Raw genomic sequence first — 230,098 nt, 5'->3', positions numbered from 1 at the left:
TATATATATATATATATATATAGCCAACAAATACATTGTATGGTCCAAAATTATCGATTTTTCTTTTAAGCCAAAAATCATTAGGATATTAAGTAAAGATCATGTTCCATGAAGATATTTTGTAAATTTCCTACCGTAAATACATCAAAACCAAATTTTTGATTAGTAATATGCATTGCTAAAGACTTCATTTGGACAACTTTAAAGGCGATTTTCTCAATATTTAGATTTTTTTGCACCCTCAGGTTCCAGATTTTGAAATAGTTGTATCTCGGCCAAATATTGTACTAGCCTAACCAACTTATTTATTCAGCTTTCAGATGATGTATAAATCTCAATATTATATATATGTATGTGTGGGCCCTTAAGTACAGAATTAATGAGAAAAGATCACTAAATGTTTATTGCTTGACATCAAGACACGGTCTAAAGAAACAGCACCTGATCAAGTGAAGAGACAAAAATATCTTTAAATAATCCCTCTTTTTTTCTCAACCTCAAAAATTGGATGAAATAATACAAGCCTCTTCCTGGTGGGGGAATGTGAAAATTAACACACACAAAAAAACAAATCCCTGAGGGACTCACTTTTGTATGTCATGCCTCCTCCGGGACGGCAGCCCTCGGGGAGGAGAGAATAGATATTAATTAAAGCCAGGCTAAGACTCAGGCACAGTAGGACCCCCACACAACACGCTGATTAACCAAACCCCACAATGCTCCTCGAACTGACTTTCATTTCTCCAGAAATGCAAGCAGAAAGAATGATGAAAGCGCCAGGCTTCTTTTAACGTGTTGACGATGTCTGCGCCATAAGCTACAGAGAGACAGAAGAGGAAAGATCTGTTAATATGGCAAAGAGATGCAGACGAGGCGAACCTGGAATAACCTTCTGAAGATAAAGCATGTTTTAGAAAGTTTGTCAGGTAGAACTTTTAGTTCATGAACTGTGGTTATGTTTGGATGGCAGCATACTTCTCCCTCTACTTCTGCAATATGTATTCAGTATGACCTACTAGAAACAACCATCCATAATACGTTAGCATTTTGCTGGTGAGCTTTGCATACCGTTTAGTTGAATTTTTTTAACAGTGTGTCCTGCATGCATAGTATTGAGTTAGCAGCATGCTATATGACACCACAAGACACCATAAATGCAATGGAGTTGCATCCAAATAAAAGTGCAGGACCAAAATCTAATTATTCTTCTTTTAAAATTTCAAATAACAAAGCAGAGACTGTATAATAAATGCTATTTGAGAGCATAAGGTCTTGTTTTATTGTCCTGGTGCCTTGGGCGCTGCTGCAGATGGCACATAAGAGACCTGAGCATCGGGTCGCTGATTTTTATTGCGCTGAATGGACTTTAGTAGCTTCATACTGCAGGTTTGCTTTAATTGCACCTCACCCAAGGTCCCACTGATGAAGATCTTCAGTAAGGCTCATTAACTCCCAATTAACAGTCTGTTTACACCACCACCTGTAAGCACTCGGTTTATGTCTGTTCAACATGGATCCTCAACTCAAGCAACAATAATCCTGTTAAATGAACGTGCTCTAGGGTGGAAGTAAAAAACAAAATGCATTATGGCCTAACGCATATCAAGGGACTAAATCCACGACTCCTCTGTTTGGTTTGTTAACTGCTGATGTTTAGCTTTTAAAAACTGCTGTCAAAGCTACCAACACAGCTCACTATCCTTGTGCATGTACAGGAAGATCTGATAATTGGGTCGTTCTTAGGAAAAGGTGCAATTTGTGAATAAAAATCTTTTTTTTTTTAGCATTTCATTTAAAAATTATTACTGTTGAATTTTAATTTAAACATGTTCTTCACATCAGCCTCAAAGTACAAGGGCTGAAAGCGTTGTAAATTGCATCTAGCCCAATTTTATATTAGAGTTCAAAAGGTATCCAAATTAGATGCAGTGCCTAATATCTCCACCTCCTAATGGAACTAAGTGAAACTGTAAGTAGATTGACTGTTTTCAAACAGGTTTCCCACTCCAGATGACTTTCAATATTAAAAATAAATAAATAAAATAAAAGATTTTGCAAAGTATCTTAATGTATTTTTCATTCCTGAAAGTCCTAAACCACCACATTATTTTAAAGTAAGTTGGGAATTCATATTGTGGCGGGAGGAGCAAACGACAGACACAGTGGGCGTGGCGTCAGACCTCGGAGAGGTTTTTATTAAACAAATAAACAAAATCGTGTCCAAGGGGGAAAAAGTGTCCAAAATAAACAGGGGATCTGGTGTCCTCGTCGTGCTGCGGGACTTGTGAAGGAGGGCAATGTTCAGGAGGGAAGGGTCCAGGGAAGGGTCGGAGTCCGGTGGCCGCACGCGCTCCCTTCTCGGGTCCGGGAGCGAATGGCGGCGGCTTCTTCCAGCGGCTTCATCCTACTCCTAGGCCCCCGGAGCTTCTGGGGGACTCGACAGCCCGGCATCCTGGCCCGTCAGCCGTCTAACGGGTGCGGCAGTCCTCCTACTCGACGAGGACACCAGCGTGCATGCACGGGGAAGAGACCGGTCTCTCGAGGAGAGGCGCGCTCGGCATTTAAACGGCGGCGGTGATGAGGCTCTATTCACATCAGGTGCGCCTCATCACACGCCGCCAGCCCTGGCTGTTTCAGGGCCCCTCTTTTCACACACCCACTCCCGTCGGGAGCCTGGTGAAGGGCGGCGAATACGGGACGGGGTGGTGATGATGATGATAAGGGGGGAGGCAGCCGACTCGTCACAACATGCTTATTTGTTGCTTATTTGTCACAGAGAGGCAGGGTTGATCAGAAACTAAGAGGGAAAATGCATGAACCCATTTCAATAAAATTAAATAAAAATAAAGGCTTTTATTGTATAATTGATTCAGTATAAATGTGATAAATAGTGCTCTGGAAACACAGTTTTTTTATAATTTTATTTTGCATTAAACACTCGGCTATATAGTGTCAAGTCGTTGTGATATACAGAGTTGGGATATTTAAACTTCTTCAGAGAGACAGAAGAGGAAAGATCTGTTAATATGGCAAAGAGATAAAGACGAGACAAACCTGGAATAACCTTCTGAAGATAAAGCATGTTTTAGAAAGTTTAGCAGGTAGAACCTTTAGTTCTTGAACTGTGGTTTTGTTCAGGATAACAGTATACTTCTTTTTCTATTTTTGCAGTATTCAGTATGACCAAGTATAGATACCACTCAAAACACCTTAGCAACTGCATAGCAACTCCCTGGAAACCACACTAGCACTGCAAAATGTCTGACTTGAACATTGCATAATTTCAGCAACCTGTTAATTATATCCATATTCTGTCATGAGGACACAAATGACACCAATTCTTGAAAATGACCCAATCGCCACATCAATTTAAAATCTGATGAAATTGTTCATTCTATAATAATTAATCTGTCATTTCAAGCAGGACTCTGAAAGCTGGAGACAGCACAGTTAATCAGTGTCTGAATAACGGATTTATAAGAGGTAAAATACCAGTGATATTTTTTCTGTGCTACTTATACAATGACCTTTTTCTCTGTATAACAGAATGAGAGTGGAGAGCAAAGGGGAAGAAAAGGAGGCTGTTTTAAGAGAAAAGAAAGAAAATCTTGTTGAAAAATTCATAATCACTCAGAATAGAAGCTTGCATGCATGTCATTGTGCAAAGCCAGACTTCAGATGCCTTTCAAAGCCAATGTGAAGCAGAGTCCTGCAGTGATCCTGGTTTTTCTCATGGGTTCGGTTCTCCTTGCTCCAGTGCTTCTGTGTCCTTTAGCATATACTGAATTACAATGACCTATTTTGTCAATGTCGAGCCCTAACGAGGCAGGGAGAACAGGCGGTCTGCGGTGCTACGACAGTCATTAGAAGCCATGACTGCAGCGAGGTCTCATAAACACAGCAAACATCTTTACATAAATAACTGCACTCAATCTACTGCGAGAAAGAGACGAGACGCTGAAAATATCTTATCAATATGCACAGATGTAATATGTGTGTTTGACTCGGCTGAGGTTTTTATTGGGTTGTTAACATTATTATTGTGGTTATTTGCTTTGTGAGCATAGAATAGATTCAAATTTTACATTTTTACTCACTTATGATGTTAGTCAAGGTTTTTTGTGTGTTGCTATGCAGTTGCTATGGTGTTCTGACTGCTTGCTAGGGCATAAAGTACAAATGTGAGTGGCGTTTTTCCATGAAAACATAACCTGTACAATGCTAGTGTGTAGTGGGTGATTGTCAGGGCATTGCTATTCAGTTGCTAAGGTGTTTTGATTAGTTGCTAGGGCATAAAGGACAAATGTGAGGGGTGGTTGCCTGTGCAAAACTCACCAGCATAATGCTAGTGTATTTTGGGTGGTTACCAGGGCATTGCATAGCAATAGTGTTCTGAGTGATTGCTAGGGCATAAAGGAAATGTGAGTGGTGTTTGTCTGTGAAAAACTCACCAGCATGGTGGTTGCCAGGGCGTTGCTATGCAGTTACAAAGGCGTTTTAAGCAGTTGCACGGCAGTAGTGTGTTGAGGGTGGTTGCCAGGGCGTTGTTATGCAGTTGCAAAGGCGTTTTGAGCAGTTGCACGATGGTAGTGTGTTGTGGGTGGGTGCCAAGGCGTTGCTATGCAGTTGCTAAGACATTTTGAGCAGTTGGGTCTCAGATCCGGCAGGAATTGTCAGTGGGGGGAGTGAATAAACAGCACTCTCTCCACCTTCAATACCACATGGCTATCTTACCGAACCCTCAACTGCTCCCTGGGCGCCCGGCGCCGCAGCATTGGCTGCCCACTGCTCCGGGTGTGCATTCACGTTGTGTGTGTGTTCACTGCTGTGTGTGTGCACTTGGATGGGTTAAATGCAAAACACAAATGTGTGGCCTCACTTCACTTTCACTTTTTCACTTTCAATTGCCATAGTGTTTTCACTGGTTGCTAGGGCATAAAAGACAAAAATGAATGGAATTTGTCTGTTTGAAACTTTCCAGCACAATGTTAGTGTATTGTAGGTGGTAACCAGAATGTTGCTGTGCAGTTGCTAAAGTGTTCTGAGTGGTTTCTAGTGTGTTACTATGCAGATGCCATAGAGTTCTGAGTTGCATAAAGGACAAACATTAGTGGTGTTTATCTGTGCAAAACTAAACCGTACAAAGCTAGTGTGTTGTGGGTGGTTGCCAAGGTGTTGCTAAGGTATTCTAAATGGTTGCTAGGGTACCTTACATGAGTGGACCCTGTGTAAACAGCACTCATGCAGGTCTGATTTTTCATGAAGTGGCCCCTTTAAAAATCAAAATTTTCTGAACTTCACAGAAAGAATCTAATAATAGGTGTTTGAACATTCAGATTTGTTCTGTCATGACAGAACAGACACCCTCGGTTCACACTGGTCCCCAATAGCTTTCACTGTGAGTCAGACGTGTGGCTGTACTGTGTGTAGGACTGCCTCATCCTTTCACTCACTTCATGATTCAGCACTCCAGCCCTACATCTGCTCCAACTACATCACTGCAAGAACGCACGACACAACACCGCCTTAAAGCGCTGCACTGTTCAATAAAGAAAAGTAATAGCATTGAAAGGTTACTTGGCTGAAACACAGCACAACTCTCATGAAAGAGCATGTGTAGGACAGACTTTTCTTTGATCGTGGTGTTTACAAAGGAATCTCACTTGGCTGTGTGTGTATCAGTGGGCCTCTGAAGTCACAGTCCTGTCCCACAGACCGGCCCTGCGGGAATTAATATTTGCCTGCTTAATCCCTCTTAATCCCAGATTTCAAAGGATGTGATTGTTTTTCATTGAGTGTGGCAAAGCTGTAAAATAGCCACAGGTTTCTATTTGCGAGGACATTAATAACAGTTAAAATAGGCTGCACAGTTTTTATTTAATACTTTGCCTGCTCTGTATAACACAACATATAGGGCAATCTGTCATTATTATTGAACTGCAACTATAAATGTTGCTACAGGTCTCAAAATAGTTGGGACGGGGGCATGTTTACCATGGTGTAGCATCTCCTCTTCTTGAAGACGTCTGGGCATAGAGGTTATGAGTTTCTGGAGTTTTGGTGTTGGAATTTGGTCCCAGTCTTGCCTGATATAGGTTTCCAGCTGCTGAAGAGTTCGTGGTCGTATTTTTCGTTTAATTATGCACCAAATGTTCTCTATAGGTGAAAGATCTGGACTGCAGGCAGGCCAATTCAGCACCCGGACTCTTCTACTGCGAAGCCATGCTGTTTTAATAGCTGCAGTATGTGGTTTTGCATTGTCCTGCTGAAATAGACGACGTCTGGAGTTCAAAAGCCAGCTTTTGTGATGGTATGGGGGTGCATAAGTGCACCCCCATACCATCATAGATGCTGGCTTTTGAACTGAACACTGATAACACGCTGGAAGGTCTCCCTCCTCTTTAGGAGAACGCGGCGTCCGTGATTTCCTACAAGAATGTCAAATTTGGACTCGTCTGACCATAGAACACTTTTCCACTTTGAAACAGTCCATTTTAAATGAGCCTTGGCCTACAGGACACGATGGCGCTTCTGGACCATGTTCACATATGGCTTCCTTTTTGCATGATTGAGCTTTAGTTGGCATCTGCAGATGGCACGGCGGATTGTGTGGTTTCTGGAAGTATTCCTGGGCCCATTTAGTAATGTCAATGACAGAATCATGCCAATGAGTGAAGCAGTGTCGTCTGAGGGCCCAAAGACCACGGGCATCCAACAAAGGTGTTCGGCCTTGTCCATTACGCACACAGATTTCTCCAGTTTCTCTGAATCTTTTGATGATGTTATGCACTTTAGATGATGAGATTTGCAAAGCCTTTGCAATCTGACGTTGAGGAACGTTGTTTTTAAAGTGTTCCACAATCTTTTTACGCACTCTTTCACAGATTGGAGAGCCTCTGCCCATCTTTACTTCTGAGAGATTCTGCCTCTCTAAGACATCCCTTTTATAGCTAATCATGTTACAGACCTGATGTCAATTAACTTAATTAGTTGCTAGATGTTCTCCCAGCTGAATCCTTTCAAAATTTCTTGCTTTTTCAGCCCTTTGTTGCCCCCGTGCCAAATTTTTTGAGACCTGTAGCAGGCATCAAATTTTAAATGAGCTCATTTAGTGGATATAAGTGTAAAATTTCTCCGTTTAAACATTTGTTATGTTCTCTATGTTCTATTGTGAATAAAATATTGGCTCATGTGATTTGAAAGTCTTTTAGTTTTCATTTTATTCAAATTTAAAAAATGTCCCAACATTCCCGGAATTCGAGTATATATATATATATATATATATTGTATGTATATGTATATTTTTTAACAGCTATAAAAAAAATTGTCCCACCACTCAAAGAATGATTATAGATCAAGTAACAATTACTTTTGTCATGAAAAAGGTTTTAGTAAAGCTGCAAGTTTCTTCTTTAAACTCTCCAGAAAGCCTTAGCTCATAGACTTATTCAGTTTTTTTTTCCTGTGACTTTTCAAACTGAGAAATGAGTCCAAATGATTTTCTGTGGTAATCGACAGCTTGTCACAGATACTGTTGATAGATCTTACGTGCCGTGTATTGAACCTGGAAGACTCCTTTGATGTACAGGTTTCAAGAGTGTATATTTATATCTTTTGCATATCAAAGTATGTGGTGCTGAAATACAGCAAACCTGTAAATAAATAAGTGTTCTGTTGCCTAGCACTTTGAGGTTTTGTCTGAGGGCTCGATTTGTATCCTTGGCTCCCTATTAAGCTTCCAGTACAAACACAAATGTCAGTTTGGTAAGAAAGCTTCTGCAAAGAACATAAATGTAAATTCAGAAGCATCTCGCTGGTGTTGTGAAATTTATTTTCACAGACTGACAATTTATGACAGTATGTGCGATGTGTGAAAAACATGCTGATTAAAAATAGAAAGAAAATGAAGGCCTTTATGATCAGGGGACGGTCACATAATTTTTTCTTTCTTTAATGCATGAGAAGAGATGCAGAAACTGAGCCAATCAGCTCAGCAAGATAACAGGCATAAAAATCAAATTGTTTCATTATCTTTTCAAAATCTTTTTAATCTGTTCTCAACCCAGTTCTGGTCCATTACACACTGACCTATGAATCCATCCAGAATGCATTTACACCAATTTCAGAAAGAAATATAACAAAGTCAGCATACTAGTTTATAAAGGTCATTATATTGACATGCTGTTTTGAAAATAAACTAATTCCCTCCTCAGTGAAGACATGATACAATATATGACCAAACATATTGACTCAACAATGACATCACATGCTTTAATAAGCTTTACAAGCAATCATGTCTTAGACCGAGAGGAAAGATGACTTTTTATTATGTAATCAGGCTGTAAACATGATCTTCCCCTGGTAAAAGCCTATGGGTGAAGCTATTAGTCACCCTTGGTTTTGTTGTGTATTTCAAGCTGTCTTCAAGGCCTCCTTCCCCAAAGCAGCCGGATGAACATCTAGTGTAAAATAAAATGCTCAAAATACATACACATAAATGGCAGCTCATGCAAAATGTTCATTAAAACAAAGGTTGATGGTTCTAATCTTTTATTTTACCATCTCATAAAGTCACCATATGATCTCAGCGACAAAAAGAGAGCATATTTGATCAAACTGTTATCAGCTGCTGAAGAGCTGTCGAGAGGTGAGACGTCCCGAAACGTTTCATCATATGAAGCTACACTTTTAATTATGACTAAAACAAGTACCAAAGCTGTCACAGTCAAAATACATGAAATCTGGAAGAACGGTGCTGGCAGACACTGAAAGAATAAAATTTATGATAAAAATGGCATTATTTTCTGAAATAAAAATACACTAAATGTTATAAAACAATACAAAGGTTACTGAACATAAAACTAATGATAAAAAGGAAAACAAATAGAGAAAAAAATTAAATAATTTGCTCTGTTTTAGATGACGTCATAATAAAATAAACAAAATAAATAAAGCAAAATGTTTTACCAAAAGAATAACAATAAGAAAAGTGGGCCAAATATATCATAAATATATATTAAAAAATTTAAACAAAATGTTTATAAAAAAAATAATAAAAGTAGCCTAGGTGAAAAATATAAAAACAAAATGAAAATTCAAACAAATATAAAATAATAATTTTGGTAATAAAAATAAAAATAAATACACAGAATAAAAAAAATAAAATGATACAATAAAGGTTACCAAACATTAAACTAATGTTAAAAATGCAAAAATAAAAGTAACAAAAATCTATATCTGAATACATATTAGCCATGTTACCCATATTTATAATATGAAAAATGTTAAAAAAAAAGGAGAAAAAAGTTAGCTTGGTTTCAAATTATGTTACAATAATATTTATATATATATTTTAAAAAATAATAATAATAAAGGTAAACCAAATTCATAATTAAAAGAAAAATAAAACAAGAAAGAAAAAAACAGCAAAATATATATTATATAGGGCCTAATAAAAAATACAAAACTAATTATTTTAAAGATTACTAAAAGTAAAAACAGATAAACAAAATAAGAACAAAATAACAATACAAACATAAATAATAATAATAATAATTGTATTTATTTAAAATTATAAATAAATAAACAAAACTAAATATATAAATTGAAAAATATAAGGGTACTAAATTAAAAATAATTAGAAATATATCTTTATACAGTACAGTGTCACCAAGATTTTTCCACAAAGATTTGTAAAGCTTTAAAATAATGTTTTCTAAAAGCGTCAACAATCTTTTGTTTGCTTGGTCTCGAGAGGATAAAGGTGTTCGGGTTATCTCTGACATCAACAGAAATACGAGCCTGTATGAGCTCAGCGCTGATGGCAAGGGTTATTCTTCATGTCTGACGCTGCCGCAGGAGCTCAACCTGGAGGCAGAGCGAAAACTGGACCATTACATCATTGCTATGGGATAGAACGATGCCCCGCCCCGACGTTCCATTGGCGGAGCGACCTGGCCTCACATTCCCATTGGTTAATGACAGTGTAACGGGAAGCAGCGAGGGGGCGTGGCCTCGGCGTGTAAGGGCGCTTCAAATACACCGTAAAAGATGCATAAGGGAGCGATGCTGATGCTGATGCGAGAATAATTTCTCACTGGAGGCAAGCTTTCGAACGGACCGAGAGGGTGATGATGGACTTCATATTTAGGATAAAATAAGCAAACGCAAAATCGAATTAACTGCCAGAGCAGAAGCGAACATTTACTCAAATTGCAACATAACAGTAGAGAAATAGGTGAGAGAGAGACCCTGGATCGGATCCATCCTACAATCGCTGGAGGTAAGGGCGTTTCTGAAAGCATCTCTTTGGCATTCGTGGTTTCACTTCAGAAGTTACAAACTTACAAACTGCTGGTACTTCTTAAAGGCAATAAAACCGCTGGTAAATGTGCTGGAGGGCTGTGCTCTGAAGTTTGAGCTCGTCTCTATTTTTTTGGGATTGGGTTGATTTCTCATGGAGGTTATGGTGGACTCCTCTTCACCTGCTCCTGGACTCAGTGACCAGTGAGGAAGCATCTGAAGAGACTCAGATAACACACAGATGCGTTTAAAAAGCCTTGTCTGTTTGTTTTATATTTATATTTGATTATTTATTTATTAATTAGTATATTTTTCATTTGGGTCACACTTTAAATTACAGTGTTGATGTTACAGCATATTGTCGAGCTGCTTGCGTATGATTATTGGTCTTACTATCTTATTTCTTACAGTAACACAAATTATAACACTGAAATTTAAAGTTTTAAGTGTATGTGTTGGTTTTTCTGTCAGGTGATAACCTTTTATGACCTTTTAATATGCCTAGATGGAGCCACTGAAACTCTTTACCTAATTTTCAGAGTCATATCTACTTTATAATAATAAGTTTTATAACAATAGTAATACATAATAATATTTAAATAATTGATTCACTCTCAGAAAAAAAAGGTACAAAAGCTGTCACAGGGATGTTACTTTTCAAAAAGTACACTTTTGTACCTTATTTACCCCTAAATGGTACATATTAGGGCCTAAAGTGTACATATTTGTACCCAAATTATACTTTTTGAAAGGGTACTGCCCCAGTTACAGCTTTTGTACCTTTTTTCTGAGAGTGAAGGAGTGTTTGATCAAAAAATATAACGAAATAACATCAGAAATGCAGCTGTATTATGGAAGATATGGTTTAGAAGCAGAAACAGTGCATCGTAACCTATATCATAGTTGAAGACTCAATTCTGGCAGCATATCCTGATAGATGTTTTCTTGTTTAAGCGCCTTGATAGTTGTGTTTGCATGCACTGAACGGAAAACGCGCTGTTTAATTATAGCTGCTCTAAATAAAACAGCGCAGAAGACCTCTGAAGGAGCAAACCAGGAGACATTGTCCCATGGGAATATGAGTGAACGTAGCAGAGACAGCACAGGAACCCTTAACACTCATAATGGATGCTTACATCCTCAGTTCATGTGATCTCACACTCCATTTGATTACTAAGTGTGGATTTATTTCCTTGGGCTGCTTTCCCTGCTTCTTATGGCTTAATGATAGAATCCCAGAGTGAGATTCTGGATTATTGCCAGATCTTTGTTCAGTAAATTATCATCTATTTTGGCCTACAATGGTGGACAATTATTACAATTAATATTTCATAGTGCATGCACCTGTTTTTTGCTTTTACATTTATGCATGTTTTAGACACTTCTCTAAAGCAACTTCAAAGCATGCATATTTTTTTTCAGTAGTTTATGTATTACTGAAAATTGAACTTATGACTTTAGCATTAGTGCAGTTCTCTACAAATATTTATATAGATTTAAATATTTGTACATATATATTCTTTAAATATGTATTTAAATGTACTGTATTATTGCGCGCGCACATACACACGTATATAATTTTTAATGTATATATATATATATATGTATATTCTTTAAATAAAAAATGATGTATATACATATTCTTTATATAAATTGATTAACAGTAATATATTTTTGGGTAAAGTACAGTGTTGGGTGTAATGCATTAATTTCTGTAATTTAATTACTTTTCCCTTGAAAAAGTAAGGGATTACTCTTAATCTTTCTGTAATTGAATTACCATTATTAAATTTAATTACTATTCAATTATTTGCATTAAATATTTTATTGACTAGAACAATTATATATATAGTAGATGTAATATCAAAATGTAACCTTTTCCCTTTAAATACTTTATTCAGGTATTATACTGTATTATATATGAATAATGTATACTTTTTATATACTTTAATAAAATATTTTAACTTTTTTAGTAAGTGTTTTATTTTGATTGTTGTTATTTTGAAATTATTTACATTTTTATGATTGAATTAATTATTAAAAATCAATGTGATTAATGAGTTAGGTCACACGTAATCTAGAATTAATCAAAAGGTACTCCGAATATATTACCTAAAATGTGTAGGCTAATGTAAAGGTTTATATTACTAATTGCAATTTTCGTTATGTAATTTGAAATCAGTAACTTGGATGTAATCTACTCCGCACTGGTGCTCTCTGTGTGAGCTGAGGTTGTGTGTTATGTGTGTGTTGAAGTGTGCTGGATGTGGGATGCGTCTCTCCAGCCTGAGTGGTGGAAGGGTTGCTGCCGGTGCTTTACATAATGCACTGAAGAGTTTGGGCTGTACAGAGCCACCGTTGCATTAGTTTAGAGAGGTTATTGAGAGCCAGCGGTGCTGTGGGTGGAGAAATGCATCAGGTCTTTTGTGGCCCAGAACAAATGAACATGAAATAACTCTTGGACTTGTCCTTGAGCGAGTCCTCCTGTCCCCTGAGAGAGCTCCATCTCTCTCCATCGCTGCGTGTCTCTGTCGACATTTCAGCTTATCTGTCTCGCTCACTTTCACTCTGTCTCTCTTGTCCTGTCCACTTCCTATCTTATCTTCTTAATCAGAAATGATTCTCGCTTTCACAGGGCACTAAATGTTCAATTGAAGAAAGAAAAAAAGTGGCCAGAGAGAAAGCAGGGTGTACAGCTCCAGTCACTTACCATTTAATACCTGGTTTTGTATTAAAAAATTGGTTCCTTTCAACTGATGAGTGAGAATCTGAATAAGCCACACCCCACAGGAAATGGAATTAGAATGGCAGGAAGAGAAATGTACAATTCTAAGAAATTCAAAATATTTTTTAGGATAATAATAACATATTTCCCCCAAAATAATTAGATCCAATGGACCCTTTTCACAAGACTGTGATGACGTGTTTCAACGGTCATCAACATCGTAAATCCTCAAAAGTTGTTTATATTTTTATTTAAAATGTATGTACATTTATGTATTATATCACCAATAAAACACTATATGCTAATGCAAGGGTGTTTCTAATACTGCGTCTATGGGATGGGCGGTAAATTTGACATTGTTCTCTTTTCTTCATTCCCTTTTTCACGAAAACACTATCATGGAGTTGTTCATTTTTTCACTCATGTTTTCGAAGTTTACCCAACTATAACGGCTTTCGCTGCTGAGAAACCCGGAAATGTGAAAAAGGTCTATTCCGTAAACAAAGACCAATATTGTCAAAACCTTTATTTTATGTTGATAAACCTTTATTCAAATAATTTTACAGCACCATATAGTGTTGGACAAATGATTTTCAGATAACAAACATAAAATGAATAATCTCTTCAAAATGTGGCTTGATAATAAAAGATTTTTGAAAAATGTTCTTAATATATGATATATAAAAAAGTCATATAAATGTATTAAAATAAATATTTATAAATGAAATGCACATTTCTATATGGGGTATTTCAAACATTGATTGTTAATCTAGGAAATAACTTATATGTTTTGTGCATACTTAAATTGTATTGAAACTATAAAAAGCTATAGCTTTTTAATGCATTCCTTTGAATTTCATCCCATTTTAATTCTACATATAAATTCAAACTGGAATGGAATTAGATTTTAAGGGTGTGTTTACACTTGTAGTTCAGTTTTTTTGGTTCTTTTGGTCCAAACCAAAAACAAAAACCCCAAAAAAACAGAATAAGGATATGGTAACAACCTGATTCGACAGCTTTTATGAAGTATATTAAGCAAATTTTCCGAGCATCCCAAACAATGCTGCACTCTAAAAAAATCTGTAAAAATAGGGCGCAATATACTGTATAATTTGAAGGAATTTTTCCATATTTAATTTTTATTTTTTTACAAGTTTTTTACCTGAATTTTGAATTTTACACTTGATTTCATTGTGTTTTAGAGTCAGCAGAAATGTCAGTAAAATGAATGGATAATGTTGTGAGCTGCTAGTACTTTTTCTGTTATTTTTACGGATTTATTTTTTACAGTGTGTGCAGGCTAAATGTACTTGTTGTATGTGGTATATTTACCAGCTGTTAATTCACAAAGAGCTTTTAAAATGTGTAAAGGGAGTCAACACAGAGGTAGAAATGAATCTGTTGTCTCTGTGAGATCTGCTGCAAACTGATGCCTGTACCGAACTGTAAAGGGCAACAAGAACTAGCTATGCATGAGCATTCTGTCCTTTTTAGGGTTGCATCTTGTGACATCACTTCCTGTTTTTGGCGTGTTTAGATGTCTTTGGCCTGTGTTGCATATAAATATCAGTCGAACCACAGTAGGTGGATCTCGGTCTGCTTGTTTGTTGAGCACCTAGGTTCAGATGACAGTGTTCACACTTATTCAAATGAACTGAACTATCTCTAGGCAGTCACACCAGAGTTTATTTTAATCAAGTGTAAAAACCAAGTGTAAACATGCCCTAAAAGGCATTCTCAGTTCAGTCCTGAATCGTGCACAATACTGTTTAGTACACGCTGGATCTTGCCAGAGTTTGCTCGTGTTAATTTTCCTGCCTCAAATATTGCCAGAACTTAACTTTGCTCTGTAATGTTTCATTACAGACATTTAAACAGTGAGTCATAAGTCTATTTTTTCACACAGCCCACTCTCCCAGCAACAGTTTTCTGTCCTTTTTTTTTTTTTTTTTGACACCAGTAAGTGTGTGTTCATGGACAGTTATGTGCTGTGTGGTGGGTGTATGTGGATGAGTTGTGTTCTGGGTCTTTACATTTAATGCTTAGTGTTTTTTCACCCCAGCAGTGCGGTGATAGGGCAAATAACTTAGTGGGCCCTCCAATTGCATTTATGGCATCAAAAAAGAAAGCTTTGAATTTTAAGTGTTTTTCTCTCACAAAAATGCTTACGCTGGCGTTTCTTTGATTCAGTATGCATCCCATTTAATTTAAATGCTGCACTAGCTCCAGTACAGCTTTTATTTGACTCTCTTTACAGCTTTGGATGTTACTATGATGAAATGTATACTGACACTGGCTCACGTCAACAAACTGAATTTTATTAATCAAATAGGTTTTCTTAAAGGAATCGTTCAACCAAACATTTTAATATGCTGACAGTTTACTCATTTTCAGGTTATAGATGAGTTTGTTTCTTCATGGGAACAAAATTGGAGCAAAACTAATTTAGCATTACATCACTTGCTCACCAATGGATCCTCTGCAGTGAATGGGTGCCGTCAGAATGAGAGCCAAACAGCTGATAAAAACATGACAATAATCCACAAGTAATCCACATCACTCCAGTCCATCAATTAACATCATGTGACTTGAAACGCTGTTTGTTTGTAAGAAACAAATCTATCATTAAGACTTTTTTAACTTCGACCTGTTTATGACTAAAATACAAGTTCAGTGAAAAAGTCATCTCGTGTGAATCAGGAGAGAAACATGCACAGATCAAGCAACACGTCCAAAACTGTTCTAAACAAATATGCTGGTGGATTTTGATGAGAGGACAACGGGGGATGGACTTTTTTACTGGAGGAAGTGTTACAATGGATTATGGACTGGTATTGTGGCCAGAAGCAATGGTTTAAAGAAACTCCTTAATGATGGATTTGTTTCTTACAAACATGTAGCTTTTCGCTTCACAAAACCGGAGTTGTGTGGATTATTATGATGTTTTTAATCAGCTGTATGGACTCTCATTCTGACGGCACCCATTCACTGCAGAGGATCCATTGAGCAAGTGATGTAATGCTAAATTTCTCCAAATCTGTTCTGATGAAGAAATAAACTCATCTACGTCTTGGATGGCCTGAGGGTGAGTACATATTAATACAAATTTTTATTTTAGGGTGAACTTTTCCTTAAATACTCCACATCACATTACATCACCTGATGTTTATTAGCCATAGACTAAATTGATATTAGTTAAACTTTTTGTACTGTGTTGGCTATCCACTTGAACTGTGATGTGGAAGTTGATATTGGTAATACATATTAGTGTGTGAGAAAGTGAAGGGTTGAAACACAAATGAGGTCATGAATTGTTGACAAATTATGACGGCCCAGATGCATCTTTCCTTCACACCAATTAACAGCTGCTTATTCCCCATTTTTACTCTATAGCAAAAGCCAAGGATGATAATTAAAGACCTGCCTGCAGTGCCCTCAATAATTAATAACCCATTCATGAATTTTTCATCGGCTCCAATACGTTTGCAGATGTGAGGGGCTGTGTTCAGGCATGGCAAATAAAAAGGAAAGGAAAGTGTACCAAAAGAGAGATCAGCCCCAAAGGGTTATCGGTTACATACCCTCCTAATCTCCAATCACCGCTCTACTACAGCACATCTATGGGGAACAACACCATTGTCTTGCTCTCCATTGTTGTGCTTTGCTCTGATGTATGTGCCCATGTGTACATGTTCATATCATTACATTTTAATGGTTTTCAGTAGCACCGCATTGTTATATCCTGTGTACATTTCAGAATGTGAAATGTAGGGCACCTTGTAAATACAATTGTCAGGATGCTTGTTTGTTTCCAGCAAACATAATCGCTTTTAAAAGGCGAAGATCTAGCTGTAAAACTTTTGCACCAGACTCGTGAACAGCTGGCTGGATAATCTCTCTTAAATTACAATCTGAGCCATTCATTCAATGCACTTCGCTTGGTCACTGAGCTGAGTGGCACAACTTTTATAATGAAGACAGTGAATCAAACAACATCTGCCCCACAATATAACACTTAATAGTTTTTCTTTTATGCCAAAAATCATCAGGACATTAAGTAAAGATCATGTTCCATTAAGATATTTAATGAATTTCCTACTGTAAATATATCAAAAATTTATTTTTGATCAGTAATATGCGTTGCTAAGAACTTCATTTGGACAACTTTAAAGCTGATTTTCTCAGTATTTAGTTTTTTTTGCACTCTCAGATTCCAGATATTCAAATAGATGTATCTCGGCCAAATATTGTCCAATCATAACAAACCGAAATGAAAAATTGACACTTATGACTGGTTTTGTGGTCCAGGGTCACATATGCAATAGGAAGCCCCAAGTGTTGGTCCTTTTTGCTTCTTCCTGTCAGGTTGCCATGGCATCAGGCAAGGTGGCCCCATTTCCTGTGGGGCCGGGGGGGTTACGTCCAGAACGACTGTGTCAGTGTCTAATGCGATCAGACAGGCGTGCGGAGTAGTGTCACAGGCTACAGCCAGACTGAAACTCACACACACACAGAAACCTCCGCGGCCCTCTCACACACTCAACCTTTCCTCATTGCTGAAGGTGATCTGATCTCTGCAGCAGCAGGATGGGCGGCAGCAAGATGGCTGCTGCTTAAGATGATCTGTCTCCAGTCTGTTAAAGCATAAGTGCTTACATACACTCTTAAAAATAAAGGTTCTTTTTTGGCATCTTTGGTTCCATGAAGAACCTTTAATATGCATGGAAGCTTTCCATTGAACAGAATGTTCTTTATAGTGGAAAATGTTTCTTTAGGTTAATTAAAATGTTGTTCAAGAAAAAAGAGAATCACTGAAAGCTTCTTTGGGGAAGCCAAAATGGTTCTTCTGTGGCATCACTGTGAAAGCCTCTTTAGGAACCTTTATTTTTAGTCATGTAGGAATCAAATATCACAAAGTAGATCTCTTAAAATCTCAGTTGCTCCTCTGAGTCAGCAATGAGATTAAATGGAGAGCAAAATGAGATTTTTTAATGCTTTTTTAATTTGTAGGATTTCAGGGGATATCTCAAAAACATTTCTCTATATGAACACAAATATTTCTAATCAAAAAGATTAAAATGATCTGTGCTGCTAGCTCTATATTCTTACCATATGTCAATAGTCGTTTTTTTTTTTTTTGTCTTTTTCTCCCAAGAATTTTTTCCCAGTTGCTCTTAAAATGCACGAGTTGGCAGAATGAGAGTTAGCACACAGGGAACAGAGAAGCTCTCTAGCCTTAGGCAAGAAATATATGCAAATATGCTAACGCGGCTGTAAATGCTTGGCCAACACATTGCTGGCATAATAATGGTCTCTACTGAAAGCAGACACTTGCTTTCTCAGCGGTGTTGTTATTGTTAACTAAAACTGAAACTATTGAACTATAAAATCATTTTTAAGCTAAAATGAAATAAAATAAATATTATTAATAAATTTAACTTAAAAAAAGAAAAGAAAATAAATAAAATAAGTTGATGAAATAAATAATTAATTTAAATTTAACCTATAGAAAGATTGAAAACTAATAAAATGACAAAATCACATAACAAAGTTATGTATTAAACTATACAAATGAAAACTAATTCACAATATCAATAATAGTATATCAGTAATACTAAAATAACACTGATTTACAGCCTGTGGCTTTAGTTTCTGTCTACTCAAATGGAGAGAATGAAGAGAGAATAAAACGTATGCAATATACATTATATAAATGCAATATACATTACAGATATTCTGTAAAGGTGGTAATGTTTTGACAGTAAAATATGCATAAATGTAAACAAACAGACCCTGTGTGCCACTGTGATGGTAACAAACCTCAGCACTCAAGGGAATGATAGAGTTACCTTCATATGTCTGTTCCCTGTAAACCAAGTGTTTTATTGGTCAGAAAGCTGCCATAAACATGTTTATATGATTTACATGTTAAACTTGCTCAGCATGATTCTCATGAGACTAGTTGACCTGAAAGAGAGAAAGAACACGTTTATGCTAATGTAGGCTATACACCTCTCACTGGGATTGCATACCTGCATTGTGTTATGAATTGCTACGTTTGCATTCACTTGTGTAGAGTAAGCCTACGTTTCATATATAGGGATTTCCAGTAGCTTTGTATTCAAAGAAACAGGTTGTACATGTGTAGAAGTGGCTCTAGTGTTGTTAAATGATCTTTCCTACCTGAAGCGCCTAGGAAGCTCGACAACAACAAAATGCAAAAGATTGCACGCTCAGTATGAAATGTTTTGGACTTTTATGCACCAACACATTGTGACAGCACAAGTCTCTGAGGTACATCAGACGTTTGAGGCTCTTTGCAGCAAAGCGGGACACATCCCACCCGTCTGACTGTCCCCTCCCCCGTCTCATCTCGCCCCTCTTCAACACACCTCTCAGGGGAGTTAATTTGTGTTCGACGCATGGAGAGATCAGAGTGTGGAGGGGGGGTGATTGAGGGTGGGTAATTTTTCCCCATCTTGTTTTCATTTCCAGAGCCAGTGCCGTCTGAGCGCTGTGTCCGTGTTCAGTCTTTGTTCTGATAATTTTGAACAGGCCTATCGCTGCACACGAGAGCGCTTTACACGGCCTGAGCAGATTAAAAGACCCCAAGACTCACCGGAATAGGCAGCTCATGTCTCTGTGTGAAAGTGTTGGATTGGCTTGTTTTACTGCCGCCACACATCTCGGCTTGATATTGAAAGCACACAATCTGAAGTCAGACAATCTGAAGAGGTTTATGACGTTAAGTGATGTAAAGATTCTTCGTATTATTAAAAGTACTATTTTTTTTTACCACGTTTTTCTAAAATTCTTGTAGTGTAAATAACATGGTATATAAATGTGGACGCCTAAATCTACATAGTAGTTGTCAAAGTATGGAATCATCATCATGGTACATTTTTGGTATTGTGAAAGAACTCTTCCCTTATGAAAGACAAAAATACACTCTTAAAAATAAAGGTGCTTCACGATGTCATAGAAGAACCTTTTTGTCTAAATGGTTCCATAAAGAACCTTTCTGTTTCACAAAAGGTTCTTTGTGGTGAAAGAAGGTTCTTCAGATTATAAAAAGGTAAGCAAGAGATGGTTCTTTGAAGAACCTTTGTCTGAATGGTTCTTTGTGGAACCAAAAATTGTTCATCTATGGCATCGCTTGAAGAACCTTTTGAAGCACCTTTATTTTTAAGAGTGTACATGGGAATGCACTTAAAAATATAATGCATTTCAACATATGGAAACTAGTGCTTATATTATATTCATACTATGATAAATGCATGGAGCATGTAAGGCAAGGCAAGTTTGATTATGTAGCACATTTCATACACAAAGGTAATTCAAAGTTCTTTACATCAAAATGAATTAGTCACAAGAAATACAAATAGAGAATAAAAATTATTGTAATGAATTATAAAGAATTAATTATAAAAAATATGCACGAATTATAAAGAATAATTAATTATAAAGAACTTATTACAAGAATTATTAAAAAACTATATGACTATATAATGATGCATTTAAAATATATAACACTGAAGTCAGTGAAGAGCACATATTCATTTTTCTCACTTTATTGTTTGCATAGTTATTAGTGCTGTCAAACGATTAATCGCATCCAAAATAAAAGATTTAGTTTATCTAATATATGCGTGTGTGTACTGTGTATATTTATTATGTATATATAAATACACACACATATACAGTATATATTTAGAAAATTTTTACATGTATATATTTATATTTATTTAATTTATATTATATATATATATATATATTAATATACAAATATAAAAATTTTCTTAAATATATAAATGCATGTGTGTGTAGTTATATATATATATATAATAAATATACACAGTACACAAACACATATACTATGTAAACAAAAACCTTTATTTTGGATGCGATTAATTGTGATTAATCATTGGACAGCACTAATAGTTATACATTTCATATACGAAAATATGTGTTATGGTATATAAGAAAAAAGTGTCTACTGAAAATCAATTTTATGATTTTTTAATAACTGTATGACTATATATCCATATTTATGTAGTTCAAGTCTATTTATACACACACATACCAAATTTACATTTTGAAGTATATTATTGAATGCATTACAATATACAAGTATAAATATATGGCCACATATTATTCAGTGAATGAAAAGCAGCAATTCCTTATGTATTATTTAATATATTGTGATAATATATTGTGATAATTTAGCATGATATATTTACATTTATACATTTACATTTATTCATTTAGCTGATGAATAAATGTATTATTCTGATGAATATATTATTCTGTATATTTTCAATATACATGAAATTATTTAATGTATTGATTGTCAATATATATATAGGGAAATATGTGTAAGGCTTCCTTTGGTTTCACCACAGTACATTTTTGTTAAGGTCAGATGAGCAGTTTGGGAAACAGATGCTCCGTATTGAATCAAGCACACAAAAGCCCTCTCCTCTTAGTGTTTTATTTTGCATATGACATAACAGAAAGGGAAGTTGCGCTTCATTGCATCACTGGGTCTATTCTAATGCACAGCCAGGATGTGTGGTTTGTGATAGATGAAACTTTGTTCCTCTCTGTGATGTGCTTTGAACAAAGTTGTTGTTACACATGGCACACAATATAAGTGTCACTTTCCATCCACTTAGTACTCTGTCATTTATCAGCTTTCATCTGAAATGTGTCATATATAAGTGGTTCTCAACTGTTTCTGGACCCAGATATTATATTGGGTATGAAATGGTGACCCAACACAGAATGTATTAATTTGTATGAATGCATGAATTTGTGTGAACATATTGTACAGCCTTAAAAAGTTTCTGCCTATTTATTTGTCTATTCTAACTATACACAATTAGTGTAGGCCTATATGATGATTTTGTTTCCTTTGTACCCATCAGCACAATTCTTTGACCTACCAGTTGAGAACCACCATCAAGAATCTTCTAAAGCCCGTAATGCCGTTTATTCTAATTAATTCTGTTTATCTTCATCTTCAATTAAGGATTTGTGAAAACATATGGTAGCACTTTTAGATTTTTGTAGTTTAGTGTCTGTGTGAGTCATGCTGTAAGACCTATTAACAGCTCACAGTCTTCGGTTCTTCTCTCGCACCTCCTGCCAGTCAAATTCAGATCATTAGCGCAGAGCGGCAATCAGGGGAGCGATGCATTACAGGCCCTGGCATAGTGGGAGATCAAACGGTAGTCCATCACTAAAAGCTCCCGTTTGAACTCGGGGCATATCTCTTTTTTATGGCATTGACAAAAGATGAAGACAAACGCCACTGTGCCTTCTTGTATGTAGGTTGCTTTCACTCCAAATGCCTTGCAGAAGATTGAATTTGTGTCAGGTGGTGCTAAGCAAATTCGAAAGTAGCCAAATTGCTTGAGGCTAAAATATGCTCCTGAGATCTCAAATGCCTCTGGCCTGAAGATATTTTGTCCGTTGGATGTTTAGAGTGTGATAAAGGGCTTGGAAACGGTTTTATTGCATTGGTGTTCATTTTGCCTTTCCTCCTGTACAGTTACAGCCCCTCTGAGAGCTGCTACACTCAACTGTTACAAGTTCGTGCAATTCTTCCAGGCACACTTACATTTACGGGAAGATGGTATTGAGATGTACGGTGCAGCACACTCAGGCTTTGATGTGTGGCTCCTTTCATGTGTTTGTCGGAGCCTGTGCTTGGCAGGTGTATTTTTGCATGCAGGCCGGAACGATCCTGCATACTCGTTAACAATTGCTCCCTGTTTGACTAGAATGAGAAATGACTGAATAATCAATTATCAGAGGGATCTCTGAGCACTGGCAAGTGTAGAATATTAAAAATGTCAATTCTGGATATTTAGCCATTGCAACAAATGATGCTTTGATTTGTTTGTGTGATCTTAAGGAGAGCAGAAATTCTGGTCTTTATGTTTAATATTCCTTCCGCAACTGATCCTAATAAATATCGCATCTAAAGTTGGCATTAATGTAATTTGCACTTGGCTGACATCATATAATCTGCATGATTTATATGTCTTCTTTCTTTTTCATTTTGCAGGGCTGGATGAGAAAATTCCTGTCTTCCATTTCGTAGAAATCTTCCCTCCAACTGTCAGCTACCTACTGGGCGCAGCACTCTAGAGATCCTCAATATGGAGAGAACTGCCATTTCCACTTCACTGCTCGCAGTCTGTTTCGTTTTGGCTGTGTGCCGCTGTTCCCTTGCAACTCCCTTCTGCCCTGCCCAGTGTGTCTGCGAGACCCGCCCATGGTACACGCCTCAGTCAGTTTACCACCAAGCCAAGACTGTTGACTGCAACGAGCTCCATCTGTGCAAAATCCCATGGAATATTTCAGTCGACACTCAGGTGCTGCTTCTTCAGAGCAACAATATCTCCAGGGTAGCCTCAGAACTCCAGAGCTTGGTAAACCTCACGGAACTGGATCTCTCCCAGAACCACTTCACACAAATCCAAGATGTTGGCTTGAGTAACCTAAGCCAACTGGTCACACTTTACCTTGAGGAAAACCAAATTAAAGAGCTGCCTGATATGTGTCTAAAGGACCTAGTCAATTTAGAGGAGCTTTATATTAATCATAATCAGATATCTTCTATTGGTCCTAATGCATTTTCAGGCTTAGGGAACCTGTTGAGGCTTCACCTTAACTCCAATAAGATTGTGGCGATAGACAGCCACTGGTTTGAATCCCTACCCAACCTTGAGATCCTAATGATAGGGGAAAATCCCATTCTCGGACTGCAAGATATGAATTTCCACCCCCTCTCTAAATTGCACAGCTTGGTTCTCGCGGGAATGGGGCTCAGGGAAATACCTGAGGGTGCTTTCCAGGGATTGGACTGTCTCGAGAGTCTCTCGTTCTTCGATAACAAGCTCACGGCCGTGCCAAAGAAAGCCCTGCGCGTTCTGCAAAGCCTCAAGTTTCTCGACCTTAACAAGAACCCCATTGTCCGTATACAGGAAGGTGACTTCCGAGACTTTCCCCACTTAGAGGAGCTCAGTCTGAACAACATGGAGGAGCTTGTGGCGGTTGAGAAGGGCGCGTTCTCTAACTTACCACAAATGGCCAAATTGGAGCTCTACTACAACCCTTACCTGTTCTTCATAGACCGAGCCGCTTTCCAGAAAATGTGTGGCTTGCGCACCTTACTGATCCACAGTAACGACCTCATGCTTTTGCCCCGTGAGATTTTTTCCGCTTTCCCCAGTCTGGATGAAATCAGTCTTCATGGCAACCCACTCAGGTGTGATTGTCTCGCCAACTGGTGGCCCATCCTGGGCAACCAATCAAGCATCAAAGTTCTGGAGCCCCAAATAACTCTTTGTGCCTCCCCGCCACATCTGGTTGGCCAATCCCTTCAAGAAGTGGTGTCTGCAAGTTGGAATGGGGCAAGCAATACCTGCCTGCCTCTAATTTCTAAGCACGCCTTCTCTCCGCAGCTCAACGTCACCTTAGGACAGCTTCTAACACTCAACTGCTGGGCCGTGGCAGATCCAGCACCTCAGTTTTACTGGGTGACACCCACCGGAGACAAAGTCACTTCTGAAGCTGTTTCACCATCCTCGAATGAAGGAGGAGGAATACCGAAGAAGCATCGGATGCAAGAACAAGGTGCTCTAGAGATCCCACATGTTGAACCCGAGGATGCTGGTCTCTACACGTGTGTTGCTTGGAATGCAGAGGGAGCCGACACCCGGAGTGTCTCTGTGTACGTGGATAGGAGCAACTGGCATGGTGGGCGCCCTATTGGAGGTCATCAAGGGGTGCTGAACACCACGGGATCCTTGGTAATCCTGGCAAAAATCGTCCATGCCCAGTCTGTGGTGCTCGAATGGAAGGTGCATCCATCCGCCGCCTCTTCCAACCATGAGGTGTCACAACCCAAGTGGCTCAGCGCTACGGTAAAAATCGACAACCCGCAGATCAGCTACACGGCAATGGTGCCTGTAGATGTCCAAGAGTATAACCTCACACACCTCCTGCCTTCCACGGAGTACCAAGTTTGCCTGACCATGGCTGGTACCGAGCAGACCCAGCACTCTTGCATCAACGTGACCACCAAAGAAGCCAGCTTTGCTGTGGAGATGGTTGCCCAACCGACCAACGTAGCCCTGGCGGCGGTCATGGGCTCAATGTTTGCCATCTGCATAATGGCTCTGTTGGTGTTCTACATGGGACGCCGCATGAAGCAGAAATCTTGTCACCACTCTCTCAAGAAATACATGCAGCACACCACTTCCATTCCTCTGAACGAACTCTACCCACCACTTATTAACCTCTGGGAGAATGAGACGGAAAAAGAAAAAGAGGGCACCGTTGACCCTCAGAACTCACAGATAGACACTTCAAAAACGTACATGTGGTAGCTGCACAGCAGAAAGTATATAGAAGAGACATTTTAAACAGTATATGTACTGTCTTGTACATAAACAACAAGTATGTATTATTGATTTGTCATTGTGAAAGATATATGTATTTTTAGATTGTACCCTTCAATGCCAAGCACACTTGGTTGCAGTTGTGATTTGTTAGACAGCCAACAGACGTGGGCAGCAAAACACACTCTATGCTTTTGCATTGCATTGTATTTTCTGAGACTAATTCAACTTAAGCATGCCAATGTGTTAATAATTCATATAATTTATTCATTCTATATCAGCATTAAGCAAGTTAATACACTAACACAGATCAACACTATTTATATCGCCTCACACATATCAAATGCAGTCACATGACATCCGATTCTGGAGTTTTTGCATGGAATTTTTGCATGATATTTTGGTGCTAACAGGGAGTTTTTTCCTAGTTTCTCACTTCTAAAAATACATAGGCGTGAGAAGGTGACGTACACGTGCTCGTTGCTCTCATTTGTCTTCAGCTCGTCACATTTTATCACCTGCATTATAATGAATATAAATATCCAAACCTGCCAGGTGCTATGAAGTTGCTGTTACTGCAAACTAATTAGCTGTCATATGTAGGCCTAATTAATATCTGGAACACAACTGCGCAGCTGTGCTTATTTAATCTTGCATTGTTAAATACCTATTTATTGAGGAGTGTGTGAAAATGGCTGTGTTTATTAGCACTGACTGAAAATGTATTTCATATTTGATAGAAAAAGAAATAATTAGACTATAACGATCATGTGGTTCAAATGCCTGACATTTACTTCCAGACATTCACTGATGGGGCCGTTTTATGCTTTGCACCTCATCATGCGCTTGGCTTTTTTATTACCGAGAGATTGCTTCAGTTCTCAGTTAAACATGTTGCCAAACTCAATATTCACACAATTCAGTCTCGGTTTGGTAAATTAGGGAACAAATGTGTGGAGAATGAGAATTGAATCGAATAAGAATAAAAAACGATTCAATGTTGTTTTTCTCCTCACATAGATTAATTAACCTTTAAAATACATATACCACCCTGCAAACAATATTTAATTCATTTTTAAGGTTTTAACATGTTTAAACCTGTGAGATTTTTGCATAATCCTGCATCATATCGATTAATACAAATGTTATGCAAAACATATGCTCATATGTTGTTATTCTGTTGTGTAGGCCAATCAGCAAATGACATCTATCAAGACATTGATGAATATAACCAAATTAAATGATATATTAAGTGTTCAAGGATTTACCTTTACAGGTGCACTATTTTTAAAAACGTTGCAAGAAACAATTATTATTTTTGAAAAACCTTAACATTAAAGACTCCTATTTATATTGGTAGCTTAATAAAAGCTTCTTCTTTTTTTCAAATGGACATCACATGACCAGATGTAATCACCAGATAAAATAGTTACTTTATTGCGAATCTGTACCTGATTTCTGATACTGTCGCTCACAGGATTAATGTGCATTTCTCACAAACTGAATTCTTTAGCATGATGCTGCATTCACATTGCTAAATGTCCGTAAGTCCAATAAGACCATCAATGCAACATAAACAAATTAAAAAGATTACTGGGTGCACTTTTGTTATGTATTATTTGAACCAAAGATGAGGCACATATTCAATAGTTCTCTCATCACTGTCATCAGTTAATGAGATGTCATGGTATATTTAGCTCTGAAGGACAGTGAGGGAAAATATCTTATATATTTTAACACCTCTTTATTTTCTTTACTTTTTTGCTCAGTTTTTGGGCTATTTATTGCAAGCGTTGTTGTTGTTGTTTTACTATTTTATTTTATTATGGATTTTATTTTAGTTTGTAATTTAAGGGGTTAGAAAATGCACTCAAGTTCATACAGACAACATCTAGAATTGACATGTGAGCAGTCAGTTCTAATGTGAAATGTTGTTCGTACTCACGTCACATGTTTTTAAGATGTTCTTTCATCACTGACTGTAAATCACATTGTGTGTTATTACTGGCAGAAGAGCAGAGAAAATGTCACCTTAGATTAAGCATTAAATGTATCACTACAGCTCTGTCCTCTAGTGGTGGAGGACACTAACGACGTCTTACACGATTTACTTGTATCTCAGTGAATAGCAGGGTATTTTGTAATAGAGGAATATTATTGTTATATTTCAATTAAGTCAACAGTAATGGTTTTACACTGTTAAGACGTGTTGTGACGTCCGTGTGCAGTAGTTCAGGAGAAATGACTGTCTGAAGAAACATTTGAGAGAAATAAACACAATATCACCACAACTATACAGCTTCTCTTTGTTGTTTTCCCTCGAAGATTACTCTCTTTGCACAAACACTCATGAAGATATCTAAAACTGTGCTTTGTTCTCTTGCTTGTTCTCTTTTAGATTTTGTTTTTAAATTTCCCTCATAAAGCAAAAAGGGAGTAGATCACTAAATATGACACAGTGTACAATATATATATATATATATTATATACAGTCGTGGTCAGAATTCTTGGCACCCTTGGTGAATATGATCATAGAAGGCTGTGAAAATTAATCTGAATTGTTAATCCTTTTGATCCTCCATTTGCCAGTTTAACAGCTCTAAATGTTCTCCTATAATGCCTGATGAGGTTAGAGAACACCTGACAAGAGATCAGAAACCATTCCTTCATCCAGAATCACTCCAGATCCTTCAAATTCCCCGCTCCATGTTGGTGCTTCTTCTCTTCAGTTTACCTCACTCATTTTCTACAGGGTTCAGGTCAGAGGACTGGAATGGCCAGCAGAAGCTTGGTTTTGTGCTCAGTGACCCATTTTTGTGTTGTTTTTGAGGTTTGTGTTTGGATTATTGTACGGTTGGAAGATCCAAACATGGCCCATTTTAACATTTCTAACAGTCAGTCACTTTTTGATTTTTTTTATCTGTTGATATTTGATAGAATCCATGATGTCATGTGTCTAAACAAGATGTCCAGGACCTCCAGCAGAAATATAGGCCCACAACATTAAAAATACAGCAGTATATTTCATTGTACACATGGGGTACTTTTTATCTCTGTGTTCACCAAACCCATCTTGAGTGTTTGCTGCTAAAAAGCTAATTTTTTGGTTTCATCTGACCATAGAAGCCAGTCCCATTTGAAGTTCCAGTCATGTCTGATAACTGAATATGCTGGAGATTGCTTTTAGATGAGCTAGGAAAAATTTTCTTGAAACCCTCCCAAACAACATGTGGTGATGTAGGGGCTGTTTGACCATTTGTTTTAAAGGTTTTCTGACCCTGAGACTCAACTCTTCTGTAATTCTCCAGCTGTGGTCCTTGGAGAGTCCCTGGCCACTCAAACTCCCCTTCTCACCGTGCATTAGGACGATATAGACACACGTCCTCTTCCAGGCAGTTTCATAAAATTTTCTGTTGACTGGAAATTCTTAATTATTGCCCTGATGGTGGAAATGGGAATTTTCACTGCTCTAGATCTTTTCTTAAGCCCACTTCACTAATTTGTGAAGCTCAGTTATCTTTTGCTGCACGTCAGAAATATATTCTTTGGTTTTTCTCATTGTGATGGATTATTAAGGGAATTTGGGCTTTGTTTTCCCTCCTATTTATATTTCTGTGAAACAGGAAGCCATGGCTGGATAATTTCATGTTCATAATCACCCTGGAGTGCTCAAAATTGTGAATATGAATGAGAATATACTTCAGAGATATTTTACTCATAAGAATTTCTAGGGGTGCCAATAATTGTGTCCAACGTCTATTTGAGAAAAACATTTATTTCATAATGATATTTCCCCCCATTTTCAATTGTTGTAGTTCAATGAAAGGTTAGATTTTTGTGATTTTTTAAAATAAAAGATCAAAAGGATTAACAATGCAGGTTTATTTTCAGAGCCTTCTTTGATCATATTTACCAAGGGTGCCAATAATTCTGACCACGACTATATATATATATATATATATATATATATATATATAGTACACTGTGTCATATTTAGTGATCTACTCCCTTTTTGCTAATGTTATATGCAAGAATTGTTTACAAGTTTATAAGTTAAAATATTAACTAATTTCACAGTTCCACCTAATTAACCATTCATAAAATGGGTTTTATCATATACCTATAGTTAGAAGCTATATACCAATTCTATTCTATTCTATTCTATTCTATTCTATTCTTTTTGGTGCTGTTGCGTAGTTGAAACACACAGCATTAGAGAGCCACACAAAACTGGTTGAGGTATAAAATAACATTTTATTCATTTTCAAGCATAGAATGTAAGGTGCAATGGCTTGAGCATCTGTTTGATTTTAAAATGACAAGAAAGTTAACATGAAGCACAACTGTTTCAGTGTTTTTACTATATTGTAATATAAGCTGCAATAACAAGTGCCCAAGAAGCATTTGAACACACTGACCAAAATTAAAATAGGAATGTTATTGCAGAACACAAAATATGAAAGGAGCCAGCATTTATTTAAAAGAAAGACAGTACAAGCACATCACTTTTTGACTTATAGATATTTCATTCAGAAAAGTAAAATCGATTGCAAATGTTTCACACTGACTTTAAGCCTAATGGGTTAAACCTCATTATAGGGTTATATTTTGAAATAATATCTTAACCATCATAATGCAAATAATGCAAAATCTGTATACTATTTTCATATTCAGATTTTTAATGTTGCAATGGTTCTCAAAAGTGTGTGATCGATAGGGAAAATGCTAAATATATTTTATTAAAGTTTTGTGACACTAATATATCTTCATAAATAATTTTACAAAAAGTATTTTTGACAAGTGATAATACTTCATACCCGGGTCCAAAATGACCCCAACGTGAAACGTGTCAAAATAAATTCTTAAATTGTAATGAATGTGTATTTTAAGCATTTTAAAGCATTTGCAAAGTTTTGTTCCCTTACTAAAAACTATGTAGCCTATTTTAAGACATTTTATGTCACTTAAACTGTTATGTCTCTTTAAATGGACCAGAACGCATTATGAAGGTTAAAATATAGAAAAAAATTAAATTGAAAAATTAAGTTGTAAATAAAAGAAAGATTACTGGAGTATGTTTTACAAGAAAATACTATTTCAGTGTTTCTATTTCAAAATGTCACATTTAAAGTGCCTCTATTTTTGATTTTTGAAAATGACCTTTCATGCAGTGTGGAATGAAAACATCATTTTTAAAACGAATCCCAAGTCGTTTCATGTTGATGTCATCACATAACATTAGCATATTGCCCGCCCACTTGTTGGTCTTTTTGGTTGGTCTGAATGAAAATGCAAATACATTCTTTGCCACTAGGTGCCGCTTTTGGAGCAGTAAAAATAGCGGTTTCCCCCGTAACGCTGTGCACAAAGCAGCAATGCAGCTGCTTTATCAGGCATTACAGACATGATGAAATGAAAATGAGACCCATCACCACAGATTAGCGTCACGCAAAGGAGGAGTTTGGATAAATGAATCGTTGAACGAATCGTTTGGGAGTCGTTGAGCAAATAAGGTAAAAATAAATGCATATGATAAAACAAGTGTTTTTTGACCTGGCTTGCATGCATGTCAGCCTGTTGTTGGGGACCTCCCAAAACCAAAATATGAGCCTTTCAAAACCCATAATAGGGGCACTATAATTTGCAAATTTTTATATGTGAAATTTACTAGTAATTTCTGAGTGAAAATGTAATCTTATTTTTTTGTCAGTGAGTGTACAGCTATAAATTCATAAACACACTTTTGCTTCTACAGTGTGAAACATGACCTGGGTTTACCCATTTTTACTGTTTCCCAGATTAGCACATGGTAATGCATCAGAAATGGCTCCACATGGGAGTGAATTCCACTCTCACCATTTTATTCGGCTTTAATAAACACTCATAATAAACAGATTACAGGCAATAAATACCAGAGGTGGACTCTAGTTACTGGGCCATAAAGTGCTGACCAGCAAATAAAATATACGAATGAATGAATGAACAATTCAACTGACAGCTTCTGAAGCAGAGGCGGAACAAGCAGCGAGGCGGAAATGACGTTACAGTGTCGTCAGCTGTATGTTGATGTTGTGTGGCAACCGCCGGACCGAGGGACGGAAGACGGTTTGTTTTTGTTCTGTTATACGCCGTTTTAACCCTCAAAACCACCTCGTATTGAATTAAATTCGCTCCGGCGTGACAGAAGCGAGTATTACGACTTAAAAGACACTCAAGTTTAAATGTTCAAACGCGTTCAGAGTAGTTAAAACGGACACCCTCCCTCCCTGAACGGTCATGACGATCCTGCCGAAGAAGAAGCCGAGCTCATCGGTCGGTGTGTCTGATCACCCCGATGACACCGACCGCCGGGCCGGACCAGATCCGCACCAGCACTCCCACGGGGTCCGGACGGGTGCGAGGCCCCGCGCTTCACCGACTCCCTGGTCATATCAAGCCGCTCCGCCGCCGTCCAGAGACGACAGGCGCACTGAATCCAGCTCCCGGCCGCAGCAGGCCTCTCCTCCGCCGGTGGGCGCTGGGTCTCCGGTTGGCCCGGGGGATGCGACGGGGATGGCGTGCGTGTCCGGGGGTCGGGCTGAGCTGTCAGGAGGGGTGGGCTGTGGAGGTGGGATGGGAGGGTGCTGCTCGGGGCCTGGGCTCAGTAAGAGGAGGAGACAGGCGACCTGCTCCGGTGGAGGGACCGGACCCGGGGCGACGGGAGGAGGAGGAGGAGGAGGGGGTCCCAGTCCCGAGCAGGAGGAAGGAGCCGGGTATAACAGTGAGGATGAGTATGAAAATGCTTCCAGACTACAGTCAGAGGACCCAGCGACTGTTGAACAGGTATGTGGATGGATGATGTCATCTCACAACCATAGACAGCATGTTGATTTTGATTTAAAAAATATTACACGTGTTCTGACACGGTTTAGATACTAGTATACTAGGATAGATAGAAAGAAATAAAAACAAAACAATAGATAGTTTGATGGATGGACAGACAGATTGATTGATTGATTGATTGATTGATAGACAAAAGGGACAGACAGACAGAAGGATAGACAGATAGAACAATGAATGGATGTATGATAGATTACAGAATGATAGATAGCCTAGATAGATAGATAGATAGATGTACAGGTAATGAAATGATGGATCAATAGATTAAATGTGGATGGATAGAGAGATAATCAGATAGAAAAACAATACATAGATAGACAGACTGATAAACAACTGAAGCAGATATTGATTGCATAAGTGAAGATGCATAATGTAAGTAACATCAGATAACATGATAAATTCTGAAAGACTTATGGCAGTTTTATATGCTGTGCCTTGCATTAATTGCTTTGTGTCTCAATATAAAGATGCAATACATGTTTCCCATTAGACTGCACTCAGCATGCATGGTATTATGGATGCAGAGGTTTGTCTGGGTAGGAAACAAGTGTTTTTAAAATGATACATGTTTGGCTGAGTAAATGCATTTTTTTTAGAAGAGAGGGTCATTCTTCATTCTAAGTCGAATGAAATCAAAACTGTGCATATTTAATTTCTCATCATATAGTGACTAAGGCTGGGTGATATGGCATAAAATATCACCTCAATATTTTTTTCCATATCATATGGTATCAATATTTGTCACGATATTCATTTACCTTTAATGGGGAAGGAAATGCTTTCCACATGCTAGTTAGACCTTGAGAAGGAATGAAAGCATAACTTGTTTGTTCACAATTAAAACTCCACTTATTTTATTTACTTATTTTAAACTTATTTTGCTCTACAATCCGTGTTTTCCATTACATTTATTTATTTTTGTCCATTTTATTCTGTCTAATGAAATGAAAGGATAAAACTTTAACAATTTAATTGATATTCTAAGATGTAATCAAAGGAAAATATAACAATTAATTTAAAAACGTAGCATTTTTACGTTTTGGTCACATAAGATGTTGCACAACAGAACTGTATAAATTAAAACATCAATGAAAAATTATCTTAGATGTCTTAGATATAAAAATATATTAAATGCCTTAAAATAATAATATTGAAAGTACAATGGGTTGCAAATTTTTCATGTTGACTTTAATGCTTTAACTTTAATTGAAGGTTTATACTTCAGATTAATCTTGAAATTCATAAAATCTTAAAATATACTCATAAGTTTATAGACACATTGGCTGTGAAATGATATACTGTCTGAAACATGACTTGGGTTTTCTAACATTTTTAACAGTTATTTCTAAGTCTATTACATCATTCTTGCAATTTCAATAAAACATTTCTTGTTAGACAGAGAGGGACAGATAATGAGACATTAGGCCTGTTTAGTCATAACATCAATTTGTATGGATAATTCATCTTAGATTCCCAATGAAATATTTAGAATGGGTTTTCATTTTTGAATAGAATTATATCTGTGGTCAATATTACTTGAAGAGTTTTGTGATACAATACAAATTATAAGCAAACATGCTTCAAATAATTGTTTTGAACCTGCTGTTTGCTTTAAATTTTAAGCTGCTAAAAAGTTGCAAACCACAGACCTTATTTTACTAAGAAATCTAAAACGCTATTCCAAAAACCAGTGGTATTTTAGTGTTTGTGCAATGACAATGCTAATTGTCTTCTGGGTTTCAGGACCACAGACTGAAATGGGCTGCGTTTTCCAAAAGCATCATAAGCCTAAGTAGATCGTACAGACATTGGTGTAATTATTTCTACAATCTTTTGAGAAACGCAACCCCTGTTTCTCATATTCAGACCTATCTTTGTGCACACATTGATCATTGTTTATAAATCATGTATAATGATTGACATAATTGGTATCATCTGCAATTCATGTAGTCCAATTCCTGATCAATTGTGATCAACCAAGTTTGGTAAATAAACACGACCTTGTTTGTCTATTGGAGTTTTGATGCTGCTGGTGCATAAAAATGTGAGCCTCTTTGTGATGCTCTTGACAACTTTAGATGCGCAAAATAAATGTTACCAGCAATAACTTTCTCATTAAGAAGTCTGTCTGTTTATCGAGCACATTAAAATAAACTCCCACTGTGTCTTTTCTGAAATTCTGCCTCTGTTACAGCAGGAACACTGGTTTGAAAAAGCACTCCAGGAAAAGAAAGGATTTGTCATCAAAAAAATGAAGGAAGATGGTGCCTGCCTCTTCAGAGCTGTTGGTGGGTACATTATTAACCACCTGATGTTCACTTGAAGTCAAAAGATTTAGTAGATGTTATCTAATTCATCTATTGACCATAGGGGTGGGCGATATGGAAAAAATATCATATCACGATTTACGATTTTAGTTTTACTATTTTGCAAGTTGTCTGAGCATTACAGCCAAACTAATTTCCCTATTATAAAGACAAAGCTTTCAAGGTAACAAAAAAAAAGAAGAAAGGCAGATATTTAGGCCAAAGTGGGCAAAGATAAAAATCTTTGTCATTATTTGATCTTAAAATAAGAAAAAAGATACACATTACAAATACAGATAATATAGAAATAAAACAAACAGTTTATTTTCAGGTGCAATAGGTGTATTTAGCAGGAGCATTCAATGAAATTGAATTAACAAATATAAAAATAAAAAACTATATAGACTGATTCCTAAAGCAACTGTATTAAAGTTTTTCAGTCAAGAATAGTGAGTGATTTTTCTCTTTGCATTTTGTATTTTTTTTAACATTAAAGGAATAGTTCTCCCAAAAATAAAAATTCGGTCATCTGTCAATTCTCTCATAGTGTTTTATTTTTCTACCATCATTTACTCAAAAGTTGTTTTAAATCTGAGTGAATTTCTTTCTTCTGTTGAACATAAATGCTATTTTGAAGAACGTGGAAAACCAAACAGTTGCTGCTCCACAGTGACTTCCATATGATTTTTTCCTACTATCGAATTCAATGTGGACCAGCAACTGGTTTTGGTTACCCACATTCTTCAAAATATCTTCTTTCGTGTTCAGCACAAGAAAGAAATGAATACAGGTTTGGGACAACATGTGAGTGAGTACATAATGACAGAAATAAAATTTTAGGGTGAACTATCCCTTTAATGACAGTCGACAGCATGTTTAGTTCTGTCCCTTTAAGACCTGCACGCATCTAATATACAGGCACGTATTTTTGTCTTAACTGTTTACTTTCATTTTAGACATAACCAACTGAGTCTATATGTAAACCTTGTGTGTTTTGACAGTATTAGCGCAAAAGATAACTTAGTTCAGTAATCAGGCGCTGTTTGACAGGGTTTTAGTGCGCGCGCTTCTGGTGTATGCGCTCAGAAATATGGGGTTAGATCTCTGCCACAATTCTGCGTCATATTTTGAGTGCGCAAAAGTGCATTTTGCACAAGCGCGATCTGAATTTTGTGGAGAAAATGTTCGTCTCGCAAAGAAGAAAGTATTTTGAGCGCGCTAAAATCAATTTTACATTTAAAATACGTTTTTGGATGTGTGCAGAACTTCTCTTTTGCGCGTGCAACGTTTCACTAGCTTGCTCCCTTGATGCCCGCCCTTAGTGCTCTCTAAATGCAGACGGCTTGCTTGCTCAACACAGCCCAACGTTAGAGTATGCCATAATAATTCCAGCCAATCAGAGACGAGGCTGCTAAATTTTGATTGGCGGCCTTGACAACCAATCACAACATTTATTACTGATGACAGCAATAATTATTATGCAAATTGATATTCTGATCATATTTTTTCCAAGCACATTTTACCAATTCCAAACAACATCAGTCTTAATACCTACTATTAATCTTGCGTGATTTCACACCTAATTCTTCACATTAATTCTTAATTCTTTTGCAGTTGACGTGCATCTTTTCTTCTCCACATGTTTTTTCTGACCCTGCTGTCCCACTGAGCATTTTGCTGTCCAATGGTCATGCATTAACTTTGCAATTTCTGTATTGCATTAGTTTTTAATATTTCTAATGGGCATTTAATAATTTTTGACTTTCAGTCTGAGTTAAATCTCTTTTTTGGCTCATTTTATCTGCAAAAGAAAACCTACTTAATAATTATGCACGCCTAATTATAAGACATTTTTCACTTCCAGCCTTCATGAATAATTATATATCAGTTATAAATGATTAAATACAAGATTAATAGTAGTTATTAAGACTGATGTTGTTTGGAATTGGTCAAATGTGCTTGGAAAAAAATATGATCTGAATATCAACTTGCATAATAATTATGCATGCACTGTATTTTTCATCTTCCGCTGTTGTCGGAAATGCAAGGAATGTTGTGATTGGTTGTCAAGGCAGCCAATAAGTATTTAGCAGCCTCGTCTCTGATTGGCTGGAATTATGGCATACTCTAACGCTGGGCTGTGTTGAGCAAGCAAGCCGTCGGGATGGGCGATACCTCTTATTTTATTTTTGATCCGATACCGATATTTTCAAGCCCAGTATCATCGATATTGATACCGATACCTCTAAACTAAACTGATCTTTTAAATTATTAAAAGAATATAATCAGTAATTATACTCACTTAATATTAGATTTTAAAGCCATGTTTTTTTTGTTTTTTTTACCTTTCATAGGCCTTTTTTTGTTTGCACTGTCAGAAATAAAATATACTAAAATGGTATTTTAGCCCTTTACTGGGGCAGTAACCTCAAATATACACCTATACCCCTAAAAGGGAGCATATTAGTACCATACAAGTATGCATGCTTTAAGGGTAGATAAGTTACAAAGGTGCATCTTTGAGGGTACCTCATTAAAAATAAACATGGTGTTACATAAATACTAAAATGTATTATTATTATTACCATGGTAAATTTGTGGTTACTGCAGTTTTACTACAAATACTGTGGTAAACTGTGGTTACTGTAATAAAACCATGCTTATCTTTTATAAAAGGCTGCCAGGCTGCTGTTGTTTTTCTGACAGATTTATTAACGACAACTACAGAACACAATCCATTTGAACTTTTAACAACCAGTTTAAATAAATTTACTTGCGCAAACTAGCCTATTTATAATAAATATTACATAAATAAACCAAGTTTGGGGTTAGTAAGATTTTGTAATATTTTTTTAAATAAGCCTCATGCTCAGCAAGGCTGCACTTATTTGAGCAAAAATACAGTAAAAACAGCAATATTGTGAAATATAACCATTAAAATAAGTATTTTCTATTTTAAAATGTAATTTAAAATGCATCTGTGATCAAAGCTGAATTTTCAGCATCATTACTCCAGTCTTCAGTGTCACATGATCCTTCAGAAATAATTCTCATATCATTTGCTGCGGTGTTTTGTTAATGAATGATTCACGTTTTTGAATTTTGAATCATTTGAGTCAGTGATTTTAAAACACCGAGCTCACAACATTATTTATGCTGTTATAATTTCACATGCAGTGTAAAATTATTTGTGCTATATTTCAGCTACATTGTAAATGCATGTGAATGTTTCTTCTGGGGTGGAAAGATCGATTTTATAGATACTGATTTCATATGATTGGTAACAGCCCTATATTATCTTATTATATTAAGTGAAATTATTAATAAAATGTAAGAATTTGATATGAAAGATGATGCATGCATTTAATACAGTTAGGGAAAAACACCCTTTAAATAGGTCAAAAATGACCTGGAAATCAATTTAAATACATTTTTGTATGCAGTATTAAGTCATATAAAACGTAATTTCCCAACAACAAAATTGTGGCCAGTGAAAATGCCCGAGTGGCTAGTAAATTTGGAAAACCACTAGCCACAGTGGCCGGTGAGCAAAAATCCCTGCCCAGAAAGACCAACTTCTTTTTGGTAAAATATGCTGTGTCGTAACAATACTATATCTCACAATGCAATGTGCTTAACTTAACCTTCAATTTCCATTGTGACAAATTTAATGATAATATAATCTGTTTTGATATCTGATTTTTTCTTGTAAATAAACACTTCTGTTCTAAAGGGATCGGTGAGGTATTTTAAATATTTTTGAAAGAAGTCTCTTATGCTCACCAAAGCTGCATTCATTTGATAAAAAATACAGTAAAAACTGTAATATTGTGAAATACTATTACAATTTTAAAATGATTATTTCTATTTGAATATATTTTACAATGTAATTTATTCCTGTAATGCAAATTCAGCATAATTATTCCAGTCTGCATGGTCCTTCAGAAATCATTCTATTATGCTGATTTGCTGCTCAAGAAACATTTATTATCAATGTTGAAAACATTTTTTTGTTACATCTCCTCCTTGAGTCATTATTTAGAATTTTTTTCACAAAATTGTATTAAATGGTTAAAATATGTTTTTTTATTATTATTTCTGATACACTGCCTAGGTGCCACTTGTTGGATAAACGTAGAGATACAGGGACAACAGTGTAGAAAACTATTGCTTAAAGTGATTGTATGATTGCATAATGTGCTACTTTACGTGCTATATTTAAAAAATAGTAATAGTTCACTGCACATGCTGCATTAAGCTCAACATGAAATTAACATAGTTTTTAATTTTTTAATACATGATCTTATTCTGCTTGATTCCACTGCAAACTTGCTTTCAGAATATTTTCTTGGTTTGTTATTTAAACTAATAGTAATGGTCAACCTTAGGTCTATCTATATAACAGTAATGCACATGTGCCTGTTGAGTTTCAGAGCAGCTACTAGAACTTCCCTCCAGGTGGCGCTGCCCATCAACATATCTGAAGTATTCGGCACTGTACTGTCTGACACCATAATACGAAACCAGTGTTCAATTACACTTCAGTTTCAGCTTGTGTAATTCAGCTTTAAAACCCCGAATTCTGACTTTTGTTTTTGTTTCTTGAATACAAGTTAACCTTTTGAAGTGGTGTCCACTACAGTGCACACATATTTCAACACCATTTTAACCATTCAGAGTGTGATGTTACACTCAAGCCACTATGGGTGTTCTCCTTTGACCCTTTTTGACCTGTATTTCTTTGTAGTTTACTTTCTTAAACTGATAATGCACCTGGTTACTTTAGTGGATGCCATACATCAAAATATATACTTATTTACTTGGAATTTTCTCTTAAAATATCTAGCTACTGTCTCTGAAACCACCATTGAGTGGCATCTTACCCTATTTCCTTTTTCATTCTCTCTTTCATGTCTCTGTTTCCTTCTCTTGCTCTTCTCATCTGTCTCCTTATCCTCTCTCTCTCTTGCACACACACACACACACACACACACACACACATTCAGTTCATTAATCTTGTTCCTGTTCTCATTAATATACAGAAGTCCTTATGTGAGTTTTACACAGGATTTGATAGACGGGCATGTGATGTGTTGACCTACATGAAGCGTTCCCATCAGGGACACTGTGCCACAGTTCTTGCACCGCAGGTGTGAAACTATCCATCTCCAAACAATCACTCCAGTCAAACAATACACGTTATATAACTGGCCCGGTGGTAATAAGGTTCTCACAGTCAGTGGGATCATGATAACCCAGGGTAGGACAGTTTCATACGTGAGGCTGTTGATTTGATGTAATAGATATGAATGTGTATTAGATTATTGTGGAGACCATGTTGACTTATGACATTAGTCAAAGGTTCTTGCTTCTGAAATGTAGATTTACGTGGTCATTTTATGCCCACTCTTTTTTCATTTTTGAGTGATCTGTCCTTTTAAGGCTGCACTAATGCTGTGTTTCATTTACAGAGAACCAAAGCAGTATCAAAACTGCTCCTTATAATGGGAGCTGAGGTGAGACTTGGTTCTGCTTTCAGAATTATGTTTATCGCACTGAATTTGGAGTCAACACAGAGCAGCCTTAACTCGGCTTGAACGCTTTTATTTTAAAAAAGCCTCCTATTTCCATGATTTGTCTGTTTACTTATTAGACTTTAATGGTGTATGCTGACAGGTTGTTTATGAATTTAAGATTGTTCTCATCACATAATCAGTCCTGTCAACAAGGCAGCAACAAAACAGATCTCTGCTATTAGATTTTGCCCTTATTTTCCTGGTCAACCTCATTGTTTTGTTGCTGTTTTGGTTCTCACATTATGAAAAGATAGGTCAGGAGAGCAGCGTTTAATTCCCATGATTATATCTATTATAATTCTGTTCTCCCATTTCTTAACAACAACATTACCGCTCAACAGATTGTACTTAAAATGGTTCGAAATAAGTTTTAACAACACTTGCTTACCAAGACTGAATTTATTTGATCAAAATACAGTAAAAACAGTAATATTATTAAATATTAATACAATTTAAAACAGCTGTTTTATATTTCCATATATTTTAAAATGAAATGTATTCCTGTGATGCAAAGCTGAATTTTCAGCATCATTCCTCCAGTCTTCATTGTCATGTGATTCTTCAGAAATCATTCTAATATGCTGATTTGCTGCTCATGAAACATTTCTCATTATTATTCATGTTGAAAACAGTTGTGCTGCTTCATATTTTGGTGGAAATCATGATACTTCCTTTTTTAGGATGCTTTGATGAATATAAATATCAAAGAACTTAATTTATTTGAAATCAAAATCTTTTGTAACATTATAAATGTCTTTGTCACTTTTATAGATTTAATGCATAAAAAAACTAAAACTTACTCACCCCAGACTTTTGAATGTTGAAACAGCAACAGTTTTTTGCAACTCATAGTTAAGTGGAAAACAGCTCGGTGTAGAAAGCGTCACTAATAAGAGAATAACATTCTGAAGAATAACATGATTTCTGCATGTCACCTTCAACCCTGTATGACTCTGGATTTTGTAATAATTCAGTTTCCTTTGTTCAACACAGCCAAACCTGACATTCATAGTTTGCAGTAAGGAGGCTAGCGTGCAAATGCTTATGCAATGTTTGCAAATTGGTTTGCAAATAATTTTCCAAGGTATTTTATCTCACAGAGGTTTATATCCTGAGGTCTATTCAATGGTAATTTGTGGTGGTGTTATAGTTGAAAGCCAGTTGAAAGTTTGGACAAACCGTCTCGTTCTTTATTAGTACTGTATTCCATCCATCGTATATTTTATCCACTGGACATTCTTGAAAAACTTTGTGAACTTCATTCTGGGAAGCTTTTAAACAGTATTGAGGGATTGTGCATACAGTGCTGCACAGGACTGCTTTTTTCAATATCAAGCCTAAATTTTGTTTTACATATGTGACCCTGGACCACAAAACCAGTCAAGTCGTACAAGTATATTTGTAGCAATAGCCAAAAATACATTGTTTGGTTCAAAATGAATGATTTTTCTTTTATGCCAAAAATCATTAGAATATTAAGTAAAGATCATGTTCCATGAAGATATTTAGTAAATTTCTTTATATAAATATATTAAAACTTAATTTTTGATTAGTAATATCCATTGCTAAAGACTTCATTTGGACAACTTTCAAAGGCAGTTTTCTCAATATTTAGATTTTTTTTTTTTTTGCACCCTCAGATTCCAGATTTTCAAATAGTTGGAAAGCTTATTTATTCAGCTTTCAGATGAAGTATGAATCTCAATTTCGAAAAATTGACCCTTTGACTGGTTTTATTGTCCAGGGTCACATTTATGCATTTATATCCAAAGCGACTTTGGGATAGAAGAGCAGAAGAAAAAAAGAAAAGAAATGCACATGTGCCTATAATTTATATTTGTCAAGTCACTAGTCAAGTCACTATTATTTGTATAGTGCTTTTAAAAATGCAAATTGTGTCAAAGCAGCTTTACATCAGCTTGATATAAAGCTGGGTGGCTCTATATCAGCTTTACAGTATTTAGACGGGGAAATAGTTTGTCAAAATAGTGTCATTCTCCTCTGGCCAGACAACATCAGCAGTTTAAATCTAGGCTAAAGCAGAGTCAGATTGTGCAAAGGACTCATCTGGTTCCTGTGGTCTTGTCCCGATGGCCGTCTAGGAGACAAGGTCTTCACTGGGGATCAGTCTCTGGGGCTCATCTAGGTGTCCTGGCTGTAGAGGTCATCTCTAGGTGCTGATCCACCATCTGATCTGGATACAGTCTGGATCTGGGTGGCTACGGTGACCTCGGAATAAGAAAGAAACAGACTAATATTAGCGTAGATGCCATTCTTCTAAAGATGTAACAAGTACATCGGGTGTTATGGGAAGTGTTTCCGGTTCCGGTTGACCTAATTAATGCAGCCTAACAATCCTTTAACGCATTTGAATTATAGAAATGTGATAGTGTATTATGTGTAAGACAGGTTAAATGTTGACAGAACCGGGCTAATGTGGTCATACTTCCTGGTTCTAGTAAGAACTCTAGCTGCTGCATTTTGAACCAGCTGGAGTTTGTTTATTAAACGTGCAGAGCAACCACCCAATAAAGAATTACAATAATCTAGCCTCGAGGTCATGAACGCATGAATTAATGTTTCTGCATTTGACATTGAGAGCATAGGTCGTAATTTAGATATATTTTTAAGATGGAAAAATGCAATTTTACAAATGCTAGAGACATGTTTTTCGAAGGAAAGATTGCTATCAAAAAGTACTACTACGATTTGAACCATGCCAGTGCACTTCCTCTAATGCCAACACAATTTTCTAATCTGTTTAAAAGAATGTTGTGGTCGATAGTGTCAAACGTGGCGCTAAGATACAGTAGCACTAATGGAGAGATACAACCACGATCAGATGATAAAAGCAGGTCGTTTGTAACTCTAATGAGAGCAGTCTCAGTACTATGATATGGTCTTAAAAAAACTAATTTGTCTACAAAACTAATATTGTGCATTCAAGTAGAAGTTTTGAGATCATTTAAGATTATGAGAAACAGATTGCGTCCAAACATTCAACAGGTAAATATCAACCCAATTGTTGGGAAAAGGAGGATAAGTGGAAATAATAAGTGTCCGCTGGCTACTTTGTTTTGACAGAGTTTCTGATCAGACCCATCACGTTTCACCGCATCATCGGTATGTTTCATTTTTTACAGAAAATGAGCACTAATTTGGACACATGCTTACGCAAACACCTGTGTCTTCTGTATGATCGTGAGAATTCTGCCAATGTGGTTTCAGTTTTGCTATTACAAAGAAAAACTTTCAAAAGGTTTCGTGGTTTCACACATTAGTTGTTTGATTGGCTGAAACGAGTTGAATCCACCAATCTACCATGTTCAACAACTGTTGTAATACCCCGCTTTAGTGTGGTTTCATAGAGCCACGGCCTAATTTGAAAAACAGTTTTGTTGTGAATCACTAAGTCTGAATCACCACATCCTGACGAAAACTTTGCAGGTATTCTGTGCTGCAGTAATTGTTGTGCAGGGTTTCGTGTTGGGAATGCGCTTCTCCTTTTATGATACGTGGGAAACGGTGTCATATGTTAGATCCCTGCCCTAGCTCCCAGCATTCGCTCTCCTTTCCAGTGCTGCTCTGCTGGTTATCCAAAGCACCGCCCCTTTTTCCAGAGCTCGACCTGGTCTTTAGTGAACGGGGAAGCATTTGACACCATTATCAACACACACACTGGCTGTTTACTTTCAGGAGTGGGGTGAACTGACCCAGCCAGCTAAACAAACACTATTTAGGCTCTTCAAAACAGTTTAACCAATGTAGATTCCAAACTTTGGCCATCAATAGCTCAGCCGTCCGATGTGAATGCTTGTCTGCAGGTCAGCAGGTCAAAAGGTACAGATACTTGTACTGTAACGAGAGCCCGTTTTCCCAGTCGTCCATTGAAGATTAGGGTTACGCGGTGGATCGTAATTCTACACTGAAGGAAGTTGAATATTTGTTCGAGAAACAGTGCACTTGTTTGTTTTTGGCTTGGATTTGCACATTTCTTTTGAAGTGCAACAGTGCCGGATGTACATTTTATCAAAGACTCCCTCTTTCCAGGCAAATTTCGATATAGTGGTATAAAAGCGCCCAAGTACTATTTGTGGGCTGACCTCTTCACCTGGTCTATAACAGTCTGGCTGTGATGTGAAGTTTGCTAGAGGTTTTGTATTTGAATAAATATTCAAAAAGCATAGTTATGGCTTTAAAATCTGATTGGACGAGCCACGTTCAAAGTCGTAAAATAGCTGATATTATAGCTGATGACACTTAACATCATTTGAATTTCATACCAATATGGTCTTATCTACACTGTTAGACATTTCAAAGGGTATTTCAAACACTGTTGCCAGTAAGTTACTGTAATTAAGATTTACATTAGCAAACTGTATTTGATTTACAGTTGCAAACTGTACTGTTTTACAGTAAATTACTGTAAATAAAATCCAATTCATCAGTATACTTGTTACGAGTCTGTCTGTTCTTCTTCCTCCCCAATCACAACGCACGCCCTCACCTGGTTTCACCTAATCATTGATTGTACACACCTGCACGTCATTGGATCCTCATCACCATCCACTACAAAGTCACACACCTCACAGCACTCCAGCGTCCAATCTCGTTTGGCTTATGCTTATGTTTCATTTCAACGAAGTGGGCTCCTTAAATTATCCCAGCGACTTACCTGCTACTTACCTGTTTGTTTACCTACCTCCTGTGTCCTCTCCAGCGTCTTGTCCTCCTATCTCCTGTGTCAGTCTCCTCCAGCGATCGCCAGCCTGGATCCCAAGTCATCCAGTGAGGTGTGTCAGTCACTTGAACTTTAGACTCATCATCACCAGTCATTCCTTGCACTGTTGTTCAATAAACGCTTCTGTGATTATATTAATCCCTTGTGTGAGTCTGCTTCCCGTAACAGAAGATCGGACCCATTATCGAAGATGAGGTTGGAGTTAGCCTCCATAAACGTGTGTCCCAGGGAGGAAGACCATCTTTCTGGAGGTTATTTATGGTTATTTACACATTATTTATGTTCCAGAAGAACAGGAGTGTGGAGGAGTATGTGGAGGAATTTCTTACCACCTGTTACCAAGCCCTCTGCGGCAATCTCACATTAATGGAGGGTTTTAGAGTTGGACTGGAAGAAGAGATCCAAATGGTTATGCCACATGGAGACCCCAGCTGGTCTTTGGCTCAGTACCTAAATTTCGCCTTATGGATTGCAGGATCATCGTTTCAAGTAGGCGAAATTGACTCCTCACTCCAGCCCGCCTCATTCTAGTCCTCCACCTTCCGTGAGTAATTCTAAACCTCCTCACTCAGCTCAACCGCCGCCCACGGTGAAGTCAATGTCTCCACTGTCCGCGGCGAAGTCTATGGCGCTGTCGTCCACGGGGAAACTAAGCCCGCCGTTTGCGAGTGTATCAGAGCGGCGGTTCGCGACACTTACAAGCCCGCCGGTTCTTGCCCTGGAGCTCCTGGATTTGGCGATACCCCCTGAATTCTCGGCTCCTGACCTCTCCCCAGAGCCTGCTCCTCGTGAGTGCCCTCCAGTGCCTGCTCCTCGCGAGTACCCTCCTATGAATCTACTAGTCCCGTCCAGCCCTCCTTCGTCTCCGCTGGTTCCGCCCAGCCCTCCTTTGTCTCCACTGGTCCCGTCCAGCTCTACGCTGCCCGAGCGCCCCCAAGAGTCCGTGCTGCCCGAGCGCCCTCAAGTGCCCGCTCCTCCAGAGCGCCCTCAAGTGCCCGCTCCTTCAGAGCGCCCCACAGAGCCCGCTCCTCCTCAATGGCTCCCAGAGGGGAACTTCCCCAAGAAATTTTTTTTGGGGGGGGGGGGGGGGCATATAGTCACGGCCTGTGTGGCTAGGCCAAGGCCACCGAGCTCCCTGATCTGCCATGGCCTTCCGAGTCCCTGGTTCCGCCATGGCTTCCTGAGTCTTCAGTCCCGCTATGGCTTCCTGAGTCTCCTGTCCCGCCATGGCTGCCGGAGTCCCCAGACCCGCCCTGGAGGCTTCCCCAGAGTCCCTGCCCAACACTAGCCTCCAGGGCGCCCACCCCCCCTCCCCGGTGTTACTATTACGGCGCGGGACGCGCCTTCTGGGTGGGGAAGGTAATGTTAGGAGTCTTGTCTGTCCTTCTCCCTCTCCAATCACAACACACGCCCTCACCTGGTTTCACCTAATCATTGATTGTACACACCTGCATGTCATTGCATCCTCATCGCCATCCACTACAAAGTCACATACCTCCAAGATCGTGTCCGATCTTGTTTGGCTTATGCTTATGTTTCATTTCAACGAAGTGGGCTCCTTAAATTATCCCAGCGACTTACCTGCTACTTACCTGTTTGTTTACAGTTTGGGGAAGTCGTGGCCTAATGGTTAGAGAGTTGGACTCGTAATCCAAAGGTTGCGGGTTCGAGTCTCGGGCCGGCAGGGATTGTAGGTGGGGGGAGTGAATGTCCAGCGCTCTCTCCACCCTCAATACCATGACTGAGGTGCCCTTGAGCAAGACACCGAACCCCCAACTGCTCCCCGGGCGCCGCAGCATAAATGGCTGCCCACTGCTCCGGGTGTGTGTTCACGGTGTGTGTGTGTTCACTGCTGTGTGTGCACTTTGGATGGGTTAAATGCAGAGCACGAATTCCGAGTATGGGTCACCATACTTGGCAGTATGTCACTTCACTTTACCTACCTCCTGTGTCCTCTCCAGCATCTTGTCCTCCTATCTCCTGTGTCAGTCTCCTCCAGCGATCGCCAGCCTGGATCCCAAGTCATCCAGTGAGGTGTGTGCTTCTCCCTGCTTCCACGAGTTCCTGGCAAGGCAAAGACATACTCTCACATTCTCATCTCCACTATAATCAGTCCCTTGAACTTTAGACTCATCCTCACCAGTCATTCCTTGCTCTGTTGTTCAATAAACACTTCTGTGATTATATTAATCCCTTGTGTGAGTCTGCTTCCCGTAACAATACTACTGTAATTCATTCATTTTAATATAGATTTCATTAGATTTTATAATTTTTATATAAAATTTATTTTATTTTTACTCTACATAGTAAAAACCTACTGGCATTCAATAATTGCAAAATAACAAAATCTTTATTTAAAACATTGAATGTATAACACTTAAAAATACAGTCTTCCAAAGCTGGAACAGTGCATCTTCAACATTTCTCCTGTCTTAGGACGTTTTGCAGTGCATTATGTTGTATCCTCTGGATTTATCCTCACAAAGAATCTTTAGGCAACAGAAACATAATGGGGAAAAAAGACAAGCAGCAAAAGAATACATAGCCATTTGCAAAACCCAAGTGCTGCTCCAAAAACGTGGTAGTGACAGAAATGTCTTCTCTGAAAAAGAAGTAGTAGAAATGGCACACTTTTAAAAGGCAAACCTCATATGGAATACACAAACCTCTCAAAACCATAGCTGTTCTCTTACCATGAATTATCAGTCTCAAGGTGGCTGGCATGCTCATGTCTTTCTTGATGCGTCATTGCAGTTGCCTTTAAAACAAATACAAATATAAAAAAATGCAGTAAATCTTAAATTCCATTAAAAACTATAACAAACTAATTCTAAAACTACAGGCAGCTAGCCATAAAACTTGTTTAACCTAGCTAACGTACGATTTTATTTTCTCAATAGGCTACTGGCGAACATTAACTAACACCTGAACAAAATTTCCCATTAGTTAACTTAATGTTAATATAAGAAAAGCGTTGCTCGTTAAAAATTATTTTAATTCGGTAACTTAATTCAATAAGCTGACAAAAGTAGTTTGAAACGACAGCGCAGTTTACCGTGGTAAAGTTCTTTAACCGCCATGTTGACAAGTAAATGTTACTAGGTTAAACTTGTGTGCAAAATCTGACAAACACACAGACAAACGTACATATATTTTTACTTTGCTTGCTGGTCTTATTCTCTCATAAGGTGCATCGACACAGCGCAGATGTTTTCCGGAACTCTTGCACTCTCGCAGGTTCATCCCCGGGCAAATCCCGCAGCGTTGCTGCGCTGGATCCGTGTCTTCCTCGGACGTGGGTGGCGTGGCGCGACTCGACAAAAGACCATATAGAAAAACACTTTCATTGTCTTATAATATGCATTTATTTTGACCTTATTTGCTCAACGACTCTCAAACGATTCGTTCAACGATTCATTTTTCCAAACCCCTCCTTTGCGTGACGCTAATCTGCGGTGAATGGTCTCATTTTCATTTCATCATGTCTGTAATGCCTGATAAAGCAGCTGCAGTACTGCTTTGTGTACAGCGTTACCAGGAAAACCACTATTTTAACCGCTCCAAAAGCGGTACCTAGTGGCAAAGAATGAATTTGCATTCTCATTCAGACCAACCCGAAAACGACATGGGATTCATTTTAAAAACGACTTGTTTCAATGATTCATAGTCGACTCTTTCTTTTTAGAGACAATAACTTTATACACTGTGCACTTTCAGATTTAAAACTTGGCAGGATGTTTTAATTCACTTAGGGCTGTGGTACACACTGCATGAAAGATAATTTTCAAAAATCCATAAAAGGGGCACTTTAAAGGGATAGTTCACCCAAAAATGAAAATTAGTCCAAGATTTACTCAACCTCAGAGCATCCTAGGCATGTCTGACATTTCTCTTTCAGAGAACACATTCAGAGTTATATTCCACATTGTCCTGTCTGTTCCAATCTGTATAATTGCAGTGAATGGTGCCCTTGTCTCTGAATATGAAAAAAAAGTATCCATCCATCACAAAACTACTCCACATGGCTCCGGGGTGTTAATAAAGGACTTCTGAAGCGAAACGATGCGTTAGTTTAAGAAAAATGTCGATTCTTAAAACTTTATAAAATGAAATGTGCAGCTTCTTGTCTCTCAAGCAGGTGCGTTCACGACAGGGCGGTCGAGTGTATGACGTAGGGTCCATAGATATGGTCCAGGTGCTCAGTCAGTTTGTTTTTTCAAATCGCTTATCATAAATATCAGCAATAGTAAAAGCGATGTTTGCCTTTGCAAACACGTCTAATAAATGCAATTGTTTATTGAACAGTGGTGTAATTTATTATGTAGTGGTGTTTGGTAAAAGTTTTGCTGTAATGCACAGCCTACAGTTGCTTCTTGCTTTTTTAATGCTTTCTAAGAACTTTTTTATAGAATATTGCAACAAAACCCTTTTATATTCGTCATCTAGGCTTTTTTTGTCCACTCCATTTCCCCAGAATTTAGTTTAAATATGTGTACTTCCATTTGTCAAGTCAGTTGTTGTTTTCACTTTCCCCTTAAGCACGGTGCTATTTCAGGAACAAGCATTATTTTCTCTGATCTAAGGCGCCCTGGCAGAAGCAGGACTAAGAACAGCCTCACCTGAAGCAACACTAACCTCTACCTCACATGGTTGAATCTGTATATGAAAATCTCCATCGTATGCAAAGCGCATTCCATTGTAAGCCCTGTTTATTGTCCCCTGCACGCACTGCGGGATCTCTTCCAGATACCTGCTTCTGTAGTAAACAAAGCTGTCGGTGCCCTGCCATGAACCTCTGACAGACAGCTCGGCTGCATTCCTCTCATTTCGCAGTTCGTCATCTTGTTGTGATTGTAGAGCAGATGCCACAAATACCATAACATGATTTGACGGAGCGGGAAACACAAAGGTGTGGCTGAAATTCCTTTCCCCCAGATTCATTGGTGGTGTCTACCCACCTTGCCCTTGGGAAAGGATAGTTCACCCCAAAATGACTTTCATTGTATGCATAGGTAACACACATAAGTGGTGTCCCTAGTAACGTACTGTACACTGTGCACATATGCGATGAACGGTGTACCCAACCATCTAGTTTGGGCATTTTATAAGGGTGTTTTGTCCTCCAGCATCAGATTCTGATAGTCTTTGCTCTTCGTTATGTCAGGAAAAGTGTCCAACATTCCAAATTTTCACACTTTTTTTCGGTTAGGCTAATTAAGTTTATCATCCGGATGTTTAAAGTGCACTTTTAATTTGACCATACTATTTATACTACAAAATTGCAAAGAATAATGCCTAAGTATGTGAATTGGTACACACCTATAGTCATGCAGCTTTGAGACGATGTGAAGTTGAGTTAATGATGATAGAATTTTAATTTAGAGGTGAATTAAACTCCACTATTGATTGGACATGATATGGACATTTTCTTATAAAACTTGAAGTAATGAATTTTAAGCTTACATAAATCTTCGAATCAGTCACAAGGAGGTCAACACACTGGATATTTGTGAACATGAAATGTGAAAAGCATAGGTCAACTAAGCAGTTTTCAACTATCTGGTCCAGCATAGTATTCGACTCCTGGACATCATGTACTGTGGCTTTGTGGCAAACATGGAGCAAAGTTTGAAGCCATGCTGGAATCAAGGTTTGCTAGTAGATTCCTTGTCATTACATTGATCGACCCCGTCTAGGACAGGAAAGTACAGGTTTCAACATGAGCACCGCACACGTAACATCTTTTTATAGTGCTTCTATGAGTTTCTATGAGACGGGAAATTGTCTAGAACTTGAGGATGTTGACTAGTTTGATCCAGCGTAAACCAGCATGTCTGACAGTGAGCTGTAGAGCAAAAGTCAAGGAGCAAATTTCGATTGATCTATCACAAATGTTGTTTATAATGTCTGTTTAACCGAAAACCCGTTTTGAAACTTGGTTGTAAAATGGTTTCAATCACTTGACTTGCAGACGGTGGTTGTGATAAGATCGTCTGCACCCTTTTACTTAATTTTCTCGGTCATAGCTGCGTCGTGAACTTTTGCACATCTGGAAGGCAGATGCTCAGCAAGTCTCTCCAACTTTCACCTAGACACCACCAAGAGCTGCATCTTCTCTTGCCAATGTACAGAAAACATTGTCATCACCATCTCTTGGCATAATTTCTTACAAAACCATGCTGTTGATGAAATCGTAGACGCATAATTCAAGTCTGGAGTTTACGCTGGCTTTTCAATGGTCCTCTATGACCTGCATGGAGTGTGCCAGTAGACAGCATGCCTGGTTGCAATACAGTCTCGTGAGCATGAATGAGTGTATTTGACCATCGCTGTGTTTCTGGAGCAATAGTAAGCTCTGTGTTACTCAACACCCTCATGATCAGTGGCTGACTTTTCTGGTTCTGATGTAACTCTGTTCAGTCAGTACATAAGCCATTATTCGATATCTAACTTTACTTCCTATGGAAAGCACAGGGTGTACTTTAAAAATACGTTTGTGATCTGATCCCCCAATGCGCTTGAGAATCAATATGCATTGATCTATACCATCATAATCTCACATTCATAGCATATTGAGGCTACACAGATAAGTGAACAGAACACACGGTAGTCAAAAAGGCCATTGAGTAGAGTTACCTTTGGGCCTGCTGTAACTGCTGTCTGTTTTTAGAGTACTGCATCGATTAATTTGTTTGAAGAGCATGTTTACTGATCGGCTGTCAAGGTGGACGTGGCCTGTCAGATGATCTTGTGAGCATTTGGAGTCAAGGAGCATACAAGAGTGCAGGTCAGAGCGGTGACCTCAGCTCTTTCTGGATGAACTCTGCAACTCATGTTCCACACGGTCATATTTGGACACAGGGCATCATGGCTTACTGACGTAACTATAGTAAAAATGTCTGTTAAGTCATACCTGTTTGCATCATGAAGCAACTGTAAAATAGCTACAGGAATAGGTCACCCAAAAATGACAATTCTGGCATATTTACTTGAGTTCACGTTAAATCTGTGTGACTTCTGTAGAATTTAAGGTGGATTTTGATGAGCATTCTGGCTATGCTTTTCTATATAATGAATATGAATGAGTGCTGGGCTTTCAGGCTTTAAAATGGCAAAAAAGTACTCAAGTCTCATATAAGCTTTTCTTTTGATGTGTACAATATATTCCAGTTCTTCTAAAGTCTTCTAAAGCTTTGTGTGAGGAGTAAAGTTAAATGTAAGCCATTATTTACTGATGATCATTGCCTCTTGTGGTCTTTTAGCCATTTTGATTACATCGAGTCAATCTGATTTGTGAACTGTTAAAAGATCTGACTGAGATTAGATATGGCACTAGGGTTGATTTTACATGATTAATTAAATTATCAGTCTGTTTCTCACACAAAGCTGTCATACTACTTAATATATAAATAGAGAGAGAAAGATAGTAAATAAATAATGGCAAAATTTAATTTTTTGTCACTTTTTATTTATTTTATTATGGTTGCCTTTTATGAAAGCTTTGCTTTAACTTTGTTAAAATTGCTGTAACAGAGGTGGTTGTTGCTGGTTACTATGATGATTGAAATCGTGAAATGGCCTTAAACAATTAGTAAATAAACTGCAGAATGTTATGTTTTCTAATACACGCACGAATTACATGTATTCAAACAGCGCTGCGTGAGCTCGCGGCGCCAGGGTTCAAAATCCAAAGCGTGAGGAAAATCGGCACTAAAACACTGTTACTCGTCATTTGCTCGGTAACATTTTTATAATTTATTTAAAGCCATGTGACAATGTGATACGTGTGACAAACATCTCCCCAAATTCGTAATGAGACTCAAAGTCAACAAAAAGAAGTACTAAGATCTTCCTGCGGGTTTCTGCCAAAATAAAATCGCAAGAGCTGATAAAATGTAAAAACTGTAACTTGAATGCAATGTAAGTCGCTTTGGATAAAAGCGTCTGCTAAATGCATAAATGTAAATGTAAATGTTAGAATTGTAATTTTACTGTTGTTCTGTAAAATAAAAAAAATAAGACCATAATAATGAAAATATTACCCTGCAGCAGCTCTATACATTTATTATAACATTCACACATAGTGTTCAAATTGGGATCTGTAATATATTCTAATGTTTTAAAAGAAGTCTCTTCTGCTCAGCAAGGCTGCTTTTATTTGTACAGTAAAAAAATACATGCCCGATTCAAGAAGAGGGTCTCAAAAATGGCCAAAAAATATTATATTAGTAACTTATTAATTTTAAGTTAAATTGTGCTTTGTTAGTAGTATAATGTCTGATAGAATGTTAAAAAATGTTCAGTGTTAAATATTTTTAAATTGTTGTTTTGTAATTGATTTTTTGTATTTGAAAAGCAGGGCAAAACAGTAAAAAGCACATTTTGCACATTAAATAGTAACAAGCTATTTAATTTATGCAATGGGGAAAAGAAAATGGCTAAATAGGCCTACATGGGGGAAAAAATGTGAAAAACCGTGTTCGGTATTTTTCGACCCAGTGTTTCATCTTGTTCGGCTTCGGCCAAGAATTTTCATTTCGGTGCATCCCTAGCTTTAATAACATATCATTGCACAGTAAAAATAGCAATCCAAACATTTGAGACCATTAAAAAATTTTTTTTTTTAATCAAATATTTAGATTATACATTTGGATTACAAATATATAGGTTACACATTTTAAACAATTTGAGTGAGAATTGAAAAATGTATATTTTGCATTAGAATTTGCTTTCATGACAGCAGCACTTGAGGTGACATGAACAAAACCTGATAATCATGTTCTCCAGCATGATTGGGATTTGCTTACGTTTAGCCATAGAAATGCAGAAGTTCATAATCTTGAGAATTTCTTCTTCTTTTTTCAAAATCCTTAAACGTTATCCCAGATTTTGAATGTGGTCTTATATTTTCAGCCCCAGTAGTTTGATATAGGTTGTTGGTGTTATTAATATTGAGCTGTCTTTTCATTTTGGCAGTTGCGTTTCTCTTCATAGCATCCATACTGTTTACATATGACACGTTTCCTGCTGCTGAAATACGTGAATGAAGCTCCTAAACTCACGTAGGGTGTGTTAAGTTCCTGGGAATCTTCAAATTTGATTCTTCTAATTCAGCTCATTGTGATGTCACAGCGGCCCTGCTTTTTGAGGCTAAACCTTATCGATGACCGCCAGACCTCAAGGGCAGGTCTAAGCTCTCTCTTTTGTAAACTGGGCCTGCCTCTTTCTTAGAATCGAGACACTATCTGTGGCCTACATTAGTGGAAGTGAGCTTGTGGTTTTGCTCGGTGGACCTCTGCTCTTCTCTTTTCTCATGAATTCTATCAGCGGGATCGTTCTTTCGCGGTAGACCTACCCAGCGAATTTCTCTATTCCGCTTTTTTTATTCACTTCGTTTCCGCTGGCTGCTGAGAGGTCAACCACTCACTTTTAGTGTTGGGAAATGGTCTATTGCAGGGTGATGGTTGTGGTGGGCTAGTCGAGTTTTGACTGCAGTTGAGAGTTATGTGAATGTAAACAGTAATGTTTGCCTGTGTTCTATGTTTGTTTGCGTGATCAGAATAAAGAAATTGTATCCTTATTTCAGAGATCATTAAAATTAGTCTATGCTGTGTAGCAAATTTTAGCTCAAAAGGGAATTGTATATAAATAATTACAATTAATTATGATTAATTACAATTATTTATATCGGCTGACAGTAATAACTGTACCAGAATTAAATTGCCATCAACTGATATGTCCGTCCAGTGAACATTCAGTGCAAGTTCATATTAACTCTAAGAAAGGATATTTCCTTGGCCACAGAGAATACTTTCTTATTAATGCATTAGGGCATGTAGCGAGGGTCAAAATCGTAAAGAGACATTTAATTTGCAAGGCAGAACCAGAGATTCATGTAATTTGTAGGGATGCTCCGGAGATCGGTATCGGCCGATAATCACATTCTATGACTCGATTGGTACTCGTACATTTGGCCGATCTCACGAACCGATCGCAATTTGATGACGTCAACGCCTGACGACGTATATGATGCGTGGGGACATATGCTGCAAGTCATCGCCGGTGTGGAAACGGTGTTGCTCACTTAAAATGGTGCTGCTGTTACGGTCCGGATGGATGCCGGGGTCCAGATGAGGTCTGCCTTTTGAAAATCAGTTAAATTAAGTATTTAAGGATAAAAGACTCGAGTTGCTTTTAAAATATTCCCAAGTCCTTCACCTCGAGTCAAGTAAAGTCTGGAGTCATTTCAGGTCAAGTCAAGTCTGAAGGCTATAAAAATGCGACTCGAGTTCGAGCCCATCTCTACCTTGGGTTGCATCAGACACATTTTGTTTGCATTTATTTTTGTCTTATATTAAGTATCCTGATACACGTTATGCATAAACACCATTTTAAAGGAATATTAAAATGTTCACTGTATAAGGAATAATTTTTGTGATTATTTATATAACTTTATTACATATGTTATATAAAGCTTGAAGCATCAGAATCGGCATCGGTATCGACCGATCACCATGACAAGAAATCGGTACTCGGTATCGGCGGCAAAAGTCTTGATCGGAGCATCCCTTGTAATTTGTGCACACAACTTTTTTTAACTAAACACTAACGCAAACTAGTCAAACAAACAAACAAACAAACAATCACTCATACATGGGGAAAGGGCAAATGAGAGTTGATGGATGAAACCATCAGGAAACCAGAGAATGAAGCTATGAAAAGTGTCAGTTAACCACCTGAATAAAACAATCAGCACCATGTATAATGGGGTCTATAGCTTATACTAAACCTCTGTTTCGTTTAGTTAAATGTACGATACTTGCAATGCCTTTGGTCGTTGAACGAGTGTCCGGATGCAGTCTCAGATGAAAGTTCTGATGGTTTGATGGTGTTGGAGTTCTTCAAATTCTTCCAGGTTTGAAGGGTGATGAACTCCAAAAGATGCTATTCTGGCTCGGTGGTAATTGGGAGTTTCTTCCCAGGTAGAAAGGGAAAAAAAGCTAAGAAAGAGATCTGCTGAGATCCGAGGATCCTTGGTTGAAAGGCAAGTGAAGGCCGCAAGGCCTGGCACAAAAACTTAAGGGTTCAGAAGAGTTCTAGCTCACATCCTCCTCATCCTCTTAGGATCTAACTGTGCGTTCACACCGCCACCGGCGAGAGCGTCAAAATTCGCCCTGGCCGCCCTGACTGCGACGCTGTAGAAAAGATTCGTGGACGCGCTGACGCTCTGACGTAGATCGTATGTTCGTCTTGTATTTAAAGGAGCCGCAAAGGAAACAAGCAGGTTGATCTTGTGCAGACTAACCACAAGTAGAGTATAAGTTAACCTCATGAAATATTTTAAATGTGATTGATTTTTAAAAAAAATAAATATAAATAAATAGAATAGAATAGGCAAGTGCTAGTATTAATTGGTCAGATGGTGGCGAAAAAGATGTCTTTAGAATTTTTTTTTTTTTTTTTTTTTTTTTTTGAAGAAACGTAGCAAGGAGATCTGTAAAATAATCCATGTGACATCATGTCGTTATTTTTGTTTTCTTTGCATACAAAAAGTAATCTCTTTGAACCCTTAATTTCACATGGATTATTTTACAGATCTCCTTGCTACGTTTCTGGATGTTGATCGTGTTTATTACATTGCTGTCTATGGGAGGGTCAGAGAGCTGTCAGAATGCATCAGAAATATCTTAATTTGTGTTCCGAAGACGAACTAAGCTTTTACGGGTTTGGAACGACATGGGGCGACATTTGGCGTCATTGCACTACGGGCGTCCCGATTTCGAATACCGGATCGAGGACCTTCCACCACCCTTCTCTCTCCCACTTCGCTTCCTGTCATCTCTACACTGTCCTGTTATAATAAAGGCAAAAACGGCAAAAATAATTATTTAAAAAAAATATTTCTCACTATTTATTAATTGTACTTGCTTTTGCACTAATCAAATAAATGCAGTCTCTGTCAAAAGAAATTGGGCAGTTGTGGCTTAATGGTTAGAGATTCGGACTTGTAACCCTAAGGTTGCGGGTTTAAGTCTCAGGTCCGGCAGGAATTGTCGGTGGGGGGAGTGAATAACCAGGTGAGACTGAGGTGAGACCCTTGAGCAAGGCACCAAACACTCAACTGCTCCCCGTGCACCGCAGCAATATGGCTGCCCACTGCTCTGGTGTGTTCACTGCTGTGTGTGTGCACTTGGATGGGTTAAATGCAGAGCACAAATTCCAAGTACTTGGCCACACTTCACTTTCACTTTTTACTTTTCACTTTCAAAATAAGAAACTTCTGTAATCTTGTGAAAAATAGTGTAAAATTGGGCACTTTTGACTGGTCATTAGGCAAGAACTTAGTAATGCCACACAGAACAACCCTGGAAACACCCTAGAAACCACTCAGAACACCTTAGTAAAAACTGGGAAGTGGAAAACCGTTTATATTGTCTGAATAAGTATTCATTTAAATGTGCAAAACTCACCGCCAGTGATGCTTGGGTGTTCTGAGTTGTTTCTAAGGCATTGCTGTATGGTTACTAGGGTGTTCTAGGTGGTTAATTATTGGCCCAGATCAAAAGAGCCTTAGAAACGTAAGTTTGGTCACCTGTTAAAGTAATAACTCGCCTCTCAATGTGCCATGTGACTTCTAAAAAAAAACAAATAAAACAAATTGGCATAATTTACTCACCCTTATGTCAGTCCAAACCTGTAGAAGATATCTTGAAAAGTGTCTCAGTGTTTTTTGTCCATAAAGCAAGTCAGTGTGATCCAATGGTGTTTGGACCACAACAGTCTTCAAGATTTCTTTTGTGTTTCACAAAAGAAAAACAGTCATACAGGTTTGGAGCGACATGAGGGTGAATAAGTGATGATGAACATTTAGGGTGGACTACCCCTTTGAAGTTAGAAGTTTTGAACACAAAACACTTAACCCAACGTATAAATGTTGAAGATGCACTTTAGGTCAACATATACTTAAGGAAATATTTTTCCTTAGTACTCCTCACTGTTTGTACATGCAAAAGTTCCAGCCAAGTGCGTGGCCCCACGTGGCAGGACCACTATAGTAAAGCTGTTTGTTATTCAAATTTGGGGTGAAATCAGGAAAAAAAACAAAGGCAGGTGTTTATCATCACACATGAGTCAGAATAATGCAAAGGAGCGAAGGGAAATCCCTGACTCTCCCCCGCGGAACCCACTGACAACGGGTCTGATTATCCACTGCACCGTGCTGTAATGAATGGAAAGGGTAAGACAGATGGAAATACCAACAACAGGCCAAATGTGGAACCAAAAGCAGACCGAATCTCCAGCTGCTGTTCTCCTCCTGTGTTTGAGCTCAGATCTTCCTACAGTTTCAAATGTCAAGGTCCTGATTTTAACAAATGAACCTGTCTTAAAAGCTCACTGAACCAATTTAGAAAAGTGAAAACAAAGGTTGTTCTAAATGCTCATTTTTACTTGACAAAAAGACGTGGCTTCAGAACTAAATTGTAGTGTTGTGCCAACAGCATTCACCTTCAAATGAAAATCTCTAAGCATTCATAAATGGACAAATTTAGGGAGTGACATCTATAGCTAGCTCATGAAAACAACATGGACCTGCCAGAAAATGCCAACTATTGTTCATGTTGGGAACAGAACGACAGGTTCTTTCATATCAAATTAATGTCCTAAGAAGAAGTACAGACCGTTCAGTCAGTGCCAATTGCAGAGCATAATAGCAGTAATAAAAAAGTTTTTGCTGTAGGATATTCGACTAGACATTGAACTAAACCAAAGTTTCTCCCCCGACAACATCCTCTTTCTCATACCCTACACCATTGTATCAGATAACGTATAGGCAGGTTAACAGGGCCTCTTCGGGGAACTAAAAAAGTGCAAGTGTCTTTAAATAAAGCACATGTATTGGTGCGCTTGTTTGAACTTTCATTTAAAGCTTGTTTTTTTTAAGCGAGGTGCGTGCAACTTCCTCAGTCTATTCAAAAGTGTCACAACAGAAGCGGGCCGATACTGCGAAAGAGGAAATTGACTAAGAGATTCTCAGAATCTTTGCGGATAATGGTCATGTGACTAGCCGGAATGAGCTTTGAGGCTGAGGCTCATTTGCATATCGCCGCTTTTGAAAGGAAAATGTGTCGGCCTCTGAGCGGAGCTCGTACGCCCGTTTGTTTACATCTGCACCATATTTGGGCCCCTTGTCTTGCTTTGAGTCACAAAGCACATAAATGATTATGATAAAGCCCGCCAAAAGTGGCACTTGCGGAACGAAACATGTAGCCTTGCACGCATGCATGCATTACAGAATTTGCCTGTCAAACCCCTCAAGATTACTCAGTGGTTACTTGCACACTATTATTTTATACGGTGTTAAAAGCTAACTTCATGCAGCTATAATAACTAACATGAACAATATTGGTTTTAAATAATAAATGGAACAGACATAAATGTAACAAAAATAAATTAACTGAAAACAGTGTGGCATGAAATAAATGCAAAAATGACATTGTGTACATAACTAAATCACTTTTTTATTTTGCAGAGACACTTCAAGAAATTGAAGAAAGTGCAATAAAATGTTATTAACTGTTGTAAAATGAATGTATGCAAAGATCATGTTGTGTTTATTTGCAAATAACCCTGGTGTCATCGTCTTTCTACAGCTGATCAGGTTTACGGAGACCAAGATATGCACGAAGTCGTCCGCAAACATTGCATGGATTACTTGGTATGCGATTTTTGGGGGGGGGGGGGGGTGTACAAAACCTGATCGTGTTTTAATTAAATTCCTGCTTTCTGTATGATTTTACTTGCAGATGAAAAATGCAGATTACTTCTCAAACTATGTGACAGAGGACTTCACTACATACATCAACAGAAAGAGGAAGAATAACTGTCATGGAAACCATATTGAAATGCAGGCTATGGCAGAGATGTACAATCGGCCAGTGGAAGTTTATCAGTATGGCACAGGTGAGTGTCGATAAAATTTAATTACTATATCCCACCATGCAAGTAAATGCTTAGTAAATAGCATTGACCAATTTTAAATTTGTTTCATGGATTTATTATTGCAAGGAATTATATTTACATGCATTATGTTTAACAGCCTTTGTGGTGATGCATGTTGCTCTTATATTGATGCATAAGTAAATCTCGTTCCTTGTTCTCTGTTTCTAAATGTTATTTTGATGGCTTCTTTTAGAACCAATCAACACGTTCCATGGCATCCATCAAAATAACGACGAGCCAATCAGAGTTAGTTACCATCGGAACATTCACTACAACTCTGTAGTGAATCCCAACAAAGCAACAGTTGGAGTTGGGCTCGGACTTCCTGCCTTCAAACCAGGGGTGGGTATCTGCAATATATATAAATTTTCTTCTAAAATGAGTATTTTTATCAGACTCCTATGTGTAGGTTCAGTAATTCCACTTTAATGGCAATGAATAGGTTCTTTTAATTTGCCATTAAAGTGAAATTACTGAACCTACACATAGGAGCATAATAAAAATGCTCATTTTAGAAGAAAATTTCAGACGGCACTTTGAGGCTTTTGCATCTGAACTCTTCATTTATAAATAATGTATTTTTACTAACTTTATTAGGACCACATTGCTTTTAAAAAGTATACAAATCACTGAATTAAAAATGAGTAACAGATCCATACTTTTAGTAAGATCCATTAATGAAAAAGTCTTTTTTTAAGTGTCATTTAGTTGAGAATATCTGGTGATCGTTTGCGACTGTGCTGCATTTTCAATGGGAAATATGCTAATTGCTCTTGCACTTTGGTGTTACTATTGTCTATGTGTATTCCTGCACATACACCTCCATCTGCTTGTGCAAGAACAGCCAATTTTTAACATGCTTAATTTTTTTTAAATGCAGCAATGACCTCTATTTCATATTCAGGAATGTTTAACAAAGTCATTGTGGGTTTGTGAATTAGGAAGTCCATTGAAAACAGTGTCTTGTCAGATTGTTCCTCCCATTCACTCAGGAAGTTCCGTCAGCTGATCCACAGTCTGAATTTGGTCGTCATCAAAGCCACAAAGAGACAACAAAGTGTGACCCGCAGTGTCCCATTTCCCAGACTGCTCTGGGTGGAAGAGGGAGGGAAACATTCCACACGTCAGTGGTTTTGGGGGAGCCCTATTAGCAGCACACTGTTTTGTTTACGTGCCACATGCCTTGTGATAATTTAAGCCGGGCAGATCAAAGACAGATCATGCCTTCCTATCAAAAACAGAGGCGCTGTGTGTGAGAGTGTGTGTGTGTGTGTTCTGGAGCTCTCTGACTAATTTGTGACTAAGAGGGAATGCTGATGTGAACATTTCCATTATCACTCTCCTAAAGTATCGATCAATAGCTTTGTAACTTTAAAAACATGGAGGCAACATTGTCCAGAAAAGCTAGACAAAGTTTGCTGGAGGAAATGCATCATACAGTTAAAAAGTGTGTTATTTCAGGCATTTAACGTGCATCAAGATCTTATCCTACTAGAGCTCCCCCATATCATGGTCAGTTAGTTTAGTATAACAGTCTGTCCAGACGGGGAATGAGCCACTGTCCAGACACGGGCGCACTGTTCCAGAGCAGAGGACATGTAGCACAGCGAGAACAGCAAGAGAAAAATAGACATCTAAAAATCGGGCAACAGATATATACAGCCCTGTTTACAGTATGTTACATTGTTATCAGTTCAGGGGTCGGATTCACAAAAAACGTCTTAAGAAAGAAGTTTCTTAAGATAAATTCCAAGATGTGCAATTCTTAAAAAAAAAAAAAAGTTCTCATATTTCCTTAAGAACATCTTTTTTTCTTATATGGAAATAAAGAATGAAAATCCATCCTTTCTTCCATCCATCTAGTTTTTAAACATTTTGACATTTGCATTTGTATGAAAAGAGATAAAATCTCGGTTCCGTTATTGACCAATCAGAATGAAGTATTGTACAGAGTTGTCATTACGTTCATTAGGCTAAATATAGGTAGTTAAATTTGTTGTCAAATGCAGCTTATCCAATCAGAAACCCACTGTTTTTTGAGATGCATTCTATTTATGATAGATATGATGATGATTATGATGTCCATCATCTACTCTTAAGTGTTTCTAAAAAAGGCGTATTGCTCAATATGCATGTAGCAGACAGTGCTTTTCCTGTTTCCACAAACCAACTCATCTTTAGGGCTCTTGAGCAGAAATCATTCGCACCTGTCACCTGAGGGGCAACGCTGTGGCCTTTACCCCTCCTCTGTAACTATCTCTTATGAAGAAAATGACAGGCTGACGTCAATAATCATAGTAAGCCTACATACTATTTTTGTCACAACTAGCTTGACGGGAGTTCAGCTCTCGACGTCACATTTTTAAAGACACCATGTTTTTGAAATAGTTATTTTTATAAAGACTGTCTCAAGATGAAGCATGTTACATTTTGCACTCACTCTATAGAGTGAACAAAAAAATCTGTCATCGTTTGTTGAAAGAAATCATTTTAAAAATGTGCTTCTGAATTGAATAGTCATTTTCTCTAAGCAAACAAACATAAAAGATTTTAGAAAGATGTTTTTGAAATAGTTATTTTTATAAAGACTGAAGATGGAGCATGTTACATTTGGTCTTGCACTCACTCTAGAGTGAACAAAAAATCTATCATTGTTCTATCATTTATTCATTCATTGTATCTATCATTCTGTGTTTCCTTCTTTTTTGTTTGCTATTTCTGTTCTTTTATTCATTCGTTCTAATTTTTTTCTATCATTTGTTCGTTCATTCTGTCTGTCTAATGTTTGTCCATTCATTCCTTCTATCTATTGCTTGTCTATCTAGCTGTATGTTCGGTCTGTCTTTCGTTCCATCTATCACACTATTAATCCATCCATGTAATTTTTAACTGTTTTCACTCGTAAGAAAAGAGGTGAAAGTGTGATATAAGAGACAAATTTTTTTTTGATTACTCAGTGCTGGAATTGACCAATCAGAATCAAGTATTCTGGAGATTTGTGTCATAATGGTCATTAGCCTAAATGTAGGTTGTTTACAGTTCTGTCGTCAGAATGTCGAGTCAAAACCCTCTGTTTTATGAGATGCATTCTGTATTTCCGAGATGAAATGAGTGTCTTTTATCCACTTTTAGAAAATGATTTATTGCTCAACTAGCATATAGGGGAAAATGTTTCTCCATTTCCCACAAATCAACTCATCTTCAAGGTGCTTGAGCAGAAAACATTCTCACCTGTCACCTGAGGGCTAAAATGTGGCCTTTAACCCCTCTTCTGTATCTGTCTCTCTGTCTCTATGCAGTTTGCAGACCAGTCACTCATGAAGAATGCCATTAAAACGTCAGAGGAATCCTGGATTGAGCAACAGATGCTTGAGGACAAGAAAAGGGCCACGGATTGGGAAGCCACCAATGAGGCCATAGAAGAGCAAGTGGCCAGAGAATCGTACTTGCAGTGGCTTCGAGATCAGGAGAAACAGGCACGACAGGTATGGATCCTGCCTGTTTCAGTGCTGAACTACCTAACATCATGTCTCATTCCATCAGAAGCTGTATTATATTCTAATCAACATGCTTGTCAGTAGGAGTCAGGTAGTTAACGTGCGATAATTACTTCACAAAAGTCTTTGACATCATAAAATAACCACTGGTTTAATGCTGATCACATAGGAATTTTTTCAAAAAGTCACAAGTAAGCTGTGATGAGGGCTTTCATTGGTTAAGATACACATACAGTAGCTAAGACAATCGGTTACGCAAATACCTGCAGCCTATGTGGTTTGCGTTTTCACACGTCAGCCAGCTGTGAAGAAGACCATTCTTCACAGAAACTATAGGCTTTCTTATAAATCACTTCTTGAACTGACTGACAGCAGTGTATCAGGGAAAAAAAAAATTGTCATTTGATCTAAGCAAACAAACATAAAAGATTTTACACACACCTTACATAAACCTACTTTCCGAAATATTGAAAACTAACTTTGAAGATACAAAGTGCCTGTTCACTTATCATTTGTGAATGAACGTGTTTGTTGCTCCCTCAGCCTCGTAAGGCCAGTGCTACATGCAGCTCCGCCACGGCTGCGGCCTCCAGTGGTTTGGAAGAATGGAATGCCCGATCCCCACGGCAGCGTAGCTCCGCCCCCTCTCCAGAGATTCCTGATCCTTCGCACTCGGACACACCCACCAAGCCCCCCTCCCCGGCCGGAGCGGCCCTCACACTATCCAAACCCCCATCACCCTGTGCACCAGGTCTGTTATCAGTGTTTCGCAAAAAGGAGAGTGTCATTAAAACTATCAGTTTAACTGTGTGATACCTTTCCTCTAGCAAACCAATTTTTTGGGTAAATGCCACATGATGTTCACCGATAATTAAACTGACTATAAGGAAACCTGTCAAGAACATGAACATGGTTGTATTTCACTTCAAAATCTAAAGGAAATAAATGAGAAATTATATTTTACTTAAAGAAAGCCTGTTTGTGCAGTTCAAATTCTGTTATGTACACTACCTTTAGAAATCGCTTCTGCTCACCAAGGCTGCATTTCTTTGATCAAAAATACAGTAGAAAAACAATAATATTATGAAATATTATTGCAATTTAAAATAACTATTTTCTATTTGAATGTATTTTAAAATGCAATTTATTTCTGTGATGCAAAGCTGAATTTTCATCATCATTACTCTAGTCTTCAGTGTCACATGATCCTTCAGAAATCATTCTAATATGCTGATTTGATACTCAAGAAACATTTCTTGTTATTATCAATGTTGAAAACAGTTGTGCTGCTTAACATTTTTGTGGAAACAATGATCATTTTTCCAGGATTATTTGATGAATAGAAAGTTCAGCATTTATTTGAAATAGAAATCTTTTGTAAAATGCATTTAATGTCACTTTTTATCATTTTAAGTCATCCTTGCTGAATGAAAAATAAAAAACAATTAAAAGAAATGTTCTTTTCCAAAAACTCTTGTTGAAAAAAGATATACTAAATATTAATGCAAAAAACAGTATTACAGCAATTATTATGGTACTGTACAACAGTAATGTATATATAATGAGAATAATAATGATATAATAAAGAGAATTATCATTAAGTAATTAAAAAACCCTCAAAACTAAATTGTCCAGATGCATTACAGTAATGACTAGTTGTGGGTAAATATGCTTCATTTTAATGTCACTATGCAAAAAAAAAAGTCTTCATGACTTAAGAAACAAAGTAGACAAAAGTTTCTTTATGCAATTTTTTGTGTGTGATCTTTTTATGAAATTCACCCAAAAGCACTGCAGATGAAGCCACAAGGTCATTGAACTTAAGTCTTTCAAAATAAAGATTTCCTGTGTTCTGTCTCGCCGTTCAGGTCCCAGTAACCAGGCTTGTGTTGGACCAGACAGAGCCACCTCGTCTTCTCTGGTGTCTCTGTATCCAGCACTGGGCTATCGGGCTATTATGCAAGAGATGTCCCCTACTGCTTTTGGTGAGGAAGTGAAGTCACGCTTGCCAGTCTGTCTAGCTGTCCTGCCTGATTCAGTACAAAAGAATCCAGGGCTCAGGAGTGCCATGTTAATCACGGCGCTTGCTCGCCTTCCTCGTGCGTCTCACACAGCTTGAATCTGTGTTGTGATTCAGTGTGGAGCTGTCTCAATTGTACCCAGCACTCATGCAGAAAGCAGCATGTACAGTCGTTATGTGCAGTTAAATACACTTGATTGCAGCTGAGTATCGGCACACCCCAGCAACTGTTGACATCAGCTTAAAGAACTTAAGAAGGTGCAAATAGGGAGGGAATGTTTATGACAATTGTGACTCTTGTAATGGATATACATCGGTCTGAAAAGATGGACACACCTACTCATTATTTATTATTGCTGTTATGCACATTTGATTAAGGCTTGGTATCGAATTCGATACTTTTTTGGTACCGACCGAAAAGCCTCTACCATTGAATATCAAAAAATGTCTTGTCGTTCGGTACCAAACTTCGATAGCTAAGGGGTTAATCTCATTAATGTCAGTGAGCCAATAAGCCTGCAGCACTAGGTATATTGGACTAGAAGCGGCGCCGCGCAAGTTTGGCATCCGCGAGAGCGATTCGAAAGCTTATGGAGCAGTCTGCTCTCTATAGCTCTCTCTCGGTCCTGCGCCTCGTCAAGTCAAACACACCGACTAGTTTACACCGGTTATACTCAGAGATGTGGCTCACACGTGAGGCTGTAGCGTGAAAGCATCCCAGATGTAAGACTACGTTTACACACTGGTGTGTTTTTGTTAAAAAATGCAAACGATCCTTGTCCATACTACACGACCGAAAGTGCGCTCTCCATTCATGCACACTGTAGCAGCATCATGCTACATAAGGCAATAATTAAGATGTATATTCTGCTTTTACTCAAGACTCACTTTAAACCACCATCGAGTGTTTCCGATTGCTGTCTAATGTGTGTTTTGGCCATGTAATGTTGTCCTCTGAGTCAGAACAGCGATTGCTGAAGAGAGAAGGCATATATCGTTATACATACCGGCAGACAGCGCTGGAAGGTGCTAATGCTTATCAGTAAATTAGTGGAAAAGGAATAGAAATTATGATTCTGTCTGAGCTATGTTTAAAACGAGCACGCACTACTGTAAACGTAGCCTAACAGATGTGTAAAACTAGTTGGGCTTTATTAAAATTATTTGCAATGATTTATTGTGTTGGATATATTTTGTTCCTTTGTGCTGTGGCTCAGGAATCTTTGAGTCTGTATAAACGTTACGAAGCTGAAAAAGTAAAACCAATTTTTTTTTTTTTAAATTTGGGAGATAATGTAATCTTGTTAAAATTGATTTCATAAAATTGGTATCGAAAAAAAGTATCGTTCAGGAAGCGGTATCGAAGTCAAGATATCGTATCGGTATCGATATCGAAAAATTTTGAACGATACCCAGTCCTAGTCATGTTTTTGTTTTTTTTCTGTTTTTTTAATGCAAGCTAGAGCTTCTGACCTTTAAATCAAAACATACTCATTATTTTATGACATAAATTACTGCTTTATGTAATCAGAAACACAGTATAAATGTTATTTGTGTAGGCTATTTTACTTTTAATTTAATTAGAAGTAGGCCAATAGCACACCCTACAGAATTCAAACTCCTTACAAATGGGCAATTACCCCCTGCCGCTGCACGTGTGATCACTGTTTACTCTATCACACACCGAAGACGTCATTCTGTAAGTACTTTCAAAGATTAAATGCAGCGATCTAAAACAGTGAATCCAATCACCATTCAGGCAAAACTTTGCTTCAAGAATGAGCCACACTTCTGACATGATCTAATCACTAGCACAACCTGAGCACATGTGAGTTAAGGTATTCCTCTTATCAGCAAGACATATCAGCATAGTTTCTCATATAGGGCCCATGCCGATATTTACATTTAAAGCCATTATCGGCCGATTCCGATATCAGTCCGATAATATCGTACATCCCTAGTTTTTCATGTATTATTGATCAAATAAAGGCAGCCTTGGTGAGCATAAGAGACTTATTTCACATTAAAATCCTAATTATTCCAAACTGTTCACAGGTAGTGTATACAGTTACCTATAAAATTATTTTTAAGCATTTGAGCAGAAGCCTTCAGATAAGAAATTCAGTCGTGTGTGAAATGATTTGATTTGTGTTGAATATAATAGGCTGTTTTTATCGGTGTCAGCAAACCATAATATGTTTTGTTGCTCTTGTTTTGCAACAGGCCTAACAGACTGGGAGGATGACGAAATATTGGCATCCGTCTTGGCCGTGTCACAACAGGAATACCTCGACAGCATGAAGAAAAACGCCATGCATAGAGAACCTTCTCCAGACAGCAGTTGATAAAGGAGGGTTGAGGCACAATCTGCATCTGAAGCAGGAGGCAGATACATGGGGATCAAACCATTCACATTCTCTCCATTATCATGCAGTTCACATTGTCCTCCCTTTCCATCCATCAGTCCATCACTGGCCTCAGCCATCCAGCAGTAATGGCCCATTGTTGTGATACTCACCTAACCACTCCTTTTCTTTCTTACACCATTCATACCATCATTGGACTTCTTTAGGTGCATGTGAAAATAAACATGACTGATATCATTATAGAAAACATGGGGAAACAAAAAGTTATTGAAAAAAGTCATACTTTATCCTCTTAATTAATATAATCTTGTTTTATTTTCTTGTTTGGGATGAAAATGCTCTTTTTTTCTTGGAATAAAAAAAAAAAGAACTTTCTGAAGAAATATACTTATTTGTTGGCATCCTTTTTATACAGTCTTGATTCATATTTTTGACGACTTCACTATTACTCTCAAATGTGGAAAAGAGTTTTATTAAAGAATGAAGTGTGTCTGAATATTTATGTATATAGAAATGTATGCAACTTTAATGCAATGCAGAAATCTACCAGTCGAGTGTCTCCAATGATCTCTAGGACATTTAAGTCTGGTAAGTGAGGTCCTGATATCTGCATATAAAGCATTATCAAACACCATCGTTTCGCTATTAAAGTTCTGTTTTTCTTGGTATATCATCATGGAGACAAAACCACATTAGATTTTGTAAATAGCTGATGTGGGACTGTCCCACATGCACAGAGCATGCTAAAGCATGAGTCATTATATGCCCTTCAAGATCATCCCTATTTATATGTGCAGATGTGTCCAATATTTTTTCTAAATGACTGTTCTTTCAGCTACACTGTTGTATCTTCTTTATGACTTAATTTGTTTTAATTACTATGTAATAACCCAATAGTGACTAGTATGTTTTTTTTTTTCCACTAGTGTGACTAGCTATTCATTAATTATTAGAACTTGTTACTTGGGTACTACTTCATTTCTCAGTTCAGATTCAATCTGAGTGTTTAAGAAAAAAAAAAGAAAAGAAGAAAGAGCATGTTTTGCCATATAATTCTATATGAGGATCTGGGGATTAGATTCACTTCCATTTACCTGTTCCAGTTTTTCTAGTATTAGTTTTTTCTAGTAGTAAAATGTATTGATTGCTAGTATCTTTTTCAGTTTTATTTGTACCTAATTATGAGACACTACTGTCTTTTTAATTTGCTACTAGTGGCATTTATCTCTGCAAACTGATTTTTAAATTCTATTCTTCCAGTCTATTCGGAATGGTTATTTCATGGGTTTCATTAAAATGCTGTTAGAAACAGCTTGAATATTTTGTCTTAGTGCATGAGTGCATTCAAAATGTACGCGTTAAAAAAAGTCAAAGGTATTCCCGTCATCGGGCGCGCGCGCGCTTTCTGAGGTCGTTGGGCGTAAGAGCTGGAGATTCTTAGAATTTTAACCACCGCTCATTAATATTCATTTATTTCAAATGTTCAGCGCTGTGATTGGCTATCAGTTCAAAACAGTGCAAGCGTGTTGGCCGCGATTGGGCGGGTTCGTGAAAGTGGGCGTGTTTACGCATCTAAACTTAAAACATCAACAAACCGCGAGGTGATTCAGAAGAGTGCGAGTGTTGGAAGGAGTCGCTCGCTGCAAACGACGGAATTTGTATTGAACTGAAAGCAGATTACCATGGATATGTTCTGCTGAGGCGGCACACTGTACTAGCTGAAGACATCACTTGTTTTGAGAGTTTTTATTCGTATAAAATCTGAAAATGTTGGATAAAAGGATTGTTGACCTGCGCTCGGATCAGCTGGAAGGCGCGAGACCAAAAAATGGTAAGTTCATTAAAACACCGAACAAGAAAAATATAAAGATTTGTTTGTAAGGCTGTGGATTATACATTATTTCGAACTTTATCAACAGTTAAATAATAAATGGCGCTCGTGCTAAATTGTATATTAATCCAGAAGCATAATAATGCATTCTTTTTTAATATTTGATTGTGTTTACTTTCAGTTAAAGAGCAGTTTGAGAAGCAATATAAGATGGGATCTCTTCTGGGAAGCGGCGGGTTCGGGTCTGTGTTCTCGGGACAGCGCACTTCAGACGGACTACAGGTAACAATGATATACTCCAATATAAAATAGTAATCATTCGTGCATATATCTTCATAAATTTATCCTCTAAATTACTTTTATTATCATTTTAGGTCGCTATCAAACAAATATCCTGTGATAGAATTCAGCAGTGGGCCAGTCTGGTGAGTAATCCTTCATATTTTAATGCAAATGTGTTTTTTAATTTTTTTTTTATTAGTTGAACATATAAACAATGAAATCATAGAAATAGCGCCCTCTTCTGTTTTTTACCGGAACAGCGTAGGCCTGATGATACTGGCTTTTCAAAGTACCCTAAAGGGGAAACTTAAGTGGACTTTCCCAAGTGTGTCAGAACCTGTTTTATAGTAATAGACTTCATAGACGAGATATATTTGGTTTCATAACAAGAAGAATATTTATAGGTCCAATAGATAAAATTATAGTTTCCCTTTTAATAACCCAAGTTTACACCTGTGGAACTTTTCTAGGGAATTTTTTTAATATAACGTCTTTTCCGGTGGAAAATAATCAGAATCCAAAGTTAATAATGACCATTGTTTTTTTTATTTACCCTTCACAGCCTGGTACAGCAAACAAAGTCCCCATGGAGATCGCTCTCCTCCTGCGTCTGGGTGAAGGGTCGGGGTCGCTACCCGGTCACCGCGGTATCATCCGGATGCTCGACTGGTTTGAGATGCCGGGTCAGGGATACCTCATTGTGTTTGAGAAACCCCAACACTGCCAGGACCTGTTTGACTTCATCACTGAACGTGGGGCCCTGGAGGAGCCCATTGCACAGAGGTGCGAAAAAGCGACAGTCTTTTGACATTCGATTCTAACAGTGAGCCACAATACTGATGAGTATCGTCTTTTTTAGATTCTTCAAACAGGTCATTGAAGCCCTGCAGTTCTGCCACTCCAAGGGAATTGTGCACCGGGACATCAAAGATGAGAACATCCTCGTTGACACCCGCACCGGAGACATCAAAATCATTGACTTTGGATCTGGTGCTCTACTGAAGGACTCCGTTTACACTGACTTTGAAGGTAAGGCAGCTTTAGTTTGGTTACTGCGTATGCATGAATATAGCATGAATCTGGAGCAGTTTCTAATGACCCCTCTGTCTGTTTAGGGACCAGAGTCTACAGCCCTCCAGAGTGGATCCTCCAACAGCGTTACAACGCTCACCCGCTCACCGTGTGGTCGCTGGGCGTGCTTCTGTTTGACATGGTGTGTGGAGACATACCCTTTGAGCGGGATGCCGACATTGTCCATGGCACTCCAAGTTTCACTAAACGCATTTCCAAAGGTGAGCCTGCAAACTAAATTAAATCTACTTTCTTAAAGAGACAGTCCACCCAAAAATAACAATCAAATGGGTTGCAAATTATGCAAGCACTGTTTCAATATAATCAAGCAGATTTGTTACTTAACATTTACATTTGCACATTTAATTACAACAGAACGTCTCGTCACAGAGCCATTCGATGTATACGATGCCAGGTTTATTCAACATTTATTCTTTCATTTCAGAATGCCAGTCTCTGATTCACTGGTGCCTTTCGTACAGGCCGGAGGAACGGCCTAGTTTGGAGCAGATTTTGCAGCATCCTTGGATGATGGAGAGCACTGAGGACATTGGAGATTTGCAAGCGGAAAGCAATATTAAGCCAAGCCTTTAAATCCTGAAGGACTTTGGACTCGATTCAGAAATTTCACACACACACTGTTTTGTTTTACACACTGGACTTCCTGAACTCTAGTTGCTGGCTTCTGGATTCTTCCTTATTTATTTTTTGTTTGGCTGCCTTCAGCGTTCGTGTCGTTTCATTTGGACTTGGGATCTATGCTTCTAGACACCCAGAATAGCCCTGGATTGCTGCAGGTTTACTTTATGAATGAATATTTCCCACGACTACAACCATCACAGCTCAATGCAACTTTTTATTTATTGCTGATTATTTATTTTTCCCAGCCACGTACTAATTTATTTTTGCAAGAATTTCAGAAGCAGTAAACGGTGTTCATCTTGTTTGTTTTGAAGTTCTAACTGACTTAAATGACAGAAGGTGGACTTGCAGTAATTTACCAGACTGCGATGATCCCTGGTTTTACAGGTTTCTGTTGTACAATGATATTCTCTCCCTGTTCTAAGGGGTTTCAAAAAGACTTTGGATCTACTTTCCAGTCTTTTGACGGGAGGCCTGGCGGAACAATAATTCAGGCTCATGTGGATCTGTTCCCATTTATAAACACACACTCTCAAAGAAGGTGCGACAGAAAAGAAGAGGAACATTCCTGTGGATCCTGTTTACTCTAAATGAACCAATTCCCAAGATGGATTCCTCAGAGCCATTACTAAGCCGGCTTTTGGTTTCTGTCGGCATTGTTTGCGAAATACCTGCGCTGTAACTTAAAGAATGTTGTCAGGACGCTTTGTACTGAACAAACTCAGCTATGTGTCATTTTGTTGGAAGTTCTCAAAGGTCAGCATGTTAACTAATGTCATGAGGGTTTCAACCACTAACCCACTGTTGATGTTTACTAAAGAGGGCCTATGGGCTTTTCCTAATTGTCTGATTACACACCAAAGAGATCTGCCTTACTGTCTTATGTGATTCATAAGATCATTTGATTTGGATTTGAGATCTGGACTAAGTTTGGTAGTGTTTCCGCAAGTGATTTGCTTTTGTGTTTGGATCCAAAACAGCATTGACATGTTTGAATTGTATTTTTTGAGACTTTAAAATTGGAATGTGTGCAAACTGGACCTTTCCCAACATAACATGTAATGCATCCATGTAAACACTGGGGTATTTTTGGTACAGTCTTTTTTTCTTTAATCTTCTGTTATATATATATAAAAAAATCCTTGCGTTTTTGCTTGGGTTGGCACAACAATTTTGCTGTAAATACTTGTGTATTCAACAATGTCCTGTGGCTGTTGTCACGTTTAATTTAAGAGATTCTATGAATAAAAAATATAGATGCGAAGTATCTATATTTAAAGAAACACCTGTCTTGTCTTTTCTATTAATTTTTGCTCATGCAAATAAGAAATAAAACGAGGAACTCAAGTCATATCAGTGATCATAGTTTTCTATTCATCAAGGAATTTTTAAACAGGCCTCTCCAGTCCAACCATTCAGGTTAGTTATTCCCGACAAGTGAAGCAGGAATATTTTTAGCATTTTCACGTGCTTTACTGTAATCACAGAACTGACTTTTCCACATGGTTTAACGCCTGCAACGGACACCCTGAATGTATATACTGGTAGACACCCAAGTGTAAATTGATTGACACTCTGTCTTCCAACCAGTGCAATGATATAAAAGTGCCGTATAGCGTAATTTGACATATGTTTCGCCCCCTCATTGGAGAAAAATCACATTCAAAATGAAGGAGCGTGATGCTGTAATCCAAGCGATGATAGAAGTAGACGTAGAGAGGAGTGGGATGACTTTCTTTTAGCCTAATATTTACAATGTTTTTGTAATGTATTAATTATCACGGGCTGTAATAAAAAACAAGTAGTCATATCCTAATACTGAGTAAAATTTGGTTCGAATAGCCTGGTATGGCAAGATTTCTTAAAATGTATTTATTTTTTTAACATTTAAATTTAGACCACATTATTAGATTACCTTTTGAGGCCTCAAAGCTTCTCAGTAGCTGCCGGCGAGAGTTGGTGTTTGTATGCACTGCCGATTTCCAAAAGGCTTTGGCAAGCATAGATATGTTTTGAAGTGATTTCCTTATGAATTAGCAGTAAAGTGAGATTATTAGGACATAGCCACAGCGTCTGGCCGCGCCGCCATCTTGGATCTGAAACATTTATTCATTTACATTTATTCATTTAACCCAATTAAGTGCAATTCTGAGTGTGCTACACACAGGTGAGTGGGCCACCTGTAGTAACACACTCTTTTCTCTTTCTCTGAATGTACACTAGACACTTTTTATAAACACTCCCTCACACAAAAACTCAGTTTGATTAGATATTGCACAACAAATCATCTTGCTCTATGCAAGACCAGGACGGAGCAGTGCAAGTGATTTATTCTGTAAGGGAAGAGTGCAGTCATCTGATGTATAAATTTATTTGGCTGGACGATACACATAACAATATTATAATGTTGTCAATTCCTAGGCTTACTGAAATGCGATATCAGCCGAGGAAGTATTAGTGTAAATATCTTTTTTAATGTGTATTGTACTGGTTTGTATTGTGTGTTTCTTGCTAATGGACCTTGAGTCTGGAAATTAAGTTGAATATTGAATAATATATTGAATATGCATGGCTTCCCCCAAAATATCTCTTTTGCACAATTTCATTTACAGTATTTATGTAAGGTTTTTGTACAGTCTCAGTTTGTGTGTGTATGGTTAACTATTTAAGGTATACGTATAGTCAGATGGTTAACTGTTTTATAGGTTTATAATTGTTTTTCTTATACTTCTATTGTTTTATATTCATATATGTTTAACTAGTATTCTTTGTTCCACTATACAAGTGCATCTCAGAAAATAAGAATATACATTTACATTTACATTTTATTCACCAAGAATATGGTGAAAAAGTTCATTTTTTCTTGTAACTTATTTCAAAAAGTGAAACTTTCATATATTTTAGATTCATTACATGTAAAAACACTTCAAAAGTGTTTTTGTTTTAATTCTGATGATTAGAGCTTACAGCTCATGCAAGTCAAAAATCAGTATCTCAAAGGAAAGGAGGCTTAGGAAAGGAGTCAAAGCACCTGGGTGACGCCCTTAAACAAAGCATGCAAATGAAGTATTCAGGTATAGTAACCTGCCCCATTTAACCACTCCTAATCCAATCAGCATATCTCCCAAAGACTGGGGCAGGGACACCAAGAGCCATTACAAATAAAAGGTGAGAGTCTCCGTTATCTGGCTCATTTGACTTACAATAAGAGAGCAGGGTCTGGCAGGAACCTCTTTGTTTAACAGGATCGTTCATCTGATGTCATCATCTTTACCATAAATGCTAAATAAATACAATGTATTTCACTTTAGTTTTTCAGGTGATTCTATGTAAGGACATAAAATCAGTATCTAAGACAGATTCTTAAATTTGTAATTCCCACAAGGACAAACGTGTATTTAAGCAATAAAGACACATTTTGCACATTTGATGTTTTTTTTCATGCCACCGGGTGTTGTGTTAATTGTGTGAGAATGTGTGTTGAACAACCTCAAATAAGGTTTTGTTCAGAAAGAATCTATGAATATTTGTGACCATGGATCACAAAACCAGTCGTAAGGGTCAATTTTTCGAAATTGAGATTTATGCATCATCTGAAAGCTGAATAAATAAGCTTATATCCGTTGATGAATGGTTTGTTATGATAGGACAATATTTGGCCGAGATACAACTATTTGAAAATCTGAGAGTGCAAAAAAAAAATCTAAATACTGAGAAAATCTCCTTTAAAGTTGTTCAAATGAAGTTCTTAGCAATGCATATTACTAATCAAAAATGAAGTTTTGATATATTTACAGTAGGGAATTTACTAAATATCTTCATGGAACATGATCTTTACTTAATATCCTAATGATTTTTGACATAAAAGAAAAATCTATCATTTTGACCCATACAATGTATTTTTGGCTATTGCTACGAATATACTCCAGCGACTCAAGACTGGTTTTGTGCTCCAGGGTCACATTTCCTTACTAAACCATAGGGATAACTTTTATTCAAATGAACAAACATTTTAAGATTATATAATACTTTACTTTATAATTAGCAGTTGATAATTTCAGACTCAGGTTGTGAATTATTGGATAAAAAGTCTTTACAGAAATTATTGCTTGCTACTGCCATCTAGAGGTTCTTAGAGCAACACGTCATACTTCATAAGAGACAGTTTCAATGGATTTTTGTCATATTTAATTATTGTTGAGCAACACTATAGCAATATTTTAGTTACCTGTTTAGTCCATACATTGGTGTCAATTAAACATTAAAGATAGCACATATTTAATTTAGAATTAAAACAAAAATTTAAATGAAATGGCCTATGGTAATTCTACAAATGTTTTTACAAATAGTGCAGTAGCTACTAAAATAATATTATAAATATTTTATTATCACAATTTTTTTCCTTAAAAACAAAACTAAACAAATTCTCCTCCATGGATGCATAATTCCGTTATAAAAATGGCTATATAAGAAAATAGCATGATATCAACAGTAGTACCATGTTTTATTTATTTATTTAAAAAGTACCAGGGTAATACACTTTTAAAATCCTTAGGTGGTACCACACTACTTGGTATGTATCGATTATGCATATATATATATATATATATATATATATATATATATATATATGCATATGCATGTATCATATTTTTACACGGTACTCCATATATTAAAAAATGCAATGCTAATACCATAGTAATTTTGTGGTACTTTTTTTTTACCACTATTTATTTTCAGTGCTGTCAAACGATTAATCGCGATTAATCACATCCAAAATAAAAGTTTTTGTTTACAAAATATATGTTTGTGTACTGTGTATATTTATTATGTATATATAAAGACACACACACATACAGCATATATTTTGAAAATATTGACATGTATTTATATTAATATAAATTATATTATATAAAATATATATTTAATATATAAACAAAACATGTTTCTTAAATATATACATGCATATGTGTATTTATATATAGATAATAAATATACACAGTACACACACATTTATTATATAAACAAAAACTTTTATTTTGGATGTGATTAATTGTTTGACGCTCTATTGTTATTATTATTTTATTTTTTATTTGTTTGTTCCGAGTCTGTAGGCGGCGCTAAAACGTTTCCATAATTCAGAACACGAGAAAGTGAAGAAGATCGCGTAACAGGAAGTGCTTGTGTGTTTGGAGACGTCAACACTTCCTCGAGCAGCTCTCATCATTTCCATCTCATTTATGAGCTGTTTCATGAGGCAGCGGCGGGGAAATTATCATTAAGCTCTGTAGGCATTAATTTGTGGACAGATTGGGGTTCATGTTTGATGAAGATGGCTGCAGCAAGCGACGAGAGTCCTAACAGAAGCACTGAAGATAAAACATCCTCCCGAAGACAGAATGAAGGTGAGAAACAGCATTTCATTTATTGTTTAAACGTCTGACAGCTTAAGGACTCGATGGTTAAGTCAACTCACACGTTGGAAAATTAATAATGGTAACCATAGTTACCACCCAGATTCCCTAGTCACCTGTAATAAAGAAGTACTTTGATATTACCATGTTTATTGGACGTATATCGTGGTAACGTTTGATGTAAATAATGGCACTGAGGTAAGTATCATGGCATTCTTTAAAGCAGTGGAGCCCAACCCTGATCAAACACACCTGAACCAACTAATTAGGATCTGAAGGAGCACTTGATAATTAAAGACAGGTGTGTGTGATCAGGGTTGGAGCTGAACCCTACAGGAAGACAGATCTCCAGGAACAGGGTTGGCCGCCACTGCTTTAATTAAAGTATTAAATACCATGGTTCATGAGTATGGCAATCTTTCAAGTATTCAGCAAAGTAAAACACAATGATTCTCTTTTAAAGTTTGTGTCAGATTATGATTGTACAGTAGCAACAATAACATTTGTAACAATTCTGGAGTTTTGTTTTTGAAAAAAAAAAGTCATAGTACTACAGATTTTATGCATATAACGTTACTATAGTATTTTTTTTTTAGTTCTATGCAAATAGCATGAAAAATGGCAGTCTTTCAATACTATAGTGTGTATCAAAGTACCGTGGTATTGGTTATGGATTACTACGGGACATTTTTTGGAAGGTTAGTTTTGGTGTAGAGCCCAAATAATGAAAGCTATTATTAATGGAAGCTAGAATCAGGAGCTAAATACAACATATTTATGATATTGCAAAGGAAAACTAATTTTGACTTCAAAAAATAGTCATTTACCTTGAGAAAGTTGCACATCTGTTCACTGCATTATATAGTTTTCTGAACAAATATTAACATTTGTATTTTTATTATGTAAAATAAAATGAGTTAACAGTGGACATTTGTACAGCCTTTATTAATCTAGTTTAGCTTTTGTTAAGGTTAGTTCTGTGTTAATTTCTACATAGTTTTTACATCTCAAGATGTAGAAGTTAACCATTTATTGTGAACAAATATGAATGAACAAGCACGATATTATATTTATAAATCAACAATCTAGCTTAATAAATGCTGTAAAACTATACATTGTTAGTTCATACCTAATACATTAGCTAAATTGCACCAGACTTTATTCACCGGTTTTATTCTGCTGTGTATGTGTAAAACATCTCTAGGACTTCCGTTGGAAATTAAATAAACTGAAAGATTTTGTCCTGCTCATTGTCATCTTGCAGACAGGAGCTCTTTTCCCTTGTCAGATGGGTTTTGACAGTGTGGCACTTCTCTCAGTCCATCTGCAGTTATCACATTCTTTACAGAAGAAAAGACATCAGCGCACTATAAACCAGCAAAGCAAGTTTATAAGTTTCACAATTCCTGTTCATCATGTCTATAGTGTCCACAGGCTGTCTCGAGAAACTTGAGCTCAAATTACCTTTTTGTTATACATATTCTCTCTAATAATAACACCATGGTGAATAATTATTTGTTTTGTATATTTGGTGAGATTTATATCTTTGATTTTGTTTTCTAACCTTCTAATGTTAATATAAGATAATGTGGTTTTGGCTGTTTGTTACCTAGTTTGCCAGTGAACTGCGTTTAGCTAATAAATGAACTAAGAAAAGGGTTTGGTGAAAGAATGAAGTGTCTGTTAGCAGGGTGGTGCCACTGGTTTGAGCAAACATTCGCCCACTGTCGACGTGTGTAGGTGTGTCCTAACTGAAAATACAAACTAAACATTGACTAGCCTCATTCAGAAAAGTGAAATGCTGCCATTATACTAACGTCAGTGTTGAGATCCATTAATTCAGCCTCCAGTTATTCCGGTTTCACACTGTCAGTAAAAAAGCTAGTTTGAGCTAAAAGTTGACTAAAAGATTGTGTCTCTTGCAGTCAATAGGAAGTTGAAGTACATCAGTTTGGCGATTCTGGTGATCCAGAATGCATCGCTCATCCTCAGCATCCGTTACGTGAGGACGTTGCCGGGAGATCATTTCTACACCACATCAGCCGTGGTGCTGGCAGAAGTTCTTAAAGTGTTCACCTGTCTGGTCATCATCCTGGTAGAGAAGAGAGGTGCGTTCACTGGAATCATATTGTGGCATGTTACGTGCAGCCTGTGACTTAATGTGCATTATGTTCAAAGATTAATGTCTTATCTTACAATACTATCAATACTATCTCTAATCTTATCTTACAATACTAATACTTACAATACATGGGGTGGTGATGGCGCAGTGGAAAAGACACATGCCTTTGGTGTGAGAGACCCGGGTTCGAATCCACTGTGAGACACCAATGTGTCCCTGAGCAAGACACTTAACCCCTAGTTGCTCCAGAGGCGTGCGACCTCTGACATATATAGCAATTGTAAGTCGCTTTGGATAAAAGCGTCAGCTAAATGAATAAATGTACTATTAGTGTTGTATTTGTACACTGTATACATTTATTATGTTTTAAAATGCATTTTAAAAGAAATGTCAAGTGCCTAAACACTAATCTATATAGATATTTTTATGTAAGAAATTAGTATTATTTATATTTCAAGATTCAAGAGTTTTATTTGTCACATACACAATTATACAGATTATAACCAGCAGTGAAATGTAGGTCAGGTCCGCTCCAAGGACAGTGCAATTATAAAGTATACAAATATTAAGAAGAAAAGTAGAAGAAATTAAATAAAATAATAAAATAAAATAAAAGATAAGATAAAAAATATAAATATAAATGTGCAGGTCAGTATGTTGTTGACTTAAATGGTAATAAGAGGAATGTGCAAAAATAATGTGCAAAAAAGTTGTACAGGGTATTTAAATAGCAGCAATATGAGGTAGAGAAAAATTATGAATAGCTTATTGATATGGTGATAAAAATGATAGAAATAATGATTTCATTAGCCTGATCAAAAGTGACAGTAAATATATTTATAATGTTAAAGATTTCCATTTCAAATAAACACTGAATGCTTGAATTTTCTATAGATCAAAAAATCCTGGGAAAAAAATGCAATAATATTAAGCAGCACAACTGTTCTCAACATTGATAATAATAAGAAATCTTTCTTAATCATTAAATCATTTTATTAGTATGATTTCTGAAGGATCATGTGACACTGAAGACTGGAGTAATGATGCTGAAAATTCAGCTTTACGTGACAGAAATAAATGACATTTTTAAATAAATTCAAATAAAAATAATTATTTTAGTTAGCGCATTTTGATTTTTTTTCACAATTTTACGGTTTATACTCTGTTTTCGATCAAATGAATGCAGCCTTGGTGAGCATAAGATACAAAACCATTAAAAAATCTATGGACCCTCATGAGCGCTAGAGTATGTAATAACAATACTACTATTATTAGTACTACTAATAATTTATATAATTGTTTTTTAATTACTACATTTATTAGTTGTAGTAGTATTGCAGCAATGTGTCTGGTGATAACGTGTCCTTTCTTATTTTTTGTAAATGCAGGTAATGTGAAGTCCTTTGTATGGTTGTTGTATGACTCTATAGTCGTACAGTATTTGGACACACTGAAGTTAGCAGTTCCATCGCTCATCTACACTTTACAGAACAACCTGCAGTATGTGGCCATTTCTAATTTACCAGCAGCCACTTTCCAGGTGAGACTGCTCCACAGTTTGTTTATGCCCTTCCTTCACCTCTCTCTCCTGAGAGATTCACTACTTTTCACTTCAAACATCCCCAATTGTAGATTTTTGTAACGCTTTAAGTCTGCTTATAATGTTAAAGTTTCTTACACCAAAAGATTTGTAATATAGTATTACACAACTACTTTCTATTCTTTCTCTGATTAAACAGCCACTGCAGCCAAGTAGTTTTAAAATGTTTTATGTAAGAATTCAAATGCATGAGAATTCTTGTTAAAAGGCATTTTTATTTTAGAATGTTATTGTATATTTTATTTATGATATTATAGTACTCATTAAAATATTGAAATGCATTCATATTTTCAGTTTATTTAAAGTGTTACTTAATTTGTTTTGTGAGTTAGCTTTTTTTAAACTTCTATATGTGACCCTGGACCACAAAGCCAGTCATAAGCAGCACGGGTATATTTGTAGGAATAGCCAACAATACATTGCATGGGTCAAAATTACCAATTTTTCTTTTATGCCAAAAATCATTAGTATATTAAGTAAAGATCATGTTCCATGAAGATATTTTGTAAATTTCCTACCATAAATATATCAAAACTTAATTTGATTAGTAATGCATAGCTAAGAACTAGTGATTTTCTCAGTATTTCGATTTTTTTTGCACCCTCAGATTCCAGATTTTCAAATAGGTGTATCTCAGCCAGACGTTGTCCTAACAAACCATACATAAATGGAAAGCTTATTTATTAAGCTTTCAGATGATATATTAATCTCAATTTAAAAAAATTGACCCTTATGACTGGTTTGGTGGTCACATATAGCTTTAATTTTATTTCACTTTAATAATGTTTTATTTTAACTTTATTTCAATTACTGAAAACATTTTAGTTAACATGAATATCAGCACTTTCTATGCTACTTTTTTTACTAAAATAAACAGGGCAAAGTTGTTTTTATCACTTATTTATATGCACCAATGTAACTGTGCATAGTAATGAATGTTCATATATGCAGTATCTGCATATTGTTGATTCAGAGTTTTAAATCAATTAATGGAACAGATTCATAGAAATGAATGAAATTTTCCATGTACCACTTTCTCTTTCTTTTCTGCAGGTCACATATCAGCTGAAGATCTTGACCACAGCATTGTTTTCAGTGCTCATGCTGCGCAAGAGTCTGTCTAAAATCCAGTGGATCTCTCTAGTGCTGCTGTTTGCCGGTGTGGCGATCGTCCAGGTCGACCAGGAGAGTGGGAAACAGAAGGAGGCTCTGACCAGCACCAACCAGAACTACTTCAAGGGCCTGGTGTCCGTGATAATCTCTTGCCTATCCTCCGGGTTTGCAGGCGTGTACTTTGAGAAGATCTTAAAGGGCAGCTCTGCCTCGGTGTGGATGAGAAACATCCAGCTCGGGATCTTTGGGACTGTTTTGGGTCTCCTCGGCATGTGGTGGAACGACGGCGCCGCCATCGCAGAGAAAGGCTTCCTGTTCGGCTACACGCCCATGGTGTGGGGCGTCATCTTCAACCAGGCCTTCGGCGGCCTCCTGGTAGCCGTTGTCGTAAAATACGCGGACAACATTCTCAAAGGCTTCGCCACCTCTTTTTCCATCATCGTGTCCACGATCACGTCCATCTACCTCTTCGGCTTCCACGTGGACCTGATCTTCACGCTGGGTGCAGGATTGGTCATAGGAGCCGTCTATATGTACAGTCTCCCCAAACCAAACACCAGCACTCCCAGCACATCTTCATCTAGTAACAGCAAAGGAGGAGACTCAGAGCTGGAAGCTTTCCTCCCAAAGTCAGTGCTGGTGAAATGAAATCTGTGTCCCCTTCCATTAATCACTCTTTACCTCTCTCGGTGGAAGTCCTAACTCTCCTCTTTCTCGTTTCTCTCTGCTGCTGTGGGTTTGGGTGCTTCTGTGAAGATTTAACCATCTGGTTCAGACTAGGTCGTTCATGAACATGGCCGTCGGCACTTAATTCATTTGGAAAGCACAAACCAGAGAGATGTAGATTTAGGTTTTGGGGTTTTCAGTTTTTCTTTTTTTTTAATACCAAAAACAAGCTGTGGCATTTTTCACCTTCGTAGGCATATCTCTCTCAAACGTCTTCACCTCCCTTCTCTGTTTGCCTTAAACAGCTTTTTCCTATTAGACAGCTCAATCTTGGGGAAGCAGACGAGAACCTAATTGCCAGGCTACTGCTGTGCAGAGGAACATTGGGCTGGATTGACTTGAAAACTAATGGGTGAATCAAACAAAACCTAGGCTATAACTTCTACTTCAAAATGCAGAGAAAAAAAATTAAAGCCTATTAAGTACCAATACAAATGTTTGCATTGTGAAATTTAAGCACATTTATCTCCCAGATTTGTATTAATGCAATGCAAATAAATAAATACAAATTAACTTGCATTGTGAAAATAAAAAAAAACAAATTAAATTCAGTACAAATCTACTATCATGACATACAAATACTCTTATTTCAATAAAATATAATCTTTTGTTTTTTAATGGTAATAAGAATCCAGGAATACAATGTGCTTATTTGCGTTGAAAATGGTGCAAAAATCTTAATGGTCCACAAAACAGGCTTAAACTTTTTATTAACTTTAAAATACCGGTTTTGTCAGATTCACTCACAGCTGCTTCTACACGCTACAAGTTCTTTGCCAAAAATCATTGTTAACTGTGTAAATCGAGACAAAGAAAAATAATGATTGAGAAAAGCTGTGTGAATGTCTGCTGTGTTTCTACTTAAAACATGGCAGTACCTATAAAGTTTGTACAGTGGCAAAGAGCTTGATTCGTGCGTGTCTGTTGCAGTAATGTGGCACTTTGTTGCCGGCGTGTGGAGTTTGGGCCCAATCTGAGTGATTTTGGGCTGATATAGTAATAGTAGAGGTGTCGGATAAAGGGATGCTTTTAAATCAGCTTGCAGGGACTTATAAGTTACATTCATCTCAAACATTTATCTCTGCCAGTCATCCTTTTACCCATAATGCAATGTGTTAAGAGATGCCATCCTCAAAAGTCTGAAAATGGCTACGAATTGACATTGAGCTTCATTCAAATATTGAATTCAACTGCAGAACTAGTTAAATATTTGACAGGCAATCACTTAACACATTGTGTCCATGTGGATTCTTGCTTTGCCACCCTTGTCTTTGGCATTTTCGGCTCGCAGCTCTTTTCTGTGATGGAAATTGACTAACCTGGTCATTTTCTAACCAAATGGCACCTTAATGAAGGTTGTTTTCATTGTATGCGTGTGTCTCTGCGTGAGGGGGACTAGTTTTGCTTAACCAACAAATGGTTAATGCTGTGCCTTTCTCAATCAACTTGTGACTGAATGGTAACTATAAAATGTTAATATAGTTCTTACACTGTACATAATATCAAAATACTATATCATCTTTTTATGATGCAAAAAATTAATCGAGATTTGTGGATTTATCTTATGTTATGTATTGTACAAACATTTTTGTGCACACATTTGATACAAATATGCCAAAACTGTTCTCAGTAAATCCCCACACACCTCAATAGCACGTCCTGGTGCAAAATGAATGTTTTATTTTCTGTTTTTGCAGTCGTAAATATGCTCACCAGAGCACATGTTGTATTTGGTGACCAACAGCGGGTGATGGATCATACGTTAGAATTTGGGGAAGTATATGGTTGTGGTTTGGTAAAGAGGTTTTGTTAGGATTCATGTAATATCAAAAGGACTGGCTTAAGTGCTGCTTGATTGCTAAATGATGAATTTAGTCTGTAGATTTTAATTCTTCATTGTTTTGGATGAAGAAACGTGGCACGCAGTGATTCAGTTTACTTTGTTTACTTTTTTTCTTTTTTTTTTATTACATTTTTTTTAAAGTCAACATGAAATGAAAATGACTCTTTTTTTCTTTTTATTACATGATGCTGTGCACATTATGGGACTTTGTAATGTTTTATCTAAATGTAACAATTTGCCCATATTCAAAAGTATATTAAAATAGGTAATGCAGAAATTTAATGGCTGTTAATGTACTGATATTATGACTATAACTGGAAATAATAAATATAAAATATCCCTTTTTAAACTGGTAGCCAAAACTTTTTTTAAAAGGCTGCATTTATTTGTTTAAGATTCAGTAAATAGTACTGTAGTAGTGTAAAATATTACAGTTTAAAATAACTTTTTCCTATTTGAATATATTTTAAAATGTAATTTATTCCTGTTATGCAAAGCTGAATTTCATACATCATTACTCATTACAATTTCTTCTTATAAATGTTGAAAACAGTTGTGCTGCTTAATATTTTTTATGAAAACCGTGATACGCAACCACTCAAAATATTGGGACAAGTATGATAAAAAAAAAAAAGGATAGAAAAAAAAAATTAATAATTGTATTTCAATTTTTTTTTTTAAATAAATGCAGCCTTGGTGAGGATAAGAAGCAACTTTTAAAAACACATTTAAAAATCATAATTATTCCAAACGTTAGCTCACTTCACACAATCAAATCAGTACCTATGGTATATACATGTATGATATCATTTAATGTTAAAAAGCTAAAAAGAGTTGTAAATAGCATTTCATGTTGACTTTACTTCACAAATTGTAATGTAGTTGGTTCCCTGCAGCTCTAAAGCTGAAAGCCTAGATCTTAAACTCCATCATTGAGTTGTTTTCAGAGACTCTTTCAGAAACTAATGAGCCGAGAGTGGCCTCAGGCAGCTAAAGTGATTGTGGTTATATATATGTTATAAGTGTGTCTGTGTATGTTTGGGTATGAGAGAATTTACCACAAGCCATTTTCTGACACTAAACACTTGTGCGTGATGCTGAACATGTAAATTTTTCATATTTGTTCATGAGAGATTATTATGATGGTAACTCAGAACCTGTTCTGAGCCGTGGCCCTTAAAGAAAAATCATATTTATTTTGAGTGAATCACAATGAAACAAGTACAATGTGAACTGAAAAATCTGTCTTTGTTTTCTTTTGGCTCATTGGTGAAAAGATCTGATTCGAAATACTTGAGCTGAAAGTGATCGCGTGTACAAAAATGTCCAGTTGAGATTTCTGTTTAAGTTTTGTGTTCTTGACAACTGTTAACACTTCCTGATTGCAGAAAGACTGCAGAGATTTCATCATCACAGATAAATCAAGGACGGCCTCTGTTAAGCCTTGTCTCTGGCACTATGATCTATGTTGTAAATAGTCTGAGAAGAGTTAAAGGACAGCCCCTGGTGGCTTATTTCTTATAACTGGCCTCTTTCTTGAGGCTGATAATAAACATCAAATACAGAATAGAGTTTCTGTTTCTTATATGAGCCTCAGAAGTGAATCTTTCTTGTGTGTGCATGTGTAGATATGTCACATTTCACACCAAAGCAATAAATAAATTAAAAAAGAAATGCAGGTTTTGCATAAAGAGCATGAAGGCAATAATTTCTCCTATATTTTCAGTGCTGTGAGAATAATATATCTGGATTTTTCACTGGGGTTTTTGAGTTTATTTTTTGTCATTCCTGTGTTAGTTATTCTTATTTCTGTAATATAGTAATTTACACGCTAATTATATATATATATATATATATATATATATATATATATATATATATATATATATATATATATATATATTTAAATTAGCCTAAATTAAATGCAGTGATGCACAAGCAAAACAATGATTCATACATTTTAATAATTAATCTTAATATAAATAATGAGAGTCTGTTAATCATAAATGTATTCATCATGATTTGCTGACTGAGCCTTTTATACATCAAACTACCTAAAAAACACCGTAAAATCAGCTTTCAAACATGAAAAGCTGTTGTTTCAGGGCACATGCTGACATAATGCAACCAGAACAGGTTATCAGAGGTGATTTTGCTCAAAGCCTGCATGAGAATACTAACCACTAACTGAACTCTTGTACCTTTTATATAAATAAACTGCATGGCTAAAAGTGAGGAAACACCACACCCACATGCTTGTTAAACTTTTAATTCCATGAACATTGTAATTAATTAGGATGTCAATTCTTTCTGGGAAGGCCTTCAACTATTAATTTAAAGGAATAGTTCACCCCAAAATGAAAATTTGCTGAATATTTACTCCGCATCAGGTCATCCAAGATGTAGATGAGTTTATTTCTTCATCAGAACAGATTTGGAGAAATTTAGCATTAAATCACTTGCTCACCAATGGATCCTCTGCAGTGAATGGGTGCCGTCAGAACGAGAGTCCAAACAGCTGATAAAAACATCACAATATGTAAATAATTCTGTTATTAGAATTAGTTTCCAGGATTTATATACTATTAAATCGCGAATACAGAGAGAGCGCGCGGAAGACGGAGAAGCATCACGGAGGATTAAGGACACTTTCAAGTGAATTTAGTCATTTAGTCATTGTTTGTTGTTTTATTTTGCAGTATTTTGTTTTTGACTTTGTTGTTTGGCACCTGGTTGGAAAGGAGAACAAGGTAGTCAAGAACATTTACGCACTCTGTATACATGTATCATGTCTCTACACCTGTTTCATGTGTTTGTTATATTTACAAGTAATTTTATGTTGTTTAGGGTGAATGTTAGTTTTAATTTCGTAATTTTGATGCTATAAGGTCGATCGTTTGTTTTATTTTTATGAGAATTCATTACAATTTCCAATATTGTTTATTCATCTGTTCTAGCTCTTACGGTGTTGTGAAGTCTATAAGGACAATAAACACAGTAAGGAAGACCGTACAACATCAGTGCACGAGTTAAACCCTTTATTCTTCAACCGGGCTGTTACACCATAATCCACACCACCACTCCGGTCCATCACTTAATGTTTTGTGAAGTGAAAACCTGCATGTTGTGATGTTTCTATCAGCTGTTTACTTCCATTCTGACGGCACCCATTACTCATATTGACTTTTTTGGGCTTGTTAATGATGGTTTTAGTTCTGTTAAAGGTGCACATACTTGTGTTGTGAGAATATAAAATGCAAGCAAAACTCAGAAATACATTTCCCAATGAGCAATGTGAGATTGCTGGGTATGTTTTACAACATATTTACCTCTGTATATAATATTCAAGAATGCCATGACTTGTGTGTAAAAACAAGCATTGTGACAGACAAATACACATAATGTGAACTAATCCATATATGTAGAGAAATATATAACACTAAATTGCATATTCTTGCTTTGTTTTCATTTAACCGCACAATTAATATGTCGTTTCTTTCTCTCTTCTGTCACTTTTAGTCCCAAGGCTCCAGCGAAGAAGAAAGGAAATTGAAGAAACATGATAAATGAGAAAAGATGATGAGAACACACTGTGCCTACAGGTCCTACACTCCTGCCCCATTTCCAAAGGAAAAGATGAGGGTTATATTTCAAGCGCCTGATTATGGTCACAATATTAAACTCTGTTATGAATGATGGTACTTCTAAACTAAACTGTGCTGACTTACTTTATGGAACCTCATATTTAAGCTGATACCTCACTATTGTTATACATTTGATTTTGCTATTGACTGACGGTATAATACTAATGTAAACAGATTTTGTGTGCTAGAACTGGAAAAATGAATGGCAATCCTCATCATACTTGGAATTCAATACAGTATTGCTTTTTTAATGCTTTAATATTGCCTTGTGCGTTTTGTAGTGCCTTATGCATTTCAACAGTTTTATGTGAGACAGAGTATCACATACACTTTTAAAGATCAAGCCGACTTTATTTTCTCCAAAGTGCACTTTCAGATTTAAACTCTATTTTTTATGTTATAGTTGTCAATAACAAGAGTCCAACTCTTTAGATTACATCAACTGCATTTCTGACCTAAACACATTGTGTATGGATAGTCAATGTGCTTTTTTTTGGATGATTTTGGTTTTAATACCTATATTTTTAATGGCTGCGCAGCAGTGAAATGTGAAAAGCAGTGGGCTCTTAAACAAATACTTGCCTTATGTCACTATTCAAGGGAGCAGATCTAAAACTAAACTAAATGTTTAATCATTTCAAATCATGACTAATTAGTATGGTTATATGTATATATGGAATAAACATTGTTTTGAATGTGATTTGCCTAGTTGATGTTATTATTACACAAATATGATCTATAATCGATTTTGGGGGGTTTAACCAATTTTCCACATATTATTCTCAATCGAAAAATGAATGGACAATTATTTATATTTGAATTTAATTGTTTTAAATTATTTATTTTACTTGAATTGTTAATCTATATTATATTTCATTCATTTCACGGAGACTTTTACGCTAGCATTTCGACGCCGGAAGTTGTCGTGTGTAGAATGAGTTGGCACACATACCGGAAGTAGATTAATGTGAAGTGTAATCGGTGCAGCAGAAGTTTTGACACATTACTGCAGGCCTTTCTGTGAATATTTCTGCTTTTACTTCAAATTCTGTAAGTTATAATACAATCATTTACGCTTAAGTCATAAGCAGAGCTCTCATGAATGCGGTTAATTATACGAGTGCCTTAAATAACAGCGTATTTACACAAGTATAGTACTGCTCTGACAGAGATATGTTTATGCCTGTGTTTGTTTACATATAGAATCCCATTATTCATGCGTATATTTACAGATTTGTCTATTACATCTAAGTCTTATTTTCCTCTTATTTGCAGCCAGTCTAAGCAGATGTTGTTGACGCAATACATTTGTAATTAATTCATTCGTATGTTATATATCAACACATATTTATTCCTTCCCTTATTATCATACATTTAGTTGTAAAATATTGATTTCCTGCCTTTAATCTTTTTAAAATTTATTTGATGAATACACCTGGTCTTGCTAATATTATTTTCTTTAATGAGCGAACTTGCTCTTTGTGAGTTGCTTTTGACAACAAAACCAAGTAGTTTTTCTTTGTATTTGACATGAATTGGTTATTGATCGTGTCTCATAATTTGTAAAGGCCTCAGAGTTGATTTCATCTTGTGGCTGGGGCTTTTCTGTAGTAAACATAAGATGGTGCTGTTGTAACAGTTATGATTTTAATGAGCTTCACCAGAGGACTTGAGTGTCTGCATTTCTTACATGGTAATAAATTAAAGGAATTAATGTGCTTTGCCCTTGGGCTTTTGTTTAGACTCATATTTTCCCAAACCTTGTGCATGTCACATGTTTAATGCTAATTTATGCTTACAGGGTCTGTGCATGTAATCTATTAGGCTGATCACTGCTCATATGTTCTTATAGACTCACAGGGAGCCGTCATGAGTCTTCAATGGACGGCCGTGGCTACGTTTCTGTACGCAGAGGTGTTTGCAATACTACTGCTATGTGTCCCTTTCATCTCCCCAAAACGGTGAGTTTCCAATGTTGTTGAAACACAGTTCACCCAAAAATAAAATTTTGATGAAAATGAACTCACCCTTAGGTCATTCAGGATGGAGATAAATTTGTTTCTTCATCAGAACAGATTTTGAGAAATATAGCATTATATCAATGGATCGTCTGCAGTGAATGGGTGCCGTCAGAATGAGAGCCAAACAGCTGATAGAAACATCACAATAATCCACACCACTCCAGTCCATCAATTAACATCTTGTGATGTAATATCAGCTGTTTGATAATTTGCTAAATTTCTCCAAATCTGTTTAATGAAGGAACAAACTCATCAACATTTTGGATGTAAATTTACAACACATTTAAATTTTTGATCAAATTGTTTCTTTATGTTAAATGTCCATGCCATTTTCACCTATTTTACCATAGTCATTTTAATAATCTCTGATAGTCATCAGTTGAAAACTTTTATTTCACTTCTGATCCATTTTATTCTCTTGCACCAGTTTTCTTTAACTTGGCCTCTTTCCAGGAAAGATCCCAGAGTGTTGCCAGTACTGAAATCTGTCCATTTGTGGCGAAATATTGTTGCTGTGTTACAGCCCTAAAACACAAATCTTTCTGAGTGTTTAGTTGAGTTGAGCTGAGCTGGATGTTTTGAGTCCAGCACTACCAGGATAATTAAATTCTGTTCAATGCTTTTGTTCCATGAAAAGATTCTTGTGAGGGATTAATTTCTTCGTTTGAGAGGATTCACATGGCCTTCCAATCAATTTAAAGGTTGGGACACTTGGTAAACAACATTTTCTTAGAATCACACAGAAACACTCTGAGAATTGGTGTGTTTGCACAGACTCCTCAAGAGAAAAAACTTCTCAAAGACATCTCTATGTGCTCCTCTTTTGGTGTGTAGGAGAAATGTAAACCTTAATGATGTTCTTTGGACTTGTTGAGAAAGATTAGTGTTAATATATGTGCTCTTTTGCCCTCTGTTTATTGATTGTGTTATCTCTGTTGTTGCCTTTGTAGGTGGAGCAAAATTTTCAAGTCTAGACTGGTCACTGTCATCACAACGTATGGAAACACTGCCTTCATCGTCATCATTTGTATTCTTGTCTTTCTGCTCGTTGGTGAGCTTGAAAACACCTCACTGCATTGTTCTCATTAACCAGTCTTGTTCACCAGTTTCTGTATAAATCTATATATAAATCTATAATATGATGTTAAAGAGGATGTATCATTATTAAAAGTTGCAAAAGCAGGTCATTCAGAAATGATTTATGTCATAATGTGCTTATGAGCATTTGACTGCATATATTTACATATCAATGCTTACGTACTCAGCAGCTTGGCAGGGTTACTCATTTTTTATATGAAAAAGTTGGTTAGTCATGAAAGATCATTAACATACACTGCTTTTCAAAAATTTGGGGTCAGAAAATTCAGAATTACAAGTTTGGGAATTTGTATGAATGACTATATGCAATAATTAAATCTGCAATAATTGAAGTAAAAACATTTAACTGTTAATATGTTCATTTTGACAGTCCTACAAACAATTTCTCGCTATGAGTTTTGCATTGATTGAACTAGATTTATGAATGAAAAATAGAAATGAAAGTTTTTGTTTCTGCCACTACAGATGCATTTAGAGAAGTGAGAAAATACAGTGTGGCAGAGAAAGTGGATCTGAGCAACAACCCTGTGGCCATTGAGCACATCCACATGAAGCTCTTCAGAGCCCAGAGGAACGAATACATCGCCGGCTTCGCTCTTCTCCTGTGTTTGTGAGTGTTTTTCCCCACGTCTCTCTCTTTTTCTATGCTACTTTCTCCCGCAGGTCTCTCTCGTTCCTGTATTTTGCCCACCTCAACATGTCTTTCTTTGGCACCAGTTTCTGAACACGATCAGTTACACGACACGGTCTGATTTCATTTTAGTTGACAGCTCCCAGCAGATTTCTTGTAAACAGAACTTCAGCCGGACTCTCCAAACAGGGTCATTGGGTTCGGCATGCTCTGTCCCTGAGGAGTGCATTTACAAGATGATGCACAAGTTGTTTCATTGTAACCATGTGTTAGATTGCAGTACCCACTAACATTACCAGCTAACTAGCAAATAACATTTACTCAGACTTTTTTTGTACTCTCATTAAGCACTTGCAGAGTTTAAAATTAGTACCCTTGATGTACAGCTTTTTTTGTTTTCTTGTCCTCAACTTTCATAACATTTCTCAACTGTCAGTGTAGCCTGTTACAGCCCAGTGCTGCAGACCTCATCTGTCAATCAAATCAGACCGCCCGCCCACTCAAGGATATTCAGGACAGTTAGGTTATTTGTGTCACAATAAAAGATATTCCTTTAGAAGATTTATCAGTGATGTTTAGTTAAAATATTATCAAAGTTATTGATATGAGATATGATACAGAGTTTACAGAGTTGTATTGCTCGTTATGATAAGGATGATAAGGGGAACTTCAAAAGGTGAAATGGCTAAAATGTTTGGCACATCTGGCATATGACTTAAATGTAGTTTTTTTTTTTGTTTATGCAAATTTGTTACCGTTTTATAGTATGCAAATGTGTGCATGTTAGACAGTTAAGTTATATAGTAGCGTTAAGAGACCTTTATTTTAAAATGTGATCCAGTCCGAAAACCCAGAAACTTGATTTCATCATCACAGTCAATTATTATTATTATTTTTTTTTGCTTTTAATTCTGTGGTTAACCAACAACCATCAATATATTCTAATATATTTTCACAACCATCAGCTTTCACAGCCTCATTGTATTTGTATTTATACTTCAGTCTTTTAAACTATTCTTACTTTACTGCTTGTAGATTTTTAATAAAGACTGAAGAGAAAATTCCATTTGGGTTTTTGTTGAGGGAACCAGGGTGATGCAACAGTTAGACCCTTCTATTTTAATTAAATACTTTGTGCATTTAAATGCATGATTTTTTTTAAAGATTAAAGGCCCATAAAATGCCACCAAAACAGATTGCAAGTTATATCTAAAATTAGTTGTGAGTTTTGTTTTCTGAGATGTTGGTAGTTCAAAAGTCAAAATGGTTAATTATGTTCTGTTTGCTTAAATTAATGTTCTGTTTGCATAAATTACTTACCTGTCATACCAATTAGCTTCCTAATTTCTCCAGCACAGATTTATCTTGCATCCCCACTCTTGGAGACAGTGTCTTTATTTATAGTCACAAAAGGTGAATGAGTTGTGTACATGTAGGGCAGACAGAGAGCAGAATATGTCGCTATATTACAGTAGACATGGAAAGAATCTTATGTTGAGCTGGTTGGGGGTCCCCCACACTGTTTCCATTCACAAACCTCATCCACGGGTACTTAACTTCCTGCATCCCAATTGGCCAATTTGTTGTTGTGCTCTATACGTAACCTTTGAGAGTCTCCCAGCTCTGCATAGTTTTTCCTTACAGGGGTTTCACCATATTTTCTCTGAATGGCAGGATATTTATATCCTGCTGGATGACTACTACATCCATTAGCGATACTACTTCCCTTGACTGCCAGGCTTGAGTGTCGTTTTCGTAATCACACGGACAGCTGCAGGACATGTGATCAAGCAACTGGTGACGGACATTATATTTAGCCTGTGTTCATGGCATTCTCACTGGCCGAAAGGCCACGACTCCTGTTACAAAATGGACCTCCTCCACCTTGCCAGCAAACACGCAGATGCCACAAAGGTTACTGAAGCGGCGCATGACGGCTTGACGTGCTTCAGGCATGTTAGGATGCAGTAGCTGTATTGACATTTCCAGTGTACAGAATGGCTGTTCAGCGATTAATGCAAGATAATGGCAAACATTGAAAAATAACTTGTTTTTAGACGATATACACTGAATCAAGTCTGTTTGTCTTAGTCCACTGACACCTGACAAAATTTTGTTAGATTTATGTTTAAAACAGGACAAAAATTGTTAGTGGGGTAAGAAATACATTAAAGGGGTCATCGGATGCAAAATTCACTTTACAAGTTGTTTGAACATAAATGTGTGTTGGAAGTAAGGCTGCACGATATTGGAAAAAACTCACATTGTGATATTTTGTTTTTCTGCAAAATATATTGCGATATGAAAAAAACACCAGATGACTTAAAGAGCTCTATTTGAGTGTTCTCTCACCGTGTCTACGCTGGACGCGAGTGGTGCGATGCAACAAAATACAATAGAGCTCATTATAATCAGTGATGCTGTGTGACTGACTGGATGCGGCGCGACATGACAAATCCCTGACAGTAAACTGATGCCTCGTTCTATTTATGACGTATTGACACAAAGTTCAAATGATTGGCAACGGTCGCTTTGTCGCGTCCAGTGTAGACAGACTTTGGGGCCGTTCACATGCCTCGCCTAAAAACGTGTGGAAAATGCCTGCCACGCCGCTTTCTCCTTCTTTCCAAAGCGAGAGCTTGCGCTTTCGTGGCATCTACCGTTGCTAAGCAACCGTGACCTGCGCTCTCCTCGACGACGCAGAAATTTCAACAAAGGATAAATGGATTTCCAGCACTGAAAATCACTTGCAGTAGCTCTGCTACTAAATTTATTTCAAAATGGATATCTCTGTACAGCTGTCACGTCCGATGTAGACGCGGTGTCTGTGTGAGCAAAGAAAACGGTCAGTATAAATATAACGATCAGTATAGGCCTACTAAACATTGCACATCCTGCGATGTGACTATCGCGGATGTGCACATTGCGATATCGATGCTGAAACGATATATCGTGCAGCCCTAGTTGGAAGTGTGTGTACACATCCATCCTATAATGATAAAAATCCACCCAGTGTTTTTTTTTTTTAAATCCCCTTTCTCAAATCAGGTTGTTCTGAGAGCCCTGTCAGAATGATTTAGTTCTGCACAGGCCCCTCCCATGATAGTTGATTGACAAGACCGTCTTACCTTAGACCCGCCCTGAGTGAGCTGAGAGCTGTCTGCCTCCGATGCAGGGGAAGACAAGATGTCTCAGATTAAGTGATTGAGGCGTTTTGTTGTTGGATGTAATAATGAATATAGCAGTCGTCATTTACTCCTGACATCTGAGCCGCTGAAGACACAGAGGATTAACGTTACTTTCGCTTTGAAGGGAATGCACCGATCCCTGATCTACATAAATGCGTCTATGCTTGCGCGAATCATTCGTGATCCAGCTTTATCTACAGAAGTGAGTATAAGGGTTTTTATGAATCTTTGCAAATCGCCTTACCTAATAATGTGCTAGTTAGCCAGTTTCGCGGCTGAAGTTTAGTATGCTCCATAGATATATATACCTAGATGCCTCATTATCGACTGTTTTTATGGGTCGCGATACGTAAGCCATCCGCCATTTTTGGAACGGTCTGCGAATCTTTGAGCGCATTGACTGTGTGCGTCTACAACAGCAAGTTATACGCTTGTATATCTTTGAATATTCATTGATTATTATTGTGAATGCGAGATGGCTGCCACGTCAACGTATCTGGAGCGGTCGAATAGGAAACATACACATATCTATGGTCTGCTCGTCACTCCACAGAAGAGAGGGGTGGAGTCAGCAGAGCTCACTAGCATTTGGACTAGATCAGCGTGCTGAAAACAGAGCTGATTTTGACAGGATAAAGAAGGTTTTTACACTACCATTGAGAATTTTTTTTTTTTTTTTTGTCTTTTCATTTTTCTTCCCTCGCTTTATTGATTCTGATATTATCTACATATAACCAGTCATCATTATCTGAAAAACTGTAATAGTCTAACCTTAAATATGATCAAGTATTCAAGACACTTTTTTTTTTTTTTGCAAAATAATCGAATATATTTTTATTCTTACTAATATTATTCAAGAAGGGTCATATTTCACCACCAAAAAACTATTAGAGAGAAAATGAAGCCTATTTTTAGGACCATTAAGTTTTGTAGCATTATTTTCATGGCCATAAAAAATGTTTCTTTATTTAAAATATAGATGAAAAAAGTAAAGTATTTGTATATGCAGTATTTGTTGTACTGCCTTTAATTTATTATGATTCTAATGGAAATAATTTTTGAACAGGACATTTTTATTGCAGTGAAAATATTTTGTTAAATTATTGTTTTGTTTGTATTTGAGTTAACATGTCTGTATAAACACTTGCGCCAACCAAAAATGACTTTTCTCATGTTTGGCCAATTTAAAAATCAGGAGAGGTTAAAGTGAATCTACTCTTGGTCACCTCATATTACCTTGTTACGTCATACAAAGTGTTTGACCAAAGTGTGGGCTTCTCTTGCATTTATGCAAGTTGCGGTTGTCAATGGTTCAACCCATCTGCATTTTGGTCACAACAGCTTTTTACGAAACCTTGAACCCTTTTACACATGTGGCCACTGACATAAAGGGGATGCCTGCTACCTTTAGCCTCTGCATTTGAGCTCACGGTTCAGATGTCATCAGCCTGCATATCTCAGCTCTTCTGGCTCTGTGCAACTGTTGAAGTCTTTAGGCTGGCGAAAACCATGAGATATTTGCTTATGGTCGAGTGGTAGTTACTCATTAGTTTATGCTGATTTTTGCCGTGCTGTCTTCCGATGGTGATTAATGCACATCAGTGTTTCCTAGAAGTGTCACACATGCTTCTGGAGCGATGCTATGTAGCCCAATCTCAGATTTTGGATATAACTATTTAGAGAGATGTTATTTCTGTAGTCCACTTAGAAAAATAGGCATGTATGCTCAGATTTGACTTCTCCCTTTTAGATTTGCATGTAAAAATGAACATACACTGAACACAATTATAAACGCAACACTTTTGTTTTTGCCCCCGTTTTTCATGAGCTGAACTAAAACGTGTTGCGTTTATAATTTTGTTCAGTGTATGTTATTCAAATGAAGATATGTGTGCCAAAGTGCTCATACTCTGAATTTCATGATTTTATATACTTTTATTTACTTATATACTTTTATGTACTTTTTTCTGGATTCTTTGATTAATAAAAAGTTAAAAAGAACAGCATGTATTTAAAATAGATTTTTTTTTTGTTATAAATATACACTGTTCAAATTTTAGGGTCAGTAATGTCAGTATTTTAATTTTTTTTACTTTTATTCAGCAAGGATGTGTTATAAATGGATAAAAAGTGACAGTAAAGACTTAAATTGTTAGAAAAGATTTCTATTATGAATAAATGCTGTTTTTTTTTACTTTTTATTCATCAAAGAATCCTGAAAAAAGTATCACAGGTTCCACAAGAGATTAAGAAGTAGTAAATATCAGCGCTTTAGAATGATTTCTGATGGATCATGTGACTGAACACTGGAGGAATAATGGCTGAAGCAAATTCAGCTTTGCATCACAGAAATAAATATTTTAAAGTATATTAAAATAGAAAACCAATATTTCAATTTCACAATAAATTAATCATGATCAATTTTACATATAGTGTAGAATGTTTCAAATAAGTGTTATTGAATCTATTACAAAAAAAGAAGAATCCAAGGCACTTCTTCTGGTCCCAAAAAAATTTAAAAGCCTTTATTCGCATTCTGGCCATCTCAATAAACATTAAAAATGCCTAAAACTCTGCACTCTGATGCATTTCGGCCTTCAGCCTTCCTCAGAGTGTGTCAGGTATCAAACGAATGACAGGTGTAGATATAATTAAAATGTTTAATATTGAATTCTTTTGTTTGTTTAAAACCATCCATCATAGTCGTTGATGTCTGGAGCACAAATGTGTGGGATGAGTTACGCCATGAAGAGCAATAATTATGCCAAAGTCTGTATCAGTATAATGCAGAATCGCAACGTAGGCTGCTGCGGTGAGCTGTAACGATCAGATACACACTGGCTGTTTAGTAAATCCACTCATGTCTGATGAGTTCATGTTGTTTTTTTCCCACCAGGCTGTTGAGGCGTCTGGCCACACTGCTGTCTCAGCAGGCTACACTGATGGCCTCTAATGAAGCCTTTAAAAAGCAGGCGGAGGGAGCAAATGATGCTGCGAAGAAGTACATGGAGGAAAATGAGAAACTGCAGGAGGTGAGTGAGTTGTACATGGAAATGCCGGTTTTTCATGACCCTAAAGGCATTCAAGGAGCAGAAACCTTTACCTTGTACCAGGTTAATGACCAATGGTGTAACTACAGGACATGTGGGCGGGACAGTTGCTCAGGGGACTGTAATGAATATGCTGCATTAAGAAACTGTTCACACAAATTTATATCCTGTCATTGTTTGCTCGCTCTCATGTGATTGTAAATGTCTGTGACTAACACAAAAGAAGCAGTCGGTAAGCTGCTCTAGTGACCTATTTCAAATAAATAAATTATGGTGTTGGAAAGACATGAGAATGACTAAATGTCAGAATTGTAATTTTGAGATTATGTATTCTTGAATGGTTGCTAACATGTTTGTGATTTAGTTGTGATCCCACATGCACTTCATTAGTGATGGTTTAATATCACATGTTCTCATAAGTCATTCTGGTTTGTTAGGTGTTCTCCATTTGTCCGTCCTCAAAGAAACATTGTCCGTCAATATAACAGTGCTGCAGACTTTGCATTTCACCTCTAGAGGGCAGAGTTTCACATTATCTCTAAATAGATATCAAATGGCTTGTAAAATTACTTGAAATGTTGAGTTACTGGCCATTTTTTTTTTTTTGTGGTAAGAAATATATGGCTAGAAAATGCCAAAACCTTTGGGTCTTATGACCAAAATAAATGCATATTACTATTTAATTAAGGTTTTTTGTTTGGGGTTGGTAAGATTTTTTATTTATTTTTATATATATATATAAAGAAGTCTCTTATGCTCACCAAGGCTGAATTTATTTGATAAAAAATACAGTAAAAACAATAATATTTTGAAATATTATTACAATTTAAAATAATTACTTTTCATACTCAAGAAACATTTTTTATAATTATTGTTAAAATTGAGTGCGTTCCTGATGAAAAAAATAAAATATATATGTGTGTGTGTGTGTATATATATATATATAGTGAAGTGACATACTGCCAAGTATGGTGACCCATACTCTGAATTCGTGCTCTGCATTTGACCCATCCAACGTGCACACACACAGCAGTGAACACACACACACTGTGAACACACACCCGGAGCAGTGGGCGGCCATTTATGCTGCGGTGCCCGGGGAGCAGTTGGGGGTTCGGTGCCTTGCTCAAGGGCACCTCAGTCGTGGTATTGAGGGTGGAGAGAGTGCTGGACATTCACTCCCCTCACCTACAATCCCTGCCGGCCGGGGACTCGAACCCACAACCTTTGGATTACGAGTCCGACTCTCTAACCATTAGGCCACGACTTTATATTATTATTATTACAAATGGCCAAGCAAGCGTAGACCCTGACAAGATACGCGAGACAGAACGAGACCAAACGCGAAATCAGCACGTCTCCACACGGATATATATATATACTTATGATAAGAATAGTTTTTATAAAAAATATTTTAAAATTAATAAATGTCTATTATTTTTTTTTTAAATTGCATAGGAATATATTGAGGAACTAGGGAATATGAATAGGAAAATATTTTGACTGTTCTAGTTGTTAAAGTATTGCATGTCAAGAAGGCATTGTTGATTTCATCTTTAAGTAGGGCAAGTAACCCAAATATTGAGATTCGGTTCAGTGGTTGATAACTGAAACTTTATAGGTAATGATGAGCTTTCATCGTTGTGCTGTTGAGACACTTAAACACACTTGCGTCCAGTGGATTTCCAGTGAAATTCAAGAGAATTGCCAGCCGCTTTGTATAATTAACATCTGATAAATAACTGACAATGTTTTAAACAATGTAGAGCGGAACTATAGTTCAATAGAGGACTTCCATGTTGACAGGCCTTTTCAGATGCAGTGAAAGGTGAAAGCACTGAGTGCTAGTTTGTTCCCTTAGTGTAGAATATATATGATGACACTCCGATGCGTCTGCTCGTGGGAGCCTTGACATCATCAAACTCGCTCATGGCTGTGTGTGCCAATGATTAGTTATTATTACAGCACTGTATGGATATTTCTCAAGCATTCTGGTTAGAGTTTGTTCTAACTAACCTTTAACCTCTGACCCTAAGTATTTAGCTTCTGTTGGTAATTCAGACTGAAATGGTTAACAAACAGACTAATTTCAAGCTTTGCTTGATGGATAAATTTAGTCTTGTGTGTTCTGTTGTTAGTTTGTAAGCATTACACTTTTTCCCACAATTTCTCACCGTGGCCTTGTTTGGATTTTATTTTTATTTTTTATTTTTTTCAGCGTAGTTTTCTATATCGTATTTTTATTTTATTTTATTCAGTTGATTTAGTTTTTGGACTTCCAAAGTAATGTTCTAACTAGTATAATTTAACTAGCATTATTCTCAGCACAATTTACGTTATTGTTATCTAGTGGCATTTTCATGTTTAAATTCAGATGAGCATAGTAGTAGTATTTATTTATAAATATTTTAGTATTTTTTTTAGATTTATTAATATTTTGTATCAGCTTTTAATTCAATTTTCTTTTAAATTTTATTGTAAGTTATAGTAATTTTATGCTTTTGTCATTTTTATTGTTATTTTTTTACATCTTTAATTATTGTTTTAATTTTGTTTTTTCAACTTAAAATGTATTTCAGTTAGTTGCAAAGGCACCATTTCAATTTTTTTTTTTTAGTTAACTTTTTTTTTTTGTATTTATTAATATTATTAATACTTAATGTTAAGATATTCTGTTTTTAATATCTTAATAATTGCAATTGGTCTTCTGTCTTATTTACATTCTGAATTGTCATTGATCTGGTGTTTCTTGCATATATATTTAGCTGCTTTTACACTTCACTGTCTATGCCTATTGATTCTTTCATTCAAGAAAAAAAAAATTGCACCGACTATTATGACAGTGGCGAAACGTCTCACACATGGTATGACATTTGCAAACACCGTTATTTCCTTGCATGTCTAGTTTGTTATTAAAAGCCCTGAAAACGGCTATCATATGCTGTGTTATTGTCTTTAGCACATGTAGTTTGTTAGTATGTGGATGCCTGAGCGTGGAGAATGCTGGGATAGATCAGCACCGCGTGGCTCAATTACAGTGCTGAGGTGCAGTAAGGCACCGCATTGATCTTTGCATGCTGTCACGCCATGCAGAAGCACGGCACACGTGGGTTCTCACACACACACACCGCCATAATTCACGTCTGTCAAATGTTGTAACACCACGGAGCGAGCCATAAACAAGAGCACAAGCCGTACTGAATGACAGATGGTGGAATATTTCAATTTAGTAAATGAAGTTTGATGTAGCATGAGGCCTCTAAATCTCCCGCACACCGAGTGTTTTGCCGCTCTGTTCTTGAAGCGTCTGTACAGGACGTGTGTCTTTGAACGGGGCGAGATGACCTGACTGGGCCTTTGTGATTATTTAGCTGCCGTTGTTATTGATAGATATGAGCGCATAATGCATGTGTAGATGCTAACGGGGTGGTTCTGTGAGGGGACAAGGTGAGAACAGCACATGACCCCCTAAAGGGCCTGAATCGATCTCTCATCTCTGTTCAGGGGCAGATCGTTCTCTATCATTAGTCCCCAAGCAGGTGTTATAGGCCTCTCACATTTAATCAAGTGTGAACGATCATGAATTTTGCAAGGCTCTGCTTCATAAAATGTAGTTATATTGCAGCTATTAATTTCAAGTTCAAGTTTATTTGTATAGCGCTTTTTACGATACAAATCGTTGCAAAGCAGCTCTACAGGAAATTAAGTTTCCACAATATATTTATGTGAAATAGTTTTTTAATAATTCATAATGCAATTAGCCAAGACAGATCCTTTAGTAATAAAGCACTGATAGTGTTTATGAGGGTTTACTGGATGGAATTGGTCATTTTCCATTCTTTGAGCATTTTACTTTTTAGCAAGTCCAGTTATATTTTTAATGTTTTATTTTAGTTAATTTTTTAGCATATTTCACTTTTTCTGTGGGAATTTAGCAGGCCTTTTTTTGCTACTTGTACTGTTAAGGCTTTACTGTATAGATAAATGACCTTTGCTATGACTGACATATCTCCATGTATCGTAATGTAGGCGGTCATGTGGTTGTGACGTCATACATGTGGCAATTTTGCACAATGTTTTTGCTGAGTAATTCCCATAAATGATCTAGATGAACTCGAGAGGGAGGTTTGCATTGTGAATGTTACTGTGTGTCTGCATAGTGCATTTATTTATTGGTTTATTTCTGTATTCATAAATAAATGTCTATTAAATAATAATAATAATTGTTATTATATTGTTTTTGTTGTTATTATTGTTAAATATACATTTATTTATAATGTTACATCAACAATAATAATAATAACAGAAAAATACTACAACAATAACAATAATCAGTTGACCTAAGTATTGCCAATAAAATTTCGTGATGGTGTTTTAAGTTTGAGTAATATTACTGCATTTATAAATTTTTATTGTTTTAATGCACTTTTATCCCACGTGTATATAAATGATTCAGGTGTGTAACGCACAATATTTTCTATTTTTGTCTATTATCAACTAAAATGAGTTGAAAGCATCTATAACATACAGCTATAGAAATATGACCGATCAAAGAGGGGTACATTTAATCATTTGGGAATACCTGAGCAGCTTATGTTTTAGAAAAAAAAAATTTTTTTTTTTTTTTTGAAATTTTCTTTTTCTTTCTTTCTTTCTTTCTTTCTTTCTTTCTTTCTTTCTTTCTTTCTTTCTTCCTTTCTTCCTTCCTTCCTTCCTTCCTTCCTTCCTTGAAATGTTGCTCCTTCTGTTCATCTTTAATTAATTGTAATTTTTATTATGATTATAATTTTTTACACATTATTTATATTAATTTATAAATAATCTATTATGGAAGGAGCACTTTGCCTTGCCAGCTTGTCAAACAAATGTGCATCTTTCATTCACAGGAAGCTGCATATGATTTACCCTTGTTTCTAAATATAAGGTATGAGGACATGACAAAAATGATGCCGTTTCCTAGATTAAGGGTTTGACACAGCTAGCATCTTCTTCACTCTCCTCTATGCCCCATATAAGAGTAGTCTTTTCAGTTTGGTGCTTCAGTTGTATTTGAACTTTCTTTTAATATATCTGCAGGAAACATCATCCAAAACATCTGACCCAGATCTAGTTGTTCCCTGGGGCCAGAAAACATCTTTCCCTTGTTTGACATGAAGTAAAACACTGAGTTCGTTCCCTTGTCCAGGTCACTTTGAAAAGGCTCATTTAAAAATATCTGTGTGCCTTGGGCTGCATACTTTGAGCGGTTTATCATTAAAATATTCACTCAGTCAGGTTTGAATGATTTCATGACCCTTGACAGCCATCCCACAATGTTCCTCCTGCTGTTATGTGTTCATTTGTAAGCAGAGCAAGAGTTTGTCTGTGAGCAGACTGTTGAGTTAGCGCGGACTGTTACTGACGCTTCAGACTGTTATTGTTTATTAATGATCCTATGAAATCAAAATTCACTGTTGTTGTGCTTAGTGAAAGTACTGGACAGTTAAATTTTAGAAGATATGTGCATTTAACATTTCTACTCTTTCTCTCCTGGGAAATATTGATGAGTCGACATCTTGGTCTCAGGACTTGCTGTGCACATGTGGTGCTTTATCCCACAATGCATGACCTTTTCAATGGATTTCCAGTGTCTTTCCTACTTTTTATGAGATGATAATTGGATGTTACTTGCTAAATTAAACATGCTACCTGAGGAGGGCATGTGACACATTTGCAAATTGCATACTGAAATACATTTAAATAAAAATAGTAGGCTACATTAAATGTTCAGTTTAAATGCACACCAGTTTTATTGCATAATTGAGAAACTATTATAGTTTTTATTAATTTATTAATTGTTTATGCACACGTCTATAGTTAAATGTCTGTAATATGTCTATAATATATATGTCTTACATATGTAATATATGTTCAGTTAAACTGAGAATTCAACAAGTACAGTTGTTTAGTACAAGTAAAATGAAATGTTGCCTTGTCAGCCAGCTGAAATAAAATTATATATATATATAATTTTTTCATTTGATGTTTATTTTATTTAAAGTAGTGAAAATGTTTGTTTAATAATCACCCTGCAGCACACTAGTATTAAAGTCCAAAATTAACTTCTCTCACTGACTCTCTACTCAATAAACTAATAAATCAAACCATTGTTTACCACTTAGGAAATAGATAAGCGGCTTTTGAATAACTGAATCATGATTTTATCAGTAGTAACTGGATTCGATTTTGCTGTTAAAAGGTTTTGTATTCAACTGCAGAGTTGATCACATCATTTATTCTGTAGTGTTCTTGTATTTAGTGAGTCTACAGGCTAAAATGTTCTTTCTGGAGGATGTTTTATGTTTGTATGAGAAGTGGGCCAATCAGATGTGAATGGCTACTGTTGATGGTTACTCTCTGTCTAGTGACAGAGATGGAGATCATTGATAAACCCAAGTTTAACATCATTGCCATCCCTGGAAAATAGAGCACTTGTTTTTAACTTAATGTGTTAATGAATGGCTTGTGAAACTGTAAAAAGAGTCCTTACAGCACAGTGGTTTAGGTTTTCGGTGAAATGTTTTCAAGTCTTCAAGTTACATCCTAAAAACATCCTTCCAGGTAACTGTTTGCCACCCATTTCACCTCTGAAACGTGATGAACTGGATGTATTTGAAGTAGCTGGATGGAACTTGATTGTAGTTAACGGGAATTGATTGAGTCAAGAATAAATCGCTCACAATAATATGTATAACAAAATTAAACCAGATTGAACAGGTCTATGTTGACACTTGAAGTGTTTTATCTCATATTTTACACCCTCTGGAAATTCAGAGCAACGCTTTTTGCGAAATTCAATGATTATCCAATGATATGACTAATAAAAAAAATGTACTGTTTTTCATCAGAAACTGCGGGAAGTGGGCGTTGAAGTGCCTGAAGTGGGTGGGAAGGCCAAGGGTGGCGTGGAGGAGGATAAGAGAAATCTGACAGAAGAGGTTAGGAAACTGAAGGATGAACTCGACGCAACAAAGAAAGGTACTAAATGACTGAATCACTCATACACTGAACCTCTCCCTGTTTACATATTTAAAAAATATGTAAACAGGTACCAAAGCTACTGTGTGCTTGTCTATGGTCTCTTGGTGAACATTAATACCCAAAAATTAAGCTATTAAACTAATTTTGTGTATGAAGATAATTAGTATTAAAGGGATAGTTCACCCAAAAAAGAAAATTCTGTCATTAATTACTCATGTCGTTCCAAACCTGTAAGACCTAAAGATATTTTTGATGAAATCCAAGAGCTCTCTGGCCCTCCGTAGACAGCAACGCAACTACCACACTCAAAGCCCAGAAAGGTAGTAAGGACATTGTTAAAATAGTCCATGTGACATCAGTAGTTCAACCTTAATTTTATGAAGCTATGAGAATACTTTTTGTGCACAAGATGTCTGTGCGGGGTCAGAAAACTCTCGGATTTCATCAAAATATCTTAATCTGTGTTCTGAAGATGAACTAACGTCTTACAGGTTTGAAACGACATGAGGGTGAGTAATTAATGACGGAATTTTCATTTTTGGGTGAACTATTCCTTCAATGTAATTATTTGATTGGATCATGGTATGTGATATTGGTTTAATATTTTCCCCTGCAATATGGCATTGGAAATGAACAACAGAAAAGTCATTTCATTGGTGGTGAAAATCACCTTTTGATGAAAGTTTATTAGAATGAACACTTTTTCTTTAGAATACCGTTAAGATAATGCGTTTTGACCACACAATAAAACCAGGAACATGTATTGAGGCGTTTATTGGAACATTTGCCGCTCAAAAGTTTGGGGTCAGAACTTCTCTTCTGATCACCAGGGCTGCATTTATTTGATCAAAAATACAGTAAATGCATTAATATTGTCAAATATTATTCTGATTTAAAAGATCTGTTTTCTATATGAATATATTTAAGATTTTAAAATATAAAAAAACAATTTATTCCTGTAATGCAGAGCTGAATTTTCAGCAGCTTTACTCCATTCTTTAGTGTCACATGATCCTTCAGAAGTCAATGCTGCCTAGTATTTTTGTGGAAACTGATGCATTTTTTTTAGGATTCTTTGAGTTGAAAGTTCAAAAGAAAAGTGCTTATCTGAAATAGAAATCCTTTGTAAAATTATGAATGTCTTTACTGTAACTTTTGATCAGTGTAATGCATCCTTGCTTCATTATTTATTGTTGTCAGTACATAAAAAAGCCCTACAGTGAGCAACACCAGATGACCTCAGCAGAACTAGACAAAAGAATGAGCTTAGTAAGATCGATTCCCACGCCTCCTTTCACATGTGCACTGTATTTAGACAGTGCCAAAGGGTTCGTGACCCTTTGATGACCCCAAAATGAGGTCTCCATTGGGTTATCTTGCACCAAAACACATTTTAAGTTTAGTGCACAAAACGGTAAATGAGCTTGTAGGTATTATTTTATTAATAGTGTCATGTAAATAAAATGAATGAAGTTATACACCAGGGGTTCTCAAAGTCTACATTCAAAGGTCCAAATCTGAATTTTCATCAGTGTCAAAGGTCCGGAACAATTGGTTATTACAAAACGTGTTTTTAATAAACATACATAACATATAACAAATAAACACTCTTTTAAAAAAAAAAGGTTCCCTTTGCATTCAAAATCTGGGGTCGACAATATAATTGGCCCGGTGGCCCGGACGTACTTTTAAAACCTTTTAAAACCGTCAGGGCCACCAGATCGCTCCAACCACTAGCCCGGTGGGGCCAGTAAAAATAATGCCTCGATTAAAAAAAAGTCTAATTTCACATTAATTACCTGTGGTTCTGTGTTTTGATTTCTGTTAAATCGTCTCGGTAACCACCGCTAACACGTTACGCGATCCCGACAGCCTTTCACGCTCCGTCTGCACCGCCACCGTCTTGCTCGCTCCCGCGGTTACGCGCGCAAACTGCACACTGCTGCTCTGCACCTACCTATAGCTACTATTAAGCTAGACTACATGTTTCTGAAACCCACATCACCCGGCCAAACGCCGGATAAAAAAAAAGAAGGCAAGGAAGAGAAAATCACCAGAGGAATTGAGGGAAAGCGAAAGGGAATACGAAAAGAAAAGGCAGAGAAAGTTTCAGCCCCAGTGGCGAGACCGCTGGAATTGGCTGGGCTTAGGGGTGTGCGATATGACGATTTTTGATCGTGGACGATAAAAATGTCTCCACGATCTGCTTTTGAAGAAATATCGTAGTATCGTGCTACAGCAACATTTTGTCAAATACAGTTCTGGCTCCTCCGTCTCTATTTACTGTACAACACGACATACAGCAGTAGAGTTACTCTGACAGGACACTGCACTTATTCGCGATCGCAAAAGTACATTATTTGCACACAAGCCTTGCTGGTTAAATGTTTCATTCGCGCGCTGGTCTGTCGTGCGCTTTTTCTGAGCGCATACACCTGAAGCACGCGCACTAAAACGCCTGTCTAACAGTGCGAGCGCCAGATTACTCAACTAACTTATTTTTTGCGCTAATACTGTCAAAACACACAAGGTTTACATACAGACTCAGTTGGTTATCTCTAAAATGAAAGTAAATAGTTAAGAGAGAAACGGATGCGTGCCTGTACTGTATATTAGATGCGTGCAGCTCTTAAAGGGACAGGACACTAAACATGCTGTCGACTGTCATTAAAGGGATAGTTCACCCTAAAATTTCATTTCTGTCATTATTTACTCAGTCACATGTTGTCCCAAACCTCTATTAATTTCTTGTGCTGAACCCAAAAGAAGATATTTTGAAGAATGAGGGTAACCAAACAGTTGCTGGTCCACATTGACTTTGATAGGAAAGAACAATCCTATGGAAGTCACTGAGGACCAGCAACTGTTTGGTTTTCCACCTTCTTCAAAATAGCATTTATGTTCAGCAGAAGAAAGACACTCATTCAGGTTTAAAACAACTTTTGAGTAAATGATGGTATAAAAATAAAACATTATGACAGAATTGACAGACAGATGACAGAATATTTATTTTTGAGGGAACTATTCATTTAACGTTAACAAAACAACAAAACGCAAAGAGAAAAATCACTCATTCTTGACTGAAAAACTTTAATACAGTTGCTTTAGGAATCAGTCTATCTAGTGTTTTATTTTTATATTTGTTCATTCAATTTCATTGAATGCTCTGCTAAATACACCTATTGTACCTGAAAATAAAGCACTGTTTGTTTTATTTGTATATTATGTGTATTTGTAATTTGTATCTTTGTTCTTATTTTTTAATAAGAAAGATAAAATAATGACAAAGATTTTTATCTTCGCCCACTTTGGCCTAATTATTTTTTTTGTTACCTTGAAAGGCTTTGTCTTTCTAGTTTGGCTGTAATGCTCAGACAACTTGTAAAACCAACATGACAAAGAATCGTGATAAAATCGTGAATCGTGATATTTCTAAAAAACATTGTGATATGATATTTTTCCCATATCGCCCACCCCTAGCTGGGCTACGATCAAGAAAAAAAAGAGGTTTACTGTGAGCTCTGCAGATCAATGCCCACATATGCAGACAAGTAAGTTAGAGAAAAGTTAACGTGTATGAAACCTATGGTATGAACATAATATAATGAATTGCTGTGTGACTACGGAGAATGAATCCTATGCAATAGGTTTATTTGCACTTGTTTCATGTTTTTGCACAGTTTTGCTGAACTTTGCACTAAACCTACCTTAAAAAAAAAAAAATGTTATTCATGTTGTTCAAGCAAACTGTTCTTTTTCGTGATTATTGGGATCAATACCCAACGCGTTGACCTGGGCCAGTGAACTTCAAAAGACACTGGCCCAGAGGGCCAGTGGCAAATTTCCCTTATTGTCTACCCCTGAAAATACTTTAATAACAACTGCAAAAGTGGCAAAACAATTAATTTAAGTGTCAGCAGTAGAAGTCGACCTATAATGTTTTTTCTCTGGCCGATATTTAGAAATCAGGGCAGCCTATGGCCGATATATGATGCTGATTTTTTGGGCCGATTTTCTCTTTTTCCCCTTTATATCAAAAGAGAGTTTGCGTAAATGGTTATTGCAGGGCACAAGATAGTAATAGTAGTAGTAGTAGCCTAATTCATAGTAATAATACATGGCTCAAAACTTAAGCACCTTCTCAAAACAGTTCTGAAGCATGCTTTTTTGTTTGTGTTTGCTGACAGACACCAGTGTTTCCTGCAGACTAGCAAATGCAAGTTGATTCTCTGCCAGCAGGAGGCGCTGTTGGAGCGTGATATATAGCTGTTTCCCCGGTAACGACTGTAATCAAATAAGCGCTACTTTATCAGCCATTACAGGAAAGACCAAATGAAAATTGACATCAAAGCTTTTCTGAAGAAAACGGACGGTTCTTTTAAAAGATACATTCATATAAAAACACCCGCGCAGCATTTTATTTTTGAAACGCGCAGTGCTCAGTTTATTCAACGAAGTATAAGCCTTTTGGAAAATCTATTTGTAGCGGTCAGTTTTGATATTGTGACAAGCCGCCACAAATAAATGTATACACTGGGCACTGCTATAAGACAAATTGCCATAATATAAGTGATAGCAAAACAAAACAAAAAAATTAAAATATTAGCGGTGAAATGTCGCCCGATTATGTCAAACGTCATACGCTCACTGGATGTCATGATGACAACAAATGTCATGAAGGAAAAGTTTCAATATCTCGCCTGCAATTTCGGACCTTCTCCAAAAAGACATAAAAAAATAAGAATAAATAAACAAAGGATTTACAAGTTTAACGTGCGTTTATCAAAGTAGGAAATATAATTAACGTTAGTGTTCTTGAAATATGAAATAGAAGCGGGTCCGGATTGAATTCCCTCCGGGTCCGGACTTTGAGAAGCACTGTTATACACTTTTGTGTTCAGTAAGATTTTTATATATTTTTTTAACAAATTAATACTTTTATTAATCAAGCATGCACTAAATTAAATAAGTGACAATAAAGACTGTACCGTAGTAAATTACATTTATTGTAATAAATTACATTTTAAAATATATTGAAATAGAAAGCAGTGATTTTAAATTGTGATTATATCTCACAGTATTACTGTTTTTACTGTATTGTAGGTCAAATAAATAAGAGACGTACCCAAAAATCTTTTAATTGGTAGTATATGTCAGTCACATGGTCTCTTCTGGTCTCAGTGTGCAGTATTTGGGCAGACTAAGCTGCAAAGTGGACCAGAGATTCTGAAAGCCAAAGGTCTGGCTCTGTGATGGTACTATAATCTGGAGAATTTGTAGATCTGCAGAAAAGGTCATTCAGATCTCAGACTCATGTGTTTCTAGTACTTATTGTTTGCAATGTTTGCTTGTGTGTGCAGCTCTTCAGAAGTCAGACAGCGATGTGAAGGCCATGAAGAAGCAGTCTGAGAACCTCACAGCGGAGTACGACCGTCTGCTGGAGGAACACGGCAGACTGCAGGTCAGAGCTCATGTGTGTGTCACACCGCTAACATCTTTCCCATTCTAGCCTTGGTTCAGGGATTTAAACCAGCTCACAATATTGAAATTCATAGAAAGGTTAAATATTAGTATAATATTTGTTTTGCCTATATCGCTCTGCCTGACCATATTAATTTGATTATCAAATCTTTCTATTATATATTATTAGTTATTAATATGTATGGATAATTGATTAAAATGAATTATTATTATTTTATTTGTTTTTGTTGCAGAATTAGACTTAAATTCTTTTTTATATCCATATTAATGTTCTTGAACTGAGTTTTCATTAATTACCTTAACATTTAGAAAACCTAATGACTATAACACCTTAAAACAGTACCCAGATTGGTAGCTTATGTTTTAAAACTGAGGTAGTTTTCTCATCTTTTAATAATCATAACAGATCAAAGAACATTTTCCTGTAGCTCATTTAGTATTCCTGTCGCTCCGAGGCAAGGGCATGGGTTCACTTCCCAGGACACACATATACAGAGATCAAATCAATACTTGAAAAACACTTTAAATGGATAAAAACATCTGAGAAATTGATAAATATTAACATCTCAAACCACGTTTGAATGCTGTGTCTGCATTTCAGTTTCCAATCTGCCCTGATGCCAGCTGTTCATGCCAATCTGCCAGCATCTGCTGGAGTTTTTTTGTGCTGCTGAGAGCAAATGTTATAATGTGGCTAGTGTAAGGATACTGTGGTATATGTTTTAACAGGGATTAAAGGTATAACATTTAGTCATTTAGCAGATGCTTTTATCCAAAGCGACTTACAAATGAGGACATTAGAAGCAATCAAAACCAACAAAAGAGCAACTACTACAAGTCTTGGTTAGCCTAACGCAGTACACATAGAACGTTTTTTGTTTGTTTGTTTTTTGAAGAAAACGAGTAGATAGAATATAGAAAAAAATAAATCTAGTGCTTTTTTTTTTTTTTTTTTTATAAGAAACAAGTAGATAGAATAGAAAAAAGAAAGCTAGTGTTAGTTTTACAAGAAAAGCTAGCAGTTAGAGAATAAATATGCAATTGATAGATGGTCAAATGTGTGTTTTTTTTAATTTTTTAAATAAAAAGAAGACCGATAGATATAAAATAAGAATAGAGAGTGCTAAAGTTAGAGTAACATTGAACAGTGTAACATTTAACAGTGTTTAAAGAACTGCAGAAAAACATTACAGACTGAATCCCAGTTCACTTATGCCTCGTTTCCACTGAGCGGTACGGTACAGTACGATTCGGTACGGGTAACCCTGATCAGGCTTGCGTTTCCACTGCCAACAGTACCCTTTACTTGATAGGCGTGGTGTATGCCGGAAAGTAGCGATCGACAAAGCGCGACAATAAGCACAACTCTGCCTCTTTTATGTCAGTTTTAACGAACAATAATAGCCATTAAAACTATTAGTACAAAGTATAAGAGGCTTGTATAAGAGGAAATAAAGACAAAAGCAAACAATTCACAGTCAAACGTTTGCTACAAAGTCAGTGCTGTAAGTTACTACGGTAAAGTTCACAATAAATATAAAGTTAAACTTTGTGCTCAGTCAAAACGATATGACCAGGAACAAATAATAGATTCATGAGACCAGGAATAACGAATTGATTCTCGTTTAATCACTACAGAGACATCAGAGCCAGCGGCAAATGTCAGAAGGACTAGCCGAGTGTAAGGCTGCTCGAGGCGGATACATGAGCACTGAGCACCCGGTGATCGCCTGGAGCTCCAAAATCGACATAGCAAATTTTCAAATAGGCACTATATCTTTATAAATAAACCGCAGATTTGAGTTTTAAACAATTGCATTCTCGCCTGAAAAACTCTTAAAACTACATTTCATGACAGAATAACAGTAATATTTTGAAAATGATGCGGGTTTTTGGGCAATGACGTTTCACAAGTCCACAAGAACGCATATTGAGAAACGGTTATTGTCTGTGTGAAAATATAAAAGTATAAAATACACTGTTATATTTTTTTTGTGTGTGTTTGCACACTCTGATAATAAGCAGAACACAGCAGAGCGGAACGAGTGAAGGAGAAGCTTTATCCCCTTGTATCACGAAGTGACGATTCTAGTAAACCAATCAACGTCTTGCAGTGAGTTTAGCTCCACCCTTTTGGTACCCTTTGCTGTGCTAGGTACCCCAACGAAAGGGTACCAAAAAAGTGGTACGATACTGTACGCTATTTTGATACCATACCGTACCGCTCCGTGGAAACGAGCCATTACAGTACTGTCTGTCCTATTGTGCAAGATGCACTCAAAATCACAGTTAGGTGGAAATATGCTATTATTTACTTCAGCTACAGTAAAGCTTTAATCTCACACTTACTGTATATTAAAGGGGGAGATCCATGGTGTTGGTAAAAGCAAACAAATTCAGCAAAAATCTTTTTGGTGTTACATACACAGAACCAAAAGGCAGTGTTCATTGGCACCATTGGCACGCGTCCAGTTGGCATCTGTAGCATGTTGAGTGAACATTGAGGAAACGTGTTTAAAAGAAACAGATGCTTTCCTGAAGGCTCTGATATCAGTATACGAAATAAAGTTAGAAATTAGACATGCTGTCATCAGCCAGTTGCTCAAATTACATGTTGAGATTCAGTTTTCAAATATAAGCAACGTATCATTAAGTTTAACTTCAAGATGCCAAGACCCAACTCAAAGTGTTTTATTAAATGCACACAAAGAAATTTAATCTTTCTCATTTGCATTTATATGGACCAGTCTATCAATACCATAATAAACCCATAAAATTTACTTTCAAATATATTTTACTTTAACACTATAAAGCAAGTAAAATGACACGCGTGGTCTTCTCTCACACGTGGATTCCCTCACTCTCTCTTTATTCACTTGACTCAGAGAGATCTTTTTTTTTTACTTTTTTTTTTTTTTATTATTCTGAAGTCAGTGCACCTGTCAGTCGTCCTCTGGAAACATTAACGTTATGACTGGTAGTCTTCTCAAGTGTGTGAAAGTGAGACAGAGAGGGTGGGAGTCAGATAGACAGGCTTCTCATGTTTACATAAAAATAAGCAGCTCATAAGAGACCGTGACTCATGAACACGTGCTGCAGTTATTGCATGTTACACGCCCAGCACACAGCAACAAGGTCAACAAGGTGATTACTGCTTTCATGCACATTCATATGTACATATATATATACATAAGCCATATATGTATATATATATGTATATGTGTGTATTGAATTTTTGGAATCTGATTACGTAATCCAGATTAAATGTAATCAGTTACTACCCAGCATTGTATGTATACAATGGTGAATTATATATTAAATATATATACATATAAATTCACAATTTTTAACCTTTTAGGCTTCATTTTCATACTCTGAGTCCCTACATTGATATAAGCTCGTTCTAACTACATGCATAATGATTATACAGGATGATGATGATGATAATATCCAAATCTTACAGGATTGTGCAAATCTATGGCAGTTTGTGATGTTGAAAATTCCACTTCTTTCTGCTCTGTCTCTAAATGCAGGACAAATGCGACTCTCAGCAGGACAAGAAGTCAGACTGAACGAACATCATCACGCACCTGCTCTCTTTCCTGCATCCTCATTGGCTGATAGCAGCTCAGCTGGCTGCGCATCACTTCTCTGGCTGTGAGACCAGGGTTCCGTTCTTCATTCATCGCTTTCACAGGATTCATTAAAGCCTCTGCAAGGTTTTCCCACACTGTAATATGTTGTCTCTCCATTTTTGCTGTGAACTTCTGCTGTTTAATTTTTATTTCAAGTTTTGGTTATAAAATATCAGTTTAGAATTGAATATACACTGACATGAGTATTGCATTTCTTGATGTGTCAGTTAGAATGTCAGGTACATTGAGCCTCATCAATGAAACACAAGCAGAGTGAATTTATGTTCACCAGAAAATGAAAATTTGCTTTAAATTTACTCACCCTCAGGCTGTCAAAGATGTAGATTAATTTGTTTCTTCATCAGAACCGATTTGGAGAAAGTTTAAAGTTAAATTTGTTTTACAAACAGCTTTTCGCTTCACAAGATGTTAACTGATAGACTGAAGTCATGTGGATTATTGTCATGTTTGAACTCTCATTCTGACGGCACCCATTCATTGCAAAGAATCTTTTGGGTCCTTTGGTATTTGTTTAAATAGCCATATTGAATTGAATGCCACAATTTACATAAGCCTGATTTTTACAAACAATTTGCATTCATTCAGCTTGGGATTCATAAATGAGTCATTGTTTATATGGAAGGACCAAGAAAAAAAATGACAGGATATCCTAGACGAGATGTTTTTGATATGGTAAATGTTGGGTTTCAATTTTCTTTCATTTTCTTGCCTTATGGGACAAAGTCTTTCATTATGCATATGGAGATTTGGTTGTTGGTTAATTTTAGATCTTTTGATTTACAGGGTACACAACACTTTACACCCAATAAGCTCTTAAGAAAGAAAATCCCTCCAGTTTACGATCGACGAGCCTCATTTGTCATTCTGACTGTCGCACGTCATGCTATAGGAAGATATTTTTGTGTTTTATTTTGTCTTGGGTGTGGGATAGCTCATATTTTTTGGGTGCCATTGTAGAGCAGAGTGAATAAACTGCTTCTTTCCAGTCCTGTCTGGTTTGAGGCCACGGAGTTGGTATAATCTGATATGAGCCCGGCAGGGCTGTTACAGTGGGTAAGAACGCAGCTTTGGCAGGAACAGTAAAGCACCCACAGCTGATATTGTGTTTCAAAACACAGCACACTGTATCTCTTGTCCTCTAGGTATATAAATGATATTGCCACATTTGAGGGCCACGCATTAGTTTTGCATTTAACACACAGATAACATTTATCATCGCTAAAGGTCACCGGGTTGAACTTTGTTCACTTGCTGTTTTACAGTTTAAGTGCCCTGGGTTTCTTTGCTTATTTTCTGGTATGTGTAACTAAATATCTTTGCAATCTTAGAGCAGTGCGACCTGAAAAAGAATCAACCGGAATGACATCATCGCCGTGTTAAAATAGGGATCTGTGGGAACAACGTTAGCGCTGTTTTGGGCTCCCAGGGGAAAGGGCATCGGGATCACTGGCAGAGTGTCGGATAATTCCTCAAGACCTCCTGGACGGTTACCAATCATGAGAATGTCATCTGCTACCATGACTCTAGTTTACTATTTCATGTGCTCAATCATTGGTTATATTAGTGAAACGTTAACCAGAGCACAAGTTCAATGAAAATGTCAGTGAATACCTGAAGATTAAAATGGCAGGAGTTCATTTTAATAGTTTGGAGGTCAGGTCATATTATGTAATTTTCAAAGCCGTAAATAAACAAGTGAACTGTATAGCACTGTTAAAGGGGCTCTTTCTTTATATGCATTCCCAAATGTAGCTTCTTCTTTCTTATATCAGGTTTTTACTGTGTGTTCTTGCAAAAAAAAAAATGCACTGATAAGTTGGCAATGATGGAATAAACAATACTTGGGCATCATGGAACATGTTTGTGATTGCGTAGTTGTGTGTAATGCACGGTTCCGATAGTGCTGTTATCTGCCTCGAATGTCTTCAGGAAAGTTTTGTCTGCAGTAACATCAGTCTGCGTTATTTCACTATGAAATTTGAGTATTATGTGTTCTGGTAATGTGCTTTAGTTGGGATGTTAAAAAACCAAACTAATAAATTCTACTTCATTTATCTTGGCTGAGCCTGCTGTGTGTTTTTTTATTTGATTGTGTTTAATTAAAGCAATTTTTAGCCTATCAGTAGTTAAAGGGATAGTTCACCCAAAAATGAAAATTCTGTCATCATTTACTCACCCTCAAGTAGTTCCAAACCTGTATGAATTTCTTTGTTCTTCCGAACACAAAGGAAGATATTCCCCCAAAACAGTTTTGACTTCCGTAGTAGAAAAATAAAAAATACTATGGAAGTCAATGGTGCCCCAGAACTGCTCTGTTTCCCACATTCTTCAGAATATCTTCCTTTGTGTTCAGCAGAACAAAGACATTCATACAGGGTTGGAACTACTTGAGGGTGAGTATATGATGACAGAATTTTCATTTTTGGGTGAACTATACCTTTAAGTTGACAGTTCACGCAGAATTGTATTGTTTCACTCAAAAGTTCCATAAAACTATATCATAGAAGTGATCTATACGATTTGTAAACTATATTTTAATTGTTAGGAAGTCATTTGGAAGTTGTTTTTTTCTTTTTGGTAAATATTTCCCCTCACAGGCTGTTAATCAACGTGACCGGATCGTTGATTCAGTGAGTTTAACTTGAGAACTGAATCAAATTCGATCAGTCTGACCACGTCATCAAGTCACCTTTATTTATATAAAGCTTTACGCAGTACCCATTGTTTCAATAAAAGCTTCACAGAAATAAACATAACTGAATAAATTATGCAAACATGTTGATTCAGTTCAGTTCAACAACTGTACAGTTAATCAATTACAAAAAACAAATTTGATTCAGCTGTAACGTTTTGTGAACGGAATCAAATCAAAGAAAATTTGAGTCTAAAGAATGATTCATTTGTGAATTGGACATCGTTACTCTCAGAAGTCAAGGATTATCAGAGAATAGCGATTTATTTCATTCCATTCATCACGAAACTTGCTAACTAGCATATATTAGTAAAGGCGATTTGCAAATATTCAGAAAACCCTTTGTACGCAGTGGTCGAATTGTTAAAAAATATCAGGGGGGATGGTGTGGTCCGGGGGTGGGGGGAGTCCTGTGTCTAATTTTACCTTATTTACCTTATTAGCCTTATTAAATTAACATCTTTTTTTTCTTCTTCCTCCTGGGGTCTGAAATCAATATTGATAGTTAAACAATATTTAGCTGAATGTGTTTTTGTGCTGGCACCTTGGCTGATTTAGGTCTGTCATGGATAAATAAATATAACAATAAAACCACCAGTAGGTGGCAGCATGTCCCTGTTTTAATCATAGACTGATTGGCCAATCGCCATTATTTAGTTCGTAGATGATCATAAGTAGAGAATTTTAACATTTCATGTGCATGATAAGTTTTACGTAATGCACAAAATTAATAATCCAAAGGGGATGGTAAGGGGGGATGGTGGTTTTACAGAGGGGATGCCATCCCTCCCGCATACCCCCTCAATTTGAGCACTGCTTATACTCCTTCTGTAGATGAAGCTGGATCACGAATAATTCGTGTGAACATAAACGCATTTAGGCAGATCGGGATTAGTGCATTCCCTTCAAAACGAAAGTAATGTTAATCCTCTGTGTCTTCAGCGGCTCAGATGTCGGGAGTAAATGACGACTGCTATATTCATTATTACATCCAACAACAAAACACTTCAATCGCTTAGGAGTCATTTTTGTCTTCCCCTGCACTGGAGTCACAAGACGTTGATTGACAAGACGTCTTGTCAATCAACTATCGTGGGAGGGGCCTGTGCAGAACTACATCATTGTGACAGGAACCTCAGAACAGCCTGATTTGAGAAAGGGGATTTTAAATGATCATTTTAAATGCAGGAGGAGGCGAAGGAGATCTCGGTTCGCGTGTGCACCGAACATGGCACGCGAGTACTCAGTTCAGCTTTTCCGCCTCTTGTGTTTGAATGCTTTAAACTTTTTTGAATGTTTAAATTGGCAAGGCTTAAAAACACGAGCAAATTATAAGCTTTCGTGACGACGCGCAGCAGTGGCCCATCAACTGTCCTGAGTGTCTTTTTAGGCTGGCCTCAGCTGGTCGGTTGAGATCGCTGGGGGGGCCCCCCTCAGCCGTGGGCCCCTATAATCGTAACCACCTTTCACCCCACTAGCGATGGTCCTGGCAATAACACATTAAATATTTGTGTTATCACAAAATTACACAAATACTGTGTTGTCAGGCTGTTTTGGGTGTTTACTAAATTAGCTTAATGTAATATCCATGCTATGCACATTGTGTTTCTCTCAGCTAGTACCTATATTCTGTCAAAATTCAACAGTTGTTTTTTTTACACAAAATATCTTACTGCCTAATTGCAGAAAATGTATAAAAATGCTTTTCGAATTCGTAAATAAAAGATTATTGAAGTACATTTTACAAAGAAAATACTATTTCTGTTTCTACTAAAAAAATTTGACGTTTAATTTAATGTTTTTTTTTTCACAATTCACTATTTTTTTCTCAGAATTGCGATTTTGTGTCTCCCATTCTAACGTCAGAATTGTGAAATTAAAAATCCAATTTTACCTCAGAATATCGAGGTCAAAATAAATGAGCCCAGCTCAGAAATGACATCGCAGTAGCCTATGCCAGAATTGTAAGATAAAAAGTCACCTCATGTTTTAATTCAATGACAGAAGCAGACATCCATAGTTACTTGCAGATGTTTTTATAATTCTGAAATTTACTAGAAATTTTGGAGTGTTTTTCTATACCATTTTTTCTTTCCAGTGTAGAGTATTATTATAGGCCTACTGAGGTAATATGAAACTTAGCATTCAACCCAATTCCAATTCTACGGTTTTTGAGTGTTTACTTGCTCATGTAAATGTGAGTGGGAGCTCATTTCAGCTTTTGTGCTTCAGGACTGAATGCCCATCTTTTTCAGGCTCTGGGCAGCAAAGTAGCTCAGCTAAACATAGTCAACAAACTTCTGCCAGCTGCAGCCCGGCTTAATATGGCAGCTGCGCTCTCCTAACAAACTGGCATTTGTCTTTAAAAACCAGTCTGAACCGCATGAGCATCATGACCGGCCCTCCTGCCCAACAGGTCTGCAGCAGCAGACAACAACTGCGCCGCCAGGAAAAAATGATGTGGTTTGACACTCAAACAGCCCTTATAAATATGCACTGCAACCTACCACTGCTATAATGTTATGTAGCCAATGTAAATTAATATGAATCTACTCTGGACTCTTTAACCCTGTAAGATGCACATTTGATAAATCAGGCTCTTTTATGGCTCTTATAGTATAAACATTACATATACATACATCAGTGTTTGAGAAAACAATAAAAAATTGTAATGAGGCATTTTTCATGGAGTTAGTTTATTGCCATTTGTTGCTTTAACTTGGGCAAGTGGATCAGCACAAGATCACAGTGGTGGAGCATGAAGCCCTTCTTACATGAGAGGGATCCTGTTAGATGGGGCACTAACACACATGGTACAGTTACCTTAGCTTTACTACTGTTAGAGTTAAAAATGAACAACCATGGTTACATCACAGTGTGTTACAAACCACAAGAATGAAAGACGCCAATGAGCTTATAACCAGGTCAACTGTGAAGTTTCAAGACAGTATCGTCACCCAAAGCTTTTGACTCTCTCATTAGATGGTCCTCTTGAGGTCTGCTTTATCGTTTGGTTCTACTGAATCTGTAACTAAGTCTTTGGAATCATTAAACAGAGGCTAGTTGAGTTTGATTCAGCTGTGATTCTACTGTGTTGTTCACCATTTCCTTTAAGGACGTTATGTAATTTTTGCTCTCTATAGCTCGACAAACATTCAGCAAACCTTCAGTGCAAAGATACTGTCGAGAACATTTGGCAGAGCACAAGAAATGACATAAAACATTTTTTCTTATTTTGTTAACGTGTATTTTTTTTCTAGATAAACATTTCTACATGTAATCACTATTTAATAATTGATCTACTGACCAACCCAGGCTCTTCTCTGGATGGAAAAAAAGGGAAATTTGTCTGATGGTGAAAATTAGTGTTTGATTTGACTGATTGTTTCTTTGCAGTTTGGCTTGTTTAAAGGAATAGTTCACCCAAAAATAAAAATGAGCTGAAAATGTACTCTAAGGCCATCCATGTTGATGCTGTCAAATGGGTGCCATCAGAATAAGAGCTCAAAGCATCACAAAACATCTTGATTGATTTGTTTCTAACGAACACATTTTTTACTTCACAAGATGTTAATTGATGGACTGGAGTGGTGTGAATTATTGTGATGTTTTTATCAGCTGTTTCGACTCTCATTCTGATGGCACCCATTCACTGCAGAGGATCGATTGGTGATGTAATGCTAACTTTCTCCAAATCTGTTCTGATGAAGTAACAAACTCACCTACATCTTGGATCCAGCAAATTTTCATTTTTGCATGAACTTTAAGTAAAATTGGACTAAATGGTTAAAGATTAAGGCCTTTGATAAACCAGTATTTCTACATTTGAAGCGGTGAGGAGGTTTACTTAGTCCTCAGATGTCTGAGGGGCACTTCGATCATTTCATTCTTACTACAGACAGTCATAAAGGCATGTTCAACTCTATGGGAATGAATGGATGTGCCACTAGAATGGACATATATATTTTCCATTTTTCAATGGAAATGTTCTAGTTGGTTTATGGGTATTTTACAGTGAGAGATTAAATTATAACTAAAACCACAAGGTAAACAATTTCTCCAATGTTCAATGAAAACCAAATCGAGCTGGATTCTGGGTGGTCAGCAGAAAATACTGGAGTTTTACACACACAATCTAAAACATTTAACAACTGCAGCACTTGATATTTCAAATAAAACAAAGTTTGTGTGCTATCTGTCTCATATGCAACTGCTATGCAGCGTTTCAGAGAATTCCCACTCCATGTTATCATCTTTATCAAAAGTACATACAGCATCAAACGTTAAAATATAACACACAGATATCAATATGTATTTATATTTATATGCATATAAGCAAAATAATAGCCTTCACAAAATAAATCTCTGATTTATTTTACAGTATGTAAATCACAAGAAGAAAAAACAACTTTCTAACACGATTAAAAAGTGCTAGCAGATTATTTTACAACAATGTGCAAATGTATTCTGAAGCCTTATGTAGTCTAATTCGTACATTCTGATTAGATCTAAGATGTCACAATGATTTAGTGTTTGAGTTGATTATCTACAGGGCAGAATTCCCACAGGTCAGAATGAGGCCAGTTTGTCTTGGTTTAGTCTATTTGTCTATGGGTTCGCAACTTAAGACAAATAAAGGCAAAGTTTGGCAACTATGTGTCAAAAACCGCAATGTGTTTACAGCAGAACAACAGAGATCAAGATCTAGATTTAGCGTTCTGCACCTGACATTGGCACAAACAAAACTTGCCTCTACCAGGTGGAAAACATTTCAAATTGTGGTTTCAATAATCGTTGTCTTTTCATTTATCTCTTATATACTATCTGTAGTTGTTATTGAATTGTTAAAGCTAGAGGAATCTTTATGATAATATGCATTTCCGTGAAACTTTACAATTTCTTTTTTTTTTTTTTTTTGCTTTTTTTTTAAATAACTGTTTCCATTAGGATTTAAAATCATAAACTAAACATCTTAGAGATCATATTAATACTGGCACTCAAAATACAGAGCTGAAACTAAAATTGTAAACTTCTAATTAAAGTCGGCATGAAACGTTGCTTGCAGCCCATTTTAATTCAGTAAAGTGATGTTATTCAGTCTAAAACCCGATAAATGATTAATTGCATTGTGAAAAATGGATGTTTCATGTTGACTTTAACAATTCAATCTTTAACAAAATGCAACTTTTGGTTCACAAGCACCTTAGAAAAGTGCCACTTCTTCAGTTGAAATCCTGCCTGTGTCTGCTCAAAACTCTCTAGGTGTTTCCAAACATGCATCTCTTGATGTGCACGATAGATCGAGCACACAGTACATTTCAGGTGAACTAGGAAGATATTGATTTTATTTATAGCAACCAAAACCATCTCCTGACAAGCCTGAGCAGAGATGGGAAGTTACGCTCTGTTTGGCACTTACAGTAAACGCTGTGATATCACGCACCAGGAATTGAGGTCACCTGTGTCAGATGAAGACACATCAAACGAAAGCTACAGAAATGATTTTTCATAATTTGGCAACTACATGTGGCCTTATTGACATGAAATCTGCAAAGACACGTTTAGTTTGATTGTTAAATCTGTATCTATTTTTGCTGATCAGTTAAATGCAACGCAGTTTAAATATGCATGAAATTTTATGAATTTGAGATTATCGTGTGTATGTGTGTATTGGGCCAATTTAAGTCAAGGATGCATTTGTAGATAATTTTTTTGCTTCATTTAAACCATGTGTTTCTTGCTCAGATTTGATTCTTGTGTCAGTGCAAACGCATATCCCCATATCACGTTCAGGAAAGTGGCCTGTGGGAATTCTGCCGCTCTGTGAAATAATGTTATAGGCTACACTATACTGTCCCCTCCAAAGACATGCTGATTTTGCCCTGCAAGTCTTGATATCGGCAATAAACTTTGCACATAATTTTTTTTTTTTAAATCATTTTTATAGTTTGCAGTTTCAACAAGTGGAAGAGGAAGAGCATCTGCTAGAGGATCTGTTGTATGAAACAAAATTGTAACCGTCAATTTCCATCAGCTGTTTTAAGACTGTACGATGATGCAGAATTCCATCAAATGTCAAAAACGGAAAAAAAAATAAAATACTGACAATTTCTTCAACCAGCTTGCCTTAGGAGGGTTGTTGTAGGATTTCCCTTTGATCTACATAACACTCTCAAAAATGATCACCTTGTTCTCCTCCGTTCCAGGAGACAGAGAGGCCAGGCTTTTAATGTCAGTGTCAGGGGCCATGTATTCGAGGTGATGGCCTCCCCACACTGGTTTGGTCAGATTTTCCCAACGCTGCAGGAAAAACAAAACACATAATGAATCGAAGCAATTCATGCAGTCCTAATGGATGCATTCTAAAATAAAAACAAGCTAGTTTAGAGAAGACAACTACAAACCCGATTCCAAAAAAGTTGGGACACTACAAATTACGAATAAAAAAGGAATGCAATAATTTACAAATCTCATAAACTTATATTTTATTCACAATAGAATATAGATAACATATCAAATGTTGAAAGTGAGACATTTTGAAATGTCATGCCAAATATTGGCTCATTTTGGATTTCATGAGAGCTACACATTCCAAAAAAGTTGGGACAGGTAGCAATAAGAGGCCGGAAAAGTTAAATGTACATATAAGGAACAGCTGGAGGACCAATTTGCAACTTATTAGGTCAATTGGCAACATGATTAGGTATAAAAAGAGCCTCTCAGAGTGGCAGTGTCTCTCAGAAGTCAAGATGGCACGAGGATCACCAATTCCCCCAATGCTGCGGCGAAAAATAGTGGAGCAATATCAGAAAGGAGTTTCTCAGAGAAAAATTGCAAAGAGTTATCATCATCTACAGTGCATAATATCATCCAAAGATTCAGAGAATCTGGAACAATCTCTGTGCGTAAGGGTCAAGGCCGGAAAACCATACTGGATGCCCGTGATCTTCGGGCCCTTAGACGGCACTGCATCACATACAGGAATGCTACTGTAATGGAAATCACAACATGGGCTCAGGAATACTTCCAGAAAACATTGTCGGTGAACACAATCCACTGTGCCATTCGCCGTTGCCGGCTAAAACTCTATAGCTCAAAAAAGAAGCCGTATCTAAACATGATCCAGATGCGCAGGTGTTTTCTCTGGGCCAAGGCTTATTTAAAATGGACTGTGGCAAAGTGGAAAACTGTTCTGAGGTCAGACGAATCAAAATTTGAAGTTCTTTTTGGAAAATTGGGACGCCGTGTCATCCGGACTAAAGAGGACAAGGACAACCCAAGTTGTTATCAGCGCTCAGTTCAGAAGCCTGCATCTCTGATGGTATGGGGTTGCATGAGTGCGTGTGGCATGGGCAGCTTACACATCTGGAAAGGCACCATCAATCCTGAAAGGTATATCCAAGTTCTAGAACAACATATGCTCCCATCCAGACGTTGTCTCTTTCAGGGAAGACCTTGCATTTTCCAACATGACAATGCCAGACCACATACTGCATCAATTACAACATCATGGCTGCGTAGAAGGAGGATCCGGGTACTGAAATGGCCAGCCTGCAGTCCAGATATTTCACCCATAGAAAACATTTGGCGCATCATTACATTTACATTTATTCATTTAGCTGACGCTTTTATCCAAAGCGACTTACAATTGCTATACATGTCAGAGGTCGCACACCTCTGGAGCAACTAGGGGGTTAAGTGTCTTGCTCAGGGACACATTGGTGTCTCACAGTGGACTCGAACCCGGGTCTCTCACACCAAAGGCATGCGTCTTATCCACTGCGCCAACACCACCCTCATCATAAAGAGGAAGATGCGACAAAGAAGACCTAAGACGGTTTAATACAGAAGCCTGTATTAGACAAGAATGGGACAACATTCCTATTCCTAAACTTGAGCAACTTGTCTCCTCAGTCCCCAGACGTTTGCAGACTGTTATAAAAAGAAGAGGGGATGCCACACAGTGGTAAACATGGCCTTGTCCCAACTTTTTTGAGATGTGTTGATGCCATGAAATTTAAAATAAACGTATTTTTCCCTTAAAATTATACATTTTCTCAGTTTAAACATTTGATATGTCATCTATGTATTCTGAATAAAATATTGAAATTTGAAACTTCCACATCATTGCGTTCTATTTTTATTCACAATTTGTACAGTGTCCCAACTTTTTTGGAATCGGGTTTGTACAAGTAATTTACTGTAGCTGTGAGAATTACAATGAATGACAATCAGACTAAGCTTTCTGTCAACAAATCAGTGCTGACGTTTCCATTTAGTGTGTCAGCAGGTGTGTCCACGTTATCCCACATTATTTCCAAGGACTGACAGAGTTAACATGTTAACACGTGCAAATGACGGTTTACAGTTATTTACAAATCAGACCCAGATTTATTCTTTGAACAGTTGTTCTTTTGCATGGTTTTCGTTAGCAGAAGCAGAAATAAAATGTAAAAATTAGATGAGAAATTTAATAAATTTAAGTTAAGATTTTTTTTTTAAGAAACTGCAAATAACATAAAAAATACACAAAAAACACAAATACAAAATTACTTAAAAAAATCTTAATTTGTTACTATGATTTATTAAATTGTTCCTTAATTATAGGTGAATTAAAACTAAAATTAATACGAGGCAATGCAGTAGTACAACATCTCAACTATTTAATTGCAATGAGGTAACAAATGAATCCCCCCCACGTCAACTAAAATGAATAATAAAATAATAATAAATAAAATAAAACATAAAATAAAAAAATATAGAAAAAAATGACCAAAACTTAAACAAATTCAATCGAAACATATACAAAATAAAAGCTAATTTTAAAATATTAATACATACTATAATAGTATAAACAATACAAAAACAACACAATAAAGCTTAAGCGTTACATTGACCTCCAAATTTGCTGCGATGCAGTTTGAGAAATAATACTCTGATTGTTTTTAGTCTGAGTGAGCAAATTTCCCTCCGGCCTGTATCCTTATATAGATATAAGCATATTTTCCTAGTGCCATCCTCACAAATTGCTAAACCCCGAAATAACATTTAGTTTTTCTTCCTTAAAAAGTAACGGAATGCTGCATTATAAAAGCGTGAGATTAATCACAATTACTATTTAATTTGACTGAGAGCCCTATTATTTTCCATTTCCTCCAGCATCCTGTGCTAGTTTTCCGACACATACATGCCACAGACCTCAGCTGTATTCAGTATTCAGTGTGTGTTTGGAAATATAGCAAATATTGAGGGGGTGAAGTATTGTGGTCTATCTGCAGAGGAATGACAACCATTAGCCTAGTTACTATAAATACACGCATCGCTTTCTCATGAGTAATTCTGATGCTTTTCAGTGAGTTAACTGACCCATAGTCCAACTCCAATGCATCTGCAGCTACAATAAACTGCTGTTTTTGGACTGTTTGCACTAACTGTTGTTTGTGGGGCCGCTACTCAGAATTTGGATGATGCACATAAACAAAGCTACTCGTTCAATGCTCTCCACACCTCTTATGTGTTGGCTAATAGAGCAGTGGTTTGAATAGGCTGAAATGGTGCAAACCTCTCTGAATGTTCCCTTGGCTGCAGAGAGCTTGTACACAAGGCTAACGGGGATACAGAGCATGGAGGAGAGAGCAAGACACCATCCGATCACCTCTCCCCACCACGGGTACACATACACATTGTTGTAGGTCAGAGGCTTGTAGTTCAGCAGGTGAAACAGGAAGATACCCTGAAGACATAAAGAACAATATCAGAGTCAACAATCGAATTGAATAATACAGGAGCAGCAGCCTAACAGGTCTTTTTATAGAATTTTTTTACCTTGTTCAGGTCAGTTTGACCTACATCCGATTTTCAAACTGCCTTTATTTCTGGACATTTTGTAAATAGTTCTCATTTAGGGTCATGAATGAGCATGCAAAGTTTTGACACATAGACATGTTTTGGAAAAGCTGTACCCAATTTGTTACGACTTCTGTGTTGTGGGTCAAATTGACCTCCTTGGCTTCCATGCAATTTGCCAAGTCAACACTTAAAAACAGGTAAAAAAAAACAAACAAACATTTACTGTATTTATTTTATTTATTGTATTGCTTGTTAAACACTTAAATATGAAATACATGAGACTTTATGAAATTTAAGACTCAACGTTTATTTGAAACTGAAGACTTCCAAGGAAAATTCACTGTTTTTGGTCAAGTTTTTTGGATCTCAATTACAAGAAAATGACAAATTATAAAAAGGCAGAAGTAGTTCAAATAGCAAAAAATATTGCTTACACCAAGTACAATTAATGTTAGATACCAGGGTTATTATAGTTCACTAAAACTTGAAACATAAAACATTTTTTCGTTACTTGAAATAAAATATAAACTTCTTTTCATTTTCAGTTAGTCTTTATGTACTAAAATAACTAAAAGTGAAATTAACATGATAAAAAAAGATATACATAATTTAAAAAAACTAATGCAAAATGGCAAAAACTTTAATGAGAAAATGAAAACAGAAAATATAAAAAAAAACAAAAAACTATAAGATTATTTCGGTGATACTAAAACAACCCAATACATATTCAGATAGTCATGACAAAAAAAAAAAAACATTTGTTTTTTGTGTCTGTGCAGCTTATTTTGAGACAAAACAAGCTACAACAGAGTTTTTTTTCGGTTTTTACGTTAATCTTTTTCATAGTGTTTATTTTTGGCAAATTGCAGGGAAACCAATGTGGCCAAATTTGACCCACAGCACAAAAGTTATATTGAGTTTTTGAGCACAACAGAAGAGTTAAATGGCATAAATATTGACAGGTGTAACCATTTTTAAAATGCATGAACAGGTGGGAGTATTTTCCAGCACTCACCATGCAAACACATGGAGTTATAAAGGACCAGCACCACTTTATCCACGGGAATGGCCGGTAACCGATCATACGGGCAATATCGTCCATGAACCTGTCAGCACCTGCACACAGCAGCATGAAGTCAGCGTTCTTTTGGGTGTGTGTGGGATTACAGCAGTGTTACTGTCAGCACAGGGTCCTTCAGGATATTCTTACAAGAGAAATGCCTACAGTACTCATGATAAACTGATGAGACGAGAAGAGAATGGAAAAACAGCTGCATGAAGAGATTCTCACCATAAACCCATGCGACAACCACGCATTCCCAGAATGCTTGCCACAGTAGGGTCATTCCACTGGCCGAGTAGTAGTCAAAAAGCTGGAAGACGTACATCCCTCCCTGTAAACGCAAAATAGACCCTTTTTACTTCATAAATATCTCACAATCAGTGCATGTTGTTTCACAGAGAAAAAATAAACACAAATATGAAATTTCTCAGGAATAGTAGAATAATATAGTGGCACAATAAATATACACAAGCATACAAAATATTGGGGTTGGTATGATTTTTTTTAATATGACTGAAAGAATTCTATTATGCCAGTCGAGTCAAATATTGTGAAATATTATTACAATTTAAAAAACTGTTTTCGATTTGAATATATTTTAAAATGTCATTTATTTCTGTGATGCAAAGCTGAATTTTCAGCATCGTTACTCCAGTCTTCAGTGTCAGATGATGCTTCAGAAATCATTCTAATATGCTGCTTTGCTGTTAAGAAATATTTTTTATAACTATCAATGTTAAAAACCGTGATACAGCTTTTGATACATAAATAGAAACTTCAACGGAACAGCATTTATTTAGAAAATTAAAACTAAATATTATATGAGCATTGTAATTTTATATTCACATTATATGAGACATGCAATTTTTAGGGCATAAACACAAACCCTGACTTGTAAAAACTAGTATTTTCTAGCAATAAACATATGCCACAATGGAAGTTTTTAGCTATTGATATAATTACTTTTCCTATTATTTTCCCATAATCAAAAACTAGTGTTAACCAGTAATATCATAGCTCACTGATCAAATTCCTAGTTCCACCCTTCATTATTAATATTTGGTTTCACCCTGAAGAGAGTGAATTATATGCGTCTTCACAACAATTAGTCACCTTCATCTGTGTTTGAAAAACACAAACGAATCAATAGAATCAAAGTGAAAATAACCTGGCAAGTAGCATTTGTTATATGAAGTTTCCTTGTGCAAAGCTTTGAGTCACTGTGAGCTTTATGTGTCACGTCACTCCCACATACGACAGCAATTTTCACTGAAGAAAGATCAGCCTCTGAATGAGAGAGTGATGATCTAATACCCAGAGAAAGGACTTGTGACAAACCATTATATTCTTATCTGAGTAATGGAAAGCCACACGACTGATGCTGATATTCTCACAGCTGATGAAGCAGTGTTTCATTAAGAGGACTCACCTGTGTAACCATGGAGAGATCTATAATGAAGCATAATAAACAGCAGATCGCCACAGCGATTTCACGCTGATAGCGCATGTAATACTTTCCAGGGTAAAGATCAAGAATGCCAGTTACGAAACCCTCCACACCAACAAACTGCAGAAAATAAAACAGGGGTCAGATGTGTTATTAATGGGCTCACTTCGAAATCAAACTCAAAATATTTTCAGTTGCATGGTGACATTTTAATCAAAAACACACAAGGGTAATTCTCCAGCAAATGAAAGGAAAATGTCCTCTGACAACTGAAATAAAAACCTCTTTGAGATTTAAGTTAGATTTAATATTGTCCACATTTGGAACTTCAGATTCATGGCAGCGTTATTCTACTATTATAATTTTTATTAATATTTTGAATGTTTTTTTAATTTTAGTTAAAGTTGCATTTTAGTTATTTTTATTAACTGTCTATTTCTTAAAATAATTGTTATTTTAGTTTTAGTTTTTAATTGTTTTAGAATGTCCTTTATTTCAGTTAATGCTTCTTACTAATGCAAATTATATTTAAACTAAAAAATGTTTTCTTTTAGTTTTAATAGAATACTCTAATAGACAATACAGTATATAACATACTAATATACTTCAATAACCTGGAAGATATTTAGAAAAAAACTGCCATTATTTGTATTTTTATTATTACAGCATTATTTAATAGATATTGTACATCTAGTTGTTACATTTTTCTTGATCTGATGGCATTACATTTTTTTTTTCCTCATAGTCTTAAAAACAGTAATCAAATGAATCATTGTTCTGAAAATATTTGTAATTTTTTTTCATTTATATTTATATTTAATAGATTATAAATATCACTTTATAAATAAATTAATTTTTGTCTCGATTTGATGGCATTAAAGTATTATTATTATTAATTTATGGTAATATTACAGTGTTGGTTTTTTTAATATTTTCCATCAAATAAAATATGTAAAAAACAAATATTAAAAAAGTGGTCTTGATTTGGTGGCATTAAAACATTATTAATAATTCATGGTAATATTGCAATATTAGTTTACTGTCAGGATTGTGGACTGTCTTGTGTGTGTTTTGCTCCCCTGTGACCCAGTTTTTCCCTCATGTTGATTGTGTTACTTTGATTCCAGGTGTGTCTCATCGTCTTCCCCTATTATCCTATGTTTAAAAGCCCCAGTCCTTCTGTGAATGTTTGTCGGTTCTGAATGTCATACCTAGTGTTTCCTGTGCCTCCCATGCTCCCAGTTGGATTATTAAAGACTCGTTTGTGAAGTTTTTGTTAGTTTTTTTTCCACTGTTAATCTTAAAACCAGTAATCAAATACATCTCCATCAATGTTCAGAAAATATTTTTCAATTATATTATTTTTTATTTATTTATTTATTCCAGATATTAAAGAATAATTTCACAGATTTCTGTGGGTGACATTTGGCCATTCATATCATATAAAAACCACACGTGTGACGTGCATGTGAACTGACCTGACTGTCCAGTCCTAGCAGTAGCAGCATGAGGAAGAATAGGGCAGCCCACACCGGAGCCACGGGCATCATAGAAATAGCTTTAGGGTATGCTATGAACGCCAGACCAGGGCCTGCGGGGAGAAGAGGAACATGAGAGACGTGTCACCATGGGCTACAGGCCGCCCGCATCTCAGACACACATACACACGTACAGCACCAACGGAACAGAGAGAGATAGAACTCAATCAGGGAGAAAGAGAGAGAGAGTGAGAGATAGAAGCACCTGGATGAAGTGAAACGAAGTGAGAGCTCGTGGAAAAAAGGGGCACGGGGAGTTGAGTTTTCTTATAATAATTTTTTATTGCTCCTCTATATTGTTCATTTCAGTCGAATGCTTTTTACCGGAGATAAACTGTAATGTCATGTAGGCAGCGTGTCGTTAGAGGTGTGTAAGTGCATGCTAACATCGAGGCCGTCTAAATCGCTAGTCATCTGCCATAATACTAGTAAGTATCACAGCACACAAGTTCACAAATTTACAATACTGTTAGTTTATTGCAGACAAATTGAACACAAAATTGAGTCTTGAGTTTTTCGTCTGAAATAATCTGTAACTTGATTTGTGTCCTAAAATATAAAGGGACACAAAAAGCTGCGAAATGAAGAAATGTGAACTGAACTGAGTCGGCTGATAATTATGCATTTCGGTCTGAAATGAGCTGCTTAACTATTGTAATCATAACAGAAGCAAAACTAAACACTTAAAGGGGTCATATCACATTTTTATTATTTAATTTATTCCACTGTTGCTGTTTGTAAAATTGTTCATAGTAAAAGAGTCATTGTTTAGTTAATTATCATGATAAATGGGTTGTTTTGCCTTTATGACTTCGACTGTATGTGTGCACCCTCTTTGCGTATGAAATGAGAAGCGAAGTTTAGCTGTGTTCACTCGCATTGTTCCCACTATGTTTTTTAGTTGCTCCATCCATCAGAAACAGCCTGAATTGCATTGTGTTAGATTTATTCTATGGGTGATAGGGGTGGGTGATATACCGGTACCGTAGAAATTTAGGACCATCATCTCTCTCGCAGTTACACTCTTATGTGACGTTGCTGTGCTAGCCTACGTGGTCACGAAAACATATCGTTTGTAAGCATTGCGCTTAAAAAACAAGTGATTTTAAGCCATTGAAACAATCTCCAGCGAAAGAGACCTCATTTTGACGTATTTGTGCGGACTGTCTGAGAGACAGCAAGAGTATTTTTGCTAATTTATTGGCCTTGAATGGTTAAATACACACTTGAATATGTCAAAATGCCTGTCTTTGCAAACATCCTCATAAGCACAGTAAGTTTTAAGTGAAAGCAAACAGCGGAGAAAGAAAGCACGTGTAAAAGTATATTGGATCCGGGCAGCTCTTAAAGTGACAGCAGTCTAATATTCCCGCAGTCTGTCATTCATGTTAAATCAAACAACAAAAGAGAGAAAATCTCTCACTGCTCGACTAAATCACTTTCAGAACTTTAATAAGAATAAATACATATTAAATTTACACAGTGAAGAATATGTAGTGTTTTTTATACATTTAATTACCTTATGCAATGTATGAAGCATTCTTTATTTAATTGCTCTAATGTATTTATTTTGTCTTATTGCTTGTAATTAGTTTCTTATTCTTATTTAATCGTTGACTGTTTACTTGTCTCCAGTGAGCTATATCAACAAACAACTAAATAACTATATCATGAAACATATTGCTATCATGAAATAAAATCACTCAGATCGTAATATAAGATTTTGGTCATATCGCCATATCGAAATTTTAACCTTGCAATTATAATAGAAAAATCAAACACCTTATCCTTAAAGAGTTTTAATGTGAGGACTACTAAAATAAGCTTCAGTCGCTGATATCAAACATTGAGATTCTTCTGCTACACACAACAGGATCAGCACATTTCAACACATTTTACACTATGCCAAACTTGGTATTTAGGAATAATCATACACCATAGTTTGTTATTATTACAGTGACAGGACAGGCCAAGCTACAGGCGTCACTGATGCATTTATATTCAAAAAGAGACATTTTTACAGCTTAGTTTCATTAAATTATCTTTTTTAGCTGCGTTTTCAAAGTTTTCATAGAAAACGTGAAAACATCATGTAAAATTTAATTTCTCATTATATGACCCCTTTAAGGAATAGCAGAGGTGGGATATTTTTGTATTACCAGTGGATATTACGACACTGGCTTTTAACTTACAACTAGGCCTGATTTTATGACAAATGTAGCAAGATCCAGGCAAATGTAATGGAAATACACGGTGAAGAGCCAGAAGAGAGACGTGCCTTATATTAACATCAAGCGACTGTTTGGAGATGGTTAGTGCTAGACGTTAGCGTTTTTTATCGTGTTGGGGTTAAAGCAGGCATTGAGTGCCGGCGGTGTACAGTTTTTCCACATGTTGGCTTTGTCTCTTAAAATGGATGAGCCTAATTGTGGAATGAGGCTAGGCTATGCTGTGCATGTCGGGCCTGCCCTGCCAGGGCGGCAGACGGTCGTAGGTGCTGACTTTAGGGCTGGGCTGTAGTAGAGGTGTAAATGCTAACATTAGATATCAGAGGTTTACCTGCATTGGCAGACTGCTCCAGGACCCCTCTTGAAATCGAGATGTGCACATCTCAAGAGGCAAAGTTCCTGGTTAAATAATCCTTAAATTAATACTTAAATAAAGCCAAAATATAGATATAGAGATATAAATAAATATATATGAATCACAAGATATATATATATATATATATATATAGAACGGGACTGAAGACAATCAAAGAAAACTAGTCAAAGCATCAAGTTTATGATGGGGAATCTGGTTCGCTTTCTAACTGTAACTGTCATCCGATTGTGTGCTGCAGGAAAATTAAAAATAAGAAAAAGCCACAAACAATGTGTCGATGGTTTCCTTCTCAAAATCACCTGGAAGTACAGCACATCACAACCCACTCGGACATCACGACACAAGCACACTGACAGAGAGCCTCATTTAGACCTCGAGATCTATTTCTAAACATCACACTGACACAGAAAACACACTAGAAGACAAGACCAACACACATACACACACACACTCGCACTCGCGTTTGTTTTTGTGAAAAGTGGAGACATAGGCGTAATGGTTTTTATACTGTACAAACTGTATGTGCTATTGCCCTACACCTAAACTTAGCCCTCACAGGAAACTGTGTATTTTTACTTTCTCAAAAAAATAAACCTCACTCTGTTTGATTTATAAGCGTTTTGAAAAATGGGGACATGGGGCAAAGTCACCTTCTCCTTGTAATACCTATCATACCCATGTTATTATACAACTTTATGTCCTCATTTGTCACAAAAAACGCACGCACTCATTCCTACACACGTACATTTAAAACTTGTCTACGTGTGTGTCTGTGCATATGTGCATACTTGATGTTTTCTTAAAGGGGCCATATCATATTTTCTTCCACTGAGTTCTATTTATAATGCTTTTATGCCAAAAACAACATATTTTAGTTTTTTATATTTTATTTCATAAAAAAAAAAAAAAAAAAAAAAAAACATGCTGGCAATCATATTTCAGGTTTCTGAAGCCTGACATCCAAGTATCCCAAATAAAATAAAAGCTGCCTCTTCCATGTAATGCAGTATTGAAACCAGTGTTATTTTTGCATCCAGATGCTATCAGTTTTTATTTGTATTTTAAAATTGGTCATATTTATTCATTTTTATAAACTATACATTTTAATTTATGATTAATATTTATTTTTTATTTTTATATTTTTCATTTCCTTTTTAAATAGGTTTTAAAGTTGTAGTAATTTTGTTATGTTTTGTCATCTTTAATAGTTTTTATATATTATTTTATTTCAGATAACATTGAACTTAATTTGAAGTAGTAAAAATGTTTTATTTTTTTAGTTTTAGTTAACTACAATAACCCTGTTTTTTTTAGCTACATCTGTGACAGCAGGGGTGCCACGTACAAAAGTACTAAAATTAGTGCAGATTACAGATTATTAACTGCTTTTGGTACCCAAGTGACCAAATCTGTCAAATATAAATATGCTGCTGTGCATTATGCTGAATTTAAAACAACAATATGGACATGACTTAAATACAATATCTACTTCCGAAACCAGAAGCAGTGGTTACTTCATTGAAAAAGAATGGCAACCTACACTCAATTTAATTGGTTAATATTTAAATTAATATTAAACTTAATTTGGCATTATGAAAAGCTGACTGAAAAGAGCAAGGACATGTAATTCCTCATGATTTGGCCCCTTTAAAGCATGCAGTACACTGGTATGTTAACCCAAACATGTACGAGCAGCGATCCGATTAAAATTCGTTCATTTCAAGGACGTGAAGGTCACTTTGAATGAAGTCTGTGGCATCTTGCCAGGTCTTTTAAAAGTATTATCACTTCATACTCATTTAGGCTTGCTGCACAGTCTCTCCTTCTGGCCTAGAACATGCTGTCCTTTACTGAGCCTCACAAACCAGTGCACTGCTTCTGTGCCGCGAGCTCAACTGAGTCTGAAATGACAGGACTAATTCACCAAACAGGGGTAAGAGTAAAATAGCACTAGTACTAAATGAAGCTCCACTACAAGCTGCACGATTTTAAACTAGGACTACCCAGACTTATGTACCCAAGGTTTCTTCATACCTAATTCACAAGCTTAGGAGGTTAAACTACATTTAATTTCCATTTCTGGGGCTAACTTTAGTTTGAATTTAAATATGTGAATTTTGATATAGTTCAATCATTTGACTGATTCTGTAGATTTCAATTCTGTTAAATGCACATGCTACAGATGATGGGTCGATGAGTCAGTAAATATGAAAGTATCAACAAAAAGTCTTTAGTTCAGAATATGACGTGATGTTCACACATCTTTTAACCACCAAATTGTAAAATGATGCTCATTAAAATAAGCAGTATATTAATTTTTTAAACAATAATTTGAGAAAAAAAATTCTTATGTCCATAGAAGAGTTATATAAAGTGTGTGTGTGTGTGTATTTTTTTAAATATATATATATATATATATATATATATACATATATATATATATATATATATATATATATATGTGTGTGTGTGTGTGTGTGTGTGTGTGTGTGTGTGAAATTTTATATAAATTTGTAAGTGAACATTTTTCAAACAAATTGGAAGTAACATGAAATTTTAAAGCAGAAAGAATTAAATAGTATTTATTTCTTTTATTCTTTTAAAATATATACTCTAGTAATCTTTGCTTTATTTACAACTCAATTTTATTTATTTATTATTTTAAACTTATTTATTTATACAGTGCATGTTGACTAAAAAACAAACATTTATAAAACATTTTACTAAACATCTAGATTTATGGTTACTGTTCTTGATGAAATCAGTACAGAAAATATAGGGATTTGGTTTCCCTATATTTATAATCTGCACTCATAGGCATTTTTTCTTCATGCAACAGCCTTTAGCAATACATTTATGTAAAAAGACATGAATTTAGTGTCAATCTTGTAGGATGGTCATGTTATGCACAGATTATTAGTGATAGCTTGACAAAAATCATCCTTCATCTGGTGTTCACACTTTAAATGTGAAACATGTAGGCCTATGTGTTATGAACTAACACGTCTACATGCGTGAGCATCACACAAGAACATGTGGGGCGTTAAATTTCATTCCGCATACTATTAGTCTATTAGTGTAGTCTGTGATGCCTGTTCATTTCTATCATGAATGATCAGGATTTCACTTTCATAATTATTATTAGCCTAAACATAAAATTTGAATTAAATTGTAATCATGTCTATGTAAATGTGTATGTAAAATCAAGGCATTGCATTTTGGGATTATATATTCTTCAGTGTTTCAAGACACAGCAAACGGGAAGAAGACTGTACTAATTGTGATGTCGAAAATTCACAAACATACACACACCTGCATTCAGAACAGACAAGACTCTCTCTCTCTCTCTCTCACACACACACACACACACATACACACACACATATAAAACAAACTGCTAATTGTCTGGTCCCTTTCACAGTAATATGACTAAGAGCAAATAGCATTGTATATAAACATGATCTTCATTTATATTCTGCTTTCAATTATTTTGTCAAACCAACAATAAACATTTACAGTAATACACAATACAAGCCACATCACACTGCAATGAAATTCATTTACTGTATAATACCATCATCACCACCATCATCATATGTTCATGACTCACACAATGCATGTTTCATTCATTTTCAGCAGATCATTCTTGCATTAAATATTGATTTCATAAATGATTTACAAGAACCAGCCCCAGGTCAGAAATGCATGTGCACTAAAAACAAGTGAAAGTGAATTATTAAACACCTGCATTAAGATGCATGTTGTTTCAGGGCTGGCAGACACGTAAATATGCTTACCATCCAAAATAGTACATAATCTGTCATCTGTAATGAAGTAAACGACTGTAAACTCTTACCCGATTCAGCCACTTTAGAGATGTCCACACCTTGCTCAGACGCCATGAAACCTAAGATGGAGAAGACCACAAAACCAGAAAAGAAACTGGTGCCACTATTAATAAAAGCCAGAACAAAAGCATCCCTGAGAACAGAAGAAAACACAGACATTAACTGTTGTGGCATCTTTACTTAAATCCAGTCAGATGGTTTTGCAACACATTAGATATAATGCATTATAATATAACAATGCAACCTTATTGTCAGTTAAATATTCTTGTGCATAATTAAAACTATTGCTACAGTACATTCAATCACTTATCTACTCAAGGTTATACATTAAAGAACATAATGCATTAAATAACATCTTTTTGTGAGATATCACATGTTGCACTCTTAAAATATATAACGTTAAATTTATCCATACTAAAATGTATCGTAACTGTGTTTACAATTATTTATTCATTTTAATTTATTATTAATAAATGATCATTAATAATCAAATATAATAGTTATAATAATACATTAAATTATTAATTAAGAATCATTTAATGAATAAAATGAATTAATCAAAATAATCAAAATATTGATTCAGACATTAATTATATGAATTAAATTAACTAGTAATTTAGTAATGATATTCACTTCTCATTAACACACATTTTTAACAAGTCAACTGATGAGAAAAAGCTGAATTTTAAAAATGTGCATGCATTTCAAAATTTCATAGTAGCCTACTCGGATGTGTCTCCTTTTGCTTATTTAAATTTTTAAAAAATATTTTATTTCCAATTTTAAATTAAATCATTCCCACTTCTCAGTGTATATATAACCAGCCAAAGTGCTTTGTACATTAAAGTCAAAGCAAAGAACTGCTGATTCAGTGCATCTGGTTACTAATGTATCCAGGACATTTGAGATCTACTATTAAAGTGAGAGGACGTTTGCTCTTTGCTAGCCACATCAGTCAAATTCAGCTTCATATAAAACAAGGTCAGGACTCTCTGATGGCGTGAACATACTAGACACAACGTCTTTCAAAAAAAAAACACACTGGTTCAGAAAGAACACAAGACGTCATAACAAAAATGTGTCCTTGTCTCTTCAAGGCTATGACGGATGCTTACTTATAGCAGTCGTTGTTGAATCGGTTATAGCTGCCGAGGGCCGTGAGGGCTCCGAGCCCGATAGCGTAAGAGAAAAATATTTGAGTGCCAGCATCGATCCAGACCTGAGAGAGACAGAAAGAGTAATGACAGTCAGACAAACAGATCCACCTCTGAAATTATTACTGAGCTCAAAGTGGCTCCAGGTACTCTGGAGAGAGACATAAAAGTCAAGTTTAAAAGTTTGAACGTTCTTAGAATCACTAAACTGAAACAGTTTTAAAGTATTGTGTATAAGCAGAGAGAAAAGTAAATAAATTGAGAAAAAAAAAGCATATTGAATTAGTTTCTAATTTATTAGTTTGGATAAAAGCATATGATTTTATCCAAAGTGGGAGGGAGGATTGATGCTCTACACAAAGCTTGAAGACAGAGCTAAAGGTCTCACCTGTGCCTCTCCTAGTTTAGACCAATCAGGTTTGACATAGTACATGATCCCATCATAAGCACCAGGAAGAGTGACGCCCCTCACCAGGAGAATGATCAGGACCACATACGGAAACGTGGCAGTGAAATACACAATCTGTCAAAGACAAAAATATAGACAGACAGTCAAGTCAACTGTTTTCATTCCTACAACTCGCTGCTTACAGAAACACCCAAAAATCTGCAAAAACATTTAGCATTATATCACTTGCTCATCAATGGATCCTCTGCAGTGAATGGGTGCCGTCAGAATGAGAGCCAAACAGCTGATAAAAACATCACTATAATCCACACGACTCAAGTGATGTCTTGTGAATGAAAAGCTGCATTTTTGTAAGAATCAAATCCATCATTAAGGTCGTTTTAACTTTAAACCGTTAGTTCTGGCCAAGATATCAGTCTATAATCCATAATAACACTTTCTCCATTAAAAAGTCCAACCCCTGTTGTCCTCTCATATCAAATACTACCAATATATTTGCTTAGAAATGTTTTGGACTGTTTTCACTTGTAAACGGTGCTTGATCTGTGCATATTTCTCTCCCAGTTCAGACGAGACAACTTTTTTATACTGGACAAAGCAACATTATGAACAGAGGAATCGTATTTTGAAGTTCATATCACCAATTAATTTATTTATTGGAAACACAGCTTTTCACTTCACAAGACATTAATTGATAGACTGGAGTGGTAAGGATGACTTGCGGATTATTGTGATGTTTTAATCAGCTGTTTGGACTCTCATTCTGACGGCACCCATTCACTGCAGAGGATCCATTGCTGAACAAGTCATGTAATGCTACAAATCTCTTCTGATGAAGAAACAAGCTCATCTACATCTTGGATGATCTGAGGTAACTGTTCAGAAAATTTTCATTTTTGGGTAAACAATTCATTTAAGGTGTTTATTATTACTGTTAATATTGATCATTCTGTTGTTGGGTATTTGAAGTATAAACATGAAACTCTGGCACATAACTCATCCACCACCGCATGTGCAGCAGCCATGACTGATATTTCAATCATGTTTGTTAAGCAGAGATGTGATATTATTTCTCAAAAAGATCAGACTTAGTAAAACACCCTAGCAACGACCTTGCAATGTCCTGGTGACCATTCACAACATGAGTTTCGCATGAGAAAGTAGCAGTTATATTTTATTCAGAATATTTGACAATATGTTATTTTCCATGATTAATAAATGTCCTTGTTTGCTAAATAATTTTAGTGGGCATTTATGTCCATTTAAGAGTATTTGCTAGACTGATCGTAGAAAGCCACATATCATCCAGATAACATAATCTAGTTCAAACCGATATTATCAGTAGATTTATATCAGAGGATATGCTGCGTTGCATCTCTGAAATACATTTTATCTCTCTCGGGTCTCAGCAGTTAGTCACATGCTGAGCATTGTGTCATGTGAATGAAGTTGAGACGCATATACTGCACGTCTCAATGCCTTCTGTTATCAGATCACCACTGATTTTTTCAGCAGGGAGAGGTTTATTGATTCAGCGGCTGGGTCCAAACGGTCTGAACTTTTGATGATATGAGACGGATTGTTATCAGAGAGCATTTACATGAGACTTGCTCATTCCTTGCTGGTTTATGGACTTGGCTCACATGCCAGGTATGGTCTTACAAGCCTGGCAGCCTTCTGTAATTGCTCCATATAGACACATAAAAGTAGGACAGCCATTCTAGATCAAGCCCATCGCATTAAAAGCACGCCACTCAGCCGCAGATCTTCAATTGTTCCTGCAAACCCTGTTTCTTGAATTCCCTCGGGAAAACGAGCTCCACTCAAAAAGTACAAAGCTGCCCGGTTACTCACGGTTTAGGACGTGCAGTGCATGGTGAGAGCTTTCTGAATACTCCACATCATTCTGTGACATCTTTGTCTGTCCACAGTCCAGACCCATGTCACCTGAACAATAATGAATCCTGACACATCAATGAAAAATGGTCTAATTATCTCTCAACCACACTAGACACTAGTCAATGATGGGTGAAAAATACTGGTCATAAACAAATAATTATTATAATAATAATTATTATAATAATAGTATTAAATTAAAAACCAATTAAATTATATATATATATATATATATATATATATATATATATATATATATATATATATATATATATATATATATATATTTATTTATTTATTAATCATATTTATAAAAGTGCCAGTAAAGACATTTATAATGTTACAATTTTTTTTTATTTCAAACAAATTCTGTTTTTTTTTTTTTTACTTTCTATTCAGCAAATAATCTTGAGGGAAAAAAATCACGGTTTCATGGTTTCCACAAAAACAAAGCAGCACAGCTGTTTTCAATGTTGACACTGAAGAAATATTTCTTGAGCAGCAAATCAGCATATTAGAATGATTTTTGAAGGATCATGCAACACTGAAGACTGGAGTAATGTTTTATTAATAAACTGATGCATGTCAGTTTAAATAAAATATTTCTACTGTAGATCAGAACAGACTTACATCCATCCAACTTTCAAGTGACTATAAACACGCAGAAATAAACCTGAACTAAAAATACTGTCAGTAAACAAACTGTTCTAATTCCCATGAGGCCTGTGAATCTGGGGTAATCTGCCGCTTAGTATTTCTGCCCCGTAATAATTAATCAGATTCTGAAATAGCCAATTAGCTCACTGTAACACTGACTTATTGTGTGTGTGTGTGTGTGTGTGCATGTTTATGTGGTTTATGAGGACACAAATTTGTATAATGACATGGGTATGACAGAGGTATTACAATATGAAGGTGGTTTATGAGGACACTGCCTATGTCCCCGTAATTCAAAAGGCTTAAAAAAAACATACTAAATGGTGTTTTTTTGAAAATCTAAAAATGCACAAAGTCTCCTGTGAGGGCTAAGTTTAGGTGTAGGGTTGGTGTAGGGCAATAGCACACACAGTTTGTACAGTATAAAAACCATTACGCCTATGGAGAGTCCCCATAAACCACAAAAAACAACGTGTGTGTGCGTCAGTCGTCTGAATGAGCTTGACTCAACGCTTACTCACATTGTCCTGTCCATCAAAGAAAAACTATGAAGGAAAAACATGAGCTGGGAACTAAATATGAGTTCAAATAACCTACTTTCCACTATTTGACTTCATTAGCTGTTTATTAGAAACACTGAGCCCTGCTTTGAGTAACTTTAGTGCAGAAGAAACGTGTTCATAATACAAGGATGACCTTCTATACAGTAATAAGCAGCAGAAATAAAATGAAGTTATTATCTTACTAAGGGTTCATATGATCCAGCCTCCCGGAGAGAGAATGTGGCTGTTAGACATTTGTACGAGCACCTCATCACGTCCCACTGCAGACACCCGCTCGTGACCAACCAGTCTCACAGTGCCTTCCTGACAGGGCACTTTGTAATATTTCCCGCCACACCCCCCTTGCAAATAATGTTGCTATGGTTACCCTTCTGCCTCACTCCTGCACAACTGTGACAAAGCAGCAGTGGGTGGAGCTATACGAATCAAGGTTACACAAGAAAGTCACATTGCATTTGAGAGCACAAGGTTTTTTTTTTTAATGTTTTTGAAGCCTCTTATGCGCACCAAGGCTGCATTTATTTGATAAAAACACAGTAAAAACTGTAATATTATGAAATATTTTTTACAATTCAAAATAATTGCTTTCTATTTGAATATATTTTAAAATCTAATTTATTCCTGTGATGCAGTGCTGAATTTTCAGCATCATTACTCCAGTCTTGAGTGTCACATGATCTTTCAGAAATCATTCTAATATGCTGCTCAAGAAACATTTCTTATTAATGTTGAAAACAGTTAATATTCTTGTGGAACCCGCAATACAATTCTTTTCAAGATACTTAGATGAATAGAAAGAAGAGTAAAAAAAACAGCTTTTACTTGAATTCTTCTGTAACATTATAAACATCTTTACAGCCACTTTTGATCAATTTAATGCATCCTTTCTGAATAACAATATTAATTTCAAAAACAAATATCTCTTGGATTACAATTTGCAACTAGATGGATGCACTGTCACGTCCTCTAAAGTCAAAAGTCTGGGTGTTACATTAGACAGCAACTTGTCCTTTGAAAAGCATATTTCCCATGTTACAAAAACAGCATTCTTCCATCTTAGAAACATTGCCAAGCTTCGAAGCATGCTACCTGTTTCTGATGCAGAAAAGACTGGACTATTGTAATGCACTGCTAGCTGGTTGTCCTGCATCTTCAATAAACAGATAGTCCAAAATACAGCGGCTAGAGTTCTTACCAGGTCAAGAAAATATGATCATATTACCCCAATTTTACAGTCTCTGCACTGGCTACCCATTCAGTTCCGTATCATTTACAAAATATTATTACTTGCCTATAATGCCCTAAATGGTTTAGCTCCTGCGTACCTAACTCGTCTTCTACCACGCTACAATCCAACCCGCTCCCTAAGGTCGCAAAACTCTGCTATCCTAGGTACTACCAAAAGTCCAAAGTCCACTAAAGGAGGTAGAGCTTTTTCACATTTGGCTCCCAAACTCTGAAATAGCCTTCCTGATAACGTTCGGGGTTCAGACACACTCTCTCTGTTTAAATCTAGATTAAAGACACATCTCTTTAGCCAAGCATTCACACAATGCATCTTCTAATCTTGTACTGCAGTTATATCTGATCAAATGTACATTATTATTATTCCTTAGCTTGGGTTGAACAAATCATTTTTGCTTAGATGGGAACAGCAGCTACGCTAATTATGTCTCTATTTGTTTCTCTGTTTCTGCCACGAATTACAGAAGCTTCAGTCTGGATCCAACCCTTAAATGATCTGAGATGACCGAACACCCGAGAAGAGATAATACCAACCCCTCAGAGGACCTCAGAGGATGCCAACGCTCAGACAACATACAGAATTACCAAATTTTGCCATAAGTTAAATATATGAAGTTTCTGCAATATATAAATATATTGTGGAAACTTAATTTCCTGTAGAGCTGCTTTGCAATGATTTGTATCGTAAAAAGCGCTATACAAATAAACTTGAACTGTAACATTATAAACATCTTTACAGCCACTTTTGATCAATTTTGATCATAAATGGCTGCCCACTGCTCCGGGTGTGTGTTCACGGTGTGTGTGTGTTCACTGCTGTGTGTGTGCACGTTGGATGGGTTAAATGCAGAGCACGAATTCCGAGTATGGGTCACCATACTTGGCTGAATGTCACTTCACTTCACTTCACTTAATGCATCCTTTCTGAATAAAAATATTACTTTCAAAAACAAATATCACTGACCCCAAATGTTTGAAAGGCGGTGTATATTAAAAAATATCACCTCCTTTTAAAACAGTATTTTTTGTAAGAAGCTTGTAGCTTCTTTAAGAATAGCTTGACTGTAGTTTAACTAATGTCTAGTAGTATCGCTTTTGATTTCTCCTCTTTTCTACTTGTTTCACTTCTGTTTCAGTTTTTATAACCATTTCTTACTGTGTAAGTAAGTTGTTGTTTTCAGCATGTGTGTTTGGCCGTGTTATTTCTTAGGATTACTGATAAACTATACTGTCGTGATTTGTATTTGTTATCTATTATATATATATAATTTATAAATGTGTATGTATATATATGTATGTATGTGTGTGTGGTTGTACATATACATATACGTATATAGTTGCTGTTTTTTTTGTGTTTGGCTTAGTGTTATGTTAGAATCATTATTATACTCATACCTTTTGTTCTTTAATATTTTGAATTGTATTTAGCTTTATTTTTTGTTTTTCATTTAAATGTTAAGTTTTGAAATTTTGTTGTATGCATTTGTCATTTTTATTTAATTTCTTTATTTTTAAAATGTGTATAGTATTTCTAAAGTTTTAGCTTTGGATCTGTTTTTAGTTGTTGTAATACTACAATTGATTGCTTCTGTTGTCCTCATTTGTAAGTTGCTTTGGATAAAAGCGTCTGATAAATGACTAAATAATAATAATAATCTGAGATCTGCTAGTGAGCGACGCCTTGTGGTACCATCACAGAGAGGCTCAAAATCATTCTCCAGAACATTCTCGTTCACCATTCCTGGCTGGTGGAATAATTTTCCCACCCCTATCCGGAATGCTGGATCCCTGGCAATCTTCAAGCAACAACTGAAAACTCATCTCTTTCGGCACTACTTGATTTCATCCTAAACTCAAAAAAAACTTTCCCTCTATCTTTCTCTCCTTCCCTTGTACTTATTTGAACAATGACTGAGACTTGGTGTTATGTTAGGGTGGTGATGGCGCAGTGGATAAGACACATGCCTTTGATGTGAGAGACCCGGGTTCGAATCCACTGTGAGACACCAATGTGTCCCTGAGCAAGACACTTAACCCCTAGTTGCTCCAGAGGCGTGCGACCTCTGACATATATAGCAATTGTAAGTCGCTTTGGATAAAAGCGTCAGCTAAATGAATAAATGTAAAATGTAAATGTACGAGCACTTCCTCTGTCTGATTGCCTCTTCAAGATGAATCGCTTTTTGTATTCCCCAATTGTAAGTCGCTTTGGATAAAAGCGTCTGCCAAATGACTAAATGTAAATGTATAATAATAAGAATAATAGTAGCTTCCCTAATCAATACAACTGTTACGTAACCAAGCTTAAGTTGTAGTGCAGGTATTTGATTCTCTGCTGTCCATGTGACTGTGTGCTGCTTTTACCTGTCTTCACCCTACACAGGGTTCACACATGTAATGAGAAGATGGTCCTCACCTTTCCTGTTGACTTCACCCCCTTCCACACGCAGAAGTAAACCATCACCCACACGGCCATAAGACACAGCACCATTTCCCAGTTTATGGCGCCTGGCTCATCCAGCCCATTAGAGATGTTCAGAACCTTGTTCCTGAGATGGAGAGCAACATTCATGAATGAAAGCACTGGATAACGCTTACAAAGCAGTTTTTATTTTAATCTATGAACTCGTACGTAGCTTGAAAGCGATGACTTTTCAGAGCAGTATAGTCTACTGTCATTCAGGGCATTAAAACGAACCAGGAGCCGATTTGAACGGTCAATAGACGATCTTCAAATCTGAGATTTCACTTTGAACAACCAATAATATGAAATGCTAATTGCAGATTCAAAAACATCATACAGCTTCAAGCACCACCTGCAAATAAATTGCCACATGTTTCTAACGGACAGCAAATGTGTCTATTGATGTGGGATTAATAACAGTTAACTGTAACATAACATTTAGTTGTTAACAACAAACATTGTTTTCTTAAACACATTCATCTTGTGAAGAGTTGATATATACCACCCACTTCTCTTACATAAATGTGGGTGGTGAAAGGCATTTCAAATATTTTTTGTTTGTGCAAGAAATGAACTGCGTAAAACCGATCACTCACTCCCAGAATTCAATGATAGGGGAACGCCCAGCAGCAAGCTCTTCGCACGTCAGGTTTCCGAATGTGGAGTTGCCAATGGTGCCGTTCTGGCAGTCCTCGTGGCGGAAGATCTCGATGCAGTTTTTGCTGTTCCACGGGTTGTCGCAGGTGGACCAGGGCAGCGTGGAATTGAAGGACTTTATCAAGTAGTAGAAACCCCAGGCAAGTACCATGATGTAGTACGTGTTACAGAAGAACACAATCACCATGGAGGCATAGCCAAGTCCTAAAACAAACCAGTAAAAGACAACTGAAAATAAAGCCCTTCAGGTGTAGAGAATCTCGTATATAACGTGCTGATGAATCATGCATTAATTAAGACAGTAAACAGAGTCAAATTTTGAGCTACAGAAGGATATACTAAAGGGCATTCATTGAAGTTATATCCTGTCCAAATAATGTATTTCTACCCTTTTTTATTTATCTATATTTATTAATTTATTAATGATAATATATATTTATCTAATATAATTTAATATAATGTAAAATGTGTGATAGGTAATAGGTTTATAAGACCATTTCATTAAAAAAGAAAAATATTTATATATATAATTTTTTTTACAATATTTTAATGTATTAATTTATAAGATAATACAGTATAGTATAATATAATATAATACTTAAAAAATAATAAAGAATGCAATGTTTAAAGGGACAACCTAAAATAGCATCACAGCTAACCTTTAAAAAGAGGTGCAATGTTCCACACATTGATGCTTCCAGCCTTCATAAACTGACCCAGCGCAATCTCCAGGAAGAATATCGGAATGCCTCCCAGAAATATGAACAACACATAGGGAATGAGGAACACTCCTGTGAAACACAGCAATAGAGAAAGAGACAGAGTGATGTTAAAGACAACATGGAACCACATTCACAACCCATGTTAGGTGTGCTGCATTTCTGAGCAAAATGAGTTGCATTTTGATGAAAGATTAGAAATAATTGTTGATCGATCAGCAATGTGTTTTAAAGTGAACAGGCTCCATTTTGAAGGTCAAACACTTAATATCATTTGAAAAGAATTGCATTTTCCATTCATTCTAGTCCCAAGGTCTCATAAAGTACTAATAAAATAGTAACTAGAAACATAAACGTAAGGATATAATGCCAATTAACCCCAAAAGACACTGAATATTGCATTTTACACATCTTCAAAGTTCATTTTAACTGAGGGAATTTTCTGCTATTTGTGCACGACACCTTCACATGTTGGCATGTCAGTTCGGATTTGACTGCAGCTGGCCGCATTAGCATTCATCATGTGGTCTGTGCGGCAGCACACCGACACGTCGGCAGCAATAAAGCTTCGCTCGACTGATCTGAGATTGACAGCCACAGTAGCGGCTTACAGAGGGGGTAGGTCGCCGGTGTGACGCAGATTATCCACTGAATACCATGCTGCCGTGCTCAATGAAAGTCTTGATGATGTCACCTGCCTCTCATGGGCGAGGTGGACTGCGGGGGCGCATGACAGACAGTGGAAAAAGAGAGATACAATGGAAAAAAAGGCAGAGTGGAAATCCGGCACACCGTTATTCAAAGTGACACGCTTACGTAATGCTAGCTCTGCAGGCTAGTCGCTATAGAAGATTTAAAACGAGTGCGATCTAAAAAAAATTCATCCAAAACAGCCCCTGCTGCTAATTTAAAAACATTGATATGAATGAAGTGGCTTATTTGGGAGCACTGCACGGTGTCCATTCAGAAAAAAACAGCTTTTGTCGGACTCGTGACTCAGAAAGAATCCTTTTGATGAACTGCCTACAGAAGGAAGCACCGAACACAATGTGCCGCACTGACCGTCCATAACAAACAGCTACTAAACCGTGAGGCTATTCCTCTGTGAAAAAGGAAAATATGCGTATGTGGGCTTGTGTCGGGCTGATTTGCAAACAAAAATGATGCCACAGCAATGCCCCGCGAGCGGATGATGCATGAGAATGTGACTGCGGGTCAATGCGAGAACAAGCGTGACTCATACACACACACACACACACACAGTCTTGCGCGTACTGCAGTGGCTGACGTCATAAGCGTGGAGAACTTGACTCTGTATCAGCGGGTGCTCATTATAGACTTTCAGAAAAGTGAGGAATCTTTTCAGCTCTTTCTCTTCCAGTGCATAAGAGCGAGTGCTTCATTGCTAATTGTGTCTACTGATCAAATTCAAAAAGCAAGTAGGTACAGCAGAGGTACACAGTGGTTTATCTTCCCAGATGTTGCGATTCACATCTTCCCGAAATGTAATAGTAACACTCTAGCATTTTGATGTAGCTTTTTCACTCAAAAAGCGTGTTCACTCAACTGCAACATGCGACTAATATGTCAGATGAATTAGAACGATTTCTATCCGGATTTTGAAAGAGTCTCTTATGCTCACGAAGGCTGCATTTCTTTAATTAAAAATACAGTAAAAACAATAATATTGTTAAATATCATTACAATTTTAAATACTTATTTCCTATCTTAATTTATCTTAAAATATAATTTAATCCTGAGATGCAAAGCTGAATTTTCAGCATCATTACTCCAGTCTTCAGAGTCACATGATCTTTCAGAAATCATTCTAATATGCTGATTTGCTGCTCAAAAAACATTTCTTATTATTATCGATGTTAAAAACAGTTGTGCTGCTTAATATTTGGGGAAACAAATACACTGATTTTTTTTTTCTTCAGTTTTCTCTGATGAATAATATGTTAAACGTGAGGAAAAAAGGCTGTGCGTTCAGTTAAACTCTGATCAAATTCAAAGCAATATGTATCGATAAAATGTGTTTATTATATATTGATCATGATGCGAACACTAGCAGAGGTCTTGTCAATACTTATACCGTAAAACTAGCATGCCGTCGAGCTAATGTATTGCTTTATATGGAATACTTGATTTTGATTGATAGTAGTAACATTCTGAATAATGACTGTTGCCCATAGCAACACTATATATGTGACTGCCTACTTATGTTTCCAACATAGCTGTGCTGTTCAGTCTCTTTGCAGCTTAATAGTAGCTAATAAACTAATATTTCATGTCCATTTATTTATTTATTTGCTAAGTGGCCACATAATTCTGGATAATGTTCAGTCAGCTGCTTGCTATCACAAAATAAACTCTTGAGTTTATTTTGCAATAATGACTGTACATTATCCCATTAACATTTTCCAGCTCACTACTAGACAGCCACCTCAGGTGTGGTGAGAATATGCTAAGCTTTCTATTCTGGATGGGCTAAAAACGCAATGGGAGTTAGCGATCGCCTGAAACCTGTTTGCTGAACGTGCAGAGTGAAGCCCAGCTGAGCTGAGCGGTTCACATTATCCCGTAAAGCACAAACAAGAAGTGCTTTCAGTAAAAACACAGGCAGAACGTAATGGGTTCTTGGGTGATGATAAATATAGATTTCCACACCTCCCCCTTACGTCAACGCATATGGCTCAGTCTGTTCAGAAGCCAATGACATTGTTTTCAAGTATTACCAGGGGCCTGTTTCATAAAACAAGTTTACCAAATAAGCCAGGCTTATTTAAGTTAGTCTGACTTATTTTGAACCAAATCAGCTGACAATAAGTCAGACTTATTTGGTAAGCTTGTTTCATGAAACAGGCCCCAGGTGAAAATTTACTTGTCTCCAGTATCAGTATGTATTAGTTAGGACCGCATGCATTTAAGAGAAGTAAAACACTATACACACAAACACATATATGAAAATATACACACACATAATATATGTATATTTAAGGATAAAGTATTTCCATTATTTTCCCCTGCGATTTCATAACATTTCTCTGACCTCTAATTCATACAAGTTCATGAGATTTCTGGAAATAGGATCTGATAAGCTTAATCTTAATGTTATTTATACATTTTCTCACAAAGCATGGCAGCCATGGGAATCAGAAAATGAATTTAACTTGAGGATACCACGTTAACTTTACAATCTGCACCAATCAGGCTTGATCTAGCAGGTGACAAATTGTAAAAACATGCAAGGTGTGGCTCATGTCATGGATGTGGCTCACGTTATGGAAAACAATAAGTGTTATGGAATTTGTGGTTTTGCATGTTTTGAGGTATTGATCATGTCCATACGTATTGTAAATTGTGCAAGAGGAAGTATGCTACGTTTGAATTCATAATTTCATGTTTAAAGGGTTACTCCACCCCAAAATGAAAATTTTGTCATAAATCACTTACCCCCATGTCGTTCCAAACCCATAAAAGCTTTGTTCGTCTTCGGAACACAGTTTAAGATATTTTGGATGAAAACAGGGTGTCAGTCCTTGTCTTGTGTTTCCCCTCCTCCCGTGCCCATATTTGGCCTTCCTGTTCCTGTCCTCGTTTGTCTTCATTAGTTTAATTAGTCCCTAGCCCTGTGTTTGATTAGTCCACACCTGTTCCTTGTTTTCCTAGTGTTTATAAGCCCTGTGTTTCCTAGCCCCTGTGTCCGGTCTTATCGTCAGTATCGTCATTGATGTTCGTCTCTCCCCAAGCTCCTCGTCTCATTGTGTGTGTCGTCAATAAAAGGATTTATTGGTACCTCTACGTCTCCTCGCTCCTTGAACCCCGAGAGGGAACGTGACAGAAGACCGGACCCTACAACTCAACTATGGCTGAAGACAGGCTTTGGTGTCTGCGGCAGGATGGTCGGGATTTGGTAAGGTATGTTGAGGAGTTTCTTGAGCTTTCCAACGAGGTGAGCTGGATTGACGCCTCGCTCGGTGTGTGTTTTCGGTTTGGGTTGGACAAAGATGTCATCAGCTGCGATATCCCCACGTCCAGTTTTTCCCTTATCGGGCTGATAAATTATGTCCTCAATGTACATGGTATTGATTTCGAAGTCGAAGAATGTCAAACCGATCTTCGTCCAATCCAACCCGAGAACAACCCGGCCTCACCAGCTCACCGCTCGCCAGGACCCTCCACATGCCCTGCCAAATGTTCCGGCCACCCAACTCTTCCCAGCACTGCTGCTGTCCTCAGCCCAGAGTACCCCCGCAACCCCGCGCTTCAAGAGCGCCCTCCTGAGTTCCCGCTGGTTCCGTCCAGCCCTCCTGGGTTCCCGCTGGTTCCGTCCAGCCCTCCTGGGTTCCCGCTGGTTCCGTCCAGCCCTCCTGAGTTCCCGCTGGTTCCGTCCAGCCCTCCTGGGTTCCCGCTGGTTCCGTCCAGCCCTCCTGAGTTCCCGCTGGTTCCGTCCAGCCCTCCTGAGTTCCCGCTGGTTCCGTCCAGCCCTCCTGAGTTCCCGCTGGTTCCGTCCAGCCCCGCGCTGCAAGAGCGCCCGACAGAGTCCGCGCTGCAAGAGCGCCCGACAGAGTCCGCGCTGCAAGAGCGCCCGACAGAGTCCGCGCTGCAAGAGCGCCCGACAGAGTCCGCGCTGCAAGAGCGCCCGACAGAGTCCGCTCCTCTGTGGCTCCCAGGGGGGAGCTTCCCCAAGAAAATTTTGGGGGGGGGGGGTAAGAGGGTCACAGCCTGTGTGGCCGGGCCAAGGGCCAAGGCCACACGACCCGAAAAAAATAGGCCGTGGCTTCCCGAGTCCCCTGACCCGCCCTGGCCTCCCGAGTCCCCTGACCCGCCCTGGCCTCCCGAGTCTCCTGACCCGCCATGGCCTCCCGAGTCCCCTGACCCGCCATGGCCCCTGGAACGGGCACCGCCCTGGAGGCCTCCAGAGCGCCCACCCCCCCTCCCCATTGGATGGTGTTAGGCGTGAGGACACGCCTTCCGGAGGGGGGCGTAATGTCAGTCCTTGTCTTGCGTTTCCCCTCCTCCCGTGCCCATATTTGGCCTTCCTGTTTCTGTCCTCGTTTGTCTTCATTAGTTTAATTAGTCCCTAGCCCTGTGTTTGATTAGTCCACACCTGTTCCTTGTTTTCCTAGTGTTTATAAGCCCTGTGTTTCCTAGCCCCTGTGTCCGGTCTTATCGTCAGTATTGTCATTGATGTTCGTCTCTCCCCAAGCTCCTCGTCTCATTGTGTGTGTCGTCAATAAAAGGATTTATTGGTACCTCTACGTCTCCTCGCTCCTTGAACCCCGAGAGGGAACGTGACACAGGGAGGTTTGTGACTGTCCCTTTGACTGCCAAGTAAATGACACTACTGTGAAGGCCCAGAAAAGTATAAAAAGTATCGTCAGAATAGTCCATCTGACATCAGCTGTTCAATCTGAATTTAATGAAGCGACGAGAACACTTTTTCTGCGCAAAGAAAACAAAAACAACAACCTTATTCAACAAATCGTCTCCAGCTTAGTGACATTTTGGAGAATATCTGCTGGACGCAAACTGCATACGCTCTTATGTGTCAGCCGCACCACATGAGTATGTTTTCTACACCCTGATTTGAACGAAAACAGCATATCCTTGTGGTGTTAAAATGGTTAAAAAAAGTGAAAAATTTTCCCTACATCAATTTTTTCCCCAGTGTATTAGACTATTAGAATTCCAAAGCAACAATTACTGTACATTTCCAGAATATTGAAATAACACAAAGAAAAATTTACAGAGAATATGAATATACAATAGATGAACTCTAAAGCAGCCACAGTTAGGCCCCAGAAAAAGTAGATTAAAAGATTAACAGACGCTCTTCTTAATCGCCCATCCACGTGGAGCAAGGAACTGATGTCAGTCAGGCAAGACACCAACATGTCCTGCTGTGCTGACATCACTGGCCTTCTTATGCCTTCCCATTGAGAACCAGACACATTAAACGGTGCTCATTTTAAAATGGAAATTTTCTAACTAATCCATTTTGTAGGCTTATTAATATTGGAAATTACATTTAATCTAATTTAGCTATAATCTAATTTAAATTTAATTTAAAGTGTAAAAGATTTGCAACTTCAAATCATATATACATATATAATTATTTATAACATATTTATTAATTCTTGATTCATTTATATACTGTCTCTCTCTGTGTGTGTGTATATATATATATATACACATATATATGGAAAAATTATACACACACACATACATACAGAATACATATGAAAATCATGATTTTTTATATTTTTTTATATTTAATATATATAATTTCTTGACTTTATATATTATATTATTTTATATATATATATATTTATATATTTTAATATTAATAATATAAATGTTTAACTTATTAACTTTTCACTTAGTAAACTTTTGTAGGCTTATTAATGTTATATATATATATATATATATATATATATATATATATATATATATATATATATATATATATATATATATATTCTCTACAGTTTTTTTAATACCTGGATGATAAAACAATATGCTTCGTTCATGTGCACAATAACAATAGCAGATTGTTATTAAAAAGTGTCACAGCGCTAATACTTCAGTAAGGGGAGATTTCAGCACAGCTGTGATACTGTACTGCGGATCCAGCACTCAAGGACAGGTAGAGGGCTTTACTGCAGAGATCATAAATCTACCGACTATGTGGCCACGATTCGGCTCAGCTTGGCTTCTCTTAACTCTGATGCACCGCTACACAATGCTGCATAAACAGCCTGTAACCTGGCAACAGAAAGTCTGGACTGTTGCTGCGTCTCACAGTACACTGTATATGTGTTAGTGACGGCACAGCGTCAATCCGAGCAGCTCAATGAAAGATCTGTGACCTCAGATAGCACAAACAGAAGAGTGAGCAGCTCACTGAACTGAGCGCAGGGCTGTATAAAGAAACAGATGAGCTAATGTGACTTCTGACCTCAACCATAAAGTCTTGCAATAGAGGCTGAGTGTTATCAAGTTATGTGCACTAAATTCATTTACAGTAACAAATAGTACATGCAGAAGTTTAATACCGAGGGTTAGAGGTTAGTTCAAATCTCTAGCCTTAAATATGAGGAATATTCTCAGCGATTCTTACCAAACTGAGTGCTACAGATTAACACAACAGGAGTCTCTTAATTTTAATTGGTTCACATCAAGAACTTTAGACTGTTTTAATAGAAACTGAGTTCTCTAAGGGGAATTAGGGAAATGAGCGAATCTTCAGTACAGGTGTGGAGAAACCTCTTGTGAGGCCTATAGGAAATCAATTATCTCACGAGTGATTTGGCTAGGAACAAATTAGCAACATTGTATTAAAGCTGCAAAGTCTCCAGATACAAACACCTCGAGTTAAAGAGGGATGCAGAGAAACATTTTCCTTTAGCAATTACTGTGATATATATATATAAATAAACAGGGGACACGGCAATATAAATGTACTATTAAATGACCCTCATGCTGTTCCAAACCTGTATGACTTACACATTCTTGCATCAGTATTGTTTTTGTTAACTAAAAGTACTAAAAATTATTTTTCCTATTTGAAATTAGCTGAAATAAAATGTAAATATCCGATAGAAAACAATAAAAAAAAAAATAGAAATGTTGCCTTAGCAATTATCTTAAGTTTAGGCTAAGTACTAAAATGGATAAACTGAAATAGAAATAAAAATAAATGAAAGCTAAATATGTTTTTTTTATTATTATTTACTCAAATTTGGTGAAAACTGAAATATAAAAATAAAAGCTAATTCAAAATACTAATTCAAGCTATAATAGGTCACCCTGAAGGATCACCCGGTAGATCCTTCAGGGTGACCTGGGGAGGGGAGGTATCCAAACCACATCAACTGATCACTGGAGTTCCTCAGGGATCGGTTCTTGGACCCCTCCTCTTCTCCACGTACACTACATCGCTGGGTCCCATCATACATGCACATGGCTTCTCCTATCACTGCTATGCCGATGACACGCAGCTCTATCTCTCTTTTCAACCAGATGACCCAACGGTAGCTGCACGGATCTCAGGCTGCCTGGCGGACATCTCGGCATGGATGAAAGAACATCACCTACAGCTCAACCTGGCAAAGACGGAACTTCTGGTCTTCCCTGCCACTCCGACTCTACGGCATGACTTCACGATTCAGTTCGGCTCATCAATGATTACCCCATCAACTTCGGTCAGAAATCTTGGTGTAATCTTTGATGACCAGCTGACCTTCAAAGAGCACATTGCAAAGACTGCTCGTTCCTGCAGGTTTGCACTACACAACATCAGAAAGATCAGGCCCTTTCTGACAGAGCATGCTGCGCAACTTCTTGTCCAGGCCCTGGTTGTTTCTAGACTGGACTACTGCAATGCTCTTCTGGCTGGTCTGCCATCAAACGCAATCAAACCTCTACAAATGATTCAGAATGCAGCGGCACGACTGATCTTCAACGAGCCCAAAAGAGCGCATGTTACACCTCTCTTCATCTCCTTGCACTGGCTACCAGTGGCAGCTCGCATCCAGTTCAAGTCACTGATGCTTGCGTACAGATCTACCACAGGCTCTGCACCCTCCTACTTCCACTCACTATTACGAACCTACATCCCCTCCAGAAGTTTGAGATCTGCTAGTGAGCGACGCCTTGTGGTACCATCACAGAGAGGCTCAAAATCACTCTCCAGAACATTCTCGTTCACCATTCCTGGCTGGTGGAATAATCTTCCCACCCCTATCCGGAACGCCGGATCTCTGGCAACCTTCAAGCAACAACTGAAAACTCATCTCTTTCGGCAGTACTTGACTTCATCCTAAACTAAAAAAAAAAAAAAAAAAAAACTTTCCCTCTATCTTTCTCTCCACCTACTAGTTTGTACTTATTTGAACAATGACTGAGACTTGGTGTTACGAGCACTTCCTCTGTCTGACTGCCTCTTCAAGATGAATCGCTTTTTGTATTCCCCAATTGTAAGTCGCTTTGGATAAAAGCGTCTGCCAAATGACTAAATGTAAATGTAAATGTAATAATAGTATACTAATAATATTAAATAATGCCGAAACTATTTTAAGTCTCATGGTTAAAAAATATATTTTTTATATATTTTATATTATATAAAATATATATATTTTTTTATTTATTTTTTTTATCATTATTCATGAAAATCTTGCCATTCACTTTCATACCACAAGCAATTTGGATTTTGTCCTTCCAGTGATACAGGTTTGAACACATGAGCATGAGTAAATAACATCATTTAAAAATTAAATTTTGACATGGCTAAATTTGTCTTCTGAGAATGCAGAAAGTAAATATCACAACTATCTCACAGACACAATCTGTGAACACGGTAAAAGTCAAGAATGTGTGACAAACTGTATTTACTCTCCTCCTGCTAGCAGGACCTTTTTGGTCTTTGACAGCCTGATTTGATTTGGCAAAACAATTCAGGAGCCTATCAGTATTGCACACAAAGACGACATGTTGAGTTTGGCGACCTGCACTAAGGACACTGTGATTCTGTAACCTTAGAGCTCCTTGTTGGGGGTAGAGTAACTATTTAAGCAAGAAGAGCTCCAAGAGTCAGCCAGTTCTTGTTTGAATCACTTATTGTTTTCGGAGGAATTGATGGTCTTCGTGAAATGTTCCCAGCGGTCGGTTTCCATGACCTTTCCCCTTTACCACAGGTGGTTGAGACTTTAGATCCAAAACACACTGACATCTTCTCTATCTAAATAACCAAATGAGAATGAAATCAAGTTATCTGTCAAGACAGAAAGGAATCGCAACCCAAGTGCTAACACAACATTGATCAAGTCTTGACATTTTTCTCACTGCAGGCATCCAAGGCAGACACTGCTTTAAAGACAAACTGCTTTTGGAGGAGATACCATGATCGCTGTTCACAAATTAAGCGTAACTTTACATCTTGGCAAGATGTTTTTCAGTCATCAGTTTTTCATGTTTTTAATTGAATAAGACAGGAAAACGATATTGGAATTTTCCCAAGCATAGTGGGAGACGGCCAAAAATTGGGATAATTAAGATCTTTTACTGTTTTTGAAAGGAGTCTATTGTGCTCACCAAGGCTGCGTTTATTTGATCAAAAGTACAGGAACAACTGTAATATTGTGAAATTTTATTACAATATAAATTTAGAATAGAGTTTCTATTTTACTATATTTTAAAGTGCCCCTTTTATGGGTTATGAAAGGTTCATATTTTGGTTTTGGGAGGTCCCCAACAACAGGCTGACATGCATGCAAGGCCAAAAAACACTTTCATTGTCTTATCATATGCATCCTTATTTGCTCAACGACTCCCAAACGATTAATTTAACGATTCATTTTTCCAAACCCCTCCTTTGCGTGACGCTAATCTGTGGTGATGGGTCTCATTTTCATTTCATCATGTCTGTAGCGCCTGATAAAGCAGCTGCAGTGCTGCTTTGTGTACAGCGTTACGGGGGAAGCCGCTATTTTTACTGCTCCAAAAGAGGCACCTAGTGACAAAGAATGAATTTGCATTTTCATTCAGACCAACGCGAAAAGTGGGCGGGCAATATGCTAATGTTACATGATGACATCAACATGAAACGGCTTGGGATTCGTTTTAAAAACGACTCCTTTCAATGATTCAGAGTCGACTCTTTCTTTTGAGAGACAATAACTTTATACACGGTGCACTTTCAGATTTAAAACTTGGCAGGATGTTTTCATTCACTTAGAGCTGTTGTACACACTACATGAAAAGTAATTTTCAAAAATCCATAATAGGGGCACTTTAAAATGTAATTTATTCCTGTGATGCAAAGCTGAAGTTTCAGCGTCATTACTCCAATCTTCAGTGTCAAATGATCCTTCAGAAATTATTCTAATATGCTGATTTGCTGCTCAAGAAACTTTTTTAAAATTATCATCAATTTTGAAAACAGCTTTTACTGCTTAATATGTTGTGAAATCTGTGATGCGCTACCATTCAAAAGTTTGGGGTAAGTGAAGAAATCACGTTGAGAGGGGCAGTGCAATTGCTTTTGCACGCATCCAGGCTTTTTGCTTTCACTTTAGAACAAGAATAAATTACATTTTAAAAGATTATTAAGATAACATTTAAAAAAAATTTTAAATCATATTTTACATATTTAATAAATGCAACCTTGGCAAGCAGAAGAGACTTTAAGAAATCTTAATTATTCCAAACTTTTGGCTGGCAGTGAAAGATCTAGAGAGGATTCTGCTATTATATAAATTATTATGTAAAGTGAATTTCACTCTACTCTAATGCATCTAATCTAACCTTGTATGGATAATCATCAACTATTTCACGTTTTATATAACGTACATTCTATCATATCCACCTAGAGTACATCCCCATACATCAGGACAAAAACTCTTTAACACACATTTTCGCTGCTAATATATGGCCATTCATTCAGAAAATGCTGGACGGCATCCAGGGCGTTGGGGACACGGGGAGACGGCTTCGTCATTCAGGCAAACACAATGTTCCCTTTCTAATGGGGTCCTAAAGTGTTACGCAGACTTGGCCTTCTCATTCTATAGCCATCAGAAGATGCCTCAAAGAGCAAAAGAGAGAGAATCAGTGAAACTGATGATGAGAGACGCACCATGACTACTAATGCCACGCGTATCCGTCATAAGACAATGTCCCAAAACCTAATTAGATGACTACTTAGCATTTCAGACACATTAAAATTAAAATAGGCAAATTCAAATAATTGCACTAAAGCTAAATAAATATTTATATGTATATAATTTTTTTAAACCCCTTTTTACTCTTTAAGACAAGCGTTGAATTTTTCCTTAAAGCTATTTTTGTAAGGGCATGTGTGACCTCTAATGGATGGGTGGAAATGTGTGACCTTGTGTGCTTTCATGCATTGCATTCAGTGCAATAAGGCTCAAACTAGGCTTTCATATATTCTATATAAAACAATTTCTCCTTCATTATCCATTTTTAGCTGCATTTGATGCACTGAAACACAAGTGTACAAAGGGTGATGTACTATGTCAGTGTGCAGCAGTAAATCAGTGTTGATTTAAGACACACTCCCTAGCTTAAGGGAAAAAACCCAAAGAACTGGACCATCTTACAAACCTGTGATCCTGCACGTTCCATTGTCTATTATTATAAGCAATGTCATGGGGCACTGCAATAATACAGTTGATTAACACAACAGCTTAATAATTATTATTAACAAATGTATACAGTGTTTAACAGATCATTAAGGCCAATTCAAAGAGTTAGAGACTAAAATTCATATTCTGTATAATCATCACACAGTGGCCACTATTTAGATACTTAATAGAAACTTAGAAAATGTACATAATTGTATTAGAAAAAAAAGATCAAACTCAGTGGCATCTGATTAATAATGCTAAAGCTTTTCTCAGTACAAAGTTTACTGGGGAAATTTGTCTACATTTTTAACAGTCTATAAATTGCTTTAGCATTAAAAACCAACTAATCACCTTTAAAACCCTAATTTTGCCTGAAATGTGTTTTAAATGAATGACACTTGATTTGATGCTTTGTTTTGTTGTCAATGCAATAACATTCAGATTTTTGAGGTACAGACCGATACTGTATATTCAAGTCTTTACTTAATCATTTATTATTTTTTTAATATAATGACTACCAATAAATGGCATCAAAACAGCAACTATTACATCCTGGGATATTCAACAGGAAACAACACTGTTCACAGGTGATAACTTACTGTTTTAAGATATTATTTGCATATGCAATTTTTGTTCAAGGATTGAGCAACAAATAGAATTTTAAAATGAATTCCACTTATATATATTAGTGCTGTCAAACGATTAATCACATCTAAAATACAGGTTTTTGCTCACATAATACATGTGTGTATATTGTGTATGTTTATTATGTATATAAAGATACACACACATGCATGCATATATTTAAGAAAAATATGTTACGTTTATATATTAAATACATATAATATATTATATAAATTATATGAAATATAAATATATCCATGTAAATATTTTCTAAATATATACTGTATGTGTGTGTTTTTATATATACATAATAAATGTACAAAGTACACACACACATATATATATATATATATATATATATATAAAATTCCTTTACTGTTGCAGTATAATATAGTCATATAGTCAAAAAGCAGAAATAAACAATAATTTATGCAATTATATGCATATTTAGTAATATATATATATATATATATATATATATATATATATATATATATATATCAAAGTATTCATACCACACGCACAATCAAATATATACACATGCATACAATCATGTAGGCTGTAATATATACATAAATATAATAATACTACTGCATTCTAAATTATTTGTTAATAATAGTAACAGTAGTTTCACCCGTCAAAAAGAGATATGCTTGCCAAAGGCAATGAATGAATGAATGAATGAATGAATGGGTCAGTTCAGCAGACTCACAGTAGGTGTCCTCCACTGTGCAGTGACGTCACGGGGAGAGCGTGACGTCACTGAATGTGCTGCAGAGAGTCATCAAGACGTCTTACCTCCACCATTTTTGTAGCACAGGTACGGGAAGCGCCAGACGTTCCCCAGCCCCACGGCGAACCCCACACAGGACATCATGAAGTCCATCTGTCTGGTCCAAGTCTCTCGCTCGGGGTAGCCCTGCCTCTTCTCCGCCGCCACCGACGATATGGCTCCAGTGGCGGCTGACATGGGCCCGCCGTTGAGGGTCCCATTAACGCCTTGATGCGCGCTTCCATTGGGAATGAGATGGCCCTTCTTCTCCTCCACCAGGACCACGTTCAGGGCGCAGCAGTCCGCGTCCAGAGAGGATTTCTCCATCTCTCGTGTAAACAAAGCAAACGAACCTCCTCACGAGACTCGAGAAGGGCTTAAATCAGCAGTCAAAAATAAATATATGATCTTATTGTTCTTGGATGAAGTCAGTTTATTTTATTCACACCAATATGTCCCTTTTGTTCCTCTTCAGGTGCACAGGATCTGGCCCTTTATCCTTTTATTTAATAAAACCAGCAGTGTTATTCTTTACGAATGTATTTTCCGGTTCTCCTCAATGTCAAACGGTTACAAGAGATGGCAGTTTGATTCTCTCGGCGATTTTGGCAACGGTATTATTGGTTTGTTTTATCAAAAAGCGCGTTTGGAAAAGAAATAATAGATCATGAAAGAAAAAGACACCGATTTGAAACAGCACCTTCAAAAACAATCCACGAAACACTTAAAGGTGAGTCTGAAGAATCGCATGGGCACTTGAATCTCTCAGAGAGAAGGCGACTTTGCAGACGGCGAAACCAAAGCGGCCCTTTACGCGCGCTGATCAGATGAATGTAATGCAATTACATTCACGAATTGATCGCCTAAATCTCTTCAGACCATCGTTCTCGTCGGTATTTAACACTCAGAATGTATAAATGAGACGCGAGTCGGTGTCTACGGGAGCTGCTTCTGTCGCTGTGTGCGCGCGGACGGACTGTCTGATGCGTCCGCGTGAAGCCGCTCGGTGTTTTAACGCGCTCTGTAACGTCATTTGAAGCTCAACCCTCCCCCTCCGTCCTACTTTAGGAAAACAGGGAATGGAACGCTCACGTACGCTGTACACTGTATACTGCATACTACGCAGCAAGTGCGCAGCAAGATCAGTGGAGCTCTGCGCGAGATCAGATATGAAAGGTTTTTATCACAGCGAGAATGCATTACGCAATTAATTTCAGTTTGGTTGCATTACGAAAACAATAGTTAAAAAAAAATTTAATCAGCATAAATGAACAGCAGTAAAACCGATTGTCATGTATACATAGATTTCTAACATATAAAATGTACTTGTATTTATAGCATTTATGTATTTTACATATATATATATATATATATATATATATATATATATATATATATATATATATACACGTGTGTGTGTGTGTGTATTATTTTAGTAAATAAATAAATAATTAGTTTATAGTTTTCTTTCGATTTTGAGGTGAAATATGTCCGGATCATATTTCACCTCAAAATAGAAAGAAAAACTGTCCCCAGATGCTATATTTATTTTTCATACAAGTATATAAATGTATAATTATCTAAATGCATACATGTACATAAATGTTCACACACACACACACACACACACACAAACACACACACACACACAATTTTCTATATATAAATGTATGTATACAGTACATACATATATAATATATATTTACACATATAGGCCTATATACACACACACACACACATACACGTGTGTGTGTGTGTGTGTATTATATAACTAAATAAATGAATAAATAAATAAAAAATTTGTTTATAGTTTTTCTTTGGATTTTGAGGTGAAATATGATGCGGACATTCTTGACAACCATTTTCAAGTCATTAAAAAAATAATAAAATAAAATGTAATAAAAATAATAATAATAATAAAAAGTGAATTAAGTTAATTAGATAACAGATATAATAATAACAACTTAAGTGAAAAGATTTTGAGGGATGGGGCTAAAGACCATGACCCACTAATATACAAAAGGGCAAAGAAAATATACAATTAATTAATAAATACAACCTTTTCTAACATTACTTTTCTCAAACATGTTTATGCATAAGCATTTAATATGATTTAATTGTAAAGAAATACCAATATAAGTAATATAATTTTATTTTTTAAGATAAAAATATTTTTTAAATTGAATACAAAAGAAAGACTATTATAAGTGGGAGGGATGAACGCTGTCAGTAGGTGTATTATGGTATGCTATGATATGGGTAAACATACCCATAGGTTATGAAGTGCCCTGAGGTCTATTAGTCATCAAGCACGTGCATCGCTTTTTTGCATTACAAAATACATAAACCTCCCTCTGACCACAGGAGATGCTGCTGTCCTGGTCTGGAAAATTACAAACTTACATGAGGCGCTGCTGAGGATTTTCCATTGATTTGACACGCACTGCCAAGTGTTGAACTAGAAATAAAAATAAACATTTATATACAGAATTAGAATTATATTTTATACACACAGGTTCATAGACATCAATTAATCAATTTAATTTCTCTTACCATGGTAGTCACAGTTTACATAATTTAACAATTACTAGTTATTTTTACAACAGGAAAACTATGGTAATTTGGTATTTGTAATTGGATTTTAAAAACATTGTCTGAATGAGATCCACATTTTATGATGGATTAACAGTAGTAACAATACCTGTAATACATTAGTATGGACCATGGAGATTTTTGTAAAAGCTAATTCAGTCAGCAGCAGGTAGAGTGCAGGGGTATAGTTTGTCTGTGTTGTTTGTCCTGAGGCTGTAAAAGATGGGAACTGTTTGTCCTTGTGGGACCACAAAATTATACCGACGCCAGATTTGTCCGATAATAACCCAAAAATTTTTACAAGCACTTTTTTGGACAGATTTCAAGATTCTTGAAACCCAAATTCTTAGAAAACCACACATGTAAAGTACTCATAGCTTCAGTGAGTCATACTATAAAAATCTCTGGATCATATTGACTGTTGCAGATTACAATGGGATGTTCTGCGAACTGTATGTGGCTGTTCGAGGAACCCTGCGATGGTTCAAGGAAACACCACATCTTATTTCTACGTTGAGTGAATTTGGGAGGACCGCATTACAATTCACTATCTTATTTTTTTTCCCCTCGTAACTGAACTAACTGTTTGGCTCCAGGGTATATGGGTGATAGGGAAGCATGCAACTTTCTGTTCATGATCCAAAGCAAACATATGCTTAATGTTTATATTCCCTCTGTCTTTATGTTACAGCTTATCCCTGCATGAATCAACCTGTGATATATTACTGAAGTGCATTCATGAAATCTCAAAGCTAATAACTCAACCTAGTCCATTCAAGGAAATCACTATGCAGTATAGATTTGTATTAGTGTTACACAATATAACAGCCTGCTGCAAGATGTCAAAATATAAAGCAACTAGAACAAAAGTTGCTCAACATTCCTTAAAAAGCTTCTACTTTAAAGTACCATCTGTTCATTTAATAGGATGTGTCATCATCACAGTAAGCAACTAAAAATGCTAACAGTATACTGTAACTTTATGTCAGGGAATTCGAGAAACGGAGAAGTGAAATAAAGAAGCCCTGGTCATCAGTATAATTTACAGTTTTCATGTTGACTCATGAAACACAAGCCCCGTATATGTTAAAATTAGACAGCATTGATCTCAGTAACCTTTAAAATACCTTCTTCCTGACAAGTTATTATATATGTCATTGTGTGTTCAAATATGTTTTACCATACTAGGCTGCAGTGGCGTAGCAAGTCAGCCCCGGGCCCATATGTAAATAATTTGTACAATTTTTTTTTTTTTTACAGAGTGTAATTTTCACATTAACTTTATGCAATATAACATGATTTTATTATCTTAATTTTGACTTTATTCTTAAAATAGTATGACGTTAATCTTATTTAGTTATTTTTCAGTGTGACACTAAAATGTAGGGTATTTGTACTGCATGCAAACACAATCTTGGCACCACGGCCCAAAAAAAACAAAACAAAAACAAAAATAAAAATAAAAATAAAAATAAAATAAAATAAAATAAAATAAAATAAAAATAAATAAATAAAAATAAAATAGTATGAAGTTGACGACCCTTACTCCCCATAACCCCTCATTGGACGCTCCTTGAAATGAAAGAGTTTTTCATTTTTGATTTGAATTATTTCGCTGTAAAGTAGTAATTTATAGCATTCTATAAATATATTTATCATATCAGTTAGGCAAGTATTTGCTGAGTTTCGGTTCAGTTTTTGTGAAGTGTTCCTGCTCAAGACCACCCTGTTTGTTTTCTTTATTTTACAATAGCAAAACGTTTTGTTGATATTGTGAGTGCACACAAATAAAATTATTTGCAGCTTCGAATGATGTATACTCTTACCTTTATGAGGAAAAATTACAGGGTATTTTAATTTTCCACTCTTATTAAGAAAAAAATGCAAGTGATCTCATTAGTGCCTCCATGTCCTTCAAAGCGCGCTTCAGCTTCCACTTTAGCACAAACGATTTGATATGTCTCATACATTTATCTTAAATTTTTTAATTTATATTGTGAAGTTTTTATGTTTCAAATTGTGTTTATTTGAGAAGGCTAAACTGATCAAACATGTGCTCAACTCACTGTCTGGCGCTGGCCGCTTGGTATTTAAAAAAAATAAAATAAAAAATTGAATTTAACAAACATAAAATGGTCCGATCATGTTTCTAAAAATGAAAAAAGACATTCACACTCAGATAAGCCCCTAGAGACATTCCCATTCCCGCCTGCTTACCTGGACATTCTGCTCATCTCCTTCCCCTCTGCTACTACTCAATAAACCTGTTGATTGTATTGCACTTACCTCTGAGTCCTGTGTCTATCTACTGACAGGCGGGCCCCCAATCTGCCCGGGCCCATATGCACCTGCATACCCAGACGCTACGCCCCTGCTAGGCTGTTCATTTATTTGGCCACAATATTTAAGTACATTATCTAATTGTTGGCTGTACAGTATATACAAGCTTTCACTTTGTGTGCTTTAATGTATTGTCTGTTCATTTAACAATTTCAGAAAAAGGTACAAAATTGTCTCATTAAAGGAACCACTTTACAATTACAAGCTATTGTAATTTTGTGGTTTTTCTGGACTTAAAAACTGTGGTTAGGAGCAGGCACACATCTAAAAAATGACTGTCAATCATTATACGCTACATAGTCCTTACAAGATTTAACTGATTATTTAATATTTTGCTTAATTTGGTTACATTTTCAGCTACAAATGAGAGTAGTACTCTCAGCACATTTTAACATGGTTAAATGTATTCTACAACAGAAGTATTCAGTGTGTGTGTGTGTGTGTGTGTGTGTGTGTGCGTGCGTACACACACACACACACAGCCGTGCAAAGGTTTGGGATCATTAATATTTTTAATATTTTTAAGAAGTCTCTTATGCTCACGAGCCATCAAGACTGCATTAATTTGATCAAAAATACAGAAAAAATAACATTGTGAAATATTACAACTTAAAATAACAATATACTTTATGTGGTGGCAAAGCTGACATATTCATCAGCCATTTCTCCAGTCTTCAGTTTCACATGATCCTCCAGAAATTCTAATATGCTAATAATAAATATGCTAATTTATTATGAATATTGCAAACAGTTGATTTTTTGAAGAATAATAAGTAACACTCACGCGTGGCAAAACATATGGCCCGCACATTGGAACCTTTATCAGACAGTAAAAAGAGAAGTAATGATTGCAAAGAATTTTTTCTTAAAGCCGCATGGTGAAAGCTAACCTGATTTGGGGCCTTCAGGCACGGGCCAACACTACTACGATTGCACTTTCACGTTTCTATCCATCTAAGTTTAGTTTAGAATAGACCCCGTGACTTCAAGAGCAGCTGCCTTGCAAAGGATATGGCCCTTTTTTATAGCGCCTTAGAAATAGCAGCTGTGTGGAGTCATAACCCGAGCATAACTATCACCCCCACACCCTTCTACCAGCTCAGACTTTGACACACTTGCTGATTAAACAGTGTATGATGATACTGCTGGAATAATGATCAATCCACTCAACCGTGACAGATGTTTTACCTTATACGTTACCAGTCAAAGGTTTGGGGTCAGTAAGGTTTTTTTTCTGAAACAAATTAATAATATCATTCAGCAAAGATTTCTATTCATTTAAATCATGAAAATCAGAATGATTTATGAAGGACCATGTGACACTGAAAACTGGAGTAATGGCTGCTGAAAATTCAGCTTTGCATCACAGAAATAAATTATATTTTAAAATATATTACAAAAGAAACAGTTACTTTAAACGGTTATAATATTCCACATTTTTTTTTAATAATAAAAAAAATGCAGCTTTGGCGATCACAAGACACTTCTTTCAGAAGCATAAAAATGACCAACCTCAAACGTTTAAATTGTAATGTATATGGAATGATAACCATACTGGAGGAGTTCTCCATGTCACTAACTCTCAGGTCACGTCTGGGAAAATCACGTCACAACATGCCAGACACACAAAAATAGTGCCAGTGTACAATTCACATATTCATATATGAGTCCAAGTCAAGACTCATTTGCATAAAGGGGTCATATTTTGCAATTGCAGCTCAGGGCACACTTTATTGGCTGCAGTTCACGGTGTTACTTTATAAAGGTAAACAGGTGGGGGTACAACTTTTGCTCCTATTTAGGTCACAAGTTTAGTATGCCACAGATAAGAACTGGCACAAAAATCAATACGACCATTCGTACTGATTACCACAGCCGGCCGTACCGTCAAGCCTTGAACAGCACACAGAGGCTCATTTATCCTACAGTGTTGTTTACTAGCAGACTTTCACAAGAACAACTTTTCACTTCTCTTATAAGTTTCGATCTGACCTTTCCAGACATTTCTGTAATTACATTTCCTGTAAATAGTATCTCCTGCCTTGAACTGGCCTCAAAATATTAGTTTTACTTGTGGCACTAAGCGTTTTCTGTATCAATGATCCAGCAATAAACAACACTATATACTAACCAGATTCTCTCGAATGCAATTTGAAGTGTATTGATTTTCTGTCCAACTAAAAAAAAAGCAAAAAATGACCTTTCAGAGAGGTTTCCTGAATACTCCCCCTGTCTGCCATTGGTCAGATAAACAGTCCCTAAAATATTTAAAACAAACTTCTGTCTAACATATCTGTTGACATCCTGCATGCAATATTAGAGCTCTGTTTGGTCATATAGCATTATTACAGGGTGGTTGATAGGCTGCATACGTGTGTGTTTGCACATGATTCGAGGGTGACTGTGAAGACAGTCGGCTTGCAGGCCGAGGAGAGAAAAACCACCAGAAGATGCAGAATTTGGATAACATGAGATCCTGTAACACAGGAGTTATTCTTTTTTGCCAATTACTTTTCCCAATTCCATTACTTCTTGAGCTACCAAATCAGCATATTAGATTGATTTCTGAAGGATCATGTGACACTGAAGACTGGAGTAATGATGCTGAAAATTCAGCTTTGCATCACAGAAATGAATGACATTTTAATATATTTTAAAACAGAAAACTGTTTTTCTTTATTACTGTATTTTGACACTCAAAAACAATTAAAAAATGTACTCACCACAAACTTTTGAACGGTAGTGTATTTTTCAGAAAATTACGTATTTTTTTTTATTTGAACTAATTGATAAACTTTAGACAATTAAAAGCCCTGCAGATTTGACTGTTAAATGCATTTGCAAAATTAAAGAGTATGTCATTCTGTTATTTAAGACTTGATTTAGAAATTATATTTAAGATTTTTTATATTTAAGATATATGTCAAATATATTTAATAGTGATTATTAAACCCAATAAACCTAGTAATAATAATAATAAATATAGCTGCGAGCAGCGATGACGGGCCCAAGCCGTCAGCATACGCCACCCCGGTGGCATCGATAAAACGGTGCCCAGCGAGCACAAGCATCACAGTAACCCTCTGGCAGTTTGGTTTTAAGGGATACGGCAATTAAAGGGTTAATCCAAACCATCAACTCTGTGAAACACACACACACAGAACAACATATAAAACTTTAAATTCTGTGAAAATATATTTTTCATTGGTAGTTGATGTTAGTTAATGCATTTACTAATGCTAACAAATGAGAAATTATTATAGTTACCAAAGGTTTTAATGATTTATAAGCATTTTTTAATGATTTATTTTTCCATTAACTAACATGAATAATTTTTTCTAACACAAATGAATAAAGTAAAAAATATATTGTTAATATTTAATGTTATTTGTGAATTAACCAATGTTAAAAAACAACATTATTTAACTGTTGTTAATTTACATCATTAATAAATATATACCATTTAATGTTGATCAAAATCAATTCCAAAATGTGTTAATATATTATTACATTTTAATGTTTTATCTTTTGAACATGACTATTTTTCTAATATTACAAATATTTTGTTCATTGTTAGTTCATTGTAAGTGTTCAAAAAAAGTGTTATTTTTTACTGTAACTTTAATAAATTGCCATTAAATCACCGTTCAAGATATCCTAAATCGGTCCGCAATGAAGCATCTTCAGTATCTTGGAAGCATGTGAAAAAATGTTTGGTGTGAATTTTTGGTTTCTGCTTGGAGGAGTATTAATTTGTTTACAGCCCGTTTAAAAAATAAAAAAACACATTAAAAAAAAATAGCCGATTTCTTGTTGGTCGTAGCTAATGACTGTAAATTAGAAAGTTGTCCGGATTAATAAGAACAATTTATGTACCGAGTTTGGTGTCTGTAGCTATCATTATATATATAATCATTAATAATTATATACCATTTAATGTTGATCAATATTAATTCCAAAATGTGTTTATATATTATTACATTTTAAAGTTTATCTTTTGAACATGACTATTTTTCTAACATTAAAAAGATTAATAAATGCTTTAAAAAAATTGTTCTTTGTTAGTTCATACTATCATGGAAGAATTAACATGCTGTAAAAATATATTTTTCATTGTTAGTTCACGTTAATTAATGCATTTCCTAATGTTAAGAAATGAGACCTTATTATAAAGTGTTATCAAAATATTTAATGATTTATAAGCATTTTTTAAAGATTTTTAAAAAACAGACCCTCTCTCTCTCTTTCTCTCTCTCACCCAGCTCCTCAACTCACACAGTCACTCACACAGTCACTCACACCCCACCCCACCCCACCCCACCCCCACCCCCACCCCTCACTCAGCTGCAGGCTGACAGGGGAGCTCTCACTCAGAACCATTCTATCAACTCTCTGATAGTTTTTAAATTTTCTTCTCACCATAGTGTATTGTAAATTCATGAAATTAATCACATATCCTGAGACTGTATTGTTCTGTGTATGTAATTTTTTATGAAGTGTTTGGAAGCTGCTCTTAAAAGATAAAAAAAAAAAAAGTTTTCTCTTTTTTACTGTAACTTTAATAAATTGCCATTAAATCATCGTTCAAGATATCCTAAATCCGTCCGCAATTTAGCATCTTCAGTATTTTGGCGTCATGAGAAAAAATGTTTGGTGTGATTTACGTGTTTCTGTTTGGAGGAGTATGAATTTGTTTACAGCCCGTTTTTAAAAAAAACCCACATTAAAATAAATATAGCCGACGTCCTGTTGGTCGTAGCTAATGACTGTAAATTAGAAAGTTGTCCGGATTAATAAGAACAATTTATGTACCGAGTTTGGTATCTGTAGCTAAAACTAACCCCCCCATTTTTGACAAAAGGTGGCGCTATAGAGTGCCTCTTCCACGCCCGTTTATGAGCTTTTTCCAGTGTCTAACTATCATTAATACTCATATGTGTGTTGAGTTTCATGACATTCTAAACATGTTATCTGCCTCAAAATCACCAGAAACGAATTTTCAACTTTGACACGTTGCCATGGCAACATAATTTTAGATATCAATATTCCCTTCACAGTTTTACATCGGCCGTGTTTTGACATTATTCTGGTGAAGTTTGAAGCAAATCGAGTAAAAAGAAGATGCTGAATTCAAAGCATTTTGAAAACGACACACTTCCTGCAGCCAGTTGGTGGCGCTATAACTTTCAGTCATAATAGTCACATCTATCCGATCGGCATCATACAACGAACAAATCACTGAAGTTTGATCTACATCATACAATGTATGTGGACGTTATTAGGCATTTCCTGGGTCTCATTTTTCACCATAACTTCATCGCCTCGCCACGGGCAAACCGTTCGACATATCAAAAATATCTTCGCAATTTAGCGTCCCCAATGTCTTGAGATCATGTTCACCTAGTTTGGTGGCAATCGTATGGAAATCCTCAGAGGAGTATATCAAATTCCAGAGCATGTGCTTTTTAAACAGCCCTGAATAGCCGACTTCCTGTTGGGCTGAGCCTATGACATGCTGCGCGGAAGTTGTTCGGCTCAATGAGTTCTATATGTGTACCGAGTTTCATATGAATACGTGCAAGTATGTGTGAGCTATACATCAAGCTTTCTGACAATTTTCCAGGGGGCGCCGTAGAGCCCCTGTGCCACGCCCGGGTCCCAGCCTCAGCGGCATCCTAATGGCCGCAGGTTCCAATGTGCGTGCCAATTTTCGAGAGTTTTCGGGCACGTTAAGGGCCCCGAAACCCTCCGGATAGTTGAAATAAAAAAAAAATTCTTAGGGGAACAATGATTCAATATAGCTGCGAGCAGCGATGACGGGCCCAAGCCGTCAGCATACGCCACCCCGGTGGCATCGATAAAACGGTGCCCAGCGAGCACAAGCATCACAGTAACCCTCTGGCAGTTTGGTTTTAAGGGATACGGCAATTAAAGGGTTAATCCAAACCATCAACTCTGTGAAACACACACACACAGAACAACATATAAAACTTTAAATTCTATGAAAATATATTTTTCATTGGTAGTTGATGTTAGTTAATGCATTTACTAATGCTAACAAATGAGAAATTATTATAGTTACCAAAGGTTTTAATGATTTATAAGCATTTTTTAATGATTTATTTTTCCATTAACTAAAATGAATAATTTTTTCTAACACAAATGAATAAAGTAAAAAATATATTGTTAATATTTAATGTTATTTGTGAATTAACCAATGTTAAAAAACAACATTATTTAACTGTTGTTAATTTACATCATTAATAAATATATACCATTTAATGTTGAAATCAATGTTTTAATGTTTAAAATCAATTCCAAAATGTGTTAATATATTAAATTTTAAAGTTTTATCTTTTGAACATGACTATTTTTCTAATATTAAAAATATTATGTTCATTGTTAGCTCATTGTAAGTTCATACTATCAATGAAGAATTAACATGCTTTAAAAAATATATTTTTCATTGTTAGTTCATGTTAATTAATGCATTCCCTACTGTTAACAAATGAGACTCAATTATAAAGTGTTATCAAAACCTTTAATGCTTTAAGCATTTTTTAAGGATTTTATTGAGAAGTTTAAACAGACTCTCTCTCTCTCTCTCTCTCTTTCTCTCTCTCTCTCTCTCTCTCTCCCCCTCCACACTCACTGAACTCACACAGTCAGTCACTCACCCAGTCACCTACCGCACACATTAGAAGCACAGTGACAGGATATCTCTGATAAGTTTTAAAATTTTCTTCTCGCCATAGTGTACTGTAAATTCATGGAATTAATCACATATCCTCAGACTGTCTTGTTCTGTGTTTGGTGTGAATTTGTGGTTTCTGCTTGGAGGTGTATGAATTTGTTTACAGCCCGTTTTGAAAAAAAAAAACACATAAAAAAAAAAAAGCCGACTTCCTGTTGGTCGTAGCTAATGTCTGTAAATTAGAAAGTTGTCCGGCTTAATGTGAACAATTTATGTACCAAGTTTGGTGTCTGTAGCTATCATTATATATATATAATCATTAATAATTATATTCCATTTAATGTTGATCAATATTAATTCCAAAATGTGTTAATATATTATTAAATTTTAAAGTTTCTCTTTTGAACATGACTATTTTTCTAACATTAAAAATATTTTGTTCATTGTTAGTTCATTGTAAGTTCATACTATCAATGAAGAATTAACATGCTGTAAAAAATTATATTTTTCATTGTTAGTTCATGTTAATTAATGCATTCCCTACTGTTAACAATTGAGACTTAATTATAAAGTGTTATGAAAACCTTTAATGCTTTATAAGCATTTTTTAAAGATTTAAAAAAAACAGACCCTCTCTCTCTTTCTCTCTCTCACCCAGCTCCTCAATCCACACAGTCACTCACACAGTCACTCACACCCCACCCCCACCCCCTCACTCAGCTGCAGGCTGACAGGGAACTCTCACTCATAGAAGCATTGTAACAACTGTCTGATAGTTTTTAAATTTTCTCCTCTGCATAGTGTATTGTAAATTCATGAAATTAATCACATATCCTCAGACTGTATTGTTCTGTGTATGTAATTTTTTATGAAGTGTTTGGAAGCTGCTCTTAAAAGATAAAAAAAAAAAAAAAATCTCTTTTTTACTGTAACTTTAATAAATTGCCATTAAATCATCGTTCAAGATATCCTAAATCCGTCCGCAATTTAGCATCTTCAGTATTTTGGCATCATGAGAAAAAATGTTTGGTGTGATTTACGTGTTTCTGCTTTGAGGAGTATGAATTTGTTTACAGCCCGTTTTAAAAAAAAACCCACATTAAAATAAATATAGCCGACGTCCTGTTGGTCGTAGCTAATGACTGTAAATTAGAAAGTTGTCCGGATTAATAAGAACAATTTATGTACCGAGTTTGGTGTCTGTAGCTAAAACTAACCCCCCCATTTTTGACAAAAGGTGGCGCTATAGAGTGCCTCTTCCACGCCCGTTTATGAGGTTTTTCCAGTGTCTAACTATCATTAAAATGGATATGTGTGTTGAGTTTCATGACATTCTAAACATGTTATCTGCCTCAAAATCACCAGAAACGAATTTTCAACTTTGACACGTTGCCATGGCAACATAATTTTAGATATCAATATTCCCTTCACAGTTTTACATCGGCCGTGTTTTGACATTATTCTGGTGAAGTTTGAAGCAAATCGAGTAAAAATAAGATGCTGAATTCAAATAATTTTGAAAACGACACACTTCCTGCAGCCAGTTGGTGGCGCTATAACTTTCAGTCATAATAGTCACATCTATCCGATCGGCATCATACAACGAACAAACCACTGGAGTTTGATCAACATCATACAATGTATGTGGACGTTATTAGGCATTTCCTGGGTCTCATTTTTCGCCATAACTTCATCGCCTCGCCACGGGCAAACCGTTCGACATATCAAAAATATCTTCGCAATTTAGCGTCCCCAATGTCTTGAGATCATGTTCACCGAGTTTGGTGGCAATCGTATGGAAATCCTCAGAGGAGTATATCAAATTCCAGAGCATGCGCTTTTTAAACAGCCCTGAATAGCCGACTTCCTGTTGGGCGGAGCCTATGACATGCTGCGCGAAAGTTGTTCGGCTCAATGAGTTCTATATGTGTACCGAGTTTCATATGAATACGTGCAAGTATGTGTGAGCTATACATCAAGCTTTCTGACAATTTTCCAGGGGGCGCCGTAGAGCCCCTGTGCCACGCCCGGGTCCCAGCCTCAGCGGCGTCCTAATGGCCGCAGGTTCCAACGTGCGTGCCAATTTTCGAGAGTTTTCGGGCACGTTAAGGCCCCCAAAAGTGCCCGGATGATTGAAATAAAAAATAATAAAAAAAAAAATAAAAAAAAAAAAAAAAAAAAAAAATAATAATCCTTAGAAGAACAATAGGGCCCTGCGCCTTACTGGCTTGGGCCCTAAATATAGCTGCGAGCAGCGATGACGGGCCCAAGCCGTCAGCATACGCCACCCCGGTGGCATCGATAAAACGGTGCCAAGCGAGCACAAGCATCACAGTAACCTTCTGGCAGTTTGGTTTTAAGGGATACGGCAATTAAACGGTTAATCCAAACCATCAACTCTGTGAAACACACACACACAGAACAACATATAAAACTTTAAATTCTGTGATTGTTCTGTGTATGTAATTTTTTATGAAGTGTTTGGAAGCTGCTCTTAAAAGATAAAAAAAAAAAGTTTTCTCTTTTTTCTGTAACTTTAATAAATTGCCATTAAAACACCGTTCAAGATATCCTAAATCCGTCCACAATTTAGCATCTTCAGTATTTTGGCATCATGAGAAAAAATGTTTGGTGTGATTTCTGTGTTTCTGCTTGAAGGAGTATGAATTTGTTTACAGCCTGTTTAAAAAAAAAACCCACATTAAAATAAATATAGCCGACTTCCTGTTGGTCGTAGCTAATGTCTGTGAATTAGAAAGTTGTCCGGATTAATAAGAACAATTTATGTACCGAGTTTGGTGTCTGTAGCTATCATTATATATATATCTATATAAACATTAATAATTATATACCATTTAATGTTGATCAATATTAATTCCAAAATGTATTAATATATTATTAAATTTTAAAGTTTATCTTTTGAACATGACTATTTTTCTAACATTAAAAAGATTAATAAATGCTTTAAAAAAAATTGTTCTTTGTTAGTTCATACTATCATGGAAGAATTAACATGCTGTAAAAATATATTTTTCATTGTTAGTTCACGTTAATTAATGCATTTCCTAATGTTAAGAAATGAGACCTTATTATAAAGTGTTATCAAAATCTTTAATGATTTATAAGCATTTTTTAAAGATTTTAAAAAACAGACCCTCTCTCTCTTTCTCTCTCTCACCCAGCTCCTCAATCCACACAGTCACTCACACAGTCACTCACACCCCACCCCACCCCCACCCCTCACTCAGCTGCAGTGACAGGGAGCTCTCACTCAGAAGCAGCTCTGATAGTTTTTTAATTTTCTCCTCTGCATAGTGTATTGTAAATTCATGAAATTAATCACATATTCTCAGACTGTATTGTTCTGTGTATGTAATTTTTTATGAAGTGTTTGGAAGCTGCTCTTAAAAGATAAAAAAAAAAAAGTTTTCTCTTTTTTACTGTAACTTTAATAAATTGCCATTAAATCATCGTTCAAGATATCCTAAATCCGTCCGCAATTTAGCATCTTCAGTATTTTGGCATCATGATAAAAAATGTTTGGTGTGATTTCAGTGTTTCTGCTTGGAGGAGTATTAATTTGTTTACAGCCCGTTTTAAAAAAAAACCCACATTAAAATAAATATAGCCGACTTCCTGTTGGTCGTAGCTAATGACTGTAAATTAGAAAGTTGTCCGGATTAATAAGAACAATTTATGTACCGAGTTTGGTGTCTGTAGCTAAAACTAACCCCCCCATTTTTGACAAAAGGTGACGCTATAGAGTGCCTCTTCCACGCCCGTTTATGAGCTTTTTCCAGTGTCTAACTATCATTAATACTGATATGTGTGTTGAGTTTCATGACATTCTAAACATGTTATCTGCCTCAAAATCACCAGAAACGAATTTTCAACTTTGACACGTTGCCATGGTAACATAATTTTAGATATCAATATTCCCTTCACAGTTTTACATCGGCCGTGTTTTGACATTATTCTGATGAAGTTTGAAGCAAATCGAGTAAAAATAAGATGCTGAATTCAAAGCATTTTGAAAACGACACACTTCCTGCAGCCAGTTGGTGGCGCTATAACTTTCAGTCATAAAAGTCACATCTATCCGATCGGCATCATACAACGAACAAATCACTGAAGTTTGATCTACATCATACAATGTATGTGGACGTTATTAGGCATTTCCTGGGTCTCATTTTTCGCCATAACTTCATCGCCTCGCCACGGGCAAACCGTTCGACATATCAAAAATATCTTCGCAATTTAGCATCCCCAATGTCTTGAGATTATGTTCACCGAGTTTGGTGGCAATCGTATGGAAATCCTCAGAGGAGTATATCAAATTCCAGAGCATGCACTTTTTAAACAGCCCTGAATAGCCGACTTCCTGTTGGGCGGAGCCTAAGACATGAAGCGCGAAAGTTGTTCGGCTCAATGAGTTCTATATGTGTACCGAGTTTCATATGAATACGTGCAAGTATGTGTGAGCTATACATCAAGTTCTCTGACAATTTTCTAGGGGGCACCGTAGAGCCCCTGTGCCACGCCCGAGTCCCAGCCTCAGCGGCGTCCTAATGGCCGCGGGTTCCAACGTGCGTGCCAATTTTCAAGAGTTTTCGGGCACGTTAAGGCCCCCAAAAGTGCCCGGATAGTCGAAATAAAAAATAAAAAAAATAAAAATAAATATAGCTGCGAGCAGCGATGACGGGCCCAAGCCGTCAGCATACGCCACCCCGGTGGCATCGATAAAACGGTGCCCAGCGAGCACAAGCATCACAGTAACCCTCTGGCAGTTTGGTTTTAAGGGATACGGCAATTAAAGGGTTAATCCAAACCATCAACTCTGTGAAACACACACACACAGAACAACATATAAAACTTTAAATTCTGTGAAAATATATTTTTCATTGGTAGTTCATGTTAGTTAATGCATTTACTAATGCTAAAAAATGAGAAATTATTATAGTTACCAAAAGCTTTTAATGATTTATAAGCATTTTTTAATGATTTATTTTTCCATTAACTAACATGAATAATTTTTTCTAACAAATTAATAAAGTAAAAAAAATATTGTTAATATTTAATGTTATTTGTGAATTAACCAATCTTAAAAACCTATATTATTTAACTGTTGTTAGTTAACATCAACAATAATTATATTCCATTTAATGTTTATCAAAATTAATTCCAAAATGTGTTAATATATTATTCAAATTTAAAGTTTTATTTTTTGAACATGACTATTTTTCTAACATTAAAAACATTTTGTTCATTGTTAGTTCATTGTAAGTTCATACTATCAATGAAGAATTAACATGCTGTGAAAAATAAATTTTTCATTGTTAGTTCATGTTAATTAATGCATTTCCCAATGTTAACAATTGAGACCTTATTATAAAGTGTTATCAAAATCTTTAATGCTTTATAAGCATTTTTTAAGGATTTTATTGAGAAGTTTAAACAGACCCTCTCTCTCTCTCTCTCTCTCTCTCTCTCTCTCCCCCTCCACACTCACTGAACTCACACAGTCAGTCACTCACCCAGTCACCCACCGCACACATTAGGAGCACAGAGACAGGAGAACTCTGATAGTTTTAATTTTCTGCTCTCCATAGTGTATTGTAAATTCATGAAATTAAGCACATATCCTCACACTGTATTGTTCTGTGTATGTAATTTTTTATGAAGTGTTTGGAAGCTGCTCTTAAAAGATAAAAAAAAATTGTGTTCTCTTTTTTCTGTAACTTTAATAAATTGCCATTAAAACACCGTTCAAGATATTCTAAATCCGTCCGCAATTTAGCATCTTCAGTATTTTGGCATCATGAGAAAAAATGTTTGGTGTGATTTCCGTGTTTCTGCTTGGAGGAGTATGAATTTGTTTACAGCCCGTTTAAAAAAAAAAAAAACACATAAAAAAAAAATAGCCGATTTCCTGTTGGTCGTAGCTAATGACTGTAAATTAGAAAGTTGTCCGGCTTAACATGAACAATTTATGTACCGAGTTTGGTGTCTGTAGCTATCATTATATATATATAATCATTAATAATTATATACCATTTAATGTTGATCAATATTAATTCCAAAATGTGTTTATATATTATTACATTTTAAAGTTTATCTTTTGAACATGACTATTTTTCTAACATTAAAAAGATTAATAAATGCTTTAAAAAAAATTGTTCTTTGTTAGTTCATACTATCATGGAAGAATTAACATGCTGTAAAAATATATTTTTCATTGTTAGTTCACGTTAATTAATGCATTTCCTACTGTTAAGAATTGAGACCTTATTATAAAGTGTTATCAAAATCTTTAATGATTTATAAGCATTTTTTAAAGATTTTAAAAAACAGACCCTCTCTCTCTCTTTCTCTCTCTCACCCAGCTCCTCAATCCACACAGTCACTCACACAGTCACTCACAGCCCACCCCACCCCTCACTCAGCTGCAGGCTGGCAGGGATCTCTCACTCAGAAGCAGTATATCAACTCTCTGATAGTTTTAAAATTTTCTCCTAAGCATAGTGTATTGTAAATTCATGAAATTAATCACATATCCTCAGACTGTATTGTTCTGTGTATGTAATTTTTTATGAAGTGTTTGGAAGCTGCTTTAAAAAGAAGAAAAAAAAATAAAAAATCTATTTTTTACTGTAACTTGAATAAATTGCCATTAAATCATCGTTCAAGATATCCCAAATCCGTCCGCAATTTAGCATCTTCAGTATTTTGGCATCATGATAAAAAATGTTTGGTGTGATTTCCGTGTTTTTGCTTGGAGGAGTATTCATTTGTTTACAGCCTGTTTTAAAAAAAAACCCACATTAAAATAAATATAGCCGACTTCCTGTTGGTCGTAGCTAATGACTGTAAATTAGAAAGTTGTCCGGATTAATAAGAACAATTTATGTACCGAGTTTGGGGTCTGTAGCTAAAACTAACCCCCCCATTTTTGACAAAAGGTGGCGCTATAGAGTGCCTCTTCCACGCCCGTTTATGAGCTTTTTCCAGTGTCTAACTATCATTAATACTCATATGTGTGTTGAGTTTCATGACATTCTAAACATGTTATCTGCCTCAAAATCACCAGAAACGAATTTTCAACTTTGACACGTTGCCATGGTAACATAATTTTAGATATCAATCTTCCCTTCACAGTTTTACATCGGCCGTGTTTTGACATTATTCTGGTGAAGTTTGAAGCAAATCGAGTAAAAATAAGATGCTGAATTCAAAGCATTTTGAAAACGACACACTTCCTGCAGCCAGTTGGTGGCGCTATAACTTTCAGTCATAATAGTCACATCTATCCGATCGGCATCACACAACGAACAAATCAATGAAGTTTGATCTACATCATACAATGTATGTGGACGTTATTAGGCATTTCCTGTGTCTCATTTTTCGCCATAACTTCATAGCCTCGCCACGGGCAAACCGTTCGACATATCAAAAATATCTTCGCAATTTAGCGTCCCCAATGTCTTGAGATCATGTTCACCGAGTTTGGTGGCAATCGTATGGAAATCCTCAGAGGAGTATATCAAATTCCAGAGCATGCGCTTTTTAAACAGCCCTGAATAGCAGACTTCCTGTTGGGCGGAGCCTAAGACATGCAGCGTGAAAGTTGTTCAGCTCAATGAGTTCTATATGTGTACCGAGTTTCATATGAATACGTGCAAGTATGTGTGAGCTATACATCAAGTTTTCTGACAATTTTCCAGGGGGCGCCGTAGAGCCCCTGTGCCACGCCCGGGTCCCAGCCTCAGCGGCGTCCTAATGGCCGCAGGTTCCAATGTGCGTGCCAATTTTCAAGAGTTTTCGGGCACGTTAAGGCCCCCAAAAGTACCCGGATAGTCGAAATAAAAAATAATAAAAAAAAAAATAATAATCCTTAGAAGAACAATAGGGCCCTGCGCCTTACTGGCTTGGGCCCTAAATATAGCTGCGAGCAGCGATGACGGGCCCAAGCCGTCAGCATACGCCACCCCGGTGGCATCGATAAAACGGTGCCCAGCGAGCACAAGCATCACAGTAACCCTCTGGCAGTTTGGTTTTAAGGGATACGGCAATTAAAGGGTTAATCCAAACCATCAACTCTGTGAAACACACACACACAGAACAACATATAAAACTTTAAATTCTATGAAAATATATTTTTCATTGGTAGTTGATGTTAGTTAATGCATTTACTAATGCTAACAAATGAGAAATTATTATAGTTACCAAAGGTTTTAATGATTTATAAGCATTTTTTAATGATTTATTTTTCCATTAACTAAAATGAATAATTTTTTCTAACACAAATGAATAAAGTAAAAAATATATTGTTAATATTTAATGTTATTTGTGAATTAACCAATGTTAAAAAACAACATTATTTAACTGTTGTTAATTTACATCATTAATAAATATATACCATTTAATGTTGAAATCAATGTTTTAATGTTTAAAATCAATTCCAAAATGTGTTAATATATTAAATTTTAAAGTTTTATCTTTTGAACATGACTATTTTTCTAATATTAAAAATATTATGTTCATTGTTAGCTCATTGTAAGTTCATACTATCAATGAAGAATTAACATGCTTTAAAAAATATATTTTTCATTGTTAGTTCATGTTAATTAATGCATTCCCTACTGTTAACAAATGAGACTCAATTATAAAGTGTTATCAAAACCTTTAATGCTTTAAGCATTTTTTAAGGATTTTATTGAGAAGTTTAAACAGACTCTCTCTCTCTCTCTCTCTCTTTCTCTCTCTCTCTCTCTCTCTCTCCCCCTCCACACTCACTGAACTCACACAGTCAGTCACTCACCCAGTCACCTACCGCACACATTAGAAGCACAGTGACAGGATATCTCTGATAAGTTTTAAAATTTTCTTCTCGCCATAGTGTACTGTAAATTCATGGAATTAATCACATATCCTCAGACTGTCTTGTTCTGTGTTTGGTGTGAATTTGTGGTTTCTGCTTGGAGGTGTATGAATTTGTTTACAGCCCGTTTTGAAAAAAAAAAACACATAAAAAAAAAAAAGCCGACTTCCTGTTGGTCGTAGCTAATGTCTGTAAATTAGAAAGTTGTCCGGCTTAATGTGAACAATTTATGTACCAAGTTTGGTGTCTGTAGCTATCATTATATATATATAATCATTAATAATTATATTCCATTTAATGTTGATCAATATTAATTCCAAAATGTGTTAATATATTATTAAATTTTAAAGTTTCTCTTTTGAACATGACTATTTTTCTAACATTAAAAATATTTTGTTCATTGTTAGTTCATTGTAAGTTCATACTATCAATGAAGAATTAACATGCTGTAAAAAATTATATTTTTCATTGTTAGTTCATGTTAATTAATGCATTCCCTACTGTTAACAATTGAGACTTAATTATAAAGTGTTATGAAAACCTTTAATGCTTTATAAGCATTTTTTAAAGATTTAAAAAAAACAGACCCTCTCTCTCTTTCTCTCTCTCACCCAGCTCCTCAATCCACACAGTCACTCACACAGTCACTCACACCCCACCCCCACCCCCTCACTCAGCTGCAGGCTGACAGGGAACTCTCACTCATAGAAGCATTGTAACAACTGTCTGATAGTTTTTAAATTTTCTCCTCTGCATAGTGTATTGTAAATTCATGAAATTAATCACATATCCTCAGACTGTATTGTTCTGTGTATGTAATTTTTTATGAAGTGTTTGGAAGCTGCTCTTAAAAGATAAAAAAAAAAAAAAAATCTCTTTTTTACTGTAACTTTAATAAATTGCCATTAAATCATCGTTCAAGATATCCTAAATCCGTCCGCAATTTAGCATCTTCAGTATTTTGGCATCATGAGAAAAAATGTTTGGTGTGATTTACGTGTTTCTGCTTTGAGGAGTATGAATTTGTTTACAGCCCGTTTTAAAAAAAAACCCACATTAAAATAAATATAGCCGACGTCCTGTTGGTCGTAGCTAATGACTGTAAATTAGAAAGTTGTCCGGATTAATAAGAACAATTTATGTACCGAGTTTGGTGTCTGTAGCTAAAACTAACCCCCCCATTTTTGACAAAAGGTGGCGCTATAGAGTGCCTCTTCCACGCCCGTTTATGAGGTTTTTCCAGTGTCTAACTATCATTAAAATGGATATGTGTGTTGAGTTTCATGACATTCTAAACATGTTATCTGCCTCAAAATCACCAGAAACGAATTTTCAACTTTGACACGTTGCCATGGCAACATAATTTTAGATATCAATATTCCCTTCACAGTTTTACATCGGCCGTGTTTTGACATTATTCTGGTGAAGTTTGAAGCAAATCGAGTAAAAATAAGATGCTGAATTCAAATAATTTTGAAAACGACACACTTCCTGCAGCCAGTTGGTGGCGCTATAACTTTCAGTCATAATAGTCACATCTATCCGATCGGCATCATACAACGAACAAACCACTGGAGTTTGATCAACATCATACAATGTATGTGGACGTTATTAGGCATTTCCTGGGTCTCATTTTTCGCCATAACTTCATCGCCTCGCCACGGGCAAACCGTTCGACATATCAAAAATATCTTCGCAATTTAGCGTCCCCAATGTCTTGAGATCATGTTCACCGAGTTTGGTGGCAATCGTATGGAAATCCTCAGAGGAGTATATCAAATTCCAGAGCATGCGCTTTTTAAACAGCCCTGAATAGCCGACTTCCTGTTGGGCGGAGCCTATGACATGCTGCGCGAAAGTTGTTCGGCTCAATGAGTTCTATATGTGTACCGAGTTTCATATGAATACGTGCAAGTATGTGTGAGCTATACATCAAGCTTTCTGACAATTTTCCAGGGGGCGCCGTAGAGCCCCTGTGCCACGCCCGGGTCCCAGCCTCAGCGGCGTCCTAATGGCCGCAGGTTCCAACGTGCGTGCCAATTTTCGAGAGTTTTCGGGCACGTTAAGGCCCCCAAAAGTGCCCGGATGATTGAAATAAAAAATAATAAAAAAAAAAAAAAAAAAAAAAAAAAAAAAAAAAATAATAATCCTTAGAAGAACAATAGGGCCCTGCGCCTTACTGGCTTGGGCCCTAAATATAGCTGCGAGCAGCGATGACGGGCCCAAGCCGTCAGCATACGCCACCCCGGTGGCATCGATAAAACGGTGCCCAGCGAGCACACACAATACAGTAACCCTCTGGCAGTTTGGTTTTAAGGGATACGGCAATTAAAGGGTTAATCCAAACCATCAACTCTGTGAAACACACACACACAGAACAACATATAAAACTTTAAATTCTATGAAAATATATTTTTCATTGGTAGTTGATGTTAGTTAATGCATTTACTAATGCTAACAAATGAGAAATTATTATAGTTACCAAAGGTTTTAATGATTTATAAGCATTTTTTAATGATTTATTTTTCCATTAACTAAAATGAATAATTTTTTCTAACACAAATGAATAAAGTAAAAAATATATTGTTAATATTTAATGTTATTTGTGAATTAACCAATGTTAAAAAACAACATTATTTAACTGTTGTTAATTTACATCATTAATAAATATATACCATTTAATGTTGAAATCAATGTTTTAATGTTTAAAATCAATTCCAAAATGTGTTAATATATTAAATATTAAATTTTAAAGTTTTATCTTTTGAACATGACTATTTTTCTAATATTAAAAATATTTTGTTCATTGTTAGTTCATGTTAATTAATGCATTCCCTACTGTTAACAAATGAGACTCAATTATAAAGTGTTATCAAAACCTTTAATGCTTTATAAGCATTTTTTAAGGATTTTATTGAGAAGTTTAAACAGTCTCTCTCTCTCTCTCTCTCTCTCTCTCTCTCTCTCTCTCTGTCTCCCTCTCTCTCTCTCTCTGTCTCCCTCTCTCTCTCTCTCCCCCTCCACACTCACTGAACTCACACAGTCAGTCACCCACCCAGTCACCTACCGCACACATTAGAAGCACAGTGACAGGATATCTCTGATAAGTTTTAAAATTTTCTTCTCGCCATAGTGTACTGTAAATTCATGGAATTAATCACATATCCTCAGACTGTCTTGTTCTGTGTTTGGTGTGAATTTGTGGTTTCTGCTTGGAGGTGTATGAATTTGTTTACAGCCCGTTTTGAAAAAAAAAAACACATAAAAAAAAAAAGCCGACTTCCTGTTGGTCGTAGCTAATGTCTGTAAATTAGAAAGTTGTCCGGCTTAATGTGAACAATTTATGTACCAAGTTTGGTGTCTGTAGCTATCATTATATATATATATAATCATTAATAATTATATTCCATTTAATGTTGATCAATATTAATTCCAAAATGTGTTAATATATTATTAAATTTTAAAGTTTCTCTTTTGAACATGACTATTTTTCTAACATTAAAAATATTTTGTTCATTGTTAGTTCATTGTAAGTTCATACTATCAATGAAGAATTAACATGCTGTAAAAAATTATATTTTTCATTGTTAGTTCATGTTAATTAATGCATTCCCTACTGTTAACAAATGAGACTTAATTATAAAGTGTTATGAAAACCTTTAATGCTTTATAAGCATTTTTTAAAGATTTAAAAAAAACAGACCTTCTCTCTCTTTCTCTCTCTCACCCAGCTCCTCAATCCACACAGTCACTCACACCCCACCCCACCCCCACCCCCTCACTCAGCTGCAGGCTGACAGGGAACTCTCACTCATTGAAGCATTGTAACAACTGTCTGATAGTTTTAAAATTTTCTCCTCTGCATAGTGTATTGTAAATTCATGAAATTAATCACATATCGTCAGACTGTATTGTTCTGTGTATGTAATTTTTTATGAAGTGTTTGGAAGCTGCTCTTAAAAGATAAAAAAAAAAAAAAAAATCTCTTTTTTACTGTAACTTTAATAAATTGCCATTAAATCATCGTTCAAGATATCCTAAATCCGTCCGCAATTTAGCATCTTCAGTATTTTGGCATCATGAGAAAAAATGTTTGGTGTGATTTACGTGTTTCTGCTTTGAGGAGTATGAATTTGTTTACAGCCCGTTTTAAAAAAAAACCCACATTAAAATAAATATAGCCGACGTCCTGTTGGTCGTAGCTAATGACTGTAAATTAGAAAGTTGTCCGGATTAATAAGAACAATTTATGTACCGAGTTTGGTGTCTGTAGCTAAAACTAACCCCCCCATTTTTGACAAAAGGTGGCGCTATAGAGTGCCTCTTCCACGCCCGTTTATGAGCTTTTTCCAGTGTCTAACTATCATTAATACTCATATGTGTGTTGAGTTTCATGACATTCTAAACATGTTATCTGCCTCAAAATCACCAGAAACGAATTTTCAACTTTGACACGTTGCCATGGCAACATAATTTTAGATATCAATATTCCCTTCACAGTTTTACATCGGCCGTGTTTTGACATTATTCTGGTGAAGTTTGAAGCAAATCGAGTAAAAATAAGATGCTGAATTCAAATCATTTTGAAAACGACACACTTCCTGCAGCCAGTTGGTGGCGCTATAACTTTCAGTCATAATAGTCACATCTATCCGATCGGCATCATACAACGAACAAACCACTGGAGTTTGATCTACATCATACAATGTATGTGGACGTTATTAGGCATTTCCTGGGTCTCATTTTTCGCCATAACTTCATCGCCTCGCCACGGGCAAACCGTTCGACATATCAAAAATATCTTCGCAATTTAGCGTCCCCAATGTCTTGAGATCATGTTCACCGAGTTTGGTGGTAATCGTATGGAAATCCTCAGAGGAGTATATCAAATTCCAGAGCATGCGCTTTTTAAACAGCCCTGAATAGCCGACTTCCTGTTGGGCGGACCCTAAGACATGCTGTGCGGAAGTTGTTCAGCTCAATGAGTTCTATATGTGTACCGAGTTTCATATGAATACGTGCAAGTATGTGTGAGCTATACATCAAGCTTTCTGACAATTTTCCAGGGGGCGCCGTAGAGCCCCTGTGCCACGCCCGGGTCCCAGCCTCAGCGGCGTCCTAATGGCCGCAGGTTCCAACGTGCGTGCCAATTTTCGAGAGTTTTCGGGCACGTTAAGGCCCCCAAAAGTGCCCGGATGATTGAAATAAAAAATAAAAAAAAAAAAAAAAAAAAAAATAAATATAGCTGCGAGCAGCGATGACGGGCCCAAGCCGTCAGCATACGCCACCCCGGTGGCATCGATAAAACGGTGCCCAGCGAGCACAAGCATCACAGTAACCCTCTGGCAGTTTGATTTTAAGGGATACGGCAATTAAAGGGTTAATCCAAACCATCAACTCTGTGAAACACACACACACAGAACAACATATAAAACTTTAAATTCTGTGAAAATATATTTTTCATTGGTAGTTGATGTTAGTTAATGCATTTACTAATGCTAACAAATGAGAAATTATTATAGTTACCAAAGGTTTTAATGATTTATAAGCATTTTTTAATGATTTATTTTTCCATTAACTAACATGAATAATTTTTTCTAACACAAATGAATAAAGTAAAAAATATATTGTTAATATTTAATGTTATTTGTGAATTAACCAATGTTAAAAAACAACATTATTTAACTGTTGTTAGTTAACATCATTAATAAATATATACCATTTAATGTTGATCAAAATCAATTCCAAAATGTGTTAATATATTATTACATTTTAAAGTTTTATCTTTTGAACATGACTATTTTTCTAATATTAAAAATATTTTGTTCATTGTTAGTTCATTGTAAGTTCATACTATCAATGAAGAATTAACATGCTGTAAAAAATATATTTTTCATTGTTAGTTCACGTTAATTAATGCATTTCCTAATGTTAAGAATTGAGACCTTATTATAAAGTGTTATCAAAATCTTTAATGATTTATAAGCATTTTTTAAAGATTTTAAAAAACAGACCCTCTCTCTCTCTTTCTCTCTCTCACCCACTGCCTCAATCCACACAGTCACTCACACAGTCACTCACACCCCACCCCCACCCCCACCCCTCACTCAGCTGCAGGCTGACAGGGATCTCTCACTCAGAAGCAGTCTAAGTCTAACTCTCTGATAGTTTTCAAATTTTCTCCTCTGCATAGTGTATTGTAAATTCATGAAATTAATCACATATCCTCAGACTGTATTGTTCTGTGTATGTAATTTTTTATGAAGTGTTTGGAAGCTGCTCTTAAAAGATAAAAAAAAAAAAAAAATGATCTTTTTTACTGTAACTTTAATAAATTGCCATTAAATCATCGTTCAAGATATCCTAAATCCGTCCGCAATTTAGCATCTTCAGTATTTTGGCATCATGATAAAAAATGTTTGGTGTGATTTCCGTGTTTCTGCTTGGAGGAGTATTAATTTGTTTACAGCCCGTTTTTAAAAAAAACCCACATTAAAATAAATATAGCCGACTTCCTGTTGGTCGTAGCTAATGACTGTAAATTAGAAAGTTGTCCGGATTAATTAGAACAATTTATGTACCGAGTTTGGGGTCTGTAGCTAAAACTAACCCCCTCATTTTTGACAAAAGGTGGCGCTATAGAGTGCCTCTTCCACGCCCGTTTATGAGCTTTTTCCAGTGTCTAACTATCATTAATACTCATATGTGTGTTGAGTTTCATGACATTCTAAACATGTTATCTGCCTCAAAATCACCAGAAACGAATTTTCAACTTTGACACGTTGCCATGGCAACATAATTTTAGATATCAATATTCCCTTCACAGTTTTACATCGGCCGTGTTTTGACATTATTCTGGTGAAGTTTGAAGCAAATCGAGTAAAAATAAGATGCTGAATTCAAAGCATTTTGAAAACGACACACTTCCTGCAGCCAGTTGGTGGCGCTATAACTTTCAGTCATAATAGTCACATCTATCCGATCGGCATGATACAACGAACAAATCACTGAAGTTTGATCTACATCATACAATGTGTGTGGACGTTATTAGGCATTTCCTGGGTCTCATTTTTCGCCATAACTTCATCGCCTCGCCACGGGCAAACCGTTCGACATATCAAAAATATCTTCGCAATTTAGCGTCCCCAATGTCCTGAGATCATGTTCACCGAGTTTGGTGGCAATCGTATGGAAATCCTCAGAGGAGTATATCAAATTCCAGAGCATGCGCTTTTTAAACAGCCCTGAATAGCCGACTTCCTGTTGGGCGGAGCCTAAGACATGCTGCGTGAAAGTTGTTCAGCTCAATGAGTTCTATATGTGTACCGAGTTTCATATGAATACGTGCAAGTATGTGTGAGCTATACATCAAGTTTTCTGACAATTTTCCAGGGGGCGCCGTAGAGCCCCTGTGCCACGCCCGGGTCCCAGCCTCAGCGGCGTCCTAATGGCCGCAGGTTCCAATGTGCGTGCCAATTTTCGAGAGTTTTCGGGCACGTTAAGGCCCCCAAAAGTGCCCGGATGATTGAAATAAAAAATAAAAAAAAAAAATAAAAAAAAAAAAATAATAATCCTTAGAAGAACAATAGGGCCCTGCGCCTTACTGGCTTGGGCCCTAAATATAGCTGCGAGCAGCGATGACGGGCCCAAGCCGTCAGCATACGCCACCCCGGTGGCATCGATAAAACGGTGCCCAGCGAGCACAAGCATCACAGTAACCCTCTGGCAGTTTGGTTTTAAGGGATACGGCAATTAAAGGGTTAATCCAAACCATCAATTCTGTGAAACACACACACACAGAACATATAAAACTTTAAATTCTGTGAAAATATATTTTTCATTGGTAGTTTATGTTAGTTAATGCATTTACTAATGCTAACAAATGAGAAATTATTATAGTTACCAAAGCTTTTAATGATTTATAAGCATTTTTTAATGATTTATTTTTCCATTAACTAACATGAATAATTTTTTCTAACACAAATTAATAAAGTAAAAAATATATTGTTAATATTTAATGTTATTTGTGAATTAACCAATGTTAAAAAACAACATTATTTAACTGTTGTTAATTTACATCATTAATAAATATATACCATTTAATGTTGATCAAAATCAATTCCAAAATGTGTTAATATATTATTACATTTTAAAGTTTTATCTTTTGAACATGACTATTTTTCTAATATAAAAAATATTTTGTTCATTGTTAGTTCATTGTAAGTTCATACTATCAATGAAGAATTAACATGCTGTAAAAAATATATTTTTCATTGTTAGTTCATGTTAATTAATGCATTCACTACTGTTAACAAATGAGACTTAATTATAAAGTGTTATCAAAACCTTTAATGCTTTATAAGCATTTTTTAAGGATTTTATTGAGATGTTTAAACAGACCCTCTCTCTCTCTCTCTCCCCCTCCACACTCACTGAACTCACACAGTCAGTCACCCACCCAGTCACCTACCGCAAACATTAGAAGCACAGAGACAGGAGAACTCTGATAGTTTTTAAATTTTCTCCTCCGCATAGTGTATTGTAAATTCATGAAACTAATCACATATCCTCAGACTGTATAGTTCTGTGTATATAATTTTTTATGAAGTGTTTGGAAGCTGCTCTTAAAAGAAAAAAAAAAAAGAAAAGTTTTCTCTTTTTTACTGTAACTTTAATAAATTGCCATTAAATCATCGTTCAAGATATCCTAAATCCGTCCGCAATTTAGCATCTTCAGTATTTTGGCATCATAAGAAAAAATGTTTGGTGTGATTTACGTGTTTCTGTTTGGAGGAGTATGAATTTGTTTACAGCCTGTTTAAAAACAAAACCCACATTAAAATAAATATAGCCGACTTCCTGTTGGTCGTAGCTAATGACTGTAAATTAGAAAGTTGTCCGGATTAATAAGAACAATTTATGTACTGAGTTTGGTGTCTGTAGCTATCATTATATATATATAAACATTAATAATTATATACCATTTAATGTTGATCAATATTAATTCCAAAATGTGTTAATATATTATTACATTTTAAAGTTTATCTTTTGAACATGACTATTTTTCTAACATTAAAAAGATTAATAAATGCTTTAAAAAAATTGTTCTTTGTTAGTTCATACTATCATGGAAGAATTAACATGCTGTAAAAATATATTTTTCATTGTTAGTTCACGTTAATTAATGCATTTCCTAATGTTAAGAATTGAGACCTTATTTAATGATTTATAAGCATTTTTTAAAGATTTTAAAAAACAGACCCTCTCTCTCTCTTTCTCTCTCTCACCCAGCTCCTCAATCCACACAGTCACTCACACAGTCACTCACACCCCACCCCACCCCCACCCCTCACTCAGCTGCAGGCTGACAGGGATCTCTCACTCAGAAGCAGTCTAAGAGCTCTCTGATAGTTTTTAAATTTTCTCCTAAGCATAGTGTATTGTAAATTCATGAAATTAATCACATATCTTCAGACTGTATTGTTCTGTGTATGTAATTTTTTATGAAGTGTTTGGAAGCTTCTCTTAAAAGATAAAAAAAAAAAAAAATTATCTTTTTTACTGTAACTTTAATAAATTGCCATTAAATCATCGTTCAAGATATCCTAAATCCGTCCGCAATTTAGCATCTTCAGTATTTTGGCATCATGATAAAAAATGTTTGGTGTGATTTCCGTGTTTCTGCTTGGAGGAGTATTAATTTGTTTACAGCCCGTTTTTAAAAAAAACCCACATTAAAATAAATATAGCCGACTTCCTGTTGGTCGTAGCTAATGACTGTAAATTAGAAAGTTGTCCGGATTAATTAGAACAATTTATGTACCGAGTTTGGGGTCTGTAGCTAAAACTAACCCCCTCATTTTTGACAAAAGGTGGCGCTATAGAGTGTCTCTTCCACGCCCGTTTATGAGCTTTTTCCAGTGTCTAACTATCATTAATACTCATGTGTGTTGAGTTTCATGACATTCTAAACATGTTATCTGCCTCAAAATCACCAGAAACGAATTTTCAACTTTGACACGTTGCCATGGCAACATAATTTTAGATATCAATATTCCCTTCACAGTTTTACATCGGCCGTGTTTTGACATTATTCTGGTGAAGTTTGAAGCAAATCGAGTAAAAAGAAGATGCTGAATTCAAAGCATTTTGAAAACGACACACTTCCTGCAGCCAGTTGGTGGCGCTATAACTTTCAGTCATAATAGTCACATCTATCCGATCGGCATCATACAACGAACAAACCACTGGAGTTTGATCTACATCATACAATGTATGTGGACGTTATTAGGCATTTCCTGGGTCTCATTTTTCGCCATAACTTCATCGCCTCGCCACGGGCAAACCGTTCGACATATCAAAAATATCTTCGCAATTTAGCGTCCCCAATGTCTTGAGATCATGTTCACCGAGTTTGGTGGCAATTGTATGGAAATCCTCAGAGGAGTATATCAAATTCCAGAGCATGCGCTTTTTAAACAGCCCTGAATAGCCGACTTCCTGTTGGGCGGAGCCTAAGACATGCTGTGCGGAAGTTGTTCGGCTCAATGAGTTCTATATGTGTACCGAGTTTCATATGAATACGTGCAAGTATGTGTGAGCTATACATCGTGTTTTCTGACAATTTTCCAGGGGGCGCCGTAGAGCCCCTGTGCCACGCCCAGGTCCCAGCCTCAGCGGCGTCCTAATGGCCGCAGGTTCCAATGTGCGTGCCAATTTTCGAGAGTTTTCGGGCACGTTAAGGCCCCCAAAAGTGCCCGGATGATTGAAATAAAAAATAAAAAAAAAAAAAAAAATAATAATCCTTAGAAGAACAATAGGGCCCTGCGCCTTACTGGCTTGGGCCCTAAATATAGCTGCGAGCAGCGATGACGGGCCCAAGCCGTCAGCATACGCCACCCCGGTGGCATCGATAAAACGGTGCCCAGCGAGCACAAGCATTACAGTAACCCTCTGGCAGTTTGGTTTTAAGGGATACGGCAATTAAAGGGTTAATCCAAACCATCAACTCTGTGAAACACACACACACACAGAACATATAAAACTTTAAATTCTGTGAAAATTTATTTTTCATTGGTAGTTGATGTTAGTTAATGCATTTACTAATGCTAACAAATGAGAAATTATTATAGTTACCAAAGCTTTTAATGATTTATAAGCATTTTTTAATGATTTATTTTTCCATTAACTAACATGAATAATTTTTTCTAACACAAATTAATAAAGTAAAAAATATATTGTTAATATTTAATGTTATTTGTGAATTAACCAATGTTAAAAAACAACATTATTTAACTGTTGTTAATTTACATCATTAATAAATATATACCATTTAATGTTGATCAAAATCAATTCCAAAATGTGTTAATATATTATTAAATTTTAAAGTTTTATCTTTTGAACATGACTATTTTTCTAATATAAAAAATATTTTGTTCATTGTTAGTTCATTGTAAGTTCATACTATCAATGAAGAATTAACATACTGTAAAATATATATTTCATTGTTAGTTCATGTTAATTAATGCATTCCCTACTGTTAACAAATGAGACTTAATTATAAAGTGTTATCAAAACCTTTAATGCTTTATAAGCATTTTTTAAGGATTTTATTGAGATGTTTAAACAGACCCTCTCTCTCTCTCTCTCCCCCTCCACACTCACTGAACTCACACAGTCAGTCACCCACCCAGTCACCTACCGCAAACATTAGAAGCACAGAGACAGGAGAACTCTGATAGTTTTTAAATTTTCTCCTCCGCATAGTGTATTGTAAATTCATGAAATTAATCACATATCCTCAGACTGTATTGTTCTGTGTATGTAATTTTTTATGAAGTGTTTGGAAGCTGCTCTTAAAAGAAAAAAAGAAAAGAAAAGTTTTCTCTTTTTTACTGTAACTTTAATAAATTGCCATTAAATCATCGTTCAAGATATCCTAAATCCGTCCGCAATTTAGCATCTTCAGTATTTTGGCATCATAAGAAAAAATGTTTGGTGTGATTTACGTGTTTCTGTTTGGAGGAGTATGAATTTGTTTACAGCCTGTTTAAAAACAAAACCCACATTAAAATAAATATAGCCGACTTCCTGTTGGTCGTAGCTAATGACTGTAAATTAGAAAGTTGTCCGGATTAATAAGAACAATTTATGTACCGAGTTTGGTGTCTGTAGCTATCATTATATATATATAAACATTAATAATTATATACCATTTAATGTTGATCAATATTAATTCCAAAATGTGTTAATATATTATTACATTTTAAAGATTATCTTTTGAACATGACTATTTTTCTAACATTAAAAAGATTAATAAATGCTTTAAAAAAATTGTTCTTTGTTAGTTCATACTATCATGGAAGAATTAACATGCTGTAAAAATATATTTTTCATTGTTAGTTCACGTTAATTAATGCATTTCCTAATGTTAAGAATTGAGACCTTATTTAATGATTTATAAGCATTTTTTAAAGATTTTAAAAAACAGACCCTCTCTCTCTTTCTCTCTCTCACCCAGCTCCTCAATCCACACAGTCACTCACACAGTCACTCACACAGTCACTCACACCCCACCCCTCACTCAGATGCAGGCTGGCAGGGAGCTCTCACTCAGCAGTCTAACAGCTTTCTGATAGTTTTTAAATTTTCTCCTAAGCATAGTGTATTGTAAATTCATGAAATTAATCACATATCCTCAGACTGTATTGTTCTGTGTATGTAATTTTTTATGAAGTGTTTGGAAGCTGCTCTTAAAAGATAAAAAAAAAAAAAAATTATCTTTTTTACTGTAACTTTAATAAATTGCCATTAAATCATCGTTCAAGATATCCTAAATCCGTCCGCAATTTAGCATCTTCAGTATTTTGGCATCATGATAAAAAATGTTTGGTGTGATTTCCGTGTTTCTGCTTGGAGGAGTATTAATTTGTTTACAGCCCGTTTTTAAAAAAAACCCACATTAAAATAAATATAGCCGACTTCCTGTTGGTCGTAGCTAATGACTGTAAATTAGAAAATTGTCCGGATTAATAAGAACAATTTATGTACCGAGTTTGGTGTCTGTAGCTAAAACTAACCCCCTCATTTTTGACAAAAGGTGGCGCTATAGAGTGTCTCTTCCACGCCCGTTTATGAGCTTTTTCCAGTGTCTAACTATCATTAATACTGATATGTGTGTTGAGTTTCATGACATTCTAAACATGTTATCTGCCTCAAAATCACCAGAAACGAATTTTCAACTTTGACACGTTGCCATGGCAACATAATTTTAGATATCAATATTCCCTTCACAGTTTTACATCGGCCGTGTTTTGACATTATTCTGGTGAAGTTTGAAGCAAATCGAGGTAAAAGAAGATGCTGAATTCAAAGCATTTTGAAAACGACACACTTCCTGCAGCCAGTTGGTGGCGCTATAACTTTCAGTCATAATAGTCACATCTATCCGATCGGCATCATACAACGAACAAATCACTGAAGTTTGATATACATCATACAATGTATGTGGACGTTATTAGGCATTTCCTGGGTCTCATTTTTCGCCATAACTTCATCGCCTCGCCACGGGCAAACCGTTCGACATATCAAAAATATCTTCGCAATTTAGCGTCCCCAATGTCTTGAGATCATGTTCACCTAGTTTGGTGGCAATCGTATGGAAATCCTCAGAGGAGTATATCAAATTCCAGAGCATGCGCTTTTTAAACAGCCCTGAATAGCCGACTTCCTGTTGGGCGGAGCCTATGACATGCTGCGCGGAAGTTGTTCGGCTCAATGAGTTCTATATGTGTACCGAGTTTCATATGAATACGTGCAAGTATGTGTGAGCTATACATCAAGCTTTCTGACAATTTTCCAGGGGGCGCCGTAGAGCCCCTGTGCCACGCCCGGGTCCCAGCCTCAGCGGCGTCCTAATGGCCGCAGGTTCCAACGTGCGTGCCAATTTTCGAGAGTTTTCGGGCACGTTAAGGCCCCCAAAAGTGCCCGGATGATTGAAATAAAAAAAAAAAAAAAAAAAATAAAAATAAATAAATATAGCTGCGAGCAGCGATGACGGGCCCAAGCCGTCAGCATACGCCATCCCGGTGGCATCGATAAAACGGTGCCCAGCGAGCACACACATTACAGTAACCCTCTGGCAGTTTGGTTTTAAGGGATACGGCAATTAAAGGGTTATTCCAAACCATCAACTCTGTGAAACACACACACACAGAACAACATATAAAACTTTAAATTCTGTGAAAATATATTTTTCATTGGTAGTTGATGTTAGTTAATGCATTTACTAATGCTAACAAATGAGAAATTATTATAGTTACCAAAGGTTTTAATGATTTATAAGCATTTTTTAATGATTTATTTTTCCATTAACTAACATGAATAATTTATTCTAACACAAATGAATAAAGTAAAACATATATTGTTAATATTTAATGTTATTTGTGAATTAACCAATGTTAAAAACAACATTATTTAACTGTTGTTAATTTACATCATTAATAAATATATACCATTTAATGTTTATCAAAATCAATTCCAAAATGTGTTAATATATTATTACATTTTAAAGTTTTATCTTTTGAACATGACTATTTTTCTAATATTAAAAATATTTTGTTCATTGTAAGTTCATACTATCAATGAAGAATTAACATGCTGTAAAAAATATATTTTTCATTGTTAGTTCATGTTAATTAATGCATTCCCTACTGTTAACAAAAGAGACTTAATTATAAAGTGTTATCAAAACCTTTAATGCTTTATAAGCATTTTTTAAGGATTTTATTGAGAAGTTTAAACAGACCCCCTCTCTCTCTCTCTCCCCCTCCACACTCACTGAACTCACACAGTCAGTCACTCACCCAGTCACCCACCGCACACATTAGAAGCACAGAGACAGGAGAACTCTGATAGTTTTAATTTTCTGCTCTCCATAGTGTATTGTAAATTCATGAAATTAATCACATATCTCAGACTGTCTTGTTCTGTGTATGTAATTTTTTATGAAGTGTTTGGAAGCTGCTCTTTAAAGATAAAAAAAAAAAGTGTTCTTTTTTACTGTAACTTTAATAAATTGCCATTAAATCACCGTTCAAGATATCCTAAATCAGTCCGCAATGTAGCATCTTCAGTATCTTGGAAGCATGTGAAAAAATGTTTGGTGTGAATTTTTGGTTTCTGCTTGAAGGAGTATGAATTTGTTTACAGCCCGTTTAAAAAAAAAAAAAACACATAAAAAAAAAAAATAGCCGATTTCCTGTTGGTCGTAGCTAATGACTGTAAATTAGAAAGTTGTCCGGATTAATAAGAACAATTTATGTACCGAGTTTGGTGTCTGTAGCTATCATTATATATATATATATATATATATATATATATATATATATAATCATTAATAATTATATACCATTTAATGTTGATCAATATTAATTCCAAAATGTGTTTATATATTATTACATTTTAAAGTTTATCTTTTGAACATGACTAATTTTCTAACATTAAAAAGATTAATAAATGCTTTAAAAAAATTGTTCTTTGTTAGTTCATACTATCATGGAAGAATTAACATGCTGTAAAAATATATTTTTCATTGTTAGTTCACGTTAATTAATGCATTTCCTAATGTTAAGAATTGAGACCTTATTATAAAGTGTTATCAAAATCTTTAATGATTTATAAGCATTTTTTAAAGATTTAAAAAAACAGACCCTCTCTCTCTCTTTCTCTCTCTCACCCACTGGCTCAATCCACACAGTCACTCACACAGTCACTCACACCCCACCCCCACCCCTCACTCAGCTGCAGGCTGACAGGGATCTCTCACTCAGAAGCAGTCTAAGTCTAACTCTCTGATAGTTTTAAAATTTTCTCCTCTGCATAGTGTATTGTAAATTCATAAAATTAATCACATATCCTCAGACTGTATTGTTCTGTGTATGTAATTTTTTATGAAGTGTTTGGAAGCTGCTCTTAAAAGATAAAAAAAAAAAAGAAATGATCTTTTTTACTGTAACTTTAATAAATTGCCATTAAATCATCGTTCAAGATATCCTAAATCCGTCCGCAATTTAGCATCTTCAGTATTTTGGCATCATGATAAAAAATGTTTGGTGTGATTTCCGTGTTTCTGCTTGGAGGAGTATTAATTTGTTTACAGCCCGTTTTTAAAAAAAACCCACATTAAAATAAATATAGCCGACTTCCTGTTGGTCGTAGCTAATGACTGTAAATTAGAAAGTTGTCCGGATTAATTAGAACAATTTATGTACCGAGTTTGGGGTCTGTAGCTAAAACTAACCCCCTCATTTTTGACAAAAGGTGGCGCTATAGAGTGCCTCTTCCACGCCCGTATATGAGCTTTTTCCAGTGTCTAACTATCATTAATACTGATATGTGTGTTGAGTTTCATGACATTCTAAACATGTTATCTGCCTCAAAATCACCAGAAACGAATTTTCAACTTTGACACGTTGCCATGGCAACATAATTTTAGATATCAATCTTCCCTTCACAGTTTTACATCGGCCGTGTTTTGACATTATTCTGGTGAAGTTTGAAGCAAATCGAGTAAAAATAAGATGCTGAATTCAAAGCATTTTGAAAACGACACACTTCCTGCAGCCAGTTGGTGGCGCTATAACTTTCAGTCATAATAGTCACATCTATCCGATCGGCATCATACAAAGAACAAATCACTGAAGTTTGATCTACATCATACAATGTATGTGGACGTTATTAGGCATTTCCTGGGTCTCATTTTTCGCCATAACTTCATCGCCTCGCCACGGGCAAACCGTTCGACATATCAAAAATATCTTCGCAATTTAGCGTCCCCAATGTCTTGAGATCATGTTCACCGAGTTTGGTGGCAATCGTATGGAAATCCTCAGAGGAGTATATCAAATTCCAGAGCATGCGCTTTTTAAACAGCCCTGAATAGCCGACTTCCTGTTGGGCGGAGCCTATGACATGCTGCGCGGAAGTTGTTCAGCTCAATGAGTTCTATATGTGTACCGAGTTTCATATGAATACGTGCAAGTATGTGTGAGCTATACATCAAGTTTTCTGACAATTTTCCAGGGGGCGCCGTAGAGCCCCTGTGCCACGCCCGGGTCCCAGCCTCAGCGGCGTCCTAATGGCCGCAGGTTCCAATGTGCGTGCCAATTTTCGAGAGTTTTCGGGCACGTTAAGGCCCCCAAAAGTGCCCGGATGATTGAAATAAAAAAAAAAAAAAAATAAAAAAAAAAAAAAAAAAAAAAAAAAAAATAATAATCCTTAGAAGAACAATAGGGCCCTGCGCCTTACTGGCTTGGGCCCTAAATATAGCTGCGAGCAGCGATGACGGGCCCAAGCCGTCAGCATACGCCATCCCGGTGGCATCGATAAAACGGTGCCCAGCGAGCACACACATTACAGTAACCCTCTGGCAGTTTGGTTTTAAGGGATACGGCAATTAAAGGGTTATTCCAAACCATCAACTCTGTGAAACACACACACACAGAACAACATATAAAACTTTAAATTCTGTGAAAATATATTTTTCATTGGTAGTTGATGTTAGTTAATGCATTTACTAATGCTAACAAATGAGAAATTATTATAGTTACCAAAGGTTTTAATGATTTATAAGCATTTTTTAATGATTTATTTTTCCATTAACTAACATGAATAATTTATTCTAACACAAATGAATAAAGTAAAACATATATTGTTAATATTTAATGTTATTTGTGAATTAACCAATGTTAAAAACAACATTATTTAACTGTTGTTAATTTACATCATTAATAAATATATACCATTTAATGTTGATCAAAATCAATTCCAAAATGTGTTAATATATTATTACATTTTAAAGTTTTATCTTTTGAACATGACTATTTTTCTAATATTAAAAATATTTTGTTCATTGTAAGTTCATACTATCAATGAAGAATTAACATGCTGTAAAAAATATATTTTTCATTGTTAGTTCATGTTAATTAATGCATTCCCTACTGTTAACAAAAGAGACTTAATTATAAAGTGTTATCAAAACCTTTAATGCTTTATAAGCATTTTTTAAGGATTTTATTGAGAAGTTTAAACAGACCCTCTCTCTCTCTCTCTCTCTCTCTCCCCCTCCACACTCACTGAACTCACACAGTCAGTCACCCACCCAGTCACCCACCGCACACATTAGAAGCACAGAGACAGGAGAACTCTGATAGTTTTAATTTTCTGCTCTCCATAGTGTATTGTAAATTCATGAAATTAATCACATATCTCAGACTGTCTTGTTCTGTGTATGTAATTTTTTATGAAGTGTTTGGAAGCTGCTCTTTAAAGATAAAAAAAAAAAGTGTTCTTTTTTACTGTAACTTTAATAAATTGCCATTAAATCACCGTTCAAGATATCCTAAATCAGTCCGCAATGTAGCATCTTCAGTATCTTGGAAGCATGTGAAAAAATGTTTGGTGTGAATTTTTGGTTTCTGCTTGAAGGAGTATGAATTTGTTTACAGCCCGTTTAAAAAAAAAAAAAACACATAAAAAAAAAAAATAGCCGATTTCCTGTTGGTCGTAGCTAATGACTGTAAATTAGAAAGTTGTCCGGATTAATAAGAACAATTTATGTACCGAGTTTGGTGTCTGTAGCTATCATTATATATATATATATATATATATATATATATATATAATCATTAATAATTATATACCATTTAATGTTGATCAATATTAATTCCAAAATGTGTTTATATATTATTACATTTTAAAGTTTATCTTTTGAACATGACTAATTTTCTAACATTAAAAAGATTAATAAATGCTTTAAAAAAATTGTTCTTTGTTAGTTCATACTATCATGGAAGAATTAACATGCTGTAAAAATATATTTTTCATTGTTAGTTCACGTTAATTAATGCATTTCCTAATGTTAAGAATTGAGACCTTATTATAAAGTGTTATCAAAATCTTTAATGATTTATAAGCATTTTTTAAAGATTTAAAAAAACAGACCCTCTCTCTCTCTTTCTCTCTCTCACCCACTGGCTCAATCCACACAGTCACTCACACAGTCACTCACACCCCACCCCACCCCCACCCCTCACTCAGCTGCAGGCTGACAGGGATCTCTCACTCAGAAGCAGTCTAAGTCTAACTCTCTGATAGTTTTCAAATTTTCTCCTCTGCATAGTGTATTGTAAATTCATAAAATTAATCACATATCCTCAGACTGTATTGTTCTGTGTATGTAATTTTTTATGAAGTGTTTGGAAGCTGCTCTTAAAAGATAAAAAAAAAAAAGAAATGATCTTTTTTACTGTAACTTTAATAAATTGCCATTAAATCATCGTTCAAGATATCCTAAATCCGTCCGCAATTTAGCATCTTCAGTATTTTGGCATCATGATAAAAAATGTTTGGTGTGATTTCCGTGTTTCTGCTTGGAGGAGTATTAATTTGTTTACAGCCCGTTTTTAAAAAAAACCCACATTAAAATAAATATAGCCGACTTCCTGTTGGTCGTAGCTAATGACTGTAAATTAGAAAGTTGTCCGGATTAATTAGAACAATTTATGTACCGAGTTTGGGGTCTGTAGCTAAAACTAACCCCCTCATTTTTGACAAAAGGTGGCGCTATAGAGTGCCTCTTCCACGCCCGTATATGAGCTTTTTCCAGTGTCTAACTATCATTAATACTCATATGTGTGTTGAGTTTCATGACATTCTAAACATGTTATCTGCCTCAAAATCACCAGAAACGAATTTTCAACTTTGACACGTTGCCATGGCAACATAATTTTAGATATCAATCTTCCCTTCACAGTTTTACATCGGCCGTGTTTTGACATTATTCTGGTGAAGTTTGAAGCAAATCGAGTAAAAATAAGATGCTGAATTCAAAGCATTTTGAAAACGACACACTTCCTGCAGCCAGTTGGTGGCGCTATAACTTTCAGTCATAATAGTCACATCTATCCGATCGGCATCATACAAAGAACAAATCACTGAAGTTTGATCTACATCATACAATGTATGTGGACGTTATTAGGCATTTCCTGGGTCTCATTTTTCGCCATAACTTCATCGCCTCGCCACGGGCAAACCGTTCGACATATCAAAAATATCTTCGCAATTTAGCGTCCCCAATGTCTTGAGATCATGTTCACCGAGTTTGGTGGCAATCGTATGGAAATCCTCAGAGGAGTATATCAAATTCCAGAGCATGCGCTTTTTAAACAGCCCTGAATAGCCGACTTCCTGTTGGGCGGAGCCTAAGACATGCTGCGTGAAAGTTGTTCAGCTCAATGAGTTCTATATGTGTACCGAGTTTCATATGAATACGTGCAAGTATGTGTGAGCTATACATCAAGTTTTCTGACAATTTTCCAGGGGGCGCCGTAGAGCCCCTGTGCCACGCCCGGGTCCCAGCCTCAGCGGCGTCCTAATGGCCGCAGGTTCCAATGTGCGTGCCAATTTTCGAGAGTTTTCGGGCACGTTAAGGCCCCCAAAAGTGCCCGGATGATTGAAATAAAAAAAAAAAAAAAAAAAAAAAAAAAAAAAAAAAAAAAAAATAATAATCCTTAGAAGAACAATAGGGCCCTGCGCCTTACTGGCTTGGGCCCTAAATATAGCTGCAAGCAGCGATGACGGGCCCAAGCCGTCAGCATACGCCACCCCGGTGGCATCGATAAAACGGTGCCCGGTGAGCACACGCATTACAGTAACCCTCTGGCAGTTTGATTTTAAGGGATACGGCAATTAAAGGGTTAATCCAAACCATCAACTCTGTGAAACACACACACACACAACAACGTATAAAACTTTATAACTTTGTAACACTTTACAATAAGGTTTCAGTTTAACATTTAACTATATTAATTAACCTGAACAATAAGTATCTAGTATTTATGGTACCACTTTCTATGAAGCCCGTATTTATAACACGTAATAAAGGTATTCTTAAGGCATTATAATGAATGCATAATGCCTTATAAATAAATATAATAAATACTTATTAATGCCTAATAAGTAACTCTGCAATTACATATCAACTAGCAGTCATGAGAGTATTAGTAGTGCGTCTGATGAATATACTGTATGCTAACACTTTATTTTGATGGTTCCTCAACAGACAAACTGAGTATAGGATATTTTGCAAGTATGTGAATATTCTACCTACCCTACCTAAGTCTACTAATACAAATAGTTTTATATAAACATCCATGCCCTCAAGAAATGTCGTAAGGTATTTATAGGCAGCTACAAATGATTTGTTCTCGAGCATATATATAATGTTTAATAATTGTATTTTTCATACTTTATTAATGATCAATTTAACATTTCTAACATTTAAAAAATTCTTTATTAACATATATTCCTGTTGTAATTCATGATTAAGTCAGGTAGTTATAAAACATTTAGCAGTTGCCAGCCATCTATTTGTGTGAGCTCATCTAAAGTGAGGACTATTTATACCTTATAAAGCATTTACAAAGCAGATTTAAAGGCTCATTTATCTTCCAAACAGAAAAGTTAAACACAACACAGAGGGATACTGTAACGGGGCGAACAAGACGTGAGACATGCGGATCCATGTGCTAACTTTTATTTATAAACATAGTCAAGACAGCCAAATAGATATGGCATGGGCAAGACACAAGAGAGATCCGGGCAAGCGTGGGTTGACGATCGGCGAACAATATCCAATAGGGCAAGGCAGAGAGATAATCCAGGTACACAAGCAATAATCCAAACGAGATGCAAACAGAGTCCAAACGGTAAGGCAATGGGTGAATCCAGGAAACACGGGCAGATATCAAAACACTAGAAAAGGCAAGGCAAGGCTATAATCACTGAGAGGGCTCTGTAGAGTAGCTATTGCTAGGATATACGAGAACAATACTCGGCATCTAGCAAAAGGAAGTCCATGGTTTATAAAGCCTGAGTGATTAGTGTGAACAGTGAAATAGTGAAGTGCAAGAGTCCATGCAGTGAGTGGGTGACCTCTGGTGGTGATTAACCGAAACTGCATGGACCAGATTCATGACAGATACAGAACACAGAAATATTTTTTCACGATGCAAAAAATTAAAACTTTACACTTGATAAAAAAAAAAGAAAACTAAACCTCTGCAATTTCATTGAAAAAAGTAAATAAAAATTAAAGTGTACAGTTGTACAGTTTCATTTTTTGCATCTTGAAAAAATATTTCTGTTCTGTTTCCCTCTGTGTTGTGTTTGTTTATTTTTTCTGTTAGGAAGATGACTGAGCCTTTAAATCTCCTTTGTCATAGATATGCCTAATAAATAAAGAACAAGCCATTTATAGCTGTATTTAAAAACTGCTTACTAATGACTATTAATGTTGCCACAATGCTTTATAAAGGATGAACTAACTATTTACTAATGTTTACCTAATGATTCATAGCATGCAGTTATTATAAAGTGTTACCCTATAATGTATTATAATTGTTGTTATGATTAATCATGAGATTTTATAACACATTATAAGGTTTTTTATAATCCATTATACATTCACTATAATGCCATAAGAATACCCTTATAATGTATTATAAATACGGGCTTCATAGAAAGTGTTACCGTATTTATTAGTGTTAGTTAATATTCAAAACTGAAACATTATTAAGATTTAAAGTTTTATCTGTTAACATTAGTTAATGCACTGTGAATTAACAAACATTTTGATTAACTAACATCAACAAACATTAATAAATTCTGTGAAAATATATTCTTCATTGGTAGTTCACGTTAGTTAATGCATTTACTAATGTTAAGAAATGAGACCTTATTATAAAGTGTTATCAAAATCTTTAATGATTTATAAGCATTTTTTAAAGATTTAAAAAAACAGACCCTCTCTCTCTCTTTCTCTCTCTCACCCACTGGCTCAATCCACACAGTCACTCACACAGTCACTGACAGCCCACCCCACCCCCACCCCTCACTCAGCTGCAGTGACAGGGAGCTTTCACTCAGAAGCAGCTCTGATAGTTTTAAAATTTTCTCCTCTGCATAGTGTATTGTAAATTCATGAAATTAATCACATATCGTCAGACTGTATTGTTCTGTGTATGTAATTTTTTATGAAGTGTTTGGAAGTTGCTCTTAAAAGAAAAAAAAATAATAATAATTCTCTTTTTTACTGTAACTTTAATAAATTGCCATTAAATCATCTTTCAAGATATCCTAAATCCGTCCGCAATTTAGCATCTTCAGTATTTTGGCATCATGAGAAAAAATGTTTGGTGTGATTTCCGTGTTTCTGCTTGGAGGAGTATTAAATTGTTTACAGCCTGTTTTAAAAAAAAACCCACATTAAAATAAATATAGCCGACTTCCTGTTGGTTGTAGCTAATGACTGTAAATTAGAAAGTTGTCCGGATTAATAAGAACAATTTATGTACCGAGTTTGGTGTCTGTAGCTAAAACTAACCCCCCCATTTTTGACAAAAGGTGGCGCTATAGAGTGTCTCTTCCACGTCCGTTTATGAGCTTTTTCCAGTGTCTAACTATCATTAATACTCATATGTGTGTTGAGTTTCATGACATTCTAAACATGTTATCTGCCTCAAAATCACCAGAAACGAATTTTCAACTTTGACACGTTGCCATGGCAACATACTTTTAGATATCAATATTCCCTTCACAGTTTTACATCGGCCGTGTTTTGACATTATTCTGGTGAAGTTTGAAGCAAATCGAGTAAAAATAAGATGCTGAATTCAAAGCATTTTGAAAATGACACACTTCCTGCAGCCAGTTGGTGGCGCTATAACTTTCAGTCATAATAGTCACATCTATCCGATCGGCATCATACAACGAACAAACCACTGGAGTTTGATCTACATCATACAATGTATGTGGACGTTATTAGGCATTTCCTGGGTCTCATTTTTCGCCATAACTTCATCGCCTCGCCACGGGCAAACCGTTCGACATATCAAAAATATCTTCGCAATTTAGCGTCCCCAATGTCTTGAGATCATGTTCACCGAGTTTGGTGGCAATCGTATGGAAATCCTCAGAGGAGTATATCAAATTCCAGAGCATGCGCTTTTTAAACAGCCCTGAATAGCCGACTTCCTGTTGGGCGGAGCCTATGAAATGCTGCGCGGAAGTTGTTCGGCTCAATGAGTTCTATATGTGTACCGAGTTTCATATGAATACGTGCAAGTATGTGTGAGCTATACATCAAGCTTTCTGACAATTTTCCAGGGGGCGCCGTAGAGCCCCTGTGCCCCGCCCGGGTCCCAGCCTCAGCGGCGTCCTAATGGCCGCAGGTTCCAACGTGCGTGCCAATTTTCAAGAGTTTTCGGGCACGTTAAGGCCCCCAAAAGTACCCGGATAGTCGAAATAAAAAATAATAAAAAAAAAAAAAAAAAAAAAAAATATAGCTGCAAGCAGCGATGACGGGCCCAAGCCGTCAGCATACGCCACCCCGGTGGCATCGATAAAACGGTGCCCAGCGAGCACACGCATCACAGTAACCCTCTGGCAGTTTGGTTTTAAGGGATACGGCAATTAAAGGGTTAATCCAAACCATCAACTCTGTGAAACACACACACACAGAATAACATATAAAACTTTAAATTCTGTGAAAATATATTTTTCATTGGTAGTTCATGTTAATGCATTTACTAATGCTAACAAATGAGAAATTATTATAGTTACCAAAGGTTTTAATGATTTATAAGCATTTTTTAATGATTTCTTTTTCCATTAACTAACATGAATAATTTTTTCTAACACAAATGAATAAAGTAAAAAATATATTGTTAATATTTAATGTTATTTGTGAATTAACCAATGTTAAAAAACAACATTATTTAACTGTTGTTAATTTACATCATTAATAAATATATACCATTTAATGTTTATCAAAATCAATTCCAAAATGTGTTAATATATTATTACATTTTAAAGTTTTATCTTTTGAACATGACTATTTTTCTAATATTAAAAATATTTTGTTCATTGTTAGTTCATTGTAAGTTCATACTATCAATGAAGAATTAACATGCTGTAAAAAATATATTTTTCATTGTTAGTTCATGTTAATTAATGCATTCCCTACTGTTAACAAATGAGACTTAATTATAAAGTGTTATCAAAACCTTTAATGCTTTATAAGCATTTTTTAAGGATTTTATTGAGATGTTTAAACAGACCCTCTCTCTCTCTCCCTCTCTCTCTCCCCCTCCACACTCACTGAACTCACACAGTCAGTCACCCACCCAGTCACCCACCGCACACATTAGAAGCACAGAGACAGGAGAACTCTGATAGTTTTTAAATTTTCTCCTCCGCATAGTGTATTGTAAATTCATGAAATTAATCACATATCCTCAGACTGTATTGTTCTGTGTATGTAATTTTTTATGAAGTGTTTGGAAGCTGCTCTTAAAAGAAAAAAAAAAAAAGAAAAGTTTTCTCTTTTTTACTGTAACTTTAATAAATTGCCATTAAATCATCGTTCAAGATATCCTAAATCCGTCCGCAATTTAGCATCTTCAGTATTTTGGCATCATAAGAAAAAATGTTTGGTGTGATTTACGTGTTTCTGTTTGGAGGAGCATGAATTTGTTTACAGCCTGTTTAAAAACAAAACCCACATTAAAATAAATATAGCCGACTTCCTGTTGGTCGTAGCTAATGACTGTAAATTAGAAAGTTGTCCGGATTAATAAGAACAATTTATGTACCGAGTTTGGTGTCTGTAGCTATCATTATATATATATAAACATTAATAATTATATACCATTTAATGTTGATCAATATTAATTCCAAAATGTGTTAATATATTATTACATTTTAAAGTTTATCTTTTGAACATGACTATTTTTCTAACATTAAAAAGATTAATAAATGCTTTAAAAAAATTGTTCTTTGTTAGTTCATACTATCATGGAAGAATTAACATGCTGTAAAAATATATTTTTCATTGTTAGTTCACGTTAATTAATGCATTTCCTAATGTTAAGAATTGAGACCTTATTTAATGATTTATAAGCATTTTTTAAAGATTTTAAAAAACAGACCCTCTCTCTCTTTCTCTCTCTCACCCAGCTCCTCAATCCACACAGTCACTCACACAGTCACTCACACCCCACCCCACCCCCACCCCTCACTCAGCTGCAGGCTGGCAGGGAGCTCTCACTCAGCAGTCTAAGAGCTCTCTGATAGTTTTTAAATTTTCTCCTAAGCATAGTGTATTGTAAATTCATGAAATTAATCACATATCCTCAGACTGTATTGTTCTGTGTATGTAATTTTTTATGAAGTGTTTGGAAGCTGCTCTTAAAAGATAAAAAAAAAAAAAAATTATCTTTTTTACTGTAACTTTAATAAATTGCCATTAAATCATCGTTCAAGATATCCTAAATCCGTCCGCAATTTAGCATCTTCAGTATTTTGGCATCATGATAAAAAATGTTTGGTGTGATTTCCGTGTTTCTGCTTGGAGGAGTATTAATTTGTTTACAGCCCGTTTTTAAAAAAAACCCACATTAAAATAAATATAGCCGACTTCCTGTTGGTCGTAGCTAATGACTGTAAATTAGAAAGTTGTCCGGATTAATTAGAACAATTTATATACCGAGTTTGGTGTCTGTAGCTAAAACTAACCCCCTCATTTTTGACAAAAGGTGGCGCTATAGAGTGTCTCTTCCACGCCCGTTTATGAGCTTTTTCCAGTGTCTAACTATCATTAATACTGATATGTGTGTTGAGTTTCATGACATTCTAAACATGTTATCTGCCTCAAAATCACCAGAAACGAATTTTCAACTTTGACACGTTGCCATGGCAACATAATTTTAGATATCAATATTCCCTTCACAGTTTTACATCGGCCGTGTTTTGACATTATTCTGGTGAAGTTTGAAGCAAATCGAGGTAAAAGAAGATGCTGAATTCAAAGCATTTTGAAAACGACACACTTCCTGCAGCCAGTTGGTGGCGCTATAACTTTCAGTCATAATAGTCACATCTATCCGATCGGCATCATACAACGAACAAATCACTGAAGTTTGATCTACATCATACAATGTATGTGGACGTTATTAGGCATTTCCTGGGTCTCATTTTTCGCCATAACTTCATCGCCTCGCCACGGGCAAACCGTTCGACATATCAAAAATATCTTCGCAATTTAGCGTCCCCAATGTCTTGAGATCATGTTCACCTAGTTTGGTGGCAATCGTATGGAAATCCTCAGAGGAGTATATCAAATTCCAGAGCATGCGCTTTTTAAACAGCCCTGAATAGCCGACTTCCTGTTGGGCGGAGCCTAAGACATGCAGCGTGAAAGTTGTTCAGCTCAATGAGTTCTATATGTGTACCGAGTTTCATATGAATACGTGCAAGTATGTGTGAGCTATACATCAAGTTTTCTGACAATTTTCCAGGGGGCGCCGTAGAGCCCCTGTGCCACGCCCGGGTCCCAGCCTCAGCGGCGTCCTAATGGCCGCAGGTTCCAATGTGCGTGCCAATTTTCGAGAGTTTTCGGGCACGTTAAGGCCCCCAAAAGTACCCGGATAGTCGAAATAAAAAATAATAAAAAAAAAAAAAAAAAAAAAAAAAAAAAAAAAAAAAAAAAATAATAATCCTTAGGGGAACAATAGGGCCCTGCGCCTTACTGGCTTGGGCCCTAATAATAATCCTTAGAAGAACAATAGGGCCCTGCGCCTTACTGGCTTGGGCCCTAAATATAGCTGCGAGCAGCGATGACGGGCCCAAGCCGTCAGCATACGCCACCCCGGTGGCATCGATAAAACGGTGCCCAGCGAGCACAAGCATCACAGTAACCCTCTGGCAGTTTGATTTTAAGGGATACGGCAATTAAAGGGTTAATCCAAACCATCAACTCTGTGAAACACACACACACAGAACAACATATAAAACTTTAAATTCTGTGAAAATATATTTTTCATTGGTAGTTGATGTTAGTTAATGCATTTACTAATGCTAACAAATGAGAAATTATTATAGTTACCAAAGGTTTTAATGATTTATAAGCATTTTTTAATGATTTATTTTTCCATTAACTAACATGAATAATTTTTTCTAACACAAATGAATAAAGTAAAAAATATATTGTTAATATTTAATGTTATTTGTGAATTAACCAATGTTAAAAAACAACATTATTTAACTGTTGTTAGTTAACATCATTAATAAATATATACCATTTAATGTTGATCAAAATCAATTCCAAAATGTGTTAATATATTATTACATTTTAAAGTTTTATCTTTTGAACATGACTATTTTTCTAATATTAAAAATATTTTGTTCATTGTTAGTTCATTGTAAGTTCATACTATCAATGAAGAATTAACATGCTGTAAAAAATATATTTTTCATTGTTAGTTCACGTTAATTAATGCATTTCCTAATGTTAAGAATTGAGACCTTATTATAAAGTGTTATCAAAATCTTTAATGATTTATAAGCATTTTTTAAAGATTTTAAAAAACAGACCCTCTCTCTCTCTTTCTCTCTCTCACCCACTGGCTCAATCCACACAGTCACTCACACAGTCACTCACACCCCACCCCCACCCCCACCCCTCACTCAGCTGCAGGCTGACAGGGATCTCTCACTCAGAAGCAGTCTAAGTCTAACTCTCTGATAGTTTTCAAATTTTCTCCTCTGCATAGTGTATTGTAAATTCATGAAATTAATCACATATCCTCAGACTGTATTGTTCTGTGTATGTAATTTTTTATGAAGTGTTTGGAAGCTGCTCTTAAAAGAAAAAAAAAAAAAAAAAATGATCTTTTTTACTGTAACTTTAATAAATTGCCATTAAATCATCGTTCAAGATATCCTAAATCCGTCCGCAATTTAGCATCTTCAGTATTTTGGCATCATGATAAAAAATGTTTGGTGTGATTTCCGTGTTTCTGCTTGGAGGAGTATTAATTTGTTTACAGCCCGTTTTTAAAAAAAACCCACATTAAAATAAATATAGCCGACTTCCTGTTGGTCGTAGCTAATGACTGTAAATTAGAAAGTTGTCCGGATTAATTAGAACAATTTATGTACCGAGTTTGGGGTCTGTAGCTAAAACTAACCCCCTCATTTTTGACAAAAGGTGGCGCTATAGAGTGCCTCTTCCACGCCCGTTTATGAGCTTTTTCCAGTGTCTAACTATCATTAATACTCATATGTGTGTTGAGTTTCATGACATTCTAAACATGTTATCTGCCTCAAAATCACCAGAAACGAATTTTCAACTTTGACACGTTGCCATGGCAACATAATTTTAGATATCAATATTCCCTTCACAGTTTTACATCGGCCGTGTTTTGACATTATTCTGGTGAAGTTTGAAGCAAATCGAGTAAAAATAAAATGCTGAATTCAAAGCATTTTGAAAACGACACACTTCCTGCAGCCAGTTGGTGGCGCTATAACTTTCAGTCATAATAGTCACATCTATCCGATCGGCATCATACAACGAACAAATCACTGAAGTTTGATCTACATCATACAATGTGTGTGGACGTTATTAGGCATTTCCTGGGTCTCATTTTTCGCCATAACTTCATCGCCTCGCCACGGGCAAACCGTTCGACATATCAAAAATATCTTCGCAATTTAGCGTCCCCAATGTCCTGAGATCATGTTCACCGAGTTTGGTGGCAATCGTATGGAAATCCTCAGAGGAGTATATCAAATTCCAGAGCATGCGCTTTTTAAACAGCCCTGAATAGCCGACTTCCTGTTGGGCGGAGCCTAAGACATGCTGCGTGAAAGTTGTTCAGCTCAATGAGTTCTATATGTGTACCGAGTTTCATATGAATACGTGCAAGTATGTGTGAGCTATACATCAAGTTTTCTGACAATTTTCCAGGGGGCGCCGTAGAGCCCCTGTGCCACGCCCGGGTCCCAGCCTCAGCGGCGTCCTAATGGCCGCAGGTTCCAACGTGCGTGCCAATTTTCGAGAGTTTTCGGGCACGTTAAGGCCCCCAAAAGTGCCCGGATGATTGAAATAAAAAAAAAAAAAAAAAAAAAAAAAAAAAAAAAAATAATAATCCTTAGAAGAACAATAGGGCCCTGCGCCTTACTGGCTTGGGCCCTAATAATAATATATAAACCAATAAAACCCAAATGATTAAGCCAAAATGGATTAAGACAAACTCAGTGTGAAACTGAAAAATTACAAAATTATTTAAAAAAATATGTAATTAATTAAAAAAAGCAAAAAATGTTTTGCAGGTAAATCTGGAAATGTTTTTTTTTTTGCAGGTAAATCAAAGAAAAGTAAACAGCATCTTGAGAACATTTTATCACATTCATACACAGCTGCCAGTTATAACATCACTGTGTTAATATTCAAAAGCATATTTGTACAGTGACTGGCAGGGATGACAAACATCTTGTGCAGTATCTCACAAGACTAAAAGCATTTCAAATGCAAGAGCTGCAGCTTCCTGTGGACTCAGGACATTAAGTCGCTTTAACGCGGTGAGATCTACAGTTCACGAATGATGACACAACAAGTATCACCAACTAAAGATTTAAGCGTGTGTGACATTAAAGCGGGACGTATAATAGGAAACAGGGTTTTCTAGCCCCCCCCGGAGAGCAACACTGTGTACTATGACGCTATGCAGCGGAACGCAAATCAAAACAGATCAATTGCATGTAGAAATCTTAGCAGCAAGAACAACAGCAAAACAGCCTGTTTCATTTTAGGATCAGAAAGAGGGCAGAAAATAAACCATGACTGCATTTGGTGCAAGAAACCTGGACTAACATTATAAGAGGATTTCAGACAAATGTTTTATGGTAGCAATGGTGTTGGTGTGGTGGCCATCATCATTTATTTCTGTGTGATCAAAAATATAGAAGAATTTACTTATATACCCTGGCATATTGTTTATAGAATAAAAACATTTATATTAAAAAATATACCTTGGAGTTGTAGAGGATGTGTATGGTTCAGTATGTTGAGTTATATTCACATGGGAGATGTTGTTTCGAGTCTTGTCCTATCCTGTTCATGTTTTACTCCCCTCATCTTCGCGCTGATAAAAAAAAAAAAATATATATATATATATATATATATATATATATATATATATATATATATATATATATATATATATATATATATATATATATATATAAATAATTGTTGTAATAGCGCAAATTTAAATAATAATCATGTTTACATAAAAAACAGATATATGCAAATGCAACATGTAATAAATAATTACCAAACAATAAATAATAGTAAATAATAAATAAATATTAATTATAAATACATCTTATTTTTATTAAAAACAATAAAAAAAAACATACAAAAATAATAAATATAAAATGACTATATGCATGAGAGAAATTAGAAGTTCATATATAAATAGTATATATTTGAATGAAATATTACTAAACAATGTTTAAAAAAATGTTTGTTCCCTTCCAGGAACGTCGAGCTGCGTCAAAACGCATATGGGAACGCCATCAGCGTAACCGACCCTCTGAATATCGTCTACAACAAGACCAATAGAAGGGCGAGGCGTCACGGGCGGGGTGACGTCACGGCCAGGAGGTATATAAGCACGTGAGGCAGAGCCCGCGTCAGCTTTTTGTCATTCAGCAAGCGCTCTGTGTGTTGTCAGTCCATATCTGTTTTGTGAGTCTTATTTAGTGTTGTATGTCCTGAAAAGAAATTAGACATCCCTAAAGCCAAGACCAAAACAGGGGGCGATCCTAGATCGCGTTTCAGATTGTGTGCTAGTCCACTGCCTGCGTTATGAAAAAAAAGCATTATGAGCGGGGACACACATGATCTGTGCGTGGTCTACCTGAGAGCGGAGCGCGAGGCAGTGGCTCTCGAGGGAGCTGACTGCCCGCATTGTGAGCGGCTCTCGCTGCGCACACTCCGCACTCGGAGGGCTCTCTTCGAGAAGAGAGTCTTTGTGAGCTCCCCGCGTGGTGCTGGCCCCGCTTTTGCCTAGGCAGAGCGGCGGCTGCGCTCGTGGGACTCACAGGCTGATTTGGCGAACGAGAGTGAGACGGGAATGTCCCTATCTCCTCCCGTATCCGTCAGATCTGGCGCCCCGTCTCGCGGTTCGGAAGCGGTCTCTTCCCCCCGAGACGAGGGCTCAACGCTTCGTCTGTCTTCCTCCGAGGAGGTTGACGTGACGAGCGTTGACGAGGTTTCGCCGCCTCTGTCGCCCCAATTTATATAGAAGGAAAGCGAGCTCTCCACGCGCTGTCGGCCCCGCTTTTGTGCAAAAGAAAGATAGAGCGGTGGCTGCGCTCGCGCGGCTCGCAAATGGATCAAAACAAATCCAGCGCCCGCTCTCTGTGCTCGGAAGCGGTTCTCTTCCCCCAGAGAGAGGGCTCGACGCCCCGCTTGTCTTCCTACCGAGGAGGTGGATGAGAAAGACGGTATGAGCGTTGTAAACTCCAGTGTTGCACAAGCACAAATAAAGCCAGCCCCACTCTGCCGAGGCAGAGCGGCGGCTGCGCTCGTTGGGCTCGTAGAAAAAAAGGCTGGTCTGGCTGGCGGGCATTTAGAAGAGAAGAGAAAAGAAACTATCTTCTCCCGTATCCACCAGATCTGGCGCCCCGTCTCGCGGTTCGGAAGCGGTACTCTTCCCCCCGAGACGAGGGCTTGACGCTGCGTCCTCCGAGGAAAAGGTGATGTGACGAGCGTTGACGAGGTTTCGCCGCCTCTCTCGCCCCAGTGTGAGGAGCCACAAGAGCCTTCAGTTTCCCCCGATCTCCACCGAGGTGTTGAGATCGCGGGTGGAATCTTTGAGGGCAGATGGTATGCGCGCTCTCGAAATTCAGGCGGCTGCTGGGCGGGCGCAGCCTCCTCCGCATACCAGCTCCTGGCGCAGCAGGTCCTAACGGGCGAGCCCCAGGACCGCGGAGAGCGACCCCTACTGGGGTGGAGCGGCTTGCACCGCGGCACACGGTGACCGTCTCCCCTCGGTGCTCTCCGGGGATTTGTCTGTCAACCCTGCAGCTCCAGGGCACAGCAGGTCCCAGCGAGTGTTTTTCTCAGAATTCCCCGCCGGTAGTGACTGCGGGCCTGAGAAACTCGCCTCAAGCGCCAGAGACCGCATCTTCCTCCGGACTTCCGCAGCAAGACAGTGGTCTGGCCATTTCTCTGACACCAGAGGTCAGTTTCGAGAGCCTGATTCCCTTAGTAGATCATTGGGCAGTGAGCTGCCGAATGCGTCTCTTTGGGTCCTGCCTGGCAGGGTCTGGTTTGTTCAGAGGTCCTGATGGGCGAGCCCCAGGACTGCGGAGGACGACCCCTACTGGGGTGGAGCGGCTTACACCGTGGCACACGGTGACCGTCTCCCCTCGGTGTCCTCCGGGGATCTGTCTGTCAACCCTGCAGTTCCAGGGCACAGTAGGTCCCAGCGAGTGCTGTTCTCAGAGTCCCCCGCCGGTTGTGACTGCGGGTCTGAGAAACTCGCCTCAAGTGCCAGAGACCGCGTCTTCCTCCGGAGAGCCGCAGCATGACAGTGGTCTGGCCATATCTCTGACACCAGAGGTCAGTCTCGAGAGACTGATTCCCTTTGTAGATCATCTAGCGGCTTGGCAAAGCGGCTGCCAGATGTGTCTCTATGGGTCCTGCGGACGGTAGAGCATGGTTATTCCATCCAGTTCGATGGGCCACCTCCGCCGTTCAACGGGGTTTGCGTGACTACGGTCCGCCCCGAGCAGGCTCTGGTTCTGGAACAAGAAGTCGAGAATTTAGTAAGGAAGGAAGCCATCGAGTGGTTCCTCCTCACGAGACTCGCGCCGGCTTCTACAGCCGATACTTCATTGTTCCAAGGAAGGATGGGGGGCTGAGGCCCATACTGGTTTTTGAGTTTCGGAACCTCTCAGCCAGAAAGCTGAAGTTCAAGATTCAGTTAGGCAGATCGTGTTCCAAATCGGGTCCAAGGGCTGATTTGTCACGACAGACCTCTAGGACGTTTGTCCCATGTACCCATCTTTCCCTCTCACAGGGAGTTCCTGAGGTTCGCTTTTGGGGGCAAAGCGTGTCAGTATCGGGTTCTTCCCTTCGGCCTAGCACTCTCACCCCACACTTCACCAAGTGTGTGAATGCGGCACTGGTCCCGTTGCGACTGCAGGGCATCCGCATACTCAATTTTATCGACGATTGGTTGATTCTCGCTCAATCAGAGCGGTTGGCGGTTCGGCATCGAGATGTCGTTCTCGCCCACATGAGAGATCTGGGGTTAAGACTAAACGCCAAGAAGAGTGTGCTTTCTCCAGTTCAGAGAACCACTTATCTAGGCGTGGTGTGGGATTCGACCACGACGCAGGCGCGGTTATCCCCTGCTCGGATCGAGTCGATCCTCGCGGCAGTCGAGAGAGTGCGAGAAGGCCAGCCATTCACTGTTAAGCAGAGACAGCTTGGGTTCATGGCAGCTGCGTCCAGTGTGATTCCCTCTGGCCTGCTGTACATGAGGCCCCTACAGTGGTGGCTCAAGACCAAGGGGGTCTCCCTGAGGGGAGACTCGCTTCGCATTGTCAAGGATCATGCCATTGTATGGAGAAACCGTGCCTTAGACTCGTGGAGGAAACCTTGGTTCTTGTCCTAGGGCCTGGTGCCGGGAGCTCCTTGTCGCCGTGTTTCCTTAGCGACGGACGTCTCCCTCACCAGTTGGGGTGCGGTCATGAGTGGCCACCCTGCCCGCGGTCTGTGGAGTGGTCGCCACTTGACGTGGCATATCAACCAGCTAGAGATCCTAGCTGTGTTCCGTGCGTTCAAGCACTTCCTCCCGGACCTGAGAGATCACCACGTGCTGGTCCGCACCGACAGCACGGCAGTGGTCTCTTGCATCTCAATGTAGGAGCAGACGTTCTGTCGAGACAGGGGCTGAGGCCCGGGGAATGGATGCTTCACCTCGAGGGGTGAAGCAGATTTCGAAGGTTGGGCCAGGCACGGGTAGACCTGTTCGCGACTCCAGAGTCAGCGTAATGTCCCCTCTGGTTTTCTTTAGTTCCTCCAGCTCCTCTGGGACTGGATACTATGGTACAGACGCGGCCGATGCCCCGTCTGTACGCCTTCCCTCCCCGATCGCTCTGCTCCCGGGAGTTCTGGCGAGAGTGCGCCAGGACGCGGTCAGTCTACTGTTAGTAGCACCGTTCTGGCCAGGCCGAGTTTGGTTCTCGGACCTGATTTCTCTCCTTGACGGCACTCCGTGGCCGGTACTGATCAGGAGAGATCTCCTCTCACAGGCTGGGGGCACCTATGTGCACCCTCGCCCGGAGCTATGGAAGCTGTGGGTTTGGCCTCTGAGCAGGCGCAACTCATAGCTTCCGGTCTATCGACTAGGTTGTCGAGACCCTCCTTTAATCCAGAGCTCCCTCCACGAGGAAACTGTACGTTGAAGTGCGGAGACCGCCACCTTGACCCAGTCAACTGCCCAGTTAGTGCAGTTCTGGAGTTCCTGCAGGCCTGATTCTCCGCAGGGTTAACCCACTCCACTACTAAGGTCTACGTGGCAGTTATTTGTCATACCACGCCCTTATCGGTGGCCAGCCAGTGGGCAGATACCCCCTAGTTACATGTTTCCTCCGGTGCGCGGAGGCTGAGGCCTCCTGTACGATCACGTCCCCACATGGGATCTGGCTGCGGTTCTGAGGCTCGGTGTGAACACCTTTGAGCATGTCGAGGAGATAACAGATAGACTCCTCACCTCCAAGACCGTCTTCTGGTTAGCATCATTCTCTGAGGAGGGTGATCACCTTCAGGCCCTGTCTGCGGCCCCTTCGATGTTGACTGTGTGCCCGGTTCGGCGAAAGTCTTTCTCTAGCCCTGAAAAATGGGGTACGTACCGAAGGTTCTGACGGTCATACCACAGCCGGTCGTACTCCAGGCCTCTGTCCTCCTCCCTTCGGCCAGGAGTAGCACAACCGTATGTGTCCAGTGTGAGCACTGGGCACGTACATCCACAGAGCTGCTCTGTGGAGGAAGTCGGACCAACTGCTCGAGGGCCTTGGTCCGCCTAAGAGGGTAGGGCTTGGTAGCCCACTCTTAGTAAGTGATGGTGGATGCTGTCATTTTTGCTTACGAGGCCTCTGGGCTTGCCCATCCGTGGGAGTCAGAGTGCACTCAACCAGAGGTATGGCGGCCTTCAAGGCCTTTCTGGACAGATGTACCGATCAGGGCATCTACGACGCTGCTGGGTAGTCCACGCCCCTGACTTCGCCAGGTTACGACCTCGACATCCGAGCCACTACAGGCTCTTCTGTCCTCTTGGCCTGACATCAGGCAGGGACTTGTCAGTCTGGCGGCGTTGGTATAGCGTTCCCATATGCGTTTTGACGCAGCTCGACGTTCCTGGAAGGGAACGACCTAGGTTACGTATGTAACCCAGGTTCCCTGAAGGGAACGAGAGCTGCGTCTCGAAGCCATACTTCCGGCATCCCTGCCAGCGCTTGCTTCATGACATGAAGCTGACGCGGGCTCTGCCTCACGTGCTTATATATCTCCTGGCCGTGACGTCACCCCGCCCGTGACGCCTCGCCCTTCTATTGGACTTGTTGTAGACGATATTCAGAGCGTCGGTTACGCTGATGGCGTTCCCATATGCGTTTTGACGCAGCTCTCGTTCCCTTCAGGGAACCTGGGTTACATACGTAACCTAGGTCGTTCTCTATCAATCTATCTATATAAAATTTTATGTATTCACATACTTTTTGTAAATTGTATAAAATGTTTATAACACATTTGTAATAAATGCATTATAACTAAATAAATTGCACCAAATAAATGTTTACAAAGCACTTCACAGAAAACATATGCAAATGCAACATATATATATATATATATATATTATAAAATATATAAACTCAAATATATACAACTTACATAGTAATTTATATTTATTATAAAACACTGTATAGAGAGACACTACATCTACAACAAATAGATGCTGGGCTCTTTATTTTGGAATTAAAGTTAATCAAGGCTTCCCTCTAGTGGTCATTCTTTATTACAACACATTTGGTAGTGGAGAAAGAGAAATATAAATGACTTTGCTGCAATGTTAATCAACAAGAGCAGCATTTTATAATGGTTTGTAGCTTATAAAGACTTCAGAGGTAAAGTTTTACAGTTCATGGCTGTAATTATTTATCACATCAATTTGCAACAGATTTGATCGATATTGTCTAATTGTATTTGCACATGATTTGTTGTTTTGTAAAGGCCTTATATGATGTTTCAGTATCATATGTATGACTAATGTCAATTCACATTTCACCCATTTACCTTTAATACCTTGTTAGACAGCAGATATAAAGGCCAAAACACACAGTGTTTATGAGTGTGTGTGTGTGTGTGTGTGAGTGTGTACAGTGTTCACAGGGCAGACGGGTGGAATGCTAACACTTGAGTGGAAAACCCCTGTGCCCGTACAAGGAGAGATCTATGGGAGCGCTACCAAAAACAGCCTCAATAATGTAAACAGAGACAGAGGCTTCTGGCAATCTCAAGGCATCTGAAAACAAACGGTAGCACTTTAAGTTCAGACTGTTATGATGAAGAATGCTTATTTAAATGTGCAATGAGCAGATGTATCAGATATGTCTTGAAGACAATGTTCATCATCTGTCCTTATCATGCATTCAAGCATTACATTTGAAGAAGTCTGAAACGGTCTTAAGAGACCTGTTGTTGTTTGGCCAACCCTCTTTTTCTCTCTCCCCATCTCCATCTCTCTATTTTTCTTTATCACTTTCTCTCTGCTTTCTGTGCCTGCTCTCCTGTTGTCCTTCATCTCTTTCAAAAGTCACTTTTCTTCTATAAAGCATGTGGGTGTTCAAGGTCATCAGTATAAAATGAATGTGATTTTCGATTAAAGAGAGAGCAGAGAGGCTGTTGGGAGTTTGGTGACGTGAACAGAAACTGTTGCTTTCCAGATTTTCACAGCAGCAATCAGCAGGTAATTGAGCTTTTGCTTAGATCTCTTTTCTAAAGGGTGTTTTGGGGAGAATATCACTGATTATTGATCTGATTTCAGTGATGACTATTTCTTCATGTGTAGATAATTGCACTAGTTATCTGCATATAAAAAGAGAGGCGTTTTTACATCAGGGAGAGCATTTGAAACTGTTTTCCCATCAGAGCTTGTGTGGTGGTAAAGAAAATCTGTCAAAACTCATTGCTAGGCATTGAAATCTCCAAAAGGAATCAGAAGTTGGCATTTACATGTATTGAAAGCATTTTCTTGAGTGCCTGTTGCTGTAGAGGGCATGTAAAATGTGTTGCTTCAGGCTTTAAATGAATGTGCTGATGATTTTTGGTACTTATTTGCATGCTCATATTAGTGGTGTGTGTGTGTTTGTGTATGTAGTACGCAGATCACACTTACCCTGCGTTATGATGCCTCTATTGAGAGATCTTCGGAAGAAAGATGACATCAATGCTGTTTATGAGCTGAAAGAGAAACTGGGAGAGTGAGTTTTCATATATTCAATATTTAAAAGTATTCTGAACACATAATGACTTCAGAGTAGATTTTGACATTTTGGTTTACTAAACACATTTATTAAAGACTTGTCGACTAGAAGCAGAAAATATTATTAAGAAGACTCTGGAGACTCCTATTATTCACAATGTGCCCATGGCACACAAACTTATAATTAGGCATTAATTTAGAACAAAACTCATTACAGCTGAATTATTAATAATATAAATGTATAATGTCTCAGGGGCTCGTTCTCTGAGGTTCGAGTGGCTCAGCACAGATGCACTCAGAAGCTTGTGGCTGTCAAGTGCATCCGCAAGAGAGCGCTAAAGGGAAAAGAATCCATGCTGGAGAATGAGATTGCAGTATTACGCAGGTCAGTGATTAAAAAAAAAAGGATTGATTGATTAAATTGTATGACTTTTTGTTTACATTTTCTTGGTTATTAGAGTACAATGAAATTTTACAGAAATCTTTTGTTTTTATTTGTCCCTATGATGTCTTCACAGAATAAATCATGAAAATATTGTGTCTTTGGAGGAAACCTTTGAGACTTCTACCAAACTGTATTTGGTAATGACACTGTGAGTGGACCTGAGTGTGAAAAATATTGTAGTAAAAAATTGATTTGTTTCATAGGATTAGACTGAATGATAGAGCGATAGACAGAACAAATTATAGATAGAAAGAATGCTAGATAAATAGACAGACAGGCAAATAGACATATAGAACATTAGAACGATAAGAACAGACAGACAGACAGACAGACAGACAGACAGACAGACAGACAGACAGATAGATAGATAGATAGATAGATAGACAAAATGCTAGAACACTAGATAGACAGACAGACAGACAGACAGATAGATAAAATGCTAGAACACTAGACAGACAGACAGACAGAAAGACAGATGCTGATGACAGTGTGTTGTTCAGGCTGACAGGAGGGGAACTGCTGGACAGGATTCTGGAGAGAGGCAGTTACACAGAAAAAGATGCCAGTCGTGTGATATATCAGGTGCTGCAGGCGGTGAACTATCTGCACCAGCTGGGCATTGTGCATCGAGATCTAAAGGTACCTGAGAACAAAATCTAACACTTTAGCCTCTGTTTTAACATTTTCAGTTTCTGAGCACTCATGTTGAGGGGCTTTCAGGTGATGCTTTCAGAGTGTTTCGATACGTTTGATTAAAATGTTTTAATTCCATCTTTTCACTGTGGGTGCTTTGCATGCAGCTAAGTGGATATTACATTCATAATAAGTTCTCCCTCTATTAGCCAGAGAATTTACTGTATGAGACTCCATTAGAAGACTCCAAAATTGTCATCAGTGACTTCGGTCTGTCTAAAATGGAAGAGCAGGGCGCTCTTTCCACGGCCTGTGGGACACCTGCCTATGTCGGTAAGAGAGAGTTTATGATCATGATTATGACCTAATTTCATGTGCAGCAACATACAGATTCAAGCTCAGAAAATCTGAATCAAATGCAGATCTGAAGCTCTAATGTGACACAGAGAACTTTCTTTAATCTACAAAAAAAAAAACCTATAGCAACTTAAAAGGATCGTTCACCAAAAATGAAAATTCTGTCATTATTTACTCACTGTCAAGTTGTTTCATCTTTGACGACAAACATGTATGAGTTTCTTTCTTCTGCTGATCATGAAAGAAGATATTTTGAAGAATGCGAGTAACCAAAAACTACAGAAGTCAATGGGGACCATCAACTGTTTGGTTACAATCATTCTTCAAAATATCTTCTTCCATGTTCAACAGAAGAAAGAAACTCACAGAGGTTTGGAACATTTTGAGGATGAGTAAATGACAGAATTTTCATTTTTGGGTGAACTATCCCTTTAAGAGCCCTACATAACCCAAAACAGGTGTATTTCTGAAATTTAAGTGCTGCAAAGAACCACTGAGGAACCATTAGTTTTAAGAGCACAGTCTTTACCATTGACAGTAACTCATGAGTACTGATGTGTTTGTAGCTCCTGAACTTCTGCAGCAGAAAACATATGGTAAAGAGGTGGATCTCTGGGCCATTGGGGTGATTACATTTATTCTGTGAGTGCTGGATTAATATTATTCACCCTACATGAATAAAACTCCAGGATGAAGAGTCTGTATCAGTAGTTTTTGATTTCCTGGCAGACTCTGTGGCTATCCTCCATTCTACGATGACAACGACACGCAACTCTACAAGCTGATCAAAAAGGCTGAATATGAATTTGATTCGCCATACTGGGATGACATCTCTGACTCCGGTAAGACCACAACAATAGCTAATCTCTCTTACTGTATTTTAAAGGGATACTCCATCCCAAAATGAAAATTGTGTCATTAATCACTTAACCCCATGTCGTTCCAAACCTGTAAAAGCTTTGTTCGTCTTCGGAACACAATTTAAGATATTTTGTATGAAAACCGGGAGGCTTGTGACTGTCCCATTGACTGCCAAACAATTAACTATGGAACCATGGAACAAAAGGAGATAGTTTGAAAAATGTTTCAACCATTTTTGTCTATGCAATGAAAGTCCAATGTGGTCTAAACAACACTGGACCCAACCGACTTAACTTATTTTTTTAATATATTTATATTGATGCACTGTGATCCATTTCAACTGTAACCAATGTTTTTTCTTTCTGCAATAGCTTAGGAAATAATTGCATGAGATTTCGAATCAAAGCATTAATGCTTTCATGAGCGGTTTTAAAAACTTCTCTCATTATATTAATGCAGAATGTTTTATAATGTAGCTCTAAACGCGCCAAATGCTGACCACATTAAGTGGTATTGATCTTCTTGTGTTCTCTGCCTCTTCCTGCCCACTAATGCTTCAGCGAAAGACTTCATAGTTCACTTACTGCAGAAGGATCCAGCGAAGAGGTTCAATTGTGACCAGGCCTTGCAGCATCCTTGGTGAGTCCATAAATAGCATGAAAGAGGCGGACGGGGAGCTGAAGGGTTGATCAGCGGTAAAAAGAGAGGCTGACCTTGAAGAACAGATAAAGAGTTGGGTCACATCTGTGCAGCGGCGTGGGAGGGCGTGCGCAGACAGGAAGAGGATTATGAAATATTGAATAAACAGTTGTCTCTTCACCTACAGCACTCTGAGATCTTTAAGAAGCACACAACAATTATGATTTTCATTGCAGAAATAAAATGGAACAGAGTGCTCATAGAAGTAATGCATTTAGAGAAATACGGATAACTGAGGCATAGGATTTTTTTTGCTACTTGAAGAACACAAATTATAGCTTCCCAGAAGAAAGTTTTAATTGCTCAGATGTTGCTCAAGAGTTTCCTTTGAGTTTCCAAGTATGCTTCATTCTCTGACCGTCATCTTTGTCTGAGATGTTTCTTAGGAGACATAGAGAAATTGCTGCCATACAGTAAGACTAGAGCTTTTAAATGCATGTGAATAGTGGCTCAGATCAAATTGGTATGAAAGTTTTTTCCACAATGAAAAAAACGTAATTGCGATTTTTTTCTCTCTCACAATTAAGACTTTGTTTCTAGCAAATCTTTTTTTTCTCAGAATATAAACACAGAATTGGCAGATATAAACTCACGATTCTGACCTTTTCCCCCCTCATAATTCTGCATAAATCTTCCAGTACTGTTTTTTTTTCTGCCACAGAGTAAAAAAGCTATTTTTGTCTCAGAATTGTGAGTCGTAAATGAAACAGAGGACTTAATAATTAAATCTCCATTTGCTCTTCTTTTAATTCTGTAGTCAATTGAGTTATAAAAGAAATGTAATTTGAGATTTCTACTTAGATCATTGCAAGGTATTGTATGAGTTGTATATAACTAAGTTTATGACTGGTGTTTTAGTGTAAGACCATTTAAATATTTTTTTTAAATGTAATTTATTCCTGTGATACAAAGATGAATTTTCAGCATTATTAATGCAGTCTTCAGTCAGTGTCACATGATCCTTCAGAAATCATTCTAATATGCTGATTTGCTGCTCAAGAAACATTTCTTATTATCATCAATGTTGAAAACAATTCTGTTTTTCCAAGATTCTTTGAAGAATAGAAAGTTCAAAAAGTCAAAATAGATATTTTTTTCTAACATTATTAATGTTTTACAGTCACTTTTGAATGTTGAATAGTAGTATTACTCTTACTGACCTCTTACAAACTTCTGAACAGTTGTGTACATGTTTAATTCTGAATTAATATTATTTCTTCTTAACGGCAGGATATCAGGAGGTGCGGCTCTAGACAAGAACATCCACGGCTCAGTGTCAGCACAGATTCAAAAAATCTTTGCCAAGAGTCACTGGAAGGTAAGAGTGAAGAAAACAAATTTTAATCTGCCAACATCACAGCCTTAGCCTCATACAACCATGGACTGCCTGATGCAAACCGTACACAAAAATAGCTGAAATCACCAGTTGTCATCTAGTCGGTTGACTGGGTTGAGTTCAAATCAGGGTCCTGAAACAAACCAGTAGAGAAGCACTGCATTAGTTGCGTCTAAGTGGGCTGTTTTTGAGTAAGATCAAAAATTGACTAGACTACTAAAGCACAAGACTCCTGCATGTGTAATATGTAAAACAGCTCTATATGACCCGTTTCTGTGACCTCTGAGGCTGATACAGCACTTTGCATTTGTAAATGTATGACTAGAGTTACTTAAGCGGCATATGGAGGCTTTGTTATTATTTACCGCCAGTCGTTTGTTGCTTTACTCCTGATTGTCTGCCCTGCCATGCAATTATGTTTTGTACCTTTAAAAGGGCAAATGCTGTAATTGCTGTAACTATCAGGCTTTTAGTTCTAGTGCAATAAATGCCTCCAAACATTACACTGCCTCTTCTGTTCTTATATGCAGCGAAGGTTCACTGTTTGCCATTTAAAGATATTTGCTGAAGTTCACTAGATTCTGCAGCATTAACGCTGGTGTCTGTGTTCCAGAGAGCCTTTAATGCCACCATCATTGTGCATCATTTAACAAAGAAAACCCACTCCGGGGAAGACGATGAAGGGAATCACTCCACAAGTACAGGTGAGGAGACGTCACATGACTGTGATTACCTGTAGATGATATTCAGGACAACAGCACTAAAATGATTTTGCTTTTATTAACGTGTTTATTAACACGTTATATATTGTTTTCTCCACTGTTTGGCCAACAAACTGTTGCATAATCATTAGACCAAAAGTACAAGCACAAAGCTTTACAACTTTTCACTTTAACATTTTAATAGCTGAAAATGGTTTATGAGCCAGTGGGTTGCATTCCATTTTGATGAATGAAATTGCTAAAAATTTTGATAATGTTGACATGAATTTCACTTGATTGCAATGTTTAATCCATGTAGATTTCTTATAATAATAATATCAGTTAAAATAAATTTGAATTTCATTTTTAAAACAGACTTTGGTTCAATCTAATGTTTTCCTATTTTTTTCTGAGAGTCGATGAAAAATTATTTCACTTTTTTTTTTGCAGGGACCACCTGGCCATCTACTGGCAATAAACCAAGTTTCTGTTAAAGTAATAGTTCACCAAACATAAAAACTGTATCATTTACCCACCCTCATGTTGCTCCAAACCCTTATGACTTATTTTCTTGACCCTCACTGTGTGAACACTGAAAGAAGCAGTGAACAAGTTTTGTGAAGATCCAAAAAGGAAACAAAAACCTCTTAAGAACAATTTGTACAATTGCATTTGCATATTCAAATGTGGCATGTGCCAATTGGTTATGAGACATGTAAGAACCAATAGCATTCAGCCTCACTGGCAGTAAACTTGGCGAGATGCATCTTCATGCACATACTGAACTATATGCAAATAAGAATTAATGTTTGAGAACTGCAGTGAACTTAACGTTGGCAAGAAGTGGATATCAATCTACTTTCTAAATGCATCTTACAGAACATATGGTGAGCGATTCATCCATCCATGCATGTGTTTTATTTTTTACTTTTTTGACCTCAGATTTTTAAATCAAAATGTCTCGATCTTCTGGTGAAACTACAATTTTTTTTCCAATCATTTCATATGTTTAAACCAATTCTTTGCTACACTGTTTAAAGCCTTTCTTGGGAGACTGACAGCAGGGTTATTATTGTTAACTAAAAGGAAAAATTAAACCATAAGCAAACACTTATATATACAGTATCTCACAGAAGTGAGTACACCCCTCACATTTTTGTAAATATTTGATTATATCTTTTCATGTGACAACACTGAAGAAATGACACTTTGCTACAATGTAAAGTAGTGACTATACAGCTTGTATAACAGTGTAAATTTGCTGTCCCCTCAAAATAACTCCACACACAGCCATTAATGTCTAAACCGCTGGCCACAAAAGTGAGTACACCCCTAAGTGAAAATGTCCAAATTGGTCCCAATTAGCCTTTTTCTCTCCCCGGTGTCATGTGACTCATTAGTGTTACAAGGTCTCAGGTGTGAATGGGGAGCAGGTGTGTTAAATTTGGTGTTATCGCTCTCACTCTCTCATACTGGTCACTGGAAGTTCAACATGGCACCTCATGGCAAAGAACTCTCTGAGGATCTGAAAAAAAGAATTGTTGCTCTACATAAAGATGGCGTAGGCTATAAGAAGATTGCCAAGACCCTGAAACTAAGCTGCAGCACGGTGGTCAAGACCATACAGCGGTTTAACAGGACAGGTTCCACTCAGAACAGGCCTCGCCATGGTCGACCAAAGAAGTGGAGTTGCCTACAGTCAAGCATGGTGGTGGGAGTGTCATGGTCTGGGGCTGCATGAGTGCTGCTGGCACTGGGGAGCTACAGTTCATTGAGTGAACCATGAATGCCAACATGTACTGTGACATACTGAAGCAGAGACTGGGCCGCAGGGCAGTGTTCCAACATGATAACGACCCCAAACACACCTCCAAGACGACCACTGCCTTGCTAAAGAAGCTGAGGGTAAAGGTGATGGACTGGCCAAGCATGTCTCCAGACCTAAACCGTATTGAGCATCTGTGGGGCATCCTCAAACGGAAGGTGGAGGAGCGCAAGGTCTCTAACATCCACCAGCTCCGTGATGTCGTCATGGAGGAGTGGAAGAGGACTCCGGTGGCAACCTGTGAAGCTCTGGTGAACTCCATGCCCAAGAGAGTTAAGGCAGTGCTGGAAAATAATGGTGGCCACACAAAATATTGACACTTTGGGCCCAATTTGGACATTTTCACTTAGGGGTGTACTCACTTTTGTGGCCAGTGGTTTAGACATTAATGGCTGTGTGTTGAGTTATTTTGAGGGGACAGCAAATTTACACTGTTATACAAGCTGTACACTCACTACTTTACATTGTAGCAAAGTGTCATTTCTTCAGTGTTGTCACATGAAAAGATATAATAAAATATTTACAAAAATGTGAGGGGTGTACTCACTTCTGTGAGATACTATATATATATATATATACATACACACACAGTGCCCACCTTAAGTATTGGAACAGTAAAGGCAAAATTGGTCTGTTGGCTGTGGAGTCAAGACATTTGCAAATATGATTAAAAGATGAATATGAGACAAAACTACAGAATGTCACATTTTATTATTAGCCGTTTCAACACATACATGTTTTGCCAAATAAAAACAACAGCACTTTTAGAGTTCATCCCACTCATTGATGTGAGCATATGTATTGGGACAGTTGAACATAAGGCAAATATAAAAGATTAAAAGCTATTATTTAGTTGCAGATCCCTTGCGCACAATCACAGCAGTGAGTCTGTGATCCATAGACATCACCAGACTCTTGGTCTCATCCTTTCAAATACTTTTCTCAGCCTTTAATGCAGTCAATTCCAATTGTTGCTTGTTTTGGGGAGTTTCTGCTTTTACTCTCCTCTTCAGCTGGTGAAATTCATGTTCAATCAGATTTAAATCTGGAGATTGACTTGGGCAGTCTCAGACTTTCCATTTCTTTGCCCTTATAAATTCCTTGACTGAACTGGCAGGGTGTTTTGGGTCATATTCTGATGCAATATGAAGCACTGGTGGTGGTTGAGGAGAGACCCCCCCACATGATTGTAAAGCGCTTTGGGTGTACAGCAACATTCATTCATTCACTTCCCAAGGAATCTAGTGGCATTTTCTTGAATATTGGTAGGCAAGATGGTTTTGTACCCATCCAAATTCATTCTGCTACTATCATCAAACATTAAGTCATTAGTAAAGTTGGGAGTACCTGTTCCAGAGGCAGTCATGCATACCCATGCCATGACACCACCTCCATCATGCTTTACAGATGAGACTGTATGCTTGGGATCATTGCAGTTCCCTTTTTTTCTCCACATTTTTGCTTTCCCATCACTTAGATAAAGGTTCATCTTTGTCTCATCGGTCCATAAACAGTTCCAAAACTCTTCTGACTGACCTTTGTGCTTTTTTGCAAACTCTAATCTTGCCTTTCTATTTTTGGTGCTGGTCAGAGGTTTGCATCTTGCTGTGTAGCATCTGTAATTCTGTGTCAAAGTCTCTTGAGGACAGTAAATTGTCAGAGCATCACCCCAGCTTTCTGGAAGTTGTTGGTGATTTTACAGACACGTCTTTTAGGAATCATTTTTACAGCTTTTATGATTTGTCTGTCATCAACTACTGTTGTTTTCTCAGCCGATCAGGTAGTTGTCGGTTGCTCGTGTCACTGGCGGTTTCCAAACTCTTGATTTCTCCATGCCCTTTGTTTTTGCTAGAGCTCTAATCGACTTCCTCTTTTCTTTTAGCATTCAAATTGCTTGCTTTTCTCTCAAAGTCAGCTCCCTCGTCTTCATCCTTGTTTGTGTGTGTCATCATCGAATTCAAGATTCAGAATACAGAAGTAATGAATATAACTGATACGACACATTCCCTGCTTTTAATATCTGAAGAATTAATGCAACAGGACACAGCTGATCACTTAGAAAGACCTGTGAGGCAACTGTGCCAATACTTATGCTCACATCAGATAGAGGGATGAAACTCTAAAAGTGCTGAACTTCTTAGCTGGTAAAACATCTATGTGTTGAATCACCCAATAATAAAATGTGACATTCTGTAGTTTTGTCTCATATTCATCTTTTAATCATATTTGTAAATGTCTTGACTCCACAGCCAACAGAGCAATTTTGTCTTTACTGAGATCAAATTACTAAATCTTTTAAACACACACACACACAAACACACATGTTGGGTTTCCATGTTTTATGGGGACTCTCCATAGGCGTAATGGTTTTTATACTGTACAATCTGTATGTGCTATTGCCCTACACCAACCCTACACCTAAACGTAGCCCTCACAGGAAACATGCTGCATTTTTAGATTTTCAAAAAACTTTATGCTGTATGATTTATAAGCTTGTTTCCTCATGGGGACCAAAAAATGTCCCCACAAGATTAAGATTTACTGGTATTACTATCCTTGTGGGGACATTTGGTCCCCAGGACGTGATGAATACCAGGTGCACACACACACACACACACACACACACACACACGTTGGTTTTTGTGGTTTATGGGGACTCTCCATAGGCGTAATGGTTTTTATACTGAACAAACTGTGTGTGCTATTGCCCTACACCAACCCTACACCTAAACTTAGCCCTCACAGGAGACTTTGTGCATTTTTAGATAAAAAAAAAAAACACCATTTAGTATGTTTTTTAAGCCTTTTGAATTACGGGGACATTGTCCTCATAAACCACCTTCATATTGTAATACCTCTGTCATACCCATGTCATTATACAAATTTGTGTCCTCATAAACATGCACACACACGCGCACACACACACACACACACACACACACACACACACAAACAGAGTATATCAATAATACCAAAATAACACTGATTGACAGCCCCTATCATTTTATGCTTGAGAAAAGAGCATTTCATTAAACTTTTCTCAAAAAGAAAAATCATTCAGGTTTGGAACAACATATACATGACATAATTTTCTTTTTTTCGGGTCTGAGCGCATTGGTCACTGTGTTGGGCAGATTGAAACAGACTCTGAAACTCACCTGTGCTTTAAATGCGCCGCTGTCAGTGAGCCTTCTGCCAGAGCTACTGCTGCTACACTTCAGAGGGCTGCCACTGTAAAAATACCCTCAGTGGAGAGCAGCTCCTTCCCAACTCGTGTTTTCATAAGTGTTCTACTCCCCGTCTACTTGTATTTGACGCATAACAGCATGCTGCTATTTGACAGAACACAATATTTAGTCATGTAGTACTGTCTGTCAGCTGTAAGTACTGTCACTTGAAGCATATCAGTGGCATTTCAAGAACAAATATGGCATAGAATAGGATGTTACAATAGATAAATGAAGTAAATAGTAATTGTTGCCTTGTATCTGTACTCTCATTACACTGTGGAATAAATAAACCGATCTGCATGTTGTGTTGTGAATCTGTCACAGGGATGATATACAAAGAATAGGACACAGCCAAAAGAAAAGATTTAAATTTTGAATGCTCACCATCCATTGTCTTCCCCTTTATAAGCAATCTCACAAAAGAACAC

At 36.8% G+C, this 230,098-nt stretch overlaps 7 protein-coding genes across 8 annotated transcripts; 6 read left to right on the top strand and 1 right to left on the bottom strand.

Annotated features, from left to right (window-relative positions):
• The first annotated feature begins 10,052 nt into the window (after positions 1-10,052).
• LOC306848968 (leucine-rich repeat neuronal protein 1-like) lies at positions 10,053-27,732 on the top strand. The gene is made up of 2 exons (XM_079383765.1): positions 10,053-10,282; positions 23,103-27,732. Exon 2 carries the CDS (start codon positions 23,197-23,199, stop codon positions 25,429-25,431), a length of 2,235 nt encoding a protein of 744 aa, XP_079239891.1. The 5' UTR covers positions 10,053-10,282; positions 23,103-23,196; the 3' UTR covers positions 25,432-27,732.
• A 3,748-nt stretch (positions 27,733-31,480) lies between these two features.
• LOC306849046 (OTU domain-containing protein 5-A-like) lies at positions 31,481-68,454 on the top strand. Of its 2 annotated transcripts, XM_079383899.1 has the most exons (9): positions 31,481-32,265; positions 34,517-34,610; positions 59,597-59,661; positions 59,750-59,906; positions 60,139-60,287; positions 63,245-63,430; positions 63,986-64,193; positions 65,311-65,427; positions 67,686-68,454. In XM_079383899.1, the coding sequence occupies exons 1-9, from the start codon at positions 31,720-31,722 to the stop codon at positions 67,805-67,807; spliced, it is 1,644 nt and encodes a 547-aa protein (XP_079240025.1). In that variant the 5' UTR covers positions 31,481-31,719; the 3' UTR covers positions 67,808-68,454. The 2 variants fall into 2 exon arrangements, with proteins under 2 accessions (XP_079240025.1, XP_079240026.1); XM_079383900.1 differs by lacking the exon at positions 65,311-65,427 and having other exon boundaries at positions 67,686-68,205.
• A 977-nt stretch (positions 68,455-69,431) lies between these two features.
• On the top strand, positions 69,432-73,004 carry LOC306849275 (serine/threonine-protein kinase pim-2-like). The gene is made up of 7 exons (XM_079384198.1): positions 69,432-69,659; positions 69,841-69,941; positions 70,034-70,084; positions 70,504-70,724; positions 70,801-70,970; positions 71,057-71,233; positions 71,458-73,004. The coding sequence occupies exons 1-7, from the start codon at positions 69,596-69,598 to the stop codon at positions 71,604-71,606; spliced, it is 933 nt and encodes a 310-aa protein (XP_079240324.1). The 5' UTR covers positions 69,432-69,595; the 3' UTR covers positions 71,607-73,004.
• Positions 73,005-76,820: 3,816 nt separating this feature from the next.
• LOC306848933 (UDP-galactose translocator-like) lies at positions 76,821-88,815 on the top strand. The gene is made up of 5 exons (XM_079383722.1): positions 76,821-77,059; positions 78,994-79,176; positions 80,579-80,730; positions 81,844-82,532; positions 87,992-88,815. The coding sequence occupies exons 1-5, from the start codon at positions 76,981-76,983 to the stop codon at positions 88,023-88,025; spliced, it is 1,137 nt and encodes a 378-aa protein (XP_079239848.1). The 5' UTR covers positions 76,821-76,980; the 3' UTR covers positions 88,026-88,815.
• Positions 88,816-89,057: 242 nt separating this feature from the next.
• LOC306849335 (uncharacterized protein) lies at positions 89,058-116,320 on the top strand. The gene is made up of 8 exons (XM_079384284.1): positions 89,058-89,166; positions 89,969-90,077; positions 91,088-91,188; positions 91,701-91,845; positions 97,951-98,086; positions 104,992-105,121; positions 110,485-110,585; positions 114,139-116,320. The coding sequence occupies exons 2-8, from the start codon at positions 89,986-89,988 to the stop codon at positions 114,175-114,177; spliced, it is 744 nt and encodes a 247-aa protein (XP_079240410.1). The 5' UTR covers positions 89,058-89,166; positions 89,969-89,985; the 3' UTR covers positions 114,178-116,320.
• Positions 116,321-121,299: 4,979 nt separating this feature from the next.
• On the bottom strand, positions 121,300-161,645 carry LOC306849299 (sodium- and chloride-dependent creatine transporter 1-like). Its single transcript, XM_079384229.1, has 13 exons — positions 160,644-161,645; positions 147,007-147,138; positions 146,287-146,551; positions 145,643-145,775; positions 138,845-138,979; positions 138,418-138,521; positions 137,311-137,435; positions 130,791-130,903; positions 129,295-129,432; positions 128,094-128,196; positions 127,818-127,918; positions 126,516-126,686; positions 121,300-123,253 (listed from the first exon to the last, which is right to left on the bottom strand). The coding sequence occupies exons 1-13, from the start codon at positions 160,942-160,944 to the stop codon at positions 123,113-123,115; spliced, it is 1,962 nt and encodes a 653-aa protein (XP_079240355.1). The 5' UTR covers positions 160,945-161,645; the 3' UTR covers positions 121,300-123,112.
• Positions 161,646-218,993: 57,348 nt separating this feature from the next.
• LOC306849128 (calcium/calmodulin-dependent protein kinase type 1B-like) lies at positions 218,994-224,653 on the top strand (the record flags this gene model as incomplete). Its single annotated transcript, XM_079383972.1, has 11 exons — positions 218,994-219,067; positions 219,479-219,581; positions 219,837-219,968; positions 220,102-220,176; positions 220,529-220,667; positions 220,871-220,994; positions 221,585-221,660; positions 221,748-221,860; positions 222,440-222,518; positions 223,809-223,896; positions 224,528-224,653. The coding sequence occupies exons 2-11, from the start codon at positions 219,505-219,507 to the stop codon at positions 224,651-224,653; spliced, it is 1,029 nt and encodes a 342-aa protein (XP_079240098.1). The 5' UTR covers positions 218,994-219,067; positions 219,479-219,504.
• Between the last annotated feature and the right edge of the window lie 5,445 nt (positions 224,654-230,098).

This window comes from Barbus barbus, assembly GCF_936440315.1.
Source record: "Barbus barbus genome assembly, chromosome: 29".
Taxonomy (NCBI): Eukaryota; Metazoa; Chordata; class Actinopteri; order Cypriniformes; family Cyprinidae; genus Barbus; species Barbus barbus.
This window is presented reverse-complemented; position numbering and strand designations above follow the sequence as displayed.

Excerpts from the sequence above, each read along its gene's own strand:
- LOC306849275 (XM_079384198.1), top strand. The coding sequence starts at position 69,596 with ATGTTGGATAAAAGGATTGTTGACCTGCGCTCGGATCAGCTGGAAGGC. Across the intron at positions 69,942-70,033 it reads GCACTTCAGACGGACTACAG|GTCGCTATCAAACAAATATC; the intron begins GTAACAATGATA and ends TTATCATTTTAG. Across the intron at positions 70,085-70,503 it reads TTCAGCAGTGGGCCAGTCTG|CCTGGTACAGCAAACAAAGT; the intron begins GTGAGTAATCCT and ends TACCCTTCACAG.
- LOC306849335 (XM_079384284.1), top strand. The coding sequence starts at position 89,986 with ATGAGTCTTCAATGGACGGCCGTGGCTACGTTTCTGTACGCAGAGGTG. Across the intron at positions 90,078-91,087 it reads CCTTTCATCTCCCCAAAACG|GTGGAGCAAAATTTTCAAGT; the intron begins GTGAGTTTCCAA and ends TTGCCTTTGTAG. Across the intron at positions 98,087-104,991 it reads AAAATGAGAAACTGCAGGAG|AAACTGCGGGAAGTGGGCGT; the intron begins GTGAGTGAGTTG and ends GTTTTTCATCAG.
- LOC306848933 (XM_079383722.1), top strand. The coding sequence starts at position 76,981 with ATGAAGATGGCTGCAGCAAGCGACGAGAGTCCTAACAGAAGCACTGAA. Across the intron at positions 79,177-80,578 it reads CATCCTGGTAGAGAAGAGAG|GTAATGTGAAGTCCTTTGTA; the intron begins GTGCGTTCACTG and ends TTGTAAATGCAG. Across the intron at positions 80,731-81,843 it reads TACCAGCAGCCACTTTCCAG|GTCACATATCAGCTGAAGAT; the intron begins GTGAGACTGCTC and ends TCTTTTCTGCAG.
- LOC306848968 (XM_079383765.1), top strand. The coding sequence starts at position 23,197 with ATGGAGAGAACTGCCATTTCCACTTCACTGCTCGCAGTCTGTTTCGTT.
- LOC306849046 (XM_079383899.1), top strand. The coding sequence starts at position 31,720 with ATGACGATCCTGCCGAAGAAGAAGCCGAGCTCATCGGTCGGTGTGTCT. Across the intron at positions 60,288-63,244 it reads TTCCTGCCTTCAAACCAGGG|TTTGCAGACCAGTCACTCAT; the intron begins GTGGGTATCTGC and ends GTCTCTATGCAG. Across the intron at positions 65,428-67,685 it reads GATGTCCCCTACTGCTTTTG|GCCTAACAGACTGGGAGGAT; the intron begins GTGAGGAAGTGA and ends GTTTTGCAACAG.
- LOC306849299 (XM_079384229.1), bottom strand. The coding sequence starts at position 160,944 with ATGGAGAAATCCTCTCTGGACGCGGACTGCTGCGCCCTGAACGTGGTC. Across the intron at positions 146,552-147,006 it reads CATTGCACCTCTTTTTAAAG|GACTTGGCTATGCCTCCATG; the intron begins GTTAGCTGTGAT and ends GGTTTGTTTTAG. Across the intron at positions 126,687-127,817 it reads TAACTCCATGTGTTTGCATG|GGTATCTTCCTGTTTCACCT; the intron begins GTGAGTGCTGGA and ends TTATGTCTTCAG.